Raw genomic sequence first — 288,358 nt, 5'->3', positions numbered from 1 at the left:
GATTGTTTCCAGATTATGGCTATTAAAAATAAAGCTACTATGAACATAGTTGAGCAAATGTCCTGGTTGTGTACTTGAGCATATTTTGCCTTAGGAGTGCTATAGCTGGATATTGAGGAAGCACTATGCCTAATTGCCTGAGAAAGCATCAGACTGAGTTCCCCAGTGATTATACAAGCAATTCCCACCAGCAATGGAAGAGGGTTTCCCCTTCTCCACATCCTCTCCAGCATGTATTGTCACTTGCGTTTTTGATCTTTGCCATTCTGATGGGTGTAAAGTGAAATCCCAGGGTCGTTTTGATTTGCATCTCCCTGATAGCTATGGACATTAAACATTTCTTAAAGTGTTTCTCTGCCATTCTATATTCTTATACAGAGAATTCTCTATTTAACTTTATACCTCATTTTTTAAATTGGACTACTTGATTCATTGCGTTTTTTTTTCTCTGTAGGCCATTTTTTAAAAATTTTTTATTAATTACACTTTATTCACTTTGTATCCCCCCTGTAGCTTCCTCCCTCCTCCGGTCCCAATCCCTCCCTTCCTCCACCCTCTGCATGCATGCCCCTCCCCAAGTCCACTAATAGGGGAGGTCTTCTTTTCCTTCCTCCTGATCCTAGTCTATTAGGTCTCAGCAGGAGTGGCTACATTGTATACCTTTGTTGCTTGGTAAGGTTGCTCCCCACTCAGGTGCAGATTGTTGATCTTAGAGGCTGTCCTGTTGACGTCCTGTTCAGGAAGTCGTCTCTTGTGCCAATGAGTTCAAAACTCTTCCCCACTATTTTTTCTAAGACGTTTAAGTTGTCTGGTTTTGTATTGAGATCTTTGATCCACTTGGACTTTAGTTTTGTGCAGGATAATAAGTATTGATTACTTTGCATCATCTGCATGTAGACATCCAGTTATACCTGCACCATTTGTTGAAGATGATGGATTTTTTTCCATTGTTTGGTTTTGACTATTTTGACAAATATAAAGTATTCGTAGATGTGTGAATTTATTTCTGGGTCTTCTATTCGGTTCTATTGATCCACCATTCTGTTTTTATGCCAATACCATGCGGTTTTTATTACTATTGGTCTGTAGTACGGCTTTAGATCTGGGATGGAGATACCTCCAGATGATTTGCTGTTGTACAGGATCATTTTGGAAATTCTGGATTTTTTGTTTTTTCATATGAAGTTGAGAATTGTTCTTACAAGGTCTGTAAAGAATTGTGTTGGTGTTTTGATGGGAATTGTTTTGAATCTGTAGATTGCTTTTGGCAGGATAGCTATTTTCACTATGTTAATCTTACCGATCCATGAGCATGGGCTATCTTTTGATCTTCTGATATCTTCCTCAATTTCTTTCTTCAGAGACTTGAAGTTTTATTCAAATAGATCTTTCACCTCCTTAGTTAGAGGCACCCCAAGGTACTTTATGTTATTAGTGGCTACTGTCAAGGGTGTTATTTCCCTAATTTTTTTTCTCGGCCCTTTTGTCTTTGGTATACGAGACAGCTTCTGATTTTTTTTTTTTTTACTTCAAAATCTATGTTGAAGAGATAAGAGAGTGGGCACCCTTGCCTTGTCCCTAATTTAAGTTTCTCTCCATTTAATATGATGTTGGCTATAGGCTTTCTGTACATTGTCTTTACTATGTTTAGGTGTCTTGTATCCCTGATCTCTCCAAGACTTTAAGCATGAATGGATGTTGGATTTTGTCAAATGCTTTTTAGGCATCTAAGGAGAGGATCATGTGGTTTTTCTCCTTCGGTTTGTTTATGTGGTGCAATACACTGATGGATTTCCTTATACTGAACCACTCCTGCATGCCTGGGATTAAGCCTACTTGGTCATGGTGGATGATATCTTTTTGTGTGTTTTTGGATTTGGTTTGCAAGTATTTTATTATTGAGTATTTTTGCATCAATGTTCATAAGAGAAATAGTTCTGATGTTCTCTTTTTTGTTGGATATTTCTATGGTGTAGGTATCAAGGTGACTGTGGCTTCAAAGAATGAGTTTGGTAATGTTCCTTCTGTTTCTATTTTGTGAAATAGTTAAATGAATTGGAGTTAGCTCTTCTTTGAAGGTCCCTTAGAATTCTGTGCTGAAACCATCTTGTCCTGGGCTTTTTTTGGAAGGGAGACTTTTGATGACTGCTTCTATTTCTTTGGGGGATATAGAACTACTCAGTCTATTTACCTGATCTTGATTTAATTTTGGTAACTGGAATCTATCCAGAAAATTGTCCATTTCATTTAAATTTGTTGCATATAGGCTTTCATAGTAAAACCTAATATTTGTTTGGATTTTCTGTGTCTGTTGTTTTCTCAGCCTTTTTGTTTCTGATTTTGCTGATTTGGATAGTTTCTCTCTGCCTTTGAATTAGTTTGGCTAAGGGTTAGTCTATCTTGTTGATTTTCTCAAAGAACCAGCTCTTGGTTTCATTGACTCTTTCAGGAGTTTTATTTGTTTCAATTTTATTGATTTTAGCCCTGAGCTTGAGTATTTCCAGCCATCTACTCCTCTTGGGTGTGTCTGCTTCCTTTTCTTCTAGGGCTTTCAGATGAGCTATTAAGTTGCTTATATGAGATGTTACAAATTTCTTCTTGAAGGCACTTAGTGCTATGAACTTTCCTCTTGGCACTGCTTTCATTTTGTCCCAAAAGTTTGGGTATGTTGTGCCTTCATTTTAATCAAAATCTATTTATTTCTTCCCTAACACAGCAGTCATTGAGTAGTGAGTAGTTCAGTTTCCATGTGTGTGTAGGCTTTTTGCTATTTCTGTTGTTGAGGTCCAGCTTTAGTCCATGGTGGTCAGACAGGATACAAGGGATTATGTCAGTCTTCTTGTATCTGCTGAGGCTTGCTTTGGGACTATATGGTCTTTTTTGGAGAATGTTCCATGAGGTGGTGAAAAGAAGGTATACTCTTTTGAATTTGGGTGAAAAGTTCTGTAGACATCTATTAGGAACATTTGATTTAGGACCTCTGTAAGTGCCATGATTTCCTTGTTTAGCTTCTGTCTGGATAATCTGTCCCTTGGTGAGAGTGGAATGTTGAAGTCTCCCACTTTCAAGGTGTTGGGATCTATGTGTGATTTCAGCTTTAATAATGTTTCATTTACAAATGTAGGTGCTCTTGTATTTGAGGCATAAATGTTCAGAATTGTGATGTCCTCTTGGTGGACTTTTCCTTTAATGAGAATGTAGTACCCCTCCTCATCTTTTTGGATAATTTTGGTTGAAAGTCTGTTTTATTAGATATTAGGATAGATACCCCAGCTTGTTCCCAGTGTCCATTTGCTTGAAAAACATTTTTCCAGCCCTTTACTCTGAGGTAGTGTTTATCTTTGTTGTAGAGGTGTGTTTCTTGAATGTAGCAGAATGTTGGATCCTGTTTCCACAAACATTCTGTTAGTCTGTGTCTATTGTAGAGTTTAGTCCATTTATGTTGATAGATAACAATGGCCAATGAATGTTAGTTCCTTTTATTTTGGAGTCGGTGGTGTTATTGTGTTTCAATGCTTGTTTACTTTTAATTTTTTTGTGGTGAAGTTATCTATATCCTGTGTTTTCCTGTGTGCAGTTGTGTTTATTGGATTGGCATTTTCCTTCCAGTGCCTTCTGTAGTGCTGGGTTGCTGTGTAGGTATTGTCTTAGTTTAGTTTTGTCATGGAATATTTTGTTTTGTCCATGTATGTAGACTGAAAGCTTTTCTGGGTATAGTAGTCTGCTTTGGCATTTGTGCTCCCTTAGAGTCTGCATGACATCTGTCCACTTTCATAGTTTTTGTTGAGAAGTCTGGTGTGATTCTGATAAGTCTACCTTTATATGTTACTTGGCCTTTTTCCTTAGCTGCTTTTAATATTTTTCTTTGTTCTGTAGATTTGGTGCTTTGACTATTATGTGACATGTGGGGATTCTTTTCTGGTCTAGTCTATTTGGTGTTCTGTAGGCCTCTTGTATGTTTATGGACATCTCTTTCTTCAAGTTGGGAATATTTTCTTCTTTGATTTCTTGAAAATATTTTCTAGACCTTGAAGACTGGAATCTTCTTTTTTTCTCAATTCCTAATATTCTTAGATTTTGCCTTTTCATGGCATCCTTGATTTCTTGGATGTTTTGTGTTTGGGAATTTTCCACTTCCACTTTTTCTTTGAGAGAAGTATCAATTTCAGCAAGTGTATCTTCAGCCCCTGAGATTCTTTCTTCCATCTCTTGTATTCTGTTGGTGATGCTTACCTTTATGTTTCCTAATCTTTTCTCTAAGTCCTCCAGCTCCAGTTTTTCTCTGTTTGTGTTTTCTTTATTGATTCTAATTCTGTTTTCATGTCTTGCATCATTTCCTTCATCTGTTTGAATGTGAATTCCTGTCTTTCTATGATGCTCTCTAATGTTTTGTTGGTTTCCTGTCTATATGCCACTAATTGTGCGTCTACTTGTGCCTCTATTTGTTCGGCCATATTTCCCTGTATTTTTTTGAGAGCTTTGTTCATTTCCTCTTTATTTGTCTCCATTTGTGTTGCTATTTCCTTGAGAGATTTGTTTGTTTCCTCTTTATGTGTCTTTAATAACTGGATAAGCATAGCTTTAAAATCATTTTTCTGTGTTTCCGATGAATTGGAGTATCCGATGATTTGAGGGGGTTGCTGGTGAAGCCTTGATGTCCTGATTTTTGTTGGAGGTATTCTTATGCCATCCTCTGGCCATTTGCTTATCTGTAACCATCACTGTTTGTTCCTGGATTCTGTAGTTCAGACTGGGACCTTCTTTTCCTGGTCTGAACTATTCTTCAGGAAGATGAGAGAGGTCCACTGGTTTGAGAGTGTAAATTGGTGTTTCAGCTGTACCTAAGGGAGGAAGATCCACTGGCCCAGAAGGACAAATGTGGGCGAGCAAGTGTGTGCCTGTGCATGTGCATGGAAGTGAGCCTTGAAGGACAGGGTGCTAGAGAATGTAAATGCCCAGAGTGTGGAGCGGGGGCATGGTGCAGGCACAGAAGGGGTTGTGGATGCTGGCTGTGTTCGTGGGCACAGTGTGCTTGCACAGATTCCCTGAATACCTCAGTGGCCTACAGGCCACTGGTATTCAGCTCTGTCTGGGCTCCAGGATTTTTTTCTCTGGACTTCACTTGTAGACCCGCAGAACAGGAGTTTCAATGTGGAGAACACTGTCCCAAGAATCCCTATGTTTCCCACAATGGGTGTCTGGTTGGGTGGGTTCCAATGTGTGGCTGCTAGCTTAGAGGGACCCTGTATCTGGGGCTCTGCAGGCATTTGAAGGCACACTCACTCTCTAGCATGTCAAATAGGAAAGCAAAGGGGTTCCCCCTTTCTCTACTCTCATATTTGGGCCTGCTGGGGCAAATGTGGGTGTAGGAGCTCAGTCAGCACAGTGGTGCTGCTGCTGGAGAACTTGGGAGTCTAGCTACAGTGGTGGAACTGGGAGGCAGGTACAGATGTCTTGCTGGGAAGCCTTGCTCGAGGACCTGTTACCTGAAAGACTGGTACAACTGGCACCCGCCACTGAGTAGCTAGGAATCCTGCCTCTTCTGTCTCAGTCATCAGGCAGTGAGTTCTGTGGTAAGAGCCTCTGGCACTGTGAGCCCACTCTACTGAGGAGGGTGGAGGCCCCACAAGGGGAAGTGCAGAGTGATCGAATGTTTGCCACATTGAGCCCCAAGAGAAGTCTGAAGGTGACCTGAATATAAATGGTCTCAGCTCATGTGTTGTCCCCTCTCGTCCAGGAAACTTCAATGTTGATTTTTCTGGCTCAGCTGCACCTCCACTCACCAATTTCAGCGTTTCAGATCTTCTGCCTCTCAGATATGGTGCACGCTGGTTGCCACCATCTTGGATCCCCCCTTGATATTCTTCTGTTGGCAATTTTTGTTTAGTTCTGTACCATATTTTTAATCGGATTATTTAGTTTGTTGGAGTTTACTTTCTTGAGTTCTTTAGATATTTGTGTCCGATAAGTTTGGGTATGTTGTGCCTTCATTTTCATTGAATTTTAAGAAGGCTTTTACTTCTTTCTTTATATCTTCTCTGGCCCAGTTGTTGTTGAATAGAGAGTAGTTCAGTTTCCATGCATGTGTAGGCTTTTTGCTATTTCTATTGTTGTTGAGGTCCAGCTTTAGTTCATGGTGGTCTAAAATGACACAAGTGATCATTTTAATTTTCTTTTATCTGTCAAAGCATGCTTTGTGATGAACTATGTAGTCAATTTGGAGAAAATACCATGATGTGCTGAGAAGAAAGTATATTCTGTTGTGTTTAGATGAAAAGATCTGTAGAGGTCAGGTCCATTTGATTCTTGACATTTTTTAAGTGTCATTATTTCTCTGTTTAGTTTCTATTTTGTCGACCTGTCCTTTGGCAAGAATGGGGTGTTGAAGTTTCCCAGTATTGATATGTGGGGACCAATCTGTGATTTAAGCTTTATTAATTTTTTTTAACAAATGTGGGTGTCCTTGTATTTGGGGCATAGATGTTCAAAATTAAGACGTCATCTTTGTGAAAGTTTTCTTTTGATGAGTATGAAGTGTCCTTCCTCTTCTCTTTTAATTAATTTTGGTTGAAAGTCTATTTTGTTAGATATTAAAATGACTACTCCAGTTTGCTGTATGGAAAACTATTTTCCAGCCCTTCACTCTCAGATGTCTATCTTTAAGGCAGAGGTGTGTTTCCTGTATGCAGCAGAATGAAATATCCTGTTTATGCATCCATTCTATTATTCTGTGTCTTTTTATTGGAGCATTAAGTCCATTGATATTGAGAGATATCGATGAGCAATGGCTGTTAGTTTCTTTTATTTTGATGTTGCTTGTGATAGTATGTTTGCAAGATTGTCTACTTTTGGTTTTGCTGTAGTGATGTTATTGACATCCTGTGGGTTCTTTGGGGTGTAATTAACCTCTGCACTTTGGGGTTTTCCCTCTCCTATTTTCTGTAGGGCTGGGTTTGGGCCTAAATATTGTTTAAATTTGGTTCTGACATGGAATATCTTGTTTTCTCCATCTATGATGACTGAATGTTTTGCTGGGGATAGTAGTGTAGAGAGTGGTCTCTTAGGGTTTGCAAGACATCTGCCCAGGTCCTTCTGGCTTTTATAGTCCCTGGTGAAAAGTCAAGTATGATTCTGATGGGTTTGTTACTATATGATACTTGGCTTTTTTCCCTTGCAGGTTTTAATCCTTTTTTTTTTATTTGTTCTGTACATTTAGTGTTTTTGTTAATATGTGGAGGGAGGATTTTCTGTTCTAGTATAATCTATTTGGCGTTCTGTAGGCCTCTTGTATGCTTATAAGCATGTATTTCCTAAGGTTAAGGACATTTTCTTCTATGATTTTGTTGAAAATATTTTCTGGGCCTTGGAATCGGGAACCTTCTTTTTCCTCTATTATGATTAGATTTCTTCTTTTCATGGTGTCATTTATTTCTTGGATGTTTTGTGTCAGGAATTTTTTGGATTTAACATTTTCTTTGACTGACGCATCAATTTCTTTCATTGTGTCTTCTACATTTGAGATTTTTTGCTCCATCTCTTATATTCTGTTGGTAATGCTTACCTCTATTGTTCCTGTTTTCTTCCCTAAGATTTTCCTCTTCAGGATTTATTCAGCTTTTGCTTTCTTTAATATTTCTATTTCCAACTTCAGATCTTGAACTGTTAACAAAAAATTTTTATTCACTCTACATCCTTGTTGTAGTCCCATACCTCCTCCCCTCACTGTCCCCTCTTTTCCTCAGAAAAGGGGAGCTCCCTTTCCCATCCAGTTCATCTTATCAGGTTGCATCAGGACTGAGAGTGACTTCATCCCCTGTGCCCTGACAAAGAAGTCCTGCCTGAAAAAAAATGATCACAAATCTGGTAAGTGAGTCCCTTTCTGGTGGAGTTCCCACTTATCTTATTAGAGGAGCCATGTGAGTACCCAGAGCTGCCCATGTGCTTGATATTTGTGGGGGCCTAGATCCAGTTTATGCATGGTCCTTGGTTGATGTTTCAGTCTCTGCAATCCCCTCTGTGCCCTAGTTAGTTGGCTCTGTTGGTCTTCTTGTGGAGATCCTGTCACTTCTAGGTCCTTTTCACTTTCCTCCCATTTTTCCACAAGACGCCATATGCATCATCAAATGTTTGGCTGTGAGTCTTTGCATCTGTTTTTGTTTGTTTGTTTGTTTGTTGATTTAAGGAATGCTCAACCAGTCCCTGGCCTAAAGACTCACTCTATTGGAGAGTGCCAACCCCTGAGAGTATGAAAGTTATCAAAATATGGAAAGATCTGCCATGCTCATGGATCAGTAGGATTAACACAGTAAAAATGGCCATCTTACAAAAAGGAATATAAAGATTCAATACAGTTCCTAACAAAATGCCTACACATTTTTTACAAACCTTGAAAGAAATTCTCAACTTCATATAGAAAAACAAAAACAAAAACAAAAACAAAAACAAAACAAAACAAAAAAACAAAAAACCTCAGAATATCTAAAACAATCCTGTACAGTAAGATAACTTCTGCAGGTATCACCATCCATGGTTTCAAGCTGTGCTACAGAGGAATAGTATTAATAAAAATAGCATAGTATTGACATAAAAAGAGACAGACAGGTTGACCAATGGAATCAATTCGAACATCCAGAAATAAAGCCACATACCTATGGACACTTTTGACAAAGAAGCCAAAACCATGTAATGGAAAAAAAAAGGCCTCTTAAACAAATAGTGCGGGTCTAAATGGATGTCTGCATGAAGAAGAATGCAAATCTATCCATATTTATCCCCCACCACAAAACTCACATCCAAGTGAATCAAAGACCTCAACATAAAACCAGATACACTAAATCTAATTGATGAGAAAGTGGGGAATAGCCTTGAATGCATTGGCACAGGAGACAATTTTCTGACCAGAACACCAATAGCTCAGGCAGCAAGATCAACAAGTAATAAAGGGGACCTCCTGAAACTGAAAATCCCCCGTCTCTAAGGAACAGAGGAGAGCAAACAGGGGAAGATAGAGCACTCATGTACATAAAATAAATAAATAAATCTTTTTAAAAACAAACAAAAAAATAGCTCTAGATGCAGATTCCTATTGGCTGTTTCTCTTGAGAATTCTACTATAATATCTATACTAAAACCTATATACTTTAGTTTGTGTTCCAACACATAGTTTTCTACTGATACACAGTCTTTTTTTTTTTTCCACCACAGTTATTATATATGAAGTAATGCTATGGTATGAATGTGTTACACTACCCAAATAAAACTAAATACCCATTGTTATAAGAGTAAGATGTAAGGGTCTTTGAAAGGTCTCTACAATGATGAATAAGATAGAACCCTTGAGGGAAGGGGATAAAAAGCTTTAAGAGAGCCTTTTCACCCTTTCCACTATGGCAAAAAGGTGATGTCCTCAAAGCGTAGAGCTGCACCAGATAAAAAATTCTGCAGACACACTAATTTTGGACATACTGATCTCAGAAAAGATTCTCAGCATTTTCTGTTGCTTACAAATTATCATGCTAAAGTACTTTGTCATAGTAATCAGAATGGAATAAGACCCTTTAATCTTTTCACCAACGCGATAATATCTTGCCTCATCAAATGTTGCCACTAGAGGACAGCATATGCCTAGATTACTGTGGAAGTTTTAAGTCTATCTTGATGTTATACCCTTGATTTCTGTAAAAAATTAAAAATATCTTTTTTTTACAAAAATATTTTGACACTCTATCTTTCAACCTAGATTCATAGTTAATTTCCATGTTAATGTATATAAAATCAGTAGGCTTTAAGACAGAAAGGAACGTCTTTCTAATTTTGCCCAAGGCTAAATAAAAAAGTCAATTTCTCAATAGCAAGCACTAACTTGCCCTGTGAACTTTTAAAGCTTCAAATCAGAAGTGACATCAACAAGATGACCAAAGTAGAAATTACTAATTGGTGTCAAGCATAAAGAGTTAGGCATGGTTGTGCATGTCTTTAATCCTACAACTGGGGAGACAGAGGCTAGAGGATCTATGTGAGTTCTAGGCCAATCTGGTATACATAGTGAGTTCCAAGACAGCCAAGGCCACACACTGAAACCTTGTCTCAATAAAGGAAAAAGAAAATCAAAGAAATTAGTGCTTCTCAGAGGAAAACCTTCCAAATTCCCAAAGCATGAATTTTCATTTGACATTAGGTTATTTCAAAAGGACAGATTGTAAGGCCAAAAGATAATAGTTAGTAGATATGTACATTACAATTGGGAGGAGCCAAATGTTTATTTAGTGAACAGTTTCATCAGGAACGAACATGGAGAGGCTCTGCATTCCTCATGTAACAACACACAGCTACTCTTCACTGTACGCCCTTTATTTTTTTTTTAATCTTTTTCCTTTTCTTTTCTTTACATTTTTTTTGAGAAAGGATTTCTTTGGGTGTCCTGGAACTCTCTCTGTAGACAGACTGGACTCTCAAATTCAGAGACCTGGCTTCTCTGGCAAAGGACTCCGATTCCATACCCAGTTCCCACATAGTGGCTCACAACCATCCATAACTCCAGTTGCAGGGGATCCAATACCCTATCCTAACCTCTGCAGGTATTCCTCACACATATAGTACATATACATACAGATCAAATACTCATCCACATAAAATAAAATAAAGCTAAAATAACTTTTGAGTGGGCAGTGAAATGACTTCTACATAAAATTTAAATAGGAATTTCAGAACAACTTCTTTTACAAAAAGCAGAAGTCACGTGTCACACTGCACAGGGTGCTGGGTAAAGGAATCCAGGTACACCTTCACATATGAGTCCTGTTGCAAAGAGACTCAGGGATCTGCATCATGAGCAGAGGCAGTCTGGCCATCAGGCACAGAAGATGAAAGACTGTTTCTGTGGAAAAGAGGAATATGAGAGAATAGCCTCACCTTGTTATCAGCAACATAAAACAGTGACTCTCCAAGTGTCCACAGTTTTGTCCACAGTTTAGGCTAGACCCTAGCAATGGGCCAGTTGGGGGCAGTCTTGCCCAGTGGTTAGCAACAATCCAGAGTTGAAGTCATCTGTCCTTGTGCCCAAATATTCTCAAAGACCTTGGGGAGCTACTGCTGGGATTTGGGGACTCTCTGTCATAATGAAAACTACGTACATTAGATACCATACTCATCTGATCTCTAAGAAGCTTGAGGGCCAACATATCTGTGTTAATATTTGTCTGTCTTTACTTATCTTCTCTAAACTACATCCCATAAAGCAGAATGTTATAATTTCTAATTCTGGCATATTCCTTCGATAAGTGTTTTAGTACCATATCTATTTCAAGTAGATCTACATAGGCAAACCTTATCCTAAGCTTAACATTGAAAACATAAAGAAGAGATTATGTAAAGCTCAATCTTGTAACCAAGTGCAGTCATTAGCATAACTTTAAATATATTTCTAAATGAAAATAAAAGAAAAACTTTTAATCAGATACAGTTCTGTGGCCAATGAAAAGTCGTAAGGGGGATAGAGAGAGGAGAAGAGTAACTTTTGTTCAATGAAATTGATTGATCTGTTTAAGAGCATTGTTTTTATAAGGCAGTTAAATCAGCTACTAAACATTTTTTAGGGTATTATTCATTTCAGTCCTGCCCTTTGTCCTCGTGTGTTTTGTCCCCTGATGGGTCATTTTTGAGAGTCAGGATTTTTTTGTTAAGCACTGTCTTATAACAGCTATCACTGGGAGAAAGAATACAGACACGGGTCCATACATCTGGATCTGAGATATCTGCCGATAGGAACCACGGTGGAAATTGAATCCCTCATTCCAGAAATCTAAGTCTTCCTTTTGGGAGATTTTTAAGTCCTCTAGATTTAAGTAGAGCTCTTAGGGAGCAAATTCGGAGATTTTGTAATTTGATGTTGAATTGCCCATAATTAAATGGGAAGGAGAGTGTTAGAGATTTTTATGGTCTCTGAGACAAATCAGTTCATTCAAGTAAGAGGCTCATATAATAAAAAATAAAATTAAATCTTTAAAACGATTTAAAAACCATGGCACGTTTTAAATGCACAACTCTCACTACTAATTGGCATTTAGTGTGCTTTGTGTTGTAGGTTATAAAACTATTTCCCACCTATGGAATGTTAACTTTACACATGAGAGTCAAAGCTTCCTATAATTGAATATTATCCCACCATTATATAATTGTACATAAATAAGCATCAAATTACCTCACTTATTTTATTTTCAAGACAAGATTTCTCCATGTAACTCTGGCTGTCCTGGACTTGTTTTATATACCAGATTGGCATCAAGCTCACAGAGTTCCACCTGCCTCTGCCTCCCTTACAGGTGTGCCACCAAGCCTGGATACTTCATGTATTTTTTACTCGTGTTTGTATGTGTGTGCAGATACATATTTGTATGCCAGGTATGTAAGTATGTGGAGGCCAGAAGACAACCTTTGATGTCCTCCTCAGAACCCCTGACTACTTTGTTCTCTGACTGAAGCTAGGATGAATGGCCAACCAGCAAGGCCAGGAACTCTCTTGTATCAGCCTTGACAGTGCTAGGTTAACAGGTGCATATGACTTTATTCAGCATTTTCATGGGAGCTGAAGATCAAATTGTAGTCTTCATGTTTGTGAAGCAAGCACTTTACTAACTGAGTATTCCTCTAGTCCCATTGTTTCATTGAAGGAATTTTTTCTGAAATAAGCACCCAACACCTGTGAGAGCAAAAGAGAGATGTGTTCACTGGTGGACCAAGCCAGGACAACTCTTGAAAGGCCTCCATCTCACAACCTGCTATAACTTCATTTTTTTAGGTGGAGCTTATATAAAAAAGCTACACTTATACAGAGTATACTCAGTAACATGTAAAGAAAAATAAATCATGAAAAAATACATTTGTGCTTTTAAAATAAGAAAATGAGTGGAACTCCCTTATTAAAAATAAATAGCTACCTGTGGGAGCAAGAGACCTACTCTTTGACATGGGGATAGCCAGGTCAGGGACCAATGCTTCAACACCATTGGAGTGGCAAAGCTTGCTCCAGATGAGTTTCTGAAGAATAGCAAAGCCTTCCTTGGGCATGAATGCAAATATTGACTGTGTATGCACAGAATGTTAACTATAGCTTTCTTACTGCCTCATATTTACAGCCTGAAAACTATGCCCCTGCAGATCCTGCTCCTACCAAGATTAGCTAGCCTGGCTTCCTTGTTCAGCTGTATACAATAATTCTGCCTGCTTTTTCACCTATATGTAATACCCCTGCCTCCTTTCTCAGCAGTATGGAACAACCCCACCCCACTGTTAACTGTATATAATAAGTACACTGATCTTGTGGTGTGCTATGGCTTCTCCTTCAGAGAGTACAAACTACTTGATCCCAGCTTTTCTGTGTCCATGAATTTGTCAATTTCTTCATTCCCTTGCCTCCCAGACAGGTCAATCTCTGAGGTCTTGAAAAGATGTGGTATTTGTTTATGTTTATACCTGTTCTAAGCTTGGATCAGTGAAATTTCTTTTAATGCAAAATCTCACAGCTAGACTACGTGTTGATATTGCAGTGTACAAGTTTACTGGGAAAGACCAATGACTTAGACATAAATCAAATTTGGATTAGATGAATTTATTCTTACTGCTAGGCAAAGTGCAGCACCCTTAGAGCCAATACAGCATACCTTTCGGGAGTGTAGGTTAAGGAAGGAAGGTGGGGTTTAAGGGTAGACATCAGAAAGATATGTGTTTCAAATATCCATGGAATCCACAGCTGGGCAGGAAAATTCTTTTACTTCCCTGATATACAGTAATTAAAAGATTATTCCATCCCTGTCCCACAGAGATAAGCAGGTATTTCGGAAGCAAAGGCATCTGTTAATACCTAGAAGCCCATCATCCTATTCTCATCTCACCTGCAGGTCACTAAAACCTTCCATACATTCCAGATCAAAAGGTCAGGTGCCTTTAAGGGATGCCTGGCTCCATATTAAGTTCCTGTAGTCATCACAGGGACCTGTGTAAATTATTACTCAGATGGCTGAGATACAGCCATTAATTTCTGGGCAGGCAAAAACGCAGAACCATCAGGTTACAGCTAGCTATCATGTCCTTACACTGAGAATAGTTGTTGAGTGCTCAGCCCTAAATGAGTTATCCATATTATTCTATTCAAAGTCCAGGGGATATCATGGCTGAGGGGACAGAAAGTTTCTTAAGAGGCAGAGGATGGAGACAAATACTGTGAAATGCTGTCTTGTGGGTATGGTCTAGCCATTAAAATCAGAAACACACAGAAACCATGACACGGGGCTTAACACACACTTGTGTATGCACATATAGTGGACACACACATGACATGGGGCAGGAGAGGCAATAGTTTTGATTAGAATGGAAACAGCTAGACTAAATGAGAGTGTTCTTGGTTATTAATATTCATTATTGATTTATCTTTTAGTTAATCAGTGGTTATTCCTAAATCAGCTACACACCCAAATCACCACACAGAGCCTAGGATTTATTTTTTATTTTTATTTTTTGATTTTTTATTAATTACACTTTATTCATTTTGTATCCCCCCATAAGCCCCTCCCTCCTCCCCTCCCGATCCCACCCTCCCTCCCCTTCCTGCATGCATGCCACTCCCCAAGTCCACTGATAGGGGAGGTTCTCCTCTCCTTTCTGATCTTAGTCTATCAGTTCTCATCAAAAGTGGCTGCATTGTCCTCTACTGTGGTCTGGTAAGGCTGCTCCCCCCACAGGGGGAGGTGATCAAAGAGAAGGCCAATCAGATTATGTCAGAGGCAGTCCCTTTTCCCATTACTATGTAACCCACTTGGACACTGAACTGCCATGGGCTACATCTGTGCAGGGGTTCTAGATTATCTCCATGAATAGTCCTTGGTTGGAGTATGAGTCTCTGGGAAGTTCCCTGTGTTCAAATTTTCTTGTTCTGTTGCTCTCCTTGTGGAGACCCTGTCCTCTCCAGCTCTTACTATTTCCCAGTTCTTACATAAAATCCATTCACTCTGCCCAACAGTTGGCCATCAGGCTCAGCATCTGCTTTGATAGTCTGCAGGGCAGAGGCTTTCAGAGGCCCTCTGTGGCAGGTTCCTAGTTTGTTTCCTGTTTTCTTCTTCTGGCTTTCAGAAGCTCTCTGTAGAAAGTTCCTAGGTTGTTTCCTGTTTTCTTCTTTTTCTGATGTCCATCCTCTTTGCCTTTCAGGATGGGGATTGACCATTTTAGTTAGGGTCCTCTCTCTTGCTTAGTTTCTTTAGATTCACAGATTTTAATGGGTTTGTCCTATGTTGTATGTCTATATGAGTGAGTATATACTGTGTGTGTCTTTTTACTTCTGGGATAACTCACTCAGGATGATCCTTTCCAGGTCCCACCATTTACCTGCAAATTTCATGATTTCCTTATTTTTCATTGCTGAGTAATATTCCATTGTATAGATGCACCACAATTTCTGCATCCATTCTTCAGTTGAGGGACATCTGGGCTGTTTCCAGCTTCTGGCTATTACAAATAAAGCTGCTACAAACATGGTGGAGCAAATGTCCTTTTTGTGTACTTGAGCCTCTTTTGGATATATGCCCAGTAGTGGTATGGCTGGATCTTGGGGAAGCGCTATTCCTAGTTGTCTGAGAAAGCGCCAGATTGATTTCCAGAGTGGTTGTACAAGTTTACATTCCCACCAGCAGTGGAGAAGGGTTCCCCTTTCTCCACAACCTTTCCAGCATGTCTTGTCACTTGAGTTTTTGATCTTGGCCATTCTCATGGGTGTAAGGTGAAATTTAGTTAACCTAGAGCACAATGCTGGGCAATAGTTACTCCAGTGTAAACTTCCAAAGCTTCATAGTTTTATCCCATTCAGATTTCCCATATTATACTTGCTTTGAGTCATATCTTAGGTCCAGTTCATCTCTCCTCGTGGTTCCAAGTCCTCCTCTGCAGACGATCTCTGCTCTCCTACTCCTCCCCCTCACTTCCATCTCCTCCCCTCTGGACCAAGATGCTGCACCCTATTCTCCATTGCACAGCATTGGCTGGTTGTTTCCTTGAAAATACAGAGAACAAATTGTGACATGTTTACACAAACTTGAGATGGGTGATACTTCGAATAAACACCACAATGCAATGTCCGTATTGAAAGCAAATAGTGGGGTAGAGAAACCAGCATTTGAATGAACAAGGGTAAATTGTATACATTCCCCAAGATTATGCCAATCTGAGAGACTGACAGGTAAAGATCACAAGTATATACACATGTATTACTTACAAAAAATAATTAATAATAAAAGTGCCTTTAGAGTGACTAAAACTCACCTTTACAAAACAGTTGATAGCCTACTCTTCTGTATTGTAGAAGAAAGACATAATGTGAAGACAGACCCTTGCGGATTTGGGTAGATGTGGTATCATCATCCTGGTAAGAAATGGTAGCAAAGAGCTGCTGATTTCCTCCATTTACAATGTCAATATCACCTCATAGCAACTTAATTAATTCTTCAGCAGAGCTATTGAATAGTCTTTTGGCCTCTGCTTACTGGCTTGCTTGCCCAGGTTTGCTCAGCCTGCTTTCTTACGAATCCAGCGTCACCAGCCTAGGGCAGCCCTTTCAGACTCACCAAGACTGGGCCCTCTCACATCAATCACTGATTATGTTGTACCGTGTTCACAAGACCCCAAAAGACCACCAACCACACCAGGAGTCATAAATTGTTTGAAAAAGCAAAGAGCCTTTATTTCTAGTTTATGCTTGGACTCCCAGCATGAACTGACATAGCAGTCAGAGGCCAGGAGCCTCTAGCTTAGAAAGAAGCTGATTTTTATATAGATTTTTAGTAAGGGGAAGGGAATTCCAGACTTTGTAGTTACACGATTGGATGAGATTTAGCAAGAGCAGTCTTGTTATATAGTGATTGGCTAAAGGCAAGTTGAAGCAACTGTTGGGATCCATAAGCAGGCATCTCTACGGCCAGCCACAAGAGACATGACAAATGGGACATCAGACATCTATGAGGCCACCTATGGAGCACCTGCAGACAACCTGAAACCACCTGTGCATGCTCTGGGTCACCTCATAAGAGTACTTGCACCAACGCTTCTCTCTCTCTCTCTACTACCCTGCCCAGAGATGGTCTCTGTGACCCCCTCCACCTCCCCTTTATAAAACTTCCCTTGTGGAACCAGTCACATGGCATGATATATGAACATGAACTATAACTCTGCTGCACAATACTAACACTGGTGCATCGGCCTAATAGGCTCTTTCAGTGGCCACGTAGTGTGGTGGTTGCTCTCATTGCTAGTGTTGTCACCACCGGAGCTGCTGGAAACCTATTTCATTTTAAATCAGTCCACAACCCACTTTCTGGTAATAAGATTGCTACCTCCTACATGCAACACTAGATGGATTGGTGAGTTCCCCTCATTGGTCCGCATAAATGTCTCTCTTAGTCAGGGAAGATTGACCATTGAGTGTCTGGCAACTTCCTGATACCATTTGAACCTAAGGAACACTCAACCACTGCCTTCAATGGCCACAGTTGACCCTTTTTGCTGACCTCCGTTTAGGGCTTCTTTCCCTTTGGTGAAATTTTTTCCTCTACTAGCACGGCCTCCTCCTTTCTCCCCCCATCACCCCCTCCACTTGTCTATGAAAATCCTAGCACTAGGTAAACTGTGACTTCTATGGGCAGCTCTGCCCTTGGTCTGTGGCCAATGCTGATGAGCTGTTGGTTCAGGTAGTACCATACTACTGTACTGGTTCAATCTTTGCCTTTGGGATGCCTCTGGCAGGTCACTGATGCCTACCCTCTCAATAGGAACTGCCCATTCATCCATTCCTCCAGCATCACTGAGATGTCTTCTGGAGAATTTTAAAAATCTATGTATGGAGCCTGACTTAAAGAACTCTGAGCTCATACCCTTCTGTAGTAAAACTTGGCTTATATATTCCTTAGGTAATGGTTTAAAATAGCCGCTTAAGAGTCCAAAATGGCGGCCACCATCATGCACCTTATCAGAGGGACACAAGATCTGAAATTCTGAAATTAGTTGAGTGGAGGGGCAGCTGAATTCAGAACATTGCCATTGAGGCTTCCTGGGTGAGAGGTGACAACCTGTGAGCTGAGATGGTTTGGATCCAGGTCATTTGCAGATTTCTCAGGGGACTAAGAGTGGTGAATATTCAATTTCCCTGCACTTTCCCTTGCCCAAAGCATGGGCCTCCCTCCTTGGCAGAGTTGGCCTGCAGTACCCTCTACTCCAAGAACGTGCCTCCCTGCAAGGCAGAGGAGGCACTGGTTGCCTCAAGGACGAGCCACTTTGCTCAATAACCGATTCAGCAGAGGCAGACTTCCCAGTTTTGCTGCAGAGTCAGGCCTCCCAGCAGGTGGTTGTACTGCCATCCCAGGTCAGCAGCATTGGTGGGCGGCTATATGGGCCTCCCTTTGAGCCACTGTAGAGGCCTCCCAGGTCTTCAGGCAGCTGTAAAGAACTCCAAGAGTCTCCATCAGGCGACTTTACCATCCTCCCAGTCTTTAGGCTGCTGTATGGGCCTCCCATATCTGGGGCAGTGGTTGGGTGGTGGTTACCCTTGCAGGAGCTTCTGTGCTCAGTGACTGAGAAAACAGAAGTGGTTACCCCAAGTAAGGGTCTCCCTGCCCAGTGGATACCACTGAGTTGACAGATCTCTTACACTCTCATTTGCCCCTTCAGGCAGAAATCTGAAAGTAGAGAACAGGAGGAACCCCTATACTTTCCAATTCGGCCTCCAAGCGAGTGAGTGCACCTTCAAGTGAGTGCATGCACACTGCACACACTAAAAGCACACGCAAATAGCACAAGCCTCAGATTCCTTACTTAGGCAAAACTAAAACCACAGTGCACACTCCCAAACCAGTGAACCTCTCTCATCTTCCTGAAAAAACAGTCCAGAAAACAGAAAGAGAGGATCATAGCCCGAACTACAATCTCGAGGAACAAACAGTGAGGATTATAAATAACCAGATGGCTAGAGGCAGACGTAAGAACACTCCCAAGAAAAATCAGGACATAATGACCTCACCAGCAACCCCACAAAACAATGGACACTTCAATTTACTAGATATACAAGAAAACGATCTCAAAACTATGCTTCTCCAGCTATTAGAGGCCTTTAAAGATGAAATGAACAAAGCCCCAGAGAAATAGCCAAAGAAATTGAGACTAACCAAGAGGAAACAAATCTCTCAGAAAAATGACCACGAAAATTGAGGCAAACAAAGAAGAAATGCACAAAGCTCTCAAAGAAATGTCCACATAAATGAAGGCAAATAAAGAAGAAATAAACAAAGCTCTCATAGAAATACAGCAATTATACCCAAAGAAGTAGAGGCACAATTACTGATACATAGAGAGGAAACGGACAAAAAAATAGAAGCTGTCATTGAAAAGCAGGACTCCACATTCAAACAGATGAAGGAAATGGTGCAAGACATGAAAACAGAATTAGAATCAATAAAGAAAACACAAATAGAGAAAAACCAGGAGCTGGAGAACATAGAAAAAGATCAGGAACTACAAAGGTAAGCATCACCAACAGAATACAAGAGATGGAAGAAAGAATCTCAGGAGCTGAAGATACAATTGCAGAAATTGACAAGTCTCTAAAGAAAAAATAAAATCAGAAAAATTCCACACAAAACATCCAAGAAATCAAGGACACCATGAGAAGACAAAACCTAAGAATAATAGAAGTAGAAGAAAAAGAAGACATCAGGCTCAAAGTTCTGGAAAATATTTTCAAGAAAATTATAGAAGAAAACTTTCCCAACTTAAAGAAGGAGATGGCCATAAACATACAAGAGGCCTACAGAACACCAAGTAGACTAGACCAGAAAAGAAATTGTTCACATCACATCATAGTCAAAACACTGAACCTATAGAACAAAGAAAAAATTCTAAAAGCAGCAAGGGAAAAAGGCCAAGTAACATATGTAGGTAGACCTATCAGAATCACACCAGATTTCTCAACAAAAACTATGAAAGCCAGAAAGGCCTGGACAGAAATTATACAGTCCTAAAGGGACCACAGACTCCAGCCCAGACTACTATACCCAGCAAAACTTTCAATCAACATAGATGGAGAATTCAAAATATTCCAAGATGAAACCACATTTGAACAATATCTACATCGTAACCCAGCTCTACAGAAGTTACTAGAAGAGAAACTCCAAACCAAAGAAAACAACTATATCCAAGGAAACAGAGGAAATAGATAACTACACAACAAAAAAACCAAAAGAATACAAGCAATGAAACTCAGTGACACCACCTACCCCACATCAAAAGTAAGTAACAATTGTTGGTCACTAGTTTCTATCAACATCAACGGACTCAACTCCCCAATAAAAAGACACAGACTAACAGAATGGTTGCAGAAACAGGATCCGTCATTCTGTTGCATCCAAGAAATACACCTATGCAACAAAGATAAACACTACCTCAGAGTAAAGGGCTGGAAAAATGTCTTTCAAGCAAATGGTTCCAGAAAACAAGCGGGAGTAGCCATACTAATATCTAATAAAATAGACTTTCAACCCAAGTTAATCAAAACAGATAAGGAGAGCCACTATATTCTCATCAAAGGAAAAATCCAAGAGGACATCACTATTTTGAATATCTATACCCCAAATACAAGAGCACCTACATTCGTAAATGAAACAATATTAAAGCTTAACTCACACATTGATCCTAATATCCTAATAGTGGGAGACTTCAACACTCCACTCTTGCCAAGGGACAGATCAACTAGACAGAAAATAAATAGGGAAATAAAAACACTTACAGAGACCCTAAATCAAATGGACCTAATAGACGTTTACATATCTTTTCATCCAAACTCAAAAGAGTATACCTTCTTTTCAGCACGACATGGAAACTTCTCCATAACAGACCATATAGTTGGTCATAAAGCAAGCCTCAACAGATACAAAAAGATTGAAATAATCCCTTGTATTCTATCTGACCACCGTGGACTAAAGCTAGACCTCAACAACAACAGAAATAACAAACAGCCTACACGCACATGGAAACTGACCAACTTGTTACTCAATGACAGCTGGGTTAAGGAAGAAAGAAAGAAAGAAATTAAAGACTTCCTAGAATTCAATGAAAATGACGGCATAACATGCCCAAATTTATGGGACACATTGAAGCAGTGCTCAGGGGAAAATTTATAGCCCTAAGTGCCTGCAAGAAGAAATTCGTAACATCACATACAAACAACTTAATGGCCCAACTGAAAAACCTAGAAAAAAAAGAAGCAGATACACCCAAGAGGAGCAGACGGCTGGAAAGAATCAAACTGTGGGCTGAAATCAATCAATTAGAAACAAATAAAACTATCCAAAGAATCAATGAAACAAAAAGCTGGTTCTTTGAGAAAATCAACAAGATAGACAAACCCTTGGCCAAACTAACTAAAAAGCAAAGAGAAACTATCCAAATCAGCAAAATCAAAAATGAAAATGTGGACATAACCACAGACACTGAGGAAATCCAAACAATTATAAGGTCATACTACAAAAGCCTATATGCGACAAAATTTGAAAACCTAAATGAAATGGATAATTTTCTTGACAGATTCCATCTACCAAAACTAAGTCAAGATCAGGTAGAAAGACTGAATAGCCCTGTATCTCCTAAGGAAATTGAAGCAGTCATTAACAGTCTCCCCTCCAAAAAAAGCCCTGGGCCAGATGGCTTCAGCGCAGAATTCTACAAGACCTTCAAAAAAGTGCTAACGCCAATTCTCCTCAAACTATTCCACAAAATAGAAACAGAAGGAACACTACCAAACTCATTCTATGAAGCCACAGTCACCTTGATACCTAAACCACACAAAGATCCAACAAAAAAAGAGAACTTCAGACCTATCTCTCTTATGAACTTTGACGCAAAAATACTCAATAAAATACTTGCAAACCGAATCCAAGAACATATCAAAGATATCATCCACCATGCCCAAGTAGGCTTCATAGCAGGCATGCAAGGGTGGTTCGACATATGGAAATCCATCAATGTAATCCACCACATAAACAAACTGAAGGAGAAAAACAACATGATCATCTCCTTAGATGCGGAAAAGACATTTGACAAAGTCCAACACCCATTCATGTTTAAAGTCTTGGAGAGATCAGGGATACAAGGCACATACCTAAACATAGTAAAGGCAATATACAGCAAGCCTATAGCTAACATCAAACTCAATGGATAGAAACTTAAATCAATCCCACTGAAATCAGGGACAAGACAAGGCTGCCCATTGTCTCCATATCTCTTCAACATAGTACTTGAAGTCCTAGCCAGAGCAATAAGACAACTAAAGGAGATCAAGGGGATAAAAATCAGGAAGGAAGAGGTCAAAGTGTCACTATTTGCAGATGATATGATAGTATACATGAGCGACCCCAAAAATTCAACCAGAGAACTCCTTCAGCTGATAAACACCTTCAGCAAAGTGGCAGGATACAAAATCAACTCAAAAAAATCAGAAGCCCTCCTGTATACCAAAGACAAAAAGGCTGAGAAAGAAATTAGGGAAACAACACCCTTCACAATAGCCACTAATAACATAAAATACCTTGGGGTGACTCTAACCAAGCAAGTGAAAGACCTGTTTGAGAAAAACTTCTAGTCTCTGAAGAAAGAAATCGAAGAAGATATCAGAAGATGGAAAGATCTTCCATGCTCATGGATTGGTAGGATTAACATTGTGAAAATGGCCATCCTGCCAAAAGAAATCTAGAGATTCAATGCAGTTCCATCAAAATACCAACTCAATTCTTTACAGACCTTGAAAAAAAGATTCTCAGCTTCACATGGAGAAACAAAAAACCCAGAATCTCCAAAATGATCCTGTACAACAACAGATCATCTGGAGGTATCTCCATCCCTGATCTCAAGCTGTACTACAGGGCAACAGTAATAAAAACTGCATGGTATTGGCATAGAAACAGAAACGAGGATCAATGGAACTTCATAGAAGACCCAGAAATAAACCCACACACCAATGAATACTCAATATTTGACAAAGAAGCCAAATCCATTCAATGGAAAAAAGACAGCATCTTCAAGAAATGGTGCTGGACCAAGTGGATGTCTACATGCAGAAATATGAAAATAGATCTATATTTATCACCCTGCACAAAACTAAAGTCAAAGTGGATCAAGGACCTCAACATAAAACCAGATACTCTAAATTAATTGGAAAAAAAGTGGGGAACAGCCTAGAACTCATTGGCACAGGAGACAACTTCCTGAACAGAACACCAACAGCACAGGCTCTAAGAGCAACAATCAATAAATGGGACCTCATGAAGCTGAAAAGCTTCTGTAAAGCAAAGGACACCATCATCAAAACAAAACAACTGCGTACAGATTGGGAAAGAATCTTCACTAACCCTTTATCTGACAGAGGACTAATATCCAGTATATACAAAGAACTAAAGAAGCTGAAAAGCAGCAAACCGAGTAATCCAATTAAAAAATGGGGAACAGAGCTAAACAGAGAATTCTCGACAGAGGAATATCGAATGGCAGAGAAACACTTAAAGAAATGCTCATCCTCATTAGCCATCAGGGAAATGCAAATCAAAACAAACCTGAGATATCACCTTACACCCATCAGAATGGCCAAGATGAAGAACTCAAGGGACAACACATGCTGGAGAGGTTGTGGAGAAAGGGGAACCCTCCTCCACTGCTGGTGGGAATGTAAACTGGTACAACCACTCTGGAAAGCTATCTGGCACTTTCTAAGACAATTAGGAATAGTGCTTCCTCAAGACCCAGCTATACCACTGCTAGATATATACCCAAAGTTTGCTCAAGTACACAAAAGGGATACTTGCTCAACCATGTTTATAACAGCTTTATTTGTAATAGCCAGAACCTGGAAACAACCCAGATGTCCATCAACGGAAGAATGAGTACAGAAATTGTGGTATTTCTACACAATGGAATATTACTCAGCAATCAAAAAGGAGGAAATCATGAAATTTGCAGGCAAATGGTGGGATCTAGGAAAGATCATTCTGAGTGAAATATCTCAGAAGGAGAAAGACAAACACGGTATATACTCACTTATATATACCTATAAGATATGATAAACATAAGGAAATCTATACACCTAAAAAAGATAATCAAGAAAACTGACATGGGGTAAGATGATCAAACCTCGTTTAGAAAGACAGATGGGATGTGCATTGAACGTATGACAGGAGTCTACTGAGCGCATCTGAAAGACTCTAACTAGCAGTGTTTTCAAAGCAAAGACTCATGACCAAACCTTTGGCAGAGTACAGGAAATCATAAGAAAGATTGGGATTAGTCTGATATAGAAAGAATAGGAGCTCCACAAGGACCAAATATATCTGGGCACAGGGTCTTTTCTGAGCCTGAGATTCAACCAAGGACCATGTATGGATATAACCTAGAACCTCTGCTCAGATGTAGCCTGTGGTAGCTCAGTAACCAATTGGTTTCCCAAAGTGAGGGGAACAAGGACTATTTCTAACAGGAACTCAATGACTGGCTCTTTGGCCTCCCCACCCCCCAAGGGAGGAGCAGTCCTGTTAGGCCACAGAGGAGGGCTTTGCAGCCAGTCCTGAAGATACCTGATAAAATAGGATCAGATGAATGGGGAGGAGGTCCCCCCTCTATCAGTGGACTTGGAAAGGGGCATGGTGGAGATGAGGGAGGGAGGGAAGGGCTGGGAGGGAATGAGGGATACGGACACGGCTGGGATACAGAGTTAATAAAATGAAACTGATAAGAAAAAATAAAATTTAAAAAAAAACAGAAAAAAAAAAGAATACAATAAATGGAAAAGAATCTCAGGCTCTGGAGATACACTTGCAGAAATTGATATATCTCTAAAAGGAAAAGTAAAATCAGAATAGTTCCAACACAAAACACCCAAGAAATCAAGGATGCCATGAAAAGAAGAAATCTAAGAATAATAGAAATAGAGGAAAAATATGATTCCAGGCTCCAAGGTCCAGAAAATATTTTTAAGAAAAATCATAGAAGAAAAATTTTCCAACTTAAAGAACAAGATTTCCATACACATAAAAGAGGCTTACAGAACAACAAATAGACTAGAACAGAAAAAGAAATTCTTCACATCACATAATAGTCAAAACACTAAATCTACAGAACAAAGAAAAAAATATTAAAAGCAGCAATAGAAAAATGCCAATTAACAAATAAAGTCAGACGTATTGGAATCACACCACACTTCTCTATAGAAACTGAAAGCCAAAAGGCCTGGGCAGATGTAATGTAGACTCTAAGGGACTGCAGATGCCAACCCAGACTACTATACCCAGCAAAGCTTTTAATCAACATAGATGGAGAAAAGAAAATATTCCATGACAAAACTAAACTTAAACACTATCTACATAACAAAGCAGCCCTACAAAAGATACTAGAAGGAAGACTCCAATCCGAAGGGAAAAAAAAAAAAAAACTACATCCAAGAAAACACAGGTTATAGATAACTTCGCAATGAAAAATTAAAAGAAAACAAGCATTAAAACAGAGTAACAATGCCAAATTCACAATAAAAGGAACTATCATTCATTGGTCATTATTATCTATAAACATCAATGGACTAAATTCTCCAATATAAAGACATAAACTAACAGAATGGTTGTGGAAATAGGATCCAACATTCTGCTGCATCCAAGAAGCACAGCTCTGCAACAAAGAGAAACACTACCTCAGAGTAAAGGGCTGGAAAATGTTATTGAAGCAAATATAGAGAAAACAAATTGGCATAACTATCCTAATATATAATAAAGTAGACTTTCAACCAAAATTAATCAAAAATGATGAAGAGGGACACTTCATTCTCATCAGAGAAAAAAAAATTCACCAGGAGGACATCACAATCATGAAGATCTATGCCCCAAATAAAAGAGCACCTTCATTTGTAAATGGAACACTGTTAAAGCATAAATCATACATTGATCCCAACACCTTACCAGTGGGAGACTTCAACACTCCACTCTCACCAAGGGACAGGTGATCTAGATAGAAGCTAAATAGGAAAATAGGATGTCATCAGGACTACAGACTAAGAAAAATTCTTCACCAATCCTATATCTGACAGAGGACTAATAGCCAGAATATATAAAGAACTCAAGAAATTAAAAAAGCAACAAATCAACTAATCCAATTAAAAAATATAACTACAAAAATATATTATGTAAATGCTATTAGAACAAAGCATAACACAATGTTATAGCTGTATTAGAATTATCTTTTGAATTTGATCCCATTTAACTGATTTATTTTCAGCTTATAAAGTACATCAATTTTTATCATGGCCTTTGAACGCTAGAATTATTTTTCATGTTCTCTAAGTGAATAATGTTGGTTCACTATATGCCTAATATAAAATGCAATGTGTGTATGTATTTCTAGGATTTTTGTTTATTACATTTTTCTCACCAATTAAAAAAAATGGGGTACAGAGCTAAACAGAGAACTCTCTATAGAAGAATAGGGAATGACAGAGAAACACTTTTAAAAAATCCTCAATGACCTTAGTCATCAGGAAAATGTAAATCAAAACTACCCTGAGATTTTACCTTACACCCATCAGAATGGCAAAGATCAAAAACGCAAGTGACAATACATGCTGGAGAGGATGTGGAGAAGGGGGAACCCTCTTTGATTGCTGGTGGGAATATAAGCTTGTACAACCACTTTGGAAATCAATCTGGTGCTTTCTCAGGCAATTAGGCATAGTGATTCCTCAATATCCAGCTATAGCACTCCTAAGGCATATATCCAAAATATGCTCAAGTACACAACAAGGACATTTGCTTAACTACATTCCTAATAGCTTTATTCTTACTAGCCATAATCTGGAAACAACCCAGATGTCCCTTAACTTAGAAATGGATACAGAACTGCGGTGCATTTATGCAATGAAATACTACTCTGCAATTAAAAACAAGGAAATCATGACATTTGCAGGCAAATGGGGGGATCTAAAAAAGCTCTTCCTGAGTGAGGTATCCGAGAAGCAGAAAGATACACATTGTATATACTAACTTATATGTGGATATTAGATATATAATATAGGAACATACTAAAATCTGTACACCTAAAGAAGGCAACCAAGAAGGAGGACCCTGGGTAAGATGATCAATCCTCACTCAGAAAGACAAATGGGATGGATATTGGAAGAAGGAGGAAACAGGAAGCAGGACAGGAGCCTACCACAGAGGGCTGCTGAAAGACTCTACCCAGCAGTGTATAAAAGAAGATGCTGAGATGAAAGTAGGGAGAGTTAGTAAGACAGGTGCTATACAAGGAGAGCAACAAAACCAAAAAATCTCTTCTTCTTTGGCTTCTCCAGCATTCTCACCATCCTCCCCAGCAAAAGGCTGTCCTAATCATCCTTCTTTGGCACCCACTTTCTCCCCACCAATAGCTATTAGCCCCACTGCTACCCACTCTTGCTCCTTAGTGAAGTCCCCTTCTTCTTTCTCCTCCTCCTCCTCCTCCTCCTCCTCCTCCTCCTCCTCCTCCTCCTCCTCCTCCTCCTCCTCCTCCTCCTTCTTCTTCTCCTTCTTCTTCTTCTTCTACTCAGTGTAGCCTAAATTCTTCCCTTGTGGGAAGTAGGTAGCATGGATGGCTTAGTTATGGTGCATGTTCCCTTCTCAATAATTTAAATTTCTCAGGTTAGAAAAGAGTCTAGGATACTATACCTCTAATCTTTCTAATTTCATTAAAGAATTTCAATATTAAACTCTTATAGTCTTACCTTCTATGAGATATATATATATATGATTCTTACCAACAACTTATTACCTGAAGAGCATAGGCAAGTTTGGAAACAGGCTAGAATGCATGCAGATGAGGTTCACCAAACAAATGTAGCACACCTGGTTGGGGCTGAGGCTGTGCCTGACCAGGATCCAAAATAGGATTATAATGCCCTGGAAGGCATTTTAGCTAGAGACCGGTTCAGGACCTGCCTCCTGGCTGTTCCCTCAACCCAGTTAATTATGAGAAGCTCCAGGAGGTCATTCATGAGAAGAATGAAAACCTGTATCAAAATCCCTATTTGACATACCAATCTAGACCCCAAAAGTACAGAGGGTAGGCAGCTCCTGATAACCTATTTTTTCTCTGAGAGTTACCCTGACATCAGAGCTAAGCTTAAGTGCTTGGAGAGAGGACCTTTGACTCCACAGGCAGAAGTCTTAGTGTTGGCCTTCAAGGTGTACCATGGGAGTGATGAGAAAGCCCATAAGCAAAAATACCAAATGCTGGCCAAGGCCATCCTACAGGCCTCAGTGTCTACCAAGGCTCCCTTGCCTCCTAAGGCATGAGGACCAAGGGGTCCCTGTTTCAAATGTGGTCAAGAAGGTCACTGGGCCTCGTTTTGTCTTAACCCACAAAAGCCACAGTCCAAAATGCCACTAAAAGGGACATTGGGGTGTTGACTGCTACCATTTCTCCCATGGTATGTAGGCATCACTCCGAGATCGTCCTCTGGATGATATCATACACTTGGATACAGACTACTGAAAGTGCCTGGGTTCCCTTGAACCAACCATTGTCCTCACTAGGAGGGAGCCATTGGTAATTATCTTGGCATTGGGCAGTCCTTCTCCTTCCTTGTGGACACCTGAGCCACTTATTCAGTCCTGAAGGAGTATTGGGGACCAACCTCTCCTCTTAGTTCACCTATTGTCGGGGTAGGGGGACAGCCTTGCCAGCCTTGCTGGACTCCACCACTCAATTGTATTTTCAGGGGTGTCTCCTTGACTCATTCCATTTTAGTGATGCCAACCTGTCCAGTCCCCTTACTGGGAGGGGACTTTTTAATCAAAGTGGAAGCCTCTATCTCCTTTACTCCACCAATTCGCCTGACCCCAAGCTCACCATTATCTCTCCCCTCTTTCTCCTAGCTACCCTACCTACCAGTTGGGACACATTGCTTCCTTTACCAGCCTCTTCAGTGGGCACCAAGTCTGGGATGTCCAAAACCCCCCTGTGGTCATTCAGCTACAGGATCCCTCCAGGTATATCATCCAAGCTCAATACCCACTTCCTCTCCAGAGTCTCAGGGGACTTAAACCTATTACCACTGACCTAAGAAAAAAAAAATCTCCTTCTCCCCACTTCCTCTCCTTTTAACACGGCCTGGTTCAAGACCTCCAGGCTCTCAGTTCTGCAGTTGTTCCTCTCCACCCTGTTGTAGCTAACCCCTATACTCTTCTCTCCACTATCCCCTCAGTTACATCCCATTTCTCAGTTCTGGATCTCAAGGCTGCATTTTTCTCTATCTCTCTGGAAACCCGGTCACAGAATATCTTTGCTGTCACCTGGACTGAATCTGACACCCTTGTTTCTACTCAGCTTATGTGGACTGTCCTACCTCAGGGATTCTGGGACAGCCCACATGTGTTCGGCTGATACCTAGCCTCTGACCTACTCTCCTTATAGCTCCCAAAATCTAAATTTATACAATACGTAAATGACTTTCTTATCTGCAGCCCATCCCTATGACTTAGCCAAACCTCTACTCTTCTAAATTTCCTAATTAAGCAGGGGCTATAAGATCTCACCCTCTAAAGTCCAATTGTCCACCTAAAGTCACTTACCTGGAAGTAACAATAACCCCAACCCACAAGGGCATAACTCTAGACAGAAAAGACCTAATACTGTCTCTTGCAATCCCCTCTACTAAAGAAGAAATTTTATGGTTTCTAGGAATGGTTGGTTTCTTATGGTCCTGGGTTCCTTCCTTTTCCCTTCTTGCCCACCCCTTATATGAGGCAACCTTAGGCTTCTTGCATGAACCTATTCTTAAGCCCATTACTAAGCCCATTTGGAGGCTCCAACAGGCTCTTCTTGAGGCCCCAGTCCTACATCTCCCAGATTTAACCAGTCCCTTTACCTTCTATGTAACAGAAAAAGAGGGATATACTTTCGGAGCCCTGGATCACCAACAAGGACCATCCTTTGCACCTGTAGCATACCTATCAAAAAATTAGACCTGACAATCTAAGGATGGGCACCCTGCATTCATGCTTTAGTGGCTGTGGAGCTCCTTATTTGAGAGTCCAAAAAACTAACTTTTGTGTCACCTATTACTATCTTCTCTCCTCACAAGTTGTCTCACATGTTAACGTACCTCCTTCCAGGGTTCTTTCCCTCCAGGTGGCACTAATAGAAGACTCTCCTCTTACTTTCCAACCATGCCCACCTCTTAATATTTCTTTTTTTTATCTTACCCTTATTTATTTTTAAGTTAGTATTACTTTTTTTAAAATTCTTTATTAATTACACTTTATTCACTTTGTATCTCCCCTGTGGTTCCCTCCCTCCTCCCATCCCAATCCCTCCCTACCTCCACCCTCTGCATGCATGCCCCTCCCCAAGTCCACTGATAGGGGAGGTCTTCTTTTCCTTCTTTCTGATTCTAGTCAATTAGGTATCATCAGGAGTGGCTGCATTGTCTTCTTCTGTGGCCTGGTAATGCTGCTTCCCCCTCACGGGGAGGTAATTAAACAGCAGGCCAATCAGTTCATGTTAGACACAGTCCCTGTTCCTATTACAATGGAACCCACTTGAATACTGAACTGCCATGGGCTACATCTGTGCAGGCGTCTTAGTTTATCTCCATGCATAGTCCTTGGTTGGAGTATCAGTCTCAGGAAAAACCCCTGTGCTCAGATTTTTTGGTTCTGTTGCTCTCCTGGTGGAGTTCCTGTCCTCTCCAGATCTTACTGTTTCCCACTTCTTTCATAAGATTCCCTGCATTCTGTCCAAAGGTTGCCCATAAGACATCCTCTTAATATTTCAAACCTTCTTCCTCAACCTAGCTCTGACTACTCCCCATCTCATTCTTGCATTGAAACTTTAGAAGAACTGTTGCCTCACCCTTCACACATGCACAGGGCACATTGTCTCTGGCCATCTATACCTTGTATACAGATGGCAGCTCCTTTGTGCACAAGGGAGCTTAAAAAGCAGGCTATGCCATAGTGCTGAATACTGAGGTGGTTGAGGCACAAGCCCTCCGTGCCCACACCACTGATGAACAGGCTGAACTAATAGCTCTTACCTACACCTTCCAATTGATGTCATTTATGAACCCACTGTGTAATTTCAATGAACAATCCTAACAGTAACTATTTTGGCAACCACAAAGTAAACATATAATTGTTTTAGCAACTAGAAGGACAACAGTCATTTTGACCTGTTTCCTGATTGACTGATGTCATAGTGGGCACACTTTCTGTTTTGGAATGTCATGGTTTCCTGCAAGTACAAACCCGTTTTTCAGGTTCTGATGGTAAAAGCTAGGTCAATTACAAGATGGAGTCCATTGTGATCAGAGTCTTCACTCCCTCCTCTTCAAGTAACTACTGGGCCCAATCATGGGACCAAGAGGAGTAGCTATTTCTTCTTGAGTTACATGTATAGGTTGATATTGAGATCTTAGTACTAGCATGTGCACAGAAAATTCTTTATTGCTGCATCTCACTGAGGCATTACCTCAACTGAGGCTCCTTCTTCTCTGATGACTCTACCTTGTAGAGTCACATAAGAATACACACTTAGAGAAAAAGCTACCCTTAGTGCCATATCTAAAAATCTCTGTCCTGAGTTGCTTCACTCAGGATGATCTCTTCTAATTCTATGCATTTGCCTGAAAATTTCATGATTTCCTTGTTTTTAATTGCTGAGCAGTATTCCATTGTGTAGATGTACCACAATTTCTGTATCCATTCCTCCATCTAGGTTTTTTTTCCAGATTCTGGTTATCACAAATGAAGCTATGAACATAAAAAAAAAAAAAAAAAAGACACACATCCAACCAGAACAAGGTGGTGGCTAATAGTGCCAGGCATACCAAACTTTTTTTTTTTGAGTCAGGGTTTTTCTATGTAACCTTGGCTATTCTGGACTCACTTTGTAGACCAGAGTGACCTCCAACTCAGAGATCCCCTTGCCTCTGTTTCCCAGAGTGCTGGCATTACCGTTTTGTGCCATCAAGCCCCGTGTGGCATATGCATCTTAAACTATATGAATTACTATTTGAAAAGGATAACATGTGCTCCTTTTTTTTTGTTTTGCATACTGTTGGATTTATAGTTTCTGTTTGTCACTTTCACTTTGATTGTAGCTTCCTGATTTTAGCAGCAAGGAAATTGTCTCTTCAATAGCCTAAATGTTTCTTTTGTGCAGCCTGCAAGGATGAACTGTTGTGCTGTACCTGGATAGCCCATACTTAAACTTCATGCATTTTAGAGTGACCGGGAAGGCTACCCAAACACTCTCTGGGGCAGAGAAGATACTAGCTTTATTTAAAGCACTCTGGCTACCAAAAAAATTGGTAATCATTCACTGCCCTGGCCATTATAAAGCTAGCACCCTGATGGCCCAAGGAAACAATCTAGCAGATAAAACTGCCAGGGAGATCGCTCTTACAACTAACTGATATTAACAACTTCTTTACCTGATCCAGGGATCCTGACTTGCTGGAAGACCCAAGGTATACAAGGGATGATTTAGACTGAATAAAACATCTACCCATGACCCAATATGTAGGTGGATGGTGGCACTCAGCAGATTATAATGTCATCCTTCCAGAAAAGCTGGAAGAAACGCTTCTGCTCAAAATTCATCTAGCCACTCACATGGAGACAAAAAAAAATGCAGTCATCATGATCAAAGATGTGAGGTCTAAGATTATGAAAATTGTTGCTAACTTCAGGGCATGTGAATTGACTAAGGCTGCCTGAAACTCAGCTGATCCTGATTCTATACTGTGTGGAACTAGACCAGGAGGCTATTGAGAAATGAATTTCACTGAGGTCAAACCTGGCAAGTATGGATATAAGTATTTGCTAGTTTTTGTAGATACCTTTTCAGGATGGGTCGAAGTCTATCCCACAAGCATGAAACTGCACAGATTGTGGCTAAGAAAATACTTGAAGACATCTTGCCTAGGTATGGCTTCCCCACCTTGATAGGGTCAAACAAAGGACCAGCTGTTGTGTCCAAAGTAAGTCAGGGTTTAGCAAAAGTTCTTGGGACAGATTGGAAATTACATGGTACTTATCGCCCCCAAAGTTCAGGACAGGTAGAGAGAATGAATAGAAATTTAAAAGAGACCTTGACTAAATTAACCTCGGAAACTGTCAAGGACTGGGTTTCTCTTCTTCCCTATGCTTTATACAGGGTACACAACTGCCCTTATAAGATAGAAATGACTCCTTTTGAAATCATGTTTGGAGTACCAACCCTTATTATCCACATCTTGCAATCTGACATTCTAACTGAATAGGAAGATCATTGTCTTCTTCATTCTCTCCAAGCCCTGCAAAAGGTTCACTAGCATGGGTAGACGAAATTCAGGGCCCTATATGAGACCAGCCCACCACCTGACCTGCACTGCTACTGTCTTGGTGATTGGGTTTACATCCAAAGGCTCCAACAGGAAACCTTCCAACCTCTCTGGAAGGGACCCTACATGGTGGTTCTGACTATTCCCACAGCCCTCAAATTCGACAGGATCGCCTCCTGGATTCACCATACCCATATGCGCTCAGCCAACTCTCCTGCAGTTCAGGAAGACTTTCTGTCTGAATGGCCGGCAATGCCCAAAAAGGACAATACACTAAAACTCAGGTTCAAGAAATCGGGGTTATAATAATTATTTCATTAATCCAAGCACAGGGAAATGTTAATCCACATGTTCCCTATAATATCACTTGGCAAATTATAGATGTGAGTATGAGAAAATTATACCAGACTCTCAAGATCACCCTCAAAGCACCTGATTCCCTGACTTATAAATAGATCTAAAGACCTAACTTATTTTCCATGGGAAGGGAATTTCTTGCAACACAGAAAGTATTTCTATATCTTTCCTGGGCATGTAGAAGGCATGAGTAAAACTTGTGGAGGAAAGGAGTCTTATTTCTTCTCCTCCGGTCCCGTGTGTCATTTGGACATATCTGGTGGAAAGCCCTGTTAGGGATGATTTAATATCTACAGATAAAAATGATTGGCTAGATTGTGGCCTCACATTGTCAGGAGAAAGGTGTAATCCTGTACAGATAGAATTCACTCTTAAGGGAAAAGTGGCCACTGGATGGGAATTGGAGAAGACATGGGGAATCCACCTATATGACAATCTATCCCTAGACCCTGGGAGATTATTTACAATATGACTAACGTCGTCACTCCCCAGCAACAAAGATTCTACATCTACAGCAGTTGGTCCTAACAAAGTATTGGCTCCCCCCAAAACTCAAATGGTTAAAATTCAAATACAGAGTCAGGAGGGAGAGATAGACACTACCTGGAATTTACTTGTCAGAACTTATCAAGTCTTGAATGCTTCTAGGCCAGATCTAACCAATTCCTCATTATTATTCCTAGATGTTCAACCCCCTTATTATGAGGGGATTGCTATTGAAGGAAATTACTCCATTTCCACTGAAATAACTGCTTGCCATGGCAACAAGGGGCCCCCATGTTACCCTCCAATCAATATTGGACACAGGTTTATGTATGGGAAAAGTAACTCCTGATCTCCTTCATATATGTACTGTTACTGTTACTATGCTGCTAAAGAACAAGGTTATCTTATAACCCCTGAAAAGAGTTGGTGGGCGTGTAACACAAGACTCCCCCTTTCCATGCCCATTCAAGTTCTCAATCAAACTGGTGACTTCTGCATTTTAGTTCAATTGATTTCTAAATTAATCTATCACTCTGGAAAAGAAGTATTTCAAAGGTTTGAGACAACTGACTATAGGACTGAAAGAGAACTTCCTACAGCCATAACACTGTCTATATAACTACGGATAGGCCTGGCAGGAGCTGGAACTAAAATGTCATCACTGGTGATACAGGACAAAAATTATCAACCTCTTAGAACTGCTACAGATCTGGACATAGAATGCATAGAAACATCTATTTATCATTTACAGGATTCTTTAACCTCCCTCTCTTAGGTGGTATTACAAAATAGGAGAGGACTAGACCTGCTTTTCATGCAACAAGGAGGTTTATGAACAGCATTAGGAGAAGAATGTTCCTTTTATGTTGACCATTCAGCGATAGTTAAAAGAATCTATTGCCTTAGTAAGGGAAGGGCTGCAGAAACGAAAGCTTCAGAGGGAAGAAAATCAATCTCAGTTTGATTCTATGTTCAATTAGTACCCCTAGTTGACTACCCTGATTTCATCATTAATAGGACTCCTGCTTATACTACTACTTCTGCTCACACTTCGTCCTTGCATAATCAATAGAGTAATAACTTTTATTAGAGAACAAATAAGCACTATGCACATGCCAGTTCTAAGATCTCAATATCAACCTATAACTCTAACTCAAGAAGAAATAGCTACTCCATTTGGTCCTGTGACTGGACCCAGTAGTTATGAGAAGAGGGGGAAATAAAGAATCTAAACACAACAGGCTCCATTTTGGCACTAGCCTCCATCTTGCAAGTGACCTAGCTCTCACCTCCAGAACCTGAAAAACATGTTTATACTTGCAGAAAACCATTACATTCCAGAAGACATAGTGTGTTCATCCTGACACCAGTCCATCGGAAAATAGGTGGAAATGATAGCTGTCCTTGTGGTTGCTAAAACAATTACATGTTTTATGCCAAAATAGTTATTCCAACTTGCCTTTAGCCAATCACTTTGTAACAAGCCTGTTCTTGCTAAATCTCACAGAATCATGTAAATGCCAAGTCCGGAAGCACCTTCCCCTTGCTAAAAACCCTATAAACATCAGTTTCTTTCTGCACTCTGCTGTGTCAGTTTATGCTGGGAGTCCAAGATTAAGCCTGAAACAAAAGCTCTTTGTTTTGCAGATGATTTCTGACTTCTGGTCGGTGGTGTTTGGGGGTCTCATGAATTGGGCACAATAGTCATACCTTCAGTTAGTACTAGCCCCAGTGAGTCTTACTGTCCTGCACAGGTAAGTCACTTCTCCAAGTTATTTGAGATATATCTACCATAAAACCTGCTTACTGCAGAGGTTCTGGGGATAATTTTAAATTTTTTTTTCAATACTGCTTTTCTTATTGGTTTTTCACCAAGGAATAACAAAAATTGAAAATTATTTCACCTCTTGAAAATGTATTTGTATTTTAAAAAGCAAAAGGGGAGTCTTATCTTTTATATATTTTTCATATATATTTAGTCATATATATTATTTCTCGAGGATTTTACTTCCAAAAGATTTTCTAAAACCATGCCAATGGATCTGACCAGAGGGCTAAATCTTTTTAAAGTGTGCCATAGGCCAACATATATAGCTGATATTGAAATACTTTTGCATTTGGAAAGTTGTTTTTGCTTAAAGATAATAAAAGACCATCCATTTTTCTGAAGTTTTCATATCGTTCTTTAGTTCTCAAAGGTAAAATTATGAAATTGACTCCCAAATGGATGGGCCTGGAAAGTACAATGTTAAGAAAAGTGGAACAATCTCAGAAAGAGAAAAATGGATGTTGTCCCTTATATGTGGGATCTAGTCAATAATATACATTTGTAATGAAATAAATTTACCCCATGGTTATGGGGAAAATGGTTTAGTAGTGAAGAGGATAGGCTTAATAAATGGGGGTGAGGAAAGACTGAATGCAAGTAATCTACATGAGGTGTCAAAGAGGCCCTAAAGTGAATCATTCATGTAGTTCCAAATCTGTCATGGATTTTTCATATTATTGGAGGATAAGCTTATTAAAAAATATTCAGTTACGAACATGTAAAATTCTACAGTTTCAGAATGGTCATTCTAACTGAGATGTATATATGCTGGATCTGGTTAAATTGGGGGAGTGTTGTTTAATTTAGTTGAAAGGTTTTTTATTATAAATGTAATAAATTGAACAGAAAATATTATCAAAGCATATGACAGTATTAGAAATTAAAAGAGCCAACAAGGCCAAGCTAGACCTGGTATTGAAAACAAATAATCTTTGCACTTGGATTCAAGGCAGGAAGATCTATATTTCCAGGTCAGCCACAGCCTCATCGGGAAAACCTATTCAATAGAAGTCACAATATGTATAAACCAAACCCCAAGACAGACAGACTCCATATTAAGGATCATGGCCCAACATAAAACAAATGGCATATGCTTTTTCTTTGTGTGTTTGCTTTTCTTTGCTCTCTTGGTTCATGTGTTTTAATATTTTTCATATTTTGGTAAGAGGGGGAAACACTATACAGTTGATTGCATAGGGAAGTCAGAATGTGGGAGGAGTTTGTGGAAGGAAAAATATGAACTAAAACATTCTAAAAAGATAACAAATACTTTTCCCATAAGAGGCAGGGTTCTTTTCCCTGTAACAGGTGCCTTCAACTTGCACTCTCTCAGAGGATAAAGCTGAGCTCCTAGTCCTCATAGCCCCATCTCACAAAGGCTGAGACAATAATGCACAAATACATATAGCAACAAAAATACTTTTGGAATCAATTGTTGAGTAGCAAAATGGTAAAAGGTTACAGGACTACTGCCAGATGTTTTAAGTCCCTTATTTGCACCCAGCTCCCTCCCTCAACAAGCCCTCAAGGGGAAGGTATTGGTCATAGGATTGGCTTGTGTTGCACACCCAGGGTGGTGTACAGTGGTTATTCTCCTGTTCTTGGATAAGGAGTGGGAGAACACATCCTCCTATTCATGTATTGGTTTGTTAGAGGAAACAATGTGTTTCAAGGGAAGGCATCATTACATTATATCATGGGTCTTCTAGCCTCAGGATCCAGATCAAAGGCATGTTGTCTTCCTACTTCAAGAATCAGATAAAAGTTGTGCTCTCCATTTCTGAATTATAGTCCCTTCCAGACCGAGTCTGGTTGACAATAAAGAATAGTCAGCATACCATGTTCTCAGAAAACTGGGAATAGCATTACTTCAAGATCCAGCTATATCACTCCAGGGCATATACTCGAAATATGTTCAACCATTCAACAAGGACATTTGCTCATCTATGTTCATAGCAGCTTTATTCATAATAACCAAAATCTGGAAACAAACTAGGTGTTCCTTAACTGAGGAATGGATATAAAAATTGTGGCACATTTATACCATGCAATACTACTAAGCTATTAAAAACAAAACAAAAAAATAATGAAATTTGCAAGGAAATGGATGGAACTAGGAAGGATCATTCTGAGAGAGGTAACACAGAACCAAAGAGATAGGTATGGTATATACTCACTTATAAGTGGATATTAACCATATAATATAGGAAAACCATATTAAAATCTACAGGCCTAAAGAAGGTAAACAACAAAGAAGACCCTAAGGAGCCTACCATAGAGGTCCTCTGAAAGGCACCACTCAACAGGGATTGAAGCAGATGCAGAGGCTCATAGCCAAACTTTGGGCAGAGTTCAGGGAGTCTTATGGAAGAAGGGGGGCAGGATAGATAGACCCGGAGTGGACAGGAGCTCCACAAAGAGACCAACAAAACCAAAAAATCTGGGCCCAGGAGTGCCTGCAGAGACTAATGCACCAATCAAGGACCATGCATAGAGAGAACCTAGACCCCTTCTCAGATGTAGTCCATAGGCTGCTCAGTCTCCATGTGGGTTCCCTAGTAAGGAGAGCAGGTGCTGTCTCTGACATGAATTTGGTTGCCTGCTCTTTGATTACTTCCTTCTGGCAATGATATCTTTCTAGGCCACAGAGGATCCTTCAGGCAGTCTTGGTGAGACTAGCTAGGGTCAGTTAGCAGGGGAAGAGAACTCCACTATTCAGTGTACATGGGGAAGTGATTAGGGGGAAAGACTGAGGGAGGGCAGAACTGGGAGGAGGTGAGGGAGGGATCTCCAATTGGGATAAAAATGAATAAATTGTAAAAAGAAGAAAATAAATAAAAGTAAATACAACAACAAAAGGATAGGCAGGATAATCTCCAACCACCCAGGTATTCCAGGGAGAGGGCAGGTGTGATTACTCCTGAATACCCGCTTTCCCCATGGGCAGGAAGCATTCAAGGCCTTTGTTAATAAAATGAGCCATTCCAATCTTAAACTATTCTCAATAATATTTGCAAAAGGATGACATCAGCTCTTTTTGATTCCCTTCCCTATATTTCAATTTACAGTTTCATCTTGTCATGGTTGCTTTGGTCAACCATTATCATTCAGCAGCAGGGACCTTGTCTGTCCAACAGGCAATCTGCTTCTTTGGCACATTCTGCAAGGATGAGCTGTTGTGCACTTGGATATCCCAAGCTTAAACTCCATGCCTTTTCTAGCATCCAGAATGGTCTAAGGTTATATCAGCCTCTCCTGGGAGGAGTAAATATCACCACTGCAAATAACAACCTAAGTGCAACAATAGCTTGGGGTGGGGAAATAAATCTGAAATGTCTCCCATTTTTAATATGCCTGAAATTATTTTCTTATATGATTACAACTTAGATTCACATACCTTAAAACACCCTCTTAGACCCTCCAAACTTCTTGCATTTACCGACTTTGAAACATTTTCCTAGACTCTCAACTTTTTTAGGTCCTCATAACTTAAACATTCATATCTCAGACCTTATATAAATTTTACATCTTTTTATCCAGTTATTCACTGTAAGACACAAGCAATTAACATGAAGCCTGTGAGCAAAGCAAACTTCTTTGCCTTTCTGAATAAGAGGTCTCATACCTAGTATTTCTAACTAGTTAATGAATTGACCAATGAACTAACAGTGGATCTGATTGTCTGCTCTTTAGCTACAAAGATACCATTAGTTTAGCTTATCCATCAATGTGATCAAAGACCTGAGAAGGATAAATTATAAACTAAATAAATGTACCAATCTATGTACCAATCAAAATGAGAAAAATGACTAGTCAGTCCACAACTTAGGCAGTTGTCCCTGGCTCCTGTGGTCTCATGGCATCATGAGCAGAGGCAGTCTAGTCTGGCCATCAGGCACAGAAGATGCAAAACTGTTTCTGCAGAAATAAATAACATGAGAGACTGCTCTCACCTCATCTTCAGCAACCTGAAACAATGACTTTCCAGGTGTCCACAGCTTTGTCCACAGTTTAGGCTAGGCCCTAGCAGTGGGCCATTTGGGGAAGTCTTGCCCAGGTAGTTAGTATACCACAATCCACAGTTGAAGTTATCTCTTTTTTTTGCCCAAATCTTCTCAAGGGCCTTGGGAAGCTACTGCCAGGATTTTGGGACTCTGTCATAATAAGCTTAAACATGTTAAAATGCCATATTCCACATATTTCTGACAAGACTGGGGGCCAGCATATGAGTTACTCTTTGTCTATCTTTAGTTATCTGTTTTAAACTGTCTTCTGTAAAACAGAATGTTATAATCTCTAATTCTGGCATATTCCTTCATAAGTGTTTTAAAACCATATATATTTCAAGTAGATCTACATAGATAAACTTTGTAGTGACTCATCCTAGGCTTAACCTTGAAAATATAAACAAAAGTCTAGGTAAAGCTGAATCTTTTAATGAATTGTAGTCATTAGCATAACTTTAAATATAATTCTGGACTAAAATCAAAGCAAAACTTTTACTCAGATACAGTCATTGAGGGACTGGCAAATCTTGCTAGTCCTACCATGTCATATTATTAAGACTGAACATCAAAAAGCTTAAACGAGAAAAGTTTCACTTAGTACTAAACAGGGAATTAACACAGTTGTCAGTCCTCAGCAAAGATGGTGGTAAAACCACGGTTCCACTCTCATTATCCTGGATCCAACATGGTGGCTAGCCCTGTTATTATAGGCTGTGGCTGGCAATTTAAAACATAGCCATCAGACGTCGCTGATGGTGTTGCTGCCTCCTAGAGTATAGCACCGTGGAGCATTTACAGCTTCCTGTAACCAAGTTCTAACATTGTAATCAAATAAGTTTTAGAACCAACTGCATAACAGAACAGTATAGAACAATTTTAAACCTGTACTTGAACTATTCTGGCCATACCAAACCTATCAGCCAGAAAGAAACAGCATTAATCCGTTCACCCAGGAACTGGCAGCCAAGCACATACTTCAAATCAGCTTGTTAATCTTAATAGATGTTTACAAACCAGGGCTGAATCATACATACAGCATCCACCAAAAAAAAAAACAACAACAACAAAAAAACCTGACATTATTATAAAATACCTGATAAACTTTAAAATATTTCATAACCTTAAATACATTTTAGAAGAAATCTGTTTTTTGCAAAATTAAAATGAAGTACCCTTTTTAGGAGTGAAGTCACAAAGCATAGCCATAATTTTAAAAGTCAAAACCAAATTTTACAGTGTAAACAATACAATCTCTAAGATCAATACCAAATTAAAATAAGATTTGTCTACTTAGTCTAAAAGGAAATAGGCTGATAAACAGAATTCATGACTAGTAAGACATTCTGAATTTTTCTTTCTGCTCTACCCCAAACCACATGGCAATTTCAAGATGGCAGAGTCACATCACATTACAGGCCACATCATTGTTATTTAAAAACATCTGTGCTACTAAATATGTTACAAACACATATGCACATATATATGTATTCTAAACAAGAGTTTGGATTTAACCTTTAAACATCTCCAATAACTGTTAATCTATAACCAAGACATACAGAGCTTATTAACCATTTAAGATCAGTCAGAGATAAACATACAATGGCCATACATAAATTTAAACAGACAGACAAAACTTTTCTTACTCCATCCAGGTGTAATTTCAAGCATTTTATCCCATCAGCCTGGGCAAGCTTGTGCATCCCGTCCTGCTCTTGACTGTTCTCTACCTGTCCCACCTTGAGGCATGCTTCCACCAGCGACCAGAGGTGCCCCAGATTGTAGTGCTGGGAGCATGGGACAGGCAAAGTCACCATGGTGCACAGCTGGTTGGTCACTGGCCTACTGAGACCACCATAAGCAAACAAAAACATAAAAGAACAACGCACAAGAAAACAATGTACAGGTACAACACATGCAAAGAGAACAGAAAAAGAAGAAAAAAACAGAACTCAGAACAGTCACCTGTCTCTCAATGAGCCCTCCATCCTGTTCCATTAGGGATGGCCTGCTCTGAAATCAGATTCCACCAACTACACCAGAACTCGGAATGACAGCCTGTCACTCCACCAGACCAGAGACCAGAGAGCAGTGGCAAAGATGCAAATCCTAGGGCTCTACATACTGTAGTCATTCCTTGGCACCTCCTCACCTCTGTCACCAGCTAGGGGATTAGAAGGAGTCAGTTCCATGTTATACATCATCTGAGTCCTGTCCAAAGAAATGAGAACAGTCACCACAGACAGACAAACAGACAAACACAAAGCCTAACAACAGATTCCACCAGATGAGCAGATAAAAACTCACAACCAATACATTGGCAGCACTTCCTGTCTCTGTGGGAGTGACCTACGTTCTTATTGGCTTATCAAAAAGACTTGGGACCCTGTGTCACACAGTGCTATTGGGGTGCCCTGTCCCAGCTGGGATCTGGACAGTCTCCCATATCTCTGCTTCCACGGTCTGCTAGCTCATCAGCTAGTGTAGTATCTATATGTGTACCACCTTGAGATCCCAAAAATACACAGAATGACAGAAAACAGACACAGAACTTGGCCAAGACAAAAGCACTTACCCTGGGTTCCGATCCTCTGGCTCGGGTGTCCTGGGGTGGGGGGGTGTCTTGTGAATCCTAGAGGAGCTCCCAAGTATGTTGTGCCTGATTTGCGAGACTCCAAAAGACCACCAAGAGTTTAGTCCATTGCAAAACAATGGATCTTTTTATTACAAACTAGAGCTTGGGCTTACACTCTCACCAATGCAGCTCATGCTCAGGGTAGGTAGGTAATTTGAAGGTCATGGTCCCTCCCAGTGTGCACAATGCAGGGAAATTCCAGCCTGGCAATCATCTATTGGTTGAAACACAAAAAGGGGATTTGCAATTTGAACTGATTTGCTGTGGGGAGGCCCCCAAATCATTAACATCTGGCTTCCCTTGTTTGGCTGTCCTAGGGGAGAGAGACAATCTGAGCTGGTTACCTAGCAACTGTATGTCTAGAGGGCAGGAAAGAATGCAGTAAGGCTGGTTCCTCCCCAAAAATGCCTGGACATGTCTCCACCTGTCTCTGGCCTCTGTTCAGGCTTGTGCATTAAACTTTAAACAAATAACTCAAAAAAAAAATCTGCTTTTTAATTATTTGGTCTCTCAGCAGCCAGCTGCAGATTCTCTTTCCCAGCAGTCAGCATTTTGCTGCAAAATGGAAGGACACTGCAGTATGGCTGCCATATCAAATGAGCTCTAAATTCTATACACTCTTGGTGAATCTTCCTTCAAAAAGGGACATTCTGGGTGAGCCAATGTCTTGAGTTTCAGAAAGCTGAGGTTTCTGATTTAGAAATCATGGCTAAAACTTCTTAGTGGCTTTCCACTTGGGGCAACTAGAAGTTGCCCTGTGGCCAGAATATCTGGTTTGAGGATTTGGAAGGTGTGGAGATTCTTGGAGTCTTGTGGAGTCCAAGACTCTGGTTCTGGAGATGTCATCCAGGCATTTGTTTATGCTTACTCCATGCTATGTAGGCTGAGAGGCCAATCTGTCCATAACCCAGGCCCCTGAATCCTCAATGATTAGGACCTAAAAAAGAAATATTGGATCCAATATGGCAGAGCAGGGAGGATGGTTTCTGATCAGCAGCATAGCAGGGACCGCACAGTGACCAACAGATGGAACTCTGGGCCCTAAAACAGTGGCTATTGTGTTTCCCAGGTGAGAGGAAACTCCATGGTGTGGGAATCAATCGGGTTCAGGTCTCCTAGTTAAAGTTCCATGGTCACAGTGAGCTCTCAGTCAACAGCTTAGAGCCACACATCTGCATGCTCTGATCACAGTCGCAAACTGAGCTTTGGTCCTCAGGGCACCAGAGACTGGGTTTCTCTATCAGGAGGAAACCCTACATTGAGGGAAACAACAGGTCCGACCTTAGGGCACTCCGCCAATCCCCCCTCCTGAAAAGTTCCCAAGTTCCCCCATGTACCCAGGCAACCAAGTGCCCAGGTGCCCAATAGCAAGTGTGTGCTCAACTTGCCATTTCAAACGGAACTGTAGACCCCATACACCACAGACTGGGTCTTCCTGTTGGGAGGATACCCCACAGTGGGGAGATCATCAGATCTGACCTCAGGACACCCAGCTCCAGAAAAGTTTCTGTATTCCTGAAACCTTCAGGCTCTAACCTCCAGCTGCATGCATGAGTGTTGTGCTTACCTGTCACTGATTACCGCTAGGGTACTGGGGCACACAGCTCCAATCTCAGACCTACAGAAGCCTGAGAGGCACTGGATCAGCACCTAGATATTGCTCCAGGGTGCAAACTTATCCTAATCTAAACTGACAAAACCACATGGCTCTCTGGTTCTTCAAGAGCACTGTGCCCAGCAAACACAGCATAAGAGCAGCAAAAGCAGCTCACTAAATTCAGAGCAGGAAACCCAGCAGTAGGGTAGCTGTCTCCAGAACTTCTCCTGCTGAGAGGAGAGCAGTTACCACACAGGTCCATATGCCTGAGGTGAACTGTGGAAATTCCTGAGAAGCACAGCCATTTGGATGACCTTACCCAAAAATCTGAGGAGGCCTCCTTCAGAGCCCTAACAAGGGGATTCTCCTGACCCCAGGATTCCAGCAGGCACCAAAAATTAACAGCCAACACCTGAGACAGCCAAGTGGGTAGAGGACAGCACAAAAGCACAACCAACAAAAGACAAAGCAATATGGCATCCCAGAACCCAGTTATTCAGGGGCAAGTAGCCCTGGACACCCTAACATAATTGAAGTTCAAGAAAATGACCTTACATCTGTACTTATGAAGATGATGATGGAGGAAGCAAATAAAATGCTTAAAGAATTTGAGGAAGATAAAGTCAAACAGACTATGGACATCCGTGAAGAAATACAGGATGATGCAACCAAAGTTTGTGGCTTTCAGAGAAGAAATGATTAAATCACTGAAAGAAATGAAAGAAACAGAGGAATATTAAAACAACACATAAAGGAATTGAAGGAAAATACAGTCAGACAGGTGAAGGAAATCAACAAAATGATTCAAGAAATGGAGAATTGGAAAAACTAGAGAAAACACAGTTGGAGGAAATCATGGAAAGGGAGAACTTAGGAAAGAAAACAGGAACTACAGAGGTAAGCATAACCAACAGACTACAAGAGATGGAAGAAATAATCGCAGGTGTGGAAGATACAATGGAAAAAAATAATGTGTCCATCAAAGAAAATAATAAGTCTAAAATATTCCTGACACAAACCATCCAAGATATCCAAGAAAACATAATGAGACAAAACCAAAGAATAATAGAAATAGAGGAAAAATAAGGTTCACTCCTCCAAGGACCAAAAAATATTTTCAAAAATTTCATAAAAGAAAATTTTCCAACTTAAAGGACAGGCCTATAAGCATACATGAGGCCTGAAAAACACCTAATAAATTAGACCAGAAAAGAAAATCCTCCTGCCACATAAAAATCGAAATAGTAAGAATACAAAACAAAGAAAAAAATATTAAAAATGGCAAGGGAAAAAGGTCAAGTAAGATATACCCATAAGAATCACACTTGACTTTTCTACAGAAACTATGAAAGCCAGAAGGGCCTGAACAGATGTCATGCAGACCCTAAGAGAACACAGATGTCAGCCCAGACTACTATACTCATGAAAACTCTCAGTCATCATAGATGGAGAGAACAAGATATTCAATTGACAAAAACAAATTTCAATAATACGCACACACAAATCCAGCATTACAGAAGATACTAGAAGGAAAATACAACCCAAGAAAACTACATTTAGGAAAACACAGGAAATAAATAACCTTACTACAGCAAACCTAAAAGCAGCCAAGCACACAAACACACTACCACAGCTAACATAAAAATCAAAGGATCTAAAATCCACTTGTCATTAATCCCTCTCAAAATTGATGGACTCAATTCTCCAATAAAAAGACACAGACTAACAGAATAGATGAGTAAACAAGACCAAACCATCTGTTGCATACAAGAAACACTCCTAAGTCACAAAGATAGATATTACCTGAGAGTAAAAGGTTGGAAGATGCTTTTCCAAGCAAATGGACGCAAGGAACAACCAGGAGTAGCAATTCTAATATCTAATAAAATAGACTTTCAACCAATATTAATCAAAACAGAGATAGGGATGTTCATTTCATACTCATCAAAGGAAAATTCCACCATGAAGACATGACAAACCTAAACATCTATTCCCCAAACACAAGGGCACCCACATTTGTAAAATAAATGTTAATAAAACGGAAACCACACATAGATCCCCACACATTATTAGATGGAGACTTCAACACCCCACTCTCAACAAAGGACAGGTCAACAAAACAGAAATTAAAAAAAGAAACAATGACTCTAACAGAGGTCATGAATCAAATGTACCTAACAGACCTCTTCAGAACCATTCACCCAAACAGAAAAGAATTTATCTTCTCCTCAGCACCTTATTTTGGAACCTTCACCAAAATATTCCATATAGGTGGTCACAAAGCCAGCCCCAAAACAGATACAAAAATAATAAAATAATCCCTTGTATCGTATCTGACCACCTGGACCTCAACAACGACAGAAAAAGCAAAAATCCTACACACACAGGAAAATTAACAACTTACTACTCAATGACAGCTGAGTCAGGGAAAAATTAAAGAAAGAAATTAAAGTCTTTCTAGAATTCAATGAAAATCAAGACACAACCTACCCAAACTTTTGGGAAACAATGAAAGCAGTGCTAAGAGGAAAGTTCATACTACTAAGTGCCTTCAAGAAGAAATTTCAAAACATCTTATTCAAGGAAATTAATGGCTCACCTAAAAGCCATAGGGGGGAAAAAAGAAGCAGACACACCAAAGAGGAGTAGAGGGCTGGAAATAATCTAACTCAGGGCTAAAATCAATAAATTAGAAACAAAGCAACCAATTCAAATAATCAATGAAATCAAGAGCTCGTTCTTTGAGAAAATCAACAAGATAGACAAACCCTAAGCCAAACTAACTAAAAGGCAGAGAGATGCTTTCCAAATCAATAAAATTAGAAATAAAAAAGGGGACATTAAAAAAAAAGACACTGAGGAAATCCAAACAATGATTAGCTCTTACTTCAAAAGCCACAAAATTTGAAAATCTAAATGAAATGGAGAATTTTCTCAATTGATTCCACTTACCAAAGCTGAGTCAATACCAGGTAAATAAATTAAATAGTCATATATCCCCTAAGGAAATAGAAGCTGTCATCAAAATTCTCCCATCCAAAAAAAGCCCAGGGCCACATGGTTTCACCCCAGAATTCTACCAGAACTTCAAAGAAGAGCTAACAGCAATACTCTTCAAACTATTCCACAAAATAGAAACGGAAGGAACACTACCAAACTCATTGTATGAAGCCACAGTCACCTTGGTACCTAAACCTCATAAAGACCCATTAAAGAAAGAATATTTCAGGCTAATCTCCCTTATGAAGATTGATGCAAAAATACTCAACAAAATACTTGCAAACCAAATACAAGAACACATAAAAGGTATCATCCACTAAGACCAAGTAGACTTCATCCAGGGTATGCAGGGTTGGTTCACTATATGGAAATCCATCAATGTAATCCACCATAGACCAAAGTGAAAAAATAAAACTGCCTGATAATCTCTGTACATTTTTTAAAAAAGCATTTGATGAAATTCAACACCCATTCATGTTTAAAGTCTTAGAGAGATCAGGGATACAAGGCACTTACCTAAACATAGTAAAGGCAATATACAGTAAGCCTATAGCCAACATCAAACTAAATGGAGCAATCCCACTGAAATCAGGGACAAGGGAAGGCTGCCCACTCTCTTCATACCTCTTTAACATAGTACTTGATGTCCTAGCTAGAGCAATAAGACAACTAAAAGAGATCAAGGGGATTCAGTTCCAAAAAAAGAAGTCAAAGTAACACCACTTACAGATGATATGACAGTATACAAGAGTGACACCAAAAATTCTACCAGGGAACTCCTACAGCTGATAAACACCTTCAGCAAAGTGGCTGGATACAAAATCAACTCAAATAAATCAGTAGCCTTCCTGTATACAAAAGACAAAAGGGTTGAGAAAGAAATTAGGGAAACAACACTCTTCACAACAGCCACAAAGTACATTAAGTACCTTGGTGTGACCCTAACCAAGCAAGTCAAAGATTTGTATGAAAAAAATTTCCAGTCTCTGAAGAAAAAAATAGAAGAAGATATCAGAAGATGGAAAGATCTCCCATGCTCATGGCTTGGCAGGATTAGCAGTAAAAATGGCCATCTTACTGAAAGCAATCTACAGATTCAATGCAATTCCCATCAAATTACCAACACAATTCTTACAGACCATTTCTCAACTTCATATGAAATAACAATAAACCCAGAATTGTTAAAAAAAAATCTCTACAATGAAAGATCTTGTGGAGGAATCTCCATCCCTGATCTCAAGCTTTACTATAGAGCAACAGTAGTAAAAACTGCATGTTACTGGCATAGAAATCTACTGGTGGTTCAATGCAATCAAATAGAAGACCCTGAAATAAACCTACACAACTACGGATACTTGATTTTTGACAAACAAGCCAAACTATACAATGGAAAAAAGATATTATCTTCAACAAATGGTCCTGGTCTAACTGGATGTCTACATGTAGAAAAATGCAAATAGATCCATACTTATCACCCTGCAAAAAACTAAAATCCAAGTGGATCAAACATTGAAACATAAAAGCAGACACACTAAACGTCTTAGAAAAAAAAAAGTGGGGAAGTGTCTTGAATTCATTGGCACAAGAGACAACTTCCTGAACAGGACATCAGCAGCACAGCCTCTAATGTCAACAATCAATAAAATGTACCTCATTAAATTGAAAAAAACTTCTGTAAAGCAAAGGACACTCTCATAAGAAAAAATCAACTGCTTACAGATTGGGAAAAGATCTTCACCAACACTGTATCTGACAGAGGGCTAATATCCAGAATATATAAAGAACACAATAAGTTAACAAAAAATTAAGTAATCCTATTAAAAAATGGGGTACAGAGCTAAACAGAGAATTCTCTATAGAGAAATATAAAATGGCAGAGAAACAGTTAAAGAAATGTTCAGAGGGAGGGAGGGAGGGACTGGGAGGGAATGAGGGATCGGGACACGGCTGGGATACAGAGTTAATAAAATGTAACTGATAAAAAAAATAAAAAATAATAAAAAAAAGAAATGTTCAAAGTTCTTAACCATCAGGGAGATGAAAATCAAAACAACCCTGAGATCTCACCCTACACCCATCAGAATGGCTAAGATCAAAATCTCATGTGACAGAATATGCTGGTAAAAGACAGGGAGAGAGGGGAACATTCCTCCGTTGCTGGTGGGAGTGCAAATTCGTACAGCCACTTTGGAAATCAATCTGGTGGTTTCTCAGAAAATTGGGAATAGCTCTATCTCAAGACAGAGGTATACCATTCCTTGGCATATGCCCAAAAGATGCTCTATCATACATTTGCTCAACCATGTCCATGGCATCTTTATTTGTAATAGCCAGAAGCTTGAAACAACCCAGATGCCCCTCACTTGAGGAATGGATACAGAAATTGTGGTACATTTACACAATGGAATACTATTCAGCAATTTAAAACGAGGAAATCATAAAATTGCAGGTAAATGATGGGAACTAGAAAAGATCATCCTGAGTGAGGTATCTCAGAAGCAGAAAGACACACATGGTACATACTCATGCATAAGTGGATACTAGACATATAATACAGGATAAACATACTAAAATCTGTACACCTAAGGAAGCTAATCAGGAAGGAGGACCCTGGGTATTATCAATCTTCATTCAGGAAGGCAAAAAGGATGGATATCAGAAGAGGGGGAAAACAGAGAACAGGACAGGAACCTACCACAGAGGGCCTCTGAAAGACTCTATCCTGCACAGTATCAAAGTAGATGCTGAGACTCAAAGCCAAACTTTGGGCAGAGTGTAGAGCATCTTATGAAAGAAGAGGGAGATATAAAAACATAGAGGGGACAGGAGTACCACAAGGAGAGCAACAGAACCAAAAAATCTGGACATAGTACTGGTACTCTGAGACTGGTACTCCAACCAAGGACCATTCATGGAAATAACCTAGAACCCCTGTACAGATGCATCTCAGTGTCCATGTGGGTATCCCAGTAATGGGAAAAGGGACTGTCTCTGACATAAACTGATTGGCCAGCTGTTTGTTCACCTCCCCCTCAGGAAGGTGCTGCCTTACCAGGCCACAGAGGAAGACAATGCAGCCACTCCTAATGAGACCTGATAGACTAGGGTCAGATGAAAAAGGAGGAGGACCTCCCCTATCAGTGGACTTAGGGAGGGGCATAGGTGGAGAAGAGGGACAGAAGGTGGGATTGGAAGAGGAAGAGAGAGAGAGAGCTACAATTGGGATAAATATGGAATAAGCTATAATTAATAAAAAATTATAAATAAAAATAAATATTATTAAATTCATAAGGTATGATTCTACTAATGATAAAATATACCATGGTGGAGGGCTGTTGGAAGTGCTAGCCAGACTTCTGTACAATGTAGTTTATGTGTTGTACCTTCAGTAGGAATTAGTCTTACTGTACTGTACAGGGAAGGCACATCTCTAAATCCTTTGATATAACTTCCCTAGAAAAGCTGTTTACTGCCCAAGTGTTCTGGAGCCAAACTGGGTCTTTTTTGCAGCCTGCCAGGAAGAACTTTATGCACCTGGATATGCAAGCTTAAACTTGTGGTCCTTTAAAGCATACTGGAACAAATGACTAGGGCTTCAGCACCTCTCCCCTCATTGGGGAGGAATACCGCAAATGAATTCTCCTGGTCCAATTCCCTTTCTCTGGCCAGGTAAGTTTTTCGCTCCATTTTCCTCCTTAGTTTTTTCATCAGGGTGTAGTGTTTTTAATTTCTGGGCATCTTCATGCCCCAAGGATGGCAGCTAGCTGCAGCTGCTCATTCTCAGCATCAGTTCTTTACTGTTAAAGTGAAGGGCCCTGCAGCATGCCTGCCTCAGCAAACCAGCTCTGGACTCGGTACATTCTTGACGAATCTCCCTCCTAAAAGAGACTTCCTGGGTCATCCAGTGTCTTTAGTTTCGGAATGTTGAGGTTTATGATTTAGAAATCATGGCTAGAGCTTCCTAGAGAGTGGCTTTCCACTTGGGGCGACTAGAAGAGTTCCCCTTGTGGCCATAAGTCCTGCTTCGAGGAATAGGAAGGTGTGGGAATTTTTGGAGTCTTGCAGGATCCTACACTCTCTGGTTCTGTAGAGTTAGCCCACATTTTTTTTTTTTTTTTTTTTTTTTTTTTTTTTTTTTTTTTTTTTGCGCTGAGTCCCTCCTATATCTGCTGAGAGGTGAATCTATCCATTGCCTAGGATTCTGAAACCTTTACCAACAAGTATGACCTAAAGTGAAATATTTTTAAATTGGTAAAATATGAGCCTACTAAAGATAAAATCAGCCATGGTGGCATCTGTTGCAAATGCTAGCTTGTCTTCTATTAGATCTGCTTCATCAGTTAGCCACAGAGAGGCTCAGTGACCCAGGGAGGCACATCTACAACTGCTCTGCCAGAAAACTTGCTAACTGTCCAGGTAATTCTGCTTCTGGGGGTCATTTTGTTTTCTTTAAATTATTGATTTTCTTATTGGTTTCTCACCAAGGAATAACAAAGTACAAAAAAAAATAGAAACTTATTTCACCTCTTGAAAGAGCATTTGTAATTTAAAAAGCGATATGGAAGAGGCGTCTTTCCTTAAAATATATTTCTAAAGCAAGTAACAAACTTAATTCACAGAAGATTTTATTAAGAATGAATGCCCGTGGATTTTCCGTAGGGCTGAATGTATTTGAATGTATTTCAAAGACAGTCTTTTGAATGTATTTCGGTTTGACTGATATTGAAATACTTCTGTATTTGGCTTTTTATATGTTCTATGAAGATTATGAATGACCATCCATTTCCTTGAAGTTTTCATAATGTTGTTGAGCCCTAAGAAACATAATATAAAATTTTCTGTATGAATGTGGAAGGTATAATCTTAAACCAGCTAGATAAATATCATAAAGATTAATATTGATATTAATCCTTGTATGTATGATCTAGTGATTAATATGTATTCATTAAAAAAACAAATGTAATTGTGTGTATGGACAACCATGTTGAATACAGAAAAGCCTGAATACTAGTGGTTGAGTTATGATTCAAAACATGTACTTTATTTGAACTGTGAATGTGAAAAAAAAAATCAAATAGGTTTTTCTAGTTCTTAGTCTGTCCTAGATTTTTCCTCTTTGGTGGAAAATAAATGTATAAAAATATTTTCAACAGTGAGTCTGTAAAATTCAATGGGAAATTCTATAGCTTCAGGGTACTTACTCTAACTGAAATGTCTATACTTGGGTTTGGTAAAATTGAGTGTGGTTTTGTTTTATTGCTTCTTATTTTTAATTACATTTTTGTATGAGAGGGAAAGAATATACAGTAGAGTGAGTTAGGGAAGATAGAACTTGGGAGGATTTGGGGAAAGGGATTGTTTGTATATGAACAAAATATATGTTGTATGAAATTTTTAAAAAAGCAAATTCAGTACAAATAGAAACAATCAATGTGTGAGTTCATATTATCAGGCACATCAATATCACACTTTGGAGATTATTATTTGAAGACAGACAGCAAAGCATTTTTACGGCATATCATCCTTCTTCAGTTTCTTAGTCAAGTTGTATTTACATTTCCATTTTGTCACCACTTCTTTTCCCTCTCCTTCCCGCTCTTACCAGAGAGAAACTTATTGAGAGGCATTTTGTTTTGGGGGTAGGGGGGACCAGCAATGCAGAGCTCATAGATTTTGGGAACGTTTTTAGCATGTTATGCTATGTTTTATGTTTAAGTATAACAGAGCTGACAAATTGTTGATATTCAATGGAAAAGATTCACCAGAGGAGTACAACATGTTCTGCAGTTAATAGAGCTCACTGTTGTATGGAGTATCAGCACTCATGTCAGGCACCTCACAAAAAACCTGTAAATACAGCTCTAAGGTCTAACTTCTGATCTCTGTGGACACCTATTCACACACACATACACACACACACACACACACACACACACACACAGATTTAAAATTAATGACTGAAATGTTAAGCAAAATGGACCAATTTGTAGGTAACCTATGTACAGTTTCTAGAACATTTCAGCAGTTCTCAGCATCCACATAAGACCATCAGAAAACACAGATATGGACATGAAGATTCAAATAGTAGCAAAATTACAGTTACAATGTAACAAAGAAATTAACTTTATGGTTGGCGGGGTGGGGGGGTCACCACAACATGAGGAACTGTATTAAAGGATGGCAGCACGGGGAAGGTTGAGAACCACTGATTTATTTAAAAGGGCAAAGCTGTAATACACACTAATTCATACAAAACAAATAAACAATATCTATATTTCATCTGTCTTATGCATTTGTGTGTTTGTGTGTGTGTGTGTGTGTGTGTGTTCTGGTTTAGCTTAAATAAGAATGCCACAAAATAAGGAACAACCTAAAAGAGAAATCCTAACCATATAGAAAAATCAGGCTTTTAAGCCACTTACTTACCCAAAAGCTTCAGTAAGGAAGTTTTTGGGTATGTCCAAAACTATCACAGTAGCAGAAAAATTCTGTTGACTCTCTACAACTTCCCTTGATTATCTTCCATTTCCAGTGTATATGATGACTGCCAGTTCAACTAGTGCCAATTCTCAGTTATTGTTCAAAGTTAAACATGAAAATAGGACTAAATATTGCTCATTTGGTGAAAAAAGAGACATAGAGCCTGTTAACAACCACCAGGTCTACATTCATAGCTGCTCCTGTCATGATGGTATAGATTGAGTCCGTATACTCCAGAGGCTAACACACCTTCCTGGAGTATAGCCAATCCTCAACGGTGCCCTGTACCAGGGGGCTTGGAAGTGTAAAGATAATTGATACCTCCTAGGACAGAAACAAGCCCTGTAAATTTATGCTAGACAGACAGGAGATGATCTAAAACTGGAACATAAAAGATGTCCCAGTGGCATGTAAGAGTGTCACACTGTCTCTCCAGACTCTGCCTGCAGAGCCACAAATGGATATGCCACAGATGGATGTTAGTACTCCCAGCTGTGGGCACATATACCTGTCTGCATCCTTTCCTGATATCTTGCTCTGTTCTTTGTAGAGACACCTACCTGACAGACTCTTCTAGGACTCAGCTTTGCTTTGGATGTCTCCATGTTCTCTTGTTTCTTCTTGAATATGTGCTGACATGAAGTCATGTGCCTCAAGTTACTCATATTGTTTTGGGATGAATTTTCAGCCATTTGGATTCATGATAAACATATTGTCAAATAGAAATAGTTCAAGTTTACTTTATAATAAGAATTGGTGCTAGGGGTGGGAGTTGCAAGAATTTGTTTGTTTGGTTGGTTTTGGTTTTTCATGACAGGGTGTCTCTGTGTAGCCGTGGCTGTCCTGGACTTACTTTGTAGACCAGGCTGGCCTTGAACTCACAGAGATCCACCTGCCTCACTCCCTCAGTGCTGGGATTACAGGTGTGTACCACCGTGCTGGGCAAATTATAAGAATTTTGTTTATTGAAATGAAGTTTCTCTCTGTTGTATCTTAAGACATGTTGGTGTGCTGAAAAGCCATAGCAAATTTAAGAGGCTGTTGAGGGCTGATTTATTCTATGTTCATCAGAGAGATTGATAATTTTATTTTTTATTTTGTCTCTTTTTGGAGTTCTATTACGGTGGGGTGAGAGTGGTAGTGTTTAGACGAATTCCTTCGTGTTGTACTGAATAATGGAGAAATGTTGGTTTTAGCTCTTTAAATCTCTTGTAGAATTCAACACTGAATCCATTTGTACCTGGTTCCCCATGTGTTGGAAGGAGAGGCAAGGCAGCACCAGCTTGCCTTAAACTGGGAGCTATATTCAAACATGGATAACATCTGGGTGGCCTAAGGGTTACCCCAGGGTCAAGATGACACCTAAAGGGTCTGTGTGAATGCCCAAGTTAGAATCTTTCTGTTGAAGAGTAAGAGGGCCTAGGGGCCTATGGGGCCATTGCCTATGCTTTTGTTGCTGAGGTTTTGAATATCTTTCCCAGGTAGAATGAAGTTCCTTCAGGATTCCTGTGTAGTCTTTCCCCTGGTCTGATCTCCACCCTGTCATTTCTCTGCACCCCATCCTACCTTGTTGCTGCTCCTTAGCCACTACCTCTGTCTAATCTATTTCCCCTTCCTAGTGAGATTTATGCATCATCCCTTGGGTCCTCTATATTATCTTCTTTGGGTCTGTGCCTCATAGTATGCTTATCTTGCACTATATGGCTAATGGCTAATATCTACTTATAAGTAGTACATACCAGGTGTCTTTCTAGGTCTGGGTAACCTCACTAAGGATGGTCTTTTCTAGATCCACCCATTGGCCTGCAAACTTTATGATTTGTTTGTTTTTAATAGCTGAGTAGTATTCCATTGTGTAAATGTGTCACAGTTTCTTTATCCATCCTTTGGTTGAGGCACATCAAGGATTTTTCCGGATTCTAGCTATTGTCAATAAAGCTGCTACGAACATACATGTGTGGAGTGCATTTTGGCATATGCCCAGGAAAGGTATAGCCGGGTTTTGAGGTAAAGGTATTACCAATTTTCTGAGAAAGATTGCCAGAGTGATTTCCAAAGTGGTTGTAGAAGTGTGCACTCCCACCAGCAATGGAGGGAGAAAATGTCATCCAGAACTCAGGTTGGACCAGATTCATTCCTGGTCTTGGTTGCATTTTTGAGGTTTCTGACTACCTGTACACTTGTGCCAAACTCACCTCCCCATGTTCCTGTTACAACACGTAACCATGTATCCGGACCAGAATTACGAGGTCTGGAGGTTGGTCTGGACCAGGACATCGTAAACGGTCAGCGCTAAAAAATGTCATTCCTTGCATACACCTTCCCAGCAAAATGAACAAAGTTTAAGGCCTCTTGGCGCTGGAAACTACATTTCCCAAAAGTCTTAGCAACGGGACCAGCAACAAAGTGCCTATGCCTCTCACACAGTCCAGTGCCTTTCAGCATAGGAACGTACCTTTCCTAATAGCCTTGTGAAACACCGGAAACAAGGGGCTCAAGGAGTTCCTGTACTTCATGTGTCTCTCTGTGAACTACATTTCCCGGAAGACTTTGAGAATGAACGGAAACAGGGGGCTACTACATTTACGACCTTCGACACTGGAAACTGCATTTCCCTGAAGGCTTTGCGAAGAACCGGAAACTAATTGTGCATCAACCGCAACTCAGGCATTGAAGGGCGGGACTTCCGGAAACCATCATGAAAAAATGTGTATGTTGCGGGCGGGGGCGAGCGTCCGCAGAGAGTCTCCGGAAATGACTCCCAGGGGGCGCGGGAGAGAAATCCGGGGACAATCACCGGAAGTGATTTTGAACCGGCGCGGGAACAAGTTCCGGAAACAATCACTGTATATGCTTCCGAACCGAGAAGAAGTGCGCATCGAGCATAAAGGGGCGGGAAAGCGGCAGCGATTTTCTCAAGAGGAATTTTGCACGCGCGTCACCGGAAGCCGTGACCTGGGCGAGGTGTGGCTTGAAGAGCCATTCGATAGCAGGAACTGCGCGTGCGCGCCCCCTTCGGACGTGGTGTAGGTGTGGGTGGGGCGTCAGCTGCAATAGTGTCCCGGAAGCCGCACCCTCTCCATGAAGTTCTCCGTGTGTCACCGGAGACCTGGGAATGCTGTCCTTCCCGTCCTGACCCCGGTGATGTTGCAGCTGACCCCAGTGACGTCGCTGCTGAAGGACAAGTGCGAGGTGCTGACGCCCGCCTCCCCGCGGAGGAGGGACATCCTTGTGCTCACTGTGTGCTTCAGTATCACTGCGGATGAGGGGCTTTGGTAACTGTGGCTTTCTTCCCGAGTCATGGGCCTGGCTCACTTCGCGGTGGAGTTAGGTGGTGGCAGGAGTGACCAGAGGGAGGGAGACTGATGGTGATGTCACTGTGACTGCCCCTTCTAGTCACCGCCCACAGTGCCTGGGCTGAAGTTATGGTGATTGTCATCCCTGACCGCAGGGCCTGTTGTCCTGTTGGAGTTGGAGGAGTCCAGGGTGATGCCATCCCCCTGCCCAGGCCCCTCTGCCCTGGAGATGGTGACTGGGAAGGCCCTGAAAATGGCCAAACTTATATTCCAGGTAGGATGGGAAGAAATTAGTCTCCAGTTGTCAGTCACCAGGTGAGACACTCCCACAGACCGCCTGTCAGTCCTAGGCTGTCACTCAAGTCTAAGTCCCACCCCTGCTGTCTCCTCTGAGCTGTCAGTGAAGCTCAGGCACCGCCCACCATAGTGTCAGCCACCAGTCATGCTAAGGCCACAAACCCATTAGTGTCAGATCTCACATTCAGGTCATGACCACCCCGATATCACATGTCAGGCCCTGCCACCAGGGCATCAGCTGTCATTCGTGCTTTGTTCCCACCCAACAAGTCATAGCTGTCAATCACAGGACACACCCACTTCGTGCATGTCTTGACCCTTTGTCTATTTTTCAGATAGAATAGAGGAAACTGGTCGTGGTCCTCTTAACTGACTCTGTAGTGACCACTCCCTCAAAATAGCCCTTGGGGAGGTAGGTGGGGCCTCCCTCATCCTGGTGACTCCCTTTCCTGCAAGCTGTGGACTGGCTGATCTTGGGGAAACTGGTGGACCTAAAGGAAGCCTTCCTAATGATGAGCGGGTGGGTGGTATCTGGAGGGGCAGAGCCAACACCTGAATTCCCACTTCCCCACCACTCTATCAGCTCCCTGTATTCTGAGCAGGAAGGAGTACAGTGTATTCCCTGGGCATTGCCAGTGAGCCCTGGGGATGTGATAGAAGAGGTCACAGGAAATCAGGAGGTTGAGGGCCTTGAGATCCCACGTGACTTCATGGGGTCAGGGAGGCTAATGTCAGAGGGGAGCAGTGATAAGTGACAGGTCCCTATCCCTGCCCTCCAAGGTGTGACCGGGAACTGGAAGTACATAGTTCTCCAAGGAGACTTGGGTGAAGTTCTCATGGCTGTCTGAGGAGCTGATCTGGGAAAGTGGGGACAGCAGGGAGCCTATATGAGTGATGTGTGTATGTGATGTGATGTTACTTTCTCTCATTGGGGTGGGTGTCATTTCCTATCAGTGTGGAGGGCGGGACATAGCAGAAAAGTCACTTCCTATATGCTGTGGAGGCATGATCTGCAATGAAGAGACATCCTGTCAGTATCCTCAGGGGATGGGGCTCTGGTCTGACATAACCTGTGACCCTTGGGATATCGCACAGCTGATGTCACTGCCTGGCACAGTTAGGCCTTACATGAGCCTCAATATGAGAAGGTATGAAGAAAACCCAGGAAACTAATCATCGCTGCAAAATCGCAACAGGTGTATTTTTACCATTGCGCAGTGGGGTCACCCCTGCTGGTCAGCAAGGAGTGGCCTTCAGGGACAAAAGCTTTAGGTTTTTAAAAGACAAAACGTGGGAATATCCTGGAGTTGCAATCTTGGCGATTCAGGATTGGATGAGGTGTTTAAATTTTAAAATAATTGGTTGGTTCTGGGCACTCTTAGGTCTGGTCAGCCCTGTCATAAATATCTGATCTTCAAGTCAGTTTGGAATTTCCTGCCATATGAGATATAGCCACAGTTAAAGGTGGGAGAGTGATTAACTCATCCCATGTCTGTTCTGATTGGGGCCATTTGGCCCAGTTTCCAAACAAAGTTCATCTCACAGGCGCCAGCCGGTGGTTTTCTCTCCATTTAGTAGAGATCTCTGCTTGTTTTCTTCCTTATATCTGCCCTCACAGATGGCTAATGTCAGGAACTTTTATATTCCTCGTCTCTCTGGAGAAGCACTAAAAGGCTTTAATTAACATAGGCCTAAAACTTGAAAATATAAGTTATAAGGCAATTAAAGAAACATAGGTTACAAAGGTAGTCTGATTCTTTCATTTCCCCCTTCTCCTTGTAACTGCTTCAACCATGAAGCAGTTGTAAAGTGAGGATTCTATCTTAAGAAAAATTTTGCCTTTTGACTCAACATTTCAGCCTGTAGAATGGGACAATGGGCCGAAGATCTGTCTTCTGGAATTTCTTCATGCTGATGATTGGACTGTTTATCTCTCAGTTTGAAAGAGGCTGAAATGCTGGTCATAAGTTGGGGTGAGTACGTGGGTAGTTACCTTAGTCTGTAATTATCTGGGTTTTGTTTCCATTCCATGCCCAGTCATATTTACTCTTTGGTAATGTTATCTTAGCATAAGCACTTGCACTGCACTAATTTTTCCCCTAATAAATGCAAACAGACGATTTATAATGCAAGGTTCAAACATTGAAAAAAACAAGCAGAGTAGCTAATGGTCCCATTTCTTGAGTGCCCAAGGGAGTTGCTTCTAACTGAATTTAAGGATTTCTCTTGGATCTTTAGAGTTCCCACCCAATATACTAGAATCCCTTGCTTTGATGTCAATATCATGGCCTTTTGTCCAATCATAAGTTTCTCCTAATTAAGTAAAGATTACTAGGAGCCAGTGAAAGGCTGGTCAATGAGGCAGTCCTTAACAGTCTCTTTAGTTGATCTGCTTGAAGAGACAGGGAGCAGTTATGTCAGCATCCAAGTCCAGATTTTAGCTTGCAGTCCATAGCTTATCTCAGAAATAGAGTCAACCAGGTGAAAATCTGCTGAGACAGATTCAGACTAGAGACAGAAGTTAAGATTTGTCTATTAAATGGAAAAAATGAGGAATCCCAAGATCAGGGAAAAACTCTACTGGGATCCATTTGAGCTATGCCAGATCCAGGTCTCATGACCTTTTGATTTTCATAAACTCATATGAATTTTTGGTACACAAAAGGAAATATATATATTAAGAAACTCAGAATGGTAACATATCAGCAAATCTAGTGCAACAACATTTTGAGAGTAACAGGTAAAACTATATCCAACGGAATGGGCACCAGTTAGCTGTTTGTTTTGTATCTTTTATAAACAACTTAAGTGTTTCCATAGTCTGAAACTCTAACATTTTAACTGTGGGCCCTGTTGGTAATCAGCCATCAAAGGAGCTCAGCCACCTTTTGTACATTTAGACAGGAATACATTAACGGCTTTACTGCTAAACCCTGGATGCTTGAAATTTTCTTAACAAAGCAACTAAAAGGACTTGGTTTACGATATTCCTGTGTCAAAGTCTACCCCAGAAATGGCAGATATTAAGAATACCATAATAAAAGCTATGACTTTTGGGTCAGATATATACATTAAACAGATGTTTTAGCATGATGAGAAGTACCTTTAAATCTATTTCCAGAAAACAACCAAAGGAAATTAAAACTTCAAGCTTGTGACTGAATAGTAAGCAATCACTGAATAGTAAGCAATCAGTTCCCCATCAACTTATCAGAACTCTATTGATCAATGCCAAAATTCTGAACTTCTGAAATTTTATAACATAAACACAAGGGTAGCAAAGAGAAGAAATCTAAAATATCTCCCATTTTCAATATGTCTTAAATCAGTTTTATATCATTATAAGTCACTTTTATATATCTTAAAACATTTAGACTCTCTAATTTTTCTTGCATTTATCAATCCCGAAACAATTTTTTTCAGACCAAACAACATTTTTTGATTTTTATAACCTAAACTCCTAAGCACTGAGAATGTAGCTCAGTGGTAGAACACTTGCCTAGTAAGTCTGAGGTGCTAGGTTTAATCCCCAGCACTGCAAGAAATAATTAAATTTTCATAACCTAAACTCCTATATCCTCAGACCCTACATAAGCTCTATATCTTTTTATCCAACTATTTATCATAATACACAGGCAACTGATGTAAAGCCTGTGAGCAGGGCAAACCTGTTTCCCTTTTTACACAAAGGATATAGTACCTAGTAGTTCTAACTAAGTAATGAACTGTCCAATGAGCTGATAGTGGACCTAATTGTCTACTCTTTAGCTGCCAAGCTACCATTAACTTAGCCTAGCCTTCCAGCCTAGCCGTCAATGTGGTCAGAGACCTGAGAAGGATAAATTATGAGCTAAGTAAATGTACCAATCCATGTACCAATCAAAATGACAGAGATGACTAGTTAGTCCATTACCTAGGCAGTATCCCTGGCTCCTGTGGTCTCCTGGCTTCCTGAGCAGAGGCAGTCCAGCCATCAGGTATAGAGGATGAGAAACTGCTGGTGGAAAGAGGAACAGGAAAGATTGACCTCACCTTACCTCAGACAATGTGAAACAATGACTCTCCAGGTGTCCACAGTTTCATCCACAGTTAGGCTGGGCCCTAGCAGTGGGCCAGTTGAGGCAGTGTTGCCCAGTGGTTAGCATACAACAATCCAGAGTCACGGTCATCGGTCATTGTGTCCAATTCTTCTCAGATACCTTGAGGAGCTACTGCCAGGATTTTGGGACTTTCTGTCATAATAAACTTACACATGTTAAAATGCCATATTCATCAGATCTCTGACAAGCTTGAGGGCGAGCATATCTGTTACTCATTGTCTATATTTATCATCTGTTCTAAATTGTATCCTATGAAACAGAATGCTATAATCTCTAATGTTGGCATATTCCTTAGATGCATGTTTTAGAACCAAGTTTCAAGTAGATCCATATAGGCAAACTTCATAGTTACCCATCCTAAATTTAACCTTAGAAAAAACAACCTAAACAAAGGGACTGGGTAAAGCTCAGTCTTTAGTGTAACTTTAAATCGCTCTTTCTGGACTAAAATCAAAGCAAGACCTTTAATCAGGCACAATTTATAAAAGGGGCTAGCAAATCTTATGAATCTCACCATCTTCTTTAAAACTTAAGAGCAAAAAACTTACGCACTGGTATCAAATAAGTTCGAGAACCAATTGCCTAACAGAACAGTTCAGAACAAACAACAGCATAGAACAATTTTAAACTGTATGAATTATTCTGTCCCCATCAAACCTGTCAGCCAGATTTTTTTTCTTCAAAAGAGCATAAGAAAACAGTTTTGTAATGAAGAATCACCAGCCTTTTAAATGAAGTATAACATATTTTACAGTTCTTTCTCAAATCATATTTGCAGGTATAAAGAACCAAAGCAAACATCATTCATATGCCCCCTGGCTTTTACATACATACACAGACCTTTTATAACATTCTATATACCTTAAGGTTCATAGCTTCATTCTTCTGGCTTAACCAGACATTCTTGCTTTAGACAATCTATTCCTTTCTTTAATATCTCTTGTTCGGTCTTTCTTTCTTTACAGACAGCAGAAAAACTCCCATCAAAAATTTTCTTTAATTTCCCGAAGGGTTGGAAAACTGTTCCAAGTTCTTTGTTAGACTGCCCAAGAGTTGTTGCTTAAAAAACCTGAAAAACTATAAACGTTTTATCATCTTAAACATCTAAACAATTTTTAAAACTCGTCTTTGCAATATCAAAACAAAGTATCTTCTTTAGGAGTGAATTCACAAAGCATAACCATAATTTTAAGAATGAAAACTAGATTTTAAGACAAAAATTTGTCAGTGCAAACAATTTAATCTTTAGAACTAATACCAACTTAGAATAAGCTCCCTTTTTATCCTAAAAGGAAACAAAATTATTTTGACTCAGAGATTTTGCTACCTTTGGTCTTTTCCTGAGCCACACCATGTGGCAATTTACATTGTTGCTATTTAAACATATGCATTTATAGACCTTATAAACACATAGGCACATATACATGTTTTAAACAAGAATGTGAACTTAACCTTAAAAACATACCCAATTATTTTTTTTATCATATTAACCATTTAAGATCAGTTGAAAATAATTATGTAATGGCCATATATTTAAACAGACAGATAAAACTCTGTTTATTGAACTTAGCTGTAATTCTAAACATTACAGCAAGTGCAGTTTTCTTCTACATCGCTGCATGATCTGTAAGTTGCAATTGACTTAAGCCCCCTAGGTGGGAGGAGGGAAGAGAGGAGCAAGAGGGTGTGGTGAGCTCCTGCCTCTCACTTCCCTGCTGAGCTGCCATGGAGGCAGCGGGGAGGAGTTTTTCCTCACTCTCAGCAGCCATAGCTGCTCCTGCCGTGGAACAGCTCCAGTGGTGAGCCCTGCCCAACCATGTAAGAACTCCCACCAAGTGAGCCAGGACACCAACACGATATCACCATACCAGCACCCTTTCCTTGTAAAGTCCCATTTTTGTCTCATTTTGCCAAACTCAAAATTTATCCAGTACTTCATCTAGTTTTCTTCTACAGATATGAACACATGGAGAAGAACAAAATTTAGTGTAGGCATCAGGAGAAAGAATGCCATTTCTCTCTCACACGTGCACACACACTAACTTGTCATTCATACTACATCTATACTGGAGGCACAGAATGGGGATAGAAATAGGACCGAGGGAACAAGTGAAAAAGGAGAATAGCTAAGAAGGAGAGCATAGAGGTAAGATGGACCAATAGAGAACAAAAGGGGTTGAAGAAAGGAAAGAAAGACTGACAAATATGTAAACTCTGTCAAATTCCTGGGGATCTCCAAGCCCATGAACAGAGGTCACAATCACAAAGGCAGATTCTGATTCCAAGAAATGAGGACAAGGTACATATGGGCGTTTAGAAAAACTGTCATGAAGCTATGGACCCTGCTGTATCCACAGCTACTTGTGCTGTCTCTGTTCCTTGATGGTGATAGGGTATGAAGGAGTCACAAAAAGGTTGTTCACATAATCTCCTTCAAGGCAGCTAAATCCTGGGCAGAGAGATCCTCCATACTCGGGCAAACATGTCTGCCACAGGAACTCTAAGCCTTCACTTTGTGTTACATGTGTTTTGGTTTGAAGCTGTAGTAGGTAGCTTTGTGGCAAAAGAGGAAAAAATAATGTTACAACTCATAGAGGGACATGGCTCCTTTAGATAAAGAAAATAAAAATATAACTGTGTGCCCATGAGGGAGTGGGATGGGAAGAAGTGTTAGATTTCAACAGACCAAGAGATCATAATAGGTGCTAAGGAATCCTAAGAAGATTCTTAGGGGTCTGTATCCAGATCCCAACATGCAGGGAGGAGTTGAGATGCAGTGTTTTTCTTTGAATATATTACTTTCTCAAGATAATGATCATATATAATCTCTTTTCAGTGCATATGTATTGGGGATGCTCCCAGCTGAGCCGTGACACAATCTGTGAGAGATGGCTTTCACCTGGCACTCTAATACATGTCTATAGCACCTGATGGCACAAGCTGTGGCCTGTGAACAAGATGAACAAAGAGTTTTGGTGGTGAATATCTTCTCTCCTGAGAATCTGGACTGTGGACTAAGAAACTCAAGGCCTCAGAGGTATACACAATGTGGTGAATTTTCCTCTGAATTCACCAGGGACTTGCCTTCAGCAAGGTTTGAAGCAATTTCTCAGCATAGGCCTTGGATGATGCAGGTGTCTGTCTCTGCTATGACACATGTCTGCTATATTTTTTGCCCATTGGTCTCTAAGAATTTGGTTGTGTAGTGGATCCGTGATGTCAGCATGATGCTGATAAGACTGACTGCTTTGGGGCTTACCTTATAACCATGGATCAAGAGAATAGCCACCGATCCTGGGCCAGTGTTCAAGTCAGGATGTTGCCATTGCATAATGAAAAGACTTTATCTGTACCTCTGCTTCCATTGTTCATGGTTTTGGTTCTGAGGCTTTTCCCCTGTGTCCACAGGAGAACTGACATCTGCAAGCTGTGAAGCCATTTCTTGGCCCTTGTTGATACAGGTACTTTTCTCTTTTCTGGAAGCTTCACATTTTATTTGCAACAGTTTCTAAAAGCTTGGAAATACCATAGCTATGGTTCTGCCATTCCCACTAGTGGAGTGTCTCAGTCCAGTAGGAATGATAACCCCAAGGCCATTGCCCTGACTCATACTGGGAGACCCAATTGTGGCCTGAAGTACCAAAGATAGGCACAATCCAGGTGGGGTTGTTGTCTGGATACCTGGTGGCCTGCAACTACCTGGGTGTTTTGATAAGCAGAGAGCCCAGGGTCTGTACCCTTGTAAAGAGTAGGTTGGCAGTCTTGGTGAAATACTACCGTGAAACAGGAATCAGCATGTTGCTGATTCCCCTAATACTTTGTTTTGCTTGACTTGTCTTGAGAACAGTAGAGTCTGCGTCCTCTGGAACGGGGCAAAGAATTCCTTCAGTCTTAGAAGTCCAGGGGGAGCTAAGGTCCTAACGATCATTTGGCCTAGTAGACATAGGAGACAGTTTCCCAGTTCATTTGGCCGCCATGTCTAGAGGGGCTGGAAAACTACCTGCCCAGCAGTTTACAAACACATGGGGCTCAGGCATATGGGGAACTTTCCTGGCCTTCCTGTCTGTCTTTCTAGCAGAAAACAGAGGGTGTCCACAATCGTATACACAAACGTCCAACAGGGACACTAGCTGCTTTCTGGGTTCCCTACTCCCAACAAGGCTGAATTCTTAAAGCTACTACCTAACCTGGATATTCTGGCCTCCTCTCATGGGATTGGGAGTACACAGACCTTTTACCCAATGTTTTTTGTTTGTTTCGGTTTGTTTCTTTGTTTTGTGATACAGGATTTCACTGTGTATCCTTGGCTATCCTAGAACTCACTGGGTAGGGCTGGCCTCAAACTCACAGAGATCTGCCTGCCTCTGCTTCCCAAGGGCTGGGATTAAAAGTGTGCTTCACCACCACTTGTTTCAAAGGTTATTTTTAATACTGTTTCTTTCAATTCTTGAGATTATGATGTAATTACATTGTTTTTTCCTTCTCTTTTCCCCTCCAAACCCTTCCATATAGCACTACTTTCTCTCTTTACTGATCAGTTCTCACCAACATGATAGTTTAACCATGAGGTGAACAAGGACAACAATATACATAGCAAAGTGGACAGAGGAAGTCCATGAGGGCTCAACTCTACAGAAAATTCTACTGGTAATGATGGAATGCTGTGAATAGGAGTAATATTTTCTCCAGGGAAGAACACAGAGATTGGTTATCCAATATTATTCTTTCTTTTTCCTTTTTCTTTCTTTTTTGAGGTTACAATATAATGACAACCTTTTTTTTTTTTTCTTTATCCAGTATAAGATGAAATAAATACTCTCCTAACTAGGTTTGAAGCCATTTGGGGGGGTGTCTAATACCCAGTTAAGTAGATGCTTGTCTCCCCCATGGAAGCTGTTTTATGCTCTGTGGTCTCTAGAAGTTTGGGTGTAGTGTCGATCTACAGTATTTGCACACCCTGCGCAGGCCTGGCTGTTCTGTGCATCAGCCTGCATCCTAGGAATCAAGATGACAGCTGAGGATACTGCACCAATGCCCAAGTCAAAAGGTTTCCACTGCACAATGAGAAGACCTGAGTTTAATCCCTGGGGTCAAGTGTCCATTGTTTTTGTACCTGAGGCTTTTGATATCTATTCCAGAAAGAGATGGTTGGGGTTTTGTTTTGTTTTGTTTGTTGTTGTTGTTTTAGTATACTTAAAGAACATGGTTCCTATCCCTTGTGGGAACATCTTTCTCACTAGTGGGATGTCACAGTCGAGTGGAAATGGTGTCCACATGGAATATTTGTCTCCAAGGCTGAGTCATATGATTCATTTTGAGAGGCCCAGATCTAGCCAAAAGTGGCCAAGATACTGGAATACCCAACAGTGAGTCTGGTGGCAGGTAATCTGTTGGGGTGTTTTGCTCTGTAGAAGGACCAGATAGAATGTGGCAATGCATTACTATGAACATGACTCTTACATTCCCAGTTATCCAAGTTCTATGGCCTTAGTGTTGACTCAGCAGCAGAAGAGTATGTTTCTAAAATAGAAGACTCTGCATTCTGTGGAAGAAGCACCATGCTACCCAACTCCATCCCTAACCCTAAACCAGTAAGTAATTTGACTATTACTACTAAGCGGAATTCATGATTAGATTTATCTGTAATTATAAAATTACACATAATCAAAGTGGTAGAGGCTTCCAACAAATCTGTGATGACTCCTTCCAATGAACTTTTCCCTTGATATTTAGAATATCAAATTTAGACTATTAAAGGAGACTTTTTAAAATATATTGATTCAAATTATAACTGGTAAAATTAATATTATAATTTATTCCTAGCAGCTCTAGAAATTTCAGCTCTAACTCAGTGGCAGAATTCATTCTTCTTCCTCCTCCTCTTCTTTTTCTCCCTCTTCTTCTTTTCTCTTTGTATAAGCCCTAGATGTCCTAGAGCTCACTCTGTAGACTAGGCTGGCCCCACACTCCCAAGTGCTGGAACAGAGAGCCACCTGCCTCTGTCTGCAAAGTGCTGAGATTAAAGGCATACATCACCACAGCCTGGCATGATTATTACTCTTTACATGATTCCATATATCCTTAATAGGGTTCCTAAGTTAAAAATGTGATTCTACAAACAGATACTGGACTCAGTTGATGTCTTTTAGTAAACCTCATGTTATAGTTTCCATCAACCAGATCATCTCAAAAGACATTATAGACACAGTAGCTGATGTTTCTATTATAGCCAGACATCACTGATTTTTAATTGGCACACCCAGTTTTTAATTGTAGAAATTCAATGGGTTGGTGGCAATAGTAATCCCTTCCAAAGTACAGAAAATGTATGTGCAAGTTCTCAAAGCAAAACTACCATTTACAACTCTATAGTTATCTTTTTCTCTTTAGGATAGAACCCTGACTCAATGTAATTGTGAAATCTCTGTACCTGAAGATCTCTCTAGTAGCTACTGAAAAAACAGCTAGCCAATATTCTTGGGGCTAGAAAGGTCTTTTATTTGAGTAGATCAATGACCAATTTACATTAGCTAATCTAAGAACAACGTCAGGAAAAACATATCGACCATGTTTGGCATCTGGTACCTTCTGTACACCTCAAGTCTGGTAAATGGAGACCTTTACATAACTTTCCTGCTATCAACTCTCATCTCATGTTTTGATGGTTCATTTGTCATCTAAGACACCAGGAGCGAGTTCTAGGACATCTCCCAGCTGTCAACACTCACCTCCATTTCTTTGACGCTCTTCAACCTGAAGTTCTGTTTCCTGCCATGGTCACTCAAGACTATAGTATTACTGTTCTTGATTTAAAGGTTTGCATTAGTATTCCTTTACATCCTGTTAATAAAGGTATGCTTTGTCAATGCCTATTTCTCAGTAATCAATCACTGATGTCTTGCTTTCAATGGAAAGTACTTCCCCAAGAAATGATCAACAGCCCTAGCTTCTGCCAATGCTGGGTAATAGAGCAGTGTTCACTAATAGACAAAATTTTCCCCACACAGAGCACTCGTTTGAATATAGTAATAATCTCAGTACACCAAACCTGTCAGTGTCATATTATAGAAAACAAATTTAAATGCTTTGCCCTGGTATAATTTAACCAAGAGTGAGCCCAGATTTTAAGTCTTTGCTTCTCTCTCCCCATATCCTTCGTAGTATCTGCTGCTCTGTTACATGGATCTGGGTCTCTACGGGCCTGAATATAGACTTGTAAATCTGTCTTTCTCTGACTGTGTCAGTCTTTGTATGAACCTGTGTGTCTGACCCTAATTAATGGCATTTCTCTTTCTCTATAAATGACACATAATGCATCATATGTAAAAATTAGGGATACTTTAAAGAAATATTAACACAGTTTTTCCCCCCAAGGGAAAAAGTCAGTGATTCCATCTGATCTTGACAAAAAAAAAAAAAATTACAAATACCATTGTTTTTCAAGCAATATTTATACGTTGCATCCAATAATTATGATGGGTATTCATTATATAAGAAAGCTTTTGTCCTATTTACTGTTTTTATATGTAAACACTCATGGTTCACACCATGGGACAGGGACATAGAAGAGAACATGGCTTAAAATATCAGCTATACATCAGATCAGATTATAATGGTTGAATACTTGGTAAACTCAAGGCAAGCAAGGACAGATGTTGCATTGGTCTCTTAAACTCAGGCTGAACAAAAAATGGCTAGCAGTAGTCTAGCAGTCTTAAGTCTGAGGTAACTTCAAAATATTAACCCTGGCTGTGAGATTAAACAAAATTTTCAGTCTTTTAGAATGTAAAAGAGATTTTTATTAAAAATGCCTCACTATTGGAGTGGACTTGGCATAAGGGTAGCTTATTGTGATACTGCCCTGAAGCGGAGTTGTCTCGTAGATGCCCAAAATATTTCCCTGTGGTTTTATTGCCTAGGTTTGAGAAAAGGATGTACTTGGGGTATCACAATAGGAATGCAAGTTTTTGCAGACTTGGGAGTCCATGAGAGAATGAAGGTCCAGGTTGACCTGTGGCAACTTGGATCAGGGTGGGCTCTTAAGGCACGCAGAACTCCAGGCTTGAAGGCCTGGGAGATACATATACATCTAAGTCATGTGCCAGCCATATCTTCCGGGGAAACCAATTTCTCAGTGCCGAGAGACACTGACATTAAGGGCTGTGCTGAAATTTCCTGGGATTGCTGACTGGCCTTGCACAAAACAGTAATGTGCACTCATACGCAGGGATTTTTAGCTCCTTTCTTGGCTACACAGTCCTTTTCACAGCTAATTTGATGGACCCACACCTTCCTCCCTGCCTCTGAACCTCTGTCTTTTCATATGTGCCTAGCCCTGGCCACAGATAGGAAGGTGTGAGTCCATGGAAGATGCGGAAAGAAAGATCCATGTATGAGAGCTACTTAGGGCCCTTAGAAAAAGGAAGGACAGTGAAGTATCCTGAGTGGTCCCTGGTGATTGGGGTGGGTAGGATGGTAGGCTAGGAGAGGAGAGAGATTGTCATAGATCTTGAGATAGTGCATTATTATTGCCTGGCTATGTGTAGGAAAAGGCTAGGGTGGGTACCCAAGCCCAGGGCTTGGCAGGCAAGTAGGGCAGGTGGGATGGATGTTTCTCCTTTTGATATGTACTTGTCCCCTCATTAGGTTGCTGAGCATCCTAACTTCTTAGCAGAGGTTGTGAATGAATGCTGCTGCCCCAAGGTGGCCCCTGGTTTGAAGGACATGCTGCAGCATCCCCCTGAACTGAGATTATTGAGGGTACCTGGAGACTCTGGCCTAGGAACATGGAAAGAAGAAACAAAGGTATTTGCAGCTCTTTTCATCTACTGTCATACTCCTGGCTCAGGATTATGACCCTGACATGGACTCTGTTGCCTGTTTTTTATCACTCTTGCCTGGTGGGGATGCCTAGCGAGGCCTCAGGGAAAAAGGAGTATCTCAGTCCAGATGCCACTTGATGAGCTGCAATGGGTGGGATAGGGGGTGTTCCCCTTTATCGAGAAATAGGAGAAGGGGGATGGGAGATTAGGGAGGGAGGGTGAGAACCAAAGGAGAAAAGGGAGGGTGCTATGAGCAAAATGCAAAGTGAATAAATACATACATTAATTTAAAAAGAAAAGAAAAATTGGATCCCTCACAAGTGAATATACTTGTCTGTGCTTTGCCCTGTGCCTATCCTGGAGCCACCTTCTGCCAGGTGGGAAGCCAGTGCTGGGCCAAGGCCCTCTGAAGCGGGATCTACTTAGATTCAAGGCCCCTTGTCATCTAAACAGAATGCACACAGGGAAGGGAAAATAGTTGCCCCAGGTGGGCCTTCCCTTTACTTAGAACCTGGTCTAAGCTCTATGTAGTGGAAGAGGGGATTCCCTTGGGCTGATCCCCAGGGAAGAGAATCTTCCACTCCTTTTCTCTTTCATGATTTGTGTCCTTATCGGCCAATGATCCATGTAATTGGAAAACTCAAAATCCACCATTCCCTGAAGGGGGGGTGGTGGGGAGAAACATAGAACAACTACCCCTGGCCCAGGCAGAGGATCTCTGCCAGACAACACAGTCTGGACAGAACTGGTTTTACTTTCTGTCCAACATTGACCAAGGAAACTTCAAACAATTTTCACTAGGTACTTTTTTTTTTCTTTTTAAAATTTATTTATTATGTATATAGTGTATATAGGAATAAAATTTATTTATTATGTATATAGTGTTATATAGGAATAAAATTTTCTCCCAAGAAATGCAGTATAGAAAAATAAAATCCAATGGCCATAAAATGAAAAAAAAAATCTGGAAATTCCTTTAAAGATGTTTTGGTCTTTATAAAACAGGGAATACCTGGGTAATCAGGCTCTATGTCACAGGATAGGAACCTGGAGATAGAGTTGATCATAACCAGCCAGAAATCAACCAGGATTACTGGTTGTGCTTAGACACCCAGCCCCTGTACTAACTAAACCAGACTGTCAGCCCACAGACAAAGCTCACTGATGGAGGGCAACCCACACCTCAAGGATTTATTAGGGGATGAAAACTAGAGGATTTATAAGGGGATAAAAAGGACTTATTAGGTGATGAAACTTGTCTAATATCCAAAACCTATAACCTAGCTGCCTTATGGATTAGTTCATCAGGATAACGGCAGTTTACCCAGCCCCTGAGACTATTTTGTGGGCATGTACTAGTGGTTTGACTCAATATGTCTCTTCTGATGCTTTCCAAACTGAGTAGACAGGTTGGTCAGGACCCAGAAGTATCAAAACATTGGTTATATTCTCTTGAGGAAGTGGTCCTACAAAACTGAAGAGGCTTAGACTTACTCCTCATGAGATAAAGGAAAGTATGTCTGGGTTTGGGAAAAACCTGTTGTTTCTATGTTAAATGCTAAGGAAAAAAATTAAAATAAAATAAAAATAAAAAATCTTGCCATGGTTGGAAACGACAACAAACTCCAAGGGAGAAAGAGAAGGACATTATTAGATAATGATAACAGTCTCTGTTTTGTTTCGTTTTTTTTTTTTTTTTTTTTCACCTGGCTATCTGCTTTGCTGTCAATACTGTTTGGGCCTTTAATTCAAATTCTGATTGAATTACTGGTGAGGTCCTGCAATTTAAAGTCTCTGTCCAATTTTGTATTGATTCAGTAAAAAAACCAACCACACCTCATTTTATTTATTTATTTGTTTTTTTATTTCACTTTATGTCTTATGATAGCCACCTCCCTCCTCTCCTAGGTATGGTTACCCAGGTGCAGAAATATAAATATGGTATGTATTATGTGTGGATTTTATCTGTGCTGGATTGTTTTTTATCAACTTGACACAGTTAAAGTCATCCAAATGCAGGGAACCTCATTTGAGAAAATAACTTCATGAGATCAGGCTGCCAGTAAGCTTGTAGGACATTTTCTTAGTTAATTGTTAGTTTGGAAGGGTCCTGCCCATTGTTGGTGTTGCCATCACTGTGCTGTTGGTCCTTCATTAATTAAGGAGATTGTGCAAATCATGAGGAGGTAGCCAATAAAACAGAACCCTTCCATGTCCTCTACATCAGTTCCTGCTTCCATGTTCTTAACCTATTTGAGTTTCTATTCTGGATTCCTTCAATGATGGACTAAAATGAAGAAGTGTAACCTAAATAAATTCTTCCATCCCCATTTGCTTTTTGGTCACAATATTTTGTCACTGCAATAGAAAAACAAAGACATTAGTCATTAAATAAATGACAATCAGTTTACAATCCATAGAACCAGAGAGGTTAGGTATAGAGGACAGAACTGGGGGATGGATGTCCTAGTATGAGAAATTACAGTAGATTTTATTGGTGGACTGGGGTAGGATAGGTTGGGGCAGGAATTAGAGGATCAGGTGGGGAGAGGGAGAGATAGGGTTGAGGATAGAATATAGGGACAGAGCTGGAATTGAGGTACTTGGAGGGATGATATGAAAACCTAGTGTAGTGGAAATTTTGTAAAATATATGAAAGTGATCCTAATGAAGCCTCTGAATAATGAGGGAGACTGAGTTTTGAAATGAAGCTTCCTGTACAGGGGCTGGGTTGCATTCTGTTGATTTGCTGGCCAAGGGGATTCCCATAGAAATCCTAAAACAACCCAGGCCATTGCCAAGACAATGCGTTGATCTCTATAAATAAACAGTAGAACCCCATTGCTGAGGAAAACACTAATACAACTCATTGAATGTGAAGAAATCAAGCTGGTGCCTATATGGAGGCTACACCCATATATTTTAGTGTATCTGATGCATGAAGGTACTCTAGAGGCTAACAAAAGGGAAATGTAAGTGTCAACCCAGCCACCAAATCTTTCACATACAGTCTATCTTCAAGATACACTAGGGTAATGATGGCAAAGAATCTGTGGGAGTAACCAACCAATAACTGATTTCACATAAGACCCACTCTTCAAGGTAGATCCCCTACCCAGCGCTGCTTGGGTGACCGTGAACCTGAGACTAGATATTTCATAATACTAGTCTAAAAAAAAAAAAAAAAAGAAATGCCATAAAATGACTCCTAATGATAGTCTCCTCTACTTATAGATCAGTACATTATTCAGTCATCCTCAGAGAAGCTTCCTCTTGTAGCAGATGGAAACAAATACAGACACATAGCCAGACATTATGCAAAGAGAGAAAGAAAGAGAAGGATGTCTCTGTCAAATCCCTCCCCACAGAGCTCAGGGAACCCTGCAGAAGAGGAGGCAGAAAGAGTTTAAGAACCAGAAGGGATGGAGGACATCAGGAGAGCAAGGCTGTCTGAATCTACTGAGCAAACCACTTATAAACTCAGAGACGGAAGCAGAAAGCACAGGGCTGACTCAGGTCTGTACCAGGTCCTCTGTGTATGTATTGTAGCTTTCAGCTTTATATTTTTATGAGATTTATGAGTGTGTGAATGAGGGGTTTTCTGACTCATGTGCCTGCTCTTGGGGCTGTTTGCCTTCTGTTGGGATGCCTGGTCCAGCCTGAAAGTGATGATTCTTGCTTTATCTTATTATACTTTATTTTGTCATGTTTAGTTGTTAACTCTTAGAAGCCTGTTCTTGTCTAATGAGTGACAGAAAAGGGAGTGAATGTAGAGGTGAGAAAAGAAGTTGGAGAAGGGAGCAAAACTGTAAACAAGATAAATTGTATGAGAAAAGAGTCTACTTTCGATTTGAAAAGAAAGGAAAAATAAGACAAACATAGCATAAGGTCCCTTGGAGCCCCACATTTTACCTCTGAACAACTGGATTTTGATGGATTCTCGGTGAGGAAAACACATAAAAATTTAAGTGTACACATTCATTGAGAAACAGGGTCAATAGCGATGACATCATTTGCACTTAAAAATAAGAGTTTACATAATCCTTTAAGTAAGCTTTACAACATAGCCTTCGGACTGGTTAGATTAGTGGGTGGTAATGGCAGCTATGCCAGCTGATCTGTGTTTGTTCCTCAAGATGCACATGATAGAAGGAAAGACAGATGTCACAACGTGTACTTCTGATGCCTATATGTATGCTATACACTATACAAAACACATTACATAGGTAGATTGATTGATTAATTGATTGATAGATAAATGATAGATAGTTGAATACCTACCTAGCTATGTGCATACATATATTCATAGATTATAGATAGATTAATGGATAGAAAGAGGGATACACATACAGAGAGATGCTATAGAGATAGTTACATATATAACTATCTACCTATATACATTGATGATAGATAGACAGACAGATGTAATGATAAACTAACACTAAAACATGGTGCCTTTTACTTCTCACACCCAAAATTAAGACACAAAGATTAGACATTAAACTTCAAAGTCGTCTTCAAACACACACGCACATACACACACACACACACTAATAAAAATAAAACTAAAAACAGAAACAACCACAATGTCCACTGATGTACAAAGATTTGATTAGTAACAGCACTGTCCATTGTTCCTGGCTGGTTTCAGGAATTATACTCTGATGCCTCTTCTTCACACTTGGTAACTGTTTCAGTTATTACTGTGTAGCAACTGATACTTAAAATACACTGTATAGCAATGCTACTGAAGGTATTTATGCTGCTGAAGATATGTAGTCGTACAATCTAAGCTCTATGATACACCATTTAAAGACACAACAGTAAAAGATGATCTTTCAAATAACATCAATGAAACCATCAGCAGTTGAAGAAACTCAACACAGCACAGGAAACAGTTTTGTGCATAAAATATATATTCATGTGAATACCGGTTAAAAGGTTAAAATAATTACATTTGTAAAATAGAATTACATAGCAGTATGTCTTTGAAACAAAAGGGAAGATGATATGCATACATTAGGATTTCCAAATAAAGCAGAAAATGTGAAATACTTAAGCATTTGCTTGCTGGTTTTAATACCAGTAGATGATTATATACATATTACATACATTATACATGTATATAATCATATATGTATATATGTATATACTATATGTATATAATATATATACTATATGTATATTATATGTATGTATAATATATGTATATTATATGTATATGTATATTATATATATAATATACATATATATGAGATATATATATATCTCAAGATGTCCTCATCTAAACTTAAAAGAAAACAACATCACCAAGAAGACAACAACAACAACAAAAATTAACCATATCATACATAGCATCTTCAGGAAGATGTTCAGCAATCTGAACACTATTCCAAGAGTGTGGTGGGCGCCTATAGCTTTGTCAGGCCAGCGCTTTGTGTTCAACCATTCAGGACTATGTACTAAGGTTGGGACCACTCCATTCATTACAAATGCCATGAAGATGATGACTGGTATTACAGACTCTTTTTGCTGCTCTTGCCCTAAACCTGAGGGGATGAATATTATATTGACAAGCGGGAAAATGCCCACCTCTTTGTCCACATTGTGTAAATATGGGGTCTCTTTGAGTAGAGTGGGGAAGTATAACACCTGCTAGGTCAGAAGGTAAAACTAGAGTCCATTGGTTAATGCTGTTAACCAATTGGCTAACAGCATTGGCTAGAGGTGGTGGAGTTTGAAGAACCCAGTAGTCAGAATATTTGTATGAAACCCTTGGTTAATGTGAGCACTATTGAAGGACTCATAGTTAGATCCTGAATGTACCCCAAACTTTCAGAGTTTTAGTCAAAGACTAGGGATCAGTGTGTCAGAGGTGAGAGTTCTCAGGCTTGCCAAAAGGCATGGGTGAGAAAGGAGACTCCAGGATCCATGGAGAAATCACAAGGCTGTCAGGGTTAGAGGGAAAATATTTGAGGTCGTGTTGGGGAGAGAGTGGAAAGCCTTTTTCTAGAGGAAAACTAGCATGTTTGGTTGGGCAGAGCTGGAAATTGCAGTCTCCTTCACATGAGATCAGTGTCCAAGCCTACCTCATGCAGTGGATCTCATTCCAGTACTGTCTTATCAACTTCAAGCTCCTCATCAGAAACTAGAATGTCTCTCCACGTTAGTGAATGTGGTACCAGGTCAGGCAGCAGTCTGAGTATTCTTCAAAAATCTGGAAGATAGTCCAATTCTAGTTTTCCTTCTCAAGCATATGTTCAGCTGCTCAGGTCTAGGTGTGAATGATGGGAACCACATTATTTTGGTTTCTACCTTGAAACAGCGAGCTTTGTTTCTGGGCTCTCTTGCTACTATTGGACTTTGGTACTTTAAACCTGAGTTTCTGGAGGTTCCTTCAGGTGAATTAAAATATTCTAGGACCTCAAGTTGGGGTCGAGAATGTCTGAGGCCCCTGAATCAGAGGAAGAAAATGTGAGTCCCTCCTTGGTCAAAAAGGCATATTGGAAGACCACCTGAGCAAAATGAGGAGACGCGAGGCCCCTTGGAAAAGCAGAGGTAGTAAATTGGTATCCCTTTGGTCACAACAGAAGGATCTGAGGCCAAATTATATAGATCTAGTAATTCCACTCCCATGGAGGCATATTTAGAAGGTGTGAGAAACTTTGGATGTTGATGGAATGTAGCTCTCTATTACAACAGGCAGGTCTGAAATCCCGTTGCTCAGAAGAGGAGTAGTCAGGGTATACTTGGGGAGAAGGGATAGTCTAAAACCCACTTCATGAAAAGAGGATATTCTCAGACTTCTTTGGGTAGGTGGGGCAAATCCAATTTTCCTGTAGGCAGAAGAATTCCTGTCTCTGGGGACAGGTGATAGATATAAGACCCTCTAAAGCAGAAGGATGAAACAGGAGATTCCCAGGAGTTGATGAAACAGCCTCAGCCTCTCTATGTCATATGCCTGTGGTCCTAAGTGAGCAAAGGCTGAAGGTTGATTGCTAGCTTGAGAATATAAGAAGTTCCAGGCACTCACTGCTTCCTCAGCTCTAAAACTGAAATCACAGTCTAGAACACACATCTTCTGAATGTCCATGGCAGTCATGACAGCAGTCTTAGAACTCTTTTAAGAGCCAGCAAGGCAGTAGTCTCTTCATCTGTGTCTTCCTTAAATATATGTCCATCCACACATTTCCTCTGTATGTAGGACAGGAGGTATCTGTCTAAGGGACCAGAATGAAGAAGGTAGTTACCCTCATCTTGCTACTGTTGTGTTTGGGATCTCAGTCCAGACTGTTCTGAGATTGTTTTGTCAAAACAGTACTTTTCAGGACACTCAAATTTAGAAGCTGTAGCTATAAAATCAACAGGGCATATGGTAGATAAGTAGATTTTTCTTAATAACACAGGCCAGGTCTGGAGCACTCTTTATTGTAAAGTCTAAATCTCTCCATGTAATATTGGGAAGGGACCTGGGTACATTTGGACAGAAGTAAAAGGAATACTATGCCCTTCATCAAAGAAGTAATGTGGCAGAATCCATGGGAATAAGGGCAAATGCTGAAGCAACCTGGCCATAAGCAGAATTTCTGAGACATTTTGTGCAAAGTTGAAGATCTATATCTATCTGTGAAAGGGGTAAAATCTCTGGCTATGCTCAATAAAATAAGAAAGACCATTTTCATTTAGACAAAAAGTAAATACCTTGAGGAGCACAGGAAGTTATGATGCTGCCTGATCAGCTGCCAATTCTTTTTCATTTTAGAATGTCCACATCTTTTGTGGGCTGTGTGGAAGGCCTGGTAACAATAGCTGCATTTTTTTTTTCAGCAGCTTGGATGGTTATCTTTGGTCCAAAAAGTCTTTGGTCAGATGAAATAAGCCCAAGTCCCCTTTCTTCAGAGTGGTAGTGGCTCACTCTGTATGTAACAGGAAGACGATTGGAAGGTATCCTAGACAGTTGGGAATATAACAGGTGTACATAGTCAGTAGAGCAAGATCTATAGACACCTTAGCAAGAAATGGTAGGCCTGAATTCCCCTTGGGGAAAACAGGACATTTTCAGGTCTACTTGGCCATAAGGAGAAAGTTTTCTTGCCCCCTAGACAGAGGGAGCAAGACTAAGTCTTTATGAGTAGCAATGGAGTGTCCAAGGCCCCCATAGGCAAAGGGAGAGGCACGGAACAACCTCTATGAAAGAAGATATTTTCAGACCTATTGGCCAGAAAATACAAATGTGATGACCACTAGAAAAAAAAAAAGAGTAGTTATGATGTCATTTTCATATGAGAAGTTGGATGTGAGACACAGTTAAGTAGAATTATAAGGTTAGAGCTCCTTAATGACAATAAGAATGGAATCCTTGATTAGAGAGGATAATACTTTGAGAATCTTTTTTACTATAAGTTGAGTTTGGGGTCTTGGACAGGTAGAGATAGTCTTAGTCTCCCTCAGTCATATGGCTGAGATATTGGGCCCTCTTGGTTACAAAGGGTACATTTGATGTGTAATGGAGATAAATTGATGGCCTAAAGCAGTGGTGTTCAGAAGACTAATGCAGACAGATTACCAAAGTCACAATGTCCCAAACCCCTTAACCTTAGGGATAATGGAGTATCCCAGCCTACTTTGTGCAGTGGAAGAAGGACTTCATCACAGTTCACATCTTCAGTTACACTATGGTAGGCCTAATGGCAACCCTACCATTATTCGTGAGTCAGGATTGTCAGTCTCTAAGTCCTCTTAAAGCTTATCATCAGGTACATGGGTGCATGGTACCTCTTCATTTTGGTGAGTTAGAATGAAGAACAGATGACCTATGTTTCAGGCTCTTTTAACTCAGAGCAGAGTAAACTGAAATCCATTTTGGTTACACATGTACTTTCCTAGGGGCCATGGGTAGAGGGGAAGGATCTAAGAAGGCTCAGCATTAGAGGGATATATTTGAAACCCACATGCATGTGGTGAATGCTCTGAGGACCCGTTGATACTGGTCTCCATGAGAAAAGTGGAAATTCTCAGATTGCTATAGTAAAAGCCAGTAATTCTCATGACTCCTCGTGGACACAGAGAAAAAGTCTGGGGTATTACTTAAAAGAGCAGAAAGGCCTGGAGGCCACTTTAATCAAAGTGAAGTTCTGATGTCCCTTCATCAAAGGGGGGGGGGGGCATGAGATACCTTGAGAACAGGGCCTCCATTTGAAGCTCCTATGAGAATAGATTGAAGAAATGAGAACCTCTTGGCCAAAGGAGCCAAATCTGAGGCCTGCTTCATCATTGTATGGTCGAGACACTCTTAGGCAGGAATAAGATCTCTGTAGTTGTTGTATTTGAAGGAGGAAATCAGAGCTTCCTTTTGCACTACACTGGACTAAATGTGAATGGAGCTGATTCTTACTTCTACAGAGGGAATGGCATATGGCTTAGTTGTTCTGAGGCCTCATTCATCAGAAGGGAAATGAGTTAATCCCCTGTTTGAAGAAACACCAAGTTTGATGGTCTTTCTGTAAAATTAGTTTGTCTTCATGTGTCCATATATTGGCAGCAACTGTGGAGCTACTTGATCTCTAGTGATTAGATTGAAGAGCATCACATAGCATCCTGTCTCTAATTCTATACAGAGGACCTGGGGCCTGAAACCAAAGTGGAACAATGGGAAACCACCAAGATCAAAGATGAAATGCTTGAATCGCTATTGTTTGGAGTATATATGTTGGTTGTAGGTAATTCAAAGACACAAGGGGATGCTTGAGGGTTCATGAAATTATACAACAAAGATTCACACAGTATTATTCAAAAGAGCATGTCTTGTGTTACCTTGGGAATAAAAGAAAAAGTGAGTTTCCTTTGGTCGAAGTCAGAGCTTCAGATTCCCCCTTGCACAGGTGGGTAACGTCTAAGGCCACATTGTCAATGGAGGGAAGGACTGAGGCCTACTCTGACCCAGGGTAGTTGTAATGACCACTTCAATAAGCAACAGATGAGTTGAGGTAACTTGGAGACACAGGAGTTCTGAGAACCTCTTCTCAGAATGGGAAGTTCTGAGATGACCTCTGGCGAAGGAGAGATCATGGGTGTTTTGGTTCACAGGGTGGAGGTCTCCATCCATATTTGGCCGAATTGGAATATCCAGTTCACCCAGGTCAGATGGGAAAGCTCACAGGATATTTTGGGTATTAGAGGAAGGTTCTGGATCTGCTTCACTAGCTACCAACTATATTTCCCAATGCAAACATGCATAACATGTGTGAAAACTTTGAGAGTCTAGGCAGCTATCATAACAATTTTCCAACAGGATAAGTGCTTCTACAATCACTGATGGTTCCTCAATGATGTATTCTGCTGCATATATCTGTGAATAAAAGATAACAATAGAGCATTTTGATGACCAACGTTGATCTAGATGGCATGAGATCTGATTTCAGCTTTCAGTATTCTTTTCTATGATCAAAAAGCAGAAGGTTGTGAGGTCTGATTGATTGCATATGTGTTATATGGGCATCTTGGTCAGAGGGGTTAACTCTAAAGCAATCTTAGTTAATAGTGGCATGTGTGAAGCTTGAACAAAAGTGAATCTCTAATGGTTCTTTAGTCATATTATGGGATCTACAACCCCCTAGTGCAGAGGATGGAGGACTGAGACACCCCTTGGTCACAGGGTCTAGTTTTGAGGGCCCTTTCAATAGAATTAGATTTCCCAGGTCCCCTTCTGCAGAAACTGAATGTCTGAAACTTTCTTGCTGGATTTAGGTAGACAATTGGCCCACAAACCTATTTAGAAGAGTGAGTGGTGTAAGGGCCACTTTGACACCCATTTAATGAGAAGGAAAAAGACTTAGAGGGTAGCAATAGGACCAAGGACAATATAAGGAGCAAGTAACACAAAATAAATGTTTATAGAGCCCATTGGGCAAATGGGGTCTAGTGAAATCCTGGTCCTAGCAGAGTTCTGACATTCTGTTCAATATAATGAGAAGGAAAGTGGAAACACTGAGTCCCAGTTGAAGAGAGAAGAACTATTTAAAAAGGAGAAGGACACTCTCCTCTAAGCAGAGGGTGAAGGTTCCATATGAACTTCTGGTGAAGATAATGTCCCTGATACTTTACATGGGGGAGAAAGTTCCCAGCACTGATCATCCAATTATTATTCAGACATTTATATCTTCATAGTTTGTGTTCATTCTGGGAGAGATGAGGCAGCAACTTCTGCCTTCTTCCAAACATGTGGATGACTGTCACTGGCTAGTTTGCTTCCTCTAGTTTGTGTTTCAGCTGTCAAGATCTAGGCAGAAATGTTGAGGCCATTCCATTTCTAATGAATGACCTGAAGGGAGATGGCACAGATTCTCTGCTCTGATTGCTAAACTTGGTCTATGAGGCCTCAAACCAGAGTGGACTAGACTCCCTGGGTATGTATAGAGTGAGTCTCTCATGGAACTGTTCCTGAACAGTTAGGTGTGAAACTACTTTGGCCATACAGGAGAAGGTCAGAGGCCCCATTCTTGGAAGGGAGAATGTATTGGGAGGATACAGAAGCACAGGAAGGTACCAAAATCCCTGAGACAGAAGATGAATCTCCTGGGTTACCTTGGGAATTGGAAGAAGGTTCAGCAATACCTTATCAGGTCCAAACATCCTCACAGCCCAGAGTAATCATGTATTCTGGGACTCTAAGTCATGCTTGCCACCAATCAGAGCACTTTTTTTCTTACAGTTTGGTTAAAAATCCCTGGCTGTGTGTCCTCCACAATCCTTTCATCAGCAGCACAGGCATGGACAACAAAGATGTGACTGCTCATTTCTGGTGATAATCCTAAAGGTAGAAAATTGTTGATCAGGGCTCAGATTTTTGCTGTCATATCCCAGGACTTCAGTTCAGTGTGTTCTGCCTTCCCTTTGGTTATTTGTGCATGCATGGCCACCTAGGTCAGAAGGGAAATATTAAGGCCACCCAGAGGAACAGACCCAATTTTTCTATGTATGGTGGATTCTCTGAGGAAACCATTGTCAGGGGATGTTGATTTAAATTTCCATTGAGAAAAAGATTAACATCTGAGTGAGTTTTCATGTCAGTGGCCTCATCTGTAACTCCCTTAATCAGAAGAGTTTGTATCAATCCCCCTGAAGTGAAATTGTGTGTATAGAGTTCGCTTGTTAAAAAAAAAAAAATAGAAGAGTGTAGCCATCTTCCTTGAGAAACTATACATGTCAGAGTTTCTTAACTGCAGTTAGAACCTGCAGTTCACCTTGGGCTGAAGGACAACTCTTGGAACCAAAATGTCCAAATTTATGGAGTGTTATTATCATGCCATAATAACAGGAAGTAGTATGGGCCTCCTCACACACAATGAATGTTGAAACCTACTTTGGACAAACTTGAATGATCTTTGCTTCAGTAGGAAGATTGGCCACCTCCTTAACCAAAGGTAGAAGGAGTGAGTACCATGGGAAGTGAGGAGGTTCTGAGGCCCGTTTGACATGGGTAGACATGATCAGGGTGTGCAAAAGCCATACTACTTGGAGCAAAATTAAATTGACTACCATACCTCATGAGTCTTAGCATTGCCTCAGCATCTAAGTCTTCTTCACAGTATAGGAAATCCATGTCTTCAGCTGAATATGCAAAAGACAAAGCATCAGTATCAGAGTTAATGAACAGCATGGGTGGATGAGCATGGTTGGATGTTCTAGAATGATTGCCTTCTAGGAACTGTGTTCAGCCAACCAGAATGTGCTGGACTAATGATTTCACACCATGTCTGGTGATTTTATTCAAGTGGCATGGAGTTCTAGAATTTGCTTGATATTTTTTAATTCTGTGAATTCTATTCAGAAGGGCCAGTGTTTCTTGGTCAAAGATGATGTAATTCTTGTTCCCTTGCTCAGATGGGAATGTTCTGAGGGCCCATTGGGTTGAAGGATAAGTTTTGAGGCCTTAATCATAAGAGGATGAAAAATACTAAGGTTTTGGAAAGGAGAAGGATACATGAGACGATTGGGCAGAAGACGAATATCCCTGTTTACCTTTGTAGAGGAGAAAGATCCAGGTACTCCATGTTTCCATATCTTCAGAGAACTTGAGAAAATCCTTATCTCTTGGTAGTCCACTGCAGGCTTGATGGCAATCTTGGGGTTTTTCTGACAGACTGGATCATAGTCCCAGGTTCTGTTACCTACTTAATCTTATGATAACCTGCATATGTGTGGACAGGTACCATTCTGGTGAGCAGCTTAAAGAAAGATTGTCTGGAACCAAGCCTGAGGACTTTCTTCATTGGCCACAGGACATGAATCCAGAGCTCTCTGAGGTTTCTTTGGTTGCCAGAAGTGAATTTCTTAGACAATAATATCTGAAGGAGAAGGTATGGTCTATCTTACGTGAGTGGTAAACCTTAGTTGGCCATGAACAGAAAGAGAAGCTCATATGTTTTCTTGGCCAGAGGGAGTCAGTCTCAAGGATCCTACAGCAGAGCCTCAATGTCTTAAATGTCACCCCTCAGTCACAGTATCAGTTTTATAGCTTGCTTTATTATAGGGCTATGGCTCAGACACTTTAAAGGAAGACTAAGGACTTTTTGTTCAAAGATGGTACATTACAACAGCACCCCTAGCACGGATGCCCTCCCTGACAATAGTCAGGGGCTATTGTGGTTAGAGAAAATAAGTCCAAGGCCCTCTTCAGAAGTTATTTCAGGAGGGTGTCAATCATCTTGAAGTCGTGAGTTAGATTAATTCTGAAGGAGCATATCTAAAGCTTGATGGAATTATTACCTGGGGGGTGTAAATTGTCCTTGTTCTAGAAGATAAGTCTCAAGCCTTATTGTGACTTTGTAGAAATTCTACTGCTCATCGATTCTAAAAGAATTATAATTGTGGTCTTCTTGGGACACTGGTGAAGTCTGAGGCCCCTTAATCCTCAAGTTATATGTGTCAAGACCCCTTCAGTCACTGAGGATGTGTGTGACACCCTCATTCTGTAGTGGTAAGTTTGAAGCCCATTTGTGCAATGAGTGAATGTCTGAGGTTTCCTAGTTTTCAGAGGAAATATGTGTGTGTGTCCTGTTGAACATTGGGTAATGTCTGAAGCCCTTGATGTTAAGGGGATAGATTTAAAACACCCTTGAGAAGTTTCCTGTGTTCAAATTTCCTTGTTCTGTTGCTCTCCTTGTGGAGACCCTGTCCTCTCCAGCTCTTACTATTTCCCACTTCTTACATAAAATTCCATTCTCTCTGCCCAACAGTTGACCATCAGGCTCAGCATCTGCTTTGATAGTCTGTAGGGCAGAGGCTTTCAGAGGCCCTCTGTGGTAGGTTCCTAGTTTGTTTCCTGTTTTCTTCTTCTGGCTTTCAGAAGCCCTCTGTAGAAGGTTCCTAGGTTGTTTCCTGTTTTCTTCTTCTGAGGAGGAGGAGGAGGGGCTTATGGGGGGATACAAAATGAATAAAGCGTAATTAATAAAATAAAAAAAATAAAAATAAAATAAATATTTTCTAACTATAAGATAAAAAAAATAAAACAAAACACCCTTGAATTATTGGTGAAAGTTATGAGGCACATTTGTTCTAGAAAGGTAAGATTGTAGGTACTTGAGTTTTTGGGGGAAACTCTTAGGGCTCCTGATTATGAAGGGATAGACCAGAAGCTCACTTGGTCCACACCGTAGTTTGGAAGATCTGTGGTTCTGAAGTGGTAAGTCTGAAACCTGCTTGAGAATTAGTGATGTACATTTGGCTTCCTGGTTTAGGGCGCATATGCCCGAAGGTCCCTCGAGCTCTTCAGGTGTTTGAAAAAGTAAAAGCCCTCCTGATTCTGAAGGAATAAGTATGAGTCACCTTTGTCAGATATACCATTTGGAGCACCCATGGATAGAATGAGAATGTTTTGAGGCATCCACTGACAAACATGGAAATTTGAGGATACCATTCCTCAGAAGCAGAAAATCTCATACTGTGTTGGGAAAAGCAGAATGGTCAAAAAGTCTAATGGGTAGCAGGGGAAGAACAAGAGTCAGTTTAGGGTTTAGAGAAGCCCTGAATGTTTCCTTATCCGATCTTCATGGAAATCTAGAACATTTATATCATGTAAGCCAGGCAAGTGAGATCAATCTCCAACATGATAGGAAGTAGTTCCCACCTAGGTAACCTGAAAAATTCAGCTGACTACTTATAAACATGAAGGACATGACATCTTCTTTTCTGCTGACCAAGTTTAAGGCAAGCATCCTGGGTTTCTGGCACTGCTGACTAATCTTAAGCTCCAGCACCTCAGGCATGGTGTCCTGTTTTTTGGACAAAGGTTTGAGCTCAGAAGATCAGAATAAGAAGCATTCAGAGCACCTTAGGCAGAGGGAGTTGTTTTCTCACCCATTAGGTCAGATGAAATAGATCTAGGATCACAAGGGTCAGAAGAAGCACATGTCATTCTTTATGGGAATAAATTATATTGCATGTTCTTCTAGGTAGAAATTGTGAGCTGTTCTTAATCAGAAGGGAACACATGCCTTGCTGTTAGAGATGCCTCAGTGTGCATCTGAGTCAGCTAGGAGGGGAAGTGTTAGGTTTGGCAGATGGTTGATGAGAAGGAAAAGTTCTAAACACTATTGTTCATATGGGCATAGCATGGAAAAATATGAGGCCGGCTTATGGATTAGAAGATCTTTAGATGCCATGGTAAAAGAAAGCAGGATCCAGGCTCCCCTCTTGAGATGCACTGCTTTAGAGGTTCCATTTGACTGACCTAGAAGCTCTGATGCCTCCTTGGATATAAGGGGGAGGGCTGGAGGCTTCTTAGGACAGAAGTCGAAGTTCTTACATGCTTCTGATTAGAGGACACATTTTTTAATACTTTTAATACCCTTTGGTCACAAGGAGTGTTTCTGAGGCCCAGGTTGTTAGATAAGGTATGTAAGAGGCCCTCTCTTTCAGATTGAAGCATTCTGAGGCTGCCTTGAACACTAGGGGCATTGCCGATGTCCCTTTGGTGAGAATTTGAAAGTGTGAGGCCATGTTGGTCAGACTGAGAAGGTCTGATACTTTCTTTATGGGAAGGGTTAGAACTCCAGCTCACTTTTTGCAGTGGGATCCTTTTGAGTCAGCATGGGGTTAAATGTATATATCTGTAGCCTCCAAGGGCAGAAGGGTTACATAGGGGGACCCTATATTCATACTGGAAGGCTGTGTCTCTCCCTTGGTAAGAAAGAGAAGCTCTCGGGTCCACTAGAGATATGGTGTGTCTGACTTTTCCTTGGATAGCAGGGTAATGAGGTGGCCTTCTCTTTTGGATTTGGTGCATATATGAGTCCCCATCAGACAGGAAGCAGAGCCATGGGCTCCCCTTTGGCACATGGTTTTTCTCTGTCTTGGACAGAAAGTGCATGTTTCAAGCCCTCTCCAGTAGAATTCAGGTGTCTGTCATTCCCTTTGGGTGATAAGCAAGGTTTGACACCCTCATGGAGAGGGCTTGATGCCTTCTTGGTCTGCAGGATAAGCTTGGATGGTTTCTTGGGTATAAAGGCCATACCTTGATTTTCTCCTGGTAGAAATAGTATTCTGGGGGTCCCATGGGGAGAGGCAGAATGTCTGAGGTTCTCTTGATGAATGTGAGTAATTCCCACACCCTCTTCTGTAGAGATGGAAGGTGCTATCCTCACTTGTTCTTTTGGTTTCTGGCCCCTTTTGGCAGATGAAGAATGTCTGAGCCCTCTCTTTGATGAAGAGGATAGTTTGCAGCCCTTGCATTCTGAATGGGAATCTTGAAAGTCAGCTTGGTCAGAGGGGGCCTTTTTCAATTTGGTTCTATTAGATTTGGACCATCTAGGGATACCTTGAGGAGATGGAGGACTTCTGAGGAACTCCACATGAGATTGTGCGGATCTGCAAACTACCTTGGCAGAAGCAGAATTGGGCTCAGTTTTAAGCCTTGTACCGTTATTGTCAGAAATGGAAGCTCTTTCGCCCTTTTTGGAAGAATGGCAAACTTTGGAGCCTACATCTGATGATTCGAGGCCTGTTGGTCTAGATTCGAGGCCTGTTTGGCCTAGAGAGGCATGTTTTGATGTTGTTTTCTTCTTCAACTTAGAACGTCTGGAGCCACCTCTTGAAGATGGAGATGTTGAATGTCTGAGACCTTCTTTAGGAGGTGTACTAGATCTGAAGTTCAATTCTGATGATGTTGGGGGTGAGACACTCCCTTGAGGAGTAGAGATAGAACTTGAGTCCTTTTTGATATACTTGGAAGATGTGAACCTACTTTTGGCAAAATGAATAGATTTTAAGCCATTGAGTTCTGAAAGAGAATATCTGATATCCCCTTCAGGAAATGGAAATATCCTTTTGGTAGAATTAGAAAATTTAGGGCTTATTTTGGAATAAGGGGAATGTCCCAGGCAATCTTTATGAGAACTGATAGGAATAAAGTCTCCCTGTGCACAAATGGACAGTCCTGGAAAATCTGTTGCAAAGAAGGTCCCACAGTCTCCTGTGTAGATGGCATAGGTTCTAGTGGCCCTGGGGCTGATTTACAAAGTTCCAGAGTTTCTTGGAGAGGCTTTGATATTTGCAGAATCCCCTGGTCAGATAATGAAAGGCCCAGTGCATCTTCACGAGATTTCAAAAGTCCCAGAGGTCTTGGCACAAATGGTAAAGTTTCTAGAGTTCCTGACACAGATTCTGAAGTCATACAATTGGCTTTGGTAGATGACGAAGGTTCTGATGTCTCTGGAGTAAGTGGTTCCAGTATCACGTGGTCAAATATGAAAGGGCCTACAACACATTAAGCAGATATCAGTGCCTCTTTGATAGATGCCAAAGTTTCTAGAATCCATGAGATACAATCTGAAGTTTTGTAAACCTCTTGGGAATATGGCAAATGTTCTGTATGTCTGTAGGCTAAATTGGGAAGGACCCATAGTCCCCTACAAAGGAGCATAAATTCTTAGAACACTTTGAGCAGATGGTGAAGGTTCTATAGTCCAGTGGGCACATGATGGTGTTTCTTGAGCATCTTGAGAACATGGTTGTGTTCCTAGAGTACCTTTTGAAGATGGAGAAAGGTTGCAGAATCTGCACTGAAGGAGGTGGCAGTCCAAAAGAATCTTGGACAGATAGTGAATGTTCTATCATCTCATGGGTAACAGATGATATTTCTAGAGTGGTTTGGGTACATAGAAATGTTTTTAGTGTCCCCTGGGAAAATTCAGAAAGTTCAAGATCTCCTGAATCAGAGGATGAAAGTCCTAAAGCTTTTTGGTTCAAACAAGGTCCTGGGGTCTCTTGGGATGACACGTAGAGATCTGGAGTCGCTGATGGTTAATGTTCAAGAGATTCTTGTGCTGATATGTACAGCCCCAGATCTCCTTTTGTAGACAATGAATTTCCTCCACAGATTTGCTGAGGTGATGAATCTCGAAGAGTCACCTTTGCACCTGAAGACATTTTCTGAAAACCTTGATCTGTTAGGGAAGGTTTTAAAAGCCCCATTTGAGATAAGGCAGATTTCACCGACACTTGGCCAGATGTGGAAGAGTCCAGAGTTTCCTGGCGCAACTTTGGTGGTTCCAGTATCATGTGGTCAGATATGAAAGGGCCTACAGCACATTGAGGAGATATCAGTGCCTCTTTAATAGGTGCCAAAGTTTCTAGAATCCATGAGATACAATTTGAAGTTTGGTAAACCTCTTAGGAATATGGTAAATGTTCTAATGTATTTAGAGTAAATTAGGAAGGACCCATAGTCCCCTCCAAAGGAGCATAAATTCCTAGAACAGTTTGAGCAGATGGTGAAGGTTCTGTAGTCCCTTGGGCACATGATGGTGTTTCTCAAGCATCTTGAGAAGATCGTTGTGTTCCTAGGGTACCTTTTGAAGATGGAAAAAGTCTAAGACCTCCTGGAGCAGATGATGAATATGCTAAAAACTCCTGGGCTAGAGAAGGGCCTAGATACTCTTGGGAAGATGTAGAAGTTTCTGGAAACCTTTGATTAGGTTTTGAATATCTTATATCCTCTTTTCCTGATGGGGAAATTCCCAGAGCCCCTTGGGTAGCTGATGAATGTCCTAAATAATTTTGCTGAGGTGGTGAATATCTTAGAGACCCTTGAGAAGAAATACACAATTCTGGAAACCTTTGGCCTGGTAACAAATATCCTAAGGTTCCTGGGACCAATGTAATATGTGCCAGTGAACCTTGAGAAGATGAAGATGACTGGACAGATTCCAGGAGAGAAGTTGATGATCCCTGAACCTTTTCGTTAGAATCAGAAGCACAAACAGCACCTTGGGCAGTTGTGGAAGGTTCCAGAGTTTCAGGGAGAGATGGAAAAGTTCCTAGAGACCCCAATGAAGATCCTGAAAAATTTTAAAACCTGTTGGGCAGAAGGCAAGGTTCCTGAGGTCTTTGATGTACATTGGGAAGGTCCCAGATACACTGTGGGGTGAGGCTGAAGTTGAAGGGCACCTTGCACAGCTGATCTTTTCTACAGTTCCCTGGGCAGAAGATGATGTCTTTCGAGTAACTTGGAAAGATGACAAAGTTGGCAGTATTCCCTGTGTAGAGAGGGAGAGTCCATCTCCTGGGACAAATGGGAATTGTGATATAGTACCTTGATTATAAGAAGGGCCTAGCAACTCCTGGGAAGATGTGGAAGTTTCTGGAGACCTGTGAACAAATGGTGAATGCCCTCGAGATTTCCGTGTTGATACAGAAAGTCCCAGAGTTCCTTGGGTAGATAACGAAATTCCTGCATTCTCTTCCTGAGGTGGTAACTGTCCTAGAGTCACTTGTGCAGGTGTAGACATTTTCAGCTACCCTTCTGGTAAAGTTCCCAAACCCCCTGGTGAAGACTTGGATATTTTTAGACTGCCACCTGTACAGGTGGAAACTTCCAGGGTCCCCTTGGAAGACAGGCAAGGTCTTCCAGCCTCTTGAATGGATAACAAAGGTCCTGAACTCACTTGAACAGATAAGAAAATTTCCAAAGGCCCTGAGGCAGATAGTGTAGGTCCTAGAGTCCCTTGTCCAGATAAAGAGATTACCATGTGCCCTTTTAAAGAAGGCATGGATCCTGAAGAGACTGAAGCAGATGGATCTGTATGTTGAACCTTTTTGGAAGATTTCAAAGACCCAAGAGATCCTTATCCTTGGGAAGAAACAGAAGGTTCTAGAGTCCCTTGTGCACATAAAGAAATTGATATATGATCTTTGGAAGAAGGCACAGATTCTAAAGAGTCTGAAGCAGATTGCTCTGTTTGTTGAACTCTTTGGCCAGATTGCATAAGTTCAAGAGGTCCCTGCCAAGAAGTACAAAGTCCTAGAGTATCTCCTGTAGGTGTGGAGAGATCAAAAGTCCCTTCTATGGATAAGGAATGCTCCAAAATGCTTTGGGAAGAAAGTAAGAACTCAAGTTTGCCTGAGTAGTTATGGAAAGTTCCCAAGGCATTTTTTCAGAATCCCCATGTCTTGAGCTAGCCTTAGACTTTTTTTCCACACCTGGTGCATATGATGATTGAGAAGATGAGGGAGTCACTTGTGTTGATGCAGATTGACCCTGAAGCCCTGCAGCAGATGGGAATTGCCTTCAGTCCCTTGGTTAGGTGGAGAATTTTTCTATGCTTCTGGAACTGCTAAATAAGATGCTGAAGGTTGTGGAGCCCCTTCACTAGATCATGATAAGTGCAGCATTGCCTGTGATGACAGGGAAAGTTTCAGAGTCCCCTGGGCTAATTGTGAAGGTGCTAGACACCCTTGGCCAGATTGAAAAGATTGTGTAGATTCTTAGAAGATGCATGTCTTCCAGGTTCTGGACACGATGGTGGCAAAGGTCCTATAGTTCTTGGATCAGATTGAGATGGTTCCATATCCTCCTCCAATCTTGGAAAAAGCCCCAAGGTACTCTGGGTATATTTTTATTTTCCCAACCCTCCTGTGGAATGTGCTGAATGTCCTAGAGGATTTTGGAAAGATGACAAAGAACTCTGCACAAGCAAAGTTCTCTCTGCATATCTGGAAAGTTCCTTAGGCTCTTGAGAAGATAGCAAAGGTACTCGAGCTCCTGAGGTAGATAGAGGATGTTCTTGAGCACTTGGTGCAGCTGGTGAATGCTCTACATCCTCTGGTATTAATAGTACAGATTCCTGAGATTTCTGGCTAGAGATGAAAGGTCAGGAGCCCATGGGAATAATGTTGAATGTTGAACAATATGTTGTGTAGATGGAGAAAGTCTGTTACACTCCTGGGAAGGAGTTTGATGTTTTGAATCCCTTTGAGCAGATGACACAATTTCTGCAGTGCCTTGTTCAGATGTGTACCATTTTAGAGACCCTTGGGCAGATAATGAAGGTCCCAGAGCCCCATGGGCAGTTGGCCAAGATCCCAAAGTTCCTTCTGTTGGTAAGGAAATTTCCAGAGACACTGGGGCAGGTGGGAAAATATCTAATTTCTGCTGGTCAGTTTCCTTATAACCTTGAATCCCTGAATTAGAAGCCAAATGTTCTTCAGTTCCCTGTGCAGTTATGGGCTGTCCCAACATTGCTTTTACATAAAGGGAAACTGGTCCAGGCACCTGAGTAGATGGTGAAGATGCTAGTGAACCTTGTGCTGATGCATTCAGATCCAGAGTCATTTTTTAATATAGGCAACTTCCAACAGATTTTGCAAAGACAGTGGTGGGGCTGGACTTGTTTGTGTTAGTGAGGAATGTCAAAGAGGCTCTGGGGCATGTATCCATGTTTCTGTAATCCTTGGGACACATGGAGGCATTCCCAAAGTATCAGAGACAGAAGACAAATGCTTATGTGTGCACTTGGCACACTTGGTGGGTCCCAGAATGTCTTGGGAAAATAAGGAATGTTGTAGAGATTGTTGATTATATAGTGAAGAGACCAGAGTTCCCTGAGAAGATATGCAAAGTTTGGTAGGTAGCAGATGTTCTAGATCCCTTGAGACTGGTAAAGAAGTTTCATGAGATCCTTGGTCATATTCTGAATGTCCTGTAGGTTCTGAGGGAACTATCAAAGGTCATGCAGTCTGTTGGACAGATGGAGAAGTAGCCTGAGATTCTATCATGCATGACAAGTGACCTAGCTTCCTTGGGAAAGATGCTGAATATTCCAGAGAACCTAGAGTAGATGACAAATAACTCAGAGTTTCCTGGATAGGCATAGAATAATCCAGAGGTCCTGGATTATATAGCACAGTTGGTAGAAGCCCTGTAGTAGTTGGGGGGAGTTTTCTGGGCACCTGGTACAGATGATGAAGGTTCCATTGTCCCTGGAGAAGATAAGAAAGGTTTTTTGTTTGTTTTTTGTTTTTTTTTTAATTCTCTGTGTAGATGAAGAAGGACTCTGAGTCTCTGCAGCAGAGGGTGAATGTTTCAGAGTACCTTGCAGAGACAGAGAATGTCTAGAAGTCTTCTGAAATGCAGAAATTTCATAGGCCTGTGATCAGATAGCAAATTTTCTAGAGTCCTAGTTTCAGATGTGGGCAGCCTCAGAGCCCCTTTAGGAGACAGAAAAGGTTCCTCAGCCCCTTGGGTAGATGACAACATTCCTGGCTTCTTATAAGCATATGGAGTAGATCCTCGAGTTCCCATGGTACATGATGATAGTCCTACAGTCTCCTCTACTGATTTAGACTGTCCCAGATTATCATCTTCTGAATGAGATTTTGTCCCTTTCCCTTGGGTAGATGGCAAAGGTTCTAAGGACTCTTGTGCCAGTAGCAATGTTTCAAGAGTCCTTATTGAAGGTAGGATTATTCCCAAAACCCCTTGGGAATTTAGGGAAGTTGCTGCAGTCACTTGCCATAATGAAGAATATTCCAGAGGCTGTGGAGTAGATGGTGAATTTACTGAAATCCCTGAAATAGATAATGCTTCTTCCACAGGCTCTACCACAGGTACTAAATACCCATGAGTCTTCTGGGAAGATTGGTGAGTTCCCTTAACACAATGGGAAGATTCAGAATGTTCTAGAGACTCTTAGGTAGATCCTGAAGGATCCAACATACCTGGAGTCAATAGAGAAAATTTCAAAGGCCCTTGGTCAGAAAGTAAATGTGCTAGATCCCCTGGGCCAGATTTAGAAGGTTCCTGAGCACTTAAGTCAGATGAGGATTTCCATCCACATCTTTGGGGTGAGGACAATGTTCTTCTCATTGAGGGGACTGATGTAAAATGTTCTACTGCCTGTTCTAGGGTTGACAAATATTCAAGCTCCCTCTGGGAAAATTTGGATGGCCTTGTGATCCCTGGGGTAAATCTGGGAGGTTCTACAACCTCTAGGATGAGTGGGAAAGGACATGGAGTGTCTTGGGCAGATACGAAAATTTTCAGAGGCTCATTTGTAGGTAGCAAAGGGTCTTGAGGCTCTGGGATAGATAGATAAGATTCTTCAGCACCTGGTGCAGATAGTTCTAGATTTATTAAGGAAGATAGCAAAGACATTCAGTTTCCTGTTTAGAATGGGAAGGTCTCAAAGCATATGTGACAAATGGTGAATTTGGTACATTACCTTGGACAGATAGAGAAGGTTTACTAACTTTCTCAGGACAAGTTGGAAATTTGTCGGCTGCTTGAGCAGATGGCAAATATTCTAGAGATCCTTGTACATATTTGTCAATTCCTAGAACCCTTTGATTAGAGAGAAAATGTATGTGATCTTCATGGACTGATGGCAAAAGTCCAGCCTTCATCGGATCATAATGTTTAGATGCCTAGGACCCAGAAGATGGCAAATGTGCCTCGGTTCCTGATGCAGATTTAGACGGCAGTATAGTACCTTCTCAAGATAGGGAAGATAGGGAAGGTCCACCTGCCCCTGCCATAGGTGCCAATGGTGCTAAGGAACCTTGAGCAGATGTAGATGATCCCCAAATTCCTTGGTCAGATATAAAAGATTCCACTAACTTTTGAGCACAAGTGGAAGGGCATGGGGTCTGATTTTCTAATGAGGAGTGTCCTGAAGACTCTGGATCAAATGAAGAAAAGTCTATAGATCCTAGGGTGGACTGAGAAGATCCCAGAGCCTTTCCTCTAGTTGACAGATGGCCAAGAACCTTCTGGTCAGTTTGGGATTGTTTTGGATTCCCTGTGGAAGTAATGGAATGTTCTATATCCTCTAGCATTGATGGCAAAGGAAATAGATTCTGTTTGGAAGGTGTGTAAATTTTCAGTGGTGCTCTGATAGCTACTAAAGTTTCTAGGGCCTGTGGAGTAGATGGAGAAGGTTCCAGTGCCTCTGGTGCACAGGGTGACTCTTTTACACCTTCTCTGGCAGCTAGCGAAGACCCTTGAGATTCCTGACCAGATGAGAAAGTTCTCATAGTCACTGTCTGAAAAAGTGAATGTGGAACAGAGGGGGAAATTCCTTTGCCTACTCTTCCAGCAGTAGAAGTAGGAGGTAAAGAAGTAGGAGGATTCACTGACCTTTCAGGAGATGATAAATGTTCTATTCTCCCTTTTGTGGATGTGGACAATTCCACAACCCCTTGGGTAGAAAGAAAATTCTCCACTGCTTCTTCGGAGGGTGGCAACAATTTGAAAATTCCTTTTCTAGGTAAGAAATTGTCTAAAGACTTTTGGGCAAAAGCAATCAGTTGTAGAGTTCCTGTTGCTGAGGGAGAAGATTACACAACCCCTTCAGCACATTGTTAATGCTCTGGTATCTCATTTGATTACAAGGAAAGTCTCATATGCCCTAAAGCAGATGAGAAATCTCCTAGAGTCCCTGAAATAGGTGGGGCAGATTGCAGAACAATTTGTGAAGGTGTCAAAGTTCTGAGTCTCACCTTGGCAGATTGGCAAGATTCCAGATTTCCTAGTGAAGCAGGTGCTAAATGTTTGGGGATTTTTTGAATAGATAGTGAATGGCCCAGATTCCCTGGAGCAGATATGGGAAATTCACTTGGCTCTTTGGCAGACAGCCTATGCTCAAGACCCATTGGTGCAGATAGAGAGGTTTGCAGACCATCTGTGTCATGAACACCTTTTACAGCCTTAGAGTTAGATGGCAACTTTTCAAGAGTCTCTTGGGCAGATGTCAAACATTCTTGATTCCCCTAATTAATCTGGGAATGTTCAAGAGCTCCTACATTAGGTGGTAAATGTTCTGGAGCCTCTTGGGTAGATAGTGGAAGACCCAGAGACCCTGGTTTATATATATAAAGTCTTTGAGGTTCTTTGGCAGAAACTTTATGTTCAAGAGCCCTTGGAGAAGATAAGAAAGGTAGAAGACCACCTGTGGCAAAACTCTATAGCTTTAGAGATAGATGGCAAATTTTCAAGAGTCACTTTGGCAGATGTCAAACATTTATGAGTCCCATGATTAATTTGGGAATGTTTAAGAGCTCCTACACTAGATGAAAAATGTCCTAAAGCATCTTGGGCACATTGAAAATGTCCTAAAGTACTTTGAGAAGAACCAGGGTTTATCAGAGCCATTTCAGCTACTTCCAAAAGTTTGTAGTCACTTTTTCTAAGGTGGACCCTTTTTTGATCTCTTTGGGCAGACAGGGAAAGTCCCACAGCCTTTTTGAGCAGGTGGCAAGTGTCTAAGACTTTTTTATACAGGTAAGGAAATTCCCACAGAACCCTGGTCAGATAGCATAGGTCCTTGCAACTCTAAGATACCTGTGAAATGTCCTGGAGATCCCAGGGTATGTAAATATGTCTCCATATCCACTCCTACAGATGACAGTGGTCCCAGGATCCTCCGGGAAGACAGGGAATGTGCCATATCACCTGGATCAGACAGAGAATGTCCTAGAGTTCCCTGTGTAGGAGTGGACAGTTCTAGAATCTACTGTGCAGATGAAGAATCTCCCACAGCTCCTTGGGGAGAGGGCAAAGTGTTACACTCTGTTTTGAGAATGAGGGACTTTTGTGTTGCCATTGGGTAGATGGCATCAAACTTTGGGACCCTGAGCCATATTGAGACACTCCTAGACCTCCATAAACATGTGGTAAATATAATGGTGTCTCCTGAGATGATGTAGATAGTCCTGAAGGCTCTGTAGCTACTGGTAAGTGTCCAAGAGTCACTGGGGCTGAAGGGGAAATTTCCAGAGCAGTTTGTCCAGATGTCACAGATTTTAGCATCATTTGTGCAGATTGGAAGGTTTCCACTTTTCTTGGGAAAGAAAACAAAGGTCCTAGAGCCCCTTGGGTAGTTGGAAAAATATCAGCAGTATGCTGAGTAGTTTGGGGAAAGATTCAGAGACCTTTGCAAAGACACCAAAGATCCTTTAACACCAGCAGAGCATGAAGAAGTTTCTAGAGGCCCCTGATCAGAGAGGACATGTCCTAAAATCCCTTGTGCTAATAAGGGATGTTTCAGATCTCCAAGGAGGTAGGGCAAATATCCTGAATGTCTTATTGAAGGTGAAAATGTTTCCCGAACCCCTTGGGCAGATGGCAAAGAATCTATTGTTCCCTGGGCAGATTAGAAACAACACAGAATTCCTGGGGGAGATGTTGAATGTCTCAAAGACCTATGGACAGATGGTGAAGTTCTGAAATACCCCTGCTTAAATGCTGTTCTTACTGGAGTCAGTAGGGAGGGTGATAAATGTTCTCCAGCAAGACTGCAGGAGGCAGAAAGATCTTTAGATGCTCTTGAAAATGTGGAAGCTGTCAGGTCCTCTTGTGGCACAAATCCTCAAGGTTTTGGTTTAGATGTGGACTTTCCCTCAGAACCTTGTGCAGATAGGAAAGGTTTCTTAGCCCCTAAGTCAGGTTTGGAAAGTGATGGAACATTTTGAGCATGGGGAAAATGTTCTGGAGCACTTGACAGAGGTGAAGAATGTCCATGAAGCCCCAGGGCAGATGGTGAACGTATTAGACCCTTTGCAGCAGACAGAGCAGGCCCTTGAGACTCTTGGGATGATATGGAATGTCCAGGAGGCCCTTGGGTGGATTGGTGAGTTTTCACACTTGCTTGACCAGATGTAGAACATTGCAGGGTCTTTTAGACAGATATAGAAGGTGTGGGACTCACCTGAGGAGTAGTTGTAGCTATTGATGTTTCTTTGAAAGCAGGAGAAGTTGCACTCTCCCTTTTTGCAAAAGGGAGAATGTTGAAACTGTCTTCCTCAGATGGGAAAGTTCTGAAGTACACTTGGTCAAAAGGGTTATCTCTTAACCCGTTTTTTTTTTTTTTTTTTTTTTTTTTTTTTTTAGAAATGAGATGTCTGAGGTCTACTTGGGAAGAGGGAGAATGCCTAATATCTCCCACCTGAGAGGATGTACTCACAAAACCCTCTTTTGTAGATGTGGAAGATTGTAAAGTATCCTGTCTGGATACGGTAGCTTTTAGGGCCTCTCCCTCAGATGGGGAAGGTGTTAAGGTATGTTGTGTATATATGCAGGTCTTGACTGTGGCTTCAGAATGAGGGGAAATTCCTAGAGCTCCATGTGTATGTTTGGCCTTTCCTAGGGCATCATGGACACATATAGGAGGTCTAAGAGCATTGTGGGCAGGTAGACCCCATTAGACCTCCTTGTTTACTTGTGGAAGTTCCAAGAACAATTTCTTCAGATAAGGAAGGGGATGATGACTTTTGTGTAGAGATGTCAGGTTCCAGAGACAACTGGACAGGCAAATCAGGTTCCAATGACCCTTTGGCAGATAAGGTAGAATTCACTGACTTTGGGGTATTTAACAGATGTTCTGAAGATACTTTTGGGCATGTGAAGGCCTAACAGCCGTTTGTGTAGATGGGGAAGAGTCTATAGCATCTTGTGTAGTTGTTACAGATTGATGATACTCTTGGGGACCTTAGGAAGTTCCCACAGCCTCCTGTGAAGTTTGGCAAGGTCCTATGTGGATTTGTGGGCATGTAGAATCCAAGGAATCCTCTTCCTTAGGTGTGTAGGATGCTATAGACTCTTGTGTACATGTGACCCCTCCCACAGCCTCTTGATCATATAGGGAATTCCTGAATTCTGTATGCAGACAGTATATGTCTTAGAACATCTTTTGTAGATGTGCTACATCCAAGAGCCCTTCCTAAGTGTGTGGACATGACTATATCCCTTCTGTAAATGTATCCTGTCCCAGAGTCCCTTTATGAGATAGGGTAGTACTCAGAGAGTCCAGGACAGGTTCTGTATATCCTAGTATCTCCAGTGTATATGTAGAAATTCCAAGAACATCTCTGACATTTGCAGAAAGTTCTAGAGACCCTTGGGGAGGTCGGGAAGTCTGTATTGTTTCAGCAGCTTGGACAGATGTGGAACCTGCGTGGCCCACTTGGAGTGTCTTGGAATATATTTGACTCTCTGGGGCCTGTTGACAAGTCAGGAGGGCCCTTTTGGCCAGTGGGCAATAGTTGAAGCCCTCTTGGTATGATAGGGACACTGTGAAGTCCCCTTGCTCAGAGGGACCATCTCTCAACTTCCTGCTAGAATGGAAATGTTCATGGTCCCTTTTCATAGCAGATTTTTTGAATCTCCATTTAAGGGGAAGCATAGGTCTTTGACACTTTCTGTAGATTTGGACAATCCTAGACCTCCCTTGACAGAAGAACCCCTGGAGATGAGGGTGAAGGTGCTAGATCTCTTTGTGTGTTTACAGAAGGCATAAGAGTACTTTGGGCAGACTCGGAAGTTCCTACCACCTCTAGTGTATGTATGGAACTCTCAAGATCCCCTTCTGAAGATGGCAAAAGTCCTTGAGCCCCTGATGTACATGTGGAAAATTTTATTTCTGCTGTGCAGGTATGAGCAATGTGAGGCTCCTTTGGGGAGTTGTGCTTGGGTTTAGGGCCCTTTGGTCTGTAAGAGATGACCTGAGCCCATTATTTAATGATGGAGGACTTTCCAAGACCTCTTGGTTTAATGGGAAAGTTCTGAAACCCTCTTGTTCAGGAGGGTCAGGACCCACGCTCACTTTACTAGAAGTGGATTGCGTAGGGCCCTTTGTGGGAGAGGGGGAACATCTTTGGATGTCTTCCTGAGAGGAAGCAGATCTCTGGTCCCCCTTGGCAGCTGTCAAAGTTGTTAAACTCTCTTGGGGAGAGGTGGTAAGACTTAATCCTTTTGGGGAAAATGATAAATCACTGAGCTCCTCTTTTAGAGAAGGCTTGGAGCCTTCTTTGTCTGATGGGGCCCATTGGAAGCCCATTTGATCAGAGCAGCTTTGTCTAAAATCCTTTGGGAGAGAATTGGAAAGATTGGAGACATCTTGGGTAGAGGATGAACTTTTAAAACCCCTTCTGGAAGAGGAGGCATGTATGATTTTCCCTCTAGTACAAGTGGGACGTCTTTGGAACTTTTGGGCATATGTGAAATGTCCCAGAGCCCCTTGAACATGTTTAGTTAGTCCCAGGACCCCTTGGGTGGGTAGGGACAGTCCCTGAGCATCTTGGGAAGAAGTGGAAGATCCCAGAGCCCCTTGGTTAAATAGGGAAGGCTTTAGGGACCCTTGAATATGTGGGGAGATTACCAGTCCACGTTTGTCAGTGGAAGAATCAGCAGAAGACTGCACAGCCACTGTGTCCACAAGTTCTTCTAACACAGCAGACAAAGTCAGTCTTCTTTTCACCTTCTCAGGCATGGGCAAAACGATGAGGCCAGTCTCTTTTTGATGGCAGGCTCTAAGGCAGATGGACCAGTTTCCCTGTTCAGTGGCTTACTCTTGCACTCTGGAACCTTGAAAGGAACTGGAACTTCCTTTTCCTTGATCTCTTTCAGTTCCTTCATGGGGGTCCCGAGTCTTTTTACTGGCTGAAGTCTTTATAAGAGCTTTGAGGCGCTGCAAGCTTTCTGCAGTAAGAAGGTCAGGTCTTTTGAATCTCTCGTCTTCATAAGGCTTTGAGCACCTGAACTTGTGCCTAGTCGGTCGAAGGATCCTCGGCGGTGCAAAGTCCAGGTCTTTGTTGCTGGTCCAGTACTTCCCCCATTGGAGTGAGGGGTCAGTTGGGGGACACTGAAAGGGGTCCCAGGCCGTGGAGGCTCGGTGTACTGAGGTCTAAGGTCAGAAGGTGACCTCCGAGCTGAGGCTCGCTGGCCTGTCTCCACATGTCTAGCCATTTAGTAATAGTTAATTGATTGTTCAGTCCTGATGTGACTTGATATGCTGTGGAGGGTGCATAAGTGGGGAGGAAGGTTCCCCTTGCCTGAAGAGTAGGGGGGTGAGGGGAAAGTGGCAGGCAGAGGGGGAGAGGGAAGAGGAGAGGGAGGGGGCTAAGGCCAGGATGCAAAATGAGCAAATAAAAATAAAAATTAAAAAACATCAAAAAAAAAAGGTAAATTAAGAAAGGAATAGGGAAACGGGCTACTACGCCTCGCAAGGGACAGTGAATGTACTCATCAAAGGTGACTCTCGTCAAGCAGCAGTCACTGAGAAAAGCAGCTCTACTCTGAGATCTGTGAACACGTCCGGAGGGAACAGCACACAGAACTCAAGTGACTGTTGGCCTCACACGAGTCAAGTAAAGCTCGAGGGAGGAACATAGAATGTCTGTCCTTGGGCCTGCATGGGCCAGTCCTGAGCTACCTGACCTGGCGGTTCTGTATGCAGCAGCAGGACAAACGCCCAAGCTTTCTGAATGAAGGGATGCTGAGGACCCACTTCCTTAGGGTGAAGAGATCTAGCTAATCTGGTGCCCACGGGCACAGGCCAGGACAAGGGATTGTTGAAGGAGCAACAAGACTGGTAAAGGGGTTCTTAGACGACTGCTCTCAAGTCCCTTTAGCATCAGGACACGGTCCACTGTCAAGTGGCCATCAGCAGTGTTGCAGTGGTACCTGTTGGAGCCTCCTAACTGAAAGAGAAAGGCTGAACCAGATCTGAGCTTCTTAGAGACTGGTGGTTAGACAATCATTTCCTTATTGTGCAGGGAAAAGAACAAGGAATAGGGTTCTAATAGAGCATAGGGTGCATGTAATTGATATTAAAATTACTACTCTCTCTGTTATGCATGACCTAGAATTTCCTGGGTAAATTTTTGGCAACTTCTGTGAACGGCTTATGCCTTCCTATATGCTGAATGACATCTCTAGATTTCTTTTTTTTTGGGGTGGGGGGAGGAGCCAATGCAATGGCTAGTCTTTATTAGAGAGAAACATTCTGAAAGGCTAATGCAGGGGCTCAGTGAGCCAGTTGGTGGGGCACCAGCTTGTAGTGGGTTCCGCAGTTTGGGCATCGCTGACTCTCGCCTTTGTGCAGCCAAAACCAGATGACAGTGCAGTTGTCCTCCTCACAGATGCAGCCCACTATCCGCTTGTTGGTGATGGAGGGGACTAAATTAGGGTCGTCCTTGGTACCCGAAGCTGCCTTTGGGGGCAGCATATTGTATGGATCCAGTCCCTTCTGTGCAGCTAACATGATCTCCCTCTCCAGCCCGGTAGCCTGCTCCTCATCAGTAGGAACACCCCCTCCATAAGCCATGGAGCCTGTTGCAGCCACGCTACCGGGCCCGTGGGCCCTCAGGGCCTTCGCCGCCAGAGCGCCTACTCCGCGAAATAACCTTGAAGCCATCTCGCCCGAGACCAACCTCTAGATTTCTTAATAAGACTTACTGCAATATTATCATTATGTAAATACTTATTATATATGTATTGTTCAGAGAATAAAGACAAAACAATAATCTCCTTATAGTACAGATGCAAGTAGTTTTTCAAGTACTTTTCTCTGCATTTGGTTAAGTTCACAGATTCAGAACATAGACACAGTTGACTCCTGAATGTAACCTCTCTGGCCTTAAACAATTGCTTTGTTTGTCATGGTTTATATGTTGGGTCCCTATAACATTTACATATTTGAATTGCTTTTGGAAGGTCATATAATTCTCCTGAAGGCACAATATGGCTACTGGCTCATATTAGTAGCTCTGCATGAGCCACTTTCATTCCAACAATGCAGCTGTAGCATAGTTGCACAGAATGATTTTTGAAACCCTTAGTCAAGTTGATTTTTTGCAAGGTCAAAAAATAGCAGCTGATACACTGACAGTGTAAAATTAAGGGTAAGGATGAAGATGTTATTTCACTGATACACTTGGTTTGCTTGTTGCACACTTTGCCAGGATTCTTTCAGCAGTTTTTGTTTGCTGGATGTCTCTTTGGTGAGAATATGAATGTGTGAGGCCATTTTGGTCAAACTGTGAAGGTCTGATACATTCTTTAGGGGAGAGGTTAGAACTCCAGCTCCCTTTTTGCAGTGGGATCCTTTGGAGTGAGCATGGGGCTAAATGTGAGTATCTGTGGCCTTCAAGGACAGAAGGGTTACATACAAGGACCCCATATTCATGTGGATATTCTCTCTGTGTGTTTTGCTTTTAATAACGAAATCTTATTTGTTTATTTACTTACTTGTTTGCTTGCTTAGTTACTTGGTTTTTCGAGACAAGGTTTCTCTGTGTAGTCTTGGATGTACTGGACATGATTTGTAGACCAGGCTGGCCTTGAGCTCACAGAATCCACCTGCCTTTACCTCCCAGGGTAATGGGACTGCAGGCATGTGCCACAACACAGGCTTCTCTCTATATCTCTTAGTGACTTTGGCTAAGTCACTATATTGTTGACTTTCTCAAAGAAACAACTCTTTGTTTCATTGATTGTTTGTATTGTTCTTTGTTTCTATTTTACTGATTTCAGTCTTCACTTTGATGATTTCTTGCCATCTATTCCTCTTGGGTGCTCTCACTTCTTTTTGTTCTAGAGCTTTCAGGTATGCTGTTAAATTGCTAATATGAGATCTTTAAATTTGTTTAGTGTAAGTACTTAGTGCTATGAACTTTCCTTTTATTATCACCTTTGTTGTGTCTCACAAGTTTGGTTATGTTGTGGACTGATTTTCGTTGAATTCTAGGAAGTCCTATATTTATTTCTGCTTTCATTCAGTAGGGAGCTGTTTAGTTTCCATGACTTCGTAATCTTTCTGCTGTTTCTGTTGATGAAATCCAGCTTTAATCCATGGTGGTCTGAGAAGATATAGGTGGTTATTTCAATTTTCTTGTGTCTATTAAGACTTGTTTTGTGACTGGGTATGTGGTCAGTTTTGGAAAACATTCCTTAAGGTGCTGGGGAGTTATATTATTTTGTGTTTGGGTGAAACTGTCTATAGTTATCTGTCAGGTCAATTTGGTTTATAAGCCTGTTAGCTCCAGTATTTGTCTTTAATTTTTCGCTGGAAGAGCTGTCCATTGGTGAGAGTGGGGTATTAAAGTCTATCAATATCAATGTGTAAGGGTCAATGTGGGATTCTACCTTTAATATTTTTTACAAATGTGGGTTCCCTTCCATTTGGGGTACAGATGTTATTAATTGAAGCATCTTTATGCAGTTTTCCTTTTTGAGTATGAAGTGCCCTTCTCCGTCTCTTGTGATTAATTTTGATTGAAGTCTCTTTGTTAGATATTACAACAGCGACACCAGCTTGCTTCTTAGGTCTGTTTGCTTGGAAAATCTTTCTATTTGCTTGGAAAATCTTTTCCAACCCTTTACTCTGAGATTAGGGTATCTTTGCTGTTGAGGTTTGTTTCATGTATGCTGCAAAAGGATGGATCCTGTTTTCATATCTATTTTTTGGTCTGTGTTTTTATTATTATTATTATCTCATATATTACATTCTGACATCAGTTTCCCCTCCCTCCACTGACCCCAGTCCCTCCCTGCCTCTTCTCCTTTTCCCCAGATCGAATCCTCCAAAGTTTCCCTTCAGAAAGGGGCAGACCTGCCAGGGATTTCAACCAATTATGGCATAACAAATTACAATGAGACTAGTCCAAATAACCTCATATCAAGGCAGAACAAGACAACTCAGTAGGTGGAAAGGGATCCCAAAAGCAGGTAAAAGAGTCGGAGATACCCCCACTCCCACTCTTAAAAGTCTCACAAGAACACCAAGCTACATACTGATAATATATATTTAGAGAAACTAGCTCAAACCAATATTGGCTCCATGATTGTTGTGCCAGTCTCTGTGAGTCTTATTGTTGTTATTTCTATAACTGATTATTATTCTATTCTTGTTTATTATTCAATTATTCTATTATTGTTTCTTTTTATAATTAATTTATTTGTTTGTTTATTTATTTACAACCTGATTGCAGCTTCCCTCTCTTCTTCTCCCAGTCACCCCTTCATACACCTCTCCCCTCAACCCTCCCATCTCCTTCTCCTCACAGAAGAAGAAGGTCCCCTATAGGTACCAACGTATTCTGGCACATTAAGTCACTGCCGAACTAGACTCATCCTCTCCCACTGTGGCCAGACAAGGCTTCCTGGTTAGGGGAACAGGATTCAAATGGAGGCATCAGAGTCAGAGAGGGTTCCTGATCCAGTTGTTAGGGAATCCACATGAAGAACAAGCTACATATCTGCCACATTGTGCATGGGGCCTAGGACCAGTCCACACATGCTCTTTTGTTGGTGGTTCAGTCTCTGTGAGCCCCAATAGGCCCAGGCCAATTGACTATAGGTCCTCTTGTGGAATCCTTGGTCTCTCCATCCATTTCCATCAGCTGTTGGATGAAGACACTCAGAAGACAGTTATGCTAGGCTCCTATTTGCAAGCATAGCAGAGTATTATTAACAGTGTCAGGGTTGGCTCTCTCCCATGCAGTGGGTCTCAAGTTGGGCCAGTCATTGGTTGGTCATTCCCACAATCTCTGCTCTATCTTTGTCCCTACACTTCTTATAGGCGGGACAAATTTTGGGTTGAAGGCTTTGTGGGCAGGTTATTGTCTCTCTCCCTCCTTCCCTCCATTTGAAGTCTCACCTCCTAATTCCAATTAGGAGGTAGCCACTTCAGGTTCCATATCCCCTGCTGCTAGGTTTCTCAGGTTGGGTCACCCTCATAGATTCCTGGGAGCCTCCCCTGTCCCAGAGTTGCAGCCCCACTGATTTTCATCCTCTCCTAGCCCCCTTCCCCTCCCAATACCTGATCCCCATCCCCAACCCCAGGCCCCTCCCTCCCTACCACCTCTCCCATCCAGTTTTCTTCTTCCATCTACTTCAGATGCCTATTTTAATTAGGGGTGAGGATCTTAAACTGTTAGCTGGGATCATCTTTTGCAAGGAGGCACAGCTGAATTCCCCCAAGCTTGTAGGTACTGGAAAGTATGGTCCCAGTAAGGACCGGACCCTTAGCAGGAACCCAGGTGGGCACAGAAATAGAAAGACAGCATCTGGTTCCAGGAGAATGTTGATGATGCTTATGGCAAGGTGGCCCAGAACAATTTGTTGGAAACACTATTTACTAAGGAAAGTTGGTTCAATGTTGTGACTGGCCAGGTGATTATGATACTTTACAGCAAAACAGTTCCTGGGGAGCTCAGCTGCCATCATCAAAGGGGTCCTCCAGGATGGGGAGAAATCACAGGGTTGTTTCTGGGCCAAAGTAAGAAAGCTCTTCCCCCATTTTTTGGCAGTTCTTTTTTTTTTTTTTTTTTTTTTTTTTAGTAGGTCTAAACAATGAGATAGGCTCATTGTTGACTCTGAAGCCTCAGTCAGTAAAGAGAGGAAGGCTTCCTGTTGTAAAAATATTTTAAAAGCTCCTTGCTTTTGAACATATATGCGTGTGTGTGTGTGTTCCTTTTTCTTTTTTTTGTTATTATAAATGTTTTTTTCTTTTTTATTAATTACATTTTATTTACTTTGTATCCCCCCTGTAGTTCCCTCCCTCCTCCCATCCCAATCCCTCTCTTCCTCCTCTTTCTCCACGCATGCCCCTCCCCAAGTCCACTGGTAAGGGAGGTCTTCTTTTCCTTCCTTCTGATCCTAGTCTGTTAGGTCTCATCGGGGTGGCTGCATTGTCTTCCGTTGTGGCCTGATAAGGCTGCTCCCCTCTCAGGGGGAGGTGATCAAAGAGCAGGCCAATCAGTTCATATCAGTGACAGTCCCTGTTCCCATTATTATGGAATCCACTAGGAGACTGAACTGTCATGGGCTACATCTGTGCAAGGGTTCTAAGTTATCTCCATGCACGATACTTCGTTGGACTATCAATCTCAGGGAAGACCCATGTGCCCAGATTTTTTGGATCTGTTGCTCTCCTTGTGGAGCTCCTATCCCCTCCAGGTCTTACTAACTCCCACTTCTTTCATAAGATTCCATGCACTCTGCTCATAAGTTTCAACATCTGCTTTGACAGTCTGCAGGGCAGAGCCTTTCAGAGGCCTCTGTGGCAGGTTCCGAACTTGTTCTTTGTTTTATCCTTCTTCTGATGTCCACCCTCTTTGTCTTTCTGGATGGGGATTGAGCATTTTAGACAGAGTTCTCCCTCTTGATTAGTTTCTTTAGGTGTACAGATTTTAGTAGGTTTATTCTATATTATATGTCTATATGAGTGTCTTTCTGCTTTTGGGATAGCTCACTCAGGATGATCTTTTCCAGTTCCCACCATACACCTGCAAATTCATGATTTCCTTGTTTTTTATTGCCGAGTAGTATTCCATTGTGTAGATGTACCATACTTTCTGTATCCTTTCGTCAGATGAGGGGCAACTTGGTTGTTTCCAGCTTCTGGCTATTACAAATAAAGCTGCTACAAACATAGTTGAGAAAATATCCTTTTTGTGTCCTTGAGCCTCTTTTGGATATATGCCTAGAAGTGGTATGGCTGAATCTTGAGGGAGAACTATGACTAATTGTCTGAGAAAGCGCCAGATTGATTTCCAGAGTGGTTGTACAAGTTTACATTCCCACCAGCAGTGGAGGAGGGTTCCTCTTTCTCCACAACAGCTCCAGCATGTGCTGTCACTGAAGGTTTGATCTTAGCCCTTCTGATGGGTGTAAGGTGAAATCTCAGGGTCATTTTGATTTGCATTTCCATGTGACTAATGATGTTGAGCATTTCTTTAAGTGTTTCTCTGCCATTTGATATTCCTCTATCAAGAATTCTCTTTAGTTTTGTTTCCCATTTTTTTAATTGGATTATTTAATTTGTTGCTTTTTAACTTATTTAGTTCTTTATATATACTGGATATTAGCCCTCAGTCAGATATAGGGTTGGTGAAGATCCTTTCCAATCTTTAGGTAGTCGTTTTGTTCTAATGACAGTGTCCTTTGCTTTACAGAAGCTTTTCAGTTTCATGAGGTCTCGTTTATTGATTGTTGTTCTTAGAGCCTGTGCTGTTGGTTTTCTGTTCAGGAAGTTGTCTCCTGTGCCAATGAGTTCCAGGCTCTTCCCCACTTTTTCTTCTAACAGGTTTAGTGTGTCTGGTTTTATATTGAGGTCTTTAATTCACTCGGACTTTAGTTTTGTGCAGGGAGATGTATATACATTTATTTGCATTTTTCTACATGTAACCAGCCTATTAGATTAGCACCATTTGTTAAAGATGCTATCTTTTTTTCCATCTTTGTCAAAAACCAGGTGTCCATAAGTTTGTGGGTTTATTTCTGGGTCTTCTGTTTGGTTCCATTGATTCACCATTCTGTTTCTATGCCAGTACCATGCAGTTTTTATAACTGTTGCTCTATAGTACAGCTTAAGATCAGGAATGGAGATACCTCCAGAAGATCTTTTATTTTAGAGGATTGTTTTAGCAATTCTGGGTTTCTTGTTATTCCATATGAAGTTGAGAATTTTCCTTTCCAGGTCTGTAAAGAATTGTGTTGGTAATTTGATGGGCATTGCATTGAATCTGTAGATTGCTTTTGGTAAGATGGCCATTTTTACTATGTTAATCCTGCCAAGCCATAAACATGGGAGATCTTTCCATCTTCTGATATCTTCTTCTAATTCTTTCTTCAGAGACTTGAAATTTCTTTCATAAAAATCTTTGGCTTGTTTGGTTAGGGTCACACCAAGGTACTTTATGTCATTTGTGGCTATTGTGAAGGGTGTTGTTTCCCTAATTTCTTTCTCGGCCTTTTTTTCTTTTGTATACAGGAGGACTACTGATATTTTTGAGTTAATTTTGTATCCAGCCACATTGCTGAAGGTGTTTATCATCTGTAGGAGTTCCCTGGTAGAATTTTAAGGGGAACTTAAGTATACTATGATATCATCTGCAAATAGTGATACTTTGACTTCTTTCTTTCTGATTTGTATCCCCTTGATATCCTTCAATTGTCTTATTGCTCTAGCAAGGACTTCAAAAACTATTTTGAAGAGATGTGGAGAAAGTGGCCTTGCCTTATCCCTGATTTCAGTGGTATTGATTTAACTTTCTGTCTCTTTATTTTGATGTCAGCTATAGGCTTGCTGTATATTGCCTTTATTATGTTTAGATCTGTGCCTTGTATCCCTGATCTCTCTAATACTTTAAACATGAATTGATGTTGGATTTTGTCAAATACTTTTTCAGCATCTAAGGAGATTATGATGTGTTTTTTTTTTTTCTTTCAGTTTAATATGGTGGATCACATTGATGGATTTCCGTATATTGAACCACCCCTGCATACCTGGGATGAAGCCTACTGGGTCATAGTGGATGGTATCTTTGATGTGTTCCTGTATTCGGTTTGCAAGTATTTTGTTGAGTATTTTTACATCAATGTTCATAAGAGAGACTGACCTGAAATTCTCTTTCTTTGTTGGGTCTTTGTGAGGTTTAAGTACCTAGGTGACTGTGGCTTCATAGAATGAATTTGGTAGTTTGAAGAGAATTGATTGGTGTTAGCTCTTCTTTGAAGGTCTCATAGAATTCTGGGCTGAAGCCCTCTGGTCCTGGGCTTTTTTTGCATGGGAGACTTTTGATGACTGCTTGTATTTCCTTAGGGGATATAGGACTATTTAACTGATTTACCTGGTCTTGATTCAGCTTTGGTAAGTGGAATCCATCCAGAAAATTGTCCATTTCATTTAGATTTTCAAACTTTGTGGCATATAGACTTTTGAAGTAAGTCCTAATGATTGTTTGGATTTCCTCAGTGTCTGTTGTTATGTCCCCCTTTTCATTTCTGATTTTGTTGATTTGGACAGTTTCTCTCTGCCTTTTAGTAGCATGGCTAAGGGTTTGTCTATCTTGTTGATTTTCTCAAAGAACCAGCTTTTGGTTTCATTGATTCTTTGAATAGTTTTGTTAGTTTCTAATTGATTGATTTCAGGCCTGAGTTTGATTATTTCCAGCCGTCTACTCTTCTTTGGTGTGTCTGCTTCTTTTTTTTTCCTAGGGCTTTTAGGTGAGCCATTAAGTTGCATGCATGAGATGTTTCAAATTTCTTCTTGAAGGCACTTAGTGCTATGAACTTTCCTCTTAGCACTTCTTTCATTGTGTCCCATAAGTTTGGTTATGTTGTGCCTTCATTTTCATTGAATTCTAGGAAGACATTAATTTCTTTCTTTATTTCTTCACTGACCCAGCTGTCATTGAGTAGCAATTTGTTCAGTTTCCATGTGTGTATAGGCTTTTTGCTATTTCTGTTGTCATTGAGATACAGCTTAATTCATGGTGTTCATTTGTGCCTTGTTTTGTGACCAACTTTATGGTCTATTTTGGAGAAGATTCCATGAGGTGCTGAGAAGAAGGTAAATTCTTTTGTGTTTGGGTGAAGGGTTCTGTAGAGGTCTGTTAGGTCCATTTGATTCATGACATCTCTTAGAGTTGTTGTTTCTTTGCTTAATTTCTGGTTTGTTGACCTGTCCTTTGGTGATAGTGAGGTGTTGAAGTCTCCCACTATTAATGTGTGGGAATCTATGTGTGGTTTCAGTTTTATTAACGTTTCTTTGACAAATGTGGGTGCTCTTGTATTTGGGGCATAGATGTTCAGAATTGTGGTGTCTTCTTGGTGGAGTTTTACTTTGATCAGTATGAAATGAGCTTCCCCATCTCTTTTGATTAATTTTGCTTGAAATCCAATTTTATTAGATATTAGAATGGCTGCTCCTGTTTGCTTCTTTGGTCCATTTGCTTGGAAAACTGTCTCCCAGCCCTTTACTCTCAGGTAATGTCTATCTTTGTGACTTAGGTGTGTTTCTTGTGTGCAACAGATTGTTGAGTCTTGTTTATGTATCCATTCTGATAGTCTGTGTCTTTTTATTGGAGAGTTGAGTCCACTGATGTTAAGGGAGATTAATGACCAGTGGCCTTTAGATGCTTTGATTTTGCTGTTGGCTATGGTAGTGTGTTTGTGTGCTTGGCTACTTTTGGTTTTGCTGCAGTGAGGTTATTTGTTTCCTGAATGTAGTTAGTGTTCCTGGGTTCTATTTTCCTTCTAGTATCTTCTGTAATGCTGGATTTGTGGTAGGTATTGTTTGAATTTGTTTTTGTCACTGAATATCTTGTTTTCTCCATGTATGAAGACTGAGAGTTTTGCTGGATATATTAGCCTGGACTGATGTCTGTGTTTTCTTAATGTCTGCATTATATCCTATATCCGTCTAGTCCCTTCTTCCTTTCCTAGTCTCTGTTGAGGTGTGATTCTGATGGGCCCTTTTCTCTCTTGCAGCTTTTAGTTTTTTTTTCTTTGTTTTGTATACTTACTGTTTTAATTATTATGTGGAAGGAGAATTTTCTTTTTTGGTCCTATTTACTGGGTGTTCTGTAGGCCTCTTGTATTCTTATAGGCCTCTCCTTTAAGTTGGGGAAATTTTCTTCTATGATTTGTTGGAGATATTTTCTGGGCCTTGGAGGAAGGAGTCTTCTTTTTCCTCTATTCTTATTATTGTTAGGTTTTGTCTTTTCATATTGTCTTGAATTACTTGCATGCTCTGTGTCAGGAATTTTTTGGATTTAACATTTTCTTCGACAGATACATAAATATCTTCCATTGTATCTTCTATGCCTGAGATTCTTTCTTTCATCTCTTGTAGTTTGTTGGTTATGCTTACCTCTGTAGGTCCTGTTTTCTTCCTTAAAGTCTTCCTCTCCATGATGTCCTCCATTTGTGTTTTCTTTAATTTTCCCAAGTCTATCTTCAGCCATTTTGTTTATTTCCTTCACCTGTCTGAATGTATTTTCCTGTTTTTCTTTTAGTTCCTTCAACTGTTTGTTTGAACATTCCTCTTTGTTTTTTTAATTTTTCTCAGTGATTTAATTATTTCTCCTCTGAAGACCACAAACTGTTTGGCTGCATCTTCCCATATTTCTTTATGGATAGCCATAATCTGTTTGATTTTATCTTCCTCTAATTCTTTACATATTTTTTTTTTTGTTTCCTCAATTATCCTCTTCATCAGCATAGATGTAAGGTCATCTTCTTGAATTTCAATCATGCTGGGTGTCCAGGGCTGCTCGCCCCTGGGTGGCAGGGTTCTGGAGATGCCATATTGCTTTGGTTTTTGTTGGTTGAGCTTTTACCCTCATCTCTACCCATTAGGCTGTTTTATGTGTTGGCTGTTAGTTTCTGGTGCTTCCTGGAATCCTGGGGTAGGGAAAATCCCCTTGGCAGGAAGATGATTTTTCCTGAAGGAGGCCTCCTCAGCTTTTTGGGTATGCTCACTGTATGGCCAGTGTTTCTCAGGAATTGCCACTACTCACCTCATGTGTATAGACCTGAGTAGTGGCTGTGGTCTTTGTTAGTCAGGGGGGCTCTCCTCTCACCAATAGAAGTCCTGGAGACAGCTGCCCTGCTGCTGGGTTTCTCATTCTGAATTTATTGAGCTGCTGCTATTGTTACACAGTTTTCCAGGTACAGTCCTCTTGAAGAACCTGCTGATTCCCTAGCTGTAGGGTTTTCTCCCAACAGGGAAATTCATTCTGGTGCCCTGGGGCACTCAGTTCTGTCTGGGAAGGTGAGTCGATCGTACAGCAAGTCTGTGGGCCAGAGGGTGAGTAGGTTCTGTTCTGGGCAGGAGACTGTGCACCCTGGTCTAGGATGGTGGCTGGGGGTGCTGCTCTGGGCCCGAGGCTATGCACTCCTCTCTAGGCTGGCAACTGAGGGCTCCACCCTGGTCTGAAGGCCTGGCACCTCACTCTGGGCTGGAAGCTGTGTATGCTGGTCTGGGATGGCGGCTGAGGTCGCAGCTCTGGTCCGGAGGCTCTGAGCTCCTATCTGGGCTGGCAGCTGTGTGTCCCCTTCTGGGCCAGAGGCTGTGCACACCTCTCTGGACCAGCACCTAAGGGCTCCCCTCTGGGTCAGAGGCTTGGCGCCTCACTCTGGGCTAGAGGCTGTGCCCCGCGGTCTGAGATGATGGTTGTGGTCGCCTCTCTAGGCCCAAGGCTGTGCACCCCTATCTGGGCTGGCAGCTGTGCATCCAGCTTTGGGCCAGAGGCTGTGCACTCCTCTCTGAGCCAGAAACTGAGGTCTCTGCCCTGGTCTGGAGGCTCTACACCTCACTCTGGGCTGGAAGCTGTGTGTCCCGGTCCGGGATGGCGGCTGGGGGTGCCGTGGGAGGCAGTGTTCTCCCATCTGGGCAGCAGGTGTGTCCGCTGGTACCCAGAACCTTTTCCAGGGATTTACTGGGTGACCTGAGGTCAGTCCTAATTGATTTCCACACCGTAGGATTTCCTCTCACCTGGCAATCACAAACGCTGGTGTCTTAGGTCCCAGAGTTCAGTCTCCTGATTCCTGTGCCGACACTGCTGTCCTGCTCCTCAGACAGTGTCCTCCTGGCGCTGCCATCTTGTCCGAGTCTGTTCCTTTTTCTTAATATATATGTGTAATACTATATATTAGTATATTTAATATATATATATATTAAATACAACTAGTTAAGTCCATATGTTACTGCATATATACATTTCCAGGGTCGTCCATTTGGTGTTGAGATTCAAGTGGGTGTTCCTACTCCAGGGGAAGATTGTTTCTTCTTAGTTTCCTGTAGTTCTTTGTGTAGGGACTGAGGCCTTATGAACATTCCCACTTCTATGTTGTCTTGTTTATTGGTTTTGTCCTTCTTCAGGCCACATTAAAGCAGCCAGCCTGGTCAGGCTTCATGCATAACCTCACACAGCAAACTTTCTGTTCTGACCCTTACAATCTTTTTGGCCCCACTCACACAATGAACCCTGTGTCTTACAGGCTGGAACTGTATTGCACACAATGTTGGCTCGTTTCTTGTACTTTTTTTGAGATTGTAATAGAATTACATAATTTCTCTCCTCCATTTTCTCCCTCCAAACACTCCCAAATACATCACCTTTCTCTTTCTAACTCTAATTACCATTCCATGCATATATGTGTATGAATACATATCACTAAATATAATCTGCTCAGGTGATGGTGTTTTGTTAGATGGTCTATGGTGCTTTAGTAGAGCATTGTCACCCCACAGGACACTTTCATTTAAAAAACTACACAAACGCACATACAGACTTAAGCATATTGTAAGGTAGATAATGTTATTTTTAATATTTTAAAAATTGGTTCTTTGTGAATTTCACATCATGTACCCCAATCCCACTTATCTCTTCATCTCTCTATATTCACCTTCTGCTATTGCAACCTACCCCCCACACCCACACATGCAAAAACAAACAAAACAAAACATCTCACTCTAGAAGCTCGTTGAGTCACACAGTATTCCCTTTTGTCCAAAAAGCTTTACTTGCAAATGTTGATTGCAACAAATCATTTGTCCGTTTTGAGGTTCCTGGCTTCTGCTACACTTCCAATACTGGATCTTCACCAGGATTCCTCTCAGATATCCTGTTGTTGACCTGTGTCATGGAGATCCTGTAGCTTCAAGATCTGCAGGACTGGCCCTTTCACACCCTCCTGAAGTTCATAGATGGGCTAACTCAAAGTCCTGCATCTGGGCCTGTGGTAGTAGCTGATATTGTCTCCTGTACCCACCAGGGCCAACACTTCTGCACTTCCCCTGCAAGCCCCTCCCCCCAGCTCACCCAAGTACTGCAGCCAATGAGGGGGCATGGGTAGGTCTCCCACTCTCGGGGCCTCAGGACCAGTTCTCCCATGCTACACAGATGATGGGCAAGGCCAGCTCTCCCTCACTTGAGTTGTATAATTCCTTATAAGGTTTTCAATGACCTTATTATTTTAAACTTCTCCTATTTATATTACTCTTCCTCCCAAATTAAAACTCCTATTTTCCTACTACTCTCTTCATATCACTTGTGTCTTGCTTGTTCCCTCTTAATTTTCTTGGTTTTAATTTAATTTAAAACATTTTAAATTCTTGGTTTCTGTAATTATTCCAGGTTATGTATTCACATAGAATGATTTGGAGCTAGGAACCTCACATAAGAACATGCCATCATTTGACTTTCTGGCCATCATTTGACTTTCTGGATCAGTGAACCACACTCAATTTGATCTTTTCAAGTTAAATGTATTTACAGACAAATTTCATAATTTTTCTTTACAGGTAAGTAGTATTTCATACTATATATAGCACATTTCCACTCGTGGAACATTTATATTGTTTTGATTTGTTAGCCATTGTGAATAGAGCTGCAATGAATGTGGCTAAACAACTATATGTAGAGAAGGATGGAATGCCCTTTGGACATATGCCAAGGAATAGCATGGTTGGGTGATCTGTTAGATTTGTTTTTAGCTTTTGAGTATTCTCTGAACTGATTTCCAGAGTGGCTCCACTAGTTTGCATTCCCAACAACAATGAGCAAAGGTTTCCTTTACTGAACATTTCCCCTCTCTCCACCTCAGCATTCCCAAATTTTGGGGCCATGAAAATGCCCTATGGCGTACCTATCCAAATGATTGAACCTTGTTGCCACAGGTTATTTTTTTTCCACCTTTCTTAATGTTGTTGTGGTTACCGCAAGTCTAATAAAAACAAACAAGTTAACTCTGGGTTAAGATCTTATATACACAACATCCCACAATGTGTTTGAGGTCCTCCTCTCAGGAACACCAGGCTTGACTTACTGTCTAATGACTATATGACCCAGTATCAGGCCCTCCTAGTGGAACACCCTCAAGTCTGATTTCAGAAACCCACTCCCATCAATACTGCCACCTTCTTGCCTGATAATAGCCTGCAGGTGCTCATCCATGACTATCACTAGATGCCAACGGGGACTATTGATATTCTGGTGATACAGCCAACCTGGTGCTGCCAAAGATGCCATGGTATAAAAGAAATGGATAACTCAAACTCATAGTTGGATGGAGGACACCAGAGGGGAAGGATCATTCTTCCAAAAACAGCTTGTTAGGACTGTAGGTAACTAACCTTCACCAGGCATCTGGGTCTGGAAACCCACAGTCATCTTGACGTTTGCTCACTGATACCCACTTTAAATGTCTTGTTGTACTGGAAAAAGGATATATGTGGGGGTTTATCTTTTGAGATAGAAATATAGAGTTTCCAATTCTATGCATGCCCTGTGGCTGGCCTTCCTAGTTGCCAGAAACAGAATTTACCATTGCAAAACTTGGAGTGGTAAAGCAGAGGCTTCCTAAAAACACACAGATAAAGATAGAGGAATAAAATTTTCTCCCAAGAAATGCAGTATAAAAAAATAAAATCCAATGGCCATAAAATGAAAAAAAAAAATCTGGAAATTCCTTTAAAAATATGTTTGGGCCTTTGGAAAACAGGGAGTACCTGAGTAATCAGGCTCTATGTCACAGGATGGGAACCTGGGGATAGAGTTGATCATAACCAGCCAGAAATCAACCAGGATTACTGGTTGTGCTTAGACACCCAGCCCCTGTACTAACTAAACCAGACTGTCAGCCCACAGACAAAGCTCACTGATGGAGGGCAACCCACACCTCAAGGATTTATTAGGGGATGAAAACTAGAGGATTTATAAGGGGATAAAAAGGACTTATTAGGTGATGAAACTTGTCTAATATCCAAAACCTATAACCTAGCTGTTCTGCCTTATGTTCATCAGGATAACGGCAGTTTACCCAGCCCCTGAGACTATTTTGTGGGCATGTACTAGTGGTTTGACTCAATGTGTCTCTTCTGATGCTTTCCAAACTGAGTAGACAGGTTGGTCAGGACCCAGAAGTATCAAAACATTGGTTATATTCTCTTGAGGAAGTGGTCCTACAAAACTGAAGAGGCTTAGACTTACTCCTCATGAGATAAAGGAAAGTATGTCTGGGTTTGGGAAAAACCTGTTGTTTCTATGTTAAATGCTAAGGAAAAAAATTAAAATAAAATAAAAATAAAAAATCTTGCCATGGTTGGAAACAAACAACAACAAACTCCAAGGGAGAAAGAGAAAGACATTATTAGATAATGATACCAATTTCTCTTCTTTTGTTCCCCCTGGCTTTACTGTCAATACTACTTGGGCCTTTAATTCAAATTCTGATTGAATTACTGGTGATGTCTTGTAATTTAATGTCTCTGTCCAATTGTGTATTGATTCAGTGTAAAGTAGTGGCCCTTAGAACCAAGCACACTTCATTTTATTTGTTTGTTTGTTTATTTCACTTTACATCTTGATGGTAGGAACCTCCCTCCTCTCCTCCCAGCCACTCTCCCTCCTTCCTCCCCTCCCCTACTCCTCAGGAAAGGGAGGAACCCCTACCAACCCACTCCTTCATATCAAGTAACCACAGTACTGGGCACATCCTCTTTTCCTGTGGCCTATAAAGGAAGCGTCACCAGCGGGAACTGATTGAAAAGCAGGCAACAGAGTGCATGTCAGCCAACCACACCTATTTAGAGCAGGAAGAATCCACAATTTGCTGCATTCGATGAGACCAGTGGGAAATGTAACAGGACTCCAGACCTTAGTAGGCCCTTTACTCAACAACCCCTACCCTCACCCCAGCACTCCATTGTTGGTTATTTTGTTGATCTTTGCCATTCTAAACTGGGCTAAAACAGATGAAATCTCAAAGATGTTTTGAATTACATTTCCCTAATTACTGGGGACAATGAACTTTTTTTTTTGTTAATCTTTGACTTTTTTTTCATCATTTGAGACCTCTGTTCATATTCTTAGCCCATATTTTTATTATTTTTGATATTATAATTAAAGTATTTGCCCCTTGTGTTTTCTTTTATTCCTACAAACTTCCCATATAACACTCCTGGCTCTCTTCACATTCATAAACCCAATTTTGGAATGTCATTTGGGTATTTTGCTGTTTTTTTAAAGTTCAATACATATTCCGGATATTAATCCTCTGTGCAAAGAATCACTCATAAAGACTCTCTCTTCCCCTAGTTGCCTACTTGTTTAGCTACCCAGAAGCTACAATACTTTTGTAAAGTCCTACTTCTCAGCATTAATTTCTGAGGATATGGAGTCCTGTTCAAAAAGTCCTTTCCAACACCTTTATCATGGAAGGTACCACCTATGTGTTCTTCTAGCAGTTTCAGTGTTTCTGGTTTCAGTTAGGCCTTCAGTACATTTGGAATTCTTTTTTTTTTCCACATCTAATTTCATTATTTTCAATGTGGACATAAATTTCCCAGCACTATTTGTTGAAGATTCTTACTTTTCTCCTTCATATACTTTTGGCACCTTTGTCAAACCTTTTATGGCTGCAGCTATGCACACTCATGTTTGGATCTTTCATTTTGTTCCATTGATTTACATGTCTTTTTGTGTCAATACTGTACCATTTTTATTTCTCTGGCTCTTTAATATATCATAAGACTTAGAATTGTTACCCCTTTAGCATTGTTCTTTTGCTTAGGATTGATTTGTGTTTGCATATGAATAGTTAAGATAATTTTTCTATTTCTATGAAGAATAAAATGGGAATTTTGATTGGGATTGCACTGAATCTCTAAGTAGTTGTGTGTAAAATGGTTATTTTCATACCAATTCATGAGCATGGGATGTCTTTTCATTTTGTAGTGAAGACTAAGGTTTTTATTGCAAAGTTTCTTCACCACTTTGGTTAGGTTTACTCCTAGATTTATTTATTATTAGGTTTACTCCTAGAAAATATTTTGTTTTCTTTTAGGCTGTTGTGAATGGAAGTATGTCTATGATCTTTCTTTGTATGTTGTTGTTGTGTAAAAAAAGGTATTGATTTGTGCAAGTTGATTCTATAACATGCAACACTGCTGAAAAAATTTCTGGTAGAATTTTTGGCACTTCTAATGTATAATATCATGTCATCGGCAAGTGGGGATACTATGCCTTTAATTTCCTTCTATTGCCTCACTGCTCAAGCTAGCACTCTAAGAATAGGATTGACAAGAAATGGGCATAATGGATATCCATATCCTATTCCTGACTTCATTGTGATTGTGTCAAGTTTTTCTCCACTTAGGATGTCAGTAATGGGTTTCCATATATAGCTTTTATTATGTTACAGTATATGCCCTCTAGTCCAATACTTACAAAAGCTTTTTCTGTATCTGTTAAGATCATGTGATTTTTATCTTGAAGTCTAGGTGATTTGTTACATTTATTGATTTACGTATTTTGGTGCAATGCTATCAAAGCATAGTGAAAAACAAATGCATTGCTGAACCAAAAGTTTGCTTTATTTCCCAAATTACCATTAGATAAATTTAACCTATATTTATAACAATCTCCTTTTGAGGAAGAAGCTATTTGTCTCTTGCAAAGACCTGAATTTAATCTACATTAATACCTTACTATCTTTGAAAAAAAATGAAATTATCTATTTTCAAGAACCCTCTCTATTTAGAAAAATGCTGGTATAGCTGCCAAATGTGAGTGGACCAAGGATAATTTAATGGACGTGCTTTGAATCACATGCCAAAATGAATGGAGAAAGCCCATGATGCCTCAATCCTACACAATGAACTATAGGTCACCGAGGAAACCGGGGAGTGGGAGAGGTGTTCTTCCCCTGGGAAGAGCACACCAATTGGTTGTCCAGTGTCAACGACTGGCCTTGAAATCACACATATAACTAACACCATAAGAACGGAGCAGGTTAAATTTAGGAATATGCAAGCAATAGTTATTAGTGAGTAAAGGGGCCATGAAATTGAAACAGAGTAGCGAGGGGTAGCCTGAAGGTTTGGAAGAAAGAAACAGAGGGAGCAAGCATCTGGAAATTTCTAGAAATGCCCAACCCTGCTAAGGATCTAGTCCAGCAATGACCTTCAGTTGCACTTGGAGATTTCCTCTTCACCTGTAGGATAATTAAGTACTATATTTTCTTTCTTGTGGCAGGACCATGCTAATGCATGGAAAATGAGGCACTGTACCACTACACGTAAATCAAGTATTCCTGATACCCTGACCCCATCGAATCAAAAATGTTCACGCTCTAAATCCCTCCTACTGCTCAAGGTTTATAAATTCCTGATTTCAAATAAACATGCTGCTGACTGGCCTCATGATACATCCAGCCTTCCACCATGACCCCCTGAGATTCATCATACTTCCCGTCACCTGCTCTCACCTGGCCTGCCCCTCTAGGCCATTGGGACAGTGCCTCACCAGGCCTGTGTCTCTGCTAGAAACCAACCAGGCATGGATTTTTGCCCACACCTCTGCTGTGCTTAACTAAGAGCTTTTGTATTGCCAAGGGCCTTGGAATGCCCAAGCTTCCATTGCCACTGGTGACCTCATGCTGAAAGAGCTAAACTGTTAACACTCTGTGGGAAAAATTTCCGTACCCTGACTTAGTGCGTGGGCCTCACCCTTAAGGACTCTAGATGCCCCTGAGAGAAATGGAACCCCTGTTCTCTGTCTGAAAGTAGAAGTCCAGACCTCCACTGAAATCTAGTCCTCCACACAATATAGAACGACAGATATTTAGATAAAAGTACTTGATTGTCTGTGGACTTGAACTTGAGTGTTACCCATCATTGTTGAAGTTCCCAAGAATGTGCTCTCAAAGCTTACCACCTCAGTTAGAAATACCTGCACTGTCCTTTTCTCACAATTAGAAGGAAATCTTGAATGTAATGTATTTCTTTTACTACTGTTTTTGTATATCCTTTGAAGAAGACTGATTTTGAATTTGAATTATCGTAGTAAGAATTCCTCACAATAGTATGTGTTAGTTGTTAAATAAGCCAAATGTTATAAAGTTACATATTAGCTCATTTAAATGAGTTCCAGAGTCACTGTGTTATTTAGGAGAAATGTCCCAAATAGGAATAATTCTCTGAAGAGACTGAGAAAAAAATAGCAAAATATTGTTATAGATAAGTAAACATTAGTTATATCACATGGTATTGAGTTTTCACTCTAAAAATTAATAACCTTTATAGCATAGTCAATTCATTTATAATCATACTCATTTTTATTTCATTCTTTAATACTAAACATTATTGTTATGAAAAATTTAGATAAAATTTGTTTTTTCAAGATAGGAATTGTCTGTGTAGCCTTGGCTATCCTGGACTTGCTTTGTGGCCTTAAATTCACAGCTATCTGCCTGTCTCTACCTGAGTGCTGGGATTAAAGGTATGAGCCACCACACTCTGCTAAAAAATAATTTTTATGAGATAATTTATTTTTTTACAAGCTGTCACTCTAAAATCTAGTTCATAATACGTGAAAGAGAGAATTGGCCATGTAAGAGCTCTTAAGTTTTCTTTGTCTTTTTTTTTTATAACTTATTAATTTACTTATTTACTTGCTCACTTTACAAGCCTGATTCCAGCCCCCTCCTTCCACTCCTCCAGTCCCACCATCACCCCTACCCCAATACTCCCTTCTCCTTCTCCCAGTATTGACCAAATCCAGCACAGCAAGTCCCATCAGGACAGAGAGCATCCTCTTCCACTGAGGCCTCGCAAGGCAGCCCCACTAGAAGGGAGTGATCCAAAAGCAGGCAACAGAATCCATATCAGAGACAGCCCCCACACCACTTGCTAGGGGACCCACAAGAAGAAGCAGCCCAACAGTTACATATGTGTACTGGACCTAGATCCAGACCATGGTTGGTGCTTCAGTCTCTGTAAGCCCCCATGGGCCTAGGTTAGTTGATTTTGTTGGTCTTGTAGAGTCCTTGTCCTCACCTGGTCCTTCTATCTTTCCCCCACATTTCCACAGCTCTGCCTGAACTCTACCCCATATGGTTGCGAGTTGCAGCATCTATTGGAATCCACTGCTGGGTGTAGCCTCTCAGAGGACAGCTATGCTAGGCTCCTGTTTGCAAGCATAGCAGAGTATCATTAAGAGTGTCAGGGGTTGGCTTTCTCCCATGGGTTGGGTTTCAGGTTGGACCAGTCATTAGGTGTACATTCCCTCAATCTCTGCTTCTTCTTTGTTCCCTGCACTTCTTGTAGTCAGGGTAAATTTTGGGTCGAAGGATTTGTGGGCGAGTTGGTGTTTCCCCTTCCTACACTAGAATTCTTGCCTGGATAGGTGACCAATTCAGTCTCCATGTCAGAGCATGGACAATCTTTAAGCCTTCCCATCCTCAGGGTTCCCTGAGACCTGAGGGGACTGAATTAATAAAGACCTCCCTTTTATGGCTGAGTGTACCAGGTGTCTTATTCTTGGCACATTGGCCAACAATGGCTCTCTGTATTTGTTCCGTTCTACTGGAGGAGGTAGTTTCTCTGGGCAAGGCACTGATCTATGAGTCTAGTGCAGAATGTCATTAGGAGTCATTCTATTGCTATGTTACTTTAGGAGGACAGTAGTGGTGTGTATTGCCCTAGGATCCCTGGCCTAATATAGTGCCAGGTTCTTGGCAACCTGGGTAGTGTTGGGAATGGTTTCCTGCTCATGCAGTGGGCCTTAACTACAATCAGGTATTGGTTGGAAATGCACTAATCTTGCAGGCAATCATCATTGTAGACCAAAGCTGGGTTGATGTTCACCTATCTCCTGTGGTAGTGATCACAGTACTTTACAGTACTATGAACATTAGTCCATCAAGGTGAAGGCTCTATGTAGGAACCAGCTCAACTTCTCTGTGTTCAATGTGTTGAGTAGGTGTTGTTTTCCAAAAGAGGGCCATACTGTCAGATAGTGGGAAAAAAAACTGATATTTTTGGCAAGAACATGGTTTTCATTAGACCTCTTTGGTCAAAAACTTCATTAGACACAATCTATTTCTGGTATTAGAAGGGTATATTGGTATCAAGAGATGTACAATTGGGGCTGTTTCCATGCCAGTTTTGATTGCCTTTATTCATGTACATATGTTTGGAAGATTCTACTTTATTAGGTTTCCAAACAACCCCTCAAATATTACTTACTTCATATGTCCATCTCCCTGATATCCTCCCAGTCACCCATTTGTACACACATAACTATCTATTCTATAGCAACATTCTAGGGACATCAATCCTGTCCCCTGTAGTCCCTTTCTCCATATGTAACCTCCGAAGACTTATTGAAGAATAAACAGCAAACATCTGCAAATGACCAAACACAATCCCTATTTGTCATAATGAGTTTGGATCCTCTCACTCATGATAGTACCTATATCAAATCACATATTAAACTCATGAATCATTCTTTTTAAATTTTATTTAAACTAAGTACACTTTATTCACTTTGTATCCCAGCTATAGCTGCCACCCCCATTCCCTCCCAATCCCACCTTCCTTCCCTCATCTCCTCCCATGCCCCTTTCCAAGTCCACTGATAGGGAAGGTCATCCTCCCCTTCTATCTGACCCTAGCCTATCAGGTCTCATCAGGAGTGGCTGCATTGTCTTCCTCTATGACATGGTAAGGCTGCTCCCCACTCAAGGGGAGGTGATCAAAGAAGCAGCTACTGAGTTCCTGTCAGAGACAATCTCTGTACTGAGCTGCCATAGTCTACATCTGTGCAGGGGTTCTAGGTTATCTCCATGCATGGTTCTTGGATAGAGTATCAGTCTCAGAAAAGACCCTGGGTCTAAATTTCTTGATTCTGTTGATCTCCTTATGGAGCAGTTGTCTCCTCCATATATTTATATCTCTCCCTTCTTTCATAAGATTCCTTGCACTCTGCCCAAAATTTGCCTATGAGTCTCAGCATCTGCTTTGATACCCTGCTGGGTAGTCTTTCAGAGGCCCTCTGTGATTGGCTCCTGTCCTGTTTCCTGTTTTCTCCCTCTTCTGATGTCTGTCTCCTTTGACTTTCTGAGTGAGGATTGATCATCTTACTCAATGTCATCCTTCTTGCTTAGCTTCTTTAGGTATACAGATTTTAGTATGTTTATCCTATGTTATTATAATTGAGTATATACCATGTGTGTCTTTCTGCTTCTGGGATACCTCACTCAGGATGATCTTTTCTAGATCCCACCATTTGCCTGCAAATTTTAAAAATCAATGTATATTTTGATTCATCAGAAAAACAGGATAATTATTTTAAAGGTATTCTTATCCAGTTATTAAAAGCACATAAAGAGGAAACAGACAGATCTCTCAAAGAAATAGCCATACAAATGGAGACAAATAAAGAGGACACAAACAAAGCTCTCAAAGAAATACAGGAGAGTTGATAGATAACAGTCACCTATGAATGTTACTTCCTTTTATTGTGGAGTGGGTGGTGTTTCTGTCTTTCAATACTTGTTTCCTTTCAATTTTTTTGTGAAGTTATCTATATCCTGTGTTTTCTTTTATATAGCTGTTTTCATTGGATTGGAGTTTTCCTTCTAGTGTCTTCTGTAGGGCTGCGTTGCTGTGTAGATATTGTTTAAGTTTAGTTTTGTCATGGAATATGTTGGTTCATCCATGTATGTAGATTGAAAGCTTTGCTGGGTATAGTAGTATGCTTTGGCATCTGTGGTTTCTAAGAGTCTGCATGACATCTGCCCAGACCCTTCTGGCTTTCAGAGTTTCTGTTGAGAAGTCTGGTGTGATTGTGATAGGTCTACCTTTATATGTTACTTGACCTTTTTCCCTTGCTGCTTTTAATATTTTCTCTTTGATCTGTAGAGTTAGTGTTTTGACTATTATTTGACATGAGGAGTTTCTTTTCTGGTCTAGTCTATTTGGTGTTCGGTAGGTCTCTTGTATGCTTTTGGACATTTATTATTTGAAGTTGGGAAAATTTTCTTCTATGATTTCTTTAAAAAAACATTTTCTGGATCAAAAAAAAAGTCTTCTTTTTTGTCTATCCCTATTATTCTTAGATCTCGTCCTTTCATGGTGTCCTTTATTTCTTGGATGTTTTGCGTTTGGAACTTTCCAACTTTTCTTTTGCTTTGAGAGATATATCACTCTTTGCAATTGTATCTTCAGCACCTGAGATTCTATCTTCCATCTCTTGTATTTTGTTGGTTTTGCTTACCTTTGTGGTTTCTGATCTTTTCTCTAAGTTTTCCAGCTCCAGGGTTTTCTCTGTATTTTCTTTATTGATTGTAATTCTGATTTCATGTCTTGTACCATTTCTGTCATCTGTTTGAATGTGGTTTCCTGTCTCTCTATGATGGCCACTATTTTTTTGTTTGTTTCCTCTCTGTATTCCACTAATTGTCCCTTTATTTGTGCCTGATGTACTGTCTTCCTTGTATTCAGATCTGTCTGGGAGCCTGTAATTGTTTGCCTGGGCTCCACTGGTAGACCCACAGAACATGGGCTCCAATGTTGAGAACACTGTCCCAAGAATCCCTATATTGCCCACAGTGGTTGTGTGGGTGGGAGGGATCTGATGTCTGGCTGATAACATTGAGGAACCCTGGATCAGGAGTTCTGTAAGCACTCACTTGAAGGTGCACTCATGTACTAGCAGGCCTAATTGGAAAACACATGGGTTCCCCTTGTTCTCTACTCTCAGATATGGGCTTGCATGGGCAAATGAGAGTATAAGAGATCTGTCAGCTAAGTGGTGTTCACTGTTTGTCCTCTTGGCAGGGAGACCCTTATTTGGGGTAGCCACTTCTGTTTTCTTAGTCAGGGAGTGTGGAGGCTCCTGTTAGGGCTCCCCAACCTGATGTCATTGCCACAAACCTGGGAGGCTGGTACAGCTTCCCACTGAGAGCCACAGGGAGGCCCATGATGCTGCCTCTGCTGCAGACCTTGAAAACCTGCATAGTCACCTGCTGGGAGGCCTGGGGAAGCCAGTACAGTGGCCTGCATACCTAGGAGGTCCTAGAAAGCCTGTATAGCTGCCTGTAGACCTGGGAGCTCAGTACAGTGGCCTGCACAGCCACCAGCTGCAGTTTCAGAACTGGGAGATGGGTACAGTCGTCCTCTGGGAGGCCCTGGGAAACCTGTACAGCAGCCTGTTGGGAGGCCCATTCAGCCATCCTCAGCCACTGAGGAACTGAAAGTCCTGCCTCTGCTGTATCAGTTATAGAGCAGGGAGGTCTGTGCTTGGAGCAGGGGCCACTGAGGCCAGCCTCCACTGAGGAGCAAAGCCCGTCAAGGGGAAATGCAGGGGAGTTGAATATTCACCACTCTCAGTCCCCTGAGACCGAGAGTGCCCTGGATCCAAGTGGTCTTAGCTCACAGGCTGTCCCCTCGCCCAGAAAACATCAATGATGATGTTCTGGCTTTAGCTGCCCCTCCACTCACGAATTTCGGAGTTTCAAATCCTGTGCTCCTCAGACATGATGAGTGCTGGTCACTGCCATCTTGGACCTCCCATGCATCATTCTTTAAAAACACTAATATTCAGTTGCGTAAAGGAACCATAATTTTCTATACATCCATCACCTAAAAAACATATAGGCTGTTTCTAATGAATATTATGAGTAGAACAGCAAAGAACACTGTTGATCAGCAACTGTCTATAGGAGAATTCAGCTTGCAATGAAAAACAATGCCCAAGCCTCCAATACCTGGGTCATCTGGACAAGGCACTCTCCCACAACTTCACTGGACCAAATAGCTCCCAGGAGAACCTTGTACCTCATGTATAGCCAGACAAGAGAGAGTACACATCAGGCCTACCACCCTGTGACACTAACACAAAGGCAGTCTCCTCAGGCCATACATTATGGGCACCTGAGCTTCCACTGAGAAACAGCCCTAAAAGGTTTCCCTACATGACAACCACTCATTCCAATCAACTCTCGGTAAAATAACATAATGACTACTACACACTGGGTCTTCTCTGGACATGCTTCTGAACTCTAACTTCCAATCCAGGGAACACATGGAAACAAGAACATAAATACAGAGTCACAGACACACACACACACGAACAAACACACTACTCCCAGTCTTGTAGAATCCCAGATTGTTCCATATGTTAATTTCAGAGCTTTCTCTATTCTTCCACATAAGTATGGGGGCCTAATGGACCCTTGACCCTGGCTGTTCTCCCTGGCTGTTAGGCAAGGGGAGCTAGCCTGTTAGGAGAAGCCATAAGTATGCTGCTGCATGAGTTTTGGCATCATGGTGAGGAGACTTGTTAGGGTACCTGGCCTCCATGGTACCCTTCTTTTGGGTACCCTTCAGTCCACACCTTATTCTGGCTGCTTCTCTTAAGGTTCACCCTGAAACACAACACTGCCTTGGGCTCCTTGCCTGCTAAGTACACATAGTAGGGTTGCATATGACCATGGTGGTGCCTCCCAGACCCTTGAAGAGTTCTGGGAATGTTGCTTTTTTCTTGACAGATTTTGGTGTCCCTGAGTTGCACATGAAGCACAGCTCAAAGAGAGAGCAATTTCAAAAAGAACCAAAAAGGAAAGCCAGAGAGAACTCCAGGCAGAAGAACATGGTAGGAGGTGGTTGAGCATGGCAAAGAAGGAGTAAATGGATCAAACTGACATTGGCTACTAAGGCCATCTGTCCCTGTTATTCTAAGAACAGCTCAGAGAAGCTGTTTTGTGTGTGTGTGTGTGTGTGTGTGTGTGTGTGTGTGTGTGTGTGAATGTGTGTGTGTGTGTGTGTGAGTGTGTGTGTATGTGTGTTTCCAGGAAGTGAGTTAAGTGAGCTGTAGGTGCTGCTGGGCGCCTCAAGCAAAAATACGGGGGCGTGGGTATGTTCTTAAGAGGGCACCCTGGCGGGAAGAACAAGCTTTCCCACATGAACTGAGATGCAGCCCCTGATTAAGAGTCCTGTGGTGGAGTGGGCCTATGATCCTGGGTAACATGGCCGCGCACAGAGGACCTAGGAGAGTGTGCTTCCAACTAGCCAAGCCCTGTGGAACTCGGACCCTGCTGGGCCACGGGTCACCTGGACGCTGCTTCCTCTCACACTTCTGGTCCAACAAGGCTACAGGAGACCTGCGATCTTTCTGTCCAGCCAGGAGCAGAGAAGCGACCTAGCGGGGCCCACAGATGGCAGTAGTACATCAAGAATGCCAAGAGCAGTGGGACATGGGTGCCCTTCCTCTGTGCTTCCCAAAGCAAAAAACACCAAGCTGCTGCCAGCAGACTCCAAGATGGCTTCCAAGCACCTAGGCCACCACTGGCCAGCGCTGGGTCTCTAGGCTAGCTACAGAAATTCTTTAAGGGGTGTGATTGGGGAGTTGGCAAGTGGATGTGTGGGTGTAGGTGGGGAGGGAGCTTGGGAAGTATTAGGGGCTGCTCACAGTTGGAAGTAGGGCTTGCAGAAGAGACATAGGTAGGGGAGGTTAGAGGACACAAGGACCCCTCAACAGCACTGCCCTGATACACTCCCCTTTGGGCACCTGACAGCCCTGAAGGGCTTGCCTTGGGCTGGCAAACATGGGAGAGCGCACATGCATGCACAGGACCCTCTGGGAATCCTCCAGGAACCACATGCCAATCTGGACCATAGGGGAGGAACCTCAGAAACCAACTCCTGGACTTGGAGAGCAGGAGCTGTGAGCCTTGCCATGCCATGCCCCCACACCCATGGATACCCAGACAGGGTACTGGGACTGGAGGCCTGACCCAGAGATCCAGCAACTGTCTGTCTGACCCTTCCCACACTGGTGACCACTAAAGCTGTCAGGCTGCTTGCTCCTAGATATGCTAAGAACTGGCTCCCTGGGCACAAGCAAACTTCCAGGGCAAGGTGGCCAACCAACAAGGCCCTCCCAGGCTGACCCTGGGTTGGTAGTGCAGCGATGTCAGAGAGCTCAGGGAACAGGGCAAACAGGCCAGATGCCAAAGGGGAAAGGACCACTCTCCTCAGGGGGCCAGGCCCTGGGCCCAGCACTGGCTTTCCACCTGGCAGAAGAAGGCTCCTGGGTTGGCTGGGTACAGAGCAAAGGGCAGGCAGCTGTGTGCACTTGTGTGGACTCCAGTTGCCCAGGCCTGAGCCTTGGCTCTTATGGGAGACCAGAGGGTCCCTTGGTCTCTGTGCCTGTGGACCCAGGCCAGTGCCTCCTAGTAACCCTGTTATCTGGGTTCTGGTGGATGCTGCTCCACATCAACTACAGCAGGAGCCACAGCAGGGCAGGAGACATCTACTACCTTGCTGGCAGAGGCAAGCTGCACAAGACCCTGATGTGGGGACAAGGACGGATTAGAAGAGGAAACCTTCCCTCCCACCCTGCCCCTTTGCCTACCAGATCCTGAGCTTGCCCTCCCTCCCCTCCCCCCAATCCTCTCGACCCTAACAATCTTCTAAGCATTATCGCCAGGCTACCAGGCAACGATTCTGAGTTACCTGAAGGTCTGTCACAATCTCTCTCCTCTCCCCAGGACCCACCCCCACCAACCCCACCAATACATATATATGTGCATGTGTGTGTATGTTTGTACGTGTATACATATATTTGTGCCTATATATACACCTATAATACACACACACACATATATATGAATATATAGCACCTTGTTAAGTTATACAATCCTGATACAAGTTGATTTCAAAATCTTTTGAACCCCACACTATTTCATTTTTCATATGGAATATCCAGACACTGTGGTGTCCAGCTAAGAGAGATTGGAGAGAGAATGTATTTGATTAAACAGTTTTCACTACATATAAAAATGTGTAACACAACAAGGCTTAAAAAGTTATATCTAGGATCAGGGATGTTTTTCTATAGAAACCAGCAGTTTTATAAAACTGAAGTCTTGAGCTCAAATCCCTGGAAACCATATAAATTCCCAGAGGCAGTAGTGCACATATCTCTTTCTTCATAAAGGGAGACAGAAATGAAAGAAGAGAACATAAGAAGTTCATAAGTTGTAGACAGTTATCCTGGAGTGTGTAGTGCAGAACAGAAATAAGTGAAGACTATGTCTTAGACAAGGTTAAAAATCAGAACTAATTCTCAAAATTTTCTTCTGCCCAAATGGACACTGTGGTTGTGCAATGCACACACATGCTTCATAAACACACACACACACACACACACACACACACACACACACACCATCATACACTCACACAAAGGTGAAAATATAAAATAAACTTTAAAAATAGTTCTATAGTGCTGTATGTGTTATCATAGGCCTGTATACTTACCAATAGGCAGATGAACACAGGAGGATGTTGGGCATGAGACAGTTTGAAATCAAACAATATAAGAAGAAGCAGAGGACATAAAATTACAGAGGCATCAAATCAGTTGGGAGTATACTCAACCTTAAGAGAGATGGCTATTTACACAAAGTTCCAAAGTTTCATGACTGGTTTACTGAATTAACCTTGATAAAATGTGTAGGTATGCAAAAATTAACGGACAGTGAACACATTTTGTTTTGTTTTGCTTTTGGTATTAGGTCATTGCCTTATTGTTCTAGACCCAAGAGGAAGCTTAAATTTTCCTACATTTGACTAAGATACACAATGGCTATATGTGAACATAATAATCATTGTGGTAAATAAATTAGGAACTATGATACGCATCTCTTCAGAATTTGGAAATTTCAAATGATACTGATTTGGAAATTCTGCTTCAATAGGAATAACAAGAAATATAAGTAGATATGGGAACTCACACAATTCAAACTTAACACTATCACCTGTAAATAATTAACATTTTACCTATTTTTTTAAACTAGGACTTGCTTGGACTTAGGCGTATTTTTTATTATTGTAGACTTTGGTATCTCAAATTATTTCTTTTTAAAAAAAATTAAAATTTAAACGTTTCATTATTCCTTTAATATCACAGGGAGCATGTGATTCTGTGGCTAAGTGGCTTTACTTGCATGATCAAGGTGTTGGTATCTATAATGAGTGCTGTAAAAAATAATCACAAATTATCATATCTTCCCATGTTCACAAAACATTAGAGTCCAGAGTCTAGAGCAACGAAAAGGTAGTGAAAAGGCACCAGACAGTGGTGGTGCATGCCTTTATTCCCAGGACTCATGGAAGCTGGAGCAAGGGCGTCTATATACTTTGGAGGCTATCCTCGTCTACATAGCGAGTTCCAGAAGCAGCAAGCTGCAATCCCTCAAACTGGTGGAGGAGGCATCATGTGGGTTTGCCTTGTTCTCATGTTTAGGGACAGAGTTTTGTGCTCTGGGCAGCATCTGGAGAGCCATGGTGGAAGGGCCTCATAGCGAAAAGGCCAGAGCTACACAAAGAAACCCGTCCTCAAAAGACAAAACAAAACAAAATTCAGGAAAAAAAAAAAATGAGCTGGATTTTTTGTAACAAAGCACACATGCAGCTATTTTTTTTTTTTTGGGGGGGGGGGGTCTGAAATATCCATGAAAGTAAAAGTTCTTTTTTTTTTTTTTTTTTTTTTTTCAATGCAGTTTATTCAGGAACATTGAACAATCCTCGGACCCCGGGGAAAGCCAGCCCACAGCTTAAATAGCCTCTGGGTAGCCAACCCAGGCGTGCCACGGGGGCAATGCAGATAGGTCCACATACATGGAAGCAAGCCAGATCCTCAGCCTTAGCCAAATGTGGAATTGTTCGTGACAGAGAGCACTCACCATCGGGAAGGTGGAAGGCGGAAACCAGCTCCATCTTTAAGGCATAGCATTCCGCAGCTCTCTACAGTTCCCCCTTTTTGTTTTAGACGCATCAGGCAAGAGTAGAGGTCTGATCTCTGATATTAGAAATAAATTGGGACTTTGTACAGATGTTCATTTAGGTGTCATCCACCCAAAGAGCATCAGACCCGTCCGATACCTTTTTCTCAGAGGCGGGACCTGGGGCATCAACCCGCATGCAATCAGACATGCTCTTCTCTGGGTCCAAAGCGGCTGACCCTGAGTGCAGTGCTTAGCCTCGCATCCTGAGCGTATCATTTTAGCTTTTTATGGTATCCAACCATGCTTGGGGAGAATGTCCTGCTTCAATGGCTGTAAAGGCCTGAATGATCATGGCTGCATCACACTGTTGTGAGACTCTAATCTTGCATATATACCACAGGCAAACCAAGGAGACCAACACCAGAAGGCCTGCTAACACTCCCATGCCCGCCCATTCCTTCAGATGATTCATGGCTGCAGCAATCCATGTTGATAATCCTGTGGCTAGTCCTGCGTCCACTCCGGTAGAATTTACTGTGACAATGGCCACTCTCAGCTGCTCCATCGTAGTATCGAATTCTCCAGTCCAATTACCTAAAATATAGCTCGACAATTGTTTAGACAGATTTGCAGCACAGGAAAAATTCTCATGTTGTATGCTAGTGACACAAAGTCCAGCATACTTTCATTGACAGCCAGGTTGAGCGATTTGCCATAGGGTATCAATTTGCTCCTGCACGAGGTCAATCCTCTGATTGAACACCATCAAGCTTCCTTTTAGTTGAGCATTAATTCCTTTATGTACAACTAAGGCATGAGCTACATTGGCTAAATGATTATTCAGGGTCTCAGAAGTCTGCCCAGTATGACTCATGGCTAATGCCCTGGTGGTAGCTCCTACAGCTGTCAATGAGATGGTAGTAACAATGGTGGCTGTAGTTCCAAGATCCCTTTTCTGTCTGAAGAGAGTCATAGCGTGAGGGACATCAATGGGCACAGGCACCCAGTGAGGCATGCGAGTAACCAGGGCATACCTAAATTTACTAGCATTCCAGCATTGGGTAAAAAAGCAAGTATCATTACCACAATTACTTGGCTCTATCTGGCTAATAATGAATAAAAATGGGGGATATAGACAAACAGGTGTGGGCTTATAGGAAATATTATGAGAAGCCTTAACCCCTCGTTGGAACATCCTGCGTCAGTTCTAGAACTAGCAGTGGTGGTGTCCGAGGTCTGAGTAGGTTCAGGAAACCATTGCCCCCAGGGACGAGACGTGCTCCATGCCAATTGACTAACTCCATGTTTTCCTCCAATTTTGAAAGTCATTTAAGGTTCTTAAATTATTTTTTTCCCTTTTTTCTTAAATTTTTCATTAATTACACTTTATTCATTCTGCATCCACCCATAAGCCCCTCCCTCCCCTCCCAATCCCACCCTCCCTCCTCCCTCTGCTTGCATGCCACTCCCCAAGTCCACTAATAGGGGAGGTTCTCCTCTCCTTTCTGATCTTAGTCTGTCAGTTCACATCAAAAGTGGCTGTTTGTCCTCTACTGTGGCCTGGTAAGGCTGCTTTCCCGCCAGAGGGAGGTGATCAAAGAGCAGGCCAATCAGATTATGTCAGAGGCAGTCCCTCTTCACATTACTATGTAACCCAATTGGACTCTGAACTGCCCTGGGCTATATCTGTGCAGGGGTTCTAGGTTATCTCCATGAATAGTCCTTGGTTGGAGTATGAGTCTCTGGGAAGTTCCCTATGTTCAAATTTTCTTGTTCTGTTGCTCTCCTTGTGGAGACCCTGTCCTCTCCAGCTCTTACTATTTCCCAGTTCTTACCTAAAATTCCGTTCACCTGCCCAACAGTTGCCCATCCGGCTCAGCATCTGCTTTGATAGTCTGAAGGGCAGAGGCTTTCAGAGGCCCTCTGTGGTAGGTTCCTAGGTTGTTTCCTGTTTTCTTCTTCTTCTGATGTCCATCCTCTTTGCCTTTCTGGATGGGGATTGGACGTTTCAGTTAGGGTCCTCTCTCTTGCTTAGTTTCTTTAGATGCACAGGTTTTAGTGGGTTTGTCCTATGTTGTATGTCTATATGAGTGAGTATATACCATGTGTGTCTTTTTGCTTCTGGGACAACTCACTCAGGATGATCCTTTCCAGATCCCACCATTTACCTGCAAATTTCATGATTTCCTTATTTTTCATTGCTGAGTAATATTCCATTGTGTAGATGTACCACAATTTCTGCATCCATTCTTCAGTTGAGGGGCATCTGGGTTGTTTCCAGCTTCTGGCTATTACAAATAAAGCTGCTACAAACATGGTTGAGCAAATGTCCTTTTTGTGTACTTGAGCCTCTTTTGGATATATGCCCAGTAGTGGTATGGCTGGATCTTGAGGAAGCGCTATTCCTAGTTGTCTGAGAAAGCGCCAGATTGATTTCCAGAGTGGTTGTACAAGTTTACATTCCCACCAGCAGTGGAGAAGGGTTCCCCTTTCTCCACAACCTCTCCAGCATGTGTTGTCACTTGAGTTTTTGGTCTTGGCCATTCTCATGGGTGTAAGGTGAAATCTCAGGGTTGTTTTGATTTGCATTTCCCTAATGGCTAGTGAGGTTGAGCATTTCTTTAAGTGCTTCTCTGCCATTCGGTATTCCTCTACAGAGAATTCTCTGTTTAGCTCTGTTCCCCATTTTTTAAGTGGATTACTTGGTTTGCTGCTTTTCAGCTTCTTTAGTTCTTTATATATACTGGATATGAGTCCTCTGTCAGATAAAGGGTTGGTGAAGATTCTTTCCCAATCTGTAGGTGGTCGCTTTGTTTCGATGACTGTGTCCTTTGCTTTACAGAAGCTTTTCAGTTTCATGAGGTCCCATTTATTGGTTGTTGCTCTTAGAGCCTGTGCTGTTGGTGTTCTGTTCAGGAAGTTTTCCCCTGTACCAATGAGTTCTAGGGTATTTCCCACTTTTTTTTTCAAGCCGATTTAATGTGTCTGGTTTTATGTTGAGGTCTTTGATCCACTTGGACTTCAGTTTTGTGCAGGGTGACAAGTATGGATCTATTTTCATTTTTCTACATGTAGACATCCAGTTAGACCAGCACCATTTGTTGAAGATGCTATCTTTTTTCCATTGAATGGTTTTGGCATCTTTGTCAAAGATCAGGTGTCCATAAGTGTGTGGGTTTATTTCTGGGTCCTCTGTTCGGTTCCATTGATCCACCATTCTGTTTCTATGCCAGTACCATGCAGTTTTTAAAACTGTTGCTCTATAGTACAACTTAAGATCAGGGATGGAGATACCTCCAGAAGATCTTTTATTTTAGAGGATTGTTTTAGCAATTCTGGGTTTCTTGTTATTCCATATGAAGTTGAGAATTTTCCTTTCCAGGTCTGTAAAGAATTGTGTTGGTAATTTGATGGGCATTGCATTGAATCTGTAGATTGCTTTTGGTAAGATGGCCATTTTTACTATGTTAATCCTACCAAGCCATGAGCATGGGAGATCTTTCCATCTTCTCATATCTTCTTCTAATTCTTTCTTCAGAGATTTGAAATTTTTTTCATACAAGTCTTTGACTTCCTTGGTTAGGGTTACTCCGAGGTACCTTATGTCATTTGTGGCTATTGTGAAGGGTGTTGTTTCCTTAATTTCTTTCTCAGCCCTTTTGTCTTTTGTATACAGGAGGGCTACTGATTTTTTTGAGTTAATTTTGTATCCTGCCACTTTGCTGAAGGTGTTTATCATCTGTAGGAGTTCCCTGGTAGAGTTTTTGGGGTCACTCACGTATACTATCATATTATCTGCAAATAGTGATAATTTGACTTCTTCCTTTCCAATTTGTATCCCCTTGATCTCCTTCAACTGTCTTATTGCTCTAGCAAGGACTTCCAACACTATGTTGAAGAGATATGGAGAGAGTGGGCAGCCTTGTCTTGTCCCTGATTTCAGTGGGATTGCTTTAAGTTTCTCTCCATTCAGTTTGATGTTGGCTATAGGCTTGCTGTATATCGCTTTTACTATGTTTAGATATGTGCCTTGTATCCCTGATCTCTCCAATACTTTGAACATGAATGGATGTTGGATTTTGTCAAAGGCTTTTTCAGCATCTAGGGAGATTATCACGTGGTTTTTTTCTTTCAGTTTGTTAATATGGTGGATCACATTGATGGATTTCCGTATATTGAACCACCCCTGCATACCTGGGAGGAAGCCTACTTGGTCATAGTGGATAATATCTTTGATGTGTTCTTGGATTCGGTTTGCAAGTATTTTATTAAGTATTTTTGCATCAATGTTCATAAGGGAGATTGGCCGGAAATTCTCTTTCTTTGTTGAGTCTTTGTGAGGTTTAGGTACCAAGGTGACTGTGGCTTCATAGAATGAATTTGGTAATATTCCTTCTGTTTCTATTTTGTGGAATAGTTTGAAGAGAATTGGTGTTAGCTCTTCTTTGAAGGTCTGGTAGAATTCTGCGCTGAAGCCATCTGGTCCTGGGCTTTTTTTGGATGGGAGACTTCTGATGACCGCTTCTATTTCTTTGGGGGATATAGGTCTATTTAGTTGATTTACCTGGTCCTGGTTCAGCTTTGGTAAGTCAAATCGATCAAGAAAATTGTCCATTTCATTTAGATTTTCAAATTTTGTGGCATATAGAGTTTTGAAGTAAGTCCTAATGATTGTTTGGATTTCCTCAGTGTCTGTAGTTATATCCCCCTTTTCATTTCTGATTTTGTTGATTTGGGTGGTGTCTCTCTGCCTTTTAGTTAGCTTGGCTAAGGGTTTGTCGATCTTGTTGATTTTCTCAAAGAACCAGCTCTTGGTTTCATTGATTCTTTGAATTGTTTTATTTGTTTCCAATTGATTGATTTCAGCCCTGAGTTTGATTATTTCCAGCCGTCTACTCCTTCTTGGTGTGTCTGCTTCTTCTTTTTCTAGGGTTTTTAAGTGAGCCATTAGGGTGCTTGAATGAGCTGTCTCGAATTTCTTCTTGAAGGCACTTAGTGCTATGAACTTTCCTCTTAGCACTGCTTTCATTGTGTCCCACAAGTTCGGGTATGTTGTGTCTTCATTTTCATTGATTTCTAGAAAGACTTTAATTTCTTTCTTTATTTCTTCCCTGACCCAGCTGTCATTTAGTAACAAGTTGTTCAGTTTCCATGTGTGTGTAGGCTTTTTGTTATTTCTGTTATTGTTGAGGTCCAGCTTTATTCCATGGTGATCAGACAAGATACATGGGATTATTTCAATCTTCTTGTATTGGTTGAGGCTTGCTTTGTGACCTACTATGTGGTCTATTTTGGAGAAGGTTCCATGAGGTGCTGAGAAGAAGGTAAATTCTTTTGTGTTTGGGTGTAAAGTTCTGTAAATGTCTGTTAGGTCCATTTGATTCATGACCTCTGTCAGAGACATTGTTTCTTTGTTTAATTTCTGTTTGTTTGACCTGTCCTTTGTTGAGAGTGGGGTGTTGAAGTCTCCCACTATTAATGTGTGTGGATCTATATGTGCTTTAAATTTTATCAATGTTTCTTTCACAAATGTGGGTGCCCTTGTATTTGGGGCATAGATGTTCAGGATTGTGATGTCTTCCTGGTGGAATTTTCCCTTGATGAGTATGAAGTGTCCTTCCCCATCTCTTTTGATTAATTTTGGTTGAAAGTCTATTTTATCAGATATTAGAATGGCTACTCCTGCTTGCTTCTTGGGTCCGTTTGCTTGGAAAGTCGTCTTCCAACCCTTTACCCTCAGGTAATGTCTATCTTTGTGTCTTAGGTGTGTTTCTTGTATGCAACAGATTGCTGGGTTTTGTTTACGTATCCATTCTGTTAATCTGTGTCTTTTTATTGGAGAGTTGAGTCCATTGATGTTGAGAGAGATTAATGAGCAGTGGCTGTTAGATCTCTTGATTTTGATGTTGGCTGTGGTCATCAGGTTGTGTGCTTGGTTGTTTTTTGTTTTACTGAAGTGAGGTTATTTATTTCCTGTGTTTTCTTGAATGTAGCTAGCTTTCTTGGGTTGTATTTTCCCTTCCAGTGTCTTCTGTAATGCTGGATTTGTTTGTAGGTATTGTTGAAATTTGTTTTTGTCATTGAATATCTTGTTTTCTCCATCTATGAGGACTGAGAGTTTTGCTGGGTATAGTAGCCTGGGCTGACATCTGTGTTCTCTTAGGGTCTGCATGATATCCGTCCAGGCCCTTCTGGCTTTCATAGTCTCTGTTGAAAAGTCAGGTGTGATTCTAATGGGTTTGCCATTATATGTTATTTGGCCTTTTTCCCTTGCAGCTTTTAGTATTTTTTCTTTGTTCTGTATACTTACTGTTTTGATTATTATGTGGCAGGAGGATTTTCTTTTCTGGTCAAATTTGTTGGGTGTTCTGTAGGCCTCATGTATTCTAATTGGCCTCTCCTTTAGCTTGGGGAAATTTTCTTCAATGATTTTGTTGAAAATATTTTCTGGGCCTTGGAGAAGGGAGTCTTCTTTTTCCTCTATACCTATTATTCTTAGGTTTTGTCTTTTCATATTGTCTTGCATTTCTTGGACGGTCTGTGTCAGGAATTTTTCAGATTTAACATTTTCTTTGACAGATACATCGATTTCTTCCATTGTATCTTCTACACCTGAGATTCTTTCTTCCATCTCTTTTAGTCTGTTGGTTATGCTTACCTCTGTAGTTCCTGTTTTCTTCCCTAGATTCTTCCTTTCCATTATTTCTTCCATTTGTGTTTTCTTTAATTTTTCCAATTCTATCTTCAGGTCTTGAGTTGTTTTGTTTACTTCCTTCACCTGTCTGATTGTACTTTCCTGTTTTTCTTTTAGTTCCTTCAACTCTGTTTCTATCATTTCATTCAGTGTTTTAAGCATTTCCTTTCTAAAGGCCATAAACTGTTTGGCTGCAGCTTCCTCTATTTCTTTACGGATGGCAATATTCTGTTTGAGTTTATCTTCCTCCATGTCTTTACGAATCTTATTTGTTTCCTCTGTTATCATCCTCATGAGCATACTTGTTAGGTCATCTTCTTGGATTTCAGTTATGCTGGGGTGTCCAGGGCTACTTGCCCCTGGGTAACTGGGTTCTGGAGATGCCATATTGCTCTGTCTTTTGTTGCTTGAGCTTTTACACTGGCCTCTACCCATTGTGTTATCTTAGGAGTTTGGGGTTATTTTCTGGTGGTTCCTGGGGATCCTGTGGTGGAGAGAATCCCCTTTGCAGAAAGCTGGTTTTTCCTGAAGGATGTCTTCTCAGCTTTTTGGGTATAGTCCCTGGATGGCTGGTGTTTTTTCAGGAGTTGCTCACCTCAGGGATATAGACCTGAGTGGTAACTGTGGTCTTTGTTAGTCGAGAGGATTCTCCTCTCACCCAGGGAAGGCCTGAGGGCAGCTGCCCTGTTTCTGAGTTTCTTGTTGCAAATTTAATGATCAGCTGCTGTGACCCAGTTGGACATCAGGCGCGCCTCAACTGTTTGTGCTTGTGTCTGGAGCACAGCTGAGTGCTGGCGCCTCGGCCCCACTAGACTGCTAGACTTTTTCTAGGGAAGGATTGGGTGATTTAGATCAGTACAGTTTTCTTCCTTCCCCGTGGATTCTCTGGAGACACGGACTCCTAGTGTCTTTTTTTTTTTTTTTGCCCTGGTGCACACTGCTCAGTGTCCGCCAGCTGGCTGGCCGCAGAAATTTGCCTGTGCCTGGAGCACAGCTGTGTGATGGCGGCTCAGTCTCTGCCAGCTGTCTGGTGCGCAGAAACTGCCTGTGTCTGCCTTTGCGGCTTTTGGGAGCCTGAGAGGCTCCCTAAGCTGGGTAATTTTCCAGGGACCTTTTCAGGTTGGGGGTGAGCTGAGAGCTCTGAGATCAGACCCGCCGTTTCTATCTCCGGCGGCGAATCAGGCGCGCAGGCAGGCAGGGCTCTGTGCCAGAACCTGGGTCCCAGGCTCTGGCTCAGGGCTGGCTCCTGGGGTGCCCGTGGAACCCGCCCGAGTCTTTTCCAGGGGATGTCTGGGTGACCTAAGGCCGGTCCCAATCGTTTCCTGTACCCTGGGGTTATCTCTCGACTGAAAATTCCAGTCTCTGATAGTGTGGTGCCCAAGGTTCAGTCTGGGACCGTGACTAGAGACACTGGCTTGTGGCTCTGGGCTGGGGCTGGGGCTGGTGGCCGGCAGCCAAGCCTCTGGCGGAACCGGGATCTCTTCCGCGGATTAGCCGGGTGAGTTAAAAGCTGATTGAATCCCCCACCGTGGGGTATCCTCTCACCTGGGAAACACAATGACTGTGTTTTATGGCCGAGAGTTCTGATTGCTGTTCACTGTGCTGATCCTGCTGTGCTGCTGCTCAGAATGAGAGTCCTCCCGGCGCCGCCATCTTGCCCCTCCTGAAAGTAAAAGTTCTTACAGGTATGTTTGAGGAGCCAGAGCAACCATTCAAGGGGCTGCAAAGCTTTAGAAATTACTTAGCTCAAACCACCACAGCACCTATATCCATTGGCCACAGGCAGGTGGCCCCTGCTTAGGACAAATGTCCCAGTGCCCTCTCCTTCCTCCCTCAGAGCTCTCTGTCCCATGAAGGTGCTTCTGGGCCACCTAGGTGGGGGTTTCACCATGGCTCTCCAGATACTGCCTGGAGAACAAAACTCTGTGTCTCTAAAAACAAGAACAAGGCCAATCCATGTGGTGCATTCTCCCTCGATCTTCGGGATCCCAGGGCGAGCCAAGGCCCAAGGTTCCCAGGCTTATGGTTGCACACTCAGCAGGTAAGGGAGATGTTCCTGAAGTAGAGAGACCACTCAATCCACCAAGTCCTGCGGCAACAGAGAAAAAGGAGTTAGAGGATGAGGAGGTGGGAAATAAATTGACATGATTGAGGCTGGGCTGTCCTCGCCCAGTGGGTGGATTAAGTTAGATAACCTAGACATCCCTTCCTGCAAGAGTCTCAAAGGGGCGGGGATTGAAAGGCCTGGGAAAGCTAAATGGGTTTCTAAATGCCTTATCTTGAGGACTTGCTGAGAACCTGTTTGGTTCCATTAAGTTTCTAAAAGAACCACGTAACAGAAAAGTAGCCATACAGGATTCTCAAAAGTATTTCAGGGAAAATCAAGCTTAAATAAGTTTTAAGAACCACAACCCTATGGGTGTTTTGCCTACATGTCTGTGTACCACATGCATTCCTAACCACCTACAGAGATGAGAATAGGGCCAGAGAAAGGGCACTAAAGCCCTAAGAATTGTAGTTATAGATGGACATGAGTTGCTATCGAAGTGCTGGGAATTGTATCTTGGTCCTCTGGAAGAGCAGTGGTTGCAATTAACTGCTGAGTCATTTCTCCAGCAGAGCATTAGGGTATCCACAAGTTCTCCTGGGCAGCAACCAGACCAATGGCAATAGCCTGAACTGATTGGAAGATCTCTTGGACCATGAAACCACAAATCTCAAAGGAAAGTTTCACACACCTGGCAACAGATTTTTCCTTCAAGGGCAGGGCATTATTCCCCACAGTGGAGTAATTTCAATTAAACTATGTGTACATATTTTACATGTGGGTTTTTGTTTGTTTGTTTGAGACAAGATTTATCCCTGTAACTTTGGCTGCCCTCAGACTCATTCTGTACACCAGGATGGCCTGGAACTCACAGAGATCCACCTGCCTCTGTCTTCCAATTCTTGGCATTGAAGGAGCATACCACCACCACTTGGCTATATATGTATTTTTAAGAAAGATTATAAATAATAGGTCTGTTTATGGTTTTTCAAACATCCATATTTATCCCTTCACTCTTGTGCTGGTTTACCTGCCCTACACTTTGCCCTACCATTCCCCTCCCCACTTAAATCTACCTCCCATTTTCCCTCCCCTCTTCATAGCATCTGTATTCTACTACACAGGCAAGAAAACCAAAACCAGATATTCGTTATTTATGTGTGCTGTTTTTTTTTATTTTAAGTTAGCAGAGAAAATAATGGCTTCCATTATGACATTTTCATAGATGTGTGCCATTTTACTTTGTTCACTCCTCTCCCCTCACTATACCCCCACACCCCTGACTGCCTCTTTCTATCATTTTGGTCTCCTACTTCCACTCCTAACTCCCATTCAGTTGAAAGCAGCCCATTCTACTTAAAACTCCTTCCATGAATGTTCTTGAAATCATTAGTCATATGATTAAGATTCACATGTGTGAAACAACCCAAATGTCCATTGCCTGATGAGTGTTTAATCAAAATGCTTAGTCCTTACCTTGTCTACATTTCATTGTTTCTGTTCATTTGTTTATTTATTCATTTATTTATTTGTGCTCTGTCTTAAGAGACACCAGAAGAGAAAATAAGACTCCATCACAGATTGTGAGCCACCATGTGGTTGCTAAGAATTGAACTCAGAACTCCAGAAGAGCAGTCAGTGCTCTTAACCACTATGCCATCTCTCATGTGCCCATTTTATTGTTTCTGAAACAAGGATTCAAAGAATAGCCTGAGATGGCTTGAAATCCTCAAGCTGGGCCTTGTTAGCCTGTGCCACCACGCCCAGACTTAGGCAAAATATTAATGTTAAATTTTACAATGTACTTGAAAGAGGAAAGAATATTGCAAATCCCTGATCAGTCTTTACAGAAAAGGAAGAGGGAAGAGCAGTGTACAATGTGATATGATGCAATCAAAAGCCTCAACTGCAAAGTGTTCTCACTGAAAAAACAGCCTGATATTTCAAGGCATCGGTTTCACTGTATTAACTCAGAGTAACCTGAAACTCACAAATGCCTCTGCTTTCCGAAGGCTGAGATTAAAGGCATGTGCCACCATGCCCAGCTCTTCATTTTTTTTTTCTTTTAAATACTTTTATTTTCCTTCTTTTCAGTGACAAAATGGAATTGTTTGTATTTGGTCGGGCCATGTTTTTCACATCACTACCACATTCGTCCTTAGTCCCACACCCACATAAGATGCTTTATTCCTACAAAAATTGTGATGACTGGAAGTTCAAGAAGGAAAGAATGATGTATTTGTTTCATATATAGTATTATTTAGTGATTTTGAGAACTGTATAAAAAATGTATACTTTCAAGCAAAATTATCATGGTACTCACTTCAGGTAAAAGAAGTATTCCAATCCCAAGCCTAAGCTCAAGCATAGATGCAAACAGAAAAAAAAACAAACAAACAAAAAAACAAGAAAACAAAAGTGCACAACTCAGATAATACTGCATGATACACTTTGTGTCATGTTGTGCTGAGTGCTGCAAGATAACAAGTACCTTGTCAGTCAGTACAGGGGAAAAACAAACCCACAGGCACACTTTTCTTACAAATTCACCCATTCCCTTTAACTCCGTGTATCTCATCTGCCAAGACAATAACTTATTTTCATATGTGAAAATGAGCCAAGCATTAGTTTCTCGAAGTGTGTGTTTTGTGAACACAAGCAAAACAGTTTGGAATGGATAAGTTTTATGATTATGATAATAAAATTCATAATATTTCTTTCCAAGCAGAAATCTCAGCATGTGGAGAGCCTTGGGTTTGGCTCCCAATATTACAAGAAAATATTTAAAATGGATTTTAATGATATGCATATTTGCACATATCTCAAGTAGGCTTTCTTCTAAATTTCTAAACTAACATCTTCCTACATGTTCTTGAAGAAGCATTCATACATACGTAAAATTTTCATTAGGCAGTCTACACTCTCGAACTGATCAACTTCTTTCAAGGGAGCTTACATTTGGAGTGAATATGTAAAAGAAAAGGTTGTATCTTGACATAGTGGAAACCCATAGTTATTTGTTGTTTAAACTGGTCTGTTACCCCATTCAACTGAAAAGTAATAAAAGTCTGGAATAAATAGCATGGGCCCATTGTGTTTCTCTGCCTACAATATGTTGTCATTTCTAGTGCTGGGATTATAGGTGTGAGCTGCCATGTCTGCCTTGGTCATTCCTTTTCTAGAACTTGTTCATTTTTTAATTACTCTATTTCCATTTTCAAGTCTATGAGAAGTCAGTTCTCCACTTGGTCATCTTCCAATGGAACATTCCAGAATGTTTTCTCCTGAACTCATAACAGAAAGAAGGCATTTATGAAAAAACAATATGATATATTTGGAAAGGGAACTGAATTAGATATGTTATAAGTAACACTCAGTGTTCGTTCAACAGCAGGGATTGAAAATTCAAGGCTTCTCTCATACAAAACACACATTCTACTATTCAAATCATCACCTTCAACCTCCCAACACTAGATTCATGCATCCCAGGCTGGCCTTAACTCCCATTTATAGCTGAGGTTCGTTTTGAACTCCTGGTACTCTTACTTCTACTTCCCAAGTGCTGAGATTACAGGTATGTATTGCCCTGTCAGCTATAATTTTTTAAAAGTTTTTATTGTTTTAAATTATGTGTTTCTGTCTGTTTGTCTGTCTGTGCATAGGTATGTGCACATGCATGAAGATACTTATGGAGACCAGAAGAGAATGTCTAAAACCATGAAGCTGGAGTTACAGGGTTGTAAGCTGCTAGATTTGGATGCTAGGAACCAAACTCAAGACTTTTCTGAAAGCACAGTAAGTACTTTTAACCACCAAACCATTTTCCAGAGCCCAACCTTCCTTTTTAAGACAGGGTTTGGAATGGGCTGGTATTCACTGAATATGTTAGGTTGTCTGGAAAGTAAGTCCCAGGGTTCTGCAGATAAAATTCTGGGGTTCTGTTACACAGAGAAACACTGCTTCAAAAAACTGAAGCAACAACAAAAAAAGCTGTTTTATGAATGGCTGGGGAGATAAATCTGGGTGTTGTGCAAGTTTGTAATCCCAGCACTAGGGAGGCCTCTAGCTTGCTCAACCTACTTTCTTCTAGCACCCAGAACCACAAGCCCAAGGGTAGCACCACTTGCTACAGGATGAGACCAAGAGCATCAAACATTAAGCAAGAAAATGCAACACAGGCTTCCTCACAGGCCAATCAGGTGGCGGCAGAGAAACACTTAAAGAAATGAGACACTTAAAGAAATGCTCAACCTCATTAGCTATCAGGGAAATGCAAATCAAAACGACCCTGAGATTTCACCTTACACCCATCACAATGGCCAAGATCAAAAACTCAAGTGACCACACATGCTGGAGAGGTTGTGGAGAAAGGGGAACCCTCCTCCACTGCTGGTGGGAATGTAAATTTGTACAACCACTCTGGAAATCAATCTGGCGCTTTCTCAGACAACTAGGAATAGCACTTCCTTAAGATCCAGCCACTCCTAGGCATATATCCAAAAGAGGCTCAAGTACACAATAAGGACATTTGCTCAACCATGTTTGTAGCAGCTTTATTTGTAATAGCTAGAAGCTGGGAACAGCCCAAATGCCCCTCAACTGAAGAATAAATGCAGAAATTGTGATACATCTACACAATGGAGTATTACTCTGCAATGAAAAATAAGGAAATCATGAAATTTGCAGGTAGATGGTGGGACCTGGAAAGGATCATCCTGAGTGAGTTGTCCCAGAAGCAGAAAGACACACACGGTATATACTCACTCATATAGACATATAATATAGGATAAACCTACTAAAATCTGTACACCTAAAGATACTAATCAAGAGGGAGGACTCTGGCTAAAATGCATAATCCCCATCCAGAAAGGCAAAGAGGATGGCCATCAGAAGAAGAAGAATATGGGAAACAAGTTAGGAGCCTCCCACAGAGGGCCTCTGAAAGGCTCTGCCCTGCAGACTATCAAAGCAGATGCTGAGACTCATAGCCAAACTTTGGGCAGAATGTCAGAATCTTATGAAAGAAGTGGGAAATAGTAAGGTCTGGAGAGGACAGGAGGTCCACAAGAAGAGCAACAGAACCAAAAAAATTGGACACAGGGATCTTTCTTGAGACTCATACTCCAACTAAGTACCATGCATGGAGATAACCTAGAACCCCTGCACAGATGTAGTCCATGGCAATTCTGTGTCCAAGTGGGTTCCATAGTAATGGGAACAGGGACTGCTTCTGACATGACCTGATTGGCCTGCTCTTTAATCACCACCCCCTGAGAGGGGAGCAGCCTTACCAGGCCACAGAGGAAGACAATGCAGTCCAATGCAGTCACTCCTGAGGAGACCTAACAGACTAGGATCAGAAGGAAGAAAAAGAAACCCTCTCCTACCAGTGGACTTGGGGAGGGTCATGTGTGGAGAAAAGGGAGGAAAGTAGGGATTGGGAGGGGAGGAGGGAGGGAACTAGAGGGGGGATACAAAGTAAATAATGTGTAATTAAAAATAAAATAAAACACACAAAAAAAGATATTCTTTTGTCTGTTCTGTATAATATAAATTTTCTCAAACTTTAGTATTTCATTTGTGTTCTCTTTTATTCTACAGATTATAAAACATACATCAGCTGGGTCAAATATTTATAAATTTAGGGTTTTTTTTCCCCTCTGTGGGGCACTGGTGGCACATTCTCTTTAATTGCAGCGCTTGGGAGGCAGAGGCAGGCCTGATCTACAGAGTCAGTTCCAAGACAGCCAGGGCTACACAGAGAACCCTTGTTTCAAAAAAAAAAAAAAAAAAAAAACATAAAGAAAAAAAGGAAGAAAGAAAGATAGAAAGAAAGATTCTGTCACTCTCCAAAAGAAAGAAAGAAAGAAGAAAGAATGAAAAAAGAAAGAAAGAAAAATTCTGTCACTCTCCAAACCCATGTGGTAACTTACAGCCATTGGTAGCTTCACTTTCAGGGGATCCAATGCCATCTTCTGACCTCTAATAACAAGAAATATAGTTTACACACATACATACATGCCAGCAAAACACTTGTACACATCAATAAATAGACAAACAAGTATATAAACATAGTAAACTACAATTCTTGGGACTAGAGAGATGGTTTAGCACTTAAAAGTCTTTGTTCCTTTATAAAGGTTCTGAGTTTGATTTCCAGCATCCACATTGGCTCTAGGCCATCTGACTCTCTCTGTAGGCCTCTGATGACACTGCACATGTGTTACATGAGGGCGCTGCACATATGCTACATAGCCACATTTGGCTCCATCTATGTATGCACATAATACTTTGTAATAGTAAATCTTAAAAACATTGTTCCTTGTATTTGTGACTAAAAAGTATTACATGCTCATTATAAAAACTCTCCAAATTGGCCGGGTGCTTTGGTGCACACTTAAGAAGCAGAAACAGATCTCTCTGAGTTTGAGGCCAGCCTGGGTCTACAAAGTAAGTCCAGGACAGTCAGAGCTACACAGAAAAACCCTGTCTCAGAAAAACAAACAAACAAAAAGAACTCCCAAAATGTGAAGGTGATATCAAAGAAAAACAAATACTGATGAAATCTATGACTCATGATACTCATTTTTGCCCCTTAGTTAGTGTGAATATGCACATGTGTATGCACACACACAGAGGCTCGATGAAAAATCAGATTTTCTACTTCATCAATTTTGTCTTATTATTGCCATATAGGGCCTCTCAGTAAACCTGGAGCTAGTCCCAAGAATGTTCCTGTTTCTGTTAGTATTTATTTAAAAATGATGCCATGCACACAACCAATATTAAATCCTGAGGTTTATTGGATGGAGATAGAGAGAGAGAAAAAGAGAGACATGGTGGAGGGAGGGGGTACCCCCACAGAGAGAGGGGAGAGCAAGAGAGTGAGAGTGTAAGAGAGTAAAAGAGAGACAAAGTGACAGGTTGGTCCTTTCATGGAGCAATTGAACCATACCTGCCCGATGTGACTACCTGGCAGAGGACACATGATGACATCATATGTTCTTAAGCAACCCAGAAGCAGGCTGCCTAAATACTAACAGTTTCTACTTGAAAAGCATAGAGGCATGTGGCCATACCTGGCCTTTTATTTGCCTACTGAGATTGAACTCAGGTCATCATGCTTGTCCAACAAGTGGTCTTACGCGCTGAGCCACCTCTCCAGCCCCTCTTGATGTTCACATTAAATATTTGATATTTCATATTCAACAGAAAAAAAAATGATTAGAAATCTTCCCCTCACAGCTTTTCTCTATAGCACTGGAACTTCCTTTGAAGACCAGGCTGGCTTCAAACTCAGAGATCCACCTGCCTCTGGTCTCTCCCTAGTGTTGGGAGTAAAGGTGTGCGTCATCACACTTGGGCTTGATTAACAGTCTATCATCTATCTATCTATCTATCTATCTATCTATCTATGAGCTATCTATCTGTCTATCTATGTATCTACCTATTTTTCTATCTATGTATCTATACATCTGTCTATGTATATATGTATCTTGCATCTATCTGTGTATCTATGTATCTATCTGTCATCATCATCATCTATCTATCCATATGTCAATCTACCTATCCATGTTTGTGTGTATTATTTGGGACTGAACAAGAATTTTAATTCTGAACTACATCCTTCACTCTTAAAAAAAAAAAAAAAAAAAAAAAAACCACTTTGACTCAGAGTATGGCTAAGTTGCCCAAGCTGGGTTTGAACATTCTATTCTCCTGTTTCTACCTGCAGCATAGATCGAGTTATAAGTTTGTCCCACCAGGCTAAGTTATTAAGTTTAATGCAAGTATCTCATCCATGCTGGTCTACAAATGATTCTGTTTATTTTTTATAATTATTGATAGCATATATATCTATATACCATTAAAATTTTACATCTTATTCTGTGTAACTGTACTGAGAACTGTCATGTTTAATTTATACCTCAGTGTTGCAAGATATTTAATCACACTGTGAACCTCTAGATTTTGTACTGGAAAAAAAGTGTTTCTTTTGTGATATGGCTCAGTCCTAGCACATAACTTTAATCCAAGAGCTTTCTGTAAGCAGGATTAAATAAAGCCCACCATAGGTCAAAGGGTGGAGCAAGCAACCAGTTGACAGGGTGTGAACAAAAGAAAAATAACATAGAGAGTGAGAGAAAGTCCAGAGGATGGATAGAGAGATACACAAGAAATAGAATGGAAGGACATTTAGTTTGAAGGGTTTTTTGAGACAGCATGGAGAAAGGGATTTTTTTCCTTCTGGGACACTGGCTAAGTAGGAAGTACAGCTGAATGTTTTCCCTCCCTCTCTGAGCTTGCAGGCTTTCACCCTAGCACTGGGCAACTGAGTCTTGGTAAAATCAAACATTTGGGATTTATTGTTTTCTCACCCCCTCCCCTTTTGAGATTGTGTTTCTCTGTGCATAGCCCTGGCTGTCCTGGAATCACTCTGTAGACCAGGCTAGCCTCGAACTCACAGGGATCCCCTTGCCTCTGCCTTCTGAATGCTGGGATTGAAGGTGTGAGCCATCACAGACCTGCTGGGATTTTTGCTTAGACACAACACATCTTTACATTAGTCCCTGCATCTTTACATTTCCTTATTATTTCAATATGCCATTTAAAGAACTAATATATTGCTTAGCATTTAATTTGAGCAGGATGAATACTCTTTCTGCTCTAATAGGTTGACTGCCTGATTCAAAGAGGAATCTAGATAACATTCTCATGTTAGAGATAGTTACTGAGGGGAGCTGTGTTTGTGTATAGCAGACTAGAAGTTATAAATGAGAACAATGTTCAAGCCTGATGTTCCTCTGTCAATGCAGAAACAGCTTCTGCTGGGAAGATAGATCATTTGGTAGAGTGCTTATCAAGTATACAGGAAAGTATGGGTTGGATTCCCAGCACAGCATAAATAAAGCATGATAGTGCATGGGAGGTAGAGATAGGAAGATCAGAAATTAAAGCTTATCCTTAGCTACATAGTGAGTTTGAGGGTAGCCTGGACTGCTGATAAACTAGCCTGCCTCCATCTGAGGCTTAAAAGCCATCTTATAATAAAGATGAAATAGGTTCATTCCTGTTTATGATTAAACCTCTGTTTCTCAAAGATTGGGTTATGCCCCTCCTTTAACCTAATACCTGTTCCAGGAAATGACAACCATGCCTTTTGTTTTGTTTGTTTGTTTTTTGTTTTGCTTTTAAGACAGGGTTTTCTCTGTGATTGTTGGCTGTCCTGGACTCCCTTTGTAGACCAGTGTGGCCTCTAACTCACTGCTATCTGCCTGCCCCGCTTTCCTGAGTGCTGGGATTAAAGGCATAAGCCACCATGCCCAGATCATGCCCTTGTTTTAAAAGGTTGTTATGACTACTTGTTATTATAACTACCTTCTTACAAACACCTTGTAATTGTTATCATACAGGCAATTCCACTAGCCTTCTCTCAGGGACTGAGTAATGGTTACATCATCACCTGCTGCAGCTGCCAGGTGTGCCAGGTGTGTGCTATGTCTAAAAGGATTTGCCCATCACTCCAGCTCTCCTTCTGTGTTCTTTGTGCCCCATTCCCTTCCTCTCTGCCCATATGGCTCTGTTTACCATCTGTCTGCCTGTCTGTGTGTCTACTCCTCAGCCTCTACACCTTCCTTCCCCAAGTACTCACTCCTCTCTTTCTCCAATAAACCCTCTTTACACCAGATCTGTTGCAGGGCATAATTTTCCTTGGCCTGGGCACACCAAGGATACCTTTTCACTGCATTATATCTCATAACAGCAATCCAGTCTTTGTTTCAGGAGATAATTATAGCTAACTTGTTATGTTTGTGTTTTGCTCCTGTAACCCCACCTATGTTGCTCACCAAATCCCCCATTTGGAAAATGCCTAACCTTGTGCTATAAAATCTTTGTCTTCTTCAAGTCCAGTGATGACCTCCTGAACCCTGCCTTAAGGAGAGGCAGCCTGTGTACAGGAATTAAAAAAAAAAATACAAAACAAAACAGAAAACAAAAACAAAAACAAAAAAAATTTTTCTCCTCCCATATTTGGGATTAACACTACATAGCTCACAGAGTTCCAACTGCCTATGACTCCGGAATGCTGGGATTAAAGGCGTGCCCCACCACACCTGGTTTATAGGCTCCGTTTTTATTTAATGACATTCTAAGTCTTCGGGTTGGTGGAAGGTTAGTTCATTCCAAAAGGATTTAAAAAATAAAATTTTTTTAATTTTTAGTGGCACTTGCCTGTAATCCCAGCCCTACATTACTTTGGTAACTTTCAGTAGAAACTAATAAGCTTTCATTTACATTTGTATTTTATTTTATTTCCAGAATCAAGCATTTTATAATCTATCATATAGAGGAGACTTACATATTGTATAGGATTTTAATTTTATTTTTTTAATTTTTCAGAAATATGAAATCCACTATGGAATATTTTACACTAACATGAAGAAGAAAATGTGTTTCTAAATATGCATATATATCTTCTAATGTAAAGTGGCTGCTGTATGTCAGTCATGCAGAAATTTCTCTTCTGATATATTAACTAGTAACTTAAACAGGTAATAAAATTGAAGAAACTAAAAAAATATTGTGATAAAGATGCTGAAGTGTAGTTCTTCACAATTGATGAGTTCTGGAGAAGGGTTGGGGGTGTGGAAGGGGGAGGACACAGTTATCTTTAAGAGACTGGCCACTTGAAGTTTGACCATGTTCTAGTGAGTATATGGGCAACACAAATTGGACTTTTTGCAGGGGAGAGGGCACAAGGATAAGAAAGTGACCTGGGTAAAATAGGAAACGAATGTGATAGGGGTGCACTCCCAATTAATGAATACAAATATTATGTTGGAAGAAAAACAGACAAAAGTCAAAAGCCTTTACTCTGCAGGTTTCCTGGACTGACATAAATCTAAATGGTTGTTGGCAAAGTTAGCCACGAGTGTGGGGTTCCTGTGGTATAAATCCCATTGCTCTCTCCTTGGTATAAAAGAATACTTAGGAGAGCTAGAGAAATGGCTCAGCAATTAAGAGCAGTGACTGCTCTTCCAGAGGATCAGGGTTCAGTTCTCAGCAATCATGAAGTGTCCCACAATCATGTGTAGCTCCTGTTTTTGGCCTCTGTATGTCTCAAGTACACAGATATATGTAGACAAAACACTCAAACACGTTGGGGTTGGGGGGCTGAGGGAATGCTGAGGGATGAGACTGTAGTGAAGTTGGTACAGCACATGGTCACAGAGCCTTGGGTTGGATCCCCAGTGGCAAGTAAACAAACTTATAATTCTACTACTTACAGGGTACAGGCAGAGAAGTTCAGAAGTTCAAAGGAGTCCCAGTAATTTAGAGGTCAGCTTGGGATACACGAAACTTTGTCTAGATAAATAATGTGTTTGTATGTATGTGTGTGTTACAGGGGTTTGGGGGGTCTGGAGAGAAGGCTCAGTGGTTAAGAGCTCTGGCTGCTCATCCTGAGGATGGAGACTCTGTTTTAAGCATCCACAATGTGACTCACAACTGTGTGTAACTCTAGTCTTAGGGGACCTGACATCTGTTTTTTAGTCACTGTTGTCACCAGGCACATACACCATATGCAGACATGCATGTGGGTAAAACATTCATGCACATAATATATGTGTTGTGCAATTATTTAAGTTTTCTGTATTTTTTTTCTTTTGCAAGTATTTTTTTCAAATTTTTTATTAATTACACTTTATTCACTTTGCATCCTCCCACAAGCCCCTCCCTCCTCCCCTCCCAATCCCACCCTCCCTCCCCTTTCTGCATGCATGCCACTCCCCAAGTCCACTGATAGGGGAGGTTCTCCTCTCTTTTCTGATCCTAGTCCACCAGTTCTCATCAAAAGTGGCTGCACTGTCCTCTACCGTGGCCTGGTAAGGCTGCTCCCTCCTCAGGGGGAGGTGATCAAAGACCAGACCAATCAGATCATGTTAGAGGCACTCCCTCTTCCCATTACTATTTCATTTGTTTGAATGTTATGCCTGTTGTATCTAAGTGCACCACAGGCATGCAGTTCCCACAGAAGCCAGAAGAGGGTATCATGCCCCTCTGATGGGACTGATGGTTCAGGCCTTTATGAGCTGCCACTTGTGTGCCAGTAAAGGAACTTTGTTCCTCTATAAGAGTGGCAAAAGCTTTAAACTGCTGAGCCATCTCTCCTGCTATGACCTAGCCTGCCTCCATCTTAGGCTTGACAGCCATGTTATAGTAAAGACAAACTAGGTTTATTTCTATTTACAATGAAACCTGTTTCTCAAGGATTGGGCCATGGCCCACCTCTAACACTACAAATGTTTCCCTAATGCCTGTTTTAGGGATGGCAACCATGCCTTTGTTTGAAAAAGCTATTATAACCACTTATTGTTATATGTGTATATGTGTACCTTACAACCACCTTGCAACCACGTCTTTGTTTTTAGGAGGTTGTTATGACCAACTTGTTTTTGTTTTCCCTTTTTTTTTTTTTTTTGAGACAATGTTTCTCTGTGTAGCCTTGGCTGTCCTGGGACTCATTTTGTAGACTAGGCTGGCCTAGAACTCACACTGAGGAGCAGCCTACCTCTGCCTCCCCGAGTGCTGGGATTAAAGGTGCACTTCCATGCCCAGTTGTATGACCAATTTGTTATGCTTAAATAAGCCCCACCATTTGTTCACCAAATCCCCCATTTTTTTGAAAGCCTCTACTCCTGAACTATAAAAACCTTCTCTTCACCCTGTATATTGTTGACCTCTTGAATCCTGAGGGAAGCAGCCTGTGTACACGGTGGTAAAAAATAAAAAAGCTTAGTTTAATTAATTGCTTGCTTTAATTAATTCCACCATGATGATTTGGATCTGTGGTCTTTCTCCTTGATTCTTTGGAATTAACACAGCCCCTCCTCAGTTTTCTGTATATTTAAAACGTGTCCATTGTGTCATTAGTGTGACCCTATCCCAACAAAACAACAAATAATAATAAATAAAAGATCCCCAAACTAAAAAATTTAGTTTTTTTCTTCAGATGCATCCAACCAGGTGAGAGAATCCACTCTGGAGGCTGCCACATTCTGTATGACTGTAAATATGAAAATTTGCAAAAAGACAAAATCATTGAAGCAGCTGCCAGGCAACAGTGGGAGGTAATGCACAAAGTAGAGAGGACTTTTACAACAGTGAAACTATTCTGCCTAAGGTGACAATATTGGATGCATGGCATTATGTGTTTGTCTACACCCGTAGACTGTACATCATTAAGAATATGGGCTGAGGATGGAACTCAATGGTAAAGCTTTGACCCACTATGCCTGAAGCTCTGGTTTCCATCTCTGAAAGAGCAAAAAGTAAAGCAAAAAACAAACAAACCTACTCTCTAAAGTAAAGCATGCCCTCATGTGATAATGATGTTTTAGCAAGTGTTTATTGACTATAAGAGGCATCTTCTTCCAGTGTGTAGTAAGAGTAAGGTTGTATGTGTGGGGTCAGGAATAAATTGAAAAATTTTATCTTGTCTTCGTTATGTTTATATTGCTGTGATAAACAACAAGATCAAAAGCACTTCGGAGAGGAAGAGGTTTATTTCAGCTTATAATTCTCAGGTCACACTTCATCACCGAAGGAAGTCAGGGCAGAAACTTGGATGCAGGAACTAATTCAGAAGCTAAAGAAGAGTGTTGTTGTCTGTCTTGCTCCTCCTGGCTTGCTCAGTTGACTTTCTTATAGCACTCAGGTCACCCTGCCCAAGGGTGACACAGCCCACAATGGGCTGGGCCCAACCCTATCAATCACCAATTGAGAAAATGTACCACAAGAATTGTACCAATCTGGTGTGGCTATTTCCTCAAGTGAAGTTCTTTCTTCCCAAATGACTCTAAGTTGTGTGAAATTGGCATAAAACTAGCCAGCACCATTCTATTTAGGTTTTTTGTTTTCCTTGAGGCAGAAGTTCATGTAGTGCATGCTGGTGCAGTGAACAAAAACCTTAAACTCTTGGTCCTCTCTATTTACTCCCCCAGGCTGAGAATACAGTTACGTGACACCACACCTGGCTGTTATTCCTGTTTAATATATTTTTTCTATTTACTTGTTTTTCAAATTAATTTATTCTTTGGCAATTTCATATATGTAATAACATGTTTCTGGTTCCACTTGCCATTTTACCTTCACTCAAGCTTCCTCTATTTTCTTTTCTGAGATAGGGTCCCGTGTATCCCAGGTTGACCCCTAATTTGCTAACAGATTTTGCTAACAGCTGCCAACAAAACTTTTTGTTGTTGTTATTTACTTTTTCGAGACAGGGTTTCTCTGAATAGCCCCGACTGTCCTAGAACTCAGTCTATATAGACTACGCTGACCTTGAACTCTGCCTCTCAAGTGCTGGGATAAAAGATATGCACTAGCATGCCTGGCTTGAACTTTGTTACATTCATTGATTGATGTGTGTATGTGTGTGTGTGTGTGTGTGTGTGTGTGTGTGTGTGTGCGTTTGTGTTGTATCTATGTGTTTCTGTAGGTGTGTGCATATGTTTGTGTGAATTTGTAGAGGGCAGAGTTCCACACCAGATGTTTTCCTTTAGTTTTTGAGGCAGGGTGTCTCACTGACCTTCACTCATTCTGTTAGGATTCCTAACTAGTGAGTTCCAGGTGTTCAACTGACTCTGCTTCCCCAGTACTAGCATTATAGACATGTATCACTTTGCAAACATTTCTATGTTTGTACTGAGAACTGAAGTCAGGTCCTCACGCTCATGTTAGTGTTACAAGGGCTTTACAGACTGAGCCATCTCTTCAGCCTTATCTTAAACTTCTGACCCTCGTCTTTCTCTTCCAGTGATGAAATTATAAACTTGAGCCAACATGCAGTTATGTGTTACTGAGATGGAAACCAGACCTTAAGGCATTCTAGGCAAGTACTCTACTAATTGAGCTATATCTCCTGCTGTTCTTCTTCTTTTGAGATGGGAGTTGCTCAATCTGGCCTTAAACTTGCTATTTATCCCAGAGTCATCTCAAATTTGCAATCTTCCTCTTTTGAGAGCCTGCAGGTTTACATAAAAACCAGGAACTAACTGAGAGAGAGAGAGAGAGAGAGAGAGAGAGAGAGAGAGAAAATGCATCCTGCTCTCAAAGTTGCTATATTGCTGAGGATAACTGATCCTCCATCTCCTAAGTGCTAGTGTTGCAGGTATATGCCACCATGCTCAATTTATAAGGAGCAAGAGATAGAATCCAGAATTCCTTGCATGCTAGGCAAGCACTCTATCAACTGTGTTGCTTCTGTACTTTTGCATCATCTGGTACTAAGCTTTTTCCTTTAGTCATCCAGTTTTACATATATGTGTGTATATGTGTACAGATGCATGTGTTTGCATGTACATATGAAAACCAGGGGTCCATTTTGGCTGGTGTTCCTCAGATGCTGACTACCTTCTCTCTCTTTGGCTGAGAACTCACAGATTAAGCTAAATTGAATTGCCCAGCCAGTCCTAGGGACCCATCCATCTCTACCTTTTCAGCACGGGGAACGAAAGCACAGGCCATCACACCTCACATTGCCCTTACTTGATTCTAAGTCAGATGCTCATTGAGGTATTGACTGAGCTATCAATCTCTTCACACCCCTTTAAAAACCTTGGGGACGCATGCCTCTAATATAAGCACTTGGGAGGCACAGGCAGACAGAGCTCTGTGAGTCTGAGGCCAGCCTGGTCTACAGAGTGAGTTCCAGGATAGCCAGGGGTACCCAAAAAAACCCTGTCTTGAAAAAAAAATGAAATCCTTATTATCCCTAAAGATTTATCAAATTTTCTTACATAATTTTTCTTTAGTAATTGTGCTAACCTTTTAGATAGTATGCATAAACAAAGTTTTCTTTTTAAAAATTATTTTATTTAATTTTATGTATGAGTAATCTGTCTTCACAGACACACACACACACACACACACACACACACACACACACACACACACAGAAGAGGGCACCAGGTCCCATTACAGATGATTGTGAGCCACCATGTGGTTGCAGAAAATTGAACTCCAGAACTATGGAAATGCTCTTAACCACTGATCTACCTTTCCAGCCCCCTAACTTCTTACTTTTCTTTTCCTTTCCTTTTTTCTCTCTTTCTTTCTTTCTCTCTCTCTCTCTCTCTTTCTTTCTTTCTTTCTTTCTTTCTTTCTTTCTTTCTTTCTTTCTTTCTTTCTTTCTTTCTGAGACATAATTTCACTATGTTGCTGGGACTGTCTTAGAAATGTCATCCTTCTTTTGCCCCAGTCTCCCAAGTATTGTACCAACAGGTGTGTGTCACCGTGCTTATCAAACTAGTCATGTAACTAGTTTCTAAAAGGGCTGTACTTCATGTTATTAATCACGCAAAACCTTAAAAGGGAACCTTAACCCTCTGTGCTTCTTAGCTAGGGATAATGTTGTATACTAGGAAACAATAGGCTATGGATGGAGATAATTTTGGTAGATACAACCAGGAGTATGGCCTTGGCATCTAGTAGACAAGAGGCTACCTGATGCCCCTATACCAACCTGCAATGCTCAGGATGGCCCATCTTACCACCTCTCAGTTGTCCAGACTCAGTGACAACTGTAAAGAGGATAAAAAAGCTTGCCTTAATCATTTCTCAACTCTGACCAGTCAGATTCTCTCATTTCAGGATTTGTACATTAGAGAAAATTGAAAAGATTAAAACTGAACAGAAAGAGAAAAGAATACAGTGGATAAAATATTTTTTAGGGGAATGGGGATTGAACCCAGCATTTTTGAACGTTATGTTCTCTCCCACTGAGCTACAAACACTCATCCAAGGAAATCTGGTAAATTAGAGGAAACCATTAGACTTAAAATTTGTTTGTACTCTTCTTAGTCCCACACCTCTAAATCAGCCCTCAAAGCTCAAATTTAATACAAATTATTTTATAGAATATAACAGAAAAAGGAGAAAATGCAGGTCAACATTGGTATATCAGTATGGGGAAGAAGCACCAAGAGGAGACTCAAGGCAATTTGGTGAAGCATGCTTGCAAAACCAGCACTAGGGAAGCTGAAGTGTGTTGCTGGGTATTTGATCCCACTGTGAACCCGAGACTGTCTTGCTTACTGTTTCTGGTTGTGGTGTGGCTAAGCCCTAACACACACATTTAATCCAAGAAGTTTCTGCTTGAATTAAATAAAACCAGTTATAGATCAAGAGGCAGAGAAAGCAACCACTTGACAAGAAGGGGACATAGGAAAAAGCATAGATAGTAAAACAAAGTCAGGAGGAAAGATAGAGAGAAGCATAGTAAACATAAGGTAGGGAATACAGTTTGAGGCTTTTTGTGATGGCTTGGGGAAAAGGAGACATCTTTTGGGAAGTCAGCTGAGAAGGACGGTCAGCTGGGTGCTTTCTTTGCCTCTCTAAGCTAAATGGTCTTTATCCCAGCACCTGGCTCCCGAATCTTTATTGGTAAAACTGAATGATTGAGATTTTGTTAAAAAAAAAAAAAAGTGAAAACACTCAAGTTCAAGGCCACCCTGAGCTACACAGGGAGATCTATCTCAAAAACAAAACAATGATCTGGAGACATGGCCCCACCATTAAGCATGCTTGCTGCTCTTTTCAAGTTTGATGCCCAGCATCCTTATGAAGCAGATTGCAACTCCAGATCCAGGGAAACCAATGCTCACTTTGTTGGGCACAGGCATCCCCACATATGGCAACACACACAGAGAGATATCTTTTAAATAAAATAAATCGGATGGGGGGGGGGGGAGAAGGTCCTCCCCTATCAGTGGAGGGCATAGGAAGAGAAGAGGGAGGGAAGGTAGGAAAAAAGATGAGAGATTTATTATGCAAATGCCTTTATTTGGACTACTATGTTGCTAACAGATTACATCACTTTTTAGAGTTAGATTAACACAATGATCTTGAGAACTATAGCAAAGAGCTTGACAAAGCAATAGTACATCAAGTCTGACATACGTACTTTCCATTTTCTGTGACCACATCTTGTTATAGGTGTAAAATTTAAAAATCTATTGTACACTTGGATATATTGCTTACCAAATCCCATCTAAATTCTGATCTCACTCTCTCTTCAAAAGTGTCTTATTCAACAGCATTTTAGATAAAAAGAGAGTTTTGTGATAAAGGTTTCAAAACAAAGTATGTATCAGACTGACTTACTGAAGATGAAATATTTCATTTCATTTGAGCCTGGGTGTGAGGAGGAAATGCAACCTTAGGATCCACTTTCCTCCACATATAGTTTATGCATTTTTTTAACCTACTTTAAGACCCCTTTAAAAAAGTACCAAATCACCAGGCTTATGGAATGTAATCAAAATATTCTTAAATGTACAAAAAATAATCATGTAGAAAGAATACTGTAAAAAGACGCTGATTTTAAAAATAAAAGAATGAGAAAAGCTTCTAGTACAATCTGCACAGCCAGTTACTCCAGCAGATTTTCAGCACTACAAAGTAAGCAAAAGACACTCATCTCCACATAGTATCAGAGCACAGTTCTCCAGTAAGAACTGGTAGAACTTGAAGAGCAAAATGATGAGATAATAATAGTCCTATTTACCCATCTAAGCTAGTCTCCAGAGATGGACACCCCAAGAGGGAAAAGATACATAGATAATACATATCAATGGGAAATGTCAAGGGCAGCATTCTAGGAGGAGAGAGCAAATGGTTGGCTGTGAGCATGTTCAAGTGTGCTGAAAAGATCCAACTCTAGGGGAAAGAGGAGTTGCTTGTTCCTAAAACTCTTTCCCGAAGGCTGTCATGATGAGCTAGTCTTGTTAATCAAAACTAAAAGTCCTTCACATGACCAAGAATTCCTTAAGCCATGAGAACTTCCCCTGGGAACATCTGACTTGGTTATTTTAAACTCTTTTCATACCCCTGCCCATCAAACATGCAAACACAGTCATGACCATCTTCGGTTTTACTTCCACAAGGTCTTCAGGGAGAGCATATACTCTGGCTCCGATTCTTCTGGCCATTGAAACTGCATACCTAGTTTTTGAGAAAAGAAAAATCAAGATGAGTTTTTTGTTTGTCAATAGTAGCTTTGCACTTTAAAGAGTAACTTTAAAAAAGGGGGTGAGTCATTTATTATTATTTTATGCACTTTGGTGTTTTGTCTGTATGTAGTGGTTGATCCCCTGAAACTGGAGTTATGGACACTTGTAAGCAGCCCTGTGGGTGCTGAAACCTGAGCTTAGACTCTTTGGAAAAACAGGCAGAGCTCTTAACCACTGAGCCCCAAGGACAACATTTTAAACATCTGTTTCCTCTTGTATAATCTTTGGCTGGAATGCAAATTTTTCAGAGGCAGGGGCAGGGGCAGAGAGGAAGAGGCAGAGAGGAAGAAGAGGCAGAGGCAGAGAGGCAGAGGGGAGAGAGGAAGAAGAGGCAGAGAGAGAGGCAGAGTGGCAGAGAGGCAGAGACAGAGGCAGAGAGGCAAAGGCAGAGAGGCAGAGAGGCAGAGGCAGAGAGAGAGGCAGAGTGGCAGAGAGGCAGAGACAGAGGCAGAGAGGCAAAGGCAGAGAGGCAGAGAGGCAGAGGCAGAGAGGCAGAGGCAGGAGAGGCAGAGGCAGAGGCAGAGGCAGAGGCAGAGAGGCAGAGGCAGAGAGGCAGAGGCAGGGGCAGAGGCAGAGGCAGAGGCAGGGGCAGGGGCAGGGGCAGGGGCAGGGGCAGGGGCAGGGGCAGGGGCAGGGGCAGAGGCAGGGGCAGAGGCAGAGGCAGAGAGGCAGAGGCAGAGAGGCAGAGGCAGAGGCAGAGGCAGGGGCAGAGGCAGGGGCAGGGGGCAGGGGCAGAGGCAGAGGCAGAGGCAGAGAGGCAGAGGCAGAGAGGCAGAGAGGCAGAGAGGCAGAGGCAGAGGCAGAGAGGATCCTTGTAACTTGGAAAGCAGCCAGAACTACACAGTGAGACTTTGTCTCAAAAAACAGAAAGTACAAATGTATAATTTCACATTTTGTTTTATTTTTGTTTTGGGTTGATTCTTAAGTTATACTAAATAAAAACTTGAGGTTTACTTTATTTTGTGTGTATGAATGTTTTGCTTGCATGTATGTGTCTGTACCACATGTGTTTCTGATGACTGACGAGGTCAGAAGAGGGCATTAGCTCTCCTGGAAGTGGAGTTACAGATGGTTGTGAGTCACCATGTAGATTCTGGGAATTGAACCCAGGTCGTCTGTAGGAACAACAAGTACTTTTAACTGCTAAGCCCATATTTCTCCAGCCCCGAGTTATTCTAAATTTTTACAATCTATTATTTTTGAATTTTATTTACTCATTTCTTCCAAATGTGAAATGGAAATGAAAGCCTGAAGTATTGAATTTATATAAAAAGAAAATTGTGGGCTGGGTGGTGGTGGCACATACCTGTGAGCCCAGCATTTAAGAAGGCAGAGGCAAGTGAATTTCTGTGAGTTCAAGGCACGTTTGGTCTACAAAGTGAGTTCCAGGACAGCCAAGGCTACACAGAGAAACCCTATCTTGAAAAAGCAAACAAAGATGGCTCAGTAGTTAAGAGCACTGTCTGCTCTTCCAAGAGGACCTGAGTTCAATTCCCAGCAACCGCATGGTGGCTCACAACCATCTATACTGGGATCTGACGCCCTCTTCTGGCATGCAGGTGTATATGCAGACAGAGCACTCATACACATAAAATAAAATTAATAAATTTTTGAAGAAAAAGAAAAAGCAAACAACATCCCTGAAAAACAAAGAAATTATGTGTGTATATAATTAGCCCTACTGACTGCACAATCAATTATGAAATTCTCTGAGCAGTGTAATGAGATACTGGATGCTTTTAAAACATCTATAAATCTTTGAACTTTCTAAGGTAAAAAGCATCTTCGTTTTTTTGTTTTGTTTTGCTTTGTTTTTGTGATTACCTTGTGATTTAAAGATATTTTCCTCAAGGACTGGAAAGATGACTCACTGGCTGATTTTCCAGAGGACATTGGTTCAATTCCATGTACCTATCAATGTAGCTCACAACAATCTGTAACTCCAGTTTCAGGGGATCTGACTCACTCTTCTAGCCTATGTAGCTACCAGACACACAAGTGGTATAGGCAACACCCCGCCAAACACACATAAAATAACAATATAGGTTTAAAAAGATGTTTCTGGTGCACAGCTTTCCCATCACTAGGGAGGCAGAGGCAGGTGGATCTCTGTGAGGTTGAGGCCACCCTGGTATACAGAGGGAGTTCTAGGACAGCCAGGGCTATACAGAGAACCTTGTCTAGAAAAACTAAAAAAGGAGGATTCTCCTAACAGATAATATATCATGCCATATTTGTATTTATGTGTCTGGAATTTAACATCATCTCCCTATTCACCCATGCTGTTGCAAATGATAGGATTTGGTTCTTATTAGAGGCTGCACGGTATTTCATTGTCTTCTGTGTGCTCTATAAAGTTATTCTCACCAAAGGACAGAAGCTTGGATAGTTACATGGAGGGTTGTGAGGGGAAGATGTTGGTGAAAGGGTTATATAATTTATGTGAAATAGTAGCAAGATAAAATAGCGTTTAATGATGGGCAAATGGAGCTAGAAGCTGGGTTTGCTGTGTGCTCGAAAGTAGTGGGCAGTGACTTTTGATGTTCAGGAAGGTTCTGTTTTATATTATCACAGTGTTTTAAACTGATTGTGGTGATGGTCATATAGCACTGTGAACATGGTCAAAACCATTAGATTTTATACATTAATGAGTGAACTGTTGTCTGTGAGCTAGATTTCAATAAAGCCATTAAAAGTAAAGTTAAAGCCGAAAGAAAGAAAGAAAGAAAGAAAGAAAGAAAGAAAGAAAGAAAGAAAGAAAGAAAGAAAGAAAGAAAGTGATTGCTTGGTGGTGGTGGCACACACCTTTGGTCCCAGGACTCAGGAGACAGAGACAGGTAGATCTTTGTGAGTTCGAGTTCAACGTGATCTACAAAGTAAGTCCTAGACAATCAAGGCTATAAAAAGAAATCCTGTCTCAAAAAACAAAACAACAAAGAAACAACCCCAAACAAAGACACAAACAACCCCAAACAAATAAATCAACACACAAACAAAAGCAGAGATTTTCTCCAGATGTCCCCACTATCTAGTGGGAGAAGTGGGATTAGAGTGGATCTGCCTGGCTGTAACACCAGTGTTCTTTGTATGACACTACTATGTTCCCCTTACTTGGCATTATTGTGCTTGTCATCTTCTGTTAGATTCCCGCTCTTAACAAGGTCATAATTAATGCAGCCTGGTTGGATGGCATCAATTAAATCCACAACTGCCAAACTGGAGCTGATCGTCTTGTCCTATTATGAAAAAAGGAACAAACCTAAGCATTTCAATATTTACAATTTAACATGTGCTTCTTTATACAAGCCTGACCAAGAAATGGAAAAATTTGTCATTAGTTCAAAAATAATTCTTACAAATTAACCCAGGGTTGTCCTTAAAGTAACTGATACCATATAGCAAACATCTTCCATAATAATCAGTATACTGGCCTTAAAGCCCTGAATGGAAGTTGACTTTCCAGCTTCACTCAATGTTCGGTTGACCCAGTTTACAATGATGTCATCATTCGCTTTCTGACCATCTCCAAGATCTTCCAGAACATTAAGGGTATATCTAAGAGAATTAGCAGAAGAAAGTCACAATCTAGTCTACAAAGAAAAATGCAAACATCAGAAAAAAGCCTTATGTATCTTTTTATCATAAAGACTTCATGAGGGCCAGCAAGATGGCTCAGTGGTTAAAACAGCTTGATGTATGTGCCTGACAAACTGAATTTGATTCCTGGATTGTGGAGGGTGAAAAATGATTCCTAAAAATTATACTCTGACTTCCATCCAAGACTGTTGTATAGGCCTTCTTATAATCACTCACACACATACTCTTCATACATAGACATAAAAATTATATATTTACACAAAATTAGTATATATATATATACACACACACATATATATTATACACACACAGTAAAAATTAACTTTGTGCAGAGTCATATTTTATGTATATTTATGTGTGTTTATGTATGTATGTGTTGTGTATGTATGTATGTATATGCATATATCAAGGAGCTGGGAAATAGCTCAACTTGTAAAGTGCTTACATGTTTGTTACAAAGACAAACATGAAGATATGAGTTCAATTGTCAACACTTATACAAAAACATACTGGCCATGCTGGAACGCATTTATAATTCTGGGCAGGTGGAGACAGCAGATTCCTGGGATGCATTGTCCAAGTGACCCTAGCCAAATAGCTAAGCCCAAGTCCCTGTGAAAGGCTCTATCTTTATCTCAGGAGAATGGACAGATCTCAAAGGAGGTGAGATCCAGCTGTAACAAAGTTTCTTAATTAGTGAATGATAGAAGGCCCAGCCCATTGTGGATGGTGTCATCTTTGGGCTGGTGGTCCTGGGTTCTACAAGAAAGCAGGCTAATCAAGCCACGAGGAACAAGCCATTGAGCAGCACCATTCCATGACCTCTGCATCAGCTCCTGCCTCTAAGTTCCTGCCCTATTGGAGTTCCTGTCTTGATTTCCTTTGGTTATGAGCAGCAATGTGGAAGTGCAAGCAAAATAAATCCTTACATCCCCAACTTGCTTTTTGGTCATGGTGCTTCATCCCAGCAATTGAAACCCTAACACACACACACACACATTCTCTCTCTCTCTCTCTCTCTCTCTCTCTCTCTCTGTCTCTCTCTCTCTCTCTCAAAGAGTATATTGACTATGGAGATGGCTGACTGGGTAAAAATACTATCATTACAGCCCAGATACATGAGTTCAAACCCAAAACCCACATAAAAAGGTAGATGTGGTCATGTGTATCCGCAGTCCCAGCATTCTTACATTAAGATTGGAGATAGGAGAATCCAGCTTGCCAGCCTGTCTACCTGTGAACTATGTCATGTGTGCACCTGTAGACACACATAGAAACACACACACAGCTTACATGTGCAAGTACACTTGTACTACTCTAGTAGTGGTGTTAACTAGGAGATACCCTGTGCTTTCGCTGGTACCTAGGCATAATGAATGCTTTTGTGTTATTATTAAGAGGTGTTCATTTTTCTGGGGGTGGAAAGAGTGTAAGGACCAGAGCTCAGAAAGGAGTGCTGAAAAACAGCATTCTCTAGACATGACAGGGCTCTTCCACTTGTGAATTCACAGTGGCTTTGGTTGCCTAAACAGAACACAAACAAGATCAAGATACAACATTCCAGCATGGATGGAGAAAAAAAAAAAAAAAAAAACCTATGAGGACTCACTCCTTCTGTTAGCAGTTGATGCTACTGGGTGACGGAATTCAGTTTAATCATGGAGTATGGCTTTGAATATGTTCCCATGTTCTAAATGGATGCCACACTATGCACATATGGGAATCACTAACTGGACCCAATGTGTTATAACAAAAAGCATTAAACTGAGGAACAGAAGTGAGGAGTTGAAAGGGCTGAAGTGGGATTGAATGTTATTGGAGTTCATTGTGTGAAATTCTTAGTCATTAAAAACATATCAAAATAAAGGGATCTTCAGTTTCTTAAAAATATATTAATATTATAGTTATTTGTGTATAGGTGGACACATGTATGTCATGGCATACCTATGGAAATCAAAGAACAATCTTCAGGAAATGGTTCTGTTCCTTCACTACATGGGTTCCTTGAACAGAACTCAGTTGTCAAGCAGGGTATAGGAGCCTTTAACCATTGAGCTATCCTGCTAACCCTAATTTTCATTTCTAAATGGTTACAGATAGACATTCATATTTCTTCTGCTAACTTTTGTAATTTGTTTTCCTCAGATTTCTAGGTGTTGAGATTTTAAGTATGAGCCACTGTTCTGGCTTCTGACCACTTTTAGTTATTTATTTTGGGGGGCTGAGATTGCCTCCATAATGCTAAGAATATCGTGGATGATGAAGCTAGAGCTGCAACCCATCTGAAAGTTTCAGTCAGTGAGCTACGTTAGACCATCTACTAATCTTTTAAAAAAAGATTTATTTATTTATTCTTTGTATAGCATTCTGCTTGCATGTGTGCTTGTGCACCAGAAGAGGGGACTCGATCTCACTATAGATGGTCATGAGCTACCATGTAGTTGCTGGGAATTGAACTCTGGAATTTGGTCTAACAGCCAGTGTACTTAACTCTGAGCCATCTTTCCAGCCCCCATCTACTAATCTTATTCAGTGACACTGCATCAGGTTTAAGTCTACAGGTCAGACTTCTGTGAAAGGTTGTTAATACCTACAATTCTACAACTCCCAGCCAAAACAGAGTAAATTCATTTCAGAGTCTAAGTACAATGAGCTTGGAAGCATACTCTTTGAACTACATGATTAATTAAAAGCAGTGAAACTATAGAAAAGGTAAATTCATGGACACATATTACTGTGAAGCTGCAATGGCCAATATTGTGTACTATACCTTCTCATCAGCTGCCAGATTATAGCCAAGGTCAAGGTTGGGTTCCCATCATTCAGGTCTTGTCCTCCAATGCCAACCAGGGAGAATTTAGCTGGATGTTTCCCTAATTCAACTGCATAGTTGCAGTTTTCTAACTGTAAATGTACAAAAGTAAATTAATGGTTAAATATTGTCATTTGTTCAGTCTACACGATCTCCCTCCATGGTGTGTATGTGTGTGTGTGTTGTGTAATGTTAAGTATTTGCTCAAAACCAAGATCAAGTTCCTGTCCGCCAGAAGCAACTTAAAGTCTAGAAGGTTTATTTATTTATTATTTTTAAAAAAATTTTATTTCATGTGCATTTGTGTTTTGCCTGCAGGTATGTTTGTGTGAAGGTGTCAGATCTCCTGGAACTAGAGTTACAGACAGTTGTGAGACACCATGTGGGTGCTGGGAATTGAACCTTGGTGGTCTGGAAGAGCAGCCAATGCTCTTAGCCACTGAGCCATCTCTCCAGCCCAGATCTAGAGGGTTTAGAACAAGACAGAAATCAAAGTTCAAGATTCTCTACCTTTTTCATGTTGGCCCCCAACTTTGGGTATGGAGGCTTGTTAACTTTACTCCAGTCCACAGGAACTTTAATTCGCTCATATAACTGTAAGATTACCAGGGCATCCTGCAGGTCACTAACAATTTGAAACATAACTTCATTAGTGATCATAAGTAGGGGCACAAATCAAAAAGGATCTAAAAAGTCACAATACCCATGCTTCATATGTTTCTAAATCAGTCTGTGCTGAAAATAGAGCCTAGACCATTCAGTTACTTAAAAGTATTGAGCATAGCTGGGTAAAGTGGCATACACCTTTGATCCCAGGCTTGTGAAGTGAAGGCAGGGCAATCTCTGTAACTGATAAGTCATGCTAGTCTATAAAGCCAGTTCCAGGCCAGGCAGGGCTACATAGTGAGTTCCTGTTCTGTCTTTAAAAAATAGTAAGGGCCAGGCAGTGATGGCACATGTCTTTAATCCAAGCACTCAGGAGGCAGAGGTAAGCAGATCTCTGTGAGTTCGAAGACAGCCTCAACTACAAAGTGAGTTGTTTCAGGACAACCAGGATTAAACCGAGAAACCCTGTCTTGAAAAATCAAAATGAAGATGATGATGTTAGGTTGTGCATTTGTTGTAAGCAAAAAAAAAAAAAAAAAAAAAAAAAAAAACTGTTATAAAGTTCGGAAACACAGTATGAAGGCCCTACATGAGAGTCAGAAAGATGTATAATAAACAACTATGTGGATAAACAATATGATTTTGGCATATATATAAATGCAATGCAATGATTAAAACTAATACTACAGTTAGTATGTAGTAAATGACAGATGATAGGAAAATGGTCGAGGTAGGAAACATACTTAGGATATAAATCATTACATGTCAGCAAAAAACAGTCCAGCCAGGAAGCCAAAGGCCTTAGGGAATCATGGGTAGTCTGCTACAAGTATTCCTGTACTGTTTAAGAGACTTAAAGTACCTGTTCCCTAAGGAACCATTAAGACATTTACATATTCTATCTCTTAACACCAAAAATCAGGCAAAGAAAGAATTTGGGCTTGATGATGGAAATCACTAATGTTTAAAATATGAATATTTGCTACAAGTAAACATGAAGAATAATTCTAGAGCTGTCATTATTTATGCTACATTTTCTCATACTATTCATAACTTCATAAAAGCAATAGGGTAGCTTACGCATAGAGATGGTTTACATGGGGATTAACACCAAGGGAGTTCATCCAGTTACGAAAGGTTCTTTCTTCACGAGTTTCTCCTAGTAAAAAAATCCACAAAATGTACTCATTCATTAAATGTCTTGTATATTCAGCACCAATGCATGTATTCATTTATTTATTCATTTATTTTATATACTGTATTCTGAGCTAATAATTACCACATGCTAATATGTCACTCTGACTATGGATAGATGAAATGTAATTACAGAAACTTAGAGATTAAATTTGTAACTTTTTGTGATCTAGTTATATATAGTGGCTAGTATCTATATTTGCAGTCCTTTTGAAGTTGAAGAAAGATGATTTCCAGGAGTTTGAGGCCAGGCTTGGGCTACACAGTTTGTTTTATACCAGCTTCAGCTACAGGGTGAGACACTATCTCACAACTACATTCAAGGCTCTGGAGAATGGAACTCAAATTGTAGAGTGCTTCCTAGAGCACATGAAGTCCTGAGTTCACTTCCTAGCACCCTTAAAACTGCACATGCTGCCTAGAATCCCAGCACTTGGAGGCAAGAGGGTTAGAAAGTAAGGTCATTCTTTACTATATAGTGAGTTTGAGGATAACCGGAGACACATGAAACACTTCTCTCAGAGTAGACGACTAAGTTAAAAAAGAAACAACAACAAAAAACAACCTCAAACAAAACATGAAACTCTTCTCGAAATAGCCTTAAAAAATTCAAACAACCCCCCCCACCCAAGATATAGCACTAAACATTGAAGCAATACATTTGTTTACCAATTGGTTTAACGACAGACAAATCTGGATTTTCTTTTCTTCTTTCTTTTTGATGTTGGCTATGCTAAGCAAGAGTGCACCAAGCCATATTCCTTAACTAGATTATTATATTTGCACATTTTGTTTCTATCACCATCTCCAACCAGAAACTTCTAGTTCTCACTCACCACTGCATCTGGTTTTAGCAGATTCTTGCAAAAACAACTTACTGGGTTGGAGTTATATCATTGTGACCTCTGTGTTTTAATGCTACAGGCTGCATATTAGAATTAGAAAATTTTTAAGTTACCTTCCAGTAGAGTCCAGTCAATGTCCTGGTTTTCAGGTTTAGTTAGTGCTGGGTATTTATTAAATAGGTTAGCTACAAAGGCCAAGTTCAGTTTGGGGTTTCCACTGACAACATCAGCTGGGGTAACAAACTGTCTGCAACCTAATTTATCTGCTTGTTGAAGCATACTTTCAGCTCTCTTCAAGTCATCTGTTTCCTGTTGAAGTAAAAGAAGACATCTTTTAAAGACCATCCTAAAATAAATATAATTTGCCCTTACAATCATAGGCTGGGTGAAAGACTGTAGTTTCCTTCAGCTAACACATGGTACCTATTATAAAATCATTTTTAATACAAAAACATGAAATTCAAGATATGTAGGATACGTAGTACCTTTAAATTCCCCGAGATGGCGCCAGAACACGTCTACAGATTGAATAAAGCACTCCATTGGGATTATTCCTCATGGCAAAATGCAGAGGGAAAAAAGGTGTAACTCATCTTTTTAACTATACTCCTTTAAAGATTTAATTTTAATTATGGATAATTTTAGAAAAAAAAACTTTAATTTTTTTCCTTAAATTTCTCCAACCCTTCTATGCCTGAGAATAGGGCATTTGGATCCCCTCAATCTGGAGTTTCAGGTTGTTGTGAGCTACCTAGAGTGGGTACTTGGGAACAGTACTCTAGTCTCTGCAAGAGCAGCAAGCACTCTTAACAGCTGAACCATCTCTCCAGATCCTTATTATTACTATTATTGTTATTATTATTATTTTACTTTTAGAAACATAGTTGAAAAAAAACATGAAACCATGGGCTGAGAGCTAAAAGGGATGCCTAGACTCGGTGGTTGTGTGCTAGCACTCTGTGAGGCAGAGGCCAGCCTGGTCTACAAATTAAGTCCAAGACAGCTACACAGAAAGACCCTGTCTTGAAAAAACCAAACCAAAGCAAAAAGGGTATATGTGGGGAGGGGGGAGCATTTGGAAAAGTCTCAAATGCTAACATGAGGGTGGAAAGAGATTTGTGGAGCAGAATAAAAGAAATAGATAATATTTTGTAGGAATTTAAATGCTAAGCAGTTTGACTAAATTCTAGAGCCAGTAGGAGAATCCTGGATGGATTTTGGGGGAAGGCACAAAGGGATGTACTAGAAAATAATCAAACAGGAAGGATTTGCAGGTTCACCTTGATGGTCAGCTTGTCTTGATTTAGAACAAACTAGGAGACACACCTCTGAGCATGTCTGTAATTATAGCTCAAGAGAGGACAAGCTATCCCAGATAGCTCCAATAATGCACAGACTGGCCCTTTGTCACTACACATGGCAAATAAGCCGGAGTACATATTTCTCCATACTAGCTTTGAGTGGTTGATGTGACTCATAAAAACCAGTGCCACTGTAATTATGGAACTCACTGATTTATTTATTTATCAAAATAAATCAGGATACTTTCTCTCCTGTCAATCACAAGCACCACATCCTTAAAAAAATAAAACAAAATTAAAAAGACCCCAAACCTCCACAAAACCCTTAAAATGTCAACACCACTAGGTGAAGTTACATGGAGATTTTGATAGAATTTATATACAAATTATTTGAGTGTGGCAGCAGGGACCTTTTGTCCTAGCACCCAGAAAGCAGAAGCAGGTGGATCTCTGTGATTGTGACACCAGCCTGTTTTACAAGGTAAGTTCTAGAGCTACATAGCAAGACCTTGTCTCAATAAAAAAAAAATAAAGAAGAAGAAAAAACAAACCATAATGTTATCAGACTGTAGAATTTGAAAGGACAGCAGTACTTACATTGAAACCTGACATGTTAATATCTATCCTGGGTTCACCTTCCTTCTGTCCTTTAGGTGCAATTTGATTGAGCAGATGGAAATAGGCTTTGGAATCCTACAAAAGAATTGGAAATACCAGTGTGATCACATTTACAAAGAGTAACTGCATTTTATTGTTTCATCTTGCAAGAACACTTAGATCAGCTTTTGTGAGAATTTATGGCATTCTCCCTGTTCTTATTTGAGAGATCTTTCCCAAGAAAAGTACATCTGTCTGATCTTACATCTCTCTTGAACTTAATTTTGTTATGACTTTATAATTTATTGGTGCCACCAACACAATAAATCTAATAAGTGTTTCTTTACCTTCACCGAATTACTGAAGTCAATAAGCTGGACAGAAAAAACAAGCATGAAATAGAAGAGCAGAAATCCAGGAAGCATAGGGAAAGAGAATACACATTACAGCATTACAAAGCATGATAAATATCAACCTATGAAAATAACACCTGCTTTGTTAATTTTTATTTAATTAAAAGTTGAAATGACAGAAAGTCTTAAATGAGAAACACATATAATTGGTAAAATAACATTTAGCCTTTTAGGATAGAAAAACACTTAACAAAATAAGCTCATTTTCTCCTTTTTCCCATGGTGATGGGGACTGAGGTTAAGGCTTCACGCTATCAACAAATGCAAGAATTCTTTGCTTTTCAAAAATATTGTGGTGCATGCCTGCAATCCCAGCACTTGGGGAGGTGGAGGCAGTTGGCTCTATGTGAGTACAAGGCCAGCCTGGTCTACAAAGAGAGTCCAGGACAGCCAAGGCTACACAAAGAAACCTGGCCTGAGGGGAGTGGGTACCTTGATAAAAAATATTCAAAATAGGCTTTAAAAAAATTCCACTGACTTGGCACTTTGGCACAAGCCTGTATGTATTCCTCAGGCAGGGGCAAGAACCTTGCAGATTTGAGGCCAGCCTGGTTGACACAGTGAGCTGTAAGCCAACTTGGGCTACAAAGTCAAATCATAAATGAAAAAAAAAAATGGACTCAGGTGGTAGACTGCTTGCCTAGCATACATGAAACCCTGGTTTTAATCCTGAACACTCCACAAAACTGAGTATGGCAACTCACATCATCCTTAACTACATAGCAGACTTGAGACCAGGAAACAGGAGAGCCTGTTTTGAAAACAAAAAAAGAAAGCAAACAACAAAAAAATAAGGAAAAATAATGATTCAGGTATGGTGACATGTGTCTGTATGCCAGTGCTCAAGAGGTAGAAACAGAATCACAGTGATTTTTGAGGCTAGCCTTGTCTAGCCTCAAAATAGTGATGTCTAGTATAGCCTGTGCTACAGAGCACAAGCTTGTCTCAAAACATGAGAGGCAAGAAAGGTTGATGATATCCTATAATTTCCCCCCTCTGTTAAGATGGGATAAAATCTCCCAAGCCATTATATCTGCCCAAATGTTCTAGTTTTTTGCACTGTTACCTTGATGTCAGCACTGAAGTTGTTGATCTTTTGCCAGCCTGAGTTTTCCAGATGAAAGTTGGCCCATCTCAGTAGAAGCTCTTCTGGAGACAATTTCATAAGCTCCTCCAGAGTCTCACCATCTCGAAGTAAAGCCGCCAGTGCTTGTAGACATAAGTGCATCAATCAATATGTGATATGATAGTGGTCATACCAAATTCGTGCATGTTCTTCCTCTCTCTGAATGTTTTACTGTGAAATAAGCCCATGCCAGCCTCAACCTCTCAAATGCTGGGATTGCAGGCATGAAACTCCAGCATCATACCTAGTTTCACTCAGTCGTCTTTGTTCAGTAACAGAGATGTAAAATCTACTAAGAACGACTTCTACTTTTGAGATAATCAGACTCTGTGCCTAGGACATAGCTCGGTTAGCAAGGGGCTTGCTTTGAAACCACAAGGACTGAGTTCAATCACTAGTTTTCAGGTGAAAAAGTCAGGTGTGTTGGCACAAGTCTGTACCCTTTGAGCTGCAGAAGTGAAATCAGGGATGAGGTGGGATGTGGGCACATCTCTGGGACTTGCTGACAGGCAATGTAGCTAAATTGGTGAGCTCCAGATTCAGTGATAGACCTTGTCTCAAAATTAAGCCTAGACACCGGGCATGCCTGTAATCCCAGCACTCAGGGAGACTGAGGCAGGTGGATCACTCTGAGTCTGAGGCCAGCCTGGTCTGTAAATCGAGTCCAGGACAGCCAAGGCTATAGCAAGGAACCCTGTCTTGAAAAACACTAAACAAACAAACAAATAAATGAGCAAGCATGCAGCCAGAAAGAGGAAGTTGTTGGTAAATTGCTTGCTATGTAAATAGGAAGACCAGTGCTTGGAACCCTAGTACTCATATAAAAAGCTGGGTGTAGTGATGTGCATCTGTAATCCCAGTGTTGGGGAGGTAGAGCCAGATGGATCCTTGGGGCTCACTAGGTAGCCAGTATTGCCAAAGTTATAAGCTGGAGGTTCAATGAAAGACCTTGTCTCAAAAACTAAGATAGAAAGTGGTACAAGGGGGCACACAATGTTGATCTCTAGCCTCTATATGATATTCATATATACTTGTAAGCACCCACATGATCATGCACATAAACATGCACATAAACACACACACGTTTAAGGTGGAGAGAGACTGAGGAAGGCACCCAATGTCAACCTTTCTGTTTTTGTGTCTTTACAGTAAAATCAAATGTGAACTGTCATGCAAACATTTAAGGCTAAAGAACAGAGATGTGTGGGCTGTTTTTCTGAATAGCTCCATGTTCATTCTAGTTATAATCTGCTCAGCTCAGTTAAATGCAAGCATGACAATCTTCATGAAGAGAAAGAATAAAAAAAATGACCAATATACATCTTTCAAAAAAACAAGTGTTACCTTCATTCCTGCTTAATTCAATGTCGGCAAACAAGCCAATCTTAATAATCTGCCACAGCAGTCCCAAAACCAGATGAGGTTTCCCGGCCCTCAGATCTTCAGCACCAATGTTCACAACATGACACCCAATGGCAGAAGCCGAGTTCAGTGCCAAGTTCAAGTTTTCCTACAAGACAGCCAAATTATACAGATTTTTCCTTTCTTCCATACCCAGGTCACTCCTGCCTTCACTGATAATAGCACTAAGTGAAGAAATTAATACAAGCTATTAATTTTACCCACCCACACTCACAGAAAACAAACTGCAGATCTCAGCATTAAAAAGCAACAACAAATTTCAGCCTCATTCATATTCATTTGCAGAATTTTACAGGAAGTGGGCTTTTATTTTTATTTGGTTGCTTCTGAATCATGCTGATTCTAAAATAAAACGTCAAGTAACCAAAGCAAATATATTCATGTGAACCATGTCATTTTTCTAAAATTGACTAAATTTGAGTCCAGCAGCATATGGCATATATCCAAGTTCTTAAAATGACCGACGTGTACATCTCAAAGAACATGTCTGCTTGAGAGGATTTTGCTGTTTAATCTACTACTCCATCAGCAGAAAACAGAAACAATCCACCCCTTAAGTACACCAACTAAGAGCTTAAATGATTTTCCTTATTTTGGTAATATCTTCATACAATGCGTAATGAAAGGAATGTAAATAGGGCTTTGAGTTCAATAAGAACTAGCACTTCAGTGCCCCTGTGAACTTCCAGCAAGCTCCTCAAGTCTTTCTGAGACTCAGATCATTTTATATAATGTCAATAATCATTCCCCATTCAGAACTGCTCTGAAAATTAAAGTACAGCCAACAGAATGCAGAAGCTATGGCCTCTATTTCAAATCACAGTGTCATGGAAAAGGGCATAGAGAGCACTGCACACCTGAATTATGAAGGGTGTAAGTTTCTTCTTGTTGATTGCTCTCTCATCAATTGTATCAGGAACTGAAAGGTTGATCATTTTGCTGAAACAAACAAACAAACAAAAAACATTGATTTACTTTTAAAGAGTCTACGAAGTTCGGAGATGTGGTTCCTATAAGTAGCATGCACAGGGCCATCGGTTCAATCCCCAGCACCACATAAATGGAACATGGAAAAGCTTATATTTCCAGCACTGGAGCATGCAGACAAAAGAATCAGGAGTTCAAGCCCATCATGGACTGTATAGCAAGTTGTAGACAAGCATGATGCATACAAAATCCTGTCTAAAATGACAGTTTGTAAATCTTCCCAAGTGTTAAAGCTTATTATAAAATATCTTTCATGCAACCTAAAAAAAAATGCAGTAGATTTGGGGCTGAAGAGAAGGCTCAGGGGTTGAGAGCACTTATTGCTCTTGCAGAGGACCTAGGTTTGGTTCCTAGCACCCACACTGAACAGCTCACAACTTCCTCTAACTCCAGGTTCAGGGGATCTTATGCCTTCTTTTGGCCTCTACAGGTACCTGTACACATGTGTTACACATAAACCCAAGCAGGTACACACATAATAAAAAATAATAATATAAAATATAATAGATGAGCTTTATCATGTTGATCATAAAAAATTATATATGTCCCAACTGGAGATTGGACATATATAATAACATATTGAAGTACCTATGTCTGAATACAAATTTCTATTCATGTTCCATATATGTGTATGTATGTACACACACACACACACACACACACACACTCACACAACCTGAATATACACTTTGGTTTTAGGTTTTTGTGGTGCTAAGGTTATGGGGTTTTGTTGTTGTTTTTCTTCTCCCCTCCCCTCCTCCTCTTTTTGACTTTTGAGACAGGATCTCTCTACCCCTCCCTGGCTGTCCTGGATCTCATTATTTAGTAGGCCTCGAACTTCCAGATATCTGCCTGCCACCACTTCCTGAGTGTTGGGATTATAAGCATATGCTACCATGCCCAGGGTAGTGCTGGTTTGGAAACCAAGGTCATGAACATACTAGGCATTTACTGTACCACTGCGGTGTGCTGCTGGCCTAGAAAGTAATTTTATGCAGTATTTTGGAGGCACTTATACTTTGCTTATCAACTGTCACTTGAGGCTAGCTATGGAGTATTCTGCTTGGGGTGTCATTATCAGAATTTGAAAAGTTTCAGATGCTCCTATAAGTAGCCTCTAACCCTTGCTCCTATAAGTAAGCCTGATGAAACTCATCAGGTCACTAAAAAAAAAAAAAAAAAGACATGAAAGCAGAACGGCAGGTGAGATGAGAAGCAGAAGGGGATCAGTAGGAGGACAGGAAAGGACAGTGTTTAGGACTATGATCACACAAGCACACCCATGAATATATATGAAAAGATCACAATAAAACCCATTATCATGAATAATTAGTATATGCTAATAAAAACAGAAACAAAACTAAAACAAAAGTTTCAGATTTTGGATTATTGCATTAGGGATGTTCAAACTGTATGATACTATGAAGATCACAGTGGCATCTGAAATGTTAAGGTATTGACTATGTGTACACCAGGACACAGCTACTAAGTGGGAAGCCTTGCATAGGAGCCCTCAACTTATAATGAGGCATATTTTTTGGGAACTGCGGCAAAACGGCCTCTGAGAACAGGTGAATTAATGAACAGTGTTGATAATCTTACATCATTTTTGTCAAGACACTGAAGGCTCTGGGAGAAACATTGTGACAAAAGCATTTTTCAGAATTATGTCACTGGAGAGTGAGAAATGAAGGGTAGCTTCTTTGGAAGCCAAGGTGCTTCAGAATAAACAGATACTGACATACTTACGTTTGACAAAGTTGTAATGTTCTGCTTGTTCAGGGATGAAGAGAAATTGGAAGCTGAGAGTTCTAACCTATCAAGAGGCCTCCATTCCAAGACTGAATTTACTTTCACAGATAGATTTAGATTTTAAATGAAAAGGGCAAAATCTGGGTAATTGTCCTCTCTTTCTTTTCTGACATGAAACAACCAAGCACCCATAACCAAATACATTTTTTTTTCCTGTGGAGGTAATCTTTGGAAATCTGGCTACAAACAAAACCTGCATCTTACCAGAGCACAATTCCATCACCAACTGCTTTGAAAAGGTCGTCAGTATTAGGGTTCATGGGCACAACGTGTCTGCAATCCGGATCGTTTTCCAAAGCTTTGTTTATCCAGTTAACAAAAGCATATTTTTCTTCCTCTAAAATTGTATGAAGCAAACAAGAAAACAGTTAATACTATCTGTTAATCATCTGTTCCCAAACATTACAATTGCTGTATAGTCCTGCTAAAAGAGAATGTATCCCACATGGAAGACATGTGGAAGCAACACAGTGGCTAATAGGGATAAATTACAAAGTTAGTAAAAACAATAAAACAGGTTAACTGATCCTTAGGAATGTTATAAAATACTTAAAATACTATATGTCTCTGCACAATTCCATTGTAATAAAGACTATCATTACCCAGATTTACTATATATCTTACAAGCTACCCATGACTTTCTGGCAAATATCTGACCTAAGACCCAACTATGTCACCAAGACTACTTAGTATATTTAATGAGTGCAACAAGCATTTTAGGGCATTACAGTATGTATCTACTCAGTGCACTATGTTAACGTAGGTATATTCATGCCATTATTACCTGAGTAGGAATGCTGTGTTCCTTCACTGGACAACTCTGAAGTTCCTCCCAGAGCACAAATCCCTTCTTTCCTGTTGATGGCTTTGCGGAAGGTTTTAGCAATATCACTGCTCTTTACCTCTTGGAAAATCTATCGGTTGAAACAGTGTTGTTAGTTCACAATTTTCAAGTGGACACAAGAACAAGCACATTTAACTCCTTTTACCTGTCAATCACCTACAGTGTTGTCCACAGGCGGTGAGCGTTAAGAAAACTGGCTTGGGTTTTGCAATGCTACAGTACTGCTATTAAAAATGAAGCATCAATTGCACACACTCTCCAAACACATTCAGTGCTGCATGCATTGAATTCACTTATAAGTTAAAAAAAAAACGTGGTTCAAAGGCACGAGTAAATCTATTAATTGCCTATTGTGGAGCATAGTTGATGGACTGCCCCTTCTTTGACCACAATTCTTAACATACGGATAGATTTATGACACAACAACAACAAAACTGTTTTTGCGGTATAATGTGGTAGCTAAGTAAGAGTTCACTCAATCAAAATGACCAGAATAATAACAACAACAAAGAAATGTTACTTTGGTGGCATAGCTGACTATCAAAAATAGTAAGTACTAAGCAGGCAATACTGTCAATACTGCACAGGTCACTGCTCTACTGTAGCAGATTCAAAAAACTATTCTAAGGAGTTCCAAGATGGTGGCGAGCAGAGCGCACCGTTTTGGAGAGGCAGAGGACATGAATCTCCGGAATTGGTGAGTGGAGATACAATCAAAATTAGAATTTGGACTTTTGGGATTTCTAAAGGAGAAGGGACACCACAGAAGCGTGAAGTGCTCGTAGAGATAGATCAGGCGCGGACTTCTCTGGGAAGGAAGTAAGGCCCTTCCCTTGTCCGGGCCTCCCTCGAGGGGAAACCTGCGCATAGCTCCAGGCAGCTGAGCGTAAAGCTCACAGCCTGGGGATTAAGACAGCAGAAACAGTGCTCCAGGCCCCTTACCACAGTGGACAGCTGTAACCGCCCATTGAACTACACCCCTCGGATACACGTCGCACCCCGGGCCCGCCCAGGGGCTTGCCAAGCGTCCCCTCCCCCATCCCGCTGAAGCAATCTGCTGCTAGAAGAGCAAAGGAGCTCATGTCCCAAGCTGCCAGAACGCACACACCCCCGGAAACCGCCACACTGGAGGAGTGCACCCACTGCTAGCACCAGAGCACAGGCCCAACCACAGAGCGCCAATCACAGAAACTTAGTTCCGCAGTACAATCTTTCCTAGATCCCAAAGCCGCAAAGCTCAGTGCCTGGGGCCCAACATATTGGAGGCTGGGCTTCAGGCCCCTCAGCGGTGGCAGATAACTGTAACCAACCGCTGAACACCAGCCCTCAGAACACACGTCTGAGGAGCCCACGCCCGGCCTAGTGCCCTCTTGCTGAGCTCTGGACCCTTGGAGTGCACCCCCACCACCCTTACCACCTGGTCCCGCCAGAGTGCACACACCGCCGGAAAATCCACCCTGCCAGAGTGCTCGCCCAAAGAGTGCTAGCCACAGAGACTCAGATCCACAGTACAATCTTTCCCAAATCCCAAGTTTGCAAGTGGCAGCACTAACTACACAGGGCTGCCCAGCCAGTGATTGTATGGGCCATCCAACCCCTCAGTGGCAGAAAATCAGCTGAATACCACCAAAGTCCCGCAGACCTGCAAAAACAATAGCGCCTGCAATCTTCAACAGTGCTTGCAATCCCTTAAGCTCCTGCAATACCTTCAGTGCCTGCAAAGCACCCCTCTCACACACTGGAGGCCTCTTCATTCTCCAACACCCTGTCCCTTAGGACACACAAACAAGCACACGCTCACACACACACTACCCCGCATTTGCCCTTCTGCACCTGCGAACTTTCCTTCTACAGGTATAGCAGAATCACCAGCACACACATTGAAACCACTAGACCTGAACCATTTTCCTGAAGAATTCTCCAGAGAAAGACCAGTCTGATCTGCAGTATCCAGGAACAGACAGTGAATACTACGGATAACGAAATGTCGGCGAAAGAACACAACCAACGTAAATCAAGATATCATGGCTTCACTGGCAACCCCCAATATTATTGGACACTCCAACTCATCAGAAACACAAGAAAATGATTTTAAAGCTATGATTATCCAGTTATTCGAGGCACATAAAGAGGAAACCAACAAATCTCTCAGAGAAATAGTCATACAGATTGAAACAGTTAAAGAGGAAAGAAATAAATCTCTAAAAGATTTGGCCTCCGAAATGTAAACAAAGAAAAATGAAGTGAACGTAGCTCTTAAAGAAACACAAGCAAATATACCCAAACAAATGGAGACAGAAGTAGTGGCACTAAGAGAGGAAACAAACAAAAAAATAGAGACCATCTTGGAGACACAGGAATCCACATTCAAACAGATGAAGGAACTGTTGAAAGACATGAAAACAGAATTAGAATCAATAAAGAAAACACAAACCAAGAAAATCCTGGAACTGAAGAACTTAGAGAAAAGAGAAGGAGCCACTAAGATAAGCATCACTAATAAAATACAAGAGATGGAAGAGAGAATCTTGGGTCCTCAAGATACACTTGCAGAAATTGATACTTCTCTCAAAGCAAAAGTAAAATCGGAAAAATCCCAAACACAAACCATCCAAGAAATCAAGGATGCCATGAAAAGGCAAAATCTAAGAATAATAGGAATTGACGAAGAAGAGAATTCCAGGCTCCAAGGTCCAGAAAATATTTTCAAGAAAATCATAGAAGAAAATTTCCCCAACCTAAAGAAAGAGATGTCCGCAAACATACAAGAGACTTACAGAACACCAAATAGACCAGAAAAGAAACTCCTCATGCCACATCATAGTCAAAACACTTAATCTACAGAATAAAGAAAAGATACTAAAAGCATCAAGGGAAAAAGGCCAAGTAACATATAAAGGTAGACCTATCAGAATCACACCAGACTTCTCATCTGAAACTATGAAAGCCAGAAGGGCCTGGAGAGATATCATGCAGGCTCTAAGGGACCACAAATGCCAACCTAGACTACTATACCCAGCAAAGCTTTCAAGCAACACAGCTGGAGAAAACAAAATATTCCATGACAAAACTAAATTTAAGCAATGTTTGAATAGCAAACCAGCCCTACAGAAGATACTAGAAGGAAAATTCCAATCCAACAAAAACAAATACACCCAAGAAAACATAGGTTAAAGATAATTTCCTACAAAAAAAAAAAAAAAAAAACAAGCAATGAATCACAGTAACATCGCCAACTCCACAATAATAGGAAATAGCATTCAATGGTCATTATTATCTATCAACATCAATGGACTCAACTCTCCAATAAAAAGACACAGACTAACAAAATGGGTGCGGAAACAGGATCCAACAATCTGCTGCATCCAAGAAACACACCTACGCAACAAAGATAAACACTACCTCAGAGTAAAAGGCTGGAAAACAGTTTTTCAAGCAAATGGACCGATAAAACAAGCAAGAGTGGCAATCCTAATATCTAATAAAATAGATTTTCAACCAAAACTAATCAAAAAAGACATGGAGGGGCACTACATTCTCATCAAAGGAAAAAATCACCAAGAAGACATCACAATTCTGAACATCTATGCTCCAAATAGAAGAGCACCTACATTCATAAATGAATCATTATTAAAGCTTAAATCACACATTGATCCTAATACCTTAATAGTGGGAGACTTCAACACCCCACTCTCACCGAGGGACAGATCAACTAGATGGAAAACAAATAGGGAAATAAAAGCACTTACAGAGTCCCTAAATCAAATGGATCAAATAGATGTCTACAGATCTTTTCACCCAAACTCAAAAGAGTATACCTTCTTTTCAGCAACACACGGGACCTTCTCCAAAATAGACCATATAGTTGGTCATAAAGCAAGCCTCAACAGATATAAAAAGATTGAAATGATCCCTTGAATTCTATCAGACCACCATGGACTAAAGCTGAACATCAACAACAACGGAAATAACAAAAAGCCGACACACACATGTAAACTGAACAACCTGCTACTCAATCACAGCTAAGGAAGAAATAAAGAAATAAATTAAAGACTTCCTAGAATTCAATGAAAATGAAGGCACAACATACCCAAATTTATGGGACACATTGAAAGTGCTCAAAGAAAATTTATAGCACTAAGTGCCGTCAAGAAGAAATTTGTAACATCACATAAAAGTAACTTAATGGCCCAACTGAAAACCCTAGGAAAAAAAAAAAAGAAGCAGAAACACCCAAGAGGAGCAGATGGCTGGAAATAATCAAACTCAGGGCTAAAATCAATCAATTAGAAACAAATAAAACTATTCAAAGAATCAATGAAACAAAAACCTGGTATTTTGTTTTGTTTTTGAGAAAATCAAGATAAACAAACCCTTAGCCAAACTAACTAAAAAGCAGAGATAATCTATCCAAATCAGCAAAATCAGAAACATAACTACAGATACTGAGGAAATCCAAACAATCATTAGGTCATACTACAAAAGCCTATATGCCACAAAATTTGAAAATCTAAATGAAATGGACAATTTTCTTGATAGATTCCATCTACCAACATTAAGTCAAGATCAGGTAGAAAGACTGAATAGCCCTATATCTCCCAAGGAAATTGAAGCAGTCATTAACAGTCTCCCCTCGAAAAAATGCCCAGGGCCAGATGGTTTCAGCACAGAATTCTACCAGACCTTCAAAGAAGTGCTAACACCAATTCTCCTCAAACTATTCCACAAAATAGAAACAGAAGGAACATTACCAAACTCATTTTATGAAGCGACAGACAGTCACTTTGATACCTAAACCACACAAAGACCCAACAAAAAAACAGGGCTTAAGACCTATCTCTCTTACGAACATTGATGCAAAAAATACTTAATAAAATGCTTACAACCTGAATCCAAGAACACATCAAAGATATCATCCACCATGACCAAGTAGGCTTCATCCCAGGCATGCAAGGGTGCTTCAACATACAGAAATCCATCAATGTAATCCACCATATAAACAAACTAAAGGAGAAAAAACACATGATCATCTCCTTAGATGCTGAAAAGCATTTGACAAAGTCCGACACCGATTCATGTTTAAAGTCTTGGAGAGATCAGGGATACAAGGCACATACTTAAAGATAGTAAAGGCAATATACAGCAAGCCTATAGCCAACATCAAACTCAATGGAGAGAAACTTAAATCAATCCCACTGAAATCAGGGACAAGACAAGGCTGCCCACTCTCCACATCTCTTCAACATAGTACTTGAAGTCCTAGCCAGAGCAATAAGACAACTAAAGGAGATCAAGAGGATACAAATCGGAAAGGAAGAGGTCAAAGTGTCACTATTTGCAGATGATATGATAGTATACATGAGCGACCCCAAAAATTCAACCAGAGAACTCCTTCAGCTGATAAACACCTTCAGCAAAGTGACTGGATACAAAATCAACTCAAAAAGAAGCCCTCCTGTATACCAAAGACAAAAAGGCTGAGAAAGAAATTAGGGAAACAACACCCTTCACAATAGCCACTAATATCATAAAGTACCTTGGGGTGACACTAACCAAGCAAGTGAAAGACCTGTTTGAGAAAAACTTCAAATCTCTCAAGAAAGAAATTGAAGTAGATATCAGAAGATGGAAAGATCTCCCATGCTCATGGATTGGTAGGATTAACATTGTGAAAATGGCCATCCTGCCAAAAGCAATCTACAGATTCAATGCAATTCCCATCAAAATACCAACTCAATTCTTTACAGACTTTGAACAAAAGATTCTCACCTTCATATGGAGAAACAAAAAACCCAGAATCTCCAAAACAATCCTGCACAACAACAGATCATCTGGAGGTATCTCCATTCCTGATCTCAAGCTGTACTACAGAGCAATAGTAATAAAAACTGCATGTTATTGGCATACAAGCATAAAGGAGGATCAATGGAACCAAATAGAAGACACAGAAATAAACCCACACACTTATGAATACTCGATTTTTGACAAAGAAGCCAAAACCATTCAATGGAAAAAAGACAGCATCTTCAACAAATGGTGCTGGTCTAACTGGATGTCTACATGCAGAAAAATTAAAATAGATCCATATTTATCACCCTGCACAAAACTAAAATTCAAGTGGATCAAAGACCTCAACATAAAACCAGATACGCTAAGTTGCTTAGAAGAAAAAGTGGGGAACAGCCTAGAACTCCTTGGCACAGGAGACAACTTCCTGAACAGAACACCAACAGCACAGGCTCTAAGAGCAACAATCAATAAATGAGACCTCATGAAACTGAAAAGCTTCTGTAAAGCAAAGGACACCATCATCAAAACAAAACGACTGCCTACAGATTGGGAAAGACTCTTCACCAACTCTTTATCTGACAGAGGGCTAATATCCAGTATATATAAAGAACTAAAGAAGCTGAAAAGCAACAAACCAAGTAATCCAATTAAAAAATGGGGAATAGAGCTAAACAGAGAATTCTCAATAGAGGAATATCGAATGTCAGAGAAACACTTAAAGAAATGCTCAACCTCATTAGCCATTAGGGAAATGCAAATCAAAACGACCCTGAGATTTCACCTTACACACATCAGAATGGCCAAGATGAAAAATTCAAGTGACTACACATGCTGGAGAGGTTGTGGAGAAAGGGGAACCCTCCTCCATTGCTGGTGGGAATGTAAACTGGTACAACCACTTTGGAAGTCAATCTGGCGCTTTCTCAGACAATTAGGAATAGTGCTTCCTCAAGACCCAGCTATAACACTGCTAGGTATATACCCAAAATTTGCTGAAGTACACAAGGACATTTGTTCAACCATGTTTGTAGCAGCTTTATTTGTAATAGCCAGAACCTGGAAACAACCCAGATGTCCATCAACGGAGGAATGGATACAGAAATTGTGGTATTTCTACACAGCAATCAAAAAAGAAGAAATTAAAAAATTTGCTGGCAAATGGTGGGATCTAGAAAAGATCATTCTGAGTGAAGTATCCCAGGAGGAGAAATACAAATATTGTATATACTCGCTTATATAGACCTACAAGATATGATAAACATAATGAAATCTATACACCTGAAGAAGTTAATCAAGAAAGTGGACACGGGGTAAGATGATCAATCCTCATTTAGAAAGACAAATGGGATGTGCACTGAGTGTATGACAGGAGTCTACTGCAGAAGGCATCTGAAAGATTCTACCTAGAAGTGTTTCAAAGCAGATACTAAGACTCATAACCAAACCTTCGGCAGAGTACACGGAATCATAGAAAAGAAGGGGAGTTAGTATGATGTGGAAAGGATAGGAGCTCCACAAGGACCAAACTTATCTGTGCACAGGGTCTTTTCTGAGACTGACACTCAACCAAAGACCATGAATGGATATAACCTAGAACCTCTGTTAGGATGTGGCCCGTGGTAGCTCAGTAACCAATTGGTTTCCCATAGTAAGGGGAACAAGGACTATTTATAACAAGAACTCAATGGCAGGCTCTTTGACCTCCCCAATCCCCAAGGGAGGAGCAGTACTGTTAGGCAACAGAGGAAGACATTGCAGCCATTCCTGAAGATACCTGATAAAACAGGGTCAGATGAAAGGGGAGGAGGTCCTCCCCTATCAGTGGACTTGGAAATGGGCTGGGAGGAGATAAGGGAGGGAGGGTGGGATTGGGGAGGGAATGAAGGAACCGGATACAGCTGGGATACAGAGTTAACAAAATGGTAAGTAAGAAGAAAATTAAAATTAAGGAAAAAAAAATTAAAAAAAAACTATTCTAAAACAATAAGAAAGAATGGAGGCAACAAAGGCAGGCCTTGGTGCTACACATTTGCAATCATATCACTTAGGAGAAAGAGGCAAAATAAACTGAAAAAGTTTGGGACCAGCTTGGTATACATAGGGAGTTCCTGGCTAGCCAGGGCTACATTGAAATACTTTATCTCAAGAAGGATGGGATCTGAAGTAAGGGCATAGACACTAATTTAAAAAGAAGTGCTGGCTCGAAGCAGAAGGATTCTATGGTCACTTTAGGCAACACAGACTTTGTCTAAAAATAAAGATTAAAGATGTTAAATTAAGCCTTGTAGGGTGGCACAACATCTTTAATCTCAGCACTTGGGAGATGGAGGCAAGTGGATCTCTGAGTTTAAGGCCAGCCTGTTCTACAGAGCAAGTTCCAGGACAGCCAAGTTATACAGAGAAACACTGTCTCAAAAAACAACAACAAAAAAGTGAAGTTAGAGCTATGAAGATGGATCAGTGGCAGAGCACTTGCCTTGTACCACTAGTACCAGGGTTTCATCCTCAGTTATGTGAAGGAGGAGGTGACAGGTACATAAAAGGCTTTTTAGTAATTGTCCTATTTGGACATTTGAGTTCAGCTTCTCTTCCCATCACAGAACCCACATAACAAGCTAACTCCCTTTTAAAAATATTTTTTCTTAAAAAAAAAGATTTATTGATCTTTATTTTATGTTTGTTGGTGTTTTGCCTGCATGTATGTCTATGAAGGTGTCAGAACCCCTGGAACAGGAATTACAGACAGTTGTGAGCTGCCATGTGGTTTTGGGAATTTAATCCCAGTCCTCTGGAAGAGTAGACAGTGCTCTCTCTTAATTGCTACACCATTGCTCCAGCCTTAGAAGTTAACTTTTAAGTTCTAATTGCACAAAACAGGTTGTAAGAATATAAGCTTCATGTCCTGGTTTAATAATATAAGTTAAAGAGCATTCTTAAAATTTGTCTCTATACTTCTGAAATTCTCAAATTTGTCTCACCTCAAATTTTCCCCTGTTTTCAATGTGCATCACTGTCAATTAGGAACAAGGCTAGCAACTTTCTAAACATTGTTTTAAAAAATTGAATGTACTCTGGCTTCAAGAGGGACAAACATGTGGAGGTCAAAGAACAATTGTGAGGAGTTGGTTCTCTCCTTCCAGCTTACTCACACTCAAGGGGATCAAATTCAGGTCAACCAGCTTGCTGAGCAAGTGTTTTAACCACTGGGACCTATCTCAGGCTCATAACACTTCCTCTAAATCCCTTTAGAACCTCTCTTCAGGTGGAACAACTGAACAAAAGAATTAGTAAAGAGAATATATCATATGTCAAAGGCTTTTAGTGCTGCTGACTCCTAGATACTGTCATTCCCCTTCCTGGGGGAGATCACCTCTAGGTGAGGTTGATAATTTACAGAAGTTCAGACTGGTATAAACTAGCCTGTGCCATACCCAAAAGGCTACAGAGAGGCACTTTTTTAAGTAATCCACTTAGAGAAAGGGGCTTTTTTGTTGTTGATTTTGTTGTTATATCCAACTGCCTCTGCCTCCCTAGTGCTGGGACTGGAGGCATGTGACACCAAGCCCAGCAAAACAGGAACTTTTTTATAATGGACGTTGTCGTTGATTATCAGTCATATTATCACATTACCATTCTCAAAATCTCAACTTTCTTTGGCTTTATAAACATACTTTGATTTAGGAGAATACTGTGTAATCAGCTTTACAAAATCAAGCTTCCTCTAATGTTTGGGGAGAAGGGTTGGATTTTCAAGACACCCTGGCCGTCCTGGAACTCACAAGGTAAACCAGGTTGGCCTTGAACTCAGAGATCAGCCTGCTTCTGCATTCCAATAGCTGAGATTACAGGCACGCTGGATTATGCCTGGCTGCTTTTTCTGTTTTTAAAGATGTGTCCTCAAGCATTGAAATTTTATGCTATATCAGTAATTTTACAAGGAGCTTTTAAGATAGATGAATATATGTGTTTAAGCAGAATGGATTTTCCAATACACAGGTTATTTTGATGCTACCCCTTCCCTTTTTATAGTACTATCTGCTAGGGGCTGGAGAGATGGCTCTGTGGTTAAGAACATTTGTTGTTTTTTTTTTTCCAGAGGATTCAAGTTCCATTTCTAGCACCAACATTAGGTGGATCACAACCACGCATAATTCCAGGTATAAATGAGGTCTGATACCTTTTTCTGGACTTTGTAGGTGCCTGTGTTCACATGTTCACAGACACACACATAGACACACACATAGATATAACTGAAAATTAAAATCAGTCTTTAAAATGGCATCTAAGAACACACATACAAACACACAGTCACCCCAAAGACAAAGTAAGTATCTTCTGGGGCTGGATGATGGCTCAGTGGTTAAGAGCACTGGCTGCTTTTCCAGAGGATCTGGATTCAAGTCCCTGAATTTACATGGTGGCTCACAACCATCCATAACCTCAGTTCTAGGGATATCATGCCTTTTTTTTAACCTCTGCAGGCACCAAGCATGCATATAATTCACATACATACATGAAGATAAAATACATTCATAAAAAATTTAAAAACCTAATAAAAATCAGCAACTGACACTTGGAATCCTAGCTTATGGGAGGTGGATACAGGAGGCTTGCTGTGAGTTCAAGGCAAGTGTGGAAAACAGAGAGAGCTCTAGGAGTGCATGAGCTGTATATGAGCCCCTGTCTCAAAAACAAAAACAAAAATAAAAACAAAACGAAAATCCTTGGGCATGGTAGCTCACAATTGTAATCCCTGCACTCAGGAGATTAAGGAAAGAGGATTTCAATGGAAGCCTGGTTTACAAAGTGAGACCCTGGCTCAAAAACCAAACCAAACCAAAGCAAAACAAAAGCAAAGTGAAGAAAAAAAAAAAAAAAGATTATCGGCTCAGTGAAAACTGTAAACTCCACTACTTTTTTTTTTTTTTAAAGGACAAGTGTGTATTTCCTCATACCAGGCATACCACATGTTACTGCAAAACCAAGACATGTTACAGCTTCAGAAGAAGATAGGAAACGCTGTTTTTCTTGTTGTGTGTGCATCTGCTTCAGGTCTCATAGTCTTCTACAAATTCAGTTGCTTCAATGATCATGATTCTAGCTGAATGATAAATTAAAATTTATATAGCATACCTATATAAAAGTGGAATAACTCAATAAAAAAGGTCTATGTGGTAAAATAGCCTACCTCTTTCATTGGTCTAGGAAACTGCTTGGGAATGATTAAAACTTTTTTTTCTTAAAAAAAGAAGAGAATTGAAAATTCATACAGCAGATTGGTTCAATATATGAAAGGCAGTATTCTCTCTACCTGAGGGATGATATTGCTGGATTGGATGATAAAGCTTTGGCTTAACAGGCATCTCAGAAATAGCACAAGACTGAGCTAGTCTGTTCAATGAATCATTTCAAGAGTGAGTTGTGATCCTAATGAGATCGCTGTTTTCCCTCATTGAGAAAAGACTTACTTTATCATCTGGAGACAAATTTGTTGTGTACTCTGCTCAGAAGGCAATAGTCATTCTCATCCTATACATCCTTTTCAGTTTCTTTGGTGGCACCTGTGGCTCTTATTCCTTTCCTAAGTTTCAGCAATTTTCTCTCAAAATCTAGCAGTCACTTAAGTTCTTTTGACTCCAAAGCAGAGGCATCATATGACTTATGAAGGAAAGATTTCAGTAAGAATTGCAGAAAATATTGCCTACTTCCAGGATGGGTCCTGTTCCCAACATAGCAAGTTTGAAATTTTCCTTCTGGAAATTGTTGCCTAAACTTGGAAAAGAACACTAATACTGTTAAATACAAGAAAATCAGAGTAGAAAGGGGCTTGGAACCTCACAGTTGCCACAGAAGCTGAGTGCAAGAAGATCAATTGAACCCTCAAGGTTTGTCCAGCCTAGGTAATTTGGTGAGACATTGGCTCACAGGAATCAATAAGAAAGGAAGAATTATTTCAACCATTAACAGCTATGGAACATTTACTCTGTGCCTAGCATTGTTCTGAGTATGCTGCTAATTTTAAATGATTAATCCTGTGGGTCAATTCTATTAGTGAATGGTTAAGGACTTATTATCGCTATGTAAAAGCAAGTTTCTCTTTGTAAAAACAAGAAATTAACACAACCATCTATTTAAAAATATATTGCCCCATCAATCCGAGAAAACATTTGTGTTAATTTTTAATTATAAAAACATAGTGTGCTAGATATATGGTTCAGTGTTAGAACATTTACCTAGCACGTGCAATGCCCCCCCGTGCTTAAGCCATAGAAGAAGAAAAGTCAAAATAGAAAAAATATCAACAACAGCAACAAAAAAGCCAAAAAGTAGCTTAGCATGATAGCACATGGCTTTAAATTGAGCACTCAGGAGACAGAGGCAGGCAGATCTCTGTGAGTTAGAGGCCAGCCTGGTCTCCGGAGAGAGGTCCAGTATAGCCAAGGATACACAGAGAAACCCTATCTTGAAAAATTAAAGATAAGTAAATTAATAAAACTAGTAGCTTCAGTTTGTAATACTCAAAACAAACAAATTATTAATTACCGCCTGCCTTTGAAGATTATTTACAATGTTGGGAGCCTTTTCTGTCCTACATATATTCTTGAAAATTAATAGAAACTGATTTTGTTTGTATCTTAGTTTATCTTTTTAAAAAGATTTATTTATTTTACATATATTAATGCTCTATCTATAGGTCACTTGCATGCCAGAAGAGAGCACCAGATCTCATTTTAGATGGTTATGAGCTATCATGTGGTTTCTGGGAATTAAACTCAGAACCTCTGCAAGAGCAGACAATGCTCTTAACCACTGAACCATCTCTCCAGCCCTTGTGGCTTAGTTTATGCTGAATACTTCTTTAAACTATAATCCTCATTTAAAAGAAAAAAAAAAAAAAAGAAAAAGAAACCAAACCTAGCATGTGAGAAAATGTTTCTCTTTCCTTATGCTGACAAGATTTACAGTCTCTGTTTCTTGGGTAGTTAAGCCATAGTTCAATTTTCTTTGACAACTTGCAAGGTGTTAAATAAGCAATGGTTTAATGAGCATGAACAGCTATTTCAGTGTCTCCCTTTCTTCTAGCAGTCATGGCAACAGAATTCTGATAGTTTATGTGGGTTACTTTACCATTACATTGATGTCTTTAGATACCAGAAGAGGGTGTTGAATTTCTTGAAACTGGAGTCACAGATGTTTGGGTGATGGGAAACAAACCTGAGACCTCTGAAAGTGCAGTCGGTGCTGCTGATTCATTTCTCCAGTCCCCAATTCGAGCTTCTTAATTAGCAGGGGACTAACTAAAAGAGGTTTCTCACCCACTAGGCAATGCTGGTCAACTCCCTTTCTTTTTCAGGACTCCACACATGCTTGTTTTAAATTGATGTAGGGCATAGTGGTCACATTTTTAATTGCAGCACTTGAGGCAGAGGCAGGCAGACCTCTGTGACTTCAAGGTTAGTTTGGCAATATAGTCAGTTGCAGGACAGCCAGGGCTACACAGAGATATACTGCCTCAAACAAAAGTGAATGTAAATCCTTCTACTTCTAAAATATTACTTTGACCTAAAATGTTCTCCTTAATGTTTTAGAATATGTATTCTTTTTTGTTTTATTTATGCTTATGAGTACTGTCTTCCTGTACGTCTACATAACATATGCAGGCATCAGATTCCATTATAGATGGTTATGAACCAATATATGGTTACTGGGAATTGAACTTAAGACTTCTGGAACAGCAACCAGTGACTTTAACCACTGACCCATCTTTCTAGCCCCCTTCTTACTGTTTTATTCTAGAAAATCTTTGCTGTTACCCAAATTATTAGGCCTCTACTTTCAAAGAATAAATGAAGACAACTTCACCTTGTCACTTAAAAAGCCACTAAAAAAATGTGGGGAAAGTGTAGTGTTTAAAATATACAAAATTGAAAGTTTTCTGAGATCATTTTCTTTGTAGACACGTTTATAATTTTGTCTTTAACATTACCAGTTTAGACTGTAGACTCTAACAACTTCCGCTGCTTCTTTTTAGTAATTACAAAACCACTCAGCCATAAGTTATACCTAAAGCAACCATAGTTCACTCCTGCTCTGACCTGATTTAAATTCACAGCGACACATGCAAGTTACATGAGGAGACATGCAAGTACTCAAATCACAAATCATTTGTAACTTACTATTGAACTCAGAATTCAAAGCAAAAGGTTTTGGCCATAACTGGAGACAGAAATGATGGGAGGAAATCAGTTTTTCAAAACGAAAATGGTAAGAACTATGTAATTATAATAATGACATGAGCCTGTAGTTTTCAAACAGTAAAGACCTCCCCTCCACCACCCCTAACAACTGATTATGTATTCTATTTGGTTTTAAAAAATTATAATATATATGTATTTTTTTTCTATGCATTGATGCTTTTTGCCTATACGTATGTCTGTGTGAGGGAATCGATCCTGGAGCTATAGACAGTTGTTAGCTGCCATGTGGGTAGTGGGAATTAAACTTGGGTCCTCTGTAAGAGCAATCAGTACTCAACCATGAGCCATCACTCTAGCCCTATGCGGTCTATTTAATTCCTGATCATATGGTGTATTCTTTTAGTTAGTTCTAATGAGAGGGAACATATCTGAGTCTCATTCATCATAGTGAGTCATGGTAACTGGTAGGAGCATATGTTATAATGGCAGCTATCTTGGTGCCAAGATAAAGTATAGAAAAGGAAGACAGGCATGCTGGGATCTTGGTGACAAATATGAAGCATTAATTACTAGTTTGTAATTGAAAACAATGTATCTTGAAAACAATGCCTAATAAGATCTAGTCAAATTCATATTTAAATTAACCACAAATCCTCAAGCAGTATCTTATGCTCCTGTAATCCCAGCACTGGGGATGCTGAGGCAGGAAGAAATCACAAATTGGAGGCCAGTCTGAGCTACATAGCTACAGCTAGTCTTAAAAACCAAGTCAATGAATAAATAGTAACATCCCTAAAACCTTAGGGTAGAGCAGGTATGGTAGTACATGCCTTTCACCCTCAGTTCTGTGGATGCTGAGGCAGGATGATCATGACATTAAAGTCAGACTGTCACAATAAATAAATAAATAGATAGATAGATAAATAAATAAATAAGCCCTAAGCTAAACAAAAGCAAAACCCAAAACATGCATTTTTCCCTTTTGAGGCAGGTCTCGATTTGCAGCCGTGGATAGCCTGGAATTTGCCATATAGACCAAGCTGGCCTTGAACTCACAGAGGTCTACCTGCTTCTGCTGAGATTAAAGTTTTGCACCACCATGTCAGCCTTCAGGATGCTTTTTTTTTTTTTTAATTATTCCCCTCCCCCTGCCAAGACAGTATCTTTGTGTAGATTTGGCTGTCCTATAACTAGTTCTGTAGACCAGGCCTTGAACTCACAGAGATCTGCCTGCCTCTGCCTCCTAGGTGCTGGGATTAAAGGACTGCACAGTGCCCTGAATTATTGGTTGTGCCCCACTTATGTCCCTGAGGAAGTCAGAAGAGGGTGCCAGATACTGAGCAACTGGAATTACAAACAATAACAAGCTGCCACGTGGGTCCTGTGACTTGAACCTAGGTCCTCTGGAAAAGCAACCAATACTCTTAATTGTTGAGCTATCTTTCCAGCCCCTTAGGGCTGTTCTTAACTGAGAAAAGAAGGAACAGCTATTTAAAAAGACATCTTTCCGATAATTTGTTAACCAATCTAGACTGAAAATCTGTAAGTCAATAAAATCTGTACTGTAATTGCTGACAGCTAAAATTGTTAGATCTTGACTTAAAACAAACAAACAAAAAACACTTGCTGTCACACATCCTGCAGTCACTGAGCTAAATGCTTATGGGGAGAAGCGTTAGGAAATCAGCCACGAACCTTGAGGCATGTTTGATGATAATAGACAGGAAAACAAAATTGTAAATGCTTCTCCCAACTGACTAAAATAACATCCTTCTAGCTTTTAATTATCAAGATGATTGCCCTGGAGAAAATGGTACAGTTACATACCACTAGTACAAGGTTTAAAAGACCTCTTTTAATCAGAAAGTTGAGCTCAGGAAGCTTCTAAGACTGAGTCATATGATATCATTAAACTTGTGCAGCAAGCTCTTCTCTATGGGGGAGAGAAAGAATTCCTCAAAAATGTTATTTAACACCTTGAAAGATGCCATCTCATGATGCCCCAAAGGAGATTGTTTCTGCCCACCATGACTGTTGTGCTATAGCTTTGTTTCTGTCAATGTGCCTTTAAAAAAGATTTTGTTAGATATTCTAAATGGTTGAAAGAATTAAATTTAGTGGTCAGAATGACAAAAATGTTGCTAGGTAGCAGAGTATTAACATGATATATTCAACACAATGTTATTTACATTTTAAGATTCCCACTAGACAATGGAACAATGATTTCGAACAATGACAGATTTTTCACATACTTACATAAACAAATTCATTAAAGCTTATCTTGCCATCTTTATTTCTGTCTCCATCCAGCATGAGTTTTTGAATAATTTCTCTCACTTTATATCCAGGCAGTGGCATATTAGCTTCCTTGAAGAGTTCATGAAGCTCATAGTCGCAAATAAATCCATTGCTGTTGAGATCTTCATGAAAAGGAAGGAAAAACCGGGCAAAGGAAAAAAAAAACAAAAAGATAAAACGGGAAAAAGATTAGAAATAAATTTGTAAGAATATTATCGTTTCACAATCCCACCTAATTACAATCATTATTATTATTATTATTATTATTATTATTATTTGGAATCTATGGATGTTTGGAAGGGAAATGTATATTTTATCTGAATGGGAAATGTTTTATTTATATCATGTATCTTGTATTTTAAACAATGTGTATAAGCTTTATTTAAAAATAGCATCCCTGATTATTAGAAAGTATAGTGTCTTGTTAATAAAGCAATTATTAACTCATAGAACCAAGAAGAGTCTTAAATAGAATACTTTATACACTGACAAAACTTTGTCATGATATAACATAATCTCTACTGTGCCTGTGCATGAGTCTTCTCCTTATTCTTTTTTGTTTGCAAAAGAGGTTTTATGGTGTCTCTAAGCACATCTGACCTGAAGGAACAGCTTTCAGAGCCAATTTTTTTAGTTAATGTAAACAAATGTTAATCTAAGACAAATACAGAGTTCACAAGAATAAATGCAGTTCTGAGTAAAGCAGATGTTAAATATGACTCTATAAATGTTTTATTTTTGGGCTACTGCAATTTTAATATAATATGCAAAATGCTGATAAATGAATGATGCTTATTCAAAACTATGAAAATAGAGGCAAAACTGTCAACAAATGACTACATGTTGGCTGATTGAAAAAGCAAGCATATGTATGTGTGCATGTATGCATACATATGTATATGAATAAATGTTCACTTTCACAAGAAATATCAGTAGGTATATTAAAATCTAAAGGAAGAAATAATGTGCATTAATCAAATGACACATGATGATCATTTCATTATTAATGGAAATGTTTTGACTAGGGAATTTACTTAAAAGTTCTGCCACGGCAGGGCATGGTGGCACACACCTTTGATCCCAGCACTTTGGAGGCAGAAGCAGGCAGATTTCTGTGAATTCAAGGCTAGCCTGGTCTACATTGTGTGCTATAGGACTGCTAGGGCTACACAGAGAGACCCTGTCGCAAAAAGAACAATAACAAAAAGCCCTGCTGAGTACTGTTCTTAGAACCAAAGATGCCACAGAATGTCTTACACTTAGGGATCCCTCATTCTAACAACAATACTAACAGAGCAGCAAAGTGTTCTGTAAGACACCAGACAATATAACAATACAAATGTAACTTTAAGGAAGAAAACTGAAGCAGAGAAGAGAGTTAGATCAGCAGTTATTCCCTTGCCTGAGGCTGAGAAATTCAGAAATGTCTGAACAATTTTGCATGTGTTTGTGAGACAGAGTGTTACTATGTTGTCCTGGTTAGTCCAGGACTTGCAGTGAGTGACATGTGTTGATATTCCTGCCTCAGCCTTGTATGTACTGGGAATCTAGTCCTGCAGCCCCACACCCAGTTCTAACTGAAGATGGTTCTGATTGCCACATCTCAATGGGTGAAAAGATGCTCCTGGCACCCAGTGGATAGAGGCCAGGGACTCCATGAAATCTCCCACAGCACATTTGACACACCCTTGCTCCACTAGGTAACACAGAATGCTGCAGCTCAAAATATAAACAGTGCAGAAGTTGAGCAACTCTGGGTTATAATGACAGTGTGGGGGCTGCTGCTTAGACAGAATGGTCAAAGAACGCCATTGTGCTGCGATTCTATTTGAATACAGACTTGTGTAAAGCAAAATAAGACATCTGGAATAAGAGATTGCAACTAGGTGAAAGAGGTAGTACAGTGTGTGTTGTAGATGTGCACGCAATGTGCTCTGGGAACAGCAGAGATCTAGCATGCCTCTATCACAATGGGCAAAGGGGAAAGGGAGGTCATTCAATGGGTTTTATACATTCTTCTAGGCTGCAGTATATATTGTGTTTGTTTGTTTTTTCCTGAAGTGTGAACTAAGTGTGACTCATAGCAGTTAATTTTGGGCAACCACTAAAATAGAAACTACTTTATGTCTGCACTTTTGTTTGAAGGTTTGTGTTTGAATCAGGGTCTCACTATTATAGTCTTTGCTGGCTTTCTACTTACAGTGATCCTCCTGCCTCTGTCTCTCCATGTGCTGGGATTATAGGCACATGCCACCAAACTCTGCAAAAATATTAACAATCTTATCTCATACTACTTCACCAATCAATTGAAGGTTAATGAATATTTTTTTGTTGGTGGTAACAAGATCCTAAACCAGAGCAACTTGCTAGACAAGTGCTTTACCGTTATCAAAAGTTGTACACTTAGTCAAAAAGCTCATGAAATTCCGTTTTAAGTTGTAATGCAGGATCACGTTGCATTGCTATTGATGTCTACATTTGTAAGAGCTGAACCAGCATTTTATGCATGCTATGTATAAGCTCTATCATGGGGTACCCAAACTCTAAAGTCCAATGCTCTTAAATACTGTACTTTAAAAAAAAAGCTTATTTTGCATTTGAAAAGAGGTATTTTATCTGTGTCTCTGTGTTTATGTATACATGGGCATGAATACCATGGCAGAGGTCAGAACAGCTTGGAGGAGAAGTATTTCTCCTTACACCACATGGGTTCTGGGAATCAAATTCAGTTCACTGGTTTGGCAGCAAGTGCCTTTATTGGTGAGAAATTTCTCTAACTCTTATTTAATTTTATTAATTTTAGTGTGCTTGTATTGTAATTAGGAGTGAATTCTGGGACTTGTGCTTCCTAGGGAAGTACTCTACTATTGAGTTATTAACATATCTCCAGTCACCTTTATGGAGCCCACCCTTAGAGCTTCTGATAATTTTGCTGCAGCTTTCTAAAGATCTGAGATCACAGGCCTGCCTGATTAAGACCAGAACAAGTTGAAAAATCTGTGGAAGGGCTGGGATATAGAGGAATTTGTAGAGTGTTTGCTTATTAATGCATGAAGTCCTTTAGCCCAGTCTTTGCCATTCTATAAAACTGGGCATGTGGGAGGCAGAGGCAGGTGGATCTCTGTGAATTTAAGGCCAGCCTGGTCTACAAAGAGAGTCCAGGACATCCAGGGCTATTACAAATAGAAACCTTATATTGAAAAAAACAAAACAAAATAAATAAAGAAAAAAAAACTGTATTGTTAAAGCATCCATCACAAACTACTTGACATTTGTGAAGTGATTTACAATTCCAAAAAGGCAAAATATGTAAATTCTTTAGGGTTTATTTTCACTTTCTTTGCATTGAATTTAAATGATTCAAGCACTGAGCTCTTCATTTGTATACATGAACTACTTATATGATGAAACGAAACCAGGGACACATACAGTTGCAAAACAGAAAAAGCAATTTGCCTGGTATTGTGGCAGAATTTGAAAAATTTGGTATATGAACATCTTGGATTTATATGTGTCTGCTCCTGAGCATATACCAATCTGTTTCTACTTCCTTGATCACATTTATGGAGTTTGGTATAATGGACTACATTTGACATAGGGGAAAGTACATTGCACAGTTAAATGGACACACTATGGGAAAAACATAGGATCTAATTGGAACTTGACTATTAATTTTCACACAATCTATCCAGATCTTGGTGTTTTCCTCTGTGTTTTATGTAATCTCTAAAACTGCTTTTGTTTCAGTCATACTACAGATCAGAATACATGGGAATTCATAATGGCTCCCGCCCCCAGAACAAGGCCAGCAAGATGGCTCAGTATGTAAAAGCATTTGCTGCCAAACCTTATAGCCTGAGTTCAATTCACAGGACCCTCATTGTGGAAAGATAGAATTGATTCCTGAAAGTTGTCCTCTGACCATCATACATATTTGACGGTATACATATATAAACACACACACACTGTAATTTAAAAATTATGAAATAATGGAGAATGATTGATGAATCATTAACACTTAACACTTAACACTGACCACTGATCTCAACATGCATATGTTCCAGTACCTAAATGTATACACATACAAAAAGAAAAGGAAAATACAAAGACTATGTTTTTAAAAGTATGTTAAAGTCTCTTAAAAAGTTCCACCCCTAGCTGGGAGTGGTGGTACATGCCTGTAATCCCAGCACTCAGGGAGTCACTGGCAGGCAGATCTCTGTGAGTTCAAGGCCAGCCTGGTCTATAAAATGAGTCCTGGACAGCCAACGGTACACAGAGAAACCCTGTCTTGGGAAAAAAACAAACAAACAAACAAAAAAACAAAAATAAAAAAAAAAACAAAAGAAGTTGCAACTTTGCTTCAAAATATATAAATAAACAAATAAGTGAATGAATAAACAATAGCTGGGTATGGTGGCATACTTCTATAATCCCTGTAGGCATAGGCTCATTAATTCAAAGTCAACTTGGGCTATGTAGTGAGAACTTGTCTCAAACACAGACACACAGACACACATGCGCGCGCGTGCACACACACACACACACACACACACAGACTAAGGGTATAGCTTAAGTGGAGAGTGCTTGCCTGAGATGTGAAAGGTGCTGGGTTCCATCTCCAGCATTGAAAAAAAAATGCCATGAAAAGGAAAAAGTTGTCTTCTGCTTCCAATGTCTATCATGTTTACTCTTCTGAATGAGGATTAGGCATCTTCCCTACGGTCTTCCTTGTTGTTTAGCTTCTTTGGGAGTATAGATTTTAGTATGTTTATCCTATATTAAATGGCTAATATCTATTTATGAGTGAGTATATACTATGTGTGTCTTTCTGCTTCTGGGTTACCTCATTCAAGATCTTTTCTAGTTCCCACCATTTGCCTCCAAATTTCATGAGTTCCTGGTTTTTAATAGCTGATTAGTATTTCATTGTGTAAATGTACCATAATTTCTGTATCCATTCCTCGGTTGATGGACATCTGGTTTGTTTCCAGATTCTAGCTATTACGAATAAAGCTGCTATAAACATGGTTGAGCTTTGTCCTTGTTGTATAATTGAGCATATTCTGGATATATGCCTAGGAGTGGTATAGCTAGATCTTGAGGTAGCACTATTCCCACTTTTCTTAGAAATCACCAGATTGATTTCCAAAGTGGTTGTACAAGTTTATACTTCCACCAGCAATGGAGGAGGGTTCCCTTTTCTCCATATCCAAGAGCCTACCACAGATGGTCTCTGAAAGACTCTACTGATCAAGGTCTTGAAGCAGAGACTGAGACTCAGCCAAACTTTGGGCAGAGTGCAGGGAATCATATGAAAGAAGGGGGAGATTAAAAAAAAAAAAAACTGTACCTTGGGAGCCCTGCAGATACTGATACCCCAACCAAGAACAATGTATGGAGAGGACATAAAACTCAGGCTCAGATGTAGTCCATAGACTCAGTATCCAAGTGGGGTCCCTAGGAGGGGAGCAGGGGCTTTCTCTGACATGAACTCAGTGGCAAGCTCTCTGATCACCTCCCTCTACAGGATGCAGCCTTGCCAGGCCACAGAGGAAGACAATGAAACCAGTCCTGATGCCAGTCCTGATGAGACCTGATAGGCTATGGTCAAATAAAAAATGAGGAGGACCTCCCCTAACAGTGGACTTGGGAGGGGCATAGGGGGAAAAAAGGGAGGAAAGCTGGGATTGGGAGGAGATGAGGGAGGGGGCCGCAGCCAGATACAAATTGAATAAATTATAGTAAATGATAAAATAAAATTAGAAAAGGAAAAAGTAGAATCAGTAAAATGGTTTAGTTGGAAAAGGTGTTTGCTACCAAGCCTGACAACCTGAGTCCAATCCCAGGACTCACATGGTAGAGTATAGAACTGACTTCTACAAGTTGCCCTTTGGCCTCCACATTTATGGTGTCACTGTATTTATGTACTCACACAAAATACATTAGTGTAAAGGATTTTAAAGGGAAAGATATTTTTATGAACTAGAGTTGGAGTTTCTTATGAGTTTTAAATAGAAGATTTCAAACAAAAGAGTTAAGAGAAGAAAAAGCACTTGTGAGAAAATAAGCCACACCCAAGAACATGGGTGTGGGCTTCTCAAGGAAGAATATTGTGAAGTAGTAGATGATTTTAGTAAAGGAAAGGAAAACTTTAAAGCGTGGAGGTGAGGAATGGAGGAACACCAATCTGTCATTTTATGACAGTCCTTATTAGGTTGCACATTTCCTGACAAAGTTTCCTTAACAAAAATCTCCTTATCTTTCAAAGCATATCACATACAACAGTGCCTTGCACATAGCAAGCAAAGGGGAGAATTCTGCCTGTAGAAACTAATTCTCAGATAGTAACCAGAGGAAGACTGCTCTAATCTTAGATGAGTGTTTTCAAAACAAAACTAAACAGCAATGACCAAAAAAATACAAAAATATCACCGAATCTATGGAATACCAGTTCATCAGGAAACCAAACCTTGACAGAAATATCTCTCAAATAACATTTAATCTCACTCCCATTGTTCTAATCCTGTCCACACCCAGCAACCATCAGGTCTGTAATTTGGTTTTCTAAGTGACCATAGCCATTAAACTGGACCTAAGTGCAAAGAGAGGAGAGATGGCTGTCAGATCAGGTATGTTTTGTAATGCATAATTCCGCCTTGCTTTTATTAAGAGGTAGCACATAGCTTGGAAGTCCTTGCCACTGCCTGTTGTCTGAGCTACTCAGCTACAAGGAGTTCAAGGCCAGCCTTGAAAACATAGCACTTTATTTAAACTTGAGTCATCCTCCAGGGCACGCTAAGGCCCCACTAAGTTGGACCCAAATACAAGAAGAAAAGAATCAGTCAGGACCCTTGGGTTGTGAACAACTTTGAAATTCCTGAGGATATTTATCCTTTAATTTCCCAGCACTAGGGAGGCAGAGGCAGGTGGTCTCTGTGAGTTTGAAGCCACACTGGTCTACAGATCAAATCCCAGGACAGCCAGAGCTACACAAAGAAACCTTGTCCGGAACAACCAAAGGGGGAGAGAGAAAGAAAAAGAGAAAGAGAGAGAAAAAGAGAGAGAGAATGTGTATCATCTTTCTTTCATAAATTCAACTTGGCTATCTTTCTATATGTTCTCAATAGATGCTAATCCTATTCATACTGTGGCATTTTAGTCCTAGTGTCCTAGTGTTAGAAAACCACATTGGGCCTTTATTAAGACTAGATTGGAAGAGAACAATTTCTATGTCGTTAAGGAGGCAGAGAGAGACTGAAAATGGCAGCAGCTAGCCATTAATTTTACAAAACCTCACAGCTGGTAAAGTCCTTAAAAGATACAAAAATTAGTGTGTAATTACTTTCAAAGCATTTTATGTTGAATTTATTGTCAATCTTCAGTTTAAAAAAGCAGAAATAAAAAACAGTAATACACCCTTAAGCAGTGACACTGATCAAAAGTGCCAGAAAATGAGGGAGTACATGCTAGTTTAGCCAGGGTCCATCTTCCCAGTAACATTATTCATCAAAAGCTCAAGACCATGTTTGATGGTGAACTTCTCCCATTCTGAATTTTGATATAAACATAAGATTTTAATAATGTGTGCACCTAAGAAACAGACCCAGATTAAAAGCAGTTTTAACTGGAAACCACAAATGCAAATGCCAGGCAAGATGGTAGGTAACTCCTTATTTTTTATTAAAGCTGCCAACCTTCTGGAACCCATTTCTGGCTCATTAACTGCTTTTAACTATATTCTGGCATGAGGCAGAAGAGGCTTTGCATTCAGAAGACTAATCTTTTCTGCCATCACGTTTCATAATGACTGATAAAATAATAAACTATTTACATATAGCTTATGTTTTCTACAACAGTCACAACGCTTCTAAAAGCATTTTCATTCTGAAAATATGATCATGAGGGGTAGATTGTCAAGCCACAGGAAAGAAAGAAATGCCAGCTATCCACCTAACAAAGTGCTCGCAGAAAGTAAAGAGCTAACATTTAACAAATATACCAACTGTATTTAAAAAACAAACACCAAAAAAAGCCATTATACTCTAAAAAAATCACTAGGAGGCACTTAAGATTGCACTAGACAGAATCATCTTTCACCCTGGCTGCTGAATTCATCAGAAATGAACCAACTGTTGGTTACAAGGAATTCACTCTCCATCCAAGTCTCTTTTTGTCTCAGATGACACACATAGAGTCACATCTACATTTTGTTTTAAAGGATATCTTATTATTCTCTTCTACCAAGTATTAGTTTAAATGCCAGTTGCCTCCTTCAACACCCTCCCGTAAGTAGCCTCAAAGTAAATAAACTTATTATACAGTCATTTTCCTGCAGAAGTTGGAATCACACCAAGAATGCATATCCTTAAAAGGCAATGTTTTCCCTCCCATTGCATCCTGTTATTTAAGCTATTTTAAGACCTTGTCTGGAGAAAGCTGAGCCAGAATTCAAGTTGTTTTGATTTTAGCTGCTGTTTTACACTGCCCTTGCCTAAGTGGTATGCACTGTAATTGATCACTTTAAAAGCATTTTTTGGGGTGCTACTTTGTCCGACAGTAAGAAAAATGGGGATTTTTCTTTGACCCTCAGGTGTGTGTGTGTGTGTGTGTGTCTTTAACTTTCCTTGAGTATGTCTAAATCTACTGTTGCTCTTGTAAAGAGGTGGCAACTGTGTGCCTTTATATGCAGTGCATATGTGGCTTCTGCATTAACCCATTATGGACTGTGCTCATTACAATCTAAAGAAGAAAATGAATCAAGTGCACACAAACAATTTCTTTGAAAGACTGATATCGAACGTTCAATTTAGCTTACCCAATGCATTCTAAAACTTTTTAAATTAAAAACTTGACAATAAGAATTTAAATGTATAATAATGGACTTACGCGAACACACATAATTTGAATGCCTATAAAAGTTCACAAAAACAATGATTTAAAGAGTTGACCAGGGTCTGGGGAGCTGTTTCAGTGCTTAAGAGTACTTGTTCTTGAAGAGGACTCCTGTTTAGTTCCCAGCAACCTGTTACCTGGTGGCTCGTAACCATTCATAACTTCTATTGCAAAGGATCTGACACCCTTTTCTGACCTCTGACAGTACCAGGCACACATGTGGTACACAAATATACACACAGGCAAATACACAATATGAAATTAATAAATCTAAAAAAAATTGTAAAAGAACTGGCCAAGAGATTTGTACAGGAATATACTATATATATGTTTATGTAATATATTACACCCTAAGATCTAAGCAGTAAAGCCAAGGTTTCATTAGGTATTAAAGTATTAAAACTTAGCTGTGCAGTAGTGGCGGTGCCCACCAATAATCCCAGCACTCAGGAGGCAGGGGCAGGTGAATCACTGTGAGTTTGAGGCCAGCATGGTCTGCAAAGAAAATCCAGCAAAGCCAAGTCTACACAGAGAAATCCTGTCTCAAATAATGTTAATAATAATAATAATTAATAATAATAATATAATAATAAACATTAAGGAAAAGCTGCTATTAAATATCTCCAGATATCTACCTAAACCTGTGGCTGGCTTTCTCCAGGTTCTACCTCTTGAGGTACCCCAGTTCATCAAATGAAAGTGGACCTTTAATGAGTACAATTTAAGGGTAATCTAGAGCTTGCTAATACTCTATATTGGACATTATTCAATAGTATATTCCCAACAGTAGTGTTCACCTACATTTGAAGACTAAACCAGTCTAGAGGGCCACGAATGAGTAGTCAGAAATGTTTATAATCTTTTTCTATACCAGTTTGGCTATAGTTTTTCACCTGGTGCCACTCCTCCTCCTCCTCCTCCTCCTCTCTCTTCCTCTCTCTCTCTGCTCTCTTGGAGCTGGAGTTGTAGGATATTGTGAGCCCCCTATCAGGGTGTTGGGAATCAAACCTATAGCAGGATGTCAGAATTTAAATGAATACAGATACGTTTTGTGTTGGAGGAGGGCTTGCTAAGGTTCCCACTACCAGAGGGAAATTCTGAGACAATTGTTGAGATAATTAAAATAATTACATATGATTAGAGCTTAACAGTAAGCAGATGCAAGAAGAGAGTGAAAGAACTTTAAATCCTAATACTCAATTTATTTCTTTAGTAAAAAGAGTTTCAAAGCACTATTAATTGACTGAACAAAACCTGTGATTAGTCGTAATTACAGAGATCTTCTCTGCACACTATGATTTTTGCTGAGTTTCTAAGCAGATAATCAAAGATATTATTGAAATAGATGAGGAAAATGATTCCCATGTTTTGTCACAATTGAAGTGAGACAAAGTAGTCCTCTCTACTCTCCCCTACCACACAAAGTAGGAAACAATCATCATTGCCAGGAAAATAAGTTCTAGGGCCTTTTTAATAAATAAGTGATCCTTCAGTGAAAAAAAAAATTCAAAACATATTTGACAGCTGCCTGAGGGCTCTGTAACCAACGCCATCTAAAAACTACAACGTGGTTTGAAGGATAATCAAAAGATTCAGGTGAGCTTTTTGATGATTTTCTGAAAGACAGACACTACACACATTTATCACACATATACCCCTTCACACATTTTTATGGGCTTCAGTGTAATGGCCAAGGAAATCTTTAATAATAAATTTTTCATGACAAAGACCCTCTGAATGTACAATTGACAATGGTAAAATCCTAATACATCAAAAAATGGTTCATCAAAAGGTGGTTCTTTGAGATCCAAGTAATTAAATATTTAATGAGAACCTAACACGTGGGAAACACTGTGCTAGATATTCAGATGGGGAATACAATTAGAATTGGCAGACATAGTGACCTCCCGAATTCTCATTCACAGTGTGTTAAGAGCAGCTATATAGAAATCTGTGCCTAATATGGGATTCACTAAGTCTCACAGTCCTACCTCCTGCCTATGCAAAGCAAAAGATTCCACAATGGTAGGGTTTTTATTGTTGTTGCTGTTCAGATTTTTTGCATTCAAACCTCTAATTCAGTGATTCTCAAACTGTGGGTCATAACCCTTTTGGGAGGTGGTCCAAAGGCACTTTCACAGGGTTTGCATATCAGATATCCTCCATAGCAGATATTTACATCACAATTATAACAGCAGCAAAAAGTATATTTATTGAACTAGCAACAAAATAATTTTATGGATGGGGTCATCACAATATGAAAAACTGTGTTAAAAGGTCACATAAGGAAGGTCGAGAACCACTGCTCTAACTGATCTCTTACTTACTAAATACAATTTAACCCTGTTTTCACCATGGCAATAATTGGTCAATTCTCTATCATTATGTCTTAGCAAAGCAGTTAAGCTGCTTAACATAAAAAGTGCTCCAAGTCCCAACAAGTCACATGTGAATTAACATTAATTTAAAAGAAATAGTGAACATAAATATAGCTAAGAGGTAACACATCAGGTCAAGGCCTTCTTTCAGAAGGCTTGGCATAGCTATTAAACAATGCAAAATTAATAAGTCCTGGGCCCTCCTCTAACACTCTAGTTATAAAGAAACAACTGCGCTGTTCCTAACACTGAAAGATGAATGTAAACAAAAGACAAAAATTAAAGGAAATACAATTCTTTTTCTTTTTCCTTTTGTTTTTTTGAGGCAGGGTTTCTCTGTGTAGCCTTGGTTGTCCTGGATTCTCTTTGTAGATCAGGCTGGCCTGGAACTCACAGAAATCTGCCTGCCTCTGCCTCCTTGAGTGCTGGGATTATAGGCCTGCACTACCACGCCAGGAGGAAATACATCACAAAAAGAATTATAGTAAGAACAATTCTAAAGAATATTGATAAAAGAGAAAAAAATTAAAAGAATAACTCCACCTCTTATAACCAAGAACTTACTTGCTATTTTTCATCAATAAACTATCTGACTATGTACTTCCATTCTCTCAGTCATTCATATCTACAGCAAGCTAATTAATTGCTTTGTAAAATATACACACATAAAATGAAGATTCAGAACAATTTTAACCTTTCTATCTAGACTGATGGTATGAGTTGAACAACACTGTAGCTGGGGGGGTATTATTCTACTCAAGGTAAAATAGAATATGTACTTTTATAGAAAACGTGGCTCAGACTAGAGATGTAGTTCAGTTGGTAGAGAGTTTGCCCAGCATGTACAAAGGCCTGAGTTCAGTCCCCAGTACCACATTAAACTTGGTGTGGTGGTTTGAGTAGGAAAGGCCCCCACAGACTCGTGTTTGAATATTTGGTCTATTAGAAGTTGTGGCCTTTTTGGAATAGGTCTGGCCTTGCTGGAGAAAGTATGTCACTGTGGGGGTGGGTTTTAAGGACTCCTATGCTCAAGCTATGTCCAGTATGGCACAGTCTCCTTCTGCTGCCTGTAGATCAAGATGCAGAACTCTCAACTTCATCTTCAGCACCATGTCTACCTGCATACTTCCATGCTTCTTATCATGATGATAATAGACCAATTCCTCTGAAAGCGTATGCCACCCAAATTAAATGATTTTTTTAAGAGTTGCCATGGCCATGGTGTCTCTGCACAACAATAAAACCCTAACAAAGACAGGTGGTACTACCTTTAGTTTCAGCACTAGGCAGGTGGAGGATGGAGAATCAGAGTTTTACGACATCATGGGCTATTTGGGGTGAATTTTGGAGAATAATCTGGGCTAAAAAAGACTGTCTCAAAAATTAAAAAAGAAAGAATGAATGTATCAATCAGTCAAAAGGGGACAGAGATAACTATCCTTTTAACTTTTATATTAATAGGGTTTTTAGTGTCAGTATAAGAGTAAATCTGATTTAAATAATACACCATTATACTTTAACTTTATTCCCTTTAGTTTGGACAATGCCAAAAAGTCAGGTTACCTTAAGTCAGTGGTTCTCTCTGCCTTTCTAATCCTCCAATGCTTTTAATACAGTTCCTCATGTTGTGGTAATTCCCAACCATAATATTATTTCCATTGCTGCTTCATAACTGTAATGTTGCTTCTGTTATGAGTTGTAAAAATATTTGGAGATAGAGGTTTGCCAAAATGCTTGTAATCCACAAGTTGAAAAACCAATGCTTAAGTACATGCTACCTTGTATGACTATACACACCAGGAGTTTGTTCTTACTCCATTTCACTTTATCTTTTATGGATTTGACCTTTGCATAGAATGTAAACCCTATATATTGCTTGCATAGCTGAGGAACAAGGATGGATAGAAAATTCAAGACCTGGATCAGCTATGGAGTAAGTTCAAGGACAGTCTGGGCAATGTATTGAGACCTTGTCTGAAAATAAACAGTGAAAAAAAAAAGCTGGGAATTTAAGTTATTGATAGTCTGTTTAGTATGTTTGTATTCAAACAAATATACAAAAAGAAAACACGCCATATTATGTGGGGTATATCTACAATTCCAACACCTGGGGGAGGTAAGAGGATTACAAGTATATTAGTCTGAACAACTTAGTGAAACTGTCTGAAAATATAAATGACTGAGGATGTAGCTCCATGTCAGAGCACTTCCCTGTCATGTTTGAGGTTCTGAATTCAATACCCTGTTCCAAGGGGAAAAATGACATCACAATATTCCTCTGCCTCTTTGTTTGATGCTATACTTTTATTTATTGTTAGAAGGATGAACAGTATGCATGAACAGGTTTAAGGCTAGCCTGGGATACAGAATGGGGCTTCTTCCTCAATGCCAGAGACCAAGAATCCCAGGCACGTAGTCAGGACGGATGCTGGCGCCGGAGGCTGCAACTAGCCTTGACCACCTGGATAGATTGCTTCCTGAGACTGAGAACCACCCCTCACCTGATTCCACCACCTGATTCCCCCACCTGATTGGAATCACGAGATAGCCTCCCATCCTTCTCCCTCCTATTTTACTTCCTTATTCTTTGAGCTTAAAAGTAAAGCTTTGCCCCATAATAAACCAGACTTTGACAAGGAAAACTGCTTGGTCCCGTTCTTCTCTCTCGCCCATTTTTCTTTCAAGCTTGGCCCTCTTCGAAGACCCCACGAATTACCAGTCCTGCAGGCGGGAACACCTCAACGAACAAATACCACAGGAACAGTGAATTCCACTTAATGCTTCAATGTTCACTCCAAACACTCACCTCAGAAAAACATGTTATTCAAAATATTCTAACAACACAACATGTGTTATAAAAATTTCAAGTGCACAGTGCACAGATTTAATAACTCAGATTCTGGGCTAAACATGCTTGACTATATTAAATACTAGATATAATTGAAATATTTTAAAAATTAAAAATTTATATGTACACAAGAAGATGAAGTCAAGAATTTGAGAAAGACAAAAAAATCAGAAGCCCTCCTATATACCAAAGACAAAAAGGCTGAGAAAGAAATTAGGGAAACAACACCCTTCACAATAGCCACTAATAACATAAAGTACCTTGGTGTGACTCTAACCAAGCAAGTGAAAGACCTGTTTGAGAAAAACTTCAAGTCTCTGAAGAAAGAAATAGAAGAAGATATCAGAAGATGGAAAGATCTCCCGTGCTCATGGATTGGTAGGATTAACATTGTGAAAATGGCCATACTGCCAAAAGCAATCTACAGATTCAATGCAATTCCCATCAAAATACCAACTCAATTCTTTACAGACCTTGAAAAAAAGATTCTCAGCTTAATATGGAGAAACAAAAAACCCAGAATCTCCAAAACGATCCTGTACAACAACAGATCATCTGGTGGTATGTCCATTCCTGATCTCAAGCTGTACTACAGGGCAACAGTAATAAAATCTGCATGGTATTGGCATAGAAACAGAAAGGAGGATCAATGGAACCGCATAGAAGACCCAGAAATAAATCCACACACCTATGAATACTCGATATTTGACAAAGAAGCCAAATCCATTCAATGGAAAAAAGACAGCATCTTCAACAAATGGTGCTGGACCAACTGGATGTCTACATGCAGAAAAATGAAAATAGATCCATATTTATCACCCTGCACAAAACTAAAGTCAAAGTGGATCAAGGACCTCAACATAAAACCAGATACCCTAAATCAATTGGAAAAAAAAAGTGGGGAACAGCCTAGAACTCATTGGCACAGGAGACAACTTCCTGAACAGAACACCAACAGCACAGGCTCTAAGAGCAACAATCAATAAATGGGACCTCATGAAACTGAAAAGTTTCTGTAAAGCAAAGGATACCGTCATCAAAACAAAACGACTGCCTACAGATTGGGAAAGAATCTTCACTAACCCTTTATCTGACAGAGGACTAATATCCAGTATATACAAAGAACTAAAGAAGCTGAAAAGCAGCAAACCAAGTAATCCAATTAAAAAATGGGGAACAGAGCTAAACAGAGAATTCTCGACAGAGGAATATCGAATGGCAGAAAAACACTTAAAGAAATGCTCATCCTCATTAGCCATCAGGGAAATGCAAATCAAAACGACCCTGAGATATCACCTTACACCCATCAGAATGGCCAAGATGAAAAACTCAAGCGATAACACATGCTGGAGAGGTTGTGGAGAAAGGGGAACCCTCCTCCACTGCTGGTGGGAATGTAAACTGGTACAACCACTCTGGAAAGCTATCTGGTGCTTTCTAAGACAAATAGGAATAGTGCTTCCTCAAGACCCAGTTATACCACTGCTAAGTGTATACCCAAAGTTTGTTCAAGTACACAAAAGGGATACTTGCTCAACCATGTTTATAGCAGCTCTATTTGTAACAGCCAGAACCTGGAAACAACCCAGATGTCCATCAACGGAGGAATGGGTACAGAAATTGTGGTATTTTTATACAATGGAATACTACTCAGCAATCAAAAAGGAGGAAATCATGAAATTTGCAGGCAAATGATGGGATCTAGAAAAGATCATTCTGAGTGAAATATCCCAGAAGGAGAAAGACAAACATGGGATATACTCACTTATATAGACCTATAAGATATGATAAACATAATGAAATCTATACACCTAAAAAAGATAATCAATTGACCGGACATGGGGTAAGATGATCAATCCTCGTTTAGAAAGACAGATGGGATGTGCATTGAAAGTATGACAGGAGTCTACTGAGCGCATCTGAAAGACTCTTACTAGCAGTGTTTTCAAAGCAAAGACTCATGACCAAACCTTTGGCAGAGTACAGGGAATCATAAGAAAGAAGGGGAGTTAGTCTGATGGGGAAAGGATAGGAGCTCCACAAGGACCAAATATATCTGGGCACAGGGTCTTTTCTGAGACTGACATTCAACCAAGGACCATGTATGGATATAACCTAGAACCTCCACTCAGATGTAGCCTGTGGTAGCTCAGTAACCAATTGGTTTCCCAAAGTGAGGGGAACAAGGACTATTTCTAACAGGAACTCAATGACTGGCTCTTTGGTCTCCCCACTCCCGAAGGGAGGAGCAGTCCTGTTAGGCCACAGAGGAGGGCTTTGCAGCCAGTCCTGAAGATACCTGATAAAACAGGATCAGATGAATGGGGACGAGGTCCCCCCTATCAGTGGACTTGTAAAGGGGCACGGTGGAGATGAGGGAGGGAGGGAGGGACTGGGAGGGAATGAGGGATCGGGACACAGCTGGGATACAGAGTTAATAAAATGTAACTGATAAAAAAAATAATAATAAAATAAAAAAAAAGAATTTGAGAGAGAGAGTTAGGGGGGACATAGAAATAGTTCAATGAGAAAGACTGGAAATTATATAACTACAATTCTTTATAAAAATACTAATACAGTTTATGAAATTTGTGGTGTGTGTGTGTGTGTGTGTGTGTGTGTGTATGTGTGTGTATGGTAAGAAGACAACTTGCAAGAATTAGTTCCCTCTTTCTATCATGTGTGTTCCCAAGACTGAATTCAGGTCAGCTGTATTAACTGCTGAGCAATGCGTGCCCTAATTAATCCAATTTTCATTATAATTTCTAAAAGTTTATCGATCTACTTTTGCTTTGATTTCAGTCATGCTGTGTTGCTCAGGCAAAGGCTAATTCATGATAATTTCTAGAGATTTAACATTAAGACCAAATAAAAATGCCTTTCCTATGGTTGTGGTATAAAATGTACTCACCAACTTTTGCAAAGGCTTCTTTGAGCTCATCAAGCTCATCTTTGGAAATCTGAGTGGTTGCCATATCTTCCATGTAAAGATCTAAAGGAAAGCAAATGGTTCAGTCTTCAAAAAAGTTAATTAAGAGCACATAACATTAGCATTCTTGCTAAATTACAAACACATTAAGTAGGCTTGTAACTACTAAAACAATCTGAATAGGTGTTTATGTGCTACACCCAAAATAAAGAAAATAAACAAATGACAAGCTCTAGTTTATCAAAAAGTATACAGAAAAAAATGCCCGAATCTACCCTTTTAAGAACAAATTTTAAATTAAAAAAATATATTTATCCACTGTGTGTGTGTGTGTGTGTGTTTGGGTGTACACATGTCACAGGGTGCATGTAGAAGTCAGATGACAAATACTGGTGTAGATTTTCTTTTCATTATGTGGATCCCAGGAGTTGAACTCAGGAAGTCTCACTTGGTGGCAACTTTATCCTCTTAAGGGTAAAATCTTAAGCTACATTATAAAATTATAAGAAAGCACTAAGGTACAACAAGAAAGAGATGCATGACCAAATCTAGTTTTTTGTTTGTTTGTTTGTTTGTTTTGTGTGCATGTGTTACAATCTGAAGGTCAAAATCACTTGGCTAATAATTCTTGTAAAATAATCTACTTATTTCACACATCATACTGATACCTATCAATCACTCTTCTTAAAGGAGAGATAAAAAGAAAGCACTCAAAACAAATAAATTTGGTTTTGCTATAGCATCTACAAATATGCCAGGCACAGTGCCATACAATTGTAATCCTAGCATTCGGGGAGGTATAGGCAGGCATATTGCTGTGAGTTTGAGGCCAGCCTAGTCAACAAAGGGAGTCCAGGACAGCCAAGGCTACGCAGAAAAACCTTGTTTCAAAGGTAAAATAAAACAAACAAACAAACAGAAAATTAAAAAAAATTAAGGTGTAACCTTGTGGTAATAATCCTAATTTTATTTTTTGTATCAGATAAATTATGGTTAACAGTGCCAATCATTTTGGTTTGTTTTAAACCGGGGTCTTATTCTGTAGCCTTGGCTGGAAAGGGACTCCCTATGTAAACCTGGCTGATCTCAAACTTTTGGTGATCCTTCTGCCTCTATGCTTCATCATGCTCCAAATACAGGTTTATGTTACCATGCCCAGCCAAACATGTGTTTAATGAAAAATGATTAGCCATTTCCATGAATTATATATGTAGAACAATGGTACAAAAAAGCTTGGGAGTGAGAAAATCTAAAACGTGATCTGACCTCTATCTCTAAAGGCCTTTTCTAGTTTGGGTAGTTTGAATGAGTAATAATTTAAAATATGTCAGTTAAAAAGGTCTAAGCAACAATAAAATGCTATACATCTTATTTAATTCACATACTGCATATAATTTCTATTTAAAAAACATCAGAAAAAAATAAAACAGTTAAGTCTAGACATAAAGTATCCTTGCTCATCATCCTTATTCCACATGACAGGAATGTACATCCTTCTGTCCTACTTTCTCCTTTTTCAAATCTCTCTTCAAAAGGGCTTTCAGAACTTCTTTTATACTTACACCATATTTTTAAAATATTTTATTATTTTTTGAAGTGTGTGTGTGTGTGTTCGGGTGCACACGTCATGAGTGCAGTGCCTGTAGAGGACAGAAGAGGGCATCAGTCCACTGGAGGTGTAGGATACTGCTCTGCACCCCTTCAGGATTTTGGCAATAGAACTATGGTCTTCTGGTGAGCATTATATACTCCTTTGAATAAGCCTGAAAGCTCTCAGAACCTTAAAGATTAGTGTCTTCCCAGGAAGGGCAGGAAAACAGTTCTTCCTATAGAATTAGGAAATGTTGAGAGCTCACTAAAATAATTTATTTTTTTTTCTTTATTTTTGACTATTTCATACAGGTTCTCCCAAACTAACTAAAGTATCCCAGACTGATTGACTGGTTCACATGTGAAACAGAAAGTTTGCTATCATTGCTGCCTCTGTATTCTTCCTGAACACTAGTAATGGCCAGCAGTTGCTTTTCTTCCAAGGATACAGAATATTCTCATTGTTCATGCAATGACAGGACAACAACCAGTACCCTTTTCTGCTTCTTCCTAACTGTATATCCAGGAGTAAGCCTCAGCTTGTCATTTGCAAATAGCACTAATAATACCTGTTTCCCGGAATCTTCATAAAGATTAAAGATGATGCATGTGAAGGCAAATTATAAACGACAAAGCATTATACAGCAACTTCAAATCCTCAGTGAAAGAAAATGGGGAATAAATAACTCTATAAGTAATTGTGAGAGACTATAAATATTAGACATCAGTTCTACTAAGAGTCTTTTAAATGGGATACATGAAGAGCTGTCTCAACTCCCCTGTAATTATTGACTAGAGTATAACAAGCCTACCTCATATATAAAAATTACAAGTCTTCAGTCAAAGTAGTTTATGAAGGATGGGCGTAAAGAAAACCTGTCAGCCACATTTTACCTATGACTCAATTTGGCTCTTTCATAAGGCCAACTTCTATATAAGATTTGAAATGCAAGCAAGTGCTTCCTCATAAAAAATAGAAGTAATTTTAGTTTAAATATTTCAAAGTCATCCACAGCTTGTTAAAATTGTCACATTCCTCCCCATCTGAATATTTTCTCTTTAATAATAATGCAGAATAAATGATAAAGAAGTAAGATTAATTCCATACTTAATTCCAATTTTATCATGTATCATTGGCTTTTTTGGAATGTCTTTTTAGAAATGTCTTTCTTTTACCCACACAGTCTGTCTTACACAAAAGTGAACTTTGCTTATATGACACAAGAGAAAACTAATATTCAAAGAACAGAACTATATTTCCCTCCATTTCATTTTGTCAAATGAAATACTAGTCCAAGATAAAAGCTCCCAGGGTCTCTAGTCTGCAAAGCCCTTTGTTCTGCCTGGGCTCTCCCCCCACCCCACCCCCACTCCATCGGTCTCTTCTATACAGAGTAAGCAGCAGGGAATAAAAACAAACAAACAAAAAAGCAAGCTTTCTTTCCTAAACATCTGAGACACAGGATAACAGATTTTCAACTCAGGGCATGAAACAAAAGCAAACAAAACCTTGTTTGTTTGCTTTTCTCGTAAAAGGATATGGTGTACAACTGGGTACAAATTCAGGGCGTCACCCATAGAAGAATCTTATGCTTATGAAGTCATCCCTAATTACAGCGCTTGACTAACAATACAGCAATTATGAAACCACTCCACTGGCTCATTTAACTATACAAAAACCCTGGACACAAATCCTTGCTGAAAATGGTTTACCTAAAACTACCTGAAACTATTACTCAAAATTTGAAGGCTGTTGAAGAGAGAAAAAGGAGGATCCCGATTTCTTGTATCTTCAGGCACTCACTCTGAAATGTAGCTTTCTGAACTGTGGACTTACTAATATGTGTCATTCTGTACTACGGCAAGGTCAGGAGGAAGGATGGCACAATCAGAAACTCCTTGGTGGGTAATCAGTTTGCATTAGAAGTTTTATATTGTTTTTTATGTCTTGAAACTGCACTGGCAAATAAAAATTAAATTGGCACAAAGCTGGGTTTGTAGCTTAGTGTTAGAGAAACTGTCTACCAAGTGCCATGAGTTTTATTTCCAGCAAAACAGAAAACAGCTAAGCAGCCTATGGGATATTCACCGCAGACTTCATTCGAGCAACTAGTAAACCATGTAAAAATGGAATTGGGAAACTGTTGATCAGTTAACGATTGTCCAATATATGACTTAAAACTCCTGAAGGTGGAAGCACTAAAGGATGAAGAAAACATGGAAGAGTGCATTATTTTGTTATAAAAGAAGAGGAAAATTCAAGGATGCAGCCACTATTGTGGGCAAACAATTCAAGAGAAGGCAGCAAAAAGTGGGATATTATTTGTTACCTTCTTCCATTCCAAACAGGTAGTGCCTTTGGAACACCCACAGTTCACATTCCTCCCTGTACCAACAGAAACTGCCACCCTTCTTCCTCCTCATTTAGGTAAATCAATGGCACTAGTCTCTAGTTTGGATGGATGTATGCCACTCTGTGGGCTAAGGTTCACCTTGTCTTATTATGATTACTCAAACTCCTGTGCCATATTTCCTAATGACTTTGGGAGATCTCAACCTGAGTATGTAATACATTCACTCCTTACTCATCTACACTCAGAAGCCTTCACTGAAAGCTTAATATATACTTAATATATTTAATCAGTGTGTCAAATGTCACAGATATAGACAATTAGGACCCTAAAGCCACTTTTTTTTTCTAGAAGAGATTATTGTCCAGTGGAGGGAAACTCAATAACAACATATTAGAGCTATCACAGTCATTTGTGCTGAGTGGTGGGTGTCAGGGTACAGTTCCATGAATATTATAGGACCTTTGTCTTTGAGATGGGAGACCAAAAGATTAAAAATTAGCAGCTATTATTAATTAAGGCCTGAACTAGGTGGGTGGAGAAGTTTAGTAATGCCCTGAGGGGAAGGACTGCCTTACTGCATTCTTTCCCCACCCACTAGAGATAGCAGTTGCTAGGAAACTGGCCCATCCCGCTAGGGAGGGACACCAGGTCATTATGGTCTAGGGACCTTCCTATAGCCAATCAATTAAAAATGTAGCATTTTGACCAATAGATGCTTGCTAGGCAGGAATTGCCCCTGCCTTGGGCATGCTGGGATGGACCAGAATCTTTAAGTCACCCAAACTAACCTGAACACAAGGCTCTCGGCTCTCACAGTTTTGGCAGTGGGGTGTGTGGGCCCAAGCTGCAGCTTGTAATGGTTTACAATAAAAAGAACTTCATGTATTTACAATGGAGTCTAGTTATTCCTGGTTTTTTGGGGTTCATAAACTGGGCAGACCAAGACCTCTTCTAGGCTTGGAGTTAGAAAGAGAAGCTGCTATCTGGATCTGCAGAAATCCAGGACAGCTGGGATTTTTAGCCTAGGGATACTGACAGACACAATTAAAGAAGGTCAGAATCCAGCTGAAATGTGACCAAGAGAGATGAAGGTTAGCAAGAGTGATTCAATTCAACCTCACTGCCATTCCCTCCCCTTCTTTTCTCAAAACTATGAATCAAAGACAGCCTCAAGCATGCTAAGCAGATGCTCCTTCAGTGAGTCACATCCATCCATGGCCTCACTCCTTCCCCTTACCAGCTCTTGTTCCTGATATACCAGACCTCATCTCCAACTTCTCCATTTTTTTCAGTCTCCAGGCAGATACATTTGAAACTACTGGTTTCCCACAAAGTTTGTTTCCTACGGGTGAGTCAGTCATTAAACTTCCTGAATTCTTTCATACAAATTTTGAGATTTTTTTCATCATGTCCCTTTATGGTCTCAGGTGAGATCATTTCAGTAGTTCTCTCTCTTCTCTGAAAGGGTCTTGCTATTTAACCCAGGCTGGTGTGAATTTGCCATCCTCCTGCCTCTATCTCCAGGGTGCTTTCATTACTAGCATGAACCACCATGCCCAACTAATACTTATTTAGTCATAAAAAATAATTTATGTATTTTATATGCATAGGTTTTTGCCTGCATGTATGTCTGTGTGAGGATGTCAGATCTTGGTGTTATAGACAGTTGCGAGCTGCCATATGGGTGCTGGAAATTTAACCCGGGTCCTCTGGAAGAGCAGTCAGTGCTCTTAACTTCTGAGCTACCTCTCCAGCCCCTATTTATTTATTTATTTATTTATAGAAAATATAATTACTACAATAATAGCATTTAATGTTCTTATCAAATCTCTTTGATGGAAATGTCCATATCTCATTCTTATTGATCAGAATCACATCTCATTGGCATCTACCCAACCTCTATCACAGTGCCTGAAATAGTAGGTAATAATTACCTAAATGAAATACTAGCACGTCCTTGTAAGTTTCCATTTTAGCCACTCATAATTGAACAGTATTTATTTACTGTGGGATAAGCTACTTGTTTCATATGTAAAATAGAAGTTACTTCTCAGAAAAAAAATCTCTAATCTTGGTAACATTGCTATTCAAAATTGAAATTATTAATTAAAATATTTTTAAATTTTTAATTTTTTAAAAAATTTAAAAATTATTTCTTTTCTGTATATTATTTACATTTGACAGAGCAACTACTTTTAGAGAAGCTAAGTCACTTCCAAGTCACACAGCTAGAAAGGGCTAACTCAAGTCTCAAACCCAAGACCTGTCTGAAAAAGTCAATATTCCCAACCTCTACCTGATAAAACCTCAATAATTTACAGAATGAATTTACTTTCCTCAAGATTCGGTAGGTTAGAACTAGAACTTATTTGTTACTGTATTCCCTCTAGCATGGACACAGTGCATTCTGATTTTCTTTCTAATTGAAAATGGCCCATAAGTTGCATCCACAACCATTTGATTATGATTGTCACTAAATTCCTCAAGCTATGATTACTTAAGACTAACATCTGCTTGATATTTCAGGTAGTCTAGAGTAGTATCAGCACTTACACCCAACCAGCTTTGTGCATATTTTAACACCCTTCTACACTAACTTTCATTTCTCTGTTTTTGAGAAATAGTATCCCTATGTAGTTCTGGCTGGTCTGGATGTAGTAATCCTCCCTCCTAAGCCTCCTACTGCTGAGATTATAGGGGTCAGCCAACATGCCCCTGCTTTGAAGAAGCCTTTTGATTCATAGCTATTCTTCTGACCATGCCCTGTTAACTGTCACACCACCACCTTGGTTTGACTCTGTCCTTTACCTTTGAAGACTTCTTCCCTCTACATTTCACTTCTCTTTCTGCTTTCCCTTTCTACCATCAACTTCCAAGGTTTTATAGCTTTCACTGTCCTGGAACTCACTCTGTAGACCAGGTTGGCCTCAAACTCAGAGATCTCCTGCCTCTACCTCCTGAGTGCTGGAATTAAAGTCATGTACCACCATGTCTGCCTCTATACAGCATTTTCATTCAATGCTTTCAAAGTCAAAAGAAGGCAGTCAAATCCCAAATGCCCCTACACTTCCTTTAGACTCGTAGTTCTGAAATTCAGAAACATATGGTGACTTTTTTTTTTTTAAAGAATTCACTAACTATAGCACTGCTGCATTTGAAACAATCATGTTTTGGGAGATGGGAAGACAGCTCAGTGGGAAAGAGCTTTCATGTAAGACCAAGAACCTGAGTTAAAATAACCAGAACCTACAGAAAGCTAGATACAACAGCACACATCTAAAACACCAGTGTTCCTAAAGCAAGAGGGTGGAGACAGAAGTACTTGCAGAAGACCCGAGGCCAGTTAGCCTGGTGTATTTAGTGGCAAACAATGAAATAACATAAGGTGGAAGGTGAGGGATGCCAGTAGAGACTGTCCTTGGACTATCACCTGTGATGTGAGCCAGTGTGCCTGCACACTTATGCATAAATCACAAAAAGGTTGTTTTGTTTCTCTGAGTCTTTTTGGTCCTTTGTTTTTTATTAATTTATTCTAGGTTTCGTTATGACATGTTTGCACACATTATTTTTATTATGCTTTGATTATTGTTTTCAGACAGGGTATCATGTAGTCCAAGCTGGCTTACACTTTACTATGTAACTTAATATAATTTTAAGCTTCTTCATGTCAGAGACAGTCCCTGTTAAAAAAAAATTAAGCTTCTGGCTCTGTTTTTAGATCCTGAATACTGGGATTACACATGTGCACCAAGATACTTGGTGAGATACATGGGCTGAGAATCAACCCAGGCATTGTGTATGCTACCAACTAAGTTGCATCTCTATTCCATGTCCCTTACCAATTGCTTGTTTTTGTTTGTTTGTTTGGTTAGTTGGTTATTTTTTTCTGTAGCATAGGGTCTTACTATGTATCCCAGGATGGTCTGGAACTCAAAGATATTCACCTGCCTCTGCCTCCCAAGTGTTGGAATTAAAGCTGTTTACTACCATACCTGCTCCTGCCAGTTGTATTTTATAGTCATTGTCTAATTGCTTTTCATATTCACTGTGAAGAAAAAAAAACTATGAAATAAATATTCAACATATATGACAGGGTTTACTTAGTACAGTAATAGTTCAGGCCTACATCTTCTGGTGATTATGTTTGGCATTTTAGCCACAAACTGAAAAACTAAGCAGAGAACATCTTTAGATACTCCTTATAAAACCAACAGCACTTGAGCTTTAGGTTTAGCTACATATGTTATTTGGCTTGTACAGAATTAGAATCTGGAAAATGAAGCCGCTGATTGAAAGAACATAAATTTGGATATGTGTCGCAAATAATCTTGGTTAATTCTTTTAAAAGATATTTATTTATTTGTGTGTGTGCATTCATGGAAGGCGGAGGATGTAGATTCCCTTTATAGGTGTAGTTACAGGTGCTTGGGAGCTGCCTATTGTGGGTGCTGAAAATAGAACCTATGTCCTTTGTAAGAACAGTATGTACTCTTAACTACTGAATCACCTTTCTAGTGCTTTTTCTTGGTTCATTCTAATTCAAATAACATAGGTTTGGCTTGGTGGCACAGCATTATAATCCCACCTTCTTGGAAACCTGAGACTAGAGGATTTATATTCAAAACCAACCAGGGCAACTTTGCCAGATCATGTTTCAAAATAAAAAGTAAAGGCTGGGTATATAGTTCAGTGGTAGAGTGCTTGCTGAAGATTCCTGAGACCCTAGATTCAATCAGCTGTACCAACAAACGACACATGAATGACAGTATACAAAGATATGTCAGATAATGCAATGTAAGAGTTCAAAGACATTTGTGAGGTAACCTGAAAAGTCTTACTACTTGGTACTGGAGATATGACTCAGCAGTTAAGAACACTGGTTATTTTTTAAAAGGACCCGGGTTTGGTTCCCAGAATCCAATGGCAGATCAAATTTGTCTGTACCTAGTTCCAGGGGATATGAAAACCTCCTCTGGCTTCCAATGGCACTAGATGCCTGTTGTGCATATGCATATGTGCAAATGACACATAATAAAAATAAATAAATATTTAAAAAATTGATTGTTTTTAATTTTATTTTGAGCATGGGTGTTTTACTACATGTATATCTGTGTATATGGTCCCTAGAGAGGACAGAAGAGGGAATCAGAGCCACTGAAACTAAAGTTACAGTTTTGAGCTGCCAATGGGTGCTGGGAACTGAACTGAGGTCCATCTGAAAGAGCAGCCAGTGTTCTTAACCAATGAGCCATCTGTTCAGCTCCAAATAATTAAATCTTAACAAGGGCAAGTCTTTTATTCCCTTGACAAAATAGCCTTTCAATTCCTAATCAGTTGACACTATGGAAGATTGTTGTTGGCTTCCTCTACCCTTTGCTCTGTCCTAAGAACTTGCTTCTTAAATTAACTATAATTTTTACTTAGATGTATCCAAAACCTTTAAGGTGACTTATACATCCATCATCTGTGAAATGCTCTTTTTTGCATGTGATACCAAGAAAGGAGTAAATAAGGCTTATTTTTTGTTTGTTTTGAGACAGGGTTTCTCTGTGAAGCCTTTCCTGTCCTGGGCTTGCTGTCCTCGAATTCACAGAGATCCGCCTGCCTCTGCCTCCCTGAGTGCTGGGATTAGAGGCATGTGCCACCACGCCCAGCTGGTTTGTGTGTTTGTTTGTTTATTCATTTATGTATTTTTTATTTGTATATTTTAAAAAAACTCATATATAGATTTAATCTAAGCTATATTTGCCCACTTTCTACTTCTTTAGTACTGGCAACCAGTTAAACCACCTTAAATTTGTGTTTCATTTTGTTTTTAAGAATTCATGTAGCCTAGGCTGGCCTCACTCCTGACTCTCTTGCCTCTGCTTCTCAAATGTTGTGATTACAGATAGAGATTACCATGCCCAGAGCACAAATTTTCTGTTTGGATGATTTTAAAGGAGATGCATCACACAATCATAGTTGTTAGCCAGTACCCTCCTCCCTAAATTCCACAGTGTAGTGACTACTTTCTGCCTTCTTTGTCTCTTCCACTCATCTGTGGGTTCCTCAAAAACAGAGAGGGTATCACATATGATTTTGTATCTTGGCTTGCAACAAGTACCCACCAAATGCTGGTTGAAGAAATAAACATTAATGGGAATAAGTAGGGTGAGTGAGCAGAACTAACTATCAGGCAGTCAGTCTATCTAGTCATTTATTGTGCTAAGAATAGTGATGGCTATAATTATAGAACTTCGGAGTGTGAGGTAGGAGAATTTTGAGTTGTAGGCTCTCCTGGGCTACACAGAAAGTTCAAGGACAGTTTAGGCTACATGAGAAAACCATGTTTAAAGAAAGTAAACAAAATCACCTAAAACAAACAATGCCAAACTAGTTGAATTGGGGTGTAGGTTCATGGTAGAGTGTTACTCAACAAGAACAATACGATGGGTTCAGTTTTCACAGTCTTCGGCACCAATAGATAAATGAATGAATGATTAAATACATCAGGTAGGAAGCATTATTAGAAAAAAATGTGGAAAAAAAACTGGGAACATAACAAATTCACATTCTTCACATACAATTGGCCTGTGATCATTTTTTACTTATTTACTCTGGTTTCATATTTCAAGATACTACAAAACTGCTCAAGATGTTCACACCCTATTCTTTGAATGTAACTGAAAGTCAAACAGAAGGAGGTTTAAAACAGTTCTTGATGACTTGTGGCATACAAGCAGCACATTTCACCGTTATAATATGCATGGATCGTGTTTTGACAGGCTTGCCGTTCATAGGTAAAACTGAATGTTTTAAATAGATATAGCTACTTATACAATTAACTAGTTTTACTTCAAGTTTTGCGATATTAGCATTTTCAATACATAAAAATAAGAGAAAACAGTATAATCACCATCTACAAACCCACTAGATACTACATTTATTGGGATTTAATCACAAATGTTTCTACTGTATCTTCATTCCCACCCCTCCCTCTTTTTCCTACCTTTCCAACCAGAATTTTCAATCTAACATCTGACATTCCTTAATTTCACTGTTACATATCTATTAAGAAACAAATTCATCTTCTGAAAGCATTTTACTCTATAGTATAAGCTAGATTCGTTTTCACTACCAATATGTATGAGTCACTCAAAGCCCAAAGGTGCCCTACTCTGTGTAATTTCCTGAAGGACTATCAAATACTTCCATTTTAAGTAAAAGTTTTCTTTTCCCTTGGTGCTTAATAAATGCAGTTAAGATCTAAAAGCAGTGGCTGTTTAAAAATAAGTCACTAAGTTTTCCAATAGTAGCAATATTCAAATTAACCTACATTGAAAACATTCTTTTTATAATTTAATTTTATTTTATTAATTACACTTTATTCACTTTGTATCCCCCCAGAAGACCTCCCTCCTCCCCTCCTGGTCCCACCCTCCCTCCCTCCCCCTTCTTCACGCATGCCCCACCCCAAGTCCACTGATAGGGGAGGTCCTTCTCTCCTTCTCTTTTAATGCTTGATGGACAAAAGTGCTACAGGTTTTTAATGTAACTCATAATAATGAATTTAAATATGTCTAACTCAAAAGGCTCAACCCAGTGGGAGGAAAGAGACAGGAGAAACAATGTTATATTATAATCTCAAAAAATAAAAAGTTATTAAGAAAAAGACTCAATTCCTATCACCCCTTTCTTACCCTTGTTTACCAAACTAATTCTTTGGACTGAAATAGGGCACGCCTCTTTTGAAATCTTTCATTCCTTTTGCATTTCTCCAGTCAAGTTTTATACTCTCTACCAATAAATTGTGTAAAAATAATGTTCCTGCTCATGAAATGAATGACCCTCCATACCTGAGGGGTCTTCCAGGCTCCTGTCCTGTGAAAATTAGCATATTAAGAAGTCAAGGGTAACCTTCAGTGATGTGTGTGATAACATATGTGCATATAAAGATCAGAGTAACGTGTCTCAACTCAGAACAAAAAACTAAGTATTATCAGAAGTCACTAGATACACACTCCCAGCTTCTTCTTCTATCTCAGCAGATTATCTATTTGTCACTAAAAGTACTGTCTTCAGTATCATACATATTATCAAATCAAATATTGTCTTTGTACTGAAAACACGACTTATGTTTCAACTCAGAGTTGAGATCATTCTATCATTAGCTATACTTCCTTTTGTCAGAAACTTCGAGAAGTAAAGACTTTTGAGATCTTCTGCTGGGTATGACTGTAAACTCTGCTGCATGTATATTGTGAACAGTAAACACCTCAGGACAACTGGTGGTTTGGCACCAAGTGGTTTGACACAAGCTACTTTGCGAGATCTGATATACTCATCTAGCATGACAAGCCACCTTAATTTTGGTACAGAATTTAAAAATGACACCCCTTAACAGGAACCACAGGCATTTGAAATCCTGTCTCTTCTCCCTTCCACAGATAATAATTTCTATCAACTAAACTCTGAGGAACTAACTTGGCATTAAGATTATGTAAATAGGAATTCAAATCCAATTTTTTTCTAAGAGAGAGCATAACCTCTAGAACATTCCTAGAATGTTCTAGAAAACACCACCATATACATGCACGAGGTTAAGTTCTTTTTTTATTATGCATTACAATTTATTCACTTTGTATCCCAGGTATGGCCCCCTCGTCTCCTCCCAATTCAAATCTCCCTCCTTAAATTCTTTTTATTTTATTTTATTTTTTTTCCTCCTTAAATTCTTAACTTCAAAATTTTCTTACAACAAATCTGACTGATATTTGAACAATCACTACTTTAAAGTGATTCCAAAGGCTCTCCTAACCAGAAAATAAAGAATTTCACCTTTTCAAAAAGTCAAGCTCAGCTTAAAAATTCAGGAACCTAAAAGTTAGCATCTACAAAAAAATAATATTAAAATAGTTACCCTTCCGACGGGAGCAAACCTGTTTCCTTTCTTGAAGCACTAATAGGACTGCCTTCCACGCCCATACCTTGAAATCTGGAAACCCAACATTCTTCTTACAATTGCATCTTAAAGAGCAAGTCACAACACTTCCTGACAAAGGAATGATACAATGCTTACGAATCTCCTTCCTGGCTGCCAGAGGTTAAATAAATTCGAACTTAAACACAACCTTCAGAGAAAACTTTATGCTTTCATTTTGGCTCCACTTTTAAAACCAGACAGAGAACCAAGGGAATTTCAAGTTGGTTCAGGTCAAGCAGCTACAACCCATATACCTATTTAGACTTTGAGCAGTAGCCAACTTGCTTATTTTAGAACACAAAGAACAGCTTCTCCCCAGTGTCCAAGCCACTCATCCGCAGTCAAGTACATTACTTGGAAAGGCAAATTAACTATCTCAGGACACTTAAGTTTTCTATTATTCATTCCAGCCCACATACAACATTTATACTACAGATTTGAGTTGATGAAGCATTTATTTCACTTTGGTTTCTGTTAGAATAGTAAACTCTGACACTAGCACAGCACACCAGGGCTAAGCCAATACTTGCTGAACAGAGGACTGTACTGTTGAAGAGGCAGTGCCAGGTTAGAAAGCATTCTGGAGTCAGACTGGGTATGAATCCCTACCAGCCACACATTTTAATAGCTTTATGTGTTCTCAGTCTGACTGTTTAAACTCCTCTGGCTGACTTTCCCAGCCATAATGATGACAACTGTAAAAGTACCTTGGGGTGACTCTAACCAAGCAAGTGAAAGACCTGTTTGAAAAAAACTTTAAGTCTCTGAAGAAAGAAATTGAAGATATCAGAATATGGAAAGCTCTGTGCTCATGGATTGGAAGGATTAACATTGTGGAAATGGCCATCCTGCCAAAAGCAATCTACAAATTTAATGCAATTCCTATCAAAATAACAACTCAATTCTTTACAGACCTTGAAAGAAAGATTCTCAGCCTCATATGGAGAAACAAAAAACTCAGAATCTCCAAAATGATCCTGTACAACATCATCATCTGGAGGGATCTCCTTCCCCGAACTCAAGCTGTACTACAGAACAATACTAATAAAAACTGCATGGTATTGGCATAGAAGCAGAAAAGTAGATCAATGGAACCAAATAGAAAAATAGAAGACCCATAAATGAACCCACACACCTATGAATACTTGATTTTTGACAAAGAAGCCAGAACCATTCAATGGAAAAAAGATAGCATCTTCAACAAATGGTGCTGGTCCAACTGGATGTCTACATGCAGAAAAATGAAAATAGATCCACATTTATCACCCTGCACAAAACTAAAGTCCAAGTGGATCAAAGACTTCAACATAAAACCAGATATTCTAAATCGGTTAGAAGAAAAAGTGGGGAAGAGCCTAGAACTCATTGGCACAGGAGACAACTTCCTGAACAGAACACCAACAGCACAGGCTCTAAGAGCAACAATCAATAAATGGGACCTCATGAAACTGAAAAGCTTCTGTAAAGCAAAGGACACCGTCATCAAAACAAAACAACTGCCTACAGATTGGGAAAGGATCTTCACCAACCCTATATCTGACAGAGGACTAATATCCAGAATATATAAAGAACTAAAGAAGTTAAAAAGCAATAAATCAAGTAATAAAATTAAAAAAAAAATGGAGTACGGAGGTAAACAGAGGATTCTCTGTAGAGGAATATCGAATGCCAGAGAAACACTTAAAGAGATGCTCAACATCCTTAGCCATCAGAGAGATGCAAATCAAAACAACCCTGAGATTTCACCTTGCACCCATCAAAATGGCTAAAATCAAATCTCAAATGACAACAAATGCTGGAGAAGTTGTGGAGAAGGGGGAACCCTCTTCCATTGCTGGTGGGAATGTAAACTGGTACAACCACTTTGGAAATCAATCTGGCGCTTTCTCAGACAATTAAGAATAGTGCCTCCTCAAGACCAAGCTATACCACTCCTAGGCATATACCCAAAATTTGCTCAAGTATACAACAAGGACATTTGCTCAAACATGTTTGTAGCAGCTTTATTTGTAATATCCAGAACCTGGAAACAACCCAGATGTCCATCAACAGAGGAATGGATACAGAAATTATGGTACTTTTACACAATGGAATACTACTTAGCAATCAAAAACGAGGAAATCATGAAATTTGCAGGCAAATGGTCGGATCTAGAAAAGATCATTCTGAGTGAGGTATCCCAGAAGGAGAAAGACACACATGGTATTTCCTCACTTATATAGACCTATAAGATAGGATAAACATAATGAAATCTATACACCTAAGGAAGATAAACAAGAAAGAAGACCTGGGGTAAAATGATCAATCCTCACTTAGAAAAACAAATGGGATAAGCATTGGATGTAGGAGAAAACAAGTAATAGGACAGGAGCCTACCCCAGAAGGCCTCTGAAAGACTCTACCTTGCAGTGTATCAAAGCAGATACTAAGACTCATAACCAAACCTTTGGCAGAATGCAGGGAATCATATGAAAGAATGGAGAGTTAATATGACATGGAGAAGATAGGAGCTCCACGAGGACCAAATATAAAGACCCCTGGGCTCAGGGGTCTTTTATGAGACTGAAACTCCACCAAGGACCATGTATGGATATAACCTAGAACCTCTGCTCGGATGTAGCCTGTGGTAGCTCAGTAACCAATCCCTAGTAAGGGGAACAGGGACTGTTTCTGACAGGAACTCAATGGCAGGCTCTTTGACCTCCCCACCCCCCAAAGGAGGAACAGTCCTGCTAAGCCACAGAGGAGGACTTTGCAGCCAGTCTTGAAGATACCTGATAAAAGAGGGTCAGATGAAAGGGGAGGAGGTCCTCCCCAATCAGTGGACTTGGAAAAAGGCAGGGTGGAGATGAGGGAGGGAGGGTGGGAGCGGGAGGGAATGAGGGAGAGGGATACAGCTGGGATACAGAGTTAATAAAATGTAACTAATAATAAAAATTAAAAAAAATAGCATCAACTAACTTACTAAAAAGGAAGAGACAATTTACTGTACTGTTCCTGTCTCAATTGGTGTTCTATTGCTGTTTTAGTGACCCTATGACCATGGCAACTCTGTTAAAGGAAAACATTTAATTAGTGTTGGCTTATGAATTCAGACATTCTGTTCATTGTCATCATGTCAGGAAGTATGGTAGTATGCAGGCAAGTATGGTGCTGGGGAAGTTGCTGACAGATTTAATCTGGATCCACGGGGAAAAAAACAGAGAGAGGTTGAGGAAGGAAGAGGAGAAGAAGGAGGATGAGGAGAAGAGTCCACACTGGCTTCTAAAACCACAGAATCAACAAGGTCATACCAGCTCCAATAAAGCCACACGACCTACCTCCTGTCAAGCAGGGCCCCTCCCTAATGAATTAGAATGAATGAGCCTATGGATTATACTTTCAAACCTTTGCACTTTTGTACCATGTATTTGGTATTTAAAATAAAATGAAATGGCTCTAAAAAAAACTAAAATAGCAATAACAATAATAAAAAAATATGAACTACTCCATATTTCAGTAACTACTTTTTACGCTCTAGAGCATTTTAAATTATTTTGTATATGCCATGCCTGTAGATCATTGTACTCACAAGATATGGACAGATGTCCTTATGAAAGTCCTTGTTCTAGCAATCAAACCAGGAATGGCTAGATGACACCTCCTTTCCTTCCCTTCAAAAAACAGTAGTTCTGGTTAGGCTCAGAACACCATTTCTATAGACTCAGTGCAAATCAATGACCTGAGAGTAATGGGATGGAAGCATGGGGCTGTAGAATTCTGACAGTCTTTAAGTCTTTGTGACCCTTAACAAATCACTTAGCCTTTGTAAAAATGGAGCTAATACCACATATCTTTTAAAGGCTGTCTAGGAAGATGGACATCTGTAAGCATGTCAGCATCCAGCATGCTATTCAGTAAGTGGCTGGTAGTGCTACGATCTGCCTGGTAACACCTGCATACTAACATTTGCTCTGTCTACCATACGAGGAAATAAAATGAGATGACAGATACTCTGGATCTTTCTAAATAAGGTAAAACAAGGCAATGCATCTTATAAACCACTAACTTCTCAGCACACAGATGTGACTCGCAGTGCATTCACTTGTGAAGAAAAACCACCACTGAAGTCCATATGAAATACAAAAAAAAAAAAAAAAAAAAAAAAAGCACAATCCATAAGAGACTGGATATACCAGGAGAAGCCAGGGAACATACTTTTCATCAGTCTCAACTGATGACTCACTATATGAATTTCTCAACTTTTTCAAATTCTCCATTTGTAAAAATAAACTTATGTCTCCTTGAGGTCTGTCAGGGTATATAGTACTTCTGGAGGACCTATGTAGCCCCTGATACTAACTGAAAGACACATACCTATGCAGGGGTTACTACATATTTTGCAGGTAAAGAATACTGGAACAGAGGCAATTGCCTCAGGAGAGAAGACAGCAGGCCAGGTCAGATATGCTTGGTTTTCCCAGCAAGTGTGCCACACACCTTTAATCCCAGCACTTAGGAGGCAGAGACAGCAGGATCTCTGAGTTCAAGGCCAACCTGGTCTACAGAGCTGGTTCCAGGGCATTCAGAGCTACACAGAGAAACCTTGTCTCAAAAAAAAACAAAACAAAACAAAAAGTGATCCTTGACTTCTTTGGTCATAGGTAAATTTATATTTTTTTCCATCTTTTAAAACTCAAATGCTTTAAATCTCTCTTCTATCAAGCATTCAACAGATCCTCAATTCCCTCCCCAGCACTAGAAAACTGAAAATTCAGCCAGGCTTGGTGGTGCATACTTATCATCCCAGCACTCTGGGAGGCAGAAGCAGTCAGATCTCTGTGAGTTTGAAGACAGCTTAGTTTACAAAGTGAGTCCAGGATAGCCAAGGCTACACAAAGAAACCCTGTCTTTAAAAAAAAAAGAAAGAAAGAAAAATGAAAATAATGAAAATCCCAAAAGGAAACAAACAAAAATCCTCAAGAAACTTCTTTAGTATTGATAGTGCAATCTCGTTTGTAGTTTTTATTTTTATTTTTTGGTCTGTGGCTCACCTTGTAAGCTTCTTTCCCACTCACCATCATAAAGAGCATGGTACAAGAAGGTTTGGGTATGATGAATGTGTCTATGTTTTCATGTACCCATGCTTGTGACTGTGTGGCTAGAACCTGTTTTTAGTATGGGTAATGAAAATTGGCTTGAGAATTGAAGACGGTGGCTAGGGATGAATAACAAGCTTTACAGTTTTACAAGCAGAGAACAGAATGAAAACAAGTTTCATATTTCATTCTCAATGAACAATGATGAATGGAAAACCAATGGAAAGCATGTGCAAATTGTCTCTCAGATCTTACATTCAAAACAAGAAGGTTCACTCACACCCCTCAGGGTGGAAAGAAAAAAATAGTAAGAGGCACACCCAATAACAACACAAAAGAGTTTCATATACATAGCAGTGCTATGTGTAGCTAGAATACAAAATCTAGACTGTATTTTTAAGACCTCTTCCAACTTTCACTCAAATATATTCCCACTGCATTCATTGATATATATATATATTTATTTTTATATAATTATATATATATTTTTTTCTATGTGTGACTGGTACCTTGGAGGCCTCTCCCACTCTGCTTAATGACACACCTAAATACAATGATCTATTTCTTTACAAAAAACATGATATTAACTGTTTTTTGACTTAAGTATCATACACAGTGAGAGAAGCTTTCATGGAGATCTAACATATGAAATGAATGACAATATTATATATAAGATACTACTATACTACTGTAATTTTGTAGCACATTGGAACATTTTTTAAATTCTTTTTTATTGTTACACAGGTTGTCAGTATGTCAGTGGCATAAGACAACCCTGTTTTCTGTATCACAGTTTATAAGTAGGAAGCTGTGATGTATATCATCTCTGAGTTTTTGTGGGATAAAATCTGGAGCCTGAGGTCCTCTTCAGGAAGGTCCCCCGACTCCCCTATTTTCTGTATCTTCAACATAGATCATAATGCCTAATGCCTAAGTTTCATCATCTTTTCCTAGTATGACCCTCCCTGACACTGATGAAGGTTTTTAGGTTGCTTCTTTTTTTTTATTAATTACACTTTATTCACTTTGTATCCCCCCGATATGTCCCTCCATCCTCCCCTCCCGATCCTACCCTCCCTCCTCCTTCTTCACGCATGGAACATTTCAAAAACGCATTCTAGAAGCAGTATTCGGTACACAAACTTCTTGGTTCACAGACAAGTCAGTGTTCACTTGCCCCTGGCAATGCGGCCTTGCCAGGGCACAGAGAAAGAGGAACCAGGCAATCCTGATGAGATTTGATAAGCTAGAGTCACATGGCAGGAGAGGATAACTTTCAATCTCAGTGGACAAGGGGAAGGGGATAGTAGGAAGAGGGAGGGAAGGTAGAACTGGGAGGAGTTGAGGGAGGGGGCTTCAATCAGGATATTTAATGAATAAATTGTGAAAAAATAAAATTAATTAAAAAAAAACTAATCAAGTGGATCTGTGCTGCGTTTTTGTACCTGCCATGCAACTGATTTACACGAAGCTATTCACAGGGTTCTATCATTTTTTTCACACTTGGAGGAAAAAAAGGGCCTAACCACACATTAATTCCAGAATTTTCAGATCCCAAACAATAATAGTCCATCTCCATGAGCATAAGTAACCTCTTGAATAGTTAGTCTGTATCCTGATTCACTTTATTTTCTATATACTTGACTATAGCATTGGAATTTGACATGTAATCACATTACATTGCTTCCTTATCTGCTTAGTTGTAAAGCATATGATACGATGTTAAACGACAAACAAAACTAACTTGGTGGTCCCAGTCTCAAATCATAGCTATTGGGAAGGCTGAGGCAGAATGATAGCAAATTCAAGACTTGCATAGGCTATGGAGTAAGTACAAAGGTAGCTTGGGTAACTTATTGAAATGAAGACCTTGTCTTAAAATAAAAACATCTCTTTTTGGTAATGGAGAAGTTGTCTAGCACATGTATATGTCCTAAATTCAATCCCAGGTCTTACAAAAGGTCTATGCATAAACAAAACAACATTAACAATAACAAACTCCCAAAGACAGTCACGCTGGCATATGCCTATAATCCTAGCTTCTGAGCAAGAAGTTAGGCATTTAGGGATCAAGGGGTATAAGGCATGAGGATCACAAGGTTTTGCCAACATAGATAATATGATCTTGCCTCAAAGTAAAATGGGTAAGGGAGCTGGTGAAATGGTTCAGCACTTAAGAGCATTTGCTGCTCTTCCTGAGGACTCACTCCTTTGGTCTTCAGCACACAGTAAGGCTGTAATTAACTCTGGGAGATCCAATGCCTTCTTGGGGCACTGAACTCATGGGCTTGCACACACACAAACACACATACACATGCACACACAATTTTTTGTATGTACACATAATTTTATTTGTGCAACTACAATGATAGTCACTTAAAAATAGTTTCTCTCCTAAATTCATATCTCCACTAGAATGTAACAGAAAGTGTCATAAACTATGTAAAGACTTCAAGCATTCTGATGACTACATATTTTTCTATTTTCACTTTCAATATTTACTTATTCCAATCCATTTTTCTATCGAGTGCACAAGAAATAGTGATCTGGTCAATTATATTTAAAAATTAAAAGTGTCAGTTCTACATATTATAGCACTGTGCTCAGTTCAAATGTAGGCTTATCCCACAAATAAGTAACACACTGACTTGTTCCACCAATATAAAAACAAGTTTACTTCATGCATGCCTTCAGATTCATGCCTATTTATGTACAAGCACAATTTAAAAAAAAATCAATTAAGGAATGCTGAGAGCAGGGTATGGGAGGGGAGGTATATTCTTCCCCAGGAAAGAGCACACAAACTTGTTATCTTATACATAGTGGTCAGCTCTGAAAATATATACATACAAGCAACATTGTACATACAAATCAGGTTATATTTATGTATTGAGAAACATACACACTCCTCTGTTGAGGGACATGTGGGTTGTTTCCAAGTTTTGGCTATTACAAATAAAGCTGCTAAGAACATGGTTGAACAAATGTCCTTGTTATGTACTTGAACATATTTTGAATATATGCCTAGGAGTGGTATAGCTGGATCTTGAGGAAGCACTATTCATAATTGTCTAAGAAAGCACCAGATTGATTTCCAAAGTGGTTGTACAAGTTCACATTCCCACCAGAAATGAAGGAGGGTTCCCCTTTCTCCACAGCCTATGCAGCATGTGTTGTCACTTGAGTGTTTGATTTTAGCCATTTTGATGGGTGCAAGGTAAAATCTGAGGGTCGTTTTGATTTGCATCTCCCTGATGACTAAGGTCGTTGAGCATTTCTTTAAGTGTTTCTCTGCCATTCTATATTCCTCTACAGAAAATTCTCTGTTTAGTTCCGTACCCCATTTTTTAATTGTATTACTTGATTTATTGTTTTTTAACTTCTTTACTTCTTTATATATTCTGGATATTAGCCCTCTGTCAGATATAGGGAGGAATAGATACAGAAATTTTGGTACATTTACACAATGGAATACTACTCAGCAATTAAAAACAAGGAAATCATGAAATTTGCAGGCAAATGGTGAGATCTAGAAAAGATCATCCTGAGTGAGGTATCCCAGAAGCAGAAAGACACACAAGGTATATACTCTCTTATAAGTGGATTCTAGACCTAAAAGATAGGATAAAAAGACTAAAATCTGTAAACCTAAAGAAGCTAAACAAAAAGGAGGACCCAGAGTAAAATGATCAATCCTTACTTAGAAAGACAAATGGGATGGACATTAGAAGTAGGAGAAAACAAGAACAGGACTGGAGCCTACCATAGAGGGCCTCTGAAAGACTCTATCTAGCAGTGTATCAAAGCAGATGCTGAGAGTCATAACTAAACCTGGGGCAGAGTGCAGGGAATCATATGAAAGAAGGGTGAGTTAGTAAGACCTGGAGAGGACAGGAGCGCCAAAAGGACCAAATATATCTGGACACAGGGGTCTTTTCTGAGACGGATTCTCCAACCAAAGACCATTCATGATGTTACCTAGAACCCCTGCTCAGAAGTAGCCCATGGCAGCTCAGTATCCAAGTGGGTACCCTAGTAAGGGGAACACAGACTGTCTCTGACATGAACTCCGTGGATGGCTCTTTGACCACCCTCCCCCTTGCTTGGCCACAGAGGAGGACATTGTAACCAGTCCTGATGAGACCTGATAAGCTAGAGTCAGATAGAAGGGGAAGAGGGCCTCCCCTATCAGTGGACTTGGAGAGGAGCAGGGAGGAGATTGGGATTGAGAGGGAATGAGGGCGGGGGCCATAGCTGGTATACAAAGTAAATAAACTGTAATTAATCTAAAAATAAAAATTTAATTAAAATATATATATAACATATAATAAAATATAGTAAGATAAAATAAAAGAAACACACACATGCAACAACAATTAAAAAACAGAGGCCATGAAACTGAGATTAAGGGTGGTTACATTGGAAGGGTTGGGGAGAGGAAAAGGAATGGGGAAAATGATAACTATATTTTAATTACAAAAACACAAAAGTTTTAAAAAGAAAAATGGAGGGCTAGAGAGATGGCTCAGAGGTTAATTGCCATCGAAGAACAATTGGTTGTTCTTCCAAAGGTAATGAGTTCAGTTCCCAGCAACCACATGGTGGCTCACAGCCATCTATAGCGAGACCTGGTTCCTTCATGGCATGCAGGCAGAACACTGTATAAATAATATATAAATTTTTAAAACAAACAAATGAAAGAACAAGCAAATGAATAAATAAATGCATGTGGATGTACCTCAGTGATAAAACACTTGTATATGTTTCTAGGCCCTATCCAAATGAAGGCAGGGGAGCAAACACCACAAAACAAAAACAAAAAGCAAACAAAAAAAAGACCACTTGGGGCAGAAGAGGCAGGTGGTTCTCTGTGAGTTCAGGAGAGTCAAGGCTACACAGAGAAACCCTGTCTCAAACAAACAAACACACAAACAAACAAATAAACAAAAACAAAATGAAAACAAAACAACCCTCCAAACAAACTAACATCAACAAAACAAAACAAAACAAAATAACCCCAAAGTCAAAGGCCTTAACAATATGACCTTGCATCTCAAATTGATATTTATAATTTTGTTAATGTGAAAAGGTAGAACCAATCTTTGCCATACAAAGGCCAGGAAGGTCAAATTAAAATAACTTTAATAGGAAGCTAATTAGGGAGAGCTAGCAGGATGAAGTGCTATAAGCTTGTAAGGCTAGTATTTGGGAGGAACACAAGACCTTGTGAATTGCTAGGCAAATGCTTTTACACTCGCCCACAGCTCCAGTCCCTGGAATTTTTTTTTTTTTTTAATTTAAGGAAAGAAAAATATCTTAATTTCAGAAGATTGGGGGATTACAATGGTGTGGCTGTATCTGGCAGGATTTAAAAGGAGAGTTGTGGATGAATATGATGAATTGTATGAAATTCACAAAGAATTAATAAAGGTATGAAAACCCCTTAATCTCAACATTCCAAGGATGACTCCACATTACTATGTACTTATCAGCTATTTCAATAATAAATAACCTGTTTTAAAATAAACCAGGATTCTAATTACATATTAAATCATGTCCTCAATACAGTAAAACTAAAAGTTCAAATAAATAAATCAAAGCCATTTTCATAAGAGACAGAGTCTTGTATTAGAGGCTTGCCTTAAACTCATGATCTTCCCAAGAGTGGGATTGCAAGTGTGGCCCACCATTACTGGCTTTTCTAAGACCTCAGAGAATGGCTCACTGAGCTTCACATGGAAGAGTGTCTGATTTAAAATATCTATATTCTCTTTATATCTAATGAAGAGATAACTAAATAAAGATAAATAAAGATATATAAAGAAATAACTCATGTTCTCCACCTTTCTACTTTGATGGCCTTTGATTCAAAAGGAAGGAGGAGCAGGAGGAGGAAAGAGATGAGGGAACAGAAGGGATATCAGTGAGGGATAAGAAAGGGAAGGATATAAAAGCAAAATCCAACCAACTTAATGCTTTCCCCAACTTTTTGGCTTTGGACTTGAAATCCACAAAGAAATTTCTGATATATGCATTAAATCAATGTAATCATCATATTAAAATTATAGCCAGGAAAATGTTAAAAATTTAAAAAGCATGAATCAGCCCATCAAATGCTACCATATACAGCATTTAAAAAACACTTATTATTTTGAAAAGCAAATTTAATTTTTTATTGATTGCCTTTTCAATTAAATCTCTTTGATCTCAGTTGCATTTTGAAGTTCTCTCAAACCAATATTTTGTTTTGTTATATTGTGCATTGATTACTGAAAAAAAAAAAACTGATCACTTCACCAAGTTAATAGCTCTTCTAAATGCTGACATTTGTACAATGCCTAAAAAAAATCATATTAATTAATTGAGCCAGGTAGGGTAGCTTATACCTCTCTGTAATCCCTGCATTTAGAAGGCTAAAGCAAGAAGATTGACGCAAATCTTAGGCCAGTGTGGGTACATAATGTGGCTACATAGTGAATTCCAAGTTAGCCTGGGCTACAGTTTAAGTCTCTGTCAAAACAAACAAACAAGCAAACCAACAAACAGCAAAACAAACTCTTAAGTATTAATAGAGCTAGGTTCCATCCTTAGTAGTAGAGACAAGTAAAAGGAGAAAGGAAATCAGAGCACAAAAGTCCAAGTATTGAGATATAAACATGGCTAATACAAATCTTCAATAACTTTTAATTTGGATTAAAATCTTCAATTGCATCATTACTAACAAATACTCTATTGTTCATTTCAAGCCAAGAACAGTCAATTCATTAAAAAAAGTTTTGTGTTGGTGAACATTTGTGATATGCATGTATATATATATATATGTGTGTGTGTGTGTGTGTGTGCATATATATGTGTGTATATGTAAGTATGTGTGTCTGTGTGTCTGTGTGTCTGTGTGGTGTGTACACAAGTTTACCAGAGAAGGATGTTGGGGATCCTGTTCTATCATGCTTCACCTTATTCCCTTGAGACAGAGTCTCTCACTGAGCCTGGAGTAAGCTCAAGGGTAGTTAGACATATATACTAATATTATAAATACATTAATAACAGTAATATTGGGTGGAGAATGTAGGACAGTTGGTAAAGTGCTTGCTCAGCATCCATGAAACATGAAACTCAGGGTTCAACAGCCAGCACCAAAACCAGGCATGATCTCAGCATGCCAGAAGTAGAGGCAGGGGTGGTCAGGAGTTCAAGACCAATCGGACTTTAAACAAACAAAACAGTATTTATTAACCCTGATTTCCAAAAATGGGTATCATACCTCTATAACCATGCTAGGTGGTACATATGCTATTCAAATCACAATGTGAACTAAACAAATTGTAAATTATAAAGTGGAATTTTAAAAGGAAATTTTAAAAATGGCAAGAGAAATAAAATATCAAGATGAAATTAAAAAAAAAAACAACACAGAGACTCTCCTTGGTTTTCCTCTATAAAAGGAAATGAACAAGGGATGTGAGCAAATATGAGCATGACTACATGGTTTTTCCACCACAGCCTGTCATCTTATTTTACTTTAGGACAGGAACCATCATGTCATCTCCTTTGAGTCAGCCCTTGCACTACTCACATAGTCAAAAATAACTAAGTGATATATTCATTTTCCATGGTGACTATTAAGTACATTTAAGTATTCTGTAATTCTTCAAATAACAGAGACACATGTCTACATCAATTTACACATTAAATTGAGCCTCCTGTGTCCTTTCACTCACCCACAAAAATTAAATTAGGCCCATCCTAAAGAATAAATCCAAAGTTAAGCCCATAGCACTTCACAGCTGGTACAGGTGTAACACTGGCAAAGAAAACACAGCAGTGACAATCAAAACCAGAAAATATTTACTTTACTTATTAGCTTCTGGATTCTTTCCACGTTTTCCAAACAAATCATCAATTTTCCCCTATTCAAATCAGATAAAATATTTAAGAATTCAAAGTTCATTTGGTGGAAGTTTAAAAAACCTGAGCAACAGGATTAAATGACTTCAAAGAGTTCTAGAGCCTTAATCTTGATCAAAGTATACGAGGGCAGTAATTCTTTTTTCTTGGTCTACTTCCTTTAGTAATCTATTTTGGCATCTAAGAGAGTGCCTGGCACAGAAGTAGGCACTGAAGAAACCAAACTTGCCCCACAAGAAAGAAAAATCTCATTTAGCTCTCAAGACATCACTGCTCTGCGTTTCCAAAGTTTACAACTGTTTTTTGACCTCATAGGGAATAATGAAAGAAATCTTCTAAAGAAAGCTGTTTTAGCATTTCCTGCCCGCATGCCCTAGTCCAAGATTAACCTTGTCGTGTCTTAGCAAGGCATATAAAATACCCCTTAAAATCAGATGAAGTGGTAACAGGAAGCCTGAGCTTCTAGGATACCAGTTTCCATTTGTTACCAGATGTTGCCATTGCTTCAGAGTGTTAAGTGCATCCATGAAGTTTCACTCATATTCGCATGGAAAATATAGCCTGATTTTTGCTAATCGTTAAAGAGAGAAGTTCACAGAGAAAACTGTGGCCTCTTGTCTAATAAAACATTCAGAGTATTGCTGACATTCACTTTAAGAATCGCTTAGTGTCAGCTCAATTCTCCCTTGGAATTCTTGAAAATATACACTTTGAAAACATAAACCAAATAAACTCCATGTCATTAGGGCTTGGCAGTGCACAGTCTACATTTTATCTTCCCAATGAATAAATGAATAAATAATTATTCATTTATTCAATCCTCAGTTTTCTACACATTTCAGGTATCAGATGCCAGGTCCAATTCAACAGTCCTTGTATGTGTTTTTCTAATCACTCTTTGCTGGTTAATTTCTTTTTGATGTTACCATTAAGGTTTAAATTTGTTTCATTTTTTTTTTAATCTCCAGAGAGTTTAGTACAGCAACAATGGTTGCTATTTTGTACACATAATGGTCATTGTTAAATCTGCTTCATCACAGAACTGTGAACACAATGTAGATTTATCTCTAAGATCAGCCACCAAAATGTCACAGTCACTTAAAGTGGCTATATGCTCTTACCATTCATATACACATATGAGAGATGACTTACAAAATTTACTTGTTTTATTTTTGCTGAAAAGCTTCATTGTGTATCTTTGAGGATGAGCAGAATTCACCATCAACATTATACCAGGCTGGCTCAGATTGCTAGAGACATGGATTGTAATCAAGCAGATTTGCTCAGCTGGCATTTCACTTGGTAAATGTTAACTTGCTAAAGCTAAACACATCTCATTACAATGAATTTTGCAACAAGTCAAAAGGCTCTATGTTCTTCAATTGTAAAACATCACATTTTTAGGATTAACCATCCTCTGTTGGCTCCCAGTTCATTACATCAGAAACCAGTTAAGCCCTTCAGAGTTCTTCCACTGGAGTTGGCTAGGCTGACTGGCTCTTAGAATTCATGGCCTTACTGGGTGAACTTTTAAAAGTCAAAATTAAAGGCTGGTGGTACCACTTAGTGATAAGTGTCCTTGGATAGCATGTGCAAGGCTCTGGATCCATCTTTATCCATGCAAATAAAGAAACTGATAAACTCTCAGAAATCCAAGTCAATTATATGTGAAAAAAAGAAATTTGATATCTATTTTTTGCATATCATAGTGTTGTCTTTTAAAAAAAAAAATGGTTTTGTAAGTGTTGAACACTAGGCAAGTAATCAACCACTGAATTACACCCCAAAAGCCACATGCACCTTTTTCCTCCTTTTATTTTCTTGTTTTGATTTTTCTTTTTTTGAGACAGAGTCTCAGCTCTGAAGCCTTCCAGGTCAGCCTTGAACTTGCCATTGACACCAGGCTGGCCTCATCTTGTGATCCTCCTGCCTCACTCTGCACACATTACAGATGTGAACTTCTATGCTTCCCTTTCTTTCCCAGATTATATCTTCCGTTAAAGATAGGTTTTGTTGAAGCTGTAGGCACTACATAAGCAGTTATACACATCACCGACACTAATGATAGTAGACAGCACTGTGACAATAATCACTATGATCATTATAGAACAATAATTTTGTTAAGTATTTAGAGCAGCACATCTGAACTGTGATTTTTCTGTTTCTGCTCTCTGAATCTAACCCCTTAATTCTGTCTTCCCGTGTTACAGGCCGAGTTTTAAATTTTACTAAATGGAATAAAAGGCAATTGAGAACAGAAACATGATAAAAAAATGAGCCATATGGCTTTGTTCTGGGCCGCCTACTCTGAATCATTAAATATAAAGAGCATAAAAGCTTTTTTCTTGAGAAAGCCAGGCAGAAATGAAAGCATGATGTTTCATCTTCCCTCACCCAAAGCAACAAGGTGACATTTTCTTTTCACTTCCTCAATTATAATCAGTCTGGCAGTCCCCTTTGTTTCTTTTTGTTCCAACCTAACAGTAAATTTCCCTGTGTTCTTTTAAGTCACTTAGCTTATCATCAGATGCTTTTAGTAATTGTTAACGTATTACTTTTATGGAATCTATAATGAGAGCACAAGAGTGGACAACTATTTTTGTTTCAACACTTTTGATTTACTGTTCACGAATAGCAAACATATTGCAACTCCAATGCCCCAAATCCCAGTGATTTAATAACATATCCCATTTTGTAATTTTTAAACAGGAATTTGTTTGAGGCTAACAATGGGCTAAGCTATAATTCCCTTAAAGCACAACAAGAAGTTTGAAAAGCTTATAAGCAGCTACACTGGTCCTTATAAATAACAGAAATAGGCAGGCATTGTGGCTTGTGCTTATAATGTCAGTATTAAGGTTCAGTCATGAGGTCTATCTTTGTTAGAGACCAGCCTGGGTTACAAAGGAAGTTCCAGACCTTCCTGTGTGACAGAGTATGATCCTATCTCAAAAACACCCAAAACAAATAAAAAATAAAATTTAAAAATTTCATAAGTGACACTTAAAACTTTCCTTAAATTAAAGATCAATAATTAGAAAATGCTACACATTCTAAATCAAAGCATATGCCAGCTGTGTGTGTCGTCACTAACGCTTATAATACCAGCACTTGAGAGGCTGCATCAGCCTGTGCTTCAGTTTGAGACATCACCTCAAACCTCTCCTGCCGTAAGACACACTAGAGAGTATATGCAATTCCTGGGCTTGTTCAGTAGTAGAGCATTGGTCTGGCAAGATAAGACCCTGGGTGCCATGCTGACGACTGTAAAATAAGAACAAAAAGAAACTTTCATTCCTTTGGAAAACTTTAATTTTGGCAACTCAAAAGGTATTCAAGTTTTATTTTAAGAGGTATTCTCATTGTAAGATTTAAAAATTATAAAAATATGTGAATATATTTTCCATAAAGAAATGATAAATAAACAATTGTTGGGTGTCATATGCACATACTTCTAGCTCTTGGAAAGCAGAAGGAAGAGAGTCTTATGAGTTTGAGATCGATCAGGATGCAAACAACCAGGGTCACACAACCAGTTTACACACAACCAGGTACACATAATTAATGTATACAGTGTAGAAAAAAACAAGATAAATGGCAGAGGAGACAGGTATCTTTATCTTGATACATTATATAACAGGTCCCTGTGTTAAATTGTATGGTAAATTATAAAGATCCAGCGTTTTTAATCTTTCTGTGTATCTGTTAAGGAGGTAAATCTATCTATCTATCTATCTATCTATCTATCTATCTATCTATCTATCTATCTATCTATCTATCTATCTACCTGTCTGTCTGTCTGTCTGTCTGTCTATTTATTTATTTATTTATTTATTTTGAGGCAGAGTCTAACTTTATAACTCTGGCTGGCCTTGAGCCATCTATGAACCTGGATTGCCCTAAAACTCAGAGAGATCTACCTGCCTCAGTCCTGGGATTAAGGGCATGAGTACCCATGTGTTGCTTAATTATTTTAAACTATAAAAATGGAGGGAGTATGGATCATGGGAAGAGAGGAGATAGCAAGTGAAGGGAGTGAAGTGGGGGAAAACTGGGGTCAAGATATATTGTAGGAGAATAATCTATTTAAAAAAAAATTAAAACAAAAGCCAGGTGCAGAGGCACATACCTTTAATGAGGAAGTGGAAGCAAAAGGATCACAAACAAGTTCAAGGTCAGTCTCAGGTATAGTGAGTTAGAATTGAGAATGAGCTACATAAAATTTGTCCCAAAAAAATAAAAACAGAAATACTTAAACCTTACACAAAGATGAATTTACAATGTCTTAGTATGGTGATTACACCTGTAATCTCAGCACCCAGGAGCCTGAAGAATGGGTATGGCCATGAGTTCAAAGCCAGCTTGGGCCATATGTAACAACTTCCAGTGCATCCCAACCTATATAACAAGACCTTTCTCAAAGGCAAAAACAAAACAAAACTACAGTGTTGGAGATATGGCTTAGCAGTTAACACTGGCTGCTCTTATAGGTGACCTACATTTGATTTCCAGCACCTACAGTTCACAACCATCTGTAATTCCAGTTTCAGGAGATAAACCACCTTCCTATGGCCTCTGAAGGCATGAGGCATTCATGTGGTGCACAGACATGCATGTGGGCAAAACACCCATATATATAAAATTAAGATTAAATTTTGAAATTAAGAAAAAGTTAAAAATAAATCATAGAACTAATTGTAAAGCTTAATATTCTGAAACATTCAAAGAAAAAATTCAGGGTCAGATTTCAATATGACATCAAAAAGAAAAGAAATAAAAAGAAAAGAAAAAATGAAAATACTGCTAATTGAGAATCATTAAAATTATTTTGCTTTTGAATGCTCAGTATTTGTGATCATGCCTATTATCCAAATGCTAAGGAGTTGGAGGCAGGTGACTGTAGAATTCAAGGTCAACCTGAGCAAAGTAAGAGGAGCCAGTCTCAAGGTTTTCCATTTTGTGAAAGACCTTGTTTATACCAGACAAAATTTTGCATACCATATGTTTAATGAAGGTCTGATATGTACAAATATAAAGACCACTCAAAATTCAGCATTATAGAACAAATAACCCAATAAGAAAGGCAAAAAGACATGTGAAGACATTGCACAGAAAAAGATATGTAAATGAAAAATTAGAGCATGAAAGATGTTCAATATCATTAACTATTAGGGAAAAATGAAGGTCTACCACCATACCCTTGATGGAAAGGCTAAACCGTAATATCATAAAAAATCAGCAAGGATGTGGAAAAGCTGGGCAATTCACACACTGCTTGTAAAAATAGAAAGCAGTATAGTAGCTCTACCAACGTACTTCAATAATTCCTTATCAAACTGGCATGCAATGACCATTGCTCGGATGAAGCTCGTGGTAGCTCAATAACCAATCGGTTTCCCATAGTAAGGGGAACAGGGACTATTTCTGACAGGAACTCAATGGCAGGCTCTTTGACCTCCCCACCCCCAAGGGAGGAGCAGTCCTGCTAGGCCACAGAGGAGGATTTTGCAACCAGTCCTGAAGATACCTGATAAAACAGGGCCAGACGAAAGGGGAGGAGGCCCTCCCCAATCAGTGGACTTGGAAAGGGGCAGGGAGGAGCTGAGGGAGGGAAGGTGGGATTGGGAGGGAATAAGGGAGCAGGGTACAGCTGGGATACAGAGTTAATAAAATGTAACTAATAATAATAATAAATAATAATAATTTTATAAAAGGGAAAAAATGACCATAGAACTCAGTAATTGCGCCCTTTAAGTTAGACATTTTGTTAACTGTGACAAGACTTCTGACATAAACAACTTGGTGAAGAACAATTTATTTTGGTTCAGGATTTTAGCGGTTTCTTAGTCCATAGTCTTGCCTTCACTGGTTTCTAGCATCTAGTGAGGCAGAACATTGTGACAGAGCATGTGGCACATGGCAAACACTACTCACATCAAAGTATACAGGAGCAGAGACAGAGAAGCACACGGCACAAGATGCACCCCCAGCGACACATCCTTGGTGACCTATATCTTCCAGCTAGGCTTCATCTCTTAAAGTTCCAAAACTAGGAACACCCAGTATTCAACATATGCACCTGTGCAAGACACTTCATATTCAAACCATAAGTATTTCCCCAAAATAAAACTTACAGTTGGACAAGTAGTTGCATACAAACATTCATATCACCTTTATTTGCACCAACAGCAAAAAGCCCAGAAATGAACAGGGAGTGTAGCTCAGTGGTAGAGCATGTACTTAAACATGCTTGAAATCAAAAGTTCAAGTCCCAGCAGGATGGCTCAGTGGGTACAGGCACTTGTAAGCAAAGATGATGACTTTAGTTTAATCCCTGGGACACTTATGGTAGAAGGTACTACCTCCTGCAAATCATTCTCTGAACCTCACATGTGTGCTATGACACATTCATACCACCCTCCAATAAACAAATAAAGACAATAGATGCATCTTCCAGGCATGGGTGATTCTGAAAAACAAGCCATGTACCAAAAACTTAGGGTGTGGAGATGTTTTTAAAAGCAATATGGAAATATAGCTGGAAATGGTCCAGATATCTTCTAATGGATACATTGTTAAATAGTGATACATCTATACTGAAGATGGTTATTTAGCAATAAAAAGGAACAAATTATGGATATACACAATATTCTGGAAGATTCATTAGAAAAATACACTGAATGAAAAAGCATATTTCCATTCAAGATTGATAGCGCCCATGCCTGACTAAGAGCTGAAGATGGATGATTACAAGTTCAAGCAAGGTCAGCCTGGATTACAGTGAAGCACTGAATGAAAATAAAATAAAAAGACAGGAATAGAAGGAGTTGACAGAGGATAGGGGAAAAGAAGGACAGAGAGACAGACAGACACACACACACACACACACACACACACACACAGAGAGAGAAAGAGAGAGAATAAATCCCCAAATGTCCCATTCTATATATTACTGAACTGACAAAGTATAAAAATAAAGAACATAATGGTGATTTCCAGGTTTCAGGAATGGGGGTGGATGAAGGAAGGAAGTTTGTGTTGTTATAAATGGACAACAAAGACACTCTGGAGGTGATGAAATGTTCTATATCTTGACTGTATCAATGTCAGTATCCTGGGATTGATATTATTATACTGTTTTTTGTTAGTGGCTATCACTGGAGGAAACTTGGTAAAGAACACAAGATCTCTCTGTGCCATTACTTATATTTATGTGTGAGCCTATACTTATCCCAAAAGAAAATAATATATAAAATCAAACTTAGAACTAAATACATAATGAAGCCAGGTATGGTGGTATACACCATTAATCCCAGCTCTCAGAAGGCAGAGGGAAGGTGGGCCTCTATCACTTTGAGATCAGCCTGTTCTATTTAATGAGTTCTAGACAAAACAGGGCTACATAGTAGGATTCTGTCTCAGAAAACCAAAACAAGAAAATGAATAAAATACATGCATTAATACAACTAACATCATATTTTAAACATTTCCCATAGTATTTCCAAAACATCAGTATAAATATTGATAACATTCTTAGTAGAAATAAGCAATAAATAATCAAAACAAAACAAAAAAAACAAAACTGTAATCAATTCTTGACCATTATGGTATTTAACTTGTATAAATAAATTTTTGTTCAATACCAAAATACAAAAGAGATGACATGAAAAATTTTTCCGAGTCTAAAACCCATCAATATGTTACGATTAGTAAGAAATTATAAACAATTTTAACTTGATTAAACAAAATAAAGTTCAATATAAATTGAGAGTGATAAACTCCTAAAATATTCCTTCCTGAATATTCCTATAGGTCATTCCTTGATCATCACCTTTATTCCTGCTCTGAAATTTCTCTCAGAGAAAAGTTCTGTGATTTTACAACTGGAAATGCTAACTTCTTTCTTCCTCTTCCCTGTCCCCCTAATCCTGGTTTAACTTCCTCCTCAACACAACAGCATCTAATATATTACATGTTAGGGTTTGGATATGAAAAGTCCCACAAGGGACTGGGGACATGGCTCATTTGCAAAATTGCTTGTCATGCAAGCATGGGAACCTGAGCTTGGACCCTCAACACACAAGTATAAGCATGGTGTTGCTTTATGCTAGTCTGTACTATTAGTGTTGTGGAGGAAACAGATAGAGATAGGCAGATCCCTAAACCTCTTGGACTAGCTACTTAGGAGAATCACAATCCTCCTACCTCAGCTTCCAAGTGCTGGGATCACAGGTGTGTCCCATCACACCTAATTCGTTATCTTCTATTTTTCACCAAATGTCATACGGGTGAACCTGATACACTCTAACCCAAAACTGCAAAGGCAGATGGATTTGAGTTTGATGCCAGTCTTGTCTACAGAGCGAGGTCCAGGTCAGCCAGGGCTGCACAGCGAAACCCTGCCTTAAAAAAACCAGAACAGAAAATATATCTTAAAAACAAACAAACAAACAAACAAACAAACTGGGCACTTGTAATCTTGGTGCTAGAGACAGACAGACAGACACAGACAGACAGACAAGTAGAACTTTACAGCTCTCTGACTATCTAGTCTAGTCTAATGGAAGAGCCTCAAGTACCAGTGAGAGACCCTATCTATCTCAAAGACTAAGGTGGTCAAGGACACAGAGGATGACCACTGACCTACACACAGAGATGTGCAGCCACATATAAAGGTGCACTCATGTGTGCACACACATGCAGATGTTTGTAGCACTTCTTTGGCCTTAGTTAAAAAAATGTGGGAGCTCATTCATTAACTGGGAGGGTTTTTTTTTCTTTAACCATAGAACTGTTCATGTTCACTCCTAAAAAGTCAGCAGAGTCCTTCTACCATTGTGCTTCCTAACCACAAATCACAAATCTCTTTTGAAATTTGTGTCATGCATTAAGATTACTTATTATACATTATGGCCCTTTGCAGCTATTGAAATTTGTTCTATGTGAGCACATTTGAAGAATAAATGTGTTCACTAATTCTTTACATTAAAGATAACCATGGTTTTCAGGTATTTACTATTTACTTCTGCATTCCTTAACATTGCTTATCTTTGCTCTTCAGTGGTCAAGAATGTAATGCAACATAGCTGAATGTGGTGGTGCACCTCTGTTCCCAGCTACTGGGGAAGTTGAAGCAGAAAGATCATGAGTTTAAGGCCAGCCTTATCTGCACAGGGAGAGGCTGTCTTACAAACCAAACAATAACACATACCTAACTGGACATTCTGAACAACTATTATACAGCATGTTTTAAAGGCCTGAGAGCACAGGCTTGGAATCTCCACTACTCCAGGAGCTGAGATAAGAGGATAAGTGTTCAAGGCCTGCCTGACACAAAATAAATAAATAAATCTAAAAAAAAAATTAAAATAAAACAAAGGGGATGCTATTCATAGCTGGAGGGGATGGACCATGCCTATAATGCAGGAGGCTAAGGCAGGAATATTACAAATTAAAGCCTAACCTGGGTAGCATAGCAAATTACAGGCCAGCATGGGTTTACATAGTGAAACTTTGTCTACAAAAACAAGGAAGAGAACAATGCACGACCTTAATGTTCATTCATGATCAGTAATTTGAAATAGCTACAGTGGATATTAGGTGTATAATATAAGATAATCATACTAAAATCTGTACACCTAAAGAAGCTAATCAAGAAGGAGGACCCTGGGTAAGAGGATCAATCCTCATTCAGAAAGGCAAATGGGATGGGCATGGAAAGAGGGAAAAAACAGGGAACAGGACAGGAGCTTATCACAGTGGGACTCTTAAAGACTCTCCTCTGAAGGGTATCAAAGCAGAGGCTGAGACTCATAGCCAAACTTTGAGCAGAGTGCAGGGAATCTTATGAAAGGGGGGAGATTGAAAGACCTGGAGGGGATTGGAGCTCCCATAGGAGACCAACAGCGCAAAACAAACAAACAAACAAAAAACTTAAACGTGGGTGCCCTGAAGAGAATGACACCCCAACCAAGGACTATTTGGAAAGAGTAAATAAACCTGTGGGAGGATTGGAGCTGAGGAAAAGTGAGTAATGGGTTAAATATAGCCAACGTAAATTATGTATTTGCATGAAATTTTCATAAGTCCTTCCATTTTATACAATGAATTTATGCTAATAAAAGTTACAGTAAGTGAATAAAACAGCTAAAAAATAAGAAAAAGAAGCCAGAAAACTGTTTGATTATTGCCTCTGCAGGAACTCAATGTGTCATAAATCAATGGTCTGCTAATTCAGATTTCTTCAATTTGATTATTTTCCTTCTACCTTTACATTTTTTCCTTCTTTTTTTCCCTTCTTTCATTCTATATTTTCTTTCTTCCCAGGCCACTTTTTTTGTGCTGGGGATCAAATCTAAAGCCTTATTCATGCCTAGTGCAAATTCTACCACTGAACCATATTTCTAGCCCTCAACTTCATGTTTATTCAGGGTCCTTTCTTTTTCACCAACTCATGATAGGAATCGGTTCTCTATATCTATATGTTCCATGTGGATTCAACCAACACTGGTGGAAAACATTCTGAAAGACCTGTGACTGTGTTGAACTTGTATAGATCTTTTCTTGTCGTCACTCTCTAAGCAATGCAGTTAACAGTCATTGGTTAAGCATTCATATTCTATGAGGTATCAAGTAAACTAGAGATGATTTAACATACATGAGAGAGGGCTGTGAATGGACCTCAGTGGTTCATTTTGAATGTGAGAAGAATTGATACAATTCTCACCTCCACTCAAAAAAAGGATGAAGGATGCACATAGGCTATATGCAAATGCCACCTTATTTTCTATAAAAGGCTTACACATCTGTGAACAATAAGTAGTATCTGAGAGAGTTCCTGAAACACATTCCTTGTGAATATGGAGGGAATGTTGTGAATAGGTCCTGCTGTGTTTCAGGACACCATGAAGGAACCAGGACAGAGGTTTTCCTCTAAGGGGGAGGTTATTTGCTCAATTCCTGCTTGTATAGCTTTTCCATGGGCAGGAAATTTTCACTGCCCTTGAAGAAAGCCATATGTATTACTTTGATTCCCTGCTACCAGAGGGAGCAACTATCAGATCTGAAACCCCAGGTTCTCTTACCCAGTTTATAAGGTCTGTGAAAATCATCAAGTACAAGTTAGGAAATTAAAGCCATCAGCTATATGAATAACTTGCACTTTATACACATGTCAGATTAAACCTAAGAGAACAGGAATTACAGAAAGAATAAGAACTACTTGTGCAAGTCAACTTTTCTAAGGGCTTCTGTATACATGGATATTTGGATATTTCTATGTTGTTGGACACAGTATCTCCAATTTAGTACAGCTGGAAAGAAATTTATTTTTATAAAAACAAAATGGGGTGTGGTGCATTTTCTAGCCAAAAGGCTATTTTATTCTAAGACACTGGTGTCTGCTGACCTTCATTTACAGGCTGAGCAATATTCTATTTAAGTAAAATTAACTCATAGTGGGCTTTTTTTTTTAGGACGTAATAATTATTGCAAAGAAATAACAATGTTTAAATGTGATTTGTTCTTAGTTTAGATTTGATTATACTGTGATATAAGTGAATGTCTTTGTCCACACAATGTTTAAGTTTAGAAATTATTGTATGTTAGAAAAGACCACATTTAAATTCATTTTCCATGTACTTTTTTTTTTTTTTTTTTTTTTTTTGTAGAAGAGGAGATGGTTCAACAGGTAAAACTGATGAAACCATGAAAGCCTGATGAACCATGTTCAATCCTGGAATCAAGGTAAAAAGACTTATGTGGTGGCACATATCTGTAACCCCATCATATCTATAGGGAAATGGGAACTGGGGAGGGTAACCCCCCTAGCATCATCCAGCTAAACTGGAAGAATCAGTGCTGCAGGAGAGAGAAATTGCCTCAACAAGATGGGAAGCAAGAACCAGTTCCCACAAGTTCTCCTGATGTCATATGAATGTGCAAGTGTGCATGCACACACAAATCAACACATAACTATATGTTATATACAGCTATATTATATAACTATAATAATAAGTATATTTAGACCTCATGAGAACCAATATTACCTTTGTGGAGTTTTTTTCTTCTTCTTCTTCTTTTAAATTGCAGGGGCTATCTCATACCCTCTTTGTAACCTCAGTAATAACAGTTTTCAGTAAATACTTTTACTAAATGATAAGGATATGGCTCAGCAGTTAACAGCACTGGCTGCTCTTGTAAATGACCTGCATTTGGTTACCAGCACCATGTATGTGGCAGCTTACAACTAGCAGTAACCAAATTTCCAGAGAATCCAGAGTCCTCTTCTGGCCTTCATGGGCACTAGGTATGCATGCAGTGCACCTACACACATGCAGACAAAACACTCATGCACATAAATGAAATAATTAAAATGAAGACTTGGGTTAACTGAATGAATTATGAAACTACACAGAAACAGAAGATGTCCATATTACCTAATGTATGATTATGCAATATATATATATGTAGATCTAGATGATAGGTAGACATATAGATACATAGACAGACAGATACTTGAATGTACTTGAGTACATTTCATAGTTTGTCCAAGTTTCTAACTCTTTATTAGTGACCTAAAGGCCTTTTTAAAAGAGCCAAGGTCTTGTATATTCCAGCCTAGCCTCAAACTTAATCTTAAACTTCTGGCTCTCCTCATTCTGCCTCCTGAGTGCTGGGATTTAGAGACTTGTGCCAATTTGCTTGGGTTATGTGATAGTGGGAACCAAACCTATGGCTTGCTGTAAGCTAGGCAAGCACTCTACCAACTGTACTATATCCTCAGCCTGACTCTCTCTCTCTCACACACACACACACAAACACACACACACACACACACACACACACACACACACACACTTTCTCTCTTTATAATGCATACTTTAAGATACTAGATATACCAAACTTCCTTCATTGTTATACAGAGTTCTAGTTTGGGAAGGCTTCATTTGCCTCTAGCATCTATACTACATACTAGCTTGATTTTCATCTGAGAGCTAACAGAAACTAGACTACTTGGGAGTTTAGATTTAAAATAATAAATGAGTTGACTTGTAGTTTTTGAACATGTAACCTGTTGATATAGTCTTTAAAATTTCATTAATATATATTGGTTCTATTTTTAAATTATGGTAATATAAATATTAAAATGTAATTATTTAGCTGAGCCTGGTAACTCATGCCTGGAATCCCAGCTACTCCAGAGGCTGAAGCAGTAGCATCCAAATTTAAAGTCCAACCCGAGTAACTTAGCAAAGTCTTGTCTCAAAATTTAAATAAATAAACAAAGAATAAGGACTGGAATTGTAGCTCAGTCATAAGAGAATTTGCTCAGCATACACAAAGACCTGGGCCTTCTCACCAGAAACATACATAATCAGAGAAAGGATTATTTCCTTATAACCACTAAGAAAATGATTCAACTATAGCTCCACAAAGTGCTTATAAGTTTTTTGGTTGTTTGTTTTGATTTTTCAAAACAGGATTTCTCTGGGTAGCCTTGGCTGTCCTAAAACTCACTGCATAAACCAGACTGACCTCAAACTCACAGAGATCTCCCTGCCTGTGCCTCCTAAGTGCTAGGATTAAATGTGCATGTCACTATTACAAGCTCGCTTAAAATATTTTTGAGTGTTTCAATACCTTTCATTTCCTGGGTTTGCATTTGAAATCTTGCAAACCAGAAGAAAAATAAGAACATTTACATGGTGTAAATGTAAAAAAGGAACATTTACATGGTGGAAGGAGAAAGTGATTCTTGCAAGCTGTCCTCTGACCTACACACACACACACACACACACACACATACACACACACATGCATAAAAAAATGAAAATTTTAAATCAAACAAAAAATTCCAAGAAAGTTTCCACTTTTAGATTTGTTTTTAACTTTTAATTATGTGTACATGTGTGTTTGTGTGAAAGTATGTACATGTGAGTATAACTGCCCACAGAGTTGAGGACAAGGTGTTGTATTTTCTGAATTGGGAGTTAAAAAGGATTGTGAGCTACCCTTTGTGGGTGCTGGGAATGGAACTTAAATCCTCTATAAGGGCAGGAAGCAGCACTCTTTGATGAGCCATCTCTTCAGCCTCCCTCTCACGCTTTTTTCTTCTTTCCTTCCTTCCTTCATTTCTTTTTTTCCCCCAATACAGAGTTTCTCTGTGTAGCCTTGGCTATCCTGGAACTTGCTCTATAGACCAGGCTGACCTTGAACTCACCCAGATCATCCATGTGCCTCTGCCTCCCAAGTACTGGGATTACAGGCATGCAACACAGCCACCACTACCAGGCTCACAGGCCATTTTCTTTACAGAAAATGGTGGTAAGGAAAAAAGGTTGAAATTGGTGGAAAATTAAGAGGTTCAAATCTTTTGGAAGGATAGTGTTAAACACTAACTGAGCTATAAATGGAGATGTTTGTTAAGAATCTATTGCATTCCATACAAGTAAGGATGTTCTGTATTTACATATAATTATAATGTACATATGCATTCATTTTCCTGTGTGTATCTGAACTTAAGATAATCAAGCTTCTATTTTCAATGCACAAGCTACAGGATTACATAAAATGCCTTTCTTAGTGAATATTATAAACCACAGATGGTCGAAGCAGGGAGACACAATTTAAAAATGAGAGTGATTATTACTTGTAAAAAAATATCCCAGCTTAAAATCTAATCATGAATCTCGGTTATTCTCAAGTCATTTAAGAGGGTGAGCAAGACAGCTCAGCAGATAAAAGCATTTGCCACCAAGCCTGATGATCTGAATTCAATTCCTGAGACTTATAGGACAGCAGTAAAGAACTCTTTCTGTATGTTGTCCACTAACCTCCATGCACACCATGACACATGCACACACACAAAATAAATAATTTTTAAAAATTTCATTAAATCCAAACTACCATGTGACTCAGGTATCATTCCTGGCATATATCAAAAGGACTCTGTATCCTACCACAGAAATACTTGCATAACTATTTTTATTGCTGCTCTACTCAAGGAAATGAAATCAGCCTAGATGCCCATCAACAGATAAATGGATAAAGAAAACGTAACACAAGCACAATGAGTAATTTTATTCAGTCATAAAGATAAGCGATATTTGCAGGAAAGTGGATTAATCTGAAAAGCATTATTTTATGTGAGATGACTCAGCTCAAACAAAAATCACATTCTCTCATATGTATATGTATATGGCATATAATGTTTACATGTGTGTAAACAGGCAGGTCAGTGTAGGCATGGGCTATGGAACTAGAAAGGAGGCCATTGGTGTGGGGAGAAGTGTTGAAGAAGGAGAATCAGTCTGACACCTGTACGATGAAAGCAGAAAGAAGGAGGTGAAGGGTACAAGGGGGAAAATGTGAGAAGAGAGGTATATGAAAGTAAACAAAACCAAATTGTTTGAAAATGACATAATGAAATCTAAATGTGTGTATGCTAATGAAAAACTTAAGAACAAAATAGAAGATAACCAATAAAGAAAAAAATCTTAGTTACAAATAAAAAAGAATTTATTGATGATATTTAGATGCTATTCTGCATAATATTTGAAGCAAGAAATATGATGACTCTGTGTGTGTGTGTGTGTTTATGTAAGATGTTGGGGACTGAAACTAGAGCCTCATGTATTCAAAGCAAATATTCTTCCATTGAGCAATATCCTTGACTTCTAAAAAGGCCAGGCAGAGTTATGATATACAGCTACAGTATGTTGGATTTATATAGCACCTAGCTGCTGAAGAGCCAAGGTTTCACATAGCTCACTTATCCTTTCAACAACCTTGTGAAATGCATAGATTAAAAACAGATGCTTTAAAAAATCAAGCAAACTGTAGACATGTGTACAACAGTAATTTACTGAAAAGGGCCTATCTGTTCAGACAGTGGAAGAATAAGAGACCAGAGATTCCACACTCAATGCCTTTTAGAATAAGCAACAGTATACTTATCATCAATCACATTTCTAAGCTTAAAAAAATTAAGTTTTCCCTGTTATAAAACCAATTTGTAATAGCCAGAATTACAAATTACAGTAGGAGGCAACTGAGGAATGGATACAGAAATTGTGTTACATTTACACAATGGAATACGACTCAGCAATTAAAAACAAGGAAATCATGAAATTTGCCAGCAAATGGTGAGATCTAGAAAAGATCATCCTGAGTGAAGTATCCGAGAAGCAGAAAGACACACATGGTATATACTCACTTATAAGGAGATATTAGACATATAATATCGGATAAACATACTAAAATCTATACACCTAAAGAAGCTGAGCAAGAAGGAGGACCCTGGGTAGGAGGATCAATCCTCACTCAGAAAGACAAATGCGATGGACACTGGAGGAAGTAGAGAACAGGAAGCAGGATGGGAGCCTACCACAGAGGGCCTCTGAAATACTCTATCCAGCAGAGTATCAAAGCAGATGCTGAGACTCATAACCAAACTTTGGACAGAGTGCAGGTAATCTTAGGAAAGGGGGAGATAGTAAGACATGGAGAGGACGGGAACTCCACAGAGAGAGCAACAGAACCAAAAAATCTGGGCACAGAGGTCTTTTCTGAGACTGATACTCTAGCCAAGGACCATTCATGGATATTACCTAGAGCCCCTGCTCAGATGTAGTCCATGGCAGCTCAGTATCCAAGCGGGTTACCTAGTAAGGGGAACAGGGTCTGTCTCTGGCATGGACTCAGTGGCTGGCTCTTTGAACACCTCCCCTTGGTGGGGGGCAGCCTTACCAGGCCTCAGAGGAAGACAATGCAGCCAGTCCTGATGAGACCTGATAGACTAAGGTCAGAGGACCTCCCCTATCAATGACGGGGGGGGGGGGTGACTGGGAGGGAATGAGTGAGGGGTTACATCTGGGATTCAAAACAAATAAACTGTAATTGATATATAAAAAATAAAATGTGCATTGAACGTATGACAGGAGTCTACTGAGCGCATCTGAAAGACTCTAACTAGCAGTGTTTTCAAAGCAAAGACTCATGACCAAACCTTTGGCAGAGTACAGGGAATCATAAGAAAGAAGGGGAGTTAGTCTGATGGGGAAAGGATAGGAGCTCCACAAGGACCAAATATATCTGGGCACAGGGTCTTTTCTGAGACTGACATTCAACCAAGGACCATGTATGGATATAACCTAGAACCTCCACTCAGATGTAGCCTGTGGTAGCTCAGTAACCAATTGGTTTCCCAAAGTGAGGGGAACAGGGACTATTTCTAACAGGAACTCAATGACTGGTTCTTTGGTCTCCCCACCCCCGAAGGGAGGAGCAGTCCTGTTAGGCCACAGAGGAGGGCTTTGCAGCCAGTCCTGAAGATACCTGATAAAACAGGATCAGATGAATGGGGAGGAGGTCCCCCCTATCAGTGGACTTGTAAAGGGGCACGGTGGAGATGAGGGAGGGAGGGAGGGACTGGGAGGGAATGAGGGATCGGGACACGGCTGGGATACAGAGTTAATAAAATGTAACTGATAAAAAAAATAAAAAATAAAATAATAATAATAATAAAAAAATATATATATAAAATATATAAAAAATATATAAAAAATAAAAATTTAATTAAAAAAATCAGTTTGTAGCCAGGTCTGGTGGGTGCAAGCCTATAATCCAGATACTTTCGAGACTGAGGCAGTAGGATTACAAATTCAAAGGCCTGCTTGAACTAGAATGTGAGATAAAAACTAGTCTAAGTGTCTTAAGCAAGATTCTGTCTCAGAATAAAAAGCAACAAGTGAGCCTGGCATACAGCTCAGTAATAGAGCACTTGCCTGGCATGAGGGAGGCCATGATATCCACCTCCAGCCCTGCAAATATAAAACAAAGTTAAATGATAATTCAGCCTAGAAGTAGGGCTGGAGAAATGGTCCATGATTAAGAGCACAGGCTACTCTTCCAGAGGACCTGGGTTTGATTCCCAGCATCCAAATAACAGCTCACAACTGTCTTTAACTCCACATGTAGGAGATTTGATATCCTTTTCTACCTTCCATGTGTTCCAGGTAAAACAAGTGATGCACACACAGGCAGAACACTCATACACATTAAAATAAAAATATTAGCTGAGATGAACCAGATTACAGGTATTTTCAAAAAGAAATTCCAGCCAACTAAAATCTTTGAGCAACTCATTTCAAAACTGAGAAAATGCTTAGTATCTAGAACATATATGGACTAAATATTATTTACCAATATAACAATTTTATGTAAGTTTCTTAAGAGGAAATGCTGTCTTTGTGGCAGTTTCTTTGGGGCCATGTCAAATCTACTTCCCCCATCATATATATCCATACACATACACACACACACACACACACACACACACACACACACACATATATATATATATATACACACACACACACATATATATATATATATAGAGAGAGAGAGAGAGAAGATCCCATGCCTCTAAAGTTTGTCTAGAACTCACTATACACACTCATATCCGATGTGCTGGCATTACAGGCCTGTGATACCACACCCTTCTCCTCTCGCAGCATTTTCTTTTAAATATAACGTTTCTTCATCCCTAGAACTCACCTTTTATTCTTAAGTGTTAAGAACATGGCAACATTAAATACTACTGAATTTAGTTGTGAATCTTTTGAAACTGCCTCACCACGATTACTCAAATAAATTGACCCTTGTGCTATGAGACTGGCTCCTAAGAATGGCATTTAAGGATTGGGGAGATATTCAGCAGCAAAGTGTTTGCTGTGAAGAATGAGAACCTGTGTTCAGAATCCCTAGCACATATATAAAAAAGATGGATGAGATGGCATGTGTGAACTGACAGAAGTTAGGAGGTGGAGACAAAAGGATCCTTGGGGCTCACAGCTTATCTAGTCAAATGGGCAAGCTCAGGTCAGTCTTTTTTTGTTTGTTTGTTTTGTTTTTTGAGGAGAGTTTCTCTTTGTAGCCTTTGCTGTCCTGGACTTACTCTGTAGACCAGGCTGTCCTCGATCTAAAAAAGATCCTCCTACCTCTGCCCCCTTGAGTGCTGGGATTAGAGGCTTGTGACACCACAGGAGGCTGTTTTTAAGAGTCTCTGTCTTAAAAAATAAGGAGGCAAGTCATTGAGGAAGACACTTTGTGTCTATCTCTGTAAAGCACACACAGACACAGACACACAGAGATACACAGGATTGGGGAGTGTCACATCTGCATTAGATAGTTGCCACAAATTTAAACAAAAGGACTCAAAACTGAAAACAGCCACAACAATGCACCCCAAAAGCTTTTGAAACCTCCAATTCATTAAGCTTACATTTTATGCAAACCACTCCCTAGAATAAGTACACAGACTCAAAATATGATTCATCTTCTAAACTTCTAATTTTAGTCTTATTTTTACAGATCAATCTGTCACCTTTATATAATTTTTTACCAAAAAACCATCACACTAGCAAGCACAAAATAATTCTAAAAACAGATACATTACACCCAAAGTATACTGGACTAAATACAAATACAAATCCCTGCCACCCTAATATTACGTTAGAATATGATGTCAAGAAATGTGGAAAGAGAACATGAAATTAGAAGTGGACTTTCTTTTGTTCAAGGGCACCATGGCTAAGCTGCCCCCTATTTTGCAGTGGCAATCATACTATTTGCCTAGGAAGAAAAATTCACTGGGTTTCTAATAGTGTCCTGGATACTAACATTCTGAATAGTTGTGGTCAAATTTAATGTTCATATAAAGTTTGTAGAAGAGATTTATCTCACTCAAAATATTACTCAGTCACCATAATCCTTCTGCTCCAAATGCCACAAACCTACTCGTGTTTTTGCAATTAGAATTTAAAGAGCATCAAAGAGACTAGACTTATTCTTCAATACACTTCAGTGCTTTTTGGGGTATTACAACAGAGGCAAAACATAATTTAACTCACATCCCAAGTAACTGGCTAGGTCTAAGGATAGAAATTAAGAATTAAACTCACAATCCCCCAACTGCAATAAAAATCTGCGTTAAATAGATAATACCGCTAAGTCAAAAGTCAGCAATAATGAGTGTTGTTTTAAATGTGTGTGCATTCCAATAAGTGCTGTGGACCAGAAACTAGTGGGGATTCTGTTTTTTTGGAAACTGGCATGAGAGACATCTTGCCATGTCATGGCCCATGCGTTGAAGTCAGAGGACAACTTTCAGGAGTCAGTTCTTACCTTCTATTATGGAGATCAAATTTATCTCAGGCTTGATGATACTTATCTTACTAACTGCCATCATACAAGTTCCTGATTCTGTTTTTATATGACTTATACTGCCTGCAGCCCAGTTTGTCAGGAGTATTCAACCTCTTAAAAATGATTTAGGACTGGTATGTTTTGTCCAAATTGTTTTCTGTTTGTTTGATTGATTTTCACTTTGTTTTGAGAAAGACAGAGAGAGAGTGGGGCTATCCTGAAGTTGGGTGGATAGGATCTGGGAGGATTGAGAATGGGAGAAAAATATGATCAGATTATATTGTATGAAAAAATTAAATAATGGTTGAAAAGAAAAAAAAGTGAGTGTAACTAAAAAAAAAAACTATTTAAAACATGTTTCTTCTTGACTTATTGAGAAAGGCTCTCATGGAAGAGATGCTAGTTGAGGATGACCTGGAATCCCTAATTCTTGCCCATATGCCACCTAAATGATGCAATGAGAGATGTATATAACCATGACTGGCTTTAAACCACTTTTATTTTGACATAATTTTGAACTGACAGAATAACAACAATTATATAGACTTTGTTAATCTTCGCTAAGCTAATATTTTACATATCTATCTAAACATCTTTTAAAGCTAGGAAATTAACAATGTTTTTTTTTTCGTTTATTAATGATACATAGTGCTGAGTTTCATAGATAGTTTCTTTGACTGGTTTTTAAAAGTTAAACCTGTATTAGAAATTCTGTCTAAAACTCTACTGTCACCTTATTTCCACTAGGGGGGCTCAATGCTAGTAGTTCAGGTACAATTCAGATCCATTCCTAGCTAATCTGTGCAACAGGCTAGCATGCACATCAGAACCATGTGCTTTAAGATACTTGGAATTTTCAGGAACAAAACCTCATGTTCAGCTGAAAATAGAGTACAGAAGGTATTCACAGGTTACTGAAATAAAAAGTCTGGGAGGAAAGACACAAAGCAAAAATATCTCTTAAACATTCCCTATTACTTAGTGCTCAGGAATGGCGTATAAAGGCTAGAAGACAAATCACAGGTGCTAGTTCTCTTCTACCCAATAAATAGTCCAGGGGGGTTGGACTCAGGTAGTTGGGACTGACAGCAAGTGAATTTTCACATGAGCCTCCTCCACTCCTAACCCGCAGTTCACTTTCTCTGCTTCTTCAGTAATTGTTTTAAAGAAATAATCAGTGTAAATGGAGCCTGTTTTCGCAAGTGGAGGCTTTTAAGCTCAGGACTTGGAGACACTTCTACATGTTTCTATTCTTCCATTTATTTGTTTCCTTAACTCATTTGCTCATTGTTTAAGATGTAGTCCTTCTTGGCTTTGGACTCCTGATCCCCCTGTCTCAGACTCCCAAGTGCTGGGATTAAGTCAATTGTCACCAATATCCCTGGCTGTTTTACATTGCTTCCATACTTTATAATATATAATCTGTATAGTGAAACTTTCAATTTTTCCCAGAAGCAACTCCAATATAGGATAATATGGGAAAGTCCTTTCATAGCCGTTTAAACAAACCACTATGGAGTATAAAATCCAACCAACTTTGGATATTTTATGTCAACTAGTTTTGGGTGTGATTTCTGAGCCAATTAATTCCAAACCACAAGTGACTGATAATTTTAATCAAGGCATTGCTCACCACCTTTAAGTATATGCCCAATTAGAGAACAGTATAAGCCAGATGAAAGAGTAGGGAAAGTCGTATCTTTTTTAACACTATCTTTTGGGGTATGGCTTCAAAACTAGCATTTGGAGATGAAATGGGACATGAGTTGAAAGTTAGCTTAGAAGATTATTTTGAAAAGATATTTTTAAATTTAGAAAAAGCATATGGAGTTTTTGGGAGAGAGATATGTCATAGCATAAATACATTTAAAGCTGTTGCTTTTAAACAGCTTTTTATTTTTATTATTCTGTTTCATTTTATCTGCTTAAAATCATAGCAAGAAATCCTTTTCTGTTCCCCTCATGCAAACCCAAGAAATCCCCTCAGTGGAGCTAACTGACACACTTTGCTCCCTGCTCCTTTTTGTCTTGATACTTTTGGGAATATGGGCCCCAGCCATTGCATTCCAGTTTTAAAGTCAAAACGGGTCATGTGACATTACCCCGTGTCTTGTTGCCGATTGGCATGTGTGGGATCTCAGCCTTTAAGTTGCAATTCACAGGAAACTGCATCTCAGGGATCAGTTTTAGGCTCCGAAACACATTGTGATGTTGAAACAGAGTAAATTCTGGCTGACTGCTTAGCAGGTTTCAACTTCACCTACATCTTCTTCAGCTTCTTCACTCTGTACATTACCTCTAACAGGAAGGGCAATGCCAGTATCCCTCTTGTCTGGTCCTATATTGCTGGCTTCCCAATTCAAATCCCAGCTAGACCTGCACCATTGGTGTAGTTATACAGCTCAAGTGAAAAGCAAGTCTCAAGATGTAATGTGTCAGCTAAGCTGGAGCAAGCAAGGGCCTGGAGACTGGCGGAGGTTCAAATTGCCAGTGCTTGACCTAGTGGAGAGGCAAGCAGCAACTTTGGGACTGGCTACCCGCCAGGACGGGAGTAGTCAGCGTCCCCAGGCCTCTCATTAGGTCGCTAAAGTAAGGCTGGTGGAAAAAAGTAAAACACGGGCAAGTGCAGCTGTGCCAGGAAATGCGGTTCCAGCCACTCTCTTTGCTCAGCCTCCCAGGGATCCTCTTTGCTCAGCTTCCCAGGGATCCGGAGCGGTCCAGGGTGCCATAAGGCTCTCAAGCTGTACTTGCACAGCCAGAGCAATTAGGACACAAACGGACCGCCAGCACTCGGCTCGGAGACAGAACCAAAAGGTACCTCTGGGCTATCCTGGAGAGGTTCTGCCACAGAAAAAAAAGAAAAACAAAACAAAACAAAACAAAAACTGCTTACTCATAGGGAGACGCGGCGCGGTCCCGACGCCGGGATAAGGGCTAGGGAGGAGAGCAGGCGGAAGGTGGACGGCCTAGGCCAGGTTCCTTCCCAGGGCCACCTCACCCGCTCCACGTCCCGCCCCTTTCAGAGCCTCGGGGTCCTCAGGAACCCGCTGGGTCACCCAGAGCCGGCAAACTGGAACTAGCCGGACGCGCCCTAGGTGGCTAGCTCCAGGATTTCCCAGAGGCTGAGGAGGAGGGAGGGATGGATGGATTAGGGAATGGCAGTAGCCGGAATAGGACAGCAGAGGGAAGCTAGGCACAGGGTTTCCACTTCAGGAGCGGTCGCAGCCTTAGGGAATCTGGGTGAGGGTGAAGACCTCCCCCCCCCTCCCCCGGCGGTGGGCAACAAGTTAGGCGCAACTAGAGAGCAGGCACAGTGAAGAGTAGAAAAAGTAATGGCAGCGGGTAGTGATAAGGAACTTCCACCCTCCCTGGTAGCCAAAGATCCCCCTGGAGCTTCAGACCCCAGATAAAATTTTCTTCGACTCCCCTACTTGGCTCAACCCCAGCCCCTGGTATAAGGCACGTGCCCGCTGAGGTGCTTGGAGATGCTCTCGCCAAGACCCACTCTTGCCCACGCCCAGGAAACCAGTCCCTTTGCGCCCGCGGAGCTAGCTGCAAAGCACTTACGTAAAGTCGCAGAGTCGCAGAGCTGGCCCCACAGCTTCCCACCAACCACTCAGACAACTTCTGCCACTAGGAATCTCTGCAGCTGTGGTTCTAAAGCCAGCGCTCCCTCCCCTCCTGCCAGCCCCCTCCGCCCTGCGCCGGCAGCCATTGGCTCTAGAGGAGTTCACCAGCTGCCTGGGAACCAGGAAGGGGATTGGGCCACTGGCCTGTCACATCAACTGGGTGAGGAGCCTGGAGAGTAGGCACAGGGCTGGGTACTCAGGAGGGATGGGAACTGGGACTCTGAGTTTGCAAGCCTGATTTTCCAATTCCTATCTGGTGTAAGAACTTTGAAGTCTAAAACACCTGGCTAGAAATACATTTTTCAAAAACATTACTGAAACAACTGCAAAGTTGGGAATTTTGGAAAAGTGTTTGAAAGTTGTCTATTTAAATCAGGTAGGGGGGCGAAGGTTCAGTTTTCCTCTTCCTTAGGAAAGTATAGTACTGCTTTTTGCTCTGTTTAGACCTGGTGCCAAAAAAACTCCAATGGGGAACCTGGTACTACTGTCCTTTTGTTTTTGTTGCTTTGTTTGGAAAGCCAAATTAGTGATCTCCTAGCTCAACAATTTAGTACTGGAATAACTGCCTAGCACCAACACACCTATTTCATCATAGTCAAGGAAAGGCCCAGTGTATTTGGTTCCACCCAAATGAATTGTTGGCTTAAATCACCGGTCTGGTAGCTTTGTCCTTGAGGAGAGGCTTAAGAGGTAGGTGAAAGAAAAAGAGGTGGTAGAAACCATTTGGTTGTACTGGAATAGTGACTAGGTCTCCTAGGTGCCTTTCCCTTGAGAAAATTCCAAGACATGTGCAGTTTCGTTTTATCTTCTCCTTTGCTCACAGCTCTGCCTCCTTATCACTGTCTACACTTTCCCCCCTTGTATCTGTATTCCAATCCACTGGATCATAATAGCTCCAAAATGAGCCCAGGCGGCCAATTTAAAGTGTCTCCCTGAGCTGTGACTTGATGTACCAGGGTGGTTTGGTTCCCATGGATGCCTCCCTTTCTTTGAGTATAAGGGGGTGGGAACATGGGGGAGGAGGCATAAGGATGGGACTGGGAGGAGAAGGGGGGTTGATCAGGCTGTAGAGTGAATTAAAAAGTGTCCCCTGAATCCTGTCTAGATTGGTTTGTAGGGGTATAATAGAAAAAACTCTGAGTACTTCCTGTTCATCACCATTCCATTCTTACACACTTTTTGTTATTGTTGTTCAGGAAGAATGTGCTTGGGAATTTTGGTAAAAAATTAAAACTGGTTCCGTGCCAGAAGAACACCAAGCTAAGCTGGGAGAAGTGGATCAAGCAAGCCTTTAATGGATATAAAAGCCTAAAATTGGCCTCAGATGTCTTCCTTCATTATGTTCACTTTATTGAGGCAGGTCTCTGGCTGAACCAGAATAGCCTAGTTAGGCAGCTTTTCCTGTTTCGCTTTCTGAGTACTGAGATTAGAGGTAGCCACCAAAACTTTTAGATATTTGCTGCTTGTGCCAGCAATTTTATCCAATGAGCCTTCTTCCCATCTATGCTATTTTCTTTCTTTTCTTTTCTTTTCTTTTTTTTTCATTTTTTGAGAAAAGATCTCTAACTCCTGTCCTCATGTTTGCCAATCTACCTGTCTTCACTGACAAAAAAATTTCTACTAATATTTTCCATCACCAGGAAAAATCTCAGAGTTCAGTCAAATGGGATGGGGGTGGGGGGTGGCTCAGTGGTAAAATGGTTGCCCACAATGAACAATACACTGGGTTCAATCCCTTGCACCAAAACAAACTAGCCTCCTCCCCCGAAACCACTCAGTCAAATGTCACACTTTAATGGGAGTTTAGCAGTGTATATTTTTAAAAGGGTGATATCTCATTACTTCAGTAACTTTCCAACAGATAATGCTTGCCTTATACACAGAAGCACACTTATGGATGTTTGAGATTCCTGTTTGACAAGCCCAACAGTATAATCCTGGTAGAACTCCTTTGTAATGAGTAGCATGAAGAGAGCTAAAGATATGACCAAGCTACTTTTAACTTTAAAACTATTTTCAAAGTTTAGCATTTGTATCTAAGGAACCTCACTGAAGCACAGAGGGAATTCAGACTGTTTTTCTTTATGCTTTTCACTCTGTGAATTTAAAACACAGAGGATGGTTCATAAAGGTAAGCTAAAGTTGGTGGTTTTCTTATCTATGTAAATCAGCCTGACCAGATGATCTTTGGTGTCCCCTCAGGTGCTTAGAAGCAGGTTGTAGGTTCCAATTCATCTTAACAGCACTTTACAAAGCACTCTGGTACTTAGTTTATTGAACTAGTGGCTATATTATGGGTCTATTCTTGTAAAACAATAGTAAGCTAGATAAAGGTCTCTTAGGACCTTGTGAATGGATAAACTAAATGTTTTTATTTCTTTCCTTCTGTCTCCAATTTTCTATCCATTACAGCTTTATGATAAATAACTTAAAATCAGTATTACAAAAATTTGAAAGCATTTCCTCCTGTCCTGCTTGAAGCTCATAAAAGGATCCAATTTCTCTTTTAGGTTTTATCTCTGTCCACTCTACCTTTCTCTCAACCTTTCTACTTGTGTATTTCCATTTTCATATTGCCTTTTCCAACACTTTTTCAGTCTAGTCCAAAGGTTAGGAGTCCAAGGTTTCTCAGGCATTTTCCTAGGGTTCATGTCCTTTTGTTTGTTTTGTCCTATTCTGATGTGTTTTTAGTTTTTATTTTATCTTACTATATTTTATTTTGTTATTAAAAATAATTAATCAAGTAGAGTGGCACTCACCTTTAGTTCCAAAGAAAGCTTTCTTGAAAAACCAAACTAAAATAAGATGTAAAAATAATTAATTAAAAGTGTCTGGGAAGATCATGGTTTGACAGGTCTTCACTACCAAGTTTGACAATCTGAGTTAGATCCCTAATATCCAGGTGGTAGAAGGAGAGATTTCAATAATTTACATAGACATGTTGTAAGGCACACAACTGAGCTCATCACATACTCATACGCAATAATTTTCTCTACTTTTTGGGGGAGTGTCAAGGCAGGTTTTCTCTGTGTAACCCTGGCTGTGCCGGAATTCACTCTGTAGATCAGGCTGGACCTTGAACTCACAAAGATCCACCTGACCCTGCCTTGTGAATGCTGGGATTAAAAGTGTATGACTTATTATCTCCCTCTTCTTTCATAAGGTTCCCTGCACTCTGCCTAAAGTTTGGTTATGACTCTCAGCATCTGCTTTGATACACTGCTGGGTAAAGTCTTTCAGAGTCTCTCTGTAGTAGGCTCCTGTCATGTTTCCTGTTTTCTCACTCTTCCAGTGTCCATCCCGTTTGTCTTTCTGAGTGAGGATTGATCATCTTACCCAGGGACCACCTTCATGCTTAGCTTCTTTAGGTGTACAGATTTTAGTATTTTTTATCCCATATTATATGTCTAATATCCACTTATAAGTGAGTATATACTCTGTGTGTCTTTCTGCTTCTGGGATACCTCATTCAGGATGATCTTTTCTAGATTCCACCATTTGCCTGCAAATTTCATGATTTCCTTGTTTTTAATTGCTGAGTAATATTCCACAAATTGTACCACAAATATACCACAAATTCTGTATCCTTTCCTCAGTTGAAGGATATCTGGGTTGTTTCCAGGTTCTGGCTATTATAAATAAAGCTGCTGCAAACATGGTTGAGCAAATGTCTTTGTTGTGTACTTGACCATATTTCGGAGGGTCCTGGAGCTCCACAAGGAGAGCAACAGAACCAAAAATTCTGGGCACAGGGGTCTTTTCTGAGACTGATACTCCAACCAAGGACCATTCATGGAGATAACGTAGAATCCCTGCTCAGATGTAGCCCATGGCAGCTCAGTATCCAAGCGGGTGCCCTAGTAAGTTCTCTGACATGAACTCAGTGGCTGGCTCTTTGATCACCTCCCCCTGAGGGGGAAGCAGTCTTACCAGGCCACAGAGGAAGACAATGCAGCAAGTTCTGATGAGACCTATTAGGCTATGGTCAGATGGAAAGGGAGGAGGACCTCCCCTATCAGTGGACTTTGAGCAGGGCATGAGAGAAGATGAAGGAGGGAGGGTGGGATTGGGAAGGAATGAGGGAGGGGGCTACAGCTGGGATTCAAAGTAAATAAACTATAATTAACATTAAAAATATTGAAATTAAAAAAGAAAAACGTGTGTGCCATCACCTCCCTGGTACAATAAATTAATAAATATTAATAATTTAAAAACTAGTAATAAAATAATAAAATATTATTCTTTTTATACTTTATTATAATGTGATTTGATGACTCCAACTTCATATAACGGAATCTTAAAAGTACCTTAATCAGCTAATTAGTAAATAATTTATCAAACTGTTTTACTTTATTGGTTTTAAAGTGTGTGTGTGTGTGTGTGTGTGTGTGTGTGTGTGTGTGTGTGTGTGTGATATCTACCTTTATTAGCCACTGAACCTGAGGCTTTGAGTATTGTTGGACAGGTGCTCTACCTCTAAACCACAGCCCTAATAGTGTTAACTAATTGTACCTACTTCACAATTTAATTTCAAGAAAGAACTCATTATTTTTAAAAAATTATGTTTTATATGAAAATTGTATTCTGTGCATAATGTGTTAGATCCTTGCACTGACTCCTGATTCTATATTTCTATTTAAACATGTTGTGATATATAATTTTTATTAAAATGAAGAGTGATTTTAAAGACTTATGTAATTAAAATATTAGTCATGGAGGCAATTTTGGTAGACTTAGAAATGTTTTTAAATTTTTGAACCATGGAGTAAAAAGTTCAATTAGCATTCCCATTATTGAAGAATTTTTTATGTTTCCAACTCAAAATGAACACATGTGAATCATGGACGCTAATTCTTTGAATAGCCACTAGTGAAATTTTTTTCTGACTGCAGAGTTTACTCTGAGTCTGAATGTCTGCTAATGCAGGACAGTTGTTTCACAAAAACTTGTCAGAAAGAAATTACTGAGACATATCTACAGCTATTTCAGAATTTTCTTGAAAATGAGAATAAAAAGCCCAATGTACCAATGAGTTAAAGTGCTCTGATACATTCATGTATGTTAGGTGTAAATGCAGTTTATGTAAGGAACTTGAATATCTGCTGTAGTCCAGGATCCAATTTCCTACAGATTTCCAGTGTTAGGTGGGGACTATATCAGGTACACTTACTGTAGAAACATAAAAGGCAACACTTGCCTTGTAATCATTTAACACTAAGTTACAGAATATCTTGTTTGTCTACAGAAATTTTGTGTTACTTTAGATATAACATTATTAATTACTTCATGATGTTTACCTAATTAATTCACACATACCACATTTTGCTTTTATTTTTATTTCTTTATGTTTTAAACTCTTAAAAAAATCAGGATTTCAGTGTGTAACTCTGGTTGGTCTAGAACTCACAGAGCTCCTCCTGCCTCTGCCTCCTGAGTGCTGTGATCAAAGACATGTGCCACTATGACTAGTAGTGTTTTATTTAAATTCTTCTTCCTCCTCCTCCTACTCTTCTTCCTCTTCCCTCCTCTTCCTCCTCCTTCTTCTTACTACTATTACATAGTTAACTCTATCAAGGTTCTGAGTTGTCTTGAGAAGCAAACTTGCATAAGGAAAATGAGAATTACCTTATCTTCATCAACCCACTACTATGGCCAACAAATACAACACACCCAAGATCTACTAGAAAGAAAAATACATGTGTAATTATTTCTGTATGTTTACTCAGGAGAGCAAGTGAGCATGCCAGTACAGACGTAAAATGACTACTTGCAGAATTTAGTTGACTACTTCCAGAAGTTGTTTTTCTCCTATAAACATGAGTTCCAGGTATGGAATTCCTCATCATTAGGTTAACACTGCAAGGTTTTGGGGAGTTGAGGTACCCTTACTGGCCTTGTTTGTTTGATTTTTGAAATCTGGACTGTTGCCCAGATTATCTTGGAACTGAAAATGATACTGCTTGTTCAACCTCCTAAGTGCTAAATGATAGGATTATAATACTTTGCTTTTAGAATAAGCATGAACAGGACTGTAATTTGCAAGGATGTTAAACCAGGTGTTTATGCTAGTCCCTACTCATCATCTTGTAATATCCAGGTTATAAAGTATTATTTTTTTAAAAATTATTTATTTATGTTAGGTACATTGGTGTTTTTGCCTGTATGTTGGAGTATGTGTTTGAGCGTGTCGGACCCCCTGGAATTGGAGTTGCAGACAGTTGTGAGCTGTCATATGGGTGCTGGGAATTGAACCATTGTGCACGGGAAGAGCATCCAGTGCTCTTAACCACTAAGCCATTTATCCAGCCCCTTTCTTTTTGGTGAAATAGTCAACTTTAAATCCTCATCAGAATCTTAGTTTTAAATACTGGAGGTTTTAGGAAAAGAAACTTCTGCTAAACATGTCTTGATTCTTCAGAAAAAAATGTAAAGCACATTAAAAAACACATAAAATGATTCTCAAGGTCCACATCACTAAACAAGCTCTTAAAGAAACACACATGGCTCATCTGTTATATTTGGTTGTGTCTCTTGTTCTTGGGGGTATGCACGTATGTGTGCGTGTGTACATGTGTGTTTGTGTGTGTGTGTGTGTGTATTCGTGTGTGTGTGAGAGAGAATAATACTATATAATCATTTTAAATGCTATCACTATTTACTTTTCTTCTAAGAATGCTTATGTTTAAATATTTGAGTACGTGTCTACTAAATATTCAAAATGGTACTTTAAGAAAACAGGCATTGACAACATTGAATGAGTGGATGAACCTTGCAACATTAAGCTGATTCAAAGAAGCCAGTTACAATGACCATGTATTGTGTGATTCTAGTTACATTCAATGTACAAAAAAGGAAAACTAGTCATTTTTAGGGAGGAGAAAATTTGGAGGAAAATAGGGAAATTACAGTTATGGGGAAGGGATTCTTTCTAGGGTTGATGAAAACGATCCTAAAATAGATTGTGATGGTTATGCAAGTTTGTAAACTGACTAAAATTTACTGAATTATATCATTAAAAAATGAACTGTGTGATATATGAATTATATGTCAGTAAAGCTGGTACGAGAGAGAGTGGAAAGGAGTGAGGTAAAAAGGGTGACGGGGCAGGAGGAGGAGGAGGAGGGTGCAATTGGGCTGCTTAGGTATAAAGAAAACCATAATGAAACAATGACATGATGACAGAAAACAAATAGTACATCTGAAATCACAAGAGAATTAACTCATACAAATCAGAAGGGCCTTCGAAGCAAAATAATCCATTTCTTTATCGGTGTGACATTGCCTTGATCAGTGTGACACTATGACACTGCCCTCATTTGGCAGTTATTGAAAAGACAAATCAGTTTACCAAAAGTGAGATTTAATATAAATGTTACAACATTATTTTAAATTAAGCAGGAAGCAGAGTTATGAGAGCAAAAAATGACATGTTTCTTTGGTATTTTTAGAACAGTTTTAATTACCATATGACAACTAGTTGAAAGATGTAAATAATAGACCATTTTATAAAGTAATTTGTGTTTATAAAGTTAATTGGATATATGGTATAAATACCCTAAATGTTCTCTAGGAAATGTCAAAGAAGACTTGCGGGTCAGAATTTTCTCTGGCATCTGGTAACATCTTGGTAGCACTTCTGTGTGCTTTTGTTCAACTGTTAGACATAAGCATGAAAGACAGGTGCAAAAATAAATCCTGTATTGCAATCCAGAACCCACTGTTCAGTAGGAGTTTTGACACATACAGAAAGGAATATGATACTTACTCAAAAGGAAATAAACATCTTTTGGCTAATCCACCACCAAGATTGTGCTGGCTGGGTTGTTTACCAAGGTCATGGGATCACCTGGCACAAGGTGCAAGCAGAAGGGAAAGCTCTATACTCATCAGAACATCCATTTTACACACTGAGCAGTACTACGGAAAAATAACTCCCAGTTTGTAGATGAGCTCCCACATGTTTTTAACTAAGGCTAATGAAGTGCTACAAACATCTGCATGTATTGTGCAGCACACATGAGTGCATGTTTACATGTGGGTGCTCATCTGTGTGTGTAAGTCAATGGTCATCCTCTTTGTCCTTGACCACCTTAGTCTTTAACTCTCACTCTCCCAAGGCTCTTCCATTAGACTAGACTAGATAGTCAAAGAACTATAAAGTTCTGCTTCTCTCTCTCTCTCTCTAGCACCAAGATTACAAGTGCCCAGGTTTCTTTTTAAGGTGTACTTCTTTTTTGTTTTTTTTAAGACAGGGTTTCACTGTGCAGCCCTGGCTGTTCTGTAATTCTCTCTCTGTAGACCAGGCTGGCTTCAAACTCAGAGATCTGCCTGCTTCTGCCTCCCAAGTGCTGGAATTAAAGGCTTGCACTAGCACAGCCAGGGGAAAATACTTTTAAAAATATTTTCAGATTATAATATTGTGCTGTCTAGTTTGTAATGGAAGTTTTAATTTCCTTAAAAACTCAGATACATGAACTCAATGGCAGGCTCTTTGACCTCCCCCACCCACCCCCGAGGGAGAAGCAGCCCTGCTAGGCCACATAGGAGGACTTTGCAGTCAGTCCTGAAGATACCTGATAAACCAGTATCAGATGAAAGGGGAGGGGGGCCTCCCCTAGCACTTGGAAAGGGGCAGGGAGGAGATGAGGGAGGTTGGGTGGGATTGGGAGGGAAAGAGGGAGTGGGATATAGCAGGGATACAAGGTTAACAAACTGTAACTAATATTAAAAAATTTAAAAAAATTGGAAAAAAAACCTCAGATATGTGTCTCAGCATATGTTTTGATACTCTGCTGGGTAGAGTCTTTCAGAGGCCCTCTGTGATAGGCTCCTCTTCTGTTCTCTGTTTTCTCCCTCTTGTGAGATATATGCTGAGACTCACAGCCAAACTTTGGGCAGAGTGCAGGGAATCTTATGAAAGAAGGGGGAGATAGACCTGGAGGAAACAGGAGCTCCACAAGGAGAGCAACAGAATCAAAATATCTGGTCACGGGGGTCTTTTCTGAGACTGATACTCCAAACAAGGACCATGCATGGAGATAACCTGGAACCCCTGTACCGAAGTAGCCCATGGCAGCTCAGTGTCCAAGAGGGTTCCCAGTAATAGGAACAGGGTCTGTCTCTGACATGAACTCAGTGGCTGACTCTTTGATCACTTCCACCTGAGGGGTGAGCAGCCTTACCAGTTCACAGAGGAAAGGATGAACCCAGTCCTGATGAGACCTGATAGACTAGGGTCAGATGGAAGGGGAGGAGGACTTTCCCTATCATTGGACTGGGGGAGGAGCATAGGAGAAGAAGAGGGAGGGAGGATGGGATTGGGAAATGATTGGGGAGGGGGCTACAGCTGGGATACAAAGTGAATAAACTGTAATTAATAAAAATAAAAAAAATTAAAAACTCAGTTATGAGAACACGTTTTTGTTTTAATCCCAAATGTGGGATTTTAGTTTGTCCAGAGCTGTTAATTGCCTGATGCAGGGTTGTGGTCTTTGCCAGCTGGAATTAGTTGAATTCTAAGGACTTTGAGGGCTATAAGTATGATAGCCCAAAGGAAAAAAAAATGTGGTGGCTTGGGGAAGATGGATGGAGGACTTCTTGCTGCATTTGCTAATTTCCTGGTTTGATGTGTTTGCTCGTTTGCTGGTTACCTGGACTTGACGAATGCAATTGGTATTATCCCAAAAGGAATCCTACGACCGTACCCAGCCTGAAGAGGTAAAGAGATCTATGGCCCCATTTCCTTTCCAACCTTGTTTTTCCCCTTTCTGGAGTTGGGGGGTTGGAAAGGAGGTATAAGGTTTAAGGAACCCCTACATAAAGTAGCATTTGAAAAACTAATGCCTGTGTCCAACATGGGGCGCCACTTGTTGGCGCTACTTTTTAAAACTATTTTATTGGAGTTTCTTATGCCTCTTCCTCCCTTCTCCAGCCCAATCTCTTCCAACACCACAACACCAGATAGGAGAGAAAAGAAAGTTAGTAGGGAGAAAGGAAGTGGTTTTCCTTAGCAACTTCCTGCTGGTTAGGGTTTTCGGGTTTCTTGGGGCAAGCCCAGTCTTTGTTTCAGGAGATCTCCAAATTCTAGTCACATTGCATCAACAGCATCCAGGAGCAGCAGGGAAGCACCAGGAGCCTCCTTCTTCCTTTTAGTCCCTTTTTTCTCTCTGGGCTCTGGCCTTTATACCTTCTTAGAGTCCTCAGAAGTGAAATGCCTAAAACTGGCAAAGAGCCCCTCTCAGAGCCCGAGGCAAATAGTTTGCTGAATTAGTCCCATATCCTACACCTGTGATCATAACAAAACACTAATTTTATGTGAACTTGACACAAATTAAAGTCCTTGAGAGGAGGGAACCTCAGTTAAGGCAATGCCACTATGACATCTTGTTTTTGTAGGCAAGCCTGTAGGGCATTTTCTTAATTAGTGATTGGTAGGGAGTGCCACTGAGCAGTGGTTCTGAGTTTCATAAAAAAGCTGGCTGAGCAAGGGAGTATGCAGCAACTTTCTGTGGTCTCTGCATCAGCCCCTTCCTCTAGGTTCCTGCCCTGCTTAAGTTCCTCCTCTGGCTTCCTTTGATGATTTGGTAAGCCAAAACTTTTCCTCCTCAACTTACTTTTTGGCCATGGTGTTTCATCACAGTACTAATAACTCTAACTAAGACAAATATTAAACATAATTTCATTCTTCAAAGTCTTCCCATACCCTTGCTTTCTCAAAAATTCATGGCCTCTTTTTCTTTAATTTGTTGTATAAACTCAACCTGCTAAGTTTGTATAATGTTACTTGTATGCATGTTTTCAAGGTTGACTAATTAGTATTAGCTAACTGCCATGATGGTGTATCAGGAGATTGAAGGTTAGGAATGGTCAAGAGGGGACTAGGACTATGAGACTAGCCTTATCTGCATACTGACTTCTAGGAATGCTGAATGAGACCCTATCTCAAATAAAGAAACAACAACAAAACACAACAAAAAATCTGGCATAAAAGAAACACCTACAATCTCAGCACTCAAGAGGGAAATAAGGAAGTATTTGTAGTTGAAAACCAACATTGGCTACACACCAAGTTTTTGGCCAGCCTGGGCTACATGGGACTGTTTCAATAAAACAAACTTTAATGAGTTAAAGAAACAAATATGAATGCCCTTGTTTTATTATTTATCATTGTCAATACCAAGTCTATAGATATCCATCTACTTTCTTTTCTTTTTCATGTTTAATATGTCAATGTAATTGTACTGGAAAAATTTTCCTGCATAGAAAATGCAAATCACAACCCCTATCACTATTCATTATTAGTGTCTATATGACAAGCTCCAGCTACATTTTTTTAATATTACCGTGTTTAGTGGTGACCATTCTTTCACTGCTAGAAACATTATTCCCATTCTCAAGTGAACAAAACAAGGTTTATAGAAATGTTCAGCATGGTGAGTGCACACCTGTTATCCCAGAACTTGAAAAGCTGAGGCACAATGAACCATGAGTTTTGGGCTAGCTTAGGCTGTATAGTAAGTATGCATAAAAGTGCAGTAAAAGTGCTTGAGATGTAGTTCAGTGGATAAAGAGCTTGCGTAGCATGCACAACAAAATGCTAGTTTTGATCACCATCACTGCATAAGCTGGGTATGTAGCACACACACATGGAATCCCTGTACTCAGAACATGGAGGCAGGAGAATAAAAAATGTCATACTTGGCTATATAAAAATTCTAAGGCTATGAACCTGTGAGAAGGCTCAGTGGTTATATGTGTTTGTCCTCTAGCTTGACCAGCAGAGTTGGATCCTAGAAACCCACATAGTGGAAGAGAACTGACCTCTACAAGGTGTCCTTCAGACTTGTGTCTATACACACATATAGATATGCAATAAATAAACAAATGTAATAATAGCAATAATAGAAAGTCTAAGGTTAGACTGGTCAACATGAGATCTTATCTCAAAAACAAATGGACAGGGCCTGGGAAATGACTTAGTGACGAAATATAAGTGCATGGTACCAAGCTTGATAATGTGAATTCAATGTGTGGAACTCAAATGGCAGAGAGAATGAACAGACTCCTGCAAGTTTTCCTTTGACTTGCAGATTCATGCTGTAGCATGTGTGTGCCCTGCACTTCTAGCTCACAAAATGAAGTGCTACTTTAAATAAAGCACAAATTATAGCACTGCTTATAATTTCACCTCTCAATTCCATGCTCAGGTCTGAATGTTAGGAACCATTCCCCACCTCCATTCAAGTATTAAAAGCTAATCACCAAGATGTTGGTATAAAAAAACAAAGTATTTAGGAGGTTAATAAATAATAAATGTAAAAATTATTTTTAAAAATGTAATAAGAACAAGTAGACAAAAAAGCAACAAAATCTCTGGAGGCAGAGGCAGGAGGATTGACAGAAGGCCAACTTGGCTTTCAAAAGATGATCCTTTCTCAAAAAAAAAGTCAAGCTAAAACAACAAAATAACATGAATGAAGGAACTAAGTAACTTTTCCCAAGGTCAATTTAGGTAGTGAAACAAGATTTGGGATGTGCAGAGGGGTTGACTGTGTCTCATTTCTGAGTATATATATCCCATGATTGCAGCCAGAATATGTTATCAGAAGCACTGCTAGACTCCAGTCCTATGAAATAAAGCATAAATAAGACACTGCTTATTACTTCACCTTCTCACTTCCTTGGAAAATTAGCTGGCTCTTAGGCAGTAACATTCTTAGCAAAGCCTATTTATTTCATGCTCTGATCTGAATGTTACTAACTTCAATACCATCCAATTCAAGCGCTAAAAGTTAGTCAACACCATGATAATATTGAAAACTGGGGTATTTGGGAGGTGATTTGGCAAATAAATAAATAAATAAATAAATAAATAAATAAATAAATAAATGTCCCTCATGAATGGTACTAGTGAAGTTATAAAAGAGGTCCCAGGCAGCTGTTTTGCCTTTGCCATGAGGACACTTAACAACATCATCTATAATGATGTATCTTCACATGATCTCTAGCCTTTCTTCTGGTGTTTCATCTTTCTTAGATATCCTATTCTCTAGAATTGTTACCAGCAAATTTCTGAGGTTTAGAAATTCTAGGTATTAATCTAAGAGAGTGATTCTCAACCTTCTTAATGCTGCGACCCTTTAATAGAGTTGCTCATGTTTTGATGACTCCCAGCTAATAATTATTTCTTTGCTATTTCATGATTGTAATTTTACTACTCTTAGGGACTATAACATAAATAACCACTTAATAGGTTATCTGATGTGCTATTTGGAAGGGGTTGTGACCCACAGCTTGAGAAACACTGCCCAAGATGATTTATTGGAGCAACATAAACAGGCCAAGACACCACATTTATAGCTAGAGTGCTGTTATATGTATATAATAGCATGTATTTATTTGTCATCACTCTATCTATGGTATTTTCTTTTAAGCAAATGAAACTCTTAGTTTTCAAAGCCAATATGAAAAAATATTAAGTAGTAAAGTAGAACTGTATTCTTTTGGTCAGGATACTAATATTGTTGCTTTGGTATTATTAAGACTAGAAGCAGCCAAGCATGCCAGTGCATATCCATAATGCTAGAACTTGGAAGCTGTGGCAGGAGCATCACTGAGAATTTAAAGGCAGAGAGGGCTACAAAGTGAGACTGTCCAAAACAAAAACTACCATAACAAAAACTAGAAAGAAAGAGTGAAGAGTTTAAATATTCAGGTTATATTTTATAGAATATTAAAATACATAAGACTGTAATGAAATGTTTTGTCATATCAATTATTTCTTACAAATACAAAATGATAGATTCTTGTCTGTTCACTAGACAGGCACAATTTACTAAAATTTCCAGAAAATAGAATGTTACTGTCCAATTTTTCTACCCTACATTACAGGTCAATCATCACAAAGATAACCAATGTTTACAAGCAAAGTAACCCAAGCTGGCATTTCCTTTTATTTTACTTAATACAGAGGCTCTTGCAATATCATATTCAGTTGATAATGGAAACAATATTCTTTCAGGTAAAGAATCCTTATGGACTTCCTCCTGCTGGCTGAAGTAGTGCAATAAATTCCTCTAAATTTTTGGTTCTTATGAAGCCTGTTGGTAAAGTTACTTTGAGTAATGCCCTTTTGCAGTCTGGTGTTGGCATATGTCTAGAGTCCCAGTACTGAGGAGGCAGAGACAGGAGAATCACTCCTAAGGCATCAGTGTAAGATCCTATCTCAATATCTGTCCTTCCAAAATGTTGTATATTGGAGGACTATAAATTTCTTTCCATACACTGGAATTTTGGGAATGGCCTTGTAAATATGCTAGATAATTTGATATCCCTGTGACCCTGTCAGAGCTCATATCTTAGAGAAGGCTAGAATGTGAGGGCCAACACCCAAGTTGTCCTCTGACCTCTACAGGAATGGCAACTACCTGCGTATCCTCATACACACAAATGTGTACATACATAAATAAATGAATTAAGTGTGAGAGAGAAAGAGACAGAGACTTCCAGGTCAACAAATAAAGAAAAGGAAAGTAGTTGAGTTTTAAAAAGGCAGAAATCACTCTCAGAGGAGCACACAGGCAATATGTTATAAGACATAGGTGTTGGAAAAGACTTTCTGGATAGGATTCCATTCAGTTAGAATTCAGAGCAACAGCTGACAAAGAAGAACTCATGAAACTAAAAAGCTCTGTACAGCAACAGAAACAACTGAATTAAGAGAGGCCCACAGAGTGGGAGAAAAATCTTTGCCAGTTTCATGCTCGATTGATACCTATAAAGAATATACAAATAATTAAAAAAGCAAAGAAGGGACTAGAGAGATGGCTCAACAGTTCAGAGCACTAGCTGCTCTTCCAGAGAACGTACATTTGGGTTGCAGTACTTTTATAAGGATTCTCACAACCATTATTAACTCCAGATTCAGGAGACTTGAGGCTTCTTTCCTCAGATGACAGCTGTATTCAGGTGTATATTCTCTCTGTAGACACACATAGCTACACATAATAAAAAAATAAATAAATAAAATTAACTCTTAAAAAAGCCCAAAGAATTAAGAAAACAAATGACCTAATTTGAAAAAAAAAAAATGGGATTTGACTTGATATGCCATGTTGGGTTGATAACCCTGGGAGACCTGCCCTTTTCTGAAGGGAAATGAGGCATTGGGTCAGGGGTGGTGGTGGATACTAGAAGGAAAGGAGGGAGGGAAAACTATAACTTCAGTCAGGGTGTACTATATATAAGGAAAAATTAAAAAGAAATTTGATGAAAGAAAAGAAGGGGTATGTATATGAGCAGGTTTTTGTTTTTGTTTTTGTTCTGTTTTGTTTGTTTTTGTAGCCCTGGCTGTCCTAAAACTTGTTCAGTATACCAGACTGGCCTCAAATTCAGAGATGCCTGCCTCTGCCTTCTGAGTGCTGGGATTAAAGACATGTACCACCACACTGCCCACGTATGAACAGAATACATAAAAATTGCTGAGAGCTGTCTTGAAAAGCATTCAGCACCCTTTGAAATTAGGGAAATACAAATGAAAAGAACTTTGAGATTTCATTTTAATCCCAGTCAGAATGTCAAAGATCAACAAAAGAAAGACAACAAATACTGAAGGTTTAGAGAAAAGGGAACCCTCATTCACTTTTGGTGGAATTGCAAACTAATACAGGCACTCTGGAAATTAGTTTTTAGAATTCTCAAAAAGCTAAAATATATCATAGGCATATATCCGTAGTACGTTCAACTATACATCAAGGATATTTGGTCAACCATGTTCGTAGTAGCTCTATTCGTAATAGCCAGAAGCTGGAAACATCCCACTTGTCCCTCAGTGGAGGAATGGATACAGAAACAGTGGTACATTTACACAATGGAATATATTCCACTATTGAAAACAAGGAAATCATGAAATTTGCAGACAAATGGTGGGAACTAGAAAAGATCATCCTGAGTGATGTAACCCAGATACAGAAAGACACACATAGTATATATTCATTCATAAGTGTTTATTAGACATATAATATAGGATAAACATATTAAAATCTATACTCCTAAAGAAGCTAAACAAGGAAGACCCTAAGGAAGATGCTCAATTCTCATTTCAGGAGGGCAAATGTGATAGATATCTGAAGTGGGAGAAGACAGGGAACAGGACAGGAGCTTAAGACTGAAAGACTCTAGTGATTGAGGTGTCGAAGCAGAGGCTGAAACTCATAGCCAAACTTTGGGCAGAATACATGGAATTTTATGAAAGAATGGGGAGATAGAAAGACCTGGAGGGGATTGGAGTTCCCATAGGAGACCAACAGCACAAAACAAACAAACAAACAAAAAACTTAACCGTGGGTGCCCTGAAGAGAATGACACCCCAACCAAGGACAGTGCATGGAAAGGACCTAAAATCCTGGCTCAGATGTAGTCCATAGACTAAGTCTCCAGGTGAGGTCCCTAGTAACAGGAGCAGTAGATTTCTCTGTCGTGAACTCAGTGGCTGGCTCTCTGATCACCTCACCCTGTTGAGAGTGAAGTTGTACCATGCCACAGAGAAAGACAATGCAGCCAGTCCTGATGAGACCTGATAGGCTAGGGTCAGATGGAAGGGGAGGAGGAACTCCCCAGTTAGTGGAGTGAGGGAGGGGTATGGGAGGAGAACAGGGAGGGAGACTGGGATTGAGAGGATACAAGGGAAGGGGCTACAGCCAGGATACAAATTGAATAAATTGTAATAAATGATAATAATAATTTTATTTTTTAATTATTATTCCACCCACAAACCATTCAGTGGAAGAATAATAATTAAAAAAAAAACTAAAATAAATCTGCCATGATTCAGCTATATCATTCCTCAGCATTTGCCCAAAGGAGTTGATATTTTTCAACAGAGATACATGTTCCACTGTGTTCATTGCTATTCTATTCACAGTAGCCAGAAAATTAAAACAAACCAATTGTCTGATGAATGCATAATGAAAATGTTGTGCGCATACACTACAGAGTTCTTTTCAGCTATACAGAAAATGAAATCATGTTGTTTTCAGGTAACTGAATGGAACTGAAAAATGTTGTACTCAGCCAGGTAAACCATGCAAACCTAGATCCAGAAATACAAATGTTGCATGTTCTCTCTCATCTGTATCCTACTTCTGAAAAAAAAAATCACATAAATTAGAAAGTATAGACTATGGGACGGGGTGGCAGTGCGAGAAGGAGCTCTACATGGAGGTGGAGTGGGCAGTAGGACACAGATGCTGTAAAGGACAGAAGAAGGTAAACTGGGAAGGAGGACTTTAAAGTAGGGGGGAGAAAAGGAGAGTAACAAAGGTCGAAAGAAACAGTAATGAGATTTTTTTTTTAAGGCACTAAAGATGTTTGAAAAAGCCATAGGGAAATATAATATTTTGTAAGCTTACATATATATAACATATATTTACTCTAGACTACTGAGGAATTATGCATGTATATACACAAATATGGCTACAAATTAAATTGAATGGAATTAAACCATATAAGATAATAATGCTTCTCCCTAGGATCCATTTACTATTTAACAAAAACCCCAGTGCCAGACATAGAAAAGCTCCTTCTGAGTTCTTGGTCTGACCTGTCCAAGAGACTATATGGACTACATGTTTGCATTGTAGCTGCAGAGGGGAAAAAAAAAAGGCTCCAGGTCCCCTTGAACTGGAATTATAGAGGTTTAGGAGCTGTTCTATGGGTACTCAGAATTGAACGTGGATCCTTTGAAAGAGTAGACAGTGCTCTTAACCACTGAGCTATCTCTTCAGCCCCAATGTACGGCGTTCTTTAAATTAAATTAAATTAAATTAAATTTTAAAAAGTTAGGAAATCAAGAAAAGTACTGTCCTAGATAAGTTTCCTTTGAGCAAAAGCAATCTGGGAAGGAAATTATTTATTTCTGCTTACAGGTCATGATCGCAGTCTGTCTTGGAGGGAACTTGAGGCAGGAACCTTGAGGCAAAAACTGGAATAGAGACTACCAAGGAACCCTGCTTACTGGTTTGCTCCCTATGTCTGGCTCAGCCTGCTTTCTTATATCATTTAGGACAATCTGCCCAGTTGTCTGGATCCTCCCACATCAATCATTAATAAAAAAAAAAAATGTACTCATAAGCTTTTCTACAGTCCAATGGGATGGAAGCATTTTCTCAACTGAGATTCCTTCTTTCCCAGTGACCCTGGTTTGTGCCAAGTTGACAAAAAACTAACCAACTGTCAAAGGAAATGCAAAATGCAAGCTTCAGGACCTAACCCAAGATCAGTGGAAACAAGGTAGCTCCATGAAAAGCTGAAGGTACCTTAGTGGGAAAAAAGACTGTTGATGATTTGGCAGAGCTGAGGAAGCTTGCCTTTTCTTTTCTTTTTTCTTTTCTTTTCTTTTCTTTTCTTTTCTTTTCTTTTCTTTTCTTGTCTTTTCTTCTCTTCTCTTTTTCTCTTTCTTTATTTCTTCCTTTCCTTCTTCCGTCCTTCTTCCTTCCTCCTTCCCTCCCTCACTTTTTTCTTCCTTCCTTCCTTCCTTCCTTCCTTCCTTCCTTCCTTCCTTCCTTCCACGGTTTCTCTGTCTGGGCTTGGTTGTCTGAGACTCAATTTGTAGATCAGGCTGGCCTCATTCTCACAGAGATCCTTCTGCCTCTGCCTCCCTGAGTGCTAGAATCACAGGTGTGTGCCACCGGAGCAAGGCACAAATACTTCGTTTTTGACACTATTCTTTGAGTCTGCTCTCCACTAATGAATCTGCAATGTACTATATGACTTTCCTGGGAGGCTAGACTAAGTATTCATTTCAAGAAATTTTTTTATAAGCCTTAAAATAATTTATTATACAAAACAAAAAATTTCCATAGGGTTGAGACTTGGAAGATATATCACATATGTCTTGAACATTTTTTTTTTACTTGACCATACTATGAAATTATTTTTCCTGTCTCAAAGGTTCAACTACAAATGTATTGGTAGCATTTTGTTTTTTGGTCACCAGATGTCAAAATCTAACATACACACAATACAGGATTCAACCCTACACTCCCCAGTGAGATTTAAAACATGTCTAGGCTCTTTGGTAGAAAATAGGTAACTCCCATTGAGGGAAAATGCTCTGCTGTAAATAGCTGCCTCCTTTATTAATCCACGGCCTTTACTATTTGCTCGATTTTCTTTTATAAGATTAACATTTAAAAGCCTCTTTGTCACAGACTGAAATTGAATTGTAAAATGTGCTCCTGAATAAATAATTTCTTCCTGAATGTTAATTGCATAGGCAATTATGCTAAAGTGTAATTTTACATAAATACAGTGTTAGGGATTTTACAGATGTGAACAAATGCTTTCTCAATTGGAAAAAAATCTGTGGTTGAAATGAAAGTGTCTAACATGCTGGATAAATACAGAACTTTGATACATTGAATATTAATCTGAATGGTTATGGAATTTATTGCAAGACTAAACTGCTAAATATCCACATAGACAAAATGCACAGTGTATTTTCTATATATTCATAAAAATACCAAAATAAGTATAGTAAGACTAAAAGCAAGTTTTAAATGAGATGATTTTCAATGTTAAGTACCTAAAAACAAAATTTACTCATCTGCAATGTACTATATGACTTTCCTATGAGGCTAGACTAAGTATTCATTTCAAGAAATTTTGAGTCTGCAAAGAGATGGCTAGTCAGGTTAATTGCTCCACAGAAAGGGAAGGCTTAAATTCACTTTCCTTCTTTAATTCCTGTTCTCATTTTCCTTATCTTTGAATATATAAAATTCTTTCTTGTTTGCTAAGCATGAATCCAGGCCCTTTCTCTCAGTTAGTTCTGAGCAAGGTGTCTGACATGATGGTACTCTCCTATATATCCAGCCCAAGGGAAGCCAGCCAGGCAGCACAGGGACACCCTGTTTAAAAACTAAATCAAACAAGCACTCCGGGACAAGATCATGTTGCATCTCAGGGTGACTCCAAACTTTATTCAACAACAATTTGTGTTTTTAGGTGGTTCAGGCAAAACAAAATAAACAAACAAAAAAGAAAACACCAACAAACCAAACGAAAAACAATCAAAAACCCCAGGGTGCTTTGATGTAGTTTAGTACTCTCTTCTTAAAACCTTGAGTGAAGCAGGTGCTGCTCCTTAAATTGACAGTAACACTGGATTAGTGTAAAGTTCAAAATATCCTTGAGAAAATGTAGGTAAGAGATTGCTAAGGGCTGGCAATATTTTCTTTGTTATTTATGTATGAACATAGGAGGAACACTATACTATATCACAGGGCCCCCACAATTCTGGACAATCACTCCACCACTGATCTCCATTCCTGGTGTTCAGAACTTCCTTTAAGTCCAGACAGGATGTCCAGCATTTCCTACCTCAGAGCAACATGATCATGTATTGGAGTTTCTCATGGCCCCTATGTATGTGCAAGTTTAGATTAGCTTAATTGTTGCACAGAATTATTCTTTTAAAGTTGGCTTGCATATTTAAAATAATAATAGTAATGTTTAAAATAGTACCAGAAATGATTTTGAATTCTAACGACTTTCCCATGCCTTGTTTTTCACTTTGAATTAGCTAAGTATTTTTCAGAAATAAAGCAATACATTTCTTTATATCTATTAATGTATTTTTGGAGACAGGGTTTCACATAGTCTTGGCTGGCTTCAAAATCGTTCTGTAGCGAAAGATGATATTGGATTTCCGATCATTCTGCTTCTGTATTTGGAAAGATGAGTTTGCAGGTATGTACCAGCACAGATAGTTTTATGTGGTGGTGGCTTTAAAACTCAATACTCTACCAAATGACCTCCATTTTAGCACTAAGCCTTTGGCTTGTGGAATAAAGAAATCCTCTGAATGTTTGGAAGTGCTTAGCATCTAGAAACTTAGGCTTTTTGGATGCTTTTTCAGAGTACTGTAATTTTTCCAAATGTCTTATAGGATTTTATTCATAATTAGTAATGTGAGTTTCATTTCTGAAGAGGAAATTGATACACAATTTATAACATAAATGAAAGCAGAAAGTATTATATAAATTCAAAATATGCACAATTATTAGTAGGTTTTCCAATTTAAAAAATATGTTGAGTGATAGTGGTGTATTTATAATTTCTGTTTTTAATTATTTCTACTAAATAACTCTTAAATTAATCATAATGGTTGGCTTTTCCATGGCAACTAAATGTTTGCCTAGCTATTAACAAACCAAAAATTAACATTTTCAATCTTAATGCAAGCACATTTATCCCATGATCTCTAAGATACATAATTTCACTTAAAGCCCTGAGGTTTCATAAATATCCCATTAAAGGACTGTGGAGCTGTCCCACTTAACTGGATCTTTTGTGGAAAAATGCTTCCTTTTCCTTTGTAGTCCTAACACCCTGCTAGATCATTCAGTGAGATTTCATTCTGTAAGTCATCAGTTTTCATGTTCTATACAGATTCTGGCAGCATGTCTAAAACTGTGAGAACATGACATACCCATACACAATACAGCTATGATACAAGGTGGAGGCTGTTGCTTGTACTTGGCACTCATGTCCTATTTGCTTCAGAGAGCTGTTCTCTTATCATGGCTTGGGTTTTGGTATCTTATCTAGGAAGCTATGGGATACATAATCATGACTCACTTTTTAAATTAATTCCAACTAAACAAAAATGGCTAAATTGAAAAATCAGTTTAAATTCTTGCATGAGTTTTTTCTACCATCAATTATTCAGGGTCAAAAGTTTGTTTAAACTTTAAAAAGTTGTATTCAATCCAAGATCTTCTTGGAAAGGCTCATATACAAATAGATTTCTGCTTTTCTGAAATAAAATACAATTGATCAGATATGTAAAACATCATTCAAAATACTAGTACATTTCATAGATTTTTCTGCTGCTTTGCATCCTACCCCATCCCCCATATTCCCTTCTATTTTGCTGCTAAACAAGAGAGTCAATCATTTCTTTTTTTTAAATTTGTTTATTGTTTATATTAATCACAGGTTATTTATTTTGTATCTCAGCCGTAGCCCCCTCTCTCCTTCCCTCCCAATCCTATCCTCCCTCCCTCATCTTCTCCCTGCCCCTTTCCAAGTCCATTAATAGAGGAGGACCTCCTCCCCTTCTATCTGACCCTAGATTATCAAGTCTCTTCAGGCCTGGCTGCAATGTCCTCTTCTGTGGCCCAGCAAGGCTGCTCCTCCCTTGGTGGTGGTATGGTGGGGGGGGGGAGGGAGTCGAAGAGCTCGCTGTTGAGTTCTTGTCAGGAATAGTCCCTGTTCCCCTTATTAGAGAACCCTTTTGGACACTGAGCTACCATGGGCTATATCCAAGCAGGGGTTCCAGATTATATCCATACATGGTCCTTGGTTGGAGAAACAGTCTCATGAAAGACCCCTGTGCCCTGATATATTTGGTCCTTGTGGTGCTCCTGTACTCCCCAGGTCTTGCTAACTCCCCCTTCTTTCATACGATTCCTTGCACTCTGTCGAAGGTTTGGTTATGAGTCTTAATATCTGCTTTGATACACTGCTAGGTAGAGTCTTTCAGATGCCCTGTGCTGTAGGCTCCTGTCCTGTTACTTGTTTTCTCCTACATCCAATGTCCATCCATTTGTCTTGCTAAGTGAGGATTGGTCATCTTATCCCGAGTCCTCTTTCTTGTTTATCTTCTTTAAGTGTATAGATTTCAATCATTTTCTTAAACATACTTAAACCTACCTCATGAAAAAACTCGGTGAGAATTGAACTCACAGAGTCAAATTTCTCCCTTTGTGTATGGGAATGATCAGTATAGGACTGGGAGAAAATCTTGGTTTTACCTCCTTCCCTCCCTTTTCCCCACCCCTTCTTCTCTTTCCCTACCTTCTCTTTTTATGGGGCAGAGAGGAAGCAGTATCTCATGTATCCCAGGCTGGCACTGAACTCGTGTAATAACCTGTTTATTTTTGTTTGCTCTGGGGCTATTTACCATGCTTATTTTAGTATGAAGCAATCTGGGTTCCAGGTAAGCATTCAGAGTGCAAGTAGTATTTTTGTGTTCTTGAGATATCTATGAACCATTATCCATGTAAAATCATACAGCTGTATGAGTAGATTCTTTTTTTTTTTTTTTTTTTTTTTTTTTAGTATCTTTTGTAATGATGATCTTTGATGGGATGGTTCAAGAAACTTACTATGGACCGTATTCATTTTCACTTTTGTTTGGTTTGGTATGGTTTGGTTTGGTTTGAGTTTACCCTTTAATGGCTGATGCATCTCTCTAGCCCCCTTTCAGTTGTTTGATCATTAAAATTACCACCTTCCCCACTAGCCCTGGTGCCATTCATGGCTCTGTAATCCTTGTATTCAGGAAGTGGAGACAAGAAAATTTCAAGTTACAGGTCACAATAGACTACATAGAGACCTTTTCTGACACTAAATCAAAGAAACGAACAACAAAAATGACAAAAAAGGTTTTTGAAACTAACCCCCACTTAACTATCAGACTACAGGAAGAAGGCATTTCTTATGTGATTTTAGCTTAAAATTGAGTGATATCCACAGTTAATCTTTCCAGCAGAAATTTAAAGTACTTGCTCAGAATTCCAGAGGTCTAGGATTTCATCTCCAGGATCTGCCCTTCAAAAACAAAACAAAACATAATGAAAAAGCAAAGAACCAATGACAACTCATGAATACTAATAGTGTTACTTGTGTTGATCAGTCATTGTAACAGTTTTTTACGATGAGAGATGTTTTGTTCTAAGAAACCTAACCTAAACTAAAATTAGAGTTAAATATTAGTAAATTTTCCCTTTTCCTTTCTCCTTACAATTATTTTCATCTCACTTCAGACATCTGTTCCCTGAGTCTGTTGACCTTCTTTTATGTCCTCTTTAAATTAGGGAGACAGAAAAGCAGTTGTCTTGCAAGTATAAAGTCACTGGCATTCCAAAAGTGCCTGCTACAGAAACAAATGGTGAGTGTTCTTTGTCACTTACAAATTATAAATTTAACAAATTGACAAATCTTCCATATAATGGTATGTTTTCAGAATGTCCTAAATATTTCACTTCATTTTCTGATTATAAAAGCAACACATGGTCCTTGTATAGACCTGGTAGCATGATAGCACCAAAAGGAAAATCAAAATCTCAACACCCAGAGGTAACAATTGTTAGCATTATAATGCCTTTTGTTATATGCATACAATAGTTTAAAACTATAATTGGGGTCAGAGAGAGAGAGAGAAAGAGAGAGATTTTATAGTGCGGTGGTGCACACCTTTAGTTCCAGTACTTGGGAGATGGAGGTAATGAAATCACGAGTTTAAGGCTAGTCTCAGCTACATGAGACTACCCTGGGCTACACAAGACCCTGTGTCGAAGTTTTCTTATATTTGAAACATTTTTTGAGTCTGGACTCAAAGTAATTGTGCAACAAAGGATGACCTTGAACTCATCCTCCTAGTTCATTCTCCTGAGTGCTATGATTACATATATTATCTACCACACCTACATAGCCCTGACTGTCTTAGACTAGCTTTGTAGAACAGGCTGACCTCGAATTCACAGCTATCCACCTGCCTCTGCCTCCCAAGTGGTGGGATTAAAGATATGTGCCACCACTGCCTGGCTATTGCATCACCACTACCTGGCTTTGTCTGTTTTGTTTTTTTGTTTTGTTTTTTTTTTTTTGTTTTTTTTTATAACAGTATTTCAAAAAGCTTAAGTTATTATTAAAGCTTATCTCAGTATTAGGATACAGTGAGATGTTGGACTGCAGTCCAGGTATCTTTTCTGTTATTTAACAAAATAAAGTATGCCTATAAATTACAGAGAAAATGCTTAAAGAGATAATCTTCTTAAATTCTTTTTTCAGGATGAATGACTAATGTAGGGTTTCACAATGAGACAATTTCAATATAATATATAATGTGCCTACTACTCTGACACACTGGTTTAGTTCACACATCTTGCATGGATGGACCCTGGCTAGTTGAAGATTTTGTTTTTTGAATTGTTGTTCTTCTCACCACATTGATTATTCCCTTCTTATTTTATGTTATTATTATTTTTTTGTGTTTTCTTAAGTCCTCTCACTTTGTAGTCCACTCTGGTCCACAAGTCACTATGTATACCCGGCTGGCCTTAAACCCATGGTAAGCCTCCTGCTTCATTGTCCGCTTGAGTGCTAGGATTATAGGAGTGAGTCAATTCACTTAGCAAAAAACTTATTATATTATTTACTTTTAAAATGAATCAAATAGTTAATATTTTGCATATGAGGATTTTTGCCTGCATGTATTTATCTATGCTGCATGCATACTTTGTGTCCATGGATGCCAGAAGTGGGCTTAGGATTCCTTGGAACTGAAGTGGAAGCTGCTTATAAGCTACCATTTGGGTTCTGGGAAATGGCCTCTGCTTTTGTAGAAGAGCTGGAGGTACCCTTAACCACAAAGCCATGTCACCAGCCCCAAATTTTCTTCTTTAAATTTATGCCCTAAAGTTTAAAAAAATAAAAGATTTGAACATTAAAATCATAGCCACTAATTTTTTTTACTTTTTAATTAAATTTTTATTTTTATTTATTTTTTCTTTTTATTATTATTATTATTATTAATTACACTTTATTCATTTTGTATCCCCCATAAGCCCCTCCCTCCTCCCCCTCCCACTCCCACCCTACCTCCCCTTTCTGCATGCATGCTCCTCCCCACGTCCACTGATAGGGGAGGTCCTCCTCTCCTTCCTTCTGATCTTAGTCTATCAGATCACATCAGGAATGGCTGCATTTTCTTCTTCTGTGGCCTGGTAAGGCTGCTCCCCCCTCAGGGGGAGGTGATCAAAGAGCAGGCCAATCAGATTATGTCAGAGGCAGTCCCTCTTCCCATCACTATGTAAGCCACTTGGACACTAAACTGCCATGGGCTACATCTGTGCAGGGGTTCTAGGTTATCTCCATGAATAGTCCTTGGTTGGAGTATGAGTCTTTGGGAAGTTCCCTATGTTCAAATTTTCTTGTTCTGTTGCTCTCCTTGTGGAGTTCCTGTCCTTTCCAGCTCTTGCTATTTCCCACTTCTTACATAAAATTACTTTCAATCTGCCCAACAGTTGACCATCAGGCTCAGTATCTGTTTTGATAGTCTGCAGGGCAGAGGCTTTCAGATGACCTCTGTGGCAGGTTCCTAGGTTGTTTCCTGTTTTCTTCTTCTGATGTCCATACTCTTTGCCTTTCAGGATGGAGATTGAACATTTTAGTTAGGGTCTTCTCTTTTGCTTAGTTTGTTTAGGTGTACCGATTTTAGTGGGTTTATCCTATGTTGTATGTTTATATGAGTGAGTATATACCATGTGTGTCTTTTTGCTTCTGGGAAAACTCACTCAGGATGATCCTTTCCAGGTCCCACCATTTACCTGCAAATTTCATGATTTCCTTATTTTTCATTGCTGAGTAATACTCCATTGTATAGATGTACCACAATTTCTGCATCCATTCTTCAGTTGAGGGGCATCTGGGCTGTTTCCAGCTTCTGGCTATTGCAAATAAAGCTGCTACAAACATGGTTGAGCAAATGTCCTTTTTGTGTACTTGAGCCTCTTTTGGATATATGCCTAGGAGTGGTATGGCTGGATCTTGAGGAAGCGCTATTCCTAGTTGTCTGAGAAAGCACCAGATTGATTTCCAGAGTGGTTGTATAAGTTTACATTCCCACCAGCAGTGGAGAAGGGTTCCCCTTTCTCCACAACCTCTCCAGCATGTGTTGTCACTTGAGTTTTCATCTTGGCCATTCTGATGGGTGTAAGGTGAAATCTCAGGGTTGTTTTGATTTGTATTTCCCTAATCGCTAATGAGGTTGAGCATTTCTTTAAATGCTTCTCTGCCATTTGATATTCCTCTACAGAGAGTTCTCTGTTTAGCTCTGTTCCCCATTTTTTAATTGGATTACTTGTTTTGCTGCTTTTCAGTTTCTTTAGTTCTTTATATATACTGGATATGAGTCCTCTGTCAGATAAAGGGTTGGTGAAGATTCTTTCCCAATCTGTAGGCAGTCGCTTTGTTTTGATGACAGTATCCTTTGCTTTACAGAAGCTTTTCAGTTTCAGGAGGTCCCATTTATTGATTGTTGCTCTTAGAGCCTGTGCTGTTGGTGTTCTGTTCAGGAAGTTCTCTCCTGTACCAATGAGTTCTAGGGTTTTCCCCACTTTTTTTTCTAGCCGATTTAATGTGTCTGGTTTTATGTTGAGGTCTTTGATCCACTTGGACTTCAGTTTTGTGCAGGGTGATAAGTATGGATCTATTTTCATTTTTCTACATGTAGACATCCAGTTATACCAGCACCATTTGTTGAAGATGCTATCTTTTTTCCATTGTATGGTTTTGCCACCTTTGTCAAAACCAGGTGTCCATAAGTGTGTGGGTTTATTTCTGGGTCTTCTGTTCGGTTCCAATGATCCACCATTCTGTTTCTATGCCAGTACCATGCAGGTTTTAGAACTGTTGCTCTATAATACAACTTGAGATCAGGGATGGAGATACCTCCAGAAGATCTTTTATTGTAGAGGATTGTTTTAGCAATTCTGGGTTTCTTGTTATTCCATACGAAGTTGAGAATTTTTCTTTCCATGTCTGTAAAGAATTGTGTTGACAATTTGATGGGAATTGCATTAAATCTGTAGATTGCTTTTGGTAAGATGTCCATTTTTACTATGTTAATCTTGCCAAGCCATGAGCATGGGAGATCTTTCCATCTTCTCATATATTCTTCTAATTCTTTCCTCAGAGACTTGAAATTTTTTTCATACAAGTCTTTGACTTGCTTGGTTAGGGTTACACCAAGGTACTTTATGTCATTTGTGGCTATTGTGAAAGGTGTTGTTTCTCTCATTTCTTTCTCAGCCCTTTTGTCTTTTGTATACAGGAGGGCTACTGATTTTTTTGAGTTAATTTTGTATCCGGCCACTTTGCTGAAAGTGTTTTTCCGCTGTAGGAGTTCCCTGGTAGAGTTTTTGGGGTCGCTCATGTATACTATCATATCATTTGCAAATAGTGATAGTTTGACTTCTTTTTTTCTAATCTGTATCCCCTTGATATCCTTCAACTGTCTTATTGCTCTAGCAAGGACTTCCAGCACTATGTTGAAGAGATATGGAGAGAGTGGGCAGCCTTGTCTTGTCCCTGATTTCAGTGGGATTGCTTTAAGTTTCTCTCCATTCAGTTTGATGTTGGCTATAGGCTTTCTGTATATCGCCTTTACTATGTTTAGATATGTGCCTTGTATCCCTGATCTCTCCAATACTTTAAACATGAATGGATGTTGGATTTTGTCAAATGCTTTTTCAGCATCTAGGGAGATTATCATGTGGCTTTTTTCTTTCAGTTTGTTAATATGGTGGATCACATTGATAGATTTCCGTATACTGAACCACCCCTGCATACCTGGGATGAAGCCTACTTGGTCATAGTGGATAATATCTTTGATGTGTTCTTGGATTTGGTTTGAAAGTATTTTATTAAGTATTTTTGCATCAATGTTTATAAGGGAGATTGGCCAGAAATTCTCTTTCTTTGTTGAGTCTTTGTGAGGTTTAGGTACCAATGTGACTGTGGCTTCATAGAATGAGTTTGGTAATGTTCCTTCTGTTTCTACTTTGTGGAATAGTTTGAAGAGAATTGCTGTTAGCTCTTCTTTGAAGGTCTGGTAGAATTCTGTGCTGAAGCCATCTGGTCCTGGGCTTTTTTTGGATGAGAGACTTTTGATGACCACTTCTATTTCTTTGGAGGATATAGGACTATTTAGTTGATTTACCTGGTCCTGATTCAGCTTTGGTAAGTCAAATCGATCAAGAAATTTGTCTATTTCATTTAGATTTTCAAATTTTGTGGCATATAGACTTTTGAAGTAAGTCCTAATGATTGTTTGGATTTCCTCAGTGTCTGTAGTTATGTCCCCCTTTTCATTTCTGAATTTGTTGATTTGGATGGTGTCTCTCTGCCTTTTAGTTAGCTTGGCTAAGGGTTTGTAGATCTTGTTGATTTTCTCAAAGAACAAGCTCTTGGTTTCATTGATTCTTTGAATTGTTTTATTTGTTTCCAAATGATTGATTTCAGCCCTCAGTTTGATTTTTTCCAGCCGTCTACTCCTTCTTGGAGTGTCTGCTTCTTCTTTTTCTAGGGTTTTTAAGTGAGCCATTAAGTTGCTTGA

The 288,358-nt window shown here is 39.8% G+C and overlaps 2 protein-coding genes, 1 long non-coding RNA gene and 1 other non-coding gene across 12 annotated transcripts; 2 read left to right on the top strand and 2 right to left on the bottom strand.

Annotated features, from left to right (window-relative positions):
* Positions 1–56,582: 56,582 nt before the first annotated feature.
* On the top strand, positions 56,583–146,019 carry LOC110539823 (uncharacterized). Of its 7 annotated transcripts, none has more exons than XR_009588504.1 (8): positions 56,583–57,369; positions 59,252–59,365; positions 64,329–64,529; positions 64,901–64,953; positions 66,961–67,083; positions 70,139–70,297; positions 108,600–114,461; positions 143,139–146,019. It is a non-coding gene; the product is annotated as an uncharacterized LOC110539823 (long non-coding RNA). The 7 variants fall into 7 exon arrangements; XR_009588503.1 differs by having other exon boundaries at positions 56,583–56,991; positions 57,196–57,369; positions 64,901–67,083; positions 143,139–146,018; XR_009588502.1 differs by having other exon boundaries at positions 64,901–67,083; positions 143,139–143,271; positions 143,567–146,018.
* LOC110544616 (cytochrome c oxidase subunit 5B, mitochondrial-like) lies at positions 101,325–101,793 on the bottom strand. Its single transcript, XM_060375541.1, has one exon. The coding sequence runs from the start codon at positions 101,778–101,780 to the stop codon at positions 101,391–101,393; it is 390 nt and encodes a 129-aa protein (XP_060231524.1). The 5' UTR covers positions 101,781–101,793; the 3' UTR covers positions 101,325–101,390.
* Positions 146,020–157,299: 11,280 nt separating the features above from the next.
* On the bottom strand, positions 157,300–259,263 carry Pls3 (plastin 3). 3 transcript variants are annotated; one of them, XM_060375656.1, is made up of 17 exons: positions 259,112–259,263; positions 209,424–209,504; positions 192,350–192,513; positions 176,046–176,175; positions 175,466–175,598; positions 173,320–173,401; positions 172,385–172,550; positions 170,981–171,123; positions 169,849–169,875; positions 169,502–169,597; positions 167,717–167,912; positions 166,645–166,723; positions 165,469–165,583; positions 164,917–165,050; positions 161,981–162,104; positions 161,661–161,785; positions 157,300–158,481 (listed from the first exon to the last, which is right to left on the bottom strand). In XM_060375656.1, the coding sequence occupies exons 2-17, from the start codon at positions 209,494–209,496 to the stop codon at positions 158,349–158,351; spliced, it is 1,920 nt and encodes a 639-aa protein (XP_060231639.1). In that variant the 5' UTR covers positions 209,497–209,504; positions 259,112–259,263; the 3' UTR covers positions 157,300–158,348. The 3 variants fall into 3 exon arrangements, with proteins under 3 accessions (XP_060231639.1, XP_060231640.1, XP_060231641.1); XM_060375657.1 differs by lacking the exon at positions 259,112–259,263 and adding an exon at positions 222,288–222,401; XM_060375658.1 differs by lacking the exon at positions 169,849–169,875.
* A 7,539-nt stretch (positions 259,264–266,802) lies between these two features.
* On the top strand, positions 266,803–266,930 carry LOC132650267 (small nucleolar RNA SNORA40). The gene has a single exon (XR_009588638.1). It is a non-coding gene; the product is annotated as a small nucleolar RNA SNORA40 (small nucleolar RNA).
* The last annotated feature ends 21,428 nt before the right edge of the window (positions 266,931–288,358 follow it).

The sequence above is a fragment of the Meriones unguiculatus genome, chromosome X, assembly GCF_030254825.1.
Source record: "Meriones unguiculatus strain TT.TT164.6M chromosome X, Bangor_MerUng_6.1, whole genome shotgun sequence".
Taxonomy (NCBI): domain Eukaryota; kingdom Metazoa; phylum Chordata; class Mammalia; order Rodentia; family Muridae; genus Meriones; species Meriones unguiculatus.
This window is presented reverse-complemented; position numbering and strand designations above follow the sequence as displayed.

What these genes read in the sequence shown, in the direction of transcription:
- LOC110544616 (XM_060375541.1), bottom strand. Translation starts at nt 101,780, where the DNA reads ATGGCTTCAAGGTTATTTCGCGGAGTAGGCGCTCTGGCGGCGAAGGCC.
- Pls3 (XM_060375656.1), bottom strand. Translation starts at nt 209,496, where the DNA reads ATGGAAGATATGGCAACCACTCAGATTTCCAAAGATGAGCTTGATGAG. An exon ending in GGTGATGGAATTGTGCTCTG is followed by an intron (nt 173,402 to 175,465) that starts GTAAGATGCAGG and finishes TGTTTGTTTCAG; the next exon opens with CAAAATGATCAACCTTTCAG. An exon ending in ACTTCAGTGCTGACATCAAG is followed by an intron (nt 169,876 to 170,980) that starts GTAACAGTGCAA and finishes TTTTCTGTCCAG; the next exon opens with CTTATTGACTTCAGTAATTC.